The sequence below is a fragment of the Eublepharis macularius genome, chromosome 18 (assembly GCF_028583425.1).
Source record: "Eublepharis macularius isolate TG4126 chromosome 18, MPM_Emac_v1.0, whole genome shotgun sequence".
Classification (NCBI taxonomy): Eukaryota; Metazoa; Chordata; class Lepidosauria; order Squamata; family Eublepharidae; genus Eublepharis; species Eublepharis macularius.
Window position 1 is genome coordinate 13365262 of NC_072807.1, and position 287773 is coordinate 13653034.

At 46.7% G+C, this 287773-nt stretch overlaps 3 protein-coding genes across 7 annotated transcripts; 2 read left to right on the plus strand and 1 right to left on the minus strand.

Moving 5' to 3' along the window:
• Positions 1 to 5889: 5889 nt before the first annotated feature.
• On the minus strand, positions 5890 to 77157 carry ADAMTS7 (ADAM metallopeptidase with thrombospondin type 1 motif 7). 2 transcript variants are annotated; one of them, XM_055002815.1, is made up of 24 exons: positions 77049 to 77157; positions 75490 to 75851; positions 72612 to 72795; positions 68806 to 68993; positions 67681 to 67764; positions 66668 to 66792; positions 64919 to 65068; positions 62186 to 62329; positions 58357 to 58501; positions 57155 to 57247; positions 55026 to 55171; positions 51113 to 51282; positions 50086 to 50219; positions 48904 to 49024; positions 48132 to 48376; positions 37578 to 37719; positions 29716 to 29842; positions 27699 to 27912; positions 25292 to 27022; positions 24725 to 24877; positions 23324 to 23497; positions 21478 to 21624; positions 21185 to 21344; positions 5890 to 10756 (listed from the first exon to the last, which is right to left on the minus strand). In XM_055002815.1, exons 1-24 carry the CDS (start codon positions 77104 to 77106, stop codon positions 10593 to 10595), a joined length of 5361 nt encoding a protein of 1786 aa, XP_054858790.1. In that variant the 5' UTR covers positions 77107 to 77157; the 3' UTR covers positions 5890 to 10592. The 2 variants fall into 2 exon arrangements, with proteins under 2 accessions (XP_054858790.1, XP_054858791.1); XM_055002816.1 differs by lacking the exons at positions 50086 to 50219; positions 51113 to 51282; positions 55026 to 55171; positions 57155 to 57247.
• Positions 77158 to 85835: 8678 nt separating this feature from the next.
• On the plus strand, positions 85836 to 109419 carry MORF4L1 (mortality factor 4 like 1). 4 transcript variants are annotated; one of them, XM_055002585.1, is made up of 13 exons: positions 85836 to 85890; positions 86631 to 86677; positions 86867 to 86934; positions 88063 to 88149; positions 90412 to 90492; positions 91424 to 91486; positions 92540 to 92565; positions 94809 to 94897; positions 96757 to 96858; positions 97972 to 98060; positions 98277 to 98449; positions 100018 to 100102; positions 108658 to 109419. In XM_055002585.1, the coding sequence occupies exons 5-13, from the start codon at positions 90434 to 90436 to the stop codon at positions 108740 to 108742; spliced, it is 771 nt and encodes a 256-aa protein (XP_054858560.1). In that variant the 5' UTR covers positions 85836 to 85890; positions 86631 to 86677; positions 86867 to 86934; positions 88063 to 88149; positions 90412 to 90433; the 3' UTR covers positions 108743 to 109419. The 4 variants fall into 4 exon arrangements, with proteins under 4 accessions (XP_054858560.1, XP_054858559.1, XP_054858558.1 ...); XM_055002584.1 differs by lacking the exon at positions 85836 to 85890 and adding an exon at positions 85912 to 86134; XM_055002583.1 differs by lacking the exon at positions 85836 to 85890 and adding an exon at positions 85918 to 86147.
• Positions 109420 to 133330: 23911 nt separating this feature from the next.
• UACA (uveal autoantigen with coiled-coil domains and ankyrin repeats) lies at positions 133331 to 187516 on the plus strand. The gene is made up of 19 exons (XM_055002395.1): positions 133331 to 133439; positions 165634 to 165767; positions 170043 to 170131; positions 170612 to 170676; positions 171853 to 171910; positions 172474 to 172544; positions 172638 to 172744; positions 172862 to 173043; positions 173526 to 173566; positions 173890 to 173979; positions 174670 to 174777; positions 175615 to 175647; positions 175938 to 176036; positions 176353 to 176389; positions 178960 to 179012; positions 180569 to 183292; positions 185948 to 186100; positions 186782 to 186847; positions 187345 to 187516. The coding sequence occupies exons 1-19, from the start codon at positions 133359 to 133361 to the stop codon at positions 187414 to 187416; spliced, it is 4263 nt and encodes a 1420-aa protein (XP_054858370.1). The 5' UTR covers positions 133331 to 133358; the 3' UTR covers positions 187417 to 187516.
• The last annotated feature ends 100257 nt before the right edge of the window (positions 187517 to 287773 follow it).

Below are 287773 nucleotides of genomic sequence, written 5' to 3' on the forward strand. Positions count from 1 at the left end.
TTTTATCTTAGTCAGAAGGTGAGAGGCGTGATGTGAAGAAGTAAGATGGGATATGGCGGTACAACAGGAAACTTGTGTGCAGAAGGTGAGGAACAAATTTAGGCTAATCTACAGCACTCGGTTGTGAGTCTCTCCTTGTTTGTTAATCTAAAGCACTTTATCAGTCCAGGCAACAGACAAGAGCAAAGTAAAAATTACAAGCATGAAAGGTAGAGAGAAAACACTAGAATTTTCTCTGGGAGTCCTTGGTTCTATCTTGTCCATTTCCTTCCTCTCTTCCTTGTTAACAAATAGTTCTTCAAAGGGTTGTTCTAGATTAGGTGCAATTGCACACTGTCCTAGCATAATCCCTCATCAAGGGGAAGGAGGAGGCCAAGAACACTGCAAGGGCCTGTAAGAGGAACAATGTGTGTGTGTGTGTGTGCCAAGTGTATATTGCCTAGCTTGCAGGGTTCCTGTCAGCGGCCAAGTCTATGGCGGCCCAGTGCTGAGAGGCATCAAGGCTTCATTCTCGGGTCTCTGAGCACATGCCCTGCTGAAGCTGGCCTCACATAGATATTTCCAGCTGGTACTCACCTCTGCAAAGGGCCAGATGTCATCTTGTGCTGTATCCTGTGTGATTGGAGACTAAAAAAAATGGTTATTGCTGCTGTGCAAGTAATTTCCATATAAAAGTATTTGCAAAGAACTACTTTCTTGGGATGCATTTTTTGGGCTTGCTCTTTCAGGACTTTGAAGGAGTTTGGTCAAGGCGGACTGGTTCCCTCTCTCTCAGCCTGGAGTTCTTGCTTGCTGAAACCAGTTTGGGGTCACAGAGTCGGCAGCAAGGTCTAATATCCATTGCAGGGGACACATGGTATGAGATGGAACGTACTGTTATGCTCGGGCTCGGTGTGAATGTGGCTCAGGGTTTATAGGACTGGCTGGAAATGACCAAGGAAGGCTGGGCCTATCAAAACATTAGAGTAATTCAAACTTTCAAGCTTAAGTGACCAAAATGTATCTCTTCCAAAACTTCTGAAGAGCAAGATTCCAAGCTGAGAGCATGAAGAGAGCTTTGATTCAAAAGTTTAGCCGCTGGAAACCTTGTCGGTCCTTAAGGTGCTACCAGGCACAAGCTCTTGCTTTTCTATCGCAGACCAGTACAGGCACCCACCTGAACAAAAATAAACTATCAGAACTGTTTTGTTCATTGAAGGGCTTCGTAGCTATAAATATTTGGATTGTTCAAAAGCTGATCTTTCCCCTTTGACTTCAATGTTCTGTGTTGACTACAGAGAATAATTAAGTAGGTTTTTGGAAAAAAATACATATTTCAACAGAAAATGGAACATTTTACGGTGTATGATATGAAAAATAACATTTGATTTATATACCACCCTTCAGGACAACTTAATGCCCACTCAGAGCAGTTTACAAAGTATGTCATTATTATCCCCACAACAAAACACCCTGTGAGGTGGGTGGGGCTGAGAGAGCTCCGAGAAGCTGTGACTAGCCCAGGATCACCTAGCTAGCTTCAAGTGGAGGAGTGGGGAATCAAACCTGGCTCTCCAGATTAGAGTCCTGTGCTTTTAACCACTACACTAAACTGGCTCTTGTCTTGATCTTGGAAACAATCCTAAATAGATCCGCTCAGGGTAAGTATCATGTTATTCAGTGGGGTTTACTCTCCCAAAACTGCCCGTAGGATTGCAGCCTTAGATAAGCTGTCCAATTATCAAAATAGACTTCCTTCAGAATCCAAAGTACTGTCAGCTTAGAAGGGAAACTTCTACTGGAGGTATAATATAATCAAAATAATATTACAGACTTTGATAATTTTTCAGTTTATAAAAGTGCAATGTGCTTGAAGTGCTCAATATCTATAATAAATACTATACGTCCTATGTCCTTCCTATCAATCAATTTATAACTATCTTATTATAACCTAACATAATTTACACATTAAATAAATACAGGCACCTTGCCCCACCAGTGGGTCTATGGGACATGGTGCCTGTATTTATTTAATGTGTAAATTATGTTCGGTTATAATAAGATTATTATAGATTGATTGACAGGAAGGACTTTGGATGATATTTATATTTGTATCATATTTACTGAAAGTAAAGTATTTAGTATATATATATATATATATTGAGCACTTCAAGCACATTGCACTTTTACAAACTGAAAAAAATTATCAAAGTCTCTGTAATACTACTTTTAATTGTATTATTGGCAGGGCTTTTTTCAGCTGGAACACAGTGGAACAGAGTTCCGGCACCTCTTGAAAGTGGTCACATGGCTGATGGCCCCATTCCCTGATCTCCAGACAGAGGGGAGTATAGATTGCCCTCCGCGGAGGACGATCTAAACTCCCCTCTGTCTGGAGATCAGGGGGCGGGGCCACCAGCCATGTGACCATTTTCTCCGAGGGCAACCCACTGAGTTCCACCACCTCTTTTCCCAGAAAAAAGCCCTGATTATTGGTATACCTCTGGTAGGGATTTCCCTTGTTAGTTGATAGTACTTTAGATAAGATGTCATCAAAACATTTTGTGTTCAGATTAATGCTCCCCCACCCCTAAGACCCTAAGTCAAGGCCTTACCGAGTTCCGTGTGCATCTTCCCAGGGCCAGTCTAAACAGAGTTACCCCCAACTAACTCCATTGACTTCAATGGACATAACGCTGCCTAGGATGAAACTGTAAGAAGCAAGGGAAAAAGTCATTTATAATACATAAAACATGATCGTTCAGAAGTTGCAAAGTAAGCAGTCAATAAGCAGACATCTGTGGGCGGTGTTTTCCATTGTCCCAATGAATTAAAGAAAAACAGAAGAAAATGTAAGTAACCCACACACCCCTTTCCTGTTGCAGCGTTAGTTTTCAGCAGGGTTTGAGTCCAGAATTTGGTCTCATCTGTTTTGATTCTGAGGATGTATCCCGAAGGACCAAGCATCTGCTGAACCAGTTGCGGCAGGTGGAGCCAAATCTGCAGCAGAACTGGGAAACGCCAAATAGATTAATAAACAATTGAGGTACACAGTAAGGTTTAGAAGGCTGAAAATTGCTGTGACACAGTCAGCCTAGGCCACACAAGAGTGTTTGCACCACTTGTATCAGGTTTCATTTAAGTGCAGCAGACTGGGCCCTTTGGCAGTGCCCTGGGAAAGCATCGGGAGGAAGGGTAGAGAATCCAGGTTTTCTTTTTAAATGATTATTTATTGAGTGAATCCAGGCTTTTTGTTTTATTTTTGCTGTACTAGTTGAAATAGCTCTTTGATTTTATTGGAGCCAAGATTGCCATGAGGGTTTATTTAAGTAAAATATCGATGTCCTGCCTTAGACTCAAGACAGCTAAACAAAGCAACAAGTTGCAAGCAAACAAAACACAATTTACCGATCAATACATAGGCCGTTTCCACATGTCTTACCCGCCTGCGGAACATCGTGCGAAAGACCCAGAAGACCGCGTCTTCTCACGCGAAATCGCGCCAGCAAGACACTGTTATCTGGGAGTTTTGCGCAATTTCGTGCGAGAAGACGCTGTCTTCCAGGTCTTTTGCGCGATGTTCTGTAGGCTGGTAAGACGTGGGGAAACGGCCATAACTTGGGGGAGAGCAGCACGAGAACTTTTGCTGTACCAAGATTCAAAGCATGGCAAAAGAATGGCTTTCCAGTTTTCTTTATTTATGGAGCAGGGATTCGGGAGAATCTTCTCTTCCACCCCAAGTCTTGGGCCTATTAAAATGAAAAAGTGAGCTAGGCAAGGCCTGGAGGAGTTCTAGAATTACAGCTGGGCTCCAGGCTACGTAAATCAGTTTCCCTGGAGAAAATAGCTTTGGAAGGCAGACTTAATGATATACCATAGATTTTAGGCAAAAATCTCTTCCTCAAATTCTCCCCTCCACAGGTACAACTCTTGATGCTCCAAGAATTCCCCAGGCTGGAGTTGGCAACCGTAGTCATAGGCCTCTAGTCCTGTTGGTGCCAATATTTCATGGTTATCACAGAGATGACAGCTGAATCCTAGAGGGCGCTGGTGGTCCACAGGTTGGTTGTTTGGTGGCAAGTTTAGTATGCACTTTAGTTCCCTGGGCTGCTGAGTTACTCTCTGCCGCAGGAAGATAACTCTCCGTTACAGATTTGAGTGTTCTGGCAGCCCTTGGAGCTTGCCACGGCTAAAGAATCAGTCGGGGGCAGAATGGATGGGATGGGCTTTGAAGAGCACAGCTATCATTTCAGCGCAAAGCCTCGGCAGTCACTATAGAGACCAGCTATGACTCACTGTTTACAGGAAGGGGATCTTCTGGAGAATAATCTAACGAGAGCGATGGTGCTGCTTTTTCCAGCCACGTGCTGAAAAGTAATAGTCCAGTGGGGAATTCTCTGTCTGCAGTCACTGCTGTGCAGCTCCCTTTCAGGTCAACGGGTCTTGTACCACAAGTTTCCAAATCAGATTGTGCCCAGGGTTAACTGGAAAAGGCCGCCGCTTCTGCCCTTCAAGGTGGAACCTGTACTCTACCAGTTTAGGGGGGAGGGAGGCTTGTGTAATTTCTTTGTTGTTTAATGTGCAAATATTGGTTTGGGTTTGGGGGCAGAAATGTGAACTAAATATCCTCAAAGATGTGAAACTAAATTCCCTCTTAGTCCTGGTGGGTGGAGCCGTCCAGCCTCCAAGGATGCCTCCAGACGCCAAGTAAGAGCTTTTGCAGTAAGTCTCGTGTTCCAGCTCTGCAGCTAGCCAGCTCTTCTCTGCTTTTTCGGCCAGGGTTTCTTCTATGCAGCTGTTGCACTGTGAACCATCCTTTGGTGTAAATTTACTGCCTATCTCCAGTTTGACCCTGGGGCTCGGGAATTCACTTACACAGCAGGTGACTTATCATTTCAGTTGCATCAAGACCTCTAAGCTCATTGGCAAGACCACTGGAAATGGTTACATGTCTAAGGATGGACATGTTGATTCTTTCAGGCATGCTGCTTTTCAGATTAAATTCTACCAAGCTGGATACCGTGCACACAGGTACACCCCAACAGGGAAGGCATTTTCCAGAGTCCTTGGAGAGATGCCATTGGTTAACTTATTGCAAATACAAATCCCGTCTTTTGCTGACTTGCCAGTTCTTGTCTCTGTTCTGCAAAATGTTTTGGGGGCCTGGTGTGTGGGAATATGTTCTGCATATGCTCAAAGACTTTCTGTTTGCCAGATGTTTGAGAGATAAAAACAGTCATGGGGCTGAGTGCTGGCTCGAAGGAAGGGTTGCGTTACGGGTGAGTGCAGTACAAGATCAGACAGCTCTTTACCAATCAAATCATGCTGCATATATGAAAAACCAGAGTGACATTTGAGACAAAAGGGGAGGAGACATAATCTGACATTTCTTGCCTTGTACCAGCTGTCTGGGTGCAATAGGTAGTACCGGCAATCTAGCCCTTGCCTGAAGCAAGAAGAATAAAATGTCCCAGCGACAGCTGTAATTGTGAACTTGGCTAAGGATGCTCTCTTACATCAAGGCATCAGTGGATGTGGTCCTCTTGTCAGATTGTTGCTTCCATGCATGACTAAATTCAAGGACACGTACAACGATCATTTGCTCTTTGACCATTGAAATTAAATGTGTTACTAGAGCTCTATTATTAAATAATTTTTTTACAAAATGATGCATCGTTGGTATATGACCCCTGAAAAATTGGCTAGAATGTATAAGGGTGCCCCAAATGTATCTTGGAAATGTGCTAAACAAGAAGGGACATTTTTTCATATGTGGTGGACATGTAAGAAAGCAAAGAGTTTTTGGTTGCAGATATAATCATCGATTCAGAAGAATTTGAAGATTAAAATTCAGTTGAAACCAGAGACTGTTGGGAATAATGGACAGCCAGTTGGAAAAACGCTTTGGAATTTTGTTTCTTTACTTTATTACGGCAGCAAGAGTACTTTATGCACAAAAGTGGAAAACTCCAACATTGCCTACAGTGGAGGAACGGTGGATAAAATTTTTGGAGTTTGCATCAATGGCAAAACTTACTTCATTAATTAGAGAAAGGACATTAGTTAACTTCTTGACTGAATTGAAACCGTTTATAGGCTTTTTACATGAAATGGATAACAAGGATTTGATGATATCTGGATTTATGGATTAAGAAACATGAACAATAGAAAAAAGAGGGCTTTTATGATTAACCTAGAATAAGTGAGACTCTAGAAATGATACATATTTGTTGCAGAGAAAATTGGAACTCAACCTGTTGTGTAATTTAGGGTTTAAAAAAAAATTATACCGTAACATAATAAACCATAACATAATAACTATAAACAATAAACATAGAGAATAAGAAAAAACACAACATTCTAAACAGAAGACACACCAACAATACATAAACAAGTGTGTGTGTGTGTGTATTGTTGTTTATAGTTATGTTATGGTTTATAGTTTAAATAAAGAAAATTTTACCCCCCCCAAGAAATTAAATGTGTTACTTTAGCAAGAGATTCCCCCTAAGAGTTTAAATTCTACTGTTCAGCTAGCTGCCATTGCATACCCAATCAGCAGTTAAAGCTACCCCTCCAGATTTTATTGGGCTACTTGGGGTTCACACCAAGAGAAACTTTGCTCTGGAAAGCTTACCGACCAGGCTGTGGTCCCGACTGCAAAGGACTGTGAGCCTCTTCCAGGTGTTCCCCTTTTCAGATCATATATGGCTTGACCTTAAAAGCTGCATCACTGGACTTTGGCATGCAGATAGAGTTTGGTTTCTTGGACTATGCTATCAGGATGAGTGACTTCTGGCAAAAGATGGCCTGCACCTCATGAGGGCTGGGAAGAGCGTGTTTGCTAAGAGCCTTGCAAACCTAATCAATGGAGTTTTAAATTAAGTCCTGTGCGGGAGAGAGAAAAAAGACCAGAGCAAAGCAGTTAGCCAAGTACAGGGCTTTTTTCCAGGGGAAACGCAGTGGAACGGAGTTCTGGCACCTCTTGAAAGTAATCACCTGTCTGGTGGCCTCGCCCCCCTGATCCTGTTTCCTCCCCGTGCAGATGCTTTCAAAGCCGGCAGCTTTTTTCAGCTGACAGGAGGGGGATTCTGCTCCCATCAGCTGAAAAAAGGCAGTTTTAAAATGCTGTCAGCTTTTTCAGCTGAGGGAGAGGGAGGAGAGACCCCCCCTCCCCTCAGCTGAAAAAAGCAGTGGGGCATTTGAAAGCAGCAACACTTCTTGCCACAAGCAAAGTGTTGCTGCTTTCAAAGCTGGCAGCTTTTTTCAGCTGACAGGATGGCAAGAAAAGTGCTGCTTTGTGCTTCGATGTGCTCCATAAAGATTCCCAAATCTCTAAGGAGCATACTGAAGCATTTAAGTATCCAAATCCCAAAGCGGCTTGCCACTTGAGAGTTCCACCATCTCTTTTCCCAGAAAAAAAGCCCTGGCTAAGTATAAGGATAAAGAACGTATATGACCAAAGACAGAGCAAGACAGTGAGGGAGATACTAGGTTATTTGCAGGGACATAGGGAAGCAAGTAGCATGCAATGCTTGCAGTTTCTGATCTCTTTATCCTAATGCATTAAATATGGGAAACAAAGAGGATGAACCGGAAACTCAAATACCTGAAGGAAAAGTAGTGGTGAGATTTGCTGGGATGTGATTCGTGATTGAGATATAGGAATTGAAAGGTATGCTTTCTTCAAAAGAAACAGACCCAACAGAAAGGGGCAGGAGAGTAGTAGTATATGTCAAGATTACTGAATGTTGTAAGCACAAAAGGTGGGAGAAACAAAAGTGATAGCATTGGAGCAGTACACTGCAGAATGCACAATCAGCTGGAAGACGTTTTCCCATGACAAGACAGAGACCTCTCAAATGCAAGACTTAGAAGTAATGGGGCTTCAGTAATCTTGGTATCTACTGTATCTATTGTATCTATTGTCAATCTAAACGCCCCTCTGTTTGGAGATCGGGGGCGGGGCCACCGGCCATGTGACCATTTTTGCCGAGGGCGATTTAAACTTTAAAAAACTCCGCCCTTGTTCCAGCTGACCCAAAGTGACGTCATTGTGCAGTCTTGAGTTCCACCACTGAGTTCCACCACCTCTTTTCCCAGAAAAAAAGCCCTTGTTCAAGGGGATCTATTTGGTCTCTTTGGACTTAATCTGGACGAACAGGTCGGAGCTGACTGATGAAGTTAAAATGGCAGAAGCCTTGTGAGGAAGTGACCGTATCGTCTGGGAATTTGTGGCAGCACAGGATATAAAAACTGAACACACGTCAGAAATGTACCCTAGACATTAGAAAATCAGTTTCAAAAAGTGGGAGCTCAAGATGAATGGGAGACTCTGCACAGTGAAATAAAGAAGGCACAAGACAAATGACAGTGAGCATAGCTGAGTTAGAAACATGCAAGTTCAAGTCTCCAGGCCAGATAAGGTATATCCCAGTAGCATTCTGGTGTTATTTTGGATTTGGAACCTCTGGTTCTAATCTGAATTTTTTAAGAGAACATGTGAGGTGGCAGAAAATTGGAGGTGGGCCAATCATCAACTGACCTGGAATCAACAGACCAATCAGATTACTGGCGATCCAGAACACATTAATAAGCTGCTGGTCTAGAAAATAATGCTGTGACTCTTGGGAGCCAACATGGATTTGTCAAGAATTAGTCAGGCCAGAGCAACCTTATCTCCTCCTTTGATAAAGTACTATGTTGGGAATTCTGTGGACAAATAGGGCTGTATTAACAGCCGCAGCAGCATGGGATACAGATCACGGGAAGTAACAGTTCTGTACTGGTCGGACCTCCTTTGGAATGCTGGGCGCAGTTCTGGGCACCGTATTTGAAGAAGGAAATCAGTAATTTATAGTGCATCCAGAGAAGGGTAACTAGGAAGATTAAGGGTTTGGAAACAAAGCACTATGAGGAAAGGTTGAAAGAGCTGGACATATTTAGCTTAGAGAAGAGTAAGGGGAGAGATGAGATGGAGCAGTTTATTCTCTTTTGCCTCAGAGGGCGGGACTAGAATGGAGGAAATGAAAGAGAGGTAGGTTGCAGCTAAATATTAGGAGAAATTTCCTAATGGTAAGGGATGTTGAACAGTAGAACAGACTGCTTTGGGAGGCTGGTGGGATCTCCTTCACTGGAGGTCTTTGAGCAGAGGCTGGGTGGCCATCTGTCAGGTATGCTGTAGTGCCGTCTTCCTGACGTTCAAGCTCCCTTCCGACTCGATGCCAGCCTCTTCTAGGAGGACACACACTAGGGCCATCCCAGAAGAGTCACAGAATGCTTTGTACCTAGACAGGTAAAAGCAACTCCACTGTTATAGGGTAGCCATCGGGAGCAGCCACTAGCACACCCTTGCTGCATGTAGTACTAACAATGAGGTGAGGTTGCCTGCATTAAAATCTGATCAGGATTTTCTAGAGAGTGAACACTTATCTGAACAGTAGATTAAGACTTAATCAAAGTCCTAAACCAAGGTAAGACAGGAACAGCAATGCCAGAGTAGAAGGTGGCAAGCAGGCCACAGGGTCCCTCTCGCCAAGAGCTTTGCATGAAGCACAGCAGGGGAAAAACGGAGAAGCGAGTGATTCAGTAATCCCAGTGGCATCTTCCTTGGACTGGATCTATGCTAAACTGAGTAGAACCCAGGCCTTACAAAAAGTGAGTTTAAAAAAGAAAGGGAAAGGCACCGCTCCTCCTTCTTTCGAGGATAACTTAATGCACTTAAAAGCTGTGGCCTTTACAAAAAAAAAATAGAATTGACAAAGAGATCCTTCCATAGCTTCTTCTTGGAAACAGTTTTATTTTGCATCTGTCATGAACTGCTGTGGAAACTGTATAGGGCAAACTGAAGGCTGAGAAAAACACAGTCCCTGCGACGGGGGAAAAAGCAGAAGTGGGCGTCCATGTCATTTCCCACTGTACTGAAAAGTAACAACGAATGGTAACAGACATGGAATTCCCAAACCGGGGAGAGAAGTCAGACAAGAACCATTATTCCAAACCTCCCACTCCAGGAATTGTGGCTCGAGGTCGCCCCAGTTAGTGATAACAGGGACGTTGTTCACACTCTGGCATCAGGGAGGCCTTTCCTCTTCAGCCTGTAAACGTCCTTGAGTAAATTGCCCGCTTCAGGCCTCTCAACTCAATAATGGGGACAATGAATAACAACACAACTACACAGTTTAGAATGCTAGATGCTGCTGTATAGAAAATATAAAAAATAACTGTTGTTTTTTTTAAAAAGTCTCTCAGTCAAGTGTTTCGTGTTGGCCTGCCAACACCACACGAACCTGAGTATGTCAAAAAGGATAGCACCAGAGACGTTTCCGCTTCTCCTTCCTTTAAATGCTGCTTGGTCGGACGTTTAACAGAGTGGCCTAGCAGGTTCCTCCATCGCAGTTCGGGAGGGAGGCAGCCTCCCCCTGGCACCCTTGCAGGCCACCTGGTGAACTTAATAAGACCACCTGGTAACGAAGAACTTGACTGGAGGGAACTGCGGCAAGCAGACACGCTCGTCAGCCCAGACTGGCTGGGAAAGGCCTGCTGTGCTGAACGTAAACAGCCTCCTCGACACCCTCCCGGTCTTCCCTGCTGAGCTGTTGGGAGGAAAGCCTTCACCTCCGGGAGGCACGTTCGTTCCCACGATCCCGGGGGCCGTGGCCATATTGATGACAGGTCTGGCAGCACTGCGTGCTGACGGTTGGCAGATGACACCTTCCGAGGAAGAGCAGAGTCTGGCAGAAGCTGAACGAGAGACGGTCCCGCTCACAGACGAAGCCTGAGGCAAGAACACAAAGGCAACTTGGCGACACTCTTTGCAATGTTTCCTGTCCTCCATGCCCCCTCCCCTTTCTCTGCCTTGTTTCTTCTCCGCTCTACAGCACCGTTTCTCTCTCTGAAGCTCATAATGGCCTCTCTCCTTGTCTCTCTGTGCACCCTTCTCTTTCTCCACCCCAGCCTTTTCCCTTTGCACCCCTCCTTTTCTCTATACTTTCCTCTCACAGCTAAACTACATGAGACAAATTACATGAGGACGCTCAAGTTAAGGGAGATGCAATGTTAGCGTAGCATAGTAGGGAAGCGTAGTTTGAATTCCACCGCTCTCTCTACAGAGACAGCAAAGATCAATCCTCAGAGGGTTTGTTAGTTTCACCTCTCTACAGAGCCCTCAAAGATCACTTCTCAGACGGTTTGTTAATAATAGATAGATCCTTTGGGGAGGCAAAGAGGAAATTATCAAACCCTCTGAGGAGCAATCTTTGCCAGCTCTGTAGAGAGAAGTGAAATTCAAACTACGCTTCCCGGCTCCCTTCACTTGAGCATCCTCGTGTAATTCATCTTGTGTAGTTTAGTTCTGAGTTTTGTTGTTGAAGGCTCTAGCTCTGCTCTGTTTCTGCCACCCCAGGACCACATCCTTCCCCCCTTTGGTGACAACAGCACACAAGGTGTGTACGTGGAGGCGGGATGGCAGCAGAAGACTGAATGAACAGCCCCAGCTCTACCATGCACTTCCAAGCACACCACATGCAAGACAACAGCAGCATTCTCCCATCGCAACCCTGCTCTTGATGGAGTTGTGAGAGACTCGGTCTCTCTACACAAGACATCTTACACGAGGACACTCAAGTGTAGGGAGATGTTAGCCAGGAAGCATAGTTTTAAAAGACAGAGCCGGCCAAGATCGCTCCTCAGAGGGTTTGTTAATTTCATTTTCACCTCTCCCCAAGGGGAGGAGAAATTGACAGGGCCTTCAGGGAGGCGAAGATGAAATTAACAAACTCTCTGAGGAGCAGATCTCTGCCGGCTCTGTCTTTTAAAACTATACTTCATGGGTAACATTGCATCTCCCTACACTTGAGCATCCTCATGTCTCATGTAGGAAGACTTTCATGTGGGAAAGGGTTGCCAAAAAATACATAGCAGATTTCCCCTGGGGGCTACAAATACAGCAGGGCTTACATTTTGCATACAGGTGGATCAAAGCACATGTTCCCCAAGAGATGAATGCTGTAGGAGATATAGTTCTAATTAACAAACTGGAATTAACAAACTCCTTTCCATATGGCCCCAGAGCTGGGTTCAGGGGGAAGGTTGCCTGCCTACTGCTGCCATGTCTGTGGCTACATGACCACACACAGTTCATCTCACATCTCTCCATGTGAAAAGGTACATTAAGAAGCAATGTTAGGCTGGCTAAAAGTAAGGGGTCATGAGCAGCCACACCACGGAGATGAATTAGAGAATCATAGCAATGTCTCCCATTACGATGCTGACTGAACACCCATGCTGAGGTCATGGTTGGTGCCTCAGTTTCAACCTCACCCCGCCCCCCTACAAAGCACATCACTTTTGCCCCCACCATGCTTGGCCATCTCTGAATCATGTACAAAGGTGACCACGCAAGCCTAGGAATTGGGGAAGGGGTGGGGTTGGGGGGGGAAGAGTAAGGGTCTGTTTACTGGATGAGGGAAGCCAAGACCTCCCCCTCCCTTACAGACTACCTCATCCTCATTCCTTGGCAATGTAGTCACAACTGACCCCAGTTGCTTTAACTACGGCCTGTTTCTAATCTTCCTATTGAAAGACTCCCAGGGAGCCTCCTCCCCCACTTTACTTTGGGTTGTTAAGCTTCTCAGAGAATTGCCCCTGTTGGGTCTCTAACAGGTTGTTCTTTCATTGGGTTATGTGTGTGTGTGTGGGGGGGGGGGTCAGCTCACTGAAGAGATTGGATAAAGGGGCTCCTATCCTGCCGACAGATTATTAGTACTCTTCCCAGCCACCCTCCAGGCATAGCTCCTCGCCTTGTTTTTGAGATTCTCAGATCTGTTGTGCATTCTACATGCCTATAGGCTGATCACGCAAACAAAGGATTTGGAATGTCCCAGAGACCGCAGTACCCAAAGAATATCAGATTTCAGGCTTCTAGTCCTCAGGACAGCAGTAAAGAGTAGGGTTGGGCGGTGATTTTGGTAGAGAGATCCACAGCATACAGTGCTGCTCTACTCTGGATTTCTCAGCAGGATCAAAGGGGGAAACATCTAAAGGCCTGGAACTCTCAGCCTCCCTGCTGGCAATGAGCTCCTCCAGGTCTCATCTTGACAGTCCAAACAGTGTCTTGGAGCAGAACCACAAGTGACAAAAGGCACAGGTCGGACACTTGTCAGCTTCCCTCAAGTTTTGATGGGAAATGTAGGCGTCCTGGTCTCGCAGCTCGGCTCTCCGACTGCTGTCCAATGGACTTTTCAACTGTCACTTGTCCAACATTCCGCCAAGCGGCCTACATTTCCCGCCAAAACTTGAGGGAAGCTGGCAAGTGTCCAACCTGTGCCTTTTGTCACTTGTGGTTCTGCTCTTGGTCAGACAGATGTGGGGGGGCAGGTAGGAAGGATACGCCGTAAAAAGGAAAACCATCTGCAGATGCACAAACCCTCCCTCTGGCTTTCCAGGGAAAATTTTGTAATGGAAAGGCAGCCCCCTCGCTCATATCAAACTCAAGGGCAGGCTCAGGCCGTTAATTTTAGGCTCAGAAGCAGGTAAAGTCATCTCCCGCCCCCTCCTTCGGTAACTGGACGTCTGCTCAGGAGAACGACTGCCTGCTGCTTCTTCCTGAGCTTGTACTGGGTTTCCCAGGCCTCTCTTGGGAAAGAAGCCGCAGCGCAAGAGAAGAACCCAGAAGCAGAGGCTCCTCCTTAAAGGAGGACTGGCAGAAACCGAATTCTTGGCCAGGTGCCCAATTCCTACCTTCTGCTTTCTTTGGGGCTCAGAGTTCGCAGTCTCATCCCAACAGTTCTCAGTATCTCATCATGCATTTGTGCTCAGCCACCCACCAACCCGAATTAGGCAAACCACGGACTGGGCGTTGCGCATCCATATTCAGCCCAGGGGCGCCTTTCTCCCAGCCCTCGGCTTTGGGCTATAAGCCTGCAGCAACTGCTAGTGGGCCAGTGCACCTGAAAAACTTTAACCACCCAAGTACAGAGAGCCACAAAGAGCAGCAGGACGGGACAGCAGAACACAGCAGAGTATCTGCCCGCTTTGGAGGGTTCCAAGTAGGATACTGGAAACGGGCACTGCTGGCAAGCCACTCAGAGGCCTCAGAAATTGGACAGCGACCCATCTACACCCTTCAGGCCACAAATGACCTGTACCCACCCTAACTCTGCTGCTTGGACATCTCTGCAGCCCAAGCGCAACCCCTCTGACAGTAAAGAAAGCAACCAGGTTTTTTCTGACCCAACGTATGGGCTCAGCTAACAAAATGGCGAAACATCTCACCTTTCAGAAAGAGACTGGGAACTCTTTGGAGGCGCTTGAGCAGCCTCTCAGGAGGGAATCCCCCCAGTTTCTCAGGTGTGGCTCTCCGAGATGGAAAAGCATGATTCAGCCCAAATGATTTCAACCAGGTGTTGCAAATTCAAGGCCCTCTTGCTGTCTATGCTGGTTGAGGACTCCCGAGAGCAGCCATTCCCAGAGCACACGGAAAGGCAGGTGGCCAGACCCCGAGGCTGCTGCATTCACTCCTACATACCAGGATCTTGTCCTGCGTTGAAGGATGAGGGGGACTCCTTCCTCTCTGCCTTCCAGATACGGAGGCCACTGAAAACCTGAGCAAGATAACTCTAGGGAGATTGCTACTGTCCACCCAAGATTCTGCTGCCATCATTCTGCGAAACGCACCACAAAATGGACAAATAGGCCCAGCAGCTTGGCAGGCATGTGGGAATGTGAATTTGCTGGCGTGGGCATAGCTGCCGGTGCCAGACAAATAACTTGACAATGGAATAAATGGATTTCCAGTGAGCAGCAGGTGGCTGGGCAGAATCTGTTCTCTTGTTTGCTTGAGCCAAAATCGGTGGCTGACCCAGCAGCACCTAACCAACCACAAAGCATCTCTCAAGAAAGGGAAGTTCATGTTGGCCTTAGGAGAATCAGCCAAACTAGCCAATACTTGGGTTTTATAAGGCAGGAGGCTGAAGTGGGGCACACAAAGGGATGCTTACCCCTCCTCCTGCAAGCTGCGTGTCCTACCCAAATCCTCTCTTGCCAGACTCCAAGAAGGAAAGCGCCTTTGGGGGAAGTGATTTTGAGCAGGAAAAAACAGGAAGGAAAGGAGTTGGAGAGACCCGTCCCCTGCCGTTCCTTCACCAAGATTGGTAGACTCCTGTAGCTACCACTGTAGTAAGTGGAGAATATGGCAATAATATTTGTGCAAAATGCAGCTCTTGGAGAATCTCCAGCTTTAAGACTAACCAACTTTACTGTAGCACAAGCTTTTGAGAACCACAGCTCTCTTGGTCAGATGCATCGTCAGCTTTCGAGAACCACAGCTCTCTCGGTCAGATGCATCTTCAGCTTTCGAGAACCACAGCTCCCTTGGTCAGATGCATCGTCAGCTTTTGAGAACCACAGCTCTCTCAGTCAGATGCATCGTCAGCTTTCGAGAACCACAGCTCTCTTGGTCAGATGCATCGTCAGCTTTCGAGAACCACAGCTCTCTTGGTCAGATGCATCGTCAGCTTTCGAGAACCACAGCTCTCTTGGTCAGATGCATCGTCAGCTTTCGAGAACCACAGCTCTTTCGGTTAGATGCATCTTCAGCTTTCGAGAACCACATCTCTCTTGGTCAGATGCATCGTCAGCTTTTGAGAACCACATCTCTCTTGGTCAGATGCATTGTCAGCTTTCGAGAACCACAGCTCTCTCGGTCAGATGCATCGTCAGCTTTTGAGAACCACAGCTCTCTTGGTCAGATGCATCGTCAGCTTTCGAGAACCACAGCTCTCTTCATCAGATGCATCTGACAAAGAGAGATGTGGTCTCGAAAGCTGACGATGCATCTGACCAAGAGAGCTGTGGTTCTCAAAAGCTTATGCCACAATAAAGTTGGTTAGTCTTAAAGGTGCCACTGGACTCTTTTCTGTTTTGCTACTACAGACTAACACGGCTAACTTCTCTGGATCTATTTTTTTAAAGGTTTCTGATCTCTGTAGCTGTGAAACATATGCTTGATATTGTTCAGGCTACGAATACAGAGGGAGGCTGAAGGAATGGCTCCCCCATCGCTGAATCCCTCCTCCCCGTGTGACCCTTTATCATTGGCAAGCATCTTATATTCTGGGAGGTCTGTGGCTGCAACCATTACAGCTTTATTGGCTAGACTGACAACCCTCAAAACTAATGAAATGTTATGCGTAAATTGTTTGTAGGTTTCCTTTGGGAGTTCTAATAAGCATCTTGGGTAACTCCGGAGGTCTGAAATATTGACTCATTTAAAGAAAAGTTACAGTCTACTAAATTTACTGTGGTTCTGGGACGGGGGTCATTAGTCCAGTTTGTGACATGGAATTTCTCAACTGGACTGCAGGAGGGGGACTCTCGGCATCTGGGAAGGCAGAAGTCAGCTCCCTGTTATACACACACCCCTAACACATGTTATTAGAAATGTGATTTTCTTAAGGGTTATATTGCTCCATGCCAGATAACGATCAGCAGAAATCCCACAAGGCTTGGAGGAATCATTGGGCAATATGCAGAAGGCTTAATCCTCAGTCTGCTGCATTTTCTCAAAAGGTTACAGAAACAAAATCTAATGTGCACCCCTTGATATTCTTTGAGGGGGGTAACGCGCTAGACCAGGAGGAGACCTGTTCATGGATTTCCCAGTTTTTAAAATGGGGAGGGGGGGCAGCTCTTTTCTCCCTTTTGGGGAACTCTCACCTAGAACTGCTGTTCGCCGCATGGAGAAAATATTCAAGCGCCATCGGAGTGTCTGTTTTCTTTTGCAAAGCAGAACTCAGCTCTAAGAAGTAGTAGATTAGATACATTCATAGACACAACATGGCATATCCTCTAATCGGGATGCTCTCTGATGTTTTGGCCCCACCTGCCGGAGCGGCTGGCTCTTTCTCCATGTTTATAATACCTTCCTAAGCCAAGTGAGGAGTGGGAGGCGTGGCCCGTGGATAGGGTATTGCACAGGCTGCCCTTAACCACAGATCTTTTGGGGGAGGGGGCATCCAAACAAGGACAGGAAGTGGGCATAGAGAATGGAGCTGAGAGTCCCCTTGTCAGAAATGACAAGGACTCGCCCACCCATCTATGTACTTCCATCCCTTGGTGACTGCAGCATGTGTGCTGATTTGCATGTGAGAATGGGCTCTTGTGGGTGCAGCAAAACTTTAACCATCAATTGACACCAAAAGACATTTCTGGATGAGTGCTCACAGATTCATCCGCCAGACTCAAGAGTCTTCTGGATGCTGCGTAAGAGACAATTTGCTTGGATTTTTACTTATGGCAATATCTGTCTGCGCCACTGTCAGCTGCCCTGGACCTTCCAAACGGGGTTGGCTGCAAGCACAAATGCTTTTCAGGGTAGCACTTCCAAAGTGGAGGACGGTATCTCTGCACCCCTCCCCAAACAGCATCAGCCTCACTTCTAATGCCTTCAATGAAGCCGGGAGCTCCAGGCTGTGAAGGCCTCCTCCTTCAAAAGCCCACAAAGAAGGAATTCTATCACGGGACATTTTAAGCAAAGATGACAGGTTGGTCATCTAGCTGAGCAGCCGCTGAGCTGTAGCTACTTTCTTCCTTGAGTCGGCAGGAAGGAGGGGAGGAGAGGTCAGCCCCACTTTAGCGCTCAGAACAGATTCCTGGTCCCAAATGCAAACAGCTCTTGTGATCCACAACGGGTAACGTCACCGCGCCCAGGGCTGCAGCGATCTCGCTGCACCATGCGTTAACCACAGTTTGCTGCAACTATGTTCCCCCTTCCTCTGATCTCCCACATTATGCATTTGGACAGAGAGACCAAAAGGATAATAATAAGAGAAGATTCTCTGTGGCTAAGACGATTAGCTGTATCTGGAAAAGCTGCAGATCTAAGAAAACAGATGGGAGAAGGGGGGGGGGGGCAGGTGGTGTGTACCTGGAGGGAAACGGGTTCCCTGAACCTGGAGACTACTGAAGTTTGCTTAAACGCACAAAATGAACTCCCTTCCTCCCCTTCAACTTGCTTATAGACTCCCCCCTGCAAAATGAGCTTGGATTTTGCAGAATGCCCATTGCAAAGACCCATCCCTGAAGGAAGAACAGTGCCTTGGCTCTTGCAGCCAGGAAACACAGCCACGGAGCAAGCCGAGAACACTTCCAGCCTCCTTCCCCTGCTTTGGCCTTTCGTGATCATCTTCGTCGGTCTTGAATGCCTTTGCTGCCCTTGGGAATCTTGCCAGCTTTCTTCACAAAGAGCTCCTCTTTGGCTCCTCAGATTAGGCCCCGCTTCCACTCGTGGCCTTCCAAGGGGTTCTTTGTGCGGGAGGGTCTGTCTCTAAGCACCTGGGAGTCCTCGAGCACGAGACACCCACCACAACATTCCAGAAGATAAAAAACCCGTCAGAGGTTCGTTAATCTTCTGATTAGCCACACCGAGTGAGATTACTTCTTCCTGCCAGATGTTCCTCGCTATTTTTAGGAGAAACGGCCTATGTTTCACACAGTACACAAGAGGAGTTTGATGCCTGAATGGAGCTATATTCTTGCCCCCCCTCTGTTCCTCCAGCTGGCCTTGCGCAGGAGCACGGCCCTGCCGTTTCACCCGTTCTTCCTTCTACATTCCTCCGAGTCCGCTGCACCTTTTCCCCTTCCTAATGCTCTGGGCTGGGGTTTTGCAGCAAGAGACTTGTTTTAAGGCAATGGTAACTGGTGGCCTTGCAGCATCAGAAGGGTTAATGGCTCATTCGCCAACGGCCTGGGATATGATACATCCACTGACTCCTCTGGATGGGTCACCTCCCTCCCGACCTCAAAGACAATGGCCTGGGAGGCATTTCTTTCCATTACTTTTTAACCGTACAGCTGCAGGATATCCCCAACGTGTTACAAATAAGTTCACAAACACGCAAAATTAATATGTTCCACTGAATTCATTACAAAATGAGGCAGGCAGGCAGGCCAGAGTTACAGAAAGAGACCTGCCAGGTGGGGGGCAACCCTACGCAAACAAAGCATATGATTTGGGTCATTTTGATCCTTGAATTGTGGTCTTCGATAAATGTCTCACGGCTCTTTATCCAATTTAGCTATTTATGTACTGACGGACTGCAGCTGCTTCACCTACCCCCACCCCCACTTCCCCACCAACCTATGACTCCTTCCTGGCATTCTCTACGATGATATTTTTACTACCTTTCCGGCCCCTGATGAGAAATGGTTTTATTCATAGGCTGGACAGAAAATTCACCGTGGATTGACGTCTGCACGATTTTGCTTTTTTAAAGGGTGGCACGATGCACACTGAATAATGGGAAGAAGACTGTTAGGAGGTTCAAACGTTGCACGAGGACACACTTAGCAAGCCACTCTGTTCACGAAGAGTGTGTCTGATCCAGATCTGCAGCCAAGCTGGCTTTTTAAGCTCAGGAATGCAGAGTTGGGGCTTTATTCTGGCTTGGTTCCTGCTGCTGCTTCACACCCTCCCCAAGTTACACTTGGCAAGAACAGCATAAAATCAAAATCTCTCTCCTGTCGGACCTCCAGCTCCATCCCACATCAACCAAGCAATTATTTATACTCTGCCCAGCAAGGGCCTCGTCTCTCCACCCTCGTAAAGACCCCAGAATGCTCCCTCCACACACAGAATCATAGAATGGGAACGGACCTCCACTGTCATCTAGTCCAACCCCCTACCCAATGCAGAAATCCACAACTACCTCCCCTGACACACGCGCGCACGCACACAGTGACCCCCTGCTCCATGCCCAGAAGATGGCAAAACACCCTCAGGATCCCTAGCCGAACTGGCCTAGGGAAAATTGCAAGCTCACCGTAAGGTGGTGATTAATATTATCCTGGGCATGTAAAAAGGGGCCACGAGAACTAAGCACTGACGTAACCCTTCCTGGCGAAAGAGGACAAAGCCAATAGATCTGCAGGTTGCTTAATCACCTACGCTCCCCAGCTGGTTTCTTACACAGGCATCTTTTTCACAGGCCCTAGAATTAGTGGAGGGGAGGGACACTGGGGAGAGAGGCATTCCAGGCGGGGAGAGCTCCTCTGCATAACCCCCATTCCCACCCCACAACCCCGTTTAAAGCTCCCTGCTGCTTTGTCCTTGGAGGTAAGATGTCATGCCTCTGCGCGAAAGCTACCTACCGTTTGAGTCAGTCACCTTCCCCACTTCAGAACCCCACCTGCTTGGAAAGCCCCACACCAGGAAATAGCTGTAAATGACCTAGCCAGCATGGGCTACCACATGGAACACGGATTTTCCCCACCAAAACACATGTGTGCTTAGCTCGGTACAAGGAGTACAACCTGTCCAGGCAACCCAAGGCTGACTCGGGCCCTACTGCGCCATGTCTCCAAGTTTGCTTTGCTTCAGAACTCCAAGGGCAAAATATCGGTCAGGAAACGGAGATTGGAGAATTCATTGATTTATGGTAAAGCAGACGGGCTCCGGGACGGGGATGAGGAGATGTTCAAGTGGGTCCACAAGCTAAAAATTGGGGGAGGGGGGCTATAAATGCATCCCCAACACCACAACAGGGTTGTGTGCTAGTGATGAGTACAGGAGTGGAAATGTACCAAACAAAGCTTCCTGCTCTGCCTCCCCAAAGCAGCAGAAACAAAAGAAACACTGCACTAAGATCGAGAATAATGGATAGAGCAATTGTGTATCAAATTATGTATATAAATCTCTGAATAGATCCAGAGGAGTTGGCCGGGTTAGTCTGTAGTTGCAAAATAGTAAAGAGTCCTTTAGCACCTTTAAGACTAACCAAATTTATTGTAGCATAAGCTTTCGAGAACCACAGCTCTCTTTGTCAGATGTAACCATCAGAACCACAGAAAGCTGTGGTTCTCAAAAGCTTATGCGACAATAAAGTTGCATCTGACGAAGAGAGCTGTGGTTCTCGAAAGCTTATGCGACAATAAAGTTGCATCTGACGAAGAGAGCTGTGGTTCTCGAAAGCTTATGCGACAATAAAGTTGCATCTGACGAAGAGAGCTGTGGTTCTCGAAAGCTTATACTACAATAAAGTTGGTTAGTCTTAAAGGTGCTACTGGACTCTTTACTATTTTAAATCTGTGAATGAATCCAAAACTCAGCAACCCGTTTCTCTACAGCCTATGCTCTTAGTATTACAAAAAGATCTCTCAATGACTCACCCAAGGGACTCCGTTACGTGCCACAGGCTGTGCTACTCACCTGACTCACTGTGCTGGCAGCTTTGGAGGCTGCACTTCTGGGTCTTGTCTGGCCACTGCTCATGGTCACACAGGCTGCTGTCCTCTTCTGCCTCGCCCGTCTTCACATTCATGCACTTCACCTGCCTCCGCTGGATGCCCCCACCACAGGTGGCCGTGCACTGCAAAAAGAAAAGCGTGCAGCCCATTAGCAAAGGGTGCGTCATTCCCATTAGCAAAGCTGCCCAAGAACTGGATGCTTCTTTGGGTTTGTTCCCACTAGGAATTCATCCCGTGCCCTTCAAGGCTGCTCACCTGCCCCCAGGATCCCACCGTCCACTTGGTGCATGGGTGGGTGTTGCAAAGTCTTGTATTATTGGGTCGAAGGGCTTCGTCGCACCTCCCGGGCTCTGGGCAGGTCACCAGACGCTCTTGCTCCCCTCCTCCACACAGCTCAGAACACTACCCAGACAGAGACAGGCAGTTGACTAGAAGAAGGAACGTATCCTACCCGTTCTCTAGGGGCTAAAAGCCACCGTGGGATCTCGGGCTTCTCCACTCTGTGAGCTTCCCACAGACCGGGACTGAAGCTGGCCTGGAGGCAGCTGGTGCTGCCTTCTCTTTGGCTCATCTCTCTGCTCCAAGCCAGATGCAGAACATCTGCATGCCAGCTGGCTTTCTCACTCTGGCAGGAGGCAACAACCGGATTGGTCCCGTTTCCTGGCTAAGCCTCTGCTCTAGCCAAGGTTAGCTGTCCTTAAATTTTGTTGGCCATGAAGCTTTCTGCAGGAAAAGCTCTGAAAGACTGCTCAGGGCCACAGGAAATTCTGCAAGCTTATATGCATTACACCTTACCCAATTTAGTTCCTATATAGCTCAGACCTTGAAGGCTCTGGTTGAGCCAAGACTTTTAATTCACTCCTCAGCTTGCAAACTAAGCAGAGGATGCCTGCATTCAAAGAAGACAGCAAAACAAAACTGCAAATCAATACCGCAATACTGCAGGGCTCTGTGTTGCATTATGTTAAATAATTTTGCTTTAGAACACAGTAAGAAACACAACATGGAAACGTCTATGCTTCTTTTCTTGCACTTATTTTCGTTGCTCGTGTTTATTTTTAAGCTATCCTGGTTGACTCCTTGCTTGAAGACCGTTTTATCAGCATCCTTTTAGGCTGCTCTGTTTTATGACCTGGGTTGCTTTTACTAGCTGTTCTTACTGGATATTTTTATTGATATTGGTTTTATTTGTTCTTAGTGGTATAATGTGTTCTTTATTGTTTTTCTTGTTGTTTGCATCATTCAGTTTTACTGTTTTAGCTTTGAGCTGCCTTGAGCAGGTCCAGAGAGGCACCATACACTTTTTAATGAATAAATAAATAGAGGGGACTGGGGTTGGGGGCTCCAAGATCAAGGAATGGGGCCTATATTGCTACCTGTTGGATGCTCAGGGATATAGCTACAATGCCGAAAGAGAATCTGATGCAAAGAAACACCACCTGACAAGCCAGGAGGGAGCCAGACAAAATAATAGAACTTTTGGTTCCATGTAGAAAGTTATGATGAGGAGAGAGGGGAAGCACTAGGTTTATTTATTTATTTATGTCATTTATAGTCCACCTTTCTCATTGAGACTCAAGGCAGATTACGTAGTGTGAGATCAGTACAATCAGTATCAAAGACATTTCCATAAACAATGTCACAGGATTTTACAAAGACGCAGCATTAGCAAGGATCCTATACAGAGTTGAAGAACTGCTGGAACAGAACATAATCAGTTCTAGGACTGACATTAGATAACATGAAGCACAGGTAGTATATAGGAGTACATATTCAAAGCAACAGATAATATGCAAGGCAACATAGTGGTGAAGTCTATGGTCCCTAACCCATCTGAGACCCCCTCCCTACAATACTTCCCTCCTATCTGAGTAAAAAGCCTTTTCGAATCATTCGGTTTTGCATCATGTTGAAAGCAGAGCTCCAGGCCACACCTCTCTATTCCAGATCCCATCCAATTTTGTGCTCTCACTTCCTCTGTAACATTGTAAGGGATTCTGGTATTCCCCACTCTGATCACATGCAAGTTCTTGGGCCCCCTTAAAAATATTCCTGTCCCAAGACATTAGACCAGAACTAGGTTGGGCTCACAGGCTCTCACCTCCCTCCAGGATGACGTGTACCAGTCCAGGCACACCTTGGTTTGGCAGGGCATCCGGGTCGGTGGTTTATAGAGGACAGCCTGACAGTGAAAGGGACGGAGGGGTCGTTGGTCTCGTGTGTCAACGCAGCTGACGTCCCGGACCTTCACTCCATTTCCACAGGTCCTGGAGCACTGGGGAATAAACCGTGCAAAAAGTGCATGTATGGCTGAACGAGCAATGCCATCCATGCGACAGATCTCAGAAGCAGCCTGGCTGCTTTCAGCAGAAGCTGCTTTGGTACCTGAGTTTGTAGCACAAGCCCGTTGCTATCTTGGAACCATGAAAGCATCTGATCTAAAATATTTTCTACAGTAAGGAATTGGTCCAGTACTGCAGACCCTCGCTATTTGCTGGGGATCCATTCCCAGGATCTCCACAAATGGCGAAGTCCACGGAGATCCATGGAAAATGGTAGAAAAACAACCACATTTCTGCAAAATGTAACGATGCAGTGAATGCAGTGATGGTGCGGTAGGACTAAAAACAGGCTGAAACTGCGTCAGATGATTGGATTGCAAATAAGTGAAACCATGTATCTGCAAATTGGGAGGGTCTGCCGTATTGCCTACCCCAAACAAAAATGCGTCTCTTTGAGCCAAAAGAATCTTCCCAAATGATTGCCTGTGCCAGTGAATGACTCCAGTATCTAACTGCACGCCTCGGGTTTTGTTTGAAAATCAGTTATTTATTCTCCTTTTGCTAAAGTTTTGGCAATGTTCAGTGTGCATCTAGAAGAAGAAAGATGGGTGGGTAAAAGGTTACCGTAAGTCAGAAGCAACTTGACAGCACATAACACACCCAGAGGTACATGACTGAAGGGAACCCGGGAGCAAAGCAACTACAAGGCAATATTTTATCTGTAGTGTTTCTCCATGCTTTCAAACTTTACCCTTACACAGGGCTTTTTTTCTGGGAAAAGAGGTGGTGGAACTCAGTGGGTTGCCCTTGGAGAAAATGGTCACATGGCTGGTGGCCCCGCCCCCTGATCTCCAGACAGAAGGAAGTTTAGATTGCCCTCCGCGCCGCTTGGTGGCGCAGTGGGCAATCTAAACTCCCCTCTGTCTGGAGATCAGGGGGCGGGGCCACCAGCCATGTGACCATTTTCAAGAGGTTCTGGAAGTCCATTCCACTGCGTTCCAGCTGAAAAAAAGCCCTGCCCTTACACATGATTAAGAAACTTGTCCTTTAAAATGAAAGGTGACAAGAAAGACAAACAGCCCTGTTCATCAGGGAGCAATAGCATGAGACCGAGATGGATCTTGAACCTAATTTGGTGCAGCAGCTGAAGGCAACAGGGCGGAAGTAATTTTTTTAAAGGGGTGTGTGAAGGTGAGGCCCAAAGGCCTCAGGTGGTCTACCTTACTCCAGTTTCCAACATGCCAGGAAGAACATGGTCTTAGGTAACACCTGCGGGCAGGAATTGGCTTTCGGGTGGGGCTGCAATCTTCTTCCTTGCCTGTGCTGCACCGTACTGTCCTCCAAATGGCACCGAGCCCACAGGTGGTGGAGCACTAGAACCAAGAAGAGCCATGAATATCCATCCCTGTCCCACCAAAGTCAACAGAGACTGGCTCTCTCTGTAAGACCAGATACATCCCACCTTTCCTGTCCTAAATCTCCTTCAGCTTCTCCCACCTTCTCCCCTCTGTTAACCTCTGAGGCACAGGAAGACAGACAGGAGCCCTGGGGCTAGAAGAACATCCGCTCCAGTCCCCAGTGTTGTTAATGCCGGCCCCTCAAAGCTTCCAGACCACAGAGGGACAGGAGCAGAGAAGAGCAAACAAGGGACAGCTCCCCACAAGTACCTACAGAGCAAAGAGTGAATCAAGGCCCAGGCTTCAAGGGAAAGCTCTCCCCTGCGGCAAGAGAACAGGTCTGCTGGACAGGGAAGTGCCGACGGTTGGGGCCACACCGGTTTTACTTGCCTCACTCCAGTTTCCAGCTTCCCAGCTGGCACTGAAAATGGATGTGATGGTACCAGAAGGCGCTAAGGAGGGCTCCTCATCTCCTTCCACTTTCTGCCGCTGTGCAGTATTGAGGCTGGACCCAAGAGTGCCGTTGCTGTTAGCAAACACCCCGTGAACTCTATTGGGTGAGCTTTCGCCTGGCACCACGCTGCTGTTTCCGACGAGTCCTTGGTCCTCGTGGGAAGATACATAGTTGGTGTCCAAGTCCGTCTCGATTTCATTGGATTCCTCCCGTTTTGGCATGGGTAGCACAGAACGGAAAGAGTTAGGAGCATCGGTGCTCTGCTCCAGAACATTTGGCTCAGTTGATAACTGAAGATCTAACGAGCTTGGAGTGTAAGATCCAAGCCCCTTGCTTTCAAGTCCAACAGTAGTCTCCTGGTACACAGAGGTGGTTGCGGCTAGACTTTTATCTCCGGGCTTTAGAACACCCCTGGGATAGTGCCGGTAGATCTTTGTACCCTCTGTGCCGCTCTGGTCATTCTCTGAATTCATTCTATAACCGGGGTCCTTGCCGTTCTTTCCCAGTCCCTGAGTAACGGAAGGGCTTGGGGTGGCTTCAGCAGACCTTGTGGGCTGGTGAGGAAAGAGATGGGATGGCCCGTCCGTTCTTGTAGCTCCTGTTGTGACTGTACTGATTGGGATAGCTTTAGTTCCATAAGCCAGGCTTGTGTTTTCATTACCACTAACGATGGCCCTGCCCGTACTGCTTGGTTCTCCATGGCCTTCCTGTCCAACATCCACCAAGCTGTGGTGGGGACTACCACCTTGATCAAAAACCTTTGAGCTTCTGCCAGGACTGTGTGTACTTTCAGGAGTGCCAGCAGCATTTCCACTAACATTGCTGCTCTTGGCAAAAGGGAATATCGAAGTCAGAAGGTCCAAGTAAGGAAAGCTTGTAGAGGAAACGGTGGCTGCCATGTCATCTTTAAAAACTGCATGTGTAGAAGGATCTTCTTCATCGTAATTCGGAGGCAATGGTCCACTGCTGGGAAAAGGAAAAGGCCTTCTTGTTGCTGAGGTGGAGAGAAGAGATACTTGGACGCCTTCACTTTTGAGTGTGAAGGAGGAGGTTGTAGAGCTGGCGACAGTCGTATCATGGAAACTGATAAAAGAGTTCCTGTCTTGACCCTTGTCAAGTTCTTCTTCATTATGTTGCCCGATAGCAGGAAGTGTTGTACTTCCACTCTCTGGTTTTAGAGTAGGAAGAAAGCTGGGCCGTTTTTCTTTAAAATCCTTCCCATCGTCAACCGTTTTAGTTCCAATGTCTGGCTTCGGGCCCTCTTTCTTGCTGTCCTTTTCACCGACCGTGTCATAAGAGAGATCTTCATGGAAGTTGATAAAATTATAATCATAGTAAAAATCATCTACAAACACATTTCCCTTTTTGTTGCTGTTCAAAGAAAAATCCTCTTCCGTTATGACATTGAGGTCTTCAGCTTTGGGCACCAAAGGGATATATTTAGGAATGTGGCGGTTTGGAATGAAATGGATTTCATTAAACAGTTCTCGGCTTGAAGAGCCACTGCCAGACCAGTCCGGGATGGCACTTTCTGCCTTCTTCTGGCAGGGTGGCAATGAACAGGCAGTTCGAGACATCGGCCTTTGTGCGGTATCACAGCTTGCTCGGGAATCACCGGAGCAGTAAACTAGGCGCCATTGTGTCCCATTCCCACACGTCACGGAGCACTGAGAAAGATAAGAGGAAGTAACAAGGAAAAAAGAAAAGTCCAGAAACCTTCTATATTGAAAAGCTGCATGCTCTTTCCTCTACAAACCCTCCAACCCTCGCCACCACCATTCTGTTTCCAGATTAAGCTTTGCCCATGCATAAAACCTAAAGATATGGGGCTGGAGATAACCCTGAGGACTTAAGATGTCTTCATTCTTCGAAGTTTCCACGGCCTTTGTTTGAGAAGGAGGAGAATGAGTCTGGATTAGCTAACTGAAGCAAGGCACAAGAAGCAGTTTGGGTTGAGAGAAAGCAGATAATAGGTTCCCTGACCTTTACTCAGTGTTGAAACGACCCATGGGACAAAAATAGTTTCCGCAAGACGGTGAAAATCCCCGTCTGCCTGGCTAATGACAGATCGTGTCTGATTTGGAAACCCAGAGATCAAGCGGTGACTTTTGTCCAAGGACAAAGAGACACAGAACGGTCCTTCCTTCTCCCCAGGATTATCCCCCATTTGTCTCTCCTGCAGGGCTCCTTCTCATTTTGATTTGGCAACACCAAGTCTCAACTCATCTATGAGCTCGTTTGAAATCAGCCACCGAGTATCTAGCGGAGAACCTACGTGTTCCTTCTGGGGCTTCCTAAGGCACCAAGATGGATGCAGCTTTTGCCCTCCCCAAACTCCCTCACCTCAGACCAGTTGCCCACGATCCACCAAGCAGGACAGAGGACCTCCCGGTTGCAGGGGGCGGTGGCATCTGGCTTGGAGAGATGCTGGCATTTGCTGGGCTGCAGAGCCCGCTGTTCATCTGGTGCCACACTCTGAAGACAAAGGACGCTCCTCTTCATCAGACCAGCATCACCACACGTGGCAGAACAGGCCTGCCATTCTCCAACCCACCACCTGAAGACAGCAAGGGATTAGGCCAAGGAGTTAAAAGACCTTAACTCTGGGGAAAAAAGAAAGGACTTGGGATCGTTTTTCTATTTTGGTGTCTCAAGGAGCTGCGCTGCATAATCCAAGAGGCGAAAGACATCGCTGCCTAGTTCTCAGACTTAAAGATACAGATCCTCCGTGGATAATAGATTCTTATATACAATTCATAAATTTAATACTGAAAGTGCGCAGTGCTCAAAAGTGATTAAATACGGTCAAAATATCATCAAAGTCTTATAAATATACCACTATATGTAAGAAATACTTATAATAAATACCAATAAATATCACAATTATGTTCACATCCTATTGATGTGAATGTCCCGTTTCTATAGTATCAAAGGATCATAGAAGTTGGGGGAGTTCTTCGACTCCCTGTGCTCAGTGTGCACTTTTGAACAGACGGCTGGAAGCGCATTCAAACAATTGCTCGCGTTAAATGCTACTCTGGATTCAGAGGTAAGTCTGGGCCATTTCCAGATGGCTTACCTGCCTCCGGAACGTCGCGCCATCTTGCAGGGAAAACGCGAAATATCGTGTTTTCTTGCGCGAGTTTTGCGCAACGTCGCATGACGCGACGTTCCGGAGGCAGGTAAGCCATCTGGAAATGGCCCTGGTAATAAGCAGTTTCCTTTTTGTAACTTCCTTTGTCTTTGCTAATTTCAGATTCACCACGTTTGCATGACGTCGTGCAAAACTCGCGTGAGAAAACGCGATATTTCGCGTTTTCCCCGCAAGATGGCGCGACGTTCCGGAGGCAGGTAAGCCATCTGGAAACGGCCCTGGTAATAAGCAGTTTCCTTTTTGTAACTTCCCTTGTCTTTGCTAATTTCAGATTCACCACGTTTGCTTTCGCAAGTTACCAAGCTGACCAGTTGATCCGCAGTCGCGTCTGTATTATAAGTATTTATTATATATAGTGGCATATTTATAAGACTTTGATGATATTTTAACTGTATTTATTCACTTTTGAGCACTGTGCAATTTCAATATTAAATTGAATTGTATACAAGAATCTGTCCTGACCTGGATAGCCCAGGTGAGCCTGATTTTGTCAAATCTCAGAAGCTAAGCAGGGTTGGCCTTGGTTAGTAATTGGATGGGAGACCTCCAATGAAGACCAGGATTGCAGAGGCAGGTAATAGCAAACCAACTCTGATAAGTTTCTTGCCATGAAAACCCTGCCAGAGGTCACCAGAAGTCAACTCTGACTTGAGTGCACCACACACACACATATAAGAAGCTATTATCCATGGATTTATGGGCCAAGCTAGAAGTGACGAATTACACTTGAATGGCAAGTGAACTTGCCAGACTCACGTGTATTCCTCCCTGTTCACTTGCACTCCACTCGAGTGGATGGAGTGCAAGTGGAGTGCAAGAGAACAGGGAGGAATACAAGTGAGTCTGTTCACTTGCCATTCAAGTGTAATTCGTCTCTTCTAGCCTGGCTCTCTGTCTTTAAGTAGGAGTCTAGGTCCTGTGGTGCCCTTTATTTGTGTAGTTCTGAGTCAGACCAGGGGACTGTCTAGTCCTGCTTTCTGGGGTGATTTCAAACGTAGACACTTTGGACTGAACCAGGGACCTTTTGCATGCAAAGCAGATGGTCTACAACTGAACTCTCATCATTCATGCCATAGGGAGGGTGTGTCAACACACTTCTCAAGGTGTTGTGCCGAAGCACCCTCTGCAACATTACAAGGATCTTTCCCCTTTTCAACCGAAATAACAGCACAAAAGTGCCCTTTCTGCTATCTGATCAATGCTGACCTAGCCGGGCACAGCTCCTCGCTGCAGCTCCTCCGCTTGTCATCAGGCCGGCTCAGCACATCGCAGAACTGCTCTTCCACAATGCCAGCCACCTTCTCCACACAGTGCACCATCTGCCTTTGAACACCTGAGAACAGGAGGAAACAGTGAACTGCTATACATCCCTTGGGACAGCAAACATACCCAGTCCTGACCAGGGCTGTGCCAAGAACCAACGATGCCAGTCACACAGCAGCAGAAGGTTGGGCCTCGGCCACAGCTATTCCCAGGACTGCAGCCCCACCTGTCAGGTATGCCTCCTGCATACCTGCTATTAATATGTTCTGCTCTGTTCATGAATTGTATTCTGTATTGTTCTTCTGAGAGAGTGTAAAAGGTATGCAAATGTATTCATAGATGTACTCCGCTGGTGGGGTGGGTGGGTGTCAGGTGACTGTTATCTGTAAGAAGGAATGTTCTTTCACTTCTACAGCAAGTGTCCTTGAAGCCGAGTGTTGGTATCTTGTCCTCAGAGACTGCTATGAATCATTCTGTAACATGTCTAATCTAAACTTATCAGTTCCCATGCAACTCTTGGGGGTTCGCGCCAGATTGCCAACGGACCCTAAAGGGCGGGATGTTTCTCTATAATAACAAGTGACCAAGTTTGAATAATCACTTCTGCCAATACCTGTCTCATAGTGCCTTGTACTGAATAGATCTCTAATAAAGTCTTCTTCAACCAATGCACCTGAGTGCTTGCTGTGAGGGGCTTGGGGGGTCTAACTGCCCAGGACTGACACCACCTGGGAGGAAAACTTGCACAGAGAACTTGTGTGTGCCCCAAAGCCCTCATTGCTTACACTTGAACAAATATAATAATAATAATGACATTCGATTTATATACCACCCTTCAGTACAAGTTAACTCCCACCCTGAGCGGTTTACAATTATTATCCCCTCAACAATCACCCTGTGAGGTGGGTGGGGCTGAGAGAGCTCTGAGAGAGCTGTGACTGACCCAAAGTCACCCAGCTGGCTTCAAGTGGAGGAGTGGGGAATCAGACCCGGTTCTCCAGATTAGAGTCGTGCCGCTCTTAACCGCTACACCATGACACCCGCCAACACCCTTCCTGGTGCCTGCCCAGTTTTTTTAGAAAGTGGGAGGGGCCAGGAGGGGCTTTTTCCCAGCAGAGCCATTGGAGAGTTGCTTTTCAAAGCTCCATCACTGTGCCCGTTAATGGTGATGGGGCCAAGTGCGGCACCCCCAACTTCCCAGCTCTTTCTGGGTACTTAGGAAGAGACGCTTACTGGGTCCTAAAGCTGCAGGCACAAATAGATGGTTGTTGCAATGGTTGAATGCCCACCACAGGAACTTTTGGGGGCAACCTGCCCTTCCCCAAGCATCACGTGCTGGCTGCTTATGTCTGAGAGGCCAAGCAGGGCACCTGCCAACAGTTGTTACGCCCTAGCTTGGGGAGGCGAGACAAGCCTGGAATGCCATAATTAAGTAGCCACAGAATGCCGAGGTTTGGGGGCCGGAGGTCAGCAAATGTCAGGTTTCAGCTGCAGCATGCCAAGACTCACACAACAACATGGATCACTAAATAGCCAACAGAGGCCTCTTTGTCTCCCTTTTCCCTTGGGAAGGGAATTCTACAGCGGCTCTCACCCCCACCCCTGTTTAAATTATCCCAGGAAGGGGCTGCTTAAAAATAATGCTTGCTATGTCGAAGGGAGGAAATTCACTTGAAAACAAAAAGCCCTCTTTTTTAAAAAAGCCAACTGGCCCAGTCACCAAGGAAGATTTTACCCTGTGGTTGCCTTGACCTCCTAAATGCAGATGTTTGCCTTTTACAATCCTGGTTTGAATTGATTTTTTTAAAAAAACCCAAACTGCAATTTCTTAATCTGTATCTACGTTTAATCTGTGATGCCTGCCCCGAATAATTTGCTCACAGTTAATGGGATCCTTGGGCAGGCCGGCCTGAACGACTAGCTCACAACAAGGCCACAGATTGTCTGTGGGAACAAGGAGGCCATTGTGGCTGAAACTGGAGAGCCCATCCAGGGAGTCAGATGTATGAAATGCCACAGGGCAGAAAAAGAAGCCTGGAAACTTATCTTCCCCTATTGGGCTGAAAGTCAAAGCTCTGGAAAAAGAACAGTCATTAAGAGCATCTAAACAGAACACCACAAGATATCCTAGAGGTTGTGCTACCGGAGGGAAGTGGGACAACTTAACTTAGACCAGATCAGAAGTCAAATAAATGGAATGTGGGGAGGAGCCACTGAAGCAAATTATTCACCCTTAAATGTATTTATTTAGTATGATTTCACAGACGTGCAGCTCCCACAATGTAGTGTAGATGGCATGATGTGCATTTTTGTAGGTCCTGTATATACCATTTTCCTTGCCTTAGCCCCCCATGGCCACAATTCCCCATCGCACACCAGAAGGCTTTTAAAAAATTGGGACGTGCAAGAGTGCATGCTGCACATTTCCTCTTATAGCTCTGCAACGAAGGGCTAGATACTTATTTTTACAAAGGGAAACTGGGAATGCTGAGCTTCCAGTAAACAGGTTGTTATAACACTATGGTGCCTGAGAAGTCTCCCCTTTTTAAAATCCTCAGGTGGAGGGGAGGAAATGATGGATGAGGAGAGCTGAAGCAAGGAAAGTGCGAGGAAAACTGCTGTGTGGATGCTCCATCGCAGATGCCTCTGCAGGCACAGCAGCAACAAAAGTCACACATGTGAAAGTAGCTCCAACCAATCTCCAAAAACGATCACAGCAGCTCTCTCCTATGGTCCCAACAGGAACCGCGTTGCGACTTACCACAACTGCTACTTCAATTAATTTTAAAAAAAAACAAAAAACAATTGCCTTGCACTGTTTTCTTTCCCTACAGTTCTCAATTGTACAAGAAGAGCAGTCAGCTAATACTTTGCCCCAGGAGTCTTGGCGAAGGCCTCTCCCTCCCTCTGAGACAGCCAAAGCACACATTTTCCTGGACGGAAAAGGTAAAGATGGCCAGTGGCTGGTACAGACGAAGGGGAAATGCTCGTAATTCAACGCCAGATGCTGGATCATTCCCTCTTAGCTGTCTGCTATCCCACATCTGATAAACTTTCTGGCAGGAAACCGAGTTACTCGTTGGCAAACCGTCTCTCCACACCTGGTTAATGGAGAAAGCATCTGAGAAATTCCCAACCTCCATAATGATGAAACCGTAGCGAGATGGCTTCACCTTCTGCTCTTTGCTATTAGACCAGCCTCTTTTCCTTTCCCTTTGCCAGTGTGTTAAAAAGTTCTTTTTAGAAGGCTGCTCACGTTACCGATAAGCCACTACCGGTCTCTACATTAGGAACCTGGCTTTCTATCCATGTCAACAGAGTTGTACCTTCTGCCTTTCAGACTGATACCATGGCCAAGCTCAGCTATAATAATTAAAAATTAATTGTATGCTGATGGACCTAATACAAGCAGTGATTTCTTATGTGTCTGCTGCTATACGCAGCTCACAATTGCTTAGTAACTTTGAGAAACCGTGTTCAGTTACATTGAGTATTGAAAGCAAGTGTTATGACCTTTACTTCCTTTGGGGTAGATTTTGCCTTTAATCTTTCCCTTACACCCTCTGGGTAGTTTGCTGCCACCAGGAATATATTATTTCAAGATATTTTATTTAAATTTCCCCTTTGGTAATGTTCCTAAGTGTCAGGCTCCTTCGTGGTTCTATGTGGCCCTGAGGATAGGAATGGGATAAAGCAATGACAGCTACTCTGGGATATAACAAAACAAAACAAACTTTTATTTAGTCAAGAAGCGTATCGGTTTCATAAACGTACTTCTCGGTTCTTAAAGTTACGTCCTATAAACTCATTCACACAGATCTCTTCTAAGGCTTCGCACACAGTTAGCCTCTTTCTCTGACTCAATATTTCTCTCACAGAAATGCTTAAAACTCCTCAGGCAGCACACAGCCAGCCTGCTTTCCTCTGACTCCTATTCACAGAAATATTAAACCTGCTCAGGCAGCACACAGCTGGCCTCCCTTTCCCTGACTGAGTGTCCTTTCACAAACATGCTCAGTTCAGGTTCCACACAGGTCATATTTCTCTCATAAATACTTCAACATACTCAGGCAGCGCACAGCTCGCCTGCTTTCCTCTGACTGACACTTTTGCTCTCCACTCCCAGTCTCAAACTGCCTTCACTCCGCTCACCCTCTCAGTCCTCAACCAATCGTATCACTCACTCATGACCCTCTTTCACCCCCGCTCTTCACCTATCTCACACCAAGCATTTATGCACCCATTTACTTGAAATCATTACAGCAAGAATTCAGAGCTTTGTCTCAGAAGATAACAGTTTAATGGCATTGTTTGTTTGCCAGATACATTCAGCCGGAAAGGAAATCTTAAAAGGGGACATACTCAAGACAATGGCTTATTCTGTAGTGTCAGACAGGAGCAAATGTGATATGAGCTGACTTTGCACTAAAAAGGTGATGTGTACTGAAATTTCTAACTGCGACGTATACTATTAACCAATCATATTGTAATTAAATATACTGATATTGTGATGTCATGAACGCTAAAAAAACTCTGCTGTTCAAGGGAGGAGCCAGAGCGAAACAATTTGGGGGGGGGCTTCTAATGCCTGGTTTCCCTCCCGCTGTTGCAGCAACAAAATAAATCTAACCCTCTACTTACTCCTGGCCTCCAGTGTCTTATTGGGTGGGATTACTGGAGGAGATTGCCTTTTTCAGGCATAACAAGACCTAGCAGCTGTGGTAGACCACTGCCTGCTCCAAGATGGTTTGCCAGGAAGTTACAACTTATCTCCCTTCCACCCTAGCATGGATGAAATGGCTTGGAGGAGGGAAGTAGGGGCGTGAGAGAAGCACCTAAGGGTCAAAGAATGCACAGAATCTGAAATGATGAAAAAAACACCTTTCCCACCCCCACCCCAACACAGATCCAGCCACTCATCTTTCCAATCTATGCCACAACAAACTCAAAGCAGGGAGAATGTACGTTGTAAGGGAGGCTTACTCGGAGGAGTCCTGTAAGTGAGCAAAGCTGCGTGCTTCAGCAGATGACGCTTATTCCCCTTCTCTGGACTACCAGCCATGCAAGCCCAAGGGAAAATCTCATTCTCTGAGTTTCAAGCTCCACTATCTGTCTAATCAGAGGAAGCGGAACCCCCTCTGCACATGCACAGACGATCAACACAAGAAACTCCAGTTCAATTCAAGGTTGTGCGATGGGGGCCTTTAATTCTAGAGTGGTGGTTCAGTTTTCAGTTCAGTTAATTCAAATTTAACAGCCCATAGGTCATACACTATAAACAAAATTTAAGAATTAAAAATTACTGTAAAACAAAAGTTTACCACATCCACAATGCAGCTTTTGTAAAGGCTACTCAGAAGTAGTCTTAATCTTAAAAGAGTCAGGAATGGCCGAGTACTTCAGTAGCCATTTTTAAAGAAATCTTTCTCTGGCTATTGCATGCTTTGAACAGCAGTAAAAAAAGTATCCAGAGGAGTTAGCCGTGTTAGTCTGTAGTTGCAAAATAGTAAAGAGTCCAGTAGCACCTTTAAGACTAACCGACTTTATTGTAGCATAAGCTTTCGAGAATCACAGCTCTCTTCGTCAACATGCAACATGCATCTGATGCAGAGAGCTGTCGTTCTCGAAAGCTTATGCTACAATAAAGTTGGTTAGTCTTAAGGGTGCTACTGGACTCTTTACTATAGTAAAAAAGTATGAGACAATGAGTCAACTACAGCCAAAGGGCAGTCACAGAAGCACTGATCCGAAGGTGTCTTGAGGAAATGGCCCTTCACCTGAACTCCAGTTCAATTCAAAGCTGCGTGATGAAAGCCTGGTGGTAACATGGAAGAGGGCTAGAAAACTGCCAAGTGTTGGCAAAACATCCACTCCAGAGAGGAAAAGCCGAAAGATGCCTGGTCTTCAGCTTGGGAGTCAAAAGAAGGGCTTCCAAGTTTCAGGCAAGTTAGCAGCACCCTCTGAAAACCTCTTACTTGCCGCCTCTGTGGCTCAGGTTTCCAGGCTCTGCAAAGCTATAAAACCATCTGTGCAGAGCCTGGTAGAGCTACTAACATACATTGCTCAGATGGGGAGAAGTTTCCCTGAAGAAGAGCTGCTTGCAGAAAGAGGGCATTAAAATCAGTGGAAAGAAGCCGTTTTTAGATGGATCGCTGTCACTTGGGGCTTTGTTAAGACTTGCTGAAATTTCTCCCTTCGAACCGCCAAGCTCCTGTTTATCCAACTTTTAGCATCGAATGAACTTGCACTCCTCTAGGGAGTCAGACTGCATAGGCCAGTCTGCAACTTGGAGCCATTTCCCAACACAAGGCAAGACAGAAGCACGGATGTATACAAAACCCCTAATTTCCCAGTTAATTAGACTGTAATTGTTAGCTCTTCCATAAAGGCTGCTGCTTCCCCATCCCACCTATCAGCATGTGTTGAAAAAGCAGGAAAATCCATTGCTTCCTCCCGAACTGTGACTCCAGAAGGGGAAGGAGGGAGCAGAGAATGTCAAGGATTAATTAATGTTTTTTGCCTCGTCTCTTGCTTTGGTAAACTTGGCTCTGGAGCAGGAATCTTCCCCAGGGAACTGAGAGATTATATTTAACAGTCAGCCCAGAGCTCAATGACCAGTCAAGATAATAACCCTGGTAAGTCAAAGAACGAGAGGCAAAAGTTTCTGCTTTTTAAAAAAGTGTTTCCAAACAGAGGCCTTCAGCGGCTGATACCCAGGGTCGCCAAGATTTAATTTCCTGGAAGACCGTCAGGACAAAAGAGCAACGTCAAGGTCTGGTGGTGTCCAGCAGGGCAGCCTGCCCCAGTTGCACCGCACGCACAAATATGTCCAAGTCCAAATATGATCCTGAGTTCTTCTGCCTTCCTTTTGCTGCCGGCAGAATTAGTTCACTTTCCTACCAACCCTCCCAGGCGGCTTCACAGACACAGTGGGGAACCGTGCTGTACCCACTGAGCCTGCATGCTGGATTCCCATTCCAGGATAGTCACTGGGGCAGCTGCACAACTGACTAACCAGGAGGACTTGGGTGCTTCCAGCCCTACTAGGGTAGCTAGCTTGCTGGTAGTGGCTGGAGATCTCCCGGAATTGCAACTGGTCTCCAGGCCACAGAGATCAGTTCACCTGGAGAAAATGGCTACTTTGGGAGGTAGACTTATGGAATTATGCCATGCCAAGGTCCTTTCCCTCCCCGAACCCTACTTTCTCCAGGTCTCACCCCCCAGATCTCCAGGAATTTCCCACCTTGGAGCTGGCAACCCTAAACTCTACAGTACAGACAGGTCAGAGGCCGCACAACTCACTTCTGCTAGTGGGTTACGTATGTCTTTAAGGGCCAGCAAAATTTTCACTGTCCTTATCATCTTCTCCCTGCAAGGTGGTGTGGGAGGGAGGTCCCACCCAGATTTTCTGCTTTAGGTGCCAAAATGTTTTGGGACACAGGCAGGCAAGACTGGATTTTATTTATTTGCAATACTCAGTAAGACTCGGCATGTGCTGATGCTTATCCTAAACACCCAAAGCGGCTTAACTCTACACCTGTGAATTTGTGGCTGTGCTGCAATTTGAATTTTGGGGCTTTCCTGCCTGTGCTTGTAACTGCCACACAACAACGAGGCATGACTGGTCATGGAGCAGGAAAAACCCCAGACCGACGGTAGCCTCTTCTGCAATCCAGCCTTGGGGGAATGTCTCAAAGCTCACTTCTCTTGCTCCCTGACTTGAATGTTTACAATTCCAGCCACTCCGGGCAGAACACCAGATGCGCAGGCATGAGCTGTACAAATGGGAATGGGCACATCCTTACCTGTCCCGCAGGTGGCTGTGCATTTTGTCCAGGATCCATATTGCCAGAAGAACTCAGCTGGGGTGATCTCATTCTCACTCTCAGATTCCCTTTGGATCGTGTACTGATAGCGGACTCCTGGATTCTTTTCCTGGAACAAAAGCTGCGAGGAAAGAAAAACTTCAGTCACAGGATGCAAAGGAGGAGCAACTGCGGTTTGTTGGGGAAATACAGCCCACTAGAAGCGCTACCTGGAGGAAAGATGCCCTGAAGCAACAGGCTGACAAGCGCACATTCCTTACATGGTTACACATACACTGAGGAGGCCTGAATTTAAAAGATCTGTTCTCTGTTTTCATATGATGAAGAGGATATTAGAAACCTACATCAGATCTACTCAGGGCTTTTTTTCAGCTGGAACGCAGTGGAATGGAGTTCCGGCACCTCTTAAAAATGGACACATGGCCAGTAGCCCCGCCCCCTGATCTCCAGACAGAGGGGAGTTTAGATTGCCTTCTGCGCTGCCGAGTGGTGTGGAGGGCAATCTAAACTCCCCTCTGTCTGCAGATCATGGGCGGGGCCACCAGCCATTTTCGCCGAGGGCAATTTAAACTTTAAAAAACTCCCCCCTTGTTCCAGCTGACCCAAAGTGACATCATTGTGCGGTCCTGGGAGTATGTGTGCACTTTATGCATGTGCATGTGATACCAGGGGCACCACCTCATGCCAAGAGTTGCCCCCTGTGCTGGCAATCCACTGAGTTCTACCACCTCTTTTCCCAGAAAAAAAAACCCTGGATCTACTGAAGGTGAGACAAGAGTGGAGGGTTTTCTATGATAGTCTGATGATCTGAAAGTAATCCTCAGGTTACAGTCGCTGAAGGTATGTAGAATCCTATCTCGAGGGCAAAGCGCCTGAACAGATCTCCAGTTCGAGGATCCCAATCAGGTGGCACCAAAGAACCAGCTGGCTGGACCTCTTTACTTGTAGAGCTGGCTCACAGCAGTAAATAAAACAAGACTCAGTGTTGGCAAAGAGCACATTAGGAGTGCTTCGAACACGTACAGGCTATAAAACATGGAAACAATTCTGCCGCTAAAGGACATGTCTGCACTACAAAAGTAAACCAATTTCAGGGCTGTTTTAACTTGCATAATTCATGACACTAGAGAGATTGCATGTGTGTGTATACACACGCACGTAGTACACAGATAAATCAGCATTAGACTATTTTCCACTAGATTTCAAGTGCAGGGGACAAGTGCTATAATACAGACACGCTCCAGACCACCTCTAATGCCAGCAGGTTGAGGTTTGCCTCTTGAGAAAACTTGCAGACGTCTCACTGCTTGCCTAAATGCTTTCTTTATCACCAAAGTTATTCTTGGCGCACTGCTCGGAAGGGCATTGCTCCAAAGGGCTCTTGAGGAACATCCCAAACTTCTTTTTAAAATAGATTTCCCCCCCCAATTAAGTTACATAGTCCAAGGAGTTTTCCCAAATATTAGGCAGTCCAAGCTGTTAAGATGAACATGAAAAAAACCACATTTTAAAAGTAATTTGAAACTCTAAACTTTCCCCCAAATAAATCTCAACACTCATCCCTCCATTCTTTTGCCACAATCTCCCCTTTTGCATGCTGCGGAGAAGACAATGGGGAGCTCACAGAGGGTAATCCAATCCTAAGGCTTTGCCGCTGGTGAATCGCCACTGCTGGCGTGACACTGCTAGTCAGTATCCTATGCTTGCCCCAAGCAGAGAGCAAGGGCCAGAAAACCCTCTCCTCCAGCAAGCCACAGAGAACTCAGAGATTGCTCTGGACCCTGCTACATCCACCAATCTTGACGTGTCTGTGACAGACAGATACAGACAGCCTGCCAACATGGGCCACTGTGGACACGGCCTCCTGCTGTCAGGCAACCACCCTATGCAGAAGGTGCTGAGGGAAGGGGAAAAGGGAGAAAAGCTGTCAGTCCTAGGGTGGCAGTCCCTGGCAGTTAGTTCCCCAAGCCCCTCACAGCAAGCACGCAGGTGCATTGGTTGAAGAAACTTTATTCAGAGATCTGTTCAGTTCAGGTGTGCACTCATAGGTAGAAGTTGGCAGAAGTGATTAGTCAGACAATAGGACTACTGATTATAGGGGATGTTCTCCTGCCCTCTGGCCCGTTTGCATTCAGGTGCGAAAACCCAAAAAGTTACATGGGAACAGAGTAGTTTAGTCTAGACAAAGTACAGAGTGGAATCATTCCCTCCTGTGAAAAAGATACATTTCAGTACACAGCTGCAGCGCCCGGTCCAAGGACACTCAGAACTGAAAGCGCATATTAGAGATAACAAAGAGGCCACTGGCTCCTCTGGAAATTAGTATTAGCAGTCTAGACACCCTCAGGTGACTTATATAAAATACATAAGATACAGTATTTAACTTTGGCATTATATCAGTATGAGTTTAAGATGCAGTGTAAGATGCAGAACACAACAATGGCATGGATGCTTATATCCAGGGTTTTTTTTCTGGGAAAAGAGGTGGTGAAACTCAGTGGTGGAACTCAGGACCGCACAATGACATCATTTTGGGCCAGCTGGAACAAGGGGAGGGGTTAAGTTTAAATCACCCCCCAGAGAAAATGGTCACATGGCTGGTGGCCCTGCCCCCTGATCTCCAGACAGAGGGGAGTTTAGATTGCCCTCCGCGCTGTGGCACGGAGGGCAATCTAAACTCCCCTCTGTCTGGAGATCAGGGGTGGGGCCACCGGCCATGTGACCATTTTCAAGAGGTGCCGGAACTCTGTTCCACCGCGTTCCTGCTGAAAAAAAGCCCTGCTTACGTCACTCTCAGTATAAAATGCAGAACACAACAATGGCATGGATGCTTGTATACATGACAGAAGCTCTCCTTCCTGGAAGGAGCACCACCAGGAGCTCTGCAGCTGTGGGTTCAAGTGCCCACCTGCAGCTGATTTTCCAGGGACACACAAGACCTCTGACTGCACCACTGTCAGTTCCATCAGCAGGGACAACGGCAATAAAACACCCAGACCTCCTCTCCTGCACAAGGGTTCTGCTCTTGGCTGGGGCAAAGCACAGATGCACCAGCTTTTGCCAGGTGAAGGGAAAGCAGGAACAGGGTATCAACAAGGCAGAGCGCAAGCACCTGCACTGCCACCACAAAGGTATTTGTGTCAACCCCTCAGCAGCCCGCTGCGGTTGTGGCAAGTGGAAGAGCAATACAGGAGGGAGAATGCAGACTAGATCCTCCCATGCCACCCACTCTTTAGGAGCAGACACCCAGCTGTGTCACAGGAACAAGACATTGCAGAGAGCATTAGGCCCCTCCAGCAGTCCTGTGGCTGACACAAGCCCTATAGAAGAAGGCAGAGAAGACCACCAAAAGAGGCAAAGTTCAGGGGGATGCCCCAGAGAAAGCAGCCCTGACACCCCACTCCCCCGGTGCAAATCCCAGATGGGGAGAACTCTCGGTACTGAGTCCTGAGCACAGCTACGATTTTGCCATGCTGAACATCACCAGGTGGGAGAGGCCCCTCATGCTGACCGGCTGCCCCACGATGCCCTCATTTTGGCCAACAATCCCCCTTGCGTGCCCCCATCAGAGGGTTTGTTCCCCCAGCCTTTGCGTACCATCCATCCTCAAGCTGCTTGTACCCTAGTACCGATCTGGGGAACTGTGAAACTCACAGACCTTCCCTTGCACAAGGGCGTAATTGTATTCCCACCAGACCCCGCCCCCACCCCCTACGTGAGCTGCACACTGAAGGCAACAGAAGGGGGTGGGAATCAGACTGAAGCTGTCCCAGCCCAACTCGGACAGCGTGTCTGGACATCTACAGAACAGCACTGGGAACCCCAAAAGCAACTCAGATGAACTGGCAGTTGCCAGTTCTCCCCTTCCAGTAACCTCTCCTTTGCAACTGTTGAGTCACTGATGCAGCTGTCCCAATCACTGCAAACCCTCCAAACGGGACAAGCACAGTGGTCCAAAGTCCGTCAGCTGAGCAGCTGTAAAGTTTCTCAGCCGAAGAGCATTAGCTCATTGCTGTGGCAATGTATGTTCTCTCCCTTGGCAGTCTGTGCTCAGGACCCCCTTTGTGGTGCAAAGTGCCCTTCTTATCGCCCAAATCCCCCCATTTGTGCCTGGCCTAGGCCAGAGTGATACAGCTCCACACTGGGGGCTCGGGCATGTGAACTCTTGGTGTCCCAGCTGAGGTTTATGTAAGGCACTAAACCTCACTCCATCCACTGCATTCCCCAACACCACCCAATTCTGCACTGGCACAGGGGCTACAGTGGCACAGCTCTAGCAGGGATCTCCGAGAGATGCCAGTGAAGAACTCAGTTGCCCTCCTAAGTCCTTTCCAGGCAGGTCTTAGGCATGCACTGTAAGCCTCCATTTCAGGAAACTTTTGCTCAAGTGCAACTTGAGTGCAACTGCTGCCGTTTTCCTCTGCAAGGATGGGTCAGAGGCCGAGAAAAGGCCCAAGCGTTAGCATCGTTCTCACCTACCGTTCTGGGGGCACGTTACTAGCGCCGTTTCTTACTTCAGTATATGAATACAAGGAGGCAGAGTGGACAGCCTTGTTGGGGCTTCTCTTTTTTTCTGCCTTCTCCTATGATTGGGGGGGGGGCTTTTGCAGTAGCTATGTTGGAGAGCAGGCAACACAGGTGAAGGTGGTGGTCAGGGAACAGAGATACGTGCAATTGGATCTGCTTCAGAGATACCAACATCTAGTTAAATCCTACATTGCAAGGATGTGAAAATTGGGAACTTGGGTTTTCTGGCAGAAGTGCCAATTAACAAAGTGCTAATATGATGGTAAGATAAACAAGGTCCTTCTAGCACAGAGAGAGCCCTGGAGATATTAGGTGTAAGAGACAAGGCCGCCTGCCTGGGCTCTGAACTCTTAAGCAGCTCAGCAGCGGGAAGACCACGCAGGCATTCCCACCAACTAAGAAAAGGAGGGGGGGGTCAAAAAAGACAGCATCCCTGGCCTTGTCAAGCTGGAAGGAATGCTAAAGTAAACATTCTTCTGCAAAAACAAACCAACCCTGGAATTCATTAACTCCTACATGCTTCCCCCTAAAGTCAAACTACTCTGGAGGGGAGGAATTAACAGCCAGGACTGGTTTTCTCGTGCTCTTTCCGTAGGAGGAGGGCAACCCCCACTTGTGAGACGGAGACCCAAAAATTACTAGGAGGTGGGTCTGCTGAGAACTTCGTCGTGTTAAAAAACTACTGAGAAGCAAGGTTTGCTGGAATCAAGTTACATCGCTTTGAGGAGCTTTGTGTATAACTGCTACAAAAATAGGTGGACACGGATGTAAATTTCCAGAAAAGGAGGCAAGACAGAGCTGATGTTACGAGCGGTACAGACGCTCACTGTTTCTATCCTGCTATAGCACCAACTTTTTAGCAGAGCAGAGCTAGAAAAACCTGGGCCGTTTCCAGACGGCTTACCTGCCTCCGGAACGTCGCGCCATCTTGCGGGGAAAATGCGAAATATCGCGTTTTCTCATGTGAGTTTTGTGCAATGTCGCGCAAAACTCGCGCGAGAAAACGCAATATTTCGCATTTTCCCCGCAAGATGGCGCGACGTTCCGGAGGCAGGTAAGCCATCTGGAAATGGCCCTGTTTGCTCAGGCAACAGAGGCAAGTCTTAAAAAGCTATCTGCACACGTTAGGAATCCATACCCTAATCAGCCATGGGGGTGCTGGGCAGTGGCCGAACTGTTCTCTTCATCCTTCACATGCTTCTTCTCCAGGCACAGGGTTGCCAGCCTCCAGGTAGTGGCTGGAGATCTCCCGGAATTACAACTGGTCTCCAGGCCACAGAGATCAGTTCACCTGGAGAAAATGGCTACTTTGGGGGGTGGTCTCTATGGAATTATGCCATGTCAAGGTCTTTTCCCTCCCCAAACCCCGCTTTCTCCAGGTTTCTCCAGGTTTCACCCCCCAGATCTCCAGGAATTTCCCAACTTGGAGCTGGCAACCCTATCCAAGCATGACCCTCCACCCCCAATGCTTTAATGGAAAAAGCAGGCAGAATGATGGTAGCTCAAAGACTAGGCAACTGCATGGGCCACCCAAGAGGTCTGGGGCAATCTGAGCAGAATGTACCCCAGGGTCCCTTGCCCTGAAGATGCTGAAGCAGACCTCTCAGGCTGCCTGAAGACAGCTAACCACCTCGGGCCATAACTGGGCTGGCAGAGGTTGAGAGCCAAGCTACAAGTGACGCCTGACACAGGATGGACACTTGTCAGCTTCCCTCAAGTTTTGATGGGAAATGTAGGCGTCCTGGTCTTACAGCTTGGCTCTCCATTACAGCTGCAAGACCAGGATGCCTACATTTCCCATCAAAACTTGAGGGAAGCTGACAAGTGTCCAACCTGTGTCAGGCGTCACTTGTAGCTTGGCTCTGAGACTAAAGCGACCTGTGAGTTAAGCGTCTCCCTAAGCCTGCACAATGAATGGCTCCGTGAAAGCCCGCTGGCAACGCTGAGCACTCCTTCCCCCTTCCCAGATCCTCCCTCTCCACATCAGATCTGGGCCTCTGCCCCACGAGAGCAGTTTCTCCTGAGTCAGCACTTCAAGGAATGCTGCCAAGTAGATCCCTTTCAGCAGGGTAAGATAAAAGCCAGGCTCAAGCGGCAGAAAGGCATTTCAGATCAGCAGGAACCTTCCTACTGCCAAACACGGCAGCTTTCAAAGAAGAACTGTGCACATATATACACAAGCGCACACACGTGTGACTCAGAAGTTTGGCTGCGTTTTACTGTATCCTTTGGGGGGGGGTGAAGATGGGGAATGTGTGCTGCTTTTCCAAACGGAAGCCCCATCAGCAGCTGCAGTGTATGTTACTATTTCATCGCTGGGCCAGAGACTAATAGTCTCTTATCGTCATCTCATGGACTTCTTGGTTACCATTTCTCAGCCAAAACAGGAGAAAGGGGAACAGAGTCTGATTCCCAACCAATCCAGCCCTCAAATTAGGGGTTGGTTGACTGCGGCAGTTTAAAATGCCAGCCAGTGTAGCTTGCTGGGAGGGACTTGGGCCTGTGAGTTCTTGGCTCAGGATGGTTCCGCTTCAGCTATGGACCCATTCTCTCTCCGTTCCCTGCATGTGACATTTTCCAAGATGGGAGCAGGGCTTTTTTTCAGCAGGAACGCGGTGGAACGGAGTTCCGGAACCTCTTGAAAATGGTCACATGGCTGGTGGCCCCATCCCTTGATCTCCAGGCAGAGGGGAGTTGAGATTGCCCTCCATGCCGCTCGGCGGCGCGGAGGGCAATCTGAACTCCCCTCGGTGTGGAGATCAGGGGGCGGGGCCACCAGCCATGTGACCATTTTCTCCGAGGGCAACCCACTGAGTTCCACCACCTCTTTTCCCAGAAAAAAAGCCCTGGATGGGAGACAGATGTTTCCATTGAATTGCTGCCTGCCATGCAGCCCTTAAAGACACAACATTCCCGACAGGAAAAAAGGTGGCAACAATTGGGAATTGCTGAGGGCAAATTTCATGAAATAATATTACCGAAAGGCACTTGTTTTGTCCCTGCTGAAAGGACTGGCAGGTAGGGCTGCAAAAAACTCAGCATTAGTTTAAGGTTTAAACTCAGGTGTCTTCCATGTATTTTATTTAGTCTTTTTTGTGAATAATGCTCAGTTCTTGATGTCAGTAGCTTCAGTCTCACTTAGAAATAGTCTCTTATGTACAGTCTTCACATGAATTCTATGAAACCTTTGATAATATCCTACTATCCTGTATCCTACTGATATCCCAGCAAATTACAGCTATGTTAGTTAACAAACAATTAGATGCTGATGGACTTTAAGTGATTTACAACTGGCTCTGGTCTGTCCAGCTACACTAAAACTGCTGACAGTAGAAATTATGGTGTTAGTTCTGTCTCCCAGATAACAGCAGAATTCGTTTGCTTGTTTCTCAAAGCAAGCTAGATAAAGAGGAGCATCGCATTCCTTAAGAAGTTACAAGTTTAGAACAATAGACTATTCTGCGGGCCTGATATGCGCAGCTGACTTTGCACTAAAATAGGTGACATGCATATTAAAATTTCTAATTGCAACATAAGTATTTAACCAATCATACAGTAATGATGTTATGATCTCAGATTTCCTATAAAAGTTGTTCTGCTTAGGGGAGAGGTAGAGGTAGGGTTGACAGCTCCAAGTTGGGAAATTCCTGGAGATCTGGGGGGTAAAACCGGGAGAAACCTGGAAAAAGTGGGGTTTGGGGAGGGAAAGGATCTTGGCATGGCATAATTCCATAGGGTCCACCCCCCCCCCACCAAAGTAGCCATTTTCTCCAGGTGAACTGATCTCTGTGGCCTGGAGACCAGTGGTAATTCTGGGAGATCTCCAGCCACTACCTGGAGGCCGGCAACCCTAGGTAAAGGGAAACAATTTGGGGGGCTTCTAAGGCCTGGTTCCCTCCTGCTGTTGCAACAATGAAATAAACCGAAACCTTTTCTTATTCCTGGCCTCCAGTGTCCTATTGGGTGGGGTATTAGAGGAGAGAGCCTTTTTCAGGCATAACACTACCTATTGTTTACATCAGGGGTTCTCAAAGTTTAGCTACCAAAGGACATGCATTTTCATTAAATCTTTTCAGACCCCTTGGGCCTCCTACCCTTCCTCACTGGCAAATGCTATGTTTAGGGTTGCCAGCTTTGGGTTGAGAAATTCCTGGAGATTTGGGGGGGGGGGGGTGGAATCTGGAGAGGGCAGGGTTTGGGGAGGAGATGGACCTCAGCTGGGTATAATTCCATAAAGTCCACCCTCCAAAGCAGCCATTTTCTCCAAGGGAACTGATCTCTGTGGTATAGGGATCAGTTGTAATTCCAGGAGATCTCCAGCCACCACCTGGAGGCTGGCAACCCTAGCCATGTGCCAGACAGCCCCCTTTCCAAAGCATACACAGCAAACCCCAACTAGCCAGGCTGGACTTCTATCCTCTCATGTCCTCAAAACAATACAGTGAGAACCACATCAGCTGGACTTTAAAGCAAGTTAAAGTAAAATATCTGTATAATTGGTACAGGGCCAACATGATCAGATCTCAGAGGCTAGCTGGTTTTACAGGCCCCCAACTCAACAGGCCCAACCCAAGTCCTCACCAATCAAGCCCCTTGATTGGAAGGGAACCGAGTTGGAAAGAAACTTGCTTATTTGTTGAGAACGTCTAGCCAGAGGTCGGCTGGAAAAATGTTCAGAGTTGCTCAGAGAAATAAAGAAGCCCAGGACCACGCACAACCTGAACTTGCAGCATTTGACTGAAAATTGCCATTGGCTACTGTTGTTTATGGACATAGAGCAGGGTCTCTCGTCTCTCTCTGTATCCTGAAATCCTTCGCCTTAGAAAACATACTGAAAAGCAATTTAATTTTACACTGGAATGAACTGTGATGACTGCACTTGGAAAGCAAAGGAAGCTGGTTGTCTCCTCCCGCAGAGGTAGACTTCCTGTCTCCTTTGCTGAAAGAAAAAAAACAATTGCAGAGGGGTCTATTTCTAAGTTGCCTGGATGGGCGTGAGACCAGCTCCCATTACAGAGGCCTCTTCAGTACCCTCGTAGAAGTCCCCAGAGGCCAGTTTGAGATAAGTTTTGCTTGCAAGGTGCTTTAGTGAGCTTCTCATTGAACCATCCTATGAGGCAGAATAGTAAAGGGTCCAGTAACACCTTTAAGACTAACTAACTTTATTGTAGTATAAGCTTTCAAGAACCACAGCTCTCTTCGTCAGATGCATCTGATGAAGAGAACTGTGGTTCTCGAAAGCTTATGCTACAATAAAGTTGGTTAGTCTTAAAGGTGCTACTGGATTCTTTATTATTTTGCAACTAGAGACTAAGAGCCAAGCTACAAGTGACATTTTTCACGTGAAGGACACTTGATGGTTTTCGCAAGTTTTTCTGGGAACTGAAGTCCCTCTCCCCAGCCCTTCTCCTTCTGTTCCTTCCCCTCTCTGTTAGAATCGCTGTCTGAAGAGCCAGAGAAAGCCTGCGGCAGCAGCAGCTTTTGCAAATCGTCTTGCTCCCGGGGAGCTGCTCTGGAGAAAGCTGACATGTCGGTGAAGCTGAGCAGGATGCCCAGGGAAGGGAGAAAGTTGCAGCTGCCCGCCCCCAAAGATCGTGGAGAGCAGGCTTGTGACTGGAGGAACAATTTGCCAAAGCTGCTGTTGCCGCAGGCTTTCTCTGGCTCTTCAGGCAGCGATTCTAACAGAGAGGGGAAGGAACAGAAGGAAAAGGGGTGGGGGAGAGGGACTTCAGTTCCCCGAAAAACTTGCGAAAACGATCAAGTGTCCTTCACGTGAAAAATGTCACTTGTAGTTTGGCTCTCACACAGCTAACTCCTCTGGACCTATGAGGCAGGTCACTGCTATTCCCATTTTACAGATGGCATCGGAGCCAGAAAGAAATTTGCACCAATAATAAACTGCAGACTGCATGGCCAATGTAGAACCAAAACTCACTGTTCCCAGTCTGGTCCCTTAACCATTGGCCCATACTGTCCCCGAAAGAACACTGACCCTCATCCAAGTACCTGAATCCACACAGGCTCCCCTGTGGGGCCTGGAGATGTGAGGTTCTCCCAGTTTCCCGTGCGCTCGTAGGTGAAGGTTGTCCCAGCCACCTTGTAATCGCCATTCCACTGGATAGTCCAGTCCCCGTTCAGGAAATATTTCTCTGGGTCTTCACTTCTCAAAGCCAAAAAGTTCTCCGCTTCGGCTACTTCCTCGATCTGAATCTCACGTGCGCCAGCTGGGATCAGCCCAACATCCACATAACCTGTCCAGGGGAATGAACTGTCAGTCAGCCGCAGGGACTGGGATGAAATAATCTAATAGCTCAGGCTAGCCCAGTCTCATCAGATCTGAGAAGCTAAACAAGGTCAGCCCTGTTTAGTCCTTGGATGGAAAACCACCAAGGAAATCCAGGGTCACTACAGAGAAGCAGGCAATGTCTCTTGCCTTGAAAATCAACAGGGTCACCATAGTTCAGCTGTGACTTGGCAGCAATTTACACACACAACCCTTCCTAGAAAGAGGAGGCCTGGCCCTTACAGTTGAACCCTTTTGAGTGTTTGCCCTTTCCCAAGCAATCAGTTGAGAATTAGGAAGGTAGGGGATAAAAGGCTTCTATGAGATCTATTTTCTTGCCAAAAAAAAAACGGTTTGAAATATTACCTTCCAGAGGTCTCTCTTGATCCATAATCGAATCTAGCTGCTATAAATATGTACTATTATCATCAGAGCACACCAAATATTAAGATGTTCAAGCCCCACCCAAGAGACAAATCTGGCACACAACCTCACCCAGACCCTCGCTCTTCTCAAACGTCTTCTTGACCGTTTGACAAGTGGACCCGTCCCCTTGGCACACGCCACACCGGTCCTCTACCGCATAGGAGTCAATTTCAAAGTCGCAGCCGATATTCTGAAAGGTAGGAAAGGGCAGTTAAAGGTGGGCAGCCCCCAACCCAGTTTGTCACAGGCATTAGCAGTACAATGCTAAACACAGTTACACCTTTCTAAACCCATTGACTTCACAAGATATAGAAGGGCAGGGCTCATTTTAAGGGGGAACGCACAGGAACGCAGTTCCGGTAGTTCTCCAAAGAGGTCACATGTCAGGTGGCCCCGCCCACCTGATTTTCAGCCATTTTGGGCCCATTGTGGCCTGGATTGGAGCTGAAATGGGCAGGATCGAAGCCAAAACAGCCAGGATTGGTCCAGAAATGGCCCGGATTGGGCCTCTGATGGGTGGTGGATCACTCTCCCACTCAGCAGCGGCCCAATCCTGACCATTTTGGGCCCCTTTTGGGCCATTTTCAGCCCCCTTTTGCCATTTTGGGCCCAATTTCGGCCCTGAATGGCCAGGATTGGGTCCAAAACAGCCAGGATAGTTGATGTCAGGGGGTGTGGCATATGCTAAGGAGTTATGCTAAGGAGTTCCTGCAGCTCTTTTTCTACGAAATGGCCCCTGTAGAATGGTGTAACTCTGCTTAGGATCACACTAAAAAGGAGAGGGAGCTATTACCAGCAGCAACTAGAAGGTCCAGTTACCAAGGACAACTACAAGGTCTGGTCAAAAGACGGATGCACTCAGCGTGAGAATGGGCCACACTCCAATAGGGATGAATGGGCAAAGTTGGATGAATTTGAACCATATGCATTCACCTATTTGGAGGAACAGGTATTTTTTCTAACACGCTAACTATCCCAAGTTTTCCTCCACCAGCTTCTATTTCCATTTGTAATGTCTTGATGCTGTGTTGACAAAGACCCTTGAAGAGTCCTTGATTGACAGGCGGACTCTTCTCCTTACCTGGACTATTCTTCTGCAGCCACCACATCAAACACTTCCTTATAATGATGAGAATCAGGCCTGTGATTTTTCTGCACAAGCCCACGTTGCCATTCTGACCTCGCTAAACAGCCTTTCAGAGTCTACTAGCAGAGTTGCAATCCCTGGTAAGAGTCTAAAACTATGCTTACCTTACAGATCCCGTTAATACACATGTCTCGGCTGGAATTCCCTTCATAACAAGGAGTCCCATCAATAACTGCGTCACGGAGCTTTTCTGCAAAGTACTCATTCTCTGGGCGGCAGTGCAGCTCACATGGATTAACTGCAGGCGCCAAAGAGAAGAACCGAGTCACTGGCTAGGTCAACAACATCTGGCTGCCTCCTTACTTCCTTTTGCCAAAGTCCCTTGGTTTGCAGTGCTTGGAAGTCAGAACTCAGCCACTGTATTGCCAACAGTGCTTATGGAACAAGATGCCTTCAGTCAAGCCCTGTGCTTCATGGAAAGGCACCTTCCCCACCTGAAGTCCAGTATATAATGTAACTGGGGTGCAAATTCCTTTTTGACCCAATTGTGTTGACCAATCAGTCCTTGAGTAGCATGCAAGGCTAATCAAAGGGAGGGGCAGGAAGTAGCCAAGCACTTCTCCGCTGTGCTTAGATTCAGCATAGCTGGAAATCCCCTCCCAAAGAATTTCACTAGTTACCATGGCCAAACACTCTCTCTTTAATGGTGGAAGTCACTGAAGCATTAATAGTTAACAGCATCCTTCATTCACCAACTGCACAAGATGCATCTAAGTGTTATCCGAGCAGACAGAAGTAGGGTTGCCAGCCTCCAGGTAGCGGCTGGAGATCTCCCGGAATTACAACTGGTCTCCAGGCCACAGAGATCAGTTCGCCAGGAGAAAATGGCTACTTTGGGGGGTGGACTCTATGGAATTATGCCATGCCACGGTCCTTTCCCTCCCCAAACCCCAATTTCTCCAGGTTTCACCCCCCAGATCTCCAGGAATTTCCCAGCTTGGAGCTGGCAACCCTAGACAGAAGGCATGTCCAGATCAAAGAGCTCTCGGTGACTTGCGCAAGCCAGCCAAGTTGCGTATGCATATGGCACTTATCCACATTAGGCTTCTAACACAAATGCTAACATAATGCAAGAAAAAGACTGCAAACCCAATCAAGCTTTTTTGCTAACACAACACAGAGAGGACTTACTGTTATGAGGCAGAGGGGTCCACTTATAGAGCTTCCCTTTGTAGGGCCTGGCATCAAATTGGCTGCACTGGATGTGACGGAAAGATGGCTGGTCCACAGGGCAGGCCTTCAGGCTGCAAACCCTGAAGCGCTTTCGTTCCCCAACGCAATATTTACCACCATATTTTGGCCTGACATTGGAAAAGAGAAGCCGGCTAAGAGATACAATACAGACGGAATTTCTCAGCCTCCGCCCTCAGCATCTCGTGTGAAAGAAAGATGGTTGCGGATAATGGTTTGAAAGCAGAGCAAGATATGCAAGATAACCAACCCAAACTATACAGCAGGAATTGGAGCTGGCCTGCTCAGTAGGAGGGGGGAGGGAGGCACAGCAGGCCCCCCCTGGCCACCAGCTGTCATCCTCTCATCTAGCAGAATATGACCCCTCTTTACTCTTTTGCATTTTCCAAGGTCGGAATATCCATGCCACTCCAAACAGCAACAAGATCTAGCAATTATCTCAACGGAAACGCAACAAGCTTTCGTAGTTAAATCAACACAGTACGAGGAAGTTGATTTAAATCAAGGCAATTTGTAATCGTTGATTTGAACTACTGGTTTAAAAGAAGTTTCCCACTTCGGAGCTCGTCTCTTTCCTGAACAAGGATGTAAATAAACTGGTTGCTGTAACAGAGAAAATATATTGGTTTGCGCCTTTGTATAGCCTAGGCGCTTAATCCGAAACCCTTCTCCAGGCAGCCCGCGTGGCTTTTGGGCTGCAGAATTTTGTCTGCTTGGAGATTAAACAGAAGATTTTGTTTACAAATTCCAACAGAGGAGCTATGCTAGTCTGTCACAGAAGAAACAAAAAAGTGTCTCACAGCACCTTCTACGCTAGGCCTGCTAGGCGCTTTGAAGCAGAAGTTCTAGCCCGTGAAAACGTAGCCTTCAATAAATTGGTCAGCCTTTAATGTACCACCCAACTCCTTTTTAAATTTTGGTTTTCCTTCCTCTGTATACATGCAAGGGTCCTAAACAGAATCACTTACTTGAAGGCTAACACAGCAATCCTATGTATAGGATTGACAATCTGTATGGTCTAGGGGTTAGCACGTCAGACTAGGATCTGGGAGACCCGGGTTCGGATCCCCACTCTACTATGGAAGTTTACTGGGCGACGTTGGCCCAGTCACTCTCTCTCAGCCTACCTCACAGAGCTGTTGTGAGGATAAATGGAGAGAATGAGGTACGTCACTTTGGGTTTCCATTGGGGAGAAAGACGGGGTATAAATGAATAAAATAAAGATAATAAATAATATACTTGTGGCCTCCTCTGAGGTGATGGTGGGACAGCTTTAAATAGATCCGCCATAAATTTTACAGTGTTAATTGCAGCTACATTGGGAGAACCTTTGGGATTGGGAGCGTGGATGGAGGAGTAAACTCTCTCCCTTACACTGCTTTCCCGATGCAAATGACTCCCACCTCCCTTCCACTGGCCTCACGGGAGGAAAATATATTCATATCCCATGTTGTGGCCCTGAATTCCTCCACGTATATACCCCATATCAGCTGCCGCTTATTAAAAATGTTAATGTTAACATTCATTCTGGCCCTTATTTGGACACAAGTTCCTCTCAGCAAAATGGGACGTTTCTGCCAAACCAAAACGCCTGGAGGGTTGGTTTCAAGTGTATAGAACCTTCCAGAAGCAAGGGAGAGCAATTACTGGGCCCGAGAAGGAAAGTAAACATCCTTGCTGTACCCTTTCTGATCTGAGAATAAACCCAGGCAGGAGAAGGGCTACGGTTGCCAGCCTCCAGGCGGGGCCTGGAGATCTCCTGGAATTACAACTAATCTCCAGGCCACAGAGATCAGTTCCCCTGGAGAAAAATGGCTGCTTCGGAGGGTGGACTCTATGGCATTGTACCCCACTGAGGTCCCTCCTCAGCCCAAACCCCGCCCACCCCCAGATCTCCAGGAATCTCCCAACCCAGAGTTGGCAACTCTAAGGAAGACATAAAAGAGAACCACAAAGTCTGTGTCCCATAGATGACTCTGGCAAGAAACAGGATGGGATCTGCCAGGGCTTGAATCCACCACAATACAGGACTTCTTGTGCCATTGATGCCCGGGGTCACCGCCCCACAATTCTTTCCTTTTACACAGGAAAGCAGCCTCTGGTTCGATGACTGACAGATCGTTAAGATTCCATTTAGGAAACCGAAACTGTAGGCTAACACGTTTCTGTCACATTCAGATCATTTAAAAAGAGATTCTATAACTGAGTGCATTGTTAATTTAAATTCTAAAACTCTGATTTAAAATTAAAACACCTGATTTTTATTTTTAAAATGTTTTGTTTAAACTGATCTTCCACTTGCACACCTGTGAAGCAATGAAGTAAGATGATGAAGCTATGACTAAATATTTCCCTTCTGAACAGAAGTTTGCTCTTCGGTTTGGAGCACATACTTTGCACGTTGGGGTGGGGTGGGAGAATGCAGTCACACAATTTTTTGTGCTGTTGGAGAGGAGGGAGATTGCTGATGACAGTAAAGGAGGGAGGAGTGCTTTGTTGAGGATGGTGCTTTTACATTTCCAAAGTACTTCTCTCAACAGATTTTGCTAACAATTCCATGCAATTCTGGCCTGAGTGACTCATATTCATTTAAAAAACAAGAACAGTATGGTGTGAGGCTGGAGCCCTTTCCTCCCACCCCTCTGTCCTCTGCGGGAAAACAATGGTTGCTTTCAGGAACAGCCACTGCACAGCTGAATATCTACTGCCAACCACATTTTAAAGAAAAATATATCAAAGCAAGGAGGAGTCAAGAAAAGACCTTCAGCTTGCATGCTATACTGCATCCCATGGTGGCCATGTTAAATTCAGCTGTTTGAAGCTCAGCTCTGGACATTTGGCCAAAACGTTCACATTCACTCTGTGTGTGTGTGTGACTGTGAACATTTATCCACATTCAAGCCAGGTCCTCTGTGGGGTGAAAAGATGCAAAAATATGCACAAATTAGGTGTCCAAGAGTTGTGTGCGTGTGAGACAAGTGGAGACAGCACAATCTTGTACCCAGATTGAACCGGGCCAAGGTGTTGCTGAGCAAGTCTTCACCCTGCCTGAGCACTGCCCTGGGGTTCTGCTACTCCCACTTAGAGTTGGAATAGCCATTCATCTCAGATCAGCTGCCATAGTTTAGCACTTCAGAAAACTCTTATCAAGTTCAACACCAGAACAACGGTGTGGATTTATTGCAAGGGAGAGTCTGGGAACAGATTGGGAAATGCACATCTCGCAATTCATATCCCCCCAGCCCTAATTTCATCCTCCCCCAACCAGGATTTCATAAACTCTTAGGTACACCTCTGTCCCAACTCCTGATAGATGGGAGAATTTGGATGGGAGAAAGAGCATTTGTCTTCAGTCTGAATTATCCCCCCCCCACACACACACCTCCAAGTCCTTTAAGATGAGATATGGGGCAGCTGCCTGAAAGGATAGAAACTGGGACAGAAAAATACCCCCCTTTCTTCCCCTCATCAGGCCCCAGACTCCAGCCTCTTGCTCCCCTTCAGTCTAACAACTGCCTGGCAAATGGAGGGCTCTACTCAGCCAGGTACTCTGTGTGGCAACAAGGCGGTACACCCGCGCTGCCCTCCCCATGGCTGGACTGTCTGCTTTGTTTTGCATTGCTTTAGAAACCAACATTTTCCTCCATCTCTGCATTCCCCTCACCCCTTGTCCATGGGAGGCTCTGCTTCGCTGCTGATTTGGTTGGTGAGGGGCCGTCCACTTGACTATTAGAAGGAACAAGATGGAGGATGGCAAGGAAATGGCGAGTGGGGAGAGAACTGCATGACTGGGAAGTGCCTCCAGCCCCTGATTTCTCCCCAAAGGTGGTGCTTGTGAGCAGAGTGACTTACGTGGGCCTGTTGCACTGCCGCTCGGCATTCTGCACTCCAGCACCGCAGGTTCGAGAGCAGGCTGCCCAGGAACTCCAGGCACTCCAGCCTCCATCGATGGACTCTGGGCGGTAGCCCATGTGCACACACTCCCCATTGAAACACCACTGCGGAGTAAAGGGGTGGGGGGGGTGCAAGATCAAGTCAAGCTGGCCAGCACAGGACACTTACAACACACTAAAACGGCCACTCCTCCTAAAACTATGGGTGGCTCAAGAACAAGCAAAGGAAAGAGAATCTTTCAGTTCTTCATCAACATTCTTTATAAGCCCACCCTTCTCCCCACTGGGGGGCAGGCCCCAAGGACAGATGAAACAATAAAAGGCAAGAGACTTCAAGAAAGCATACCGTCAGCTGTTCAGTTACTGTGCCCCATGTAAAGAATCCCCAAAGCCCTTTGAGTGACCGCAGCCTTACAAAGCTTTCCACAAGCACGGAGCCGGGAGGCTTTCCTCCCACTCTCAGGAATGCCGTTTCACAGAAAAGGGGCTGCCACAGAGGAAGAGCAAGCGCCACACACTGTTGCGCACACCTGGCTGCACAAAAGGACAGAGGGCAGAGAAGAATCATAGGAACAGAGCTGCTGGATGGCTTTGCATGGCAGGAGATACAGCCCTTTGAGTATATGGGGTCCCACACCATGAAGGCCTCTCAAAGGAATAGCCATGATGTTCAACTGGTCCCATGCACCAAGGGGTAGCCAGTGCGAAGGTGTATTGGGTGGGTTGGACACCTGCCTCCTGCCAGCTACCACATCCTAGTTTCTTCAAGGGCAGCCCCAAGTACAGTATGTTACAACAGTCAAGCTTCAAAGTTACTGAAGTCTGGATCAGCCAAGGTCACTTGAGTCAAGAAGCACTAGAGTAAAAACATTGTTATCCAGCACTTGGTTATCCAGAACACTCAATTAATCAGCCATGCTCCTCCTCCCCAGCCCCCAAATCCCTGTGTCTTTGGGTGCACATGTGACCGACTGCTGCCTTTCCAGCTGGCTGGCTTGATGCCTCTGGCCATTGCTGGGCTTCTGACTGCCAGTGCTGTCAGCAGCCATCATCCTCAACTGCCACTGGCTCAGCCCAAATGCTCCTGGGCAGCCAGCCTGCTTGTCTGCATGCTGCACAGAATGCCTCGAGGGGAAAGGTCCCATTCTAGCATGGGGTGGAGTTGGGTTTCTGCAGATTCCTCTGGGTAGGGGGCCGAGCAATAAGTGCAATTATTTGGCAAGCCACATCTCCTACGAGTACTGGATAGCAGAGCTTGCACTGCTAGGATGGTCTCTGTTCCAAAATCAGGTCTGAAGGCACAGCCAAATGGTCACAGGTAGGAACTTCAGGAGCTGTTCTGTTATCTCCTGCTCAATGTTTCTCTACAAGGGACTATTTCAAGAGTAGACTGCCTCTTCCTGGGCCCTTGGAAACACTTCCTCAGAAAGGGATACCTTAATAATGTCCTTCAGCAGCTCTTTTAATACAATATTTTAGAACCTCAGAGGGGCAAGGACACAAGCCACAGCACAGCACCTGCCTTGGGAGCTGTCTTACATGGATAGATTTCACAAGCGGAAATTAATGCTGAATTTAGGAACTTATGTATCTGACACTTATAGCAGAATCTTGAGAAACTCATTTTTTTAATGGGTGTAATTTGTCTTTTTACGGAATTTGAGTTGCCAAATGCCTGCATGGCAGAGCTGGAAAGAACATATATAGTATATAATCAAAGGTATTAGAGAGAAACGGCAGCACACAAGCCAGCCTGCCTGTTCTGTGCGGTTTCGACCCGTGCAGGGTAAGAGAGACGCTGTATATTCCTTGTGCTGCTGTCCCGCTGAAAACAGTTCCCCCTCCCAAAGTGTTTCTGGCCCCATGAGAAAAGCTTGTGGGTAAACACAGCTTGGAAGTGGGGATTTTCAGCAGGAAGACGGTGCGAGAGAAAAGGACGAAAGAGTCCCTCGGCGCCTCTTTCCTTTTAAAATCACAGCCTGAGTAGCCTCTTCCCTGTCCATCACAAAACAAGGCTGATAAAAGGATGCCGTAAAGAGCGCCTCCCCTCCAAAGGCTGCCCCAGATCAGCAGCGGCCGTCACTCTACCTTCTTCTCCTCGCACTTGGTTCCATCGACGGCCGCATCCAGCTTGGAGTGACACGTATTCCCCACTGAGCACCACAGCGTGCTGCAAACACTCTAAAGAGAGGGGAGAAAGGCAAAGTATTCTCCAGTTGCAAACTGGCCCAGCCCTACAGCTGGGCTCCTGCAAAGGGGAGGTGAAGTCCCCCAAACTCTTCTCACTCCTACCAGCTGTCTCACCCTGCCTATGCCCGGGCAGTTTTACTCCGTAGCATTTCTGCTGTTTACAATGATTGGCCTTGGTGACTGCTGGAAGACCAGAATGTTTTTGCTGGATGACTGGCAGTCTGAGCATTTTGGGGTGATCATTTTGAATGGCATTTCCCCCCTCCCCCCGAATCGCTGTGTGATACAGCTGTTTTATGTTGCTTTAAGACTATGTATTTCATTAAAAGCAGGGGTCATTTCGTAGAAAAAGAGCTGGAGGAATGTATTAGCATAACTCATTAGCATATGCCACGCCCCTTGTCAGCGCTGGAAGTGTGTTGTTAGCATAACTGATTTGCATATGCCACACCCCCGGACATCACCTATCATGGCTGTTTTGGACCCAATCCTGGCCATTCAGGGCCGAAATTGGGCCCAAAATGGCAAAAAGGGGCTGAAAATGGCAAAAAAGGGCCCAAAATGGTTTAGATTGGGCCACTGCTGAGCGGGAGAGTGATCCACCACCCATCAGAGGCCCAATCTGGGCCATTTCAGCCCCAATCCAGGCCGAAACAGGCCCAAAATGGCTGAGAGTCAGGTGGGCAGGGCCACCTGTCATGTGACCTCCTTGGGGAACTGCTGGAACTGCGTTCCTGCACATTCCCCCTTAAAATGAGCTCTGATTAAAAGACTATTGTGTGTTATTGTGTTTAGTGGAGTGTTTTTTGTACAATCTGCTGTATCTTATTGGTTAGGAATTAAGAGAGTGGATGAATGAATGTGAGCAAATGCAATTACAGTTCAGAGGCCGCATCATTAGCTCTTTGTATGGCAACAATCAAATGCAAAAATCAGTGCAAACGGATCTTGCTCACTTTGCTCGCTTGAATTGGCTTCGTCTACATAGTTGTTTCATTCTGAACATAGCTTCCTTGTAGACGCACACACAAAATACCTATTTCATAATTCTATGTTGCATCAAAAATAAATGAGGAGCCAGTTATCCAACCCTTCCTTACATCCATGTCATCACAGAAGGTGGAATAGGGTCCATATTGAAGACGGCACTGGTGGCTGACATCATAGAGGACCCCTGGTGGGACGGAGGGGTAGTCTATCACATCTTTGGCTGGTGGGTCATCCAGGCAGAGCCCCCAACCGCGACTGCAAAGAGAAACATTAGAATTAAAGAGCTGGGCTTGAAATGAAACCTGTAACTGGTGGGCAGAGCAGCAGAGAGAACTATACACTTTATGGCCCTCAATCCCAACAAGAAGCTTGGCTTCTCCAGTGGCAAAAAAAGGCAGGAAGCAGGATTTCAGGGGCCAGAGCAAAATAGCAAGGGCATTTTTAAAGGTCTCTGTTTTGGTCTCCAACTGAGGGCAGGAAAAACTAGGCTCCTCCATGTGTGCAGGAAGAACAGCTGTGTGTTGTGCTGGGCAGCCATGTTCAACCCACAGGTGTGAGCATGACTCAGGCAGGACTTGGCTGTCTTTGTGCTGGGAGCAAGTAAGCAAAACAGGCATGCCGACGCTGGCCGTGCCCCATTCCCGAGGAAAGGCCAGCTGGTGAAGGGAAGAGGAAACAGAGGTCAGGAGGTCTAGCTGGCTGGAGAGAACAGAAGAGGCCTATGCCTCTTCCCATTGATCCCTCTAGCAATTTAGTCTAAGGCACAAATGCAAGTGCTGGGCCAGGCACGCAGCAGGACCTTCCCAGCAGTATTAAAAAGCTTGTTGCATCTGCACTGGTGGTGCGTGTGCTGCTTTTGATAAATGAAAGGATCCAGACCCCTTTCTTCTGCCTGCCTCTGCTCCTGCCTGAATCAGGGGTGGAAGGTGCTGTAACGGGCCGTTTCCCCACATCTTAAAAAGATCGCCCCACTCACGGAACACTGACAGCTCCTTTCACGTGATTTCTGATGTCAGTGTTTCCAAAATGGAGGCGGGCAGTTATGATTCCGTTTTCGTGACGAAAACGGAATCATAACTGCCCGCCTCCGTTTTGGAAACGCTGACGTAGGAAATCACGCTAAAAGAGCCGCCAGCATTCTGTGAGTGGGGCTCTCTTTTTTAGATGTGGGAAACAGTCTTAAATGGCTGCAAAGATCTAGTCAAAGATCTCCCAGCATCTCTTCCAGCTGGAACCTCAGCAGAGATCCTTCCCAGCCCTCGAGAGTGAGCCTGGAACCTTTGGCCTGCAAAACCACATGTTCTCCCCCTCCTGAGCAACAGCTCTTCCCTTTGAAATCTAGTCAGGAAAACTGGATTTCAAAGATTCCCAGCAGGAGGGGCATGAGGAAAATCTTCTATTTATATACAGACGTTGAAGGAAACCTTTACCGATGTTTATGTCAGGGTGGACCGTGAACTCTGCAAAGAAGACACCAGTGAGAGACAAGGGTCACTTTTGCTTGTTTGCCGGATCTCCTAAAGTTGTCTGGTGCAGTTCCACTTGTAGGTTCACAGATAGGTTGGGCAGGGAAGGCATATTTAATTCAGAACTGGAAGAATGAAGAATTCATAACTAGCCTGTTTCTTCTTTTACACCAGCTTCAGAACTTTGGGCTTGCCAATGGACCATGACACAGGCAAGGAAGCACTCCTGCACAAATTGCTCTCTGTCAGGAAGCCAGAATTGTCTCCGGATAGGTCTTGCCTTCCTTGAGACATTGGAGGGCATTGCCCTGAGGACAAAATCTCACTTGCTAGTTCCTCACTAGCTCCCAGGTCCCTTCCCATCTCCCCTGCCTAGCTAACACACTCCGGAACTGGACTCAAAACAGGCAGGGCTGCATATAATCTTTCAAACTGTGCAGAGAGGGACAAAAATATTTGTGTCAGGCTTCGTTCTTGGAACACTTTCAGGCTTAATTCAATCAAGAAAAATGCCTCTGAATATGTACAGAAGACCTTTTCATTCCTACTGAACCACCAACCTCCAGCATCTAGGCTTAAGGTGCATGAATTTTTTGCCAGCTGCCCTTTACGGCTTTATCCAGCCTTTTAACTGGAATGACAGTAGACGCCTCTTTGTATCTGTAATTTACTGATATTGATGTGGTTTTACTATTTTCATGTTAAATTATTGTTGTATGTTTTCATTTGGTTGTGACCCACCCTGAGGCTGCTTGTGGGGAGGGTGGGCTACAAATGAAATAAAATGAACGAATGAACGAATGAACGAACAAATGAATGAACGAATGAACAAACGAATGAACGAATCTTTTCCAGGCTGGCTTGAACTCAAGCACTACTGGCCTAAGGAAGTACAACAGCTGGTGCAAGCAGCCTTTGAACCATGAGCAGAGCTGTAGCTCTTCAACTCAACAGACCCCTAGCTGGGCCTTGGAGTGACAGACGTGGAGAGTCTCCCTTTTCCCACTGTGCAAGTGTGAAGCTAAATGTGCAGATTGCACAGAACACACTGTGCCTGCCACATCTAACTAGGGTCCAATGTGAGAATATCACAGAGCAGAGCATTGGACTGCTCCCCTCTCCCTTCCCTGCCACCCACCTTCAGCCCCTGCCAAGGTGCTAGGCTGGCTCTGTTGCCAGAAGACTCAACAGGCAGTTGTCGCTCTTGAGCTTTTTTCTTGCCTCTTCTCCACAGCCAGGCAAAAGGGCCCAACCAGGCCAAGCAAGAGCAGAGACGGAGACAAGCCTCCAGCCTCTGCTCTTCGTTGCCCAACAAGGGGAAGAAGAGCCAGCAGCTACAGAAGGCTAAAAATAAACAAATGCCAGAAAGAATTTGGCCCAGCCTTCCTCTGTTGGGAGTCCTCTTTTGCCTTGGCCAGGCTCCCATTGGGGCTGGTCTGGAGCAGCGGGTCCTTGCTGGCAGACATGGCCAGATAGCACACAGCAAACAGTCTTGTCTGTGCCGCCCCAAGTTCTGTAGAACTGAAACTGGCTCGTGCAAAGAAAAAAAACCCTTTCCCCCTTAAGTGCCGCTGCACTGTGACTGATCCTATGTCCAGGAAGGATCCTCTGGACCGGTGCTCAGAGAAGCTTGCTGGTGTAGCTTCCCCACAGCCCCAAGGCCAAGAGAGTGGGGATTCAAATCAGCTCCGTCGGGGCAAGGAACAGCCTCATGGCACTCTTGCCTGCAAGACAACTTTGGCCATGGGCAGGGCTGCACCCAGGCTTCTTCAGAGGCTCCCTCTCTCATCACTTGGAAGCAGGGCTTTTTTTCTGGGGAAAGCGGTGGTGGAACTCAGTGGGTTGCCCTCAGAGAAAATGGTCACCCAGCTGGTGGCCCCGCCCCCTGATCTCCAGACAGAGGGGAGTTTAGATTGCCCTCCATGCCGCTCAGCAGCGCGGAGGGCAATCTCAACTCCTCTCTGTCTGGAGATCAGGGGGCGGGGCCACCAGCCATTTGACCATTTTCAAGAGGTGCCGGAACTCCGTTCCACCACGTTCCCGCTGAAAAAAAGCCCTGCTTGCAAGGCATTGGACTCCTCATTGCCTCCTTATTTTTCACACCTCCTTGATCAAAGCTAAGCAAGGAGACAACTCCACGACCTCCCTGTCCATGCCAAACAGGAGTTGGCCACCCTGTGACAAATGCCTGTGTTCCCCTTTCATGACTACTGTGAATGAATCCCAGCAGGAAAAATAGCAAGCGAGATGGATATGCCATGGTCACATCACCACCCCACGACCTCTCCCTTTCTGTTCTAAGTGGCTATGGGCTTTGCCTGCACTTCGATGTCTCAAGTGCTTCTCTCCCATAAATGAACACAGCCCAGCCCCCAACACACACTGTCTCTCCATTGTCACAGCGTCCCATTCCCACCACCGCATGCTGGGAGCATTAAGCAATGGAAATGCCTCCCCCCTACCCTGCACTTACTCCAGGAAACGGGTGACATATTCCCTGCTGCAACGGGACCAGGTGAGCGGTGAAGTGTCGTACAGGAGCTGTGGAGACATGATGAAAGGTCTTTTCCCAACTGGCTCACAGTCATTGCCGCTTCCGTCATGCTGAATCCCCAAACTGCAAGAGCACAGCCCCCCAAAGGGGGAGGTGAGCCACGCACCCAGACACAAGAAGAAAACCTGTTTATCCAAGGGCCTCAAACACTCAAGAGGACTCCTCTCTCCAAGTTTTTAGGAACTGGCCACAAGTTGCATTCACACAGGTTGGCCTGCAGACACCTTGCTTGCCCATCCTGCAGGATCCGCACAGCACCCCTAGATGGCCAGTCAGTGGATTCTCTATTATTATACCCAGAGTGGTGGTAGAGAGTGCCCTCAAATCATAGTTGACTTATGGTGACCCCTGGTAGAGTTTTCAAGGCAAGAGACTAGCACAGGTGGTTTGCCATTGCCTGCCTCTGCAACCCTGGTCTTCATTGGAGGTCTCCCATCCAATTAGTAGCCAAGGCTGATCCTGCTTAGCTTCTGAGATCTGACAAGATTGGGCGCACCTGGGCTATCCAGGTCAGGGCAAAAATCTTATGGCGACCCCTGGTGGGGTTTTCATGGCAAGAGACCAACAGAGGTGGTTTGCCATTGCTAGCCTCTGCAACTCTGGTCTTCATTGGAGGTCTCCCATCCAATTACTAACCAAAGCGGACTCTGCTTAGTTTCCAAAATGTGACAAGATCACTTTCCTGGGCTATCCAGGTCAGGGCACAGGGCAGGAAATGGAGACTGGAAAAGAGCAGCTTACATGAGGTTAAACGGACACTGTATTATTTTGTTGGGGGGGAGGCGGAATTCACTGGACTGATAAAGCAAGCGTGAAAGCAACCACTGATAAGCGATTAGGGGTAACTGCAGTTCTTTCCCAACCGGAAGCTCTCTCACACACACAATATTTGAAGGCTGAAACACTTCTGATTTTTGCATACAGAGTTTGTATTTTTACTTTAAAATTACCAAAAGCAAAACACAAAATTTTGGCAATCTGACCACACTGAAGTGTTTCTGACAACTAAAATTTTTGCTTGCAATATGTAATAAAATTAGAAGTAAAATAAATAGCCAATTTTCAAATTTCTACAGAAGATTGCCTTAGAAATGCATGAATTATTTTGAGAGGTATATTTGGATACTCACTTTGTGGTGCAAAGGGCTTTGGCAGAGAACCCGAGTTTGTGGCTTTTAGTATAAAGGGTGCATCCTACACACAAGCATATATTTCTGGCAATATGCTTACATCTCTTCCTTTCCTTATTTAAGCCATTTATAACTCTACTTTCCACTTGGCCACAAAATGGCTTATGGCACAGAGATGACCATAAAACTGTGTCACAAATAACAGACTAACAAAAACAAACAGGCAGGCAACCACGACTGGAATCTGTTAACTAAATGGTTCCAGATGCCCTTTGAAAGTAAACTGTCTTGTGATGGGCGGGAACTTCACAGCCTTGGTGCCACCCCCAAAGGCTTCGTCTTGGGTGAAAAACAGTTTGGAACAGGCACGTGGGTTCAGGCAAAATCCAGAAAAAGAAACAAAACCATGTAATACTTTTGAATGAGGCCAACCCAAATTACACAAAAATCGAGCAAACTTTTGAGTTCTTCAGAATGAAAAACGGGGGAGGACAAAAGTAAAATTTCCGGGTCGGGATTGTAAGACCCGGTCATGCCATCCTTTGAGGTGGAATGCTGGCAGGTCCGGTCTCTCCTTTACTGACTAAGAGACAACACAAAGCAGAGCTGCACAGAAGACCTAAGCAACTAGCAGGCTTTGACAGGTGAGACCTGCTCTCGAAGTAGCCAGTCCTGAACCTGTTAGGGCTTCAAGGAGCCGGTTCTGACCTTTAAATTTGGACCAGGAAGAAACTGAGTGCCAATGCAGTTGTTTTCAAATCAGAGAACTCTCTCCCAGGTGTTGCCTGTCTACCTACCCCCATTAGCAGCCTGGCAGCTGCTTTCCAAAGAAGCTAGAACAAAAGGTGAACCATGACAAACTAACTATGCAAACTAATTAACATGTAAATAAATACCTTGTAGCAAACGTTCTTATATCAAAATGTTTTGTAAAGTCTTTATAAAGTGCAAAATTATACAATTACTTATGATTACCTTGCTGGAAGCTGGCTTGTAACAATGATGTTATGGTTTAGTTGTGCACAAATGTGTGATTTCTGATGCATGTGTTGTATATATGATATTGTGTTCTATGTATTTAATAAGAAACGAACTTTATACACTACATTTAAAAACTTTTTTATTTTTGAATTCACAGCCTATTTCAGGTATCTCTTTATTGGAAATCCTTAGTTAGTGTTCACAGTTTTGGTCTCTTTTGCTAGTTCTTTGTCGTGCATATCATATCGTCAATCTCATTTTCCTGGCAGGCTACCGGGAACAAGCACTTTAGTAATTGTATACTTTTGCACTTTATAAAGACTTTACAAAATATTATGATATAAGAATGTTTGCTACATGGTATTTATTTACATGTTAACGAGTCTGTGTAGTTAGTTTGTCATGGTTCTTCTTTCGTTCTAGTCTTTCCCATGATTCTCTCTCTGCATTGTATTGCTTTCCAAACAGCAGCCATTTGACACTGTGGCTCGAATGTCTCCAGACACAAGGTCAAGAAGGAAGCATCCAATCTTTTCCATACCTGTGTCCGAGTTCGTGGGCCACAGTGAATGCCAGGGGAAGCCCCGAGTCTTCATTGATGTTACAGCTCCGGTGCGGCTGGCACATGCCCGAGACATAAGACAAGCCCAGTGTCTCGCATGGATGGTTCATGGCAGCACAAATGTCTTTCCTTTCCCAGTGGGGTAGAAACACACAGATAACAAAGAAATGGTTACAATTAGGGCTGTGCACGGGTGGGGAGATTCGGAATACCCCCAAATCTGAAGCAGCAAGCCACTTCAGATTTGGGGTTCGGGAATCGCTTTGGTATGCTCCGTTAAGATTCGGAGCATACTAAAGCAAGGGGGGAAACTCCCCCCCCACCCCCACCCTCCCTGGGGCAACCCCTCTAACCCCCATCCCCTGGGAAGACCCTTCCAGCCCCCAACCACTTACCTGGCGGCGGGAGGGTCATCAGCTGCTGCCGCCGCCATAGCAGCAGCAGTGACAGCACAAGGCAGTGCGGCCTGGAGTCAGCCGGCTCCTCTGCCACCACTGCGCCACCGCCTGAGCCTGTGGGGTGGTGGGGAAGGCCGGAGCCTCCTCCTCCAGCCCTTCCTGCCCCTCAAATGGCCGCGGCACGCCAGTGGCATGGCAGCCATTTGAAGGGCAGGAAGAGCTTTCTCCACCTCCTCCGGCCCTTCCTGCCCCTCAAATGGCCGCTGCGCCACCGGTGCACCGCAGCCATTTGAGGGGCAGGAAGAGCCAGAGGAGGCGGCTCCGGCCTTTCCCACCACCCTGCAGGCTTGGGCAGTGACACAGCGGCGGCAGAGGAGCCGGCCTGGAGCCACCACACGGTAGGTGGGGGGGAGGTGGGAGGGTTGATGTTTAAAGGGCCCTGCCGCTGTTTGCAAGCAACAGTGGGGCCCTTTAAACAAGCCACAAAGCTTTCCAAATGCTTCGGAAAGCTTTGCTTTGGTATTCCAAAGCTGGCCCCGCTTCGGGAATACTGAAGCTTGCCGAATCAGGTCCCGAAGCGAAACCCGAATAGCACAGTCCTAGTTACAATCATTAGCAGGCTGCCTAAAGCTGAGCCAGGCTGACAGTGCAGCTGCAAACTGTCTGCAAACTGAAGTGAGGAGAAAGGGTTGGAGATCTCTATCAGAACCATACCAATTGTTTCTCAAATGATGTAATGGTTCAAGTCCAGTAGCACTTTAAAGACCAACCAGATTTCTAGATGATAAGCTTTTGAGAGTCAAGCTCCCTTTGTCAGATATAAGTCCTTCTGTCCCAGTCAGAAGGTGGGAAGGGTGCTACAAAGAAGGGAGTCAAGATGCAAAGGTACAATTCAGCTTGATTACAGCAGGTGAGAAGTGCTTAGGAAACTATCTTCAAAGAAAGTCCTGGCTTTAAAATGAGCTTGATGGGCCATGATCTGCCAGAACATTCTCCTATGGAAGCCCCACTTCGAAACAGATGCTGCTGAGATTCTCAACCTATTCTTTGTTAGAAAATATATATGCCACCTCTCTGAATACCTGCCTGAAGCACTTTGCAAAGTCAAAACAATAAAATCATGAGAAGTGAGCTGTGGCTTACGAAAGCTCATACCCTGCCACAAATTTTGTTAGTCTTATGGGTGCTACTGGACTCTTTTTTCTACTGCTACAGACAGACTAACATGGCTACCCTTCTTGATCAATAAAATCATAAAAGCAGTCATGAAATGATTAATATTAGGAAAGTTTTGGAGGGTAAGGGTAAGTGTAAGGCTAAGTGGCGATACCTTGTTAGGAGGACAGCTATGTCATGGTGCAGCGGGTGAGTGTCCCCTTTCACATTGATGGCTTTCTGCCACTTGCAAAAACTTCGCAGAGTGTTGTCTGCATGGTGGGTGATTTTCAGGTCCTCCTGTAGAAGTAGAAGTTCCAATACTCTCATTTAGTAAATGCTTGGGTAATATTGCTGCATTCTTGTTCAATGTCAGAGATCAAGATGCGTATTTTTTTTTGCACTCTCATCACCTAACTCCACGCTGAGCTGGATAGTCCAGGTGAGCCTGATCTCGTTGGATCCCGTTGGATCTCCAAAGCTAAGTAGGATCAGCCTCGGTTAGTAATTGAATGGGACATGTCCAACGAAGACTGGGGTTGCAGAGACAAGCAATGGCAAACCACCTCTGTTAGTCACTTGCCATGAAAGCCCCACCAGGGGTCACCATAAGTCAGCTATGACTTGAGGACACTCTCCACCACCTCACCTAACCCCAACTACCCAGATTTTGGAATTATCTGTAATACTGGCCGTTTTCACACTGCTTACTGGCCACAGAACATTGCACCAAGCTCCCGGAACGGCAGCGTCTTCCTGGCGCGAAATCGCACCAGGAAGACACTGCTGTTCCGAGAGCTTGGCATGATGTTCCATGGCTGGTAAGCAGTGTGAAAACTGCCACTGTGAAATGCTTCAGATCCCACCAAGAACTAGAAGCTTCCCAAAACTCTTTGCTAGGTCAGGGATCGTGAATATAGGCCTTATGGCTGTGGCCTGGAGACCAGTTGTAATTCCGGGAGATCTCCAGCCACTACCTGGAGGCTGGCAACCCTATGGCGAAGGCTACCACGGAAACTGTGGATTACTGTCACAAAATCAGGCCATTTCACAGACTGAAAAGCCGGAATGCCTGAAAGCACCCCAGTAGAACTGGGGACTTTCTCATGCAGGCACTGGGTCACTTCTGTTTCTTGCACAGTGCTGGCATAAAGAGCAAACACACCAGCCATTTTTTCTTCTGCTTACCTCCTCCTCTTCTAGAAAGATAAGACGCACGATGGAAATGTGGATTGGGTTCCCAATGCTGGCGTCATGGAATAAACCAGCTACCTGCACAAAAACAAAATTATGAAAAAGACAGTTCTGCAAACAGCTGTATCCCCCTAAGACACTTCACAGGACATGGAGATGAGGCACGCTGGATCCTGGTGGCTCAGCAGAAATGAATAATGGGGGGGGGGGCAGGAATCCAGCCCATGGTTTGTGTTAGGGTTTTTTTTTATCTGCTACCACTAACCCATATATATATGGGTTTTTTTATAGCAGAAGAAAAATGGGTTTATTTCTTACACGGAATAACCCAACACATTCTCCATTTCTAGGGGCCAAGCTACAAGTGACGAATGACACTTGAACAGCAACTAAACAGACTCACATGTATTCCTCCCTGTTCACTTGCACGCCGCTTGATCATGTAGTGATCGAGTGGAGTGCAAGTGAACAGGGAGGAATACATGTGAGTCTGTTCACTTGCCGTTCAAGTGTAACTCGTCACTTCTAGCTTGGCCCTAGGAGACATGTGTAAACACCAGTAGCATTGGAGGGCCTTATATACCCTTCAGTATTGTTTACAGAATAATTGCTATTTGTTGACAGAATAAATGATCAAAGGTTAGGATGAAAACCTTGTAAAAATGATGCATACACCTTGTCAGACTGACGCAGAATGATGTATTTTCCCAGAGAATATGACACCTAACAAGCTTGAGTGACAAATGAATTCTACAGACACTTGAGAAGCTGGAGCCATGTATCTGATATATTCCTTGGGAAGGAATTCATTCAAGGTTGAAATCTTATTTAATTAGAATAACCAAAACAACAAAATGTTTACACATTGCTCAGTGACTCGTCTCATTCACTGGTGACATATATAACAAGCAGGATATTTCAGAAGAAGGAATGTGACACTCAGAGCAAGGCTTTACTATTTGTTTACAGATTTATGTGTGCTGGTAGCTTGAATGTATGCTCAGAATAAGATTTTATGAAATGGGGCCTAAAAATTCCCTAACAGCTTGGTGTTTTAGTTTGGGACTGCTTTCATCTGCCCTGCCAAATTCCTACAGCCAAGCTCCCACCGGTACTCACCATATTCATGACAGTCAGGACGTATTTCTCAACATTCTCGCTGCCGTGATACTCCACCATCTTGGTGTCAGCAACCACTAAGGTCTCCACCCACTTCTCCTTGCTGACAGAGCGCTGCTTAATCTGGTGCTTCCTCTGCTGCTTCTGCTCCCACCTCTCTCTCCGTTTCTCAGACTTCTTGAGGCTTTCTTGAAATTTAAGAAGAGAGGCTGTGAGATGTCTGGAACCAGAATGGCTTCAACAGGGACCTGAGATCATCCATATCCTCCTCCTACTCCAGAACTGAGATCTGTACTCTTTCTCCTTCTCTCCTTCCTTCTCCATCTCATCCCCTTTTGCCTCTCCTGGCAGGGACCTGCTCAAGCCCCATCCAAGGCTGGTGTCATGGCCCAGTCTGGACTCAGTGAGGATGAGGTCTCCTCTGAAGGAGAGGAGCCTTGTGTAGCCAGCCAAGACTCCTCAGGAGGAGTTCTGTGTAGCCAGCCCTAGCCCTGACTCAGCAGAAGCCGGTGATCAGGAGCAACAGCTGGTGGCCGATCAGAGCTTACAGACAGCAGCTGAGGCACCAGCGCCCTCTGGCCCCAATACCACAGGGGAAGCTCAGCCAGGGACATCCAAGGCTACAGGTGCAGTGCAGCCAAGGGCCTCCACCCCCCCAGGTTCACTCACACCCAAAGAACACTACAGACAAGGCCAGTGATTGGAACTGCAGGAGAGACGGCGCAGTGCTCATCTCCTGAGCCAATGCCAGCTGCTAGAGAGCGATGATGAGTAGCGTCAGGATGGAGTCCCAGCAGCGGTTGAAAACCACGCCTGGCTATAAAAGCCAATCTGGACACACCCCTGGTGTTTACCTTGTGCTCTGACTATGGACTAGACCTGGCATTTGAATCTTGAACTCTCCTTTGGCTTCGCGTTAGTGCTTGGACTATCAGCTTGGGCGGACCCAGCCCATGACAGCTGGGACCGAAGGGAAGGACTGCTTTGCCTCTTGCAGTGACCCTCTGCATGAGGCAACATAAAGCATCACTAATGCCCTTGAAGATGCTTTGGAAGCGCCAGTGGTGAAGAACGCAGCAGCCAGATTGCAGGCAAGGGCTTATTTATTTATTGAATTAAATTTATATTCCGCTCTTCCCACAAGCGGGCTCAGAGTGGATCACGACAATATAATAAATACAGTAATAAAACATAGCAGCATAAAATATAAAATCATCAAGCAATAATACAGTATGTTAAAACAGCCATGCACATATTGCACCACCCGTTCAGACTAAACAAACCCATGGGGCAGGGTGGCCAGCTACCAGATGGAAATAGAGACCGGGGGCAGGGGCGGGGGGACACATAGTATTCCAGTATCAAGAAAACTGCCCTGACTGCCGATTTGTTTCCATTCCCAGTCCAAGGTGCTGACTTAGCTCTTGAAAGCTGTACTTGCCTGGGACTTGAGTATTTGAAGGACTGCTTCTGTACATTCTTGTGCATCGCTGTCACAAGTCTTTGCTTCACCTTCCCTTGATATTAATTGCTCTTTGCTTACTTATGCTGCTTTAAGAGCACAGTCCTGGATCCAGGAGCCAAAAGTGCATTCTGCAGATGTATCTTAGGATTAACTCCACCAACTGCAGGAGCAGCTGAATGCTGAAGCTGCCCTCAGAATTGTACAGCCTGACTGATTTATTATTATTATGGGGTGTATAGATTTTGTATTTTTTTATGTGCTACCCCAAGAACCTTTGGGTTTGGGGGAATGGAAAGAAATTTTAAAAATAAAATTAACAGCAGTAACAGCAGCCTCACGGATCACCAGTGGTGCAAAACAGTCAAGCGGGCAGATTAAAAGTTCTGAATTTTACTTGAGAAAAATAATAAATAAAGGAATTCTTTGAAAAAACACTGGCTTCTCATGGAAAAGGGCTTCTTGTAAAAGAATGTCATCCATTCCTAATCAGGGTGTTGGCCACATTTACAGGGCAATCCTAAGAAGAGTAACGGAAATATAAACCAAAATTAAGCACGAACCAGGCTGGTTCGTGGTTCGCGAACCGGCGGTTCATCAGATCCCATTTCTGACGAACCACCACAAACTTTAGGCTGGTTTGCTTGGTTTGTTTTTTGGTTCGTCACTGCAGACAGCCTGGTGCCAATCAATCAGTTTCCTAGGCAATAGTGGATGGACTTCCTGCAGACCTTCTGCTGACCCGGAAGTGATGATTTTCTGACCTGGATGTGACGTTTCCATGAACCAAACGAACCGGTTCGCAAACCAGGGGCAGGTTCGTGAAAGTTCGTGGTTCATGAAATTTGATGAACCATGAACCACATGGTTTGGTTTTTTTCCGGTTCGTGCCCATCTCTACTGTTAGATCTACTGGGCAGGGCAATCGAAATCCACCAAGGACATCACACAGTTTGCTCTGAAGTCTCCACAATGGCAATGCAGATGAAGGACAGTGGCACCAGGAAGGAGCAATGTGGGACAGCTTGCCCTCGGGGGAAGAGACTGGTGTGACTGTACCATTTTGCACAAAAATCTCCATTCTTACAGCTCTCAAATCACATCTACAAGCATTGCAAGCTAAAAAAACCCCAACACACCTACTCAGCAATTCTGAAAATGCTTCTCAAAACCATGCCAAAAGGTTTAGTCTTTAGTCTTTGCAGTCTTTCAGACCACTTGATGTGTAAATAAATGGGTGACCTTTAAAACAGTGTCACAACTATCTCATTCAGGAGAAAGCTTCTGGCACAGCCCTAAGTTCCCGTTTTGTCTTGCATAGTTATCCACCTGAACCCAGCCCTGCTTTGCTGCTGTCTAGATCGGATCTCGCCAAACTCTGTTAGGATCTCAGTCTGTGAGATCCTCTGTGATGGCTCCAGCCTTATAGAATGGCCTGCCTGATGAGAATAGGAAGGCTCCCAACTCTCCTGGCCTTCCATAGACTATGCAAAACTGAATTATGCAGGGGAGCTTTTTTACCCAGGATGCTTTGGACTATGGACTATACTACTGGCCCTGTCTATTGGTGTAAGTATGCTCTTATTATGTAATTTCTGCATTGATGAACATGTCCTTTTTGAAATGCTTATGCTTTGTTTCAGGTTGGTTGCAGCTCTGTTTCAGATTTCTGCAATCCAAACCCTATCGTGCTGTTCTATCGGATATCCCGTGCTATTGATTGTATTTGACTTACCCTCTGTAATTCATCATGAGTATCAGTGAGAAAGGCAGACTATGAATAACTTAAATCAGGGCTCATTTTGAGGGAGAACGCACAGGAACGCAGTTCCGGCAGTTCCCCAAAGAGGTCACATGTCAGGTGGCCCCGCCCACCTGACTCTCGGCCATTTTGGGCTCATTTCAACCTGGATTGGGGCTGAAACGGCCTGGATAGGGCTTCTGACAGGTGGTGGATCACTCTCCCACTCAGCAGCGGCCTGATTCTGACCATTTTGGGCCCCTTTTCGGCCATTTTCAGCCCCTTTTTGCCATTTTGGGCCCAATTTCGGCCCTGAATGGTCAGGATTGGGTCCAAAACAGCAAGGATAGGTGATGTCAGGGGTGTGGCATATGCTAATGAGTTATGCTAATGAATTATGCTAATGAGTTCCTCCAGCTCTTTTTCTACGAAATGACCCCTGACTTAAATAAATAAAAGCCTATGCTCAGCAAGAACCACCTCACCATGGGGGTTGGGACAAGAGTCATGCTTTTAAAACACAGGGAAGAAGACTGCAGGTAAATCTTCGGAAGCTCTCTTCTTTGGCAACTGTTCAGCTCGCAAATTAGGAGACAAAATTACCTTGCACTCCACACATCCTGACAATTCCAGGCTTGGCGTTTGCCACAGCGATCAGCTCTTCTGACTCATACTCTGGAACGTTGCGTCTATATATCTTGTGCGGCTGGGCTGTATTCTCCCTGGGTTTGCTTGCAGATAGCGGTTCAATAAAGAAGTCTTTGTTAGCCAGCCGGAAGATGCCTTTCTGGAGAGGGCGAGAAGACCGCATGAGACCTCCCGTCTTGAATTTGTACCCTAAATGACGGCTTGCTTTGCTTCAGCCCCGTTGGATCAAATCAGGAAAAAGTAAAGAACAAATCCAAGCACAGAGACGCAAGGCCAAACTGTATCCATCATGCCCAGTCCGGCCACATTGCCTTCTCCAGTCCGGGATGTGCTTTAGCAGGGCTCATTTTGAGGGGGAATGCACAGGAACGCAGTTCTGGCAGTTCCCCAAAGAGGTCACATGTCAGGTGGCCCTACCCACCTGACTCTCAGCCATTTTGGGGGCTGGATTGGGGCCAAAACAGCCCGGATTGAGCCTCTGATGGGTGGTGGGTCACTCTCTCGCTCAGCAGCAGCCCAATCCTGACCATTTTGGGCCTCTTTTCAGCCCCATTTTGCCATTTGGGGCCCAATTTTGGCCCTAAATGGCCAGGATTGGGTCCAAAACAGCCAGAACAGGTGATGTCAGGAGGTGTGGCCAGGATTGGGTCCAAAACAGCCAGAACAGGTGATGTCAGGAGGTGTGGCATATGCAAATCAGTTATGCTAATGACACACTTCTGGTGATGTCAAGGGGCATGGCATATGCTAATGAGTTATGCTAATAGTTCCTCCAGCTCTTTTTCTATGAAATGACCCCTGTGCTTTAGTTAACAAGCCATCCAGGTTGACTGACTACGCAGTAAGGAGTCTTTAAAAGAAGTTCTTAAAAACCGAGGAGGAACCTTTCAACATACTTTCTCTCTCCAGTTAGGGTTGCCAGCATTTTCACAGGCCCTGCTCCAGTGCCTTTAACAGCCTCACATGCAGGTGAAGCTTTTCCTTTACTTGAATAGATTGAATAGGTTGCCAAGAACAGGTTCACCTACTGCATTTCTACTTCGTAGACTGATATTAAAGGCACAGCAGGAAGGCCAATAAAGAATTTGGCAACCCAATTCCAAACATTAGGAATGTTTTTTTTCTGGGAGTCATACACCTAAACAAGCAGGAACTTGGGGGGGGGGGACAGCCAAAATCAGTCCTTTGGATCTACTAAGAGCCAAGCTACAAGTGACGCCTGACACAGGTGGGACACTTATCAGCTTCCCTCAAGTTTTGATGGGAAATGTAGGCGTCCTGGTTTTACAGCTTGGCTCTCCATTACAGCTGCAAGACCAGGATGCCTCCATTTCCCATCAAAACTTGAGGGGAGCTGACAAGTGTCCAACCTGTGTCAGGTGTCACTTGTAGCTTGGCTCTAAGAGGTGATAGATGACAGACATGAGACAATGGCCGTTTCCACACACGTTGAATAATGCACTTTTAATGTGCTTTAGTTATCCTTTAGAAGTGGATTTTGTGTTTCACACACGAAAACCCAGTTCCAAATGATCACTAAAGAGCATTGAAAGTGCATTATCCAACGTGGAAGCAGCCAATAACTCTTATTGGCTCTAAATTATTTTTGTATTTGTAATACAGCAATCAACTTTGTTCTTTCCTTTTGTAAGTGGATAACTTGAATTGCTGCTATATGCCAATAAAGGCTAACTTGACTTGACTTGAACTCTTATTGGCCCTCTTCTATGTTTTCTGTCTTGTATGTGTTTATTGAATTGTTTCTATACTCTTTTAAATGTTTTTTTAAAATTTAAATAGTTTAAAACGTTTAATTTTTTTAGTGTTTTAATATTTGCAACCTTGGGGACTCTATTTTGGGAAGAAAGGTAGCATACAAATGTTTTAAATAAATAAATAAAATGATAAACAGGATTCTGGAACAGAATAAATATTTCCAGGATCAGCCCCAGTCATAGTTATGGGTATTTTTCTCAGTGGGAGGTATAAAAGCAGGAGGAATCCTCTAAAGTCTGTGGGAAAGGAACTATATTTTGTATGAACTGTTCTGCAACAATATATTTTTAAGCATTTTCTAAAAATGAAATGCATTTCTAAAAAATTAACCTGAAAAGGATATGCCTCACACAACAGAAAAAATAACAAGTGCTGCATCAGATGCTGGACAAAAATAAGCTACCAAAATAATGTCAGAACAATTAATAAGTCTTGATTGATTGATTAGATTTGAACAGGCCTAGAGCAGATAACATCAATATTAAAATTTATGATAAAATTTGCTTTAAAAACCATAAACAAACATACCTTTACAATAAAATTTGCTTTAAAAACCATAAATAAACATGCAACTCAGTAAAGAAACAGCTCTAGATGGTGACCCAAATTTCCAACCCAACCCAAACATTCTATGAGGTTGGAGATGGAGGAGCAGCAGGGGTCCAGCTGGTGGAAAAAAATCTGGGTGGGGATTGCACTACACTACCCCCCCCCCCCCGCCCAACAGGAGACTGGTTGGAAGGCTCGCTCATAGCCCAGCCCCAACCATATGCCTGGCAGAACATCTCTGTCTTACAAGATAATAAATCTTGTTGAGCCTGGGTTTCAGCAGGCAGAGAGTTCCACCAGGCTGCTGCCAGGATTGAGAAGGATCTGGCTGTGGTTGAGGCCAGGTGAGCCTCCCTGGGACCAGGGACCACCACAGATTTTTATCGGCTGATCAGAGCACTCTGGGGCATATATGGTGAGAGGCGGTCCCAGGATTTTATCATGAATCTGAGAGACGTGTGCCCTGGCAGTTCCAAACTATAAACCCTGCGGAACCCAAGGCACTTACCAGCCCATCACATGTGCTGAGAGCAGCCAGTCCACTCTCCTGTCCCTCATTCTGAACAGACCCAACCATGTGACAGGAGTTCTGGTTGTAACCCTGGATCTTGGCATGAGCTATACTTCCATATCGCCTCTCAGTCACAAATCCAGGAGCCAGAAGGTGGCTGTTAAGACTCAGGTTGAATCTTAGCTCTTGTCCCCTGTGGTACAGTTTGTAGAATGACTGTAGGAGGTTCTGAGAAGAAATGGCCCTTTTGGAGAGCAAACGGTGAGATAAGTTGTAGGAGAGAAAGGAGCCCCTCTCGTTCACCTTGAGGGGGTGAACAATGTCGTAGTCCGGTTCTTTTGTGTGAATGGACTCTGCACCTGCAGCAAAAAATATGAGAATGATTAGCCTGAAAGAGAAAGCTCTGGTGTCCAAGGGAATAACGGGAAAGGACATAACTGCTAGAATTTAGATCTGGACAAAGCACCTCACTGGGCCACCAAATGCAATCAGAAGTTCAAGAACTGCTGGAGGGAGGGGGATGACTTTGCTATGTGCCACTTTCAAGTTTTGAAGATTAACAGTGCAATCCTAAGAAGAGTTACTCCAGTCTAAACCCACTGAAGTCAATGGGCTTAAACTGGAGTAAACCTTTTTAGGATTACACTGTTAGTGTTGAAGACCACTGGTCTCTCTAGGTGGGGACCTCTTACACCAGGACGCTCAAATGTAGGGAGAGGCAATGTTAGTTGGGAAGCGCAGTTGAAAAGGGCAGAGTTGAAGGTTCTGTCAAGTTCACCTTTCTACACCAGGTTAGTTTAAAAAGAGGGGCTGAGATTGCTCCTCAGAGGGTTTGTTAATTTCATCTTTGCTGGAAGGGGAGGTGAAGATGAAATTAACAAACCCTTTGATGAGCAGATCTCTGCCTGCTCTGCCTTTTGCAGAGTGGTGAAATTGACACACTTGCCTTTCTAGCGTGTCCTGAACTTGTGCCTCCCCCGCCCCCGCACCTTGAGCAGGGGGATTTGCACCTCCAGCTCCCCCAGTTCTGATCCTTATCAGCCTAGAGGAGGCTTGGCAGCATCCTGGCGCCTCCTGATTGCAATGGCAGATGCCCCCTCCCCCAGTTCCTTCTGGGTCAGGTATTTGTGCAGCCAGCTGATCACAAAGGGAGCCTCATTATCCAGTCTAGAGGGTCTCCTCGGGCGCCAGAGAGGACCCGGACTGGCTACAAACATGCTGGACGCCAGGAAGAAGAGAAGGGAGGAGAGAAGAGGCATGCCGAAGCTGCAGAGACCGGGGCATGTCCCAAAGCCAACTGCAGCCGAGCGAGGCGAGCAGGCAGGCACCGGGCGCGGGGGGAGGAGGATTCTGCTTGCTTTATGGCGGCGGCGGCGGGAGGGATGCATCTACATTGTTCCAAGGACGGGGCTCCTCCGTGCATTGCACAAGGCACCCGCTCGGAGTCCCGCTGCCAGGGCTGCCGCCGCCCGTGCCGAGTCCAGGGGGAGCGCTCGGAAACCGGGCTCCCGCCACGGCCGTCCCCTCGCCTCCCTGCCCGCCCGCCTTCCGCTCACCTCGGCAGCCGCCCAGCCCGGCCACGAGGGCGGCCAAGCCCAGCAGGCGGAGGGCCATGCCGGCCGGCCGGTCCCGGGGGCGCTCCCGCCGCCTCAGGCTCCGCGCGAGGGCCAGCCCATCCTCGCCCGGGGAAGCGCCGCCGCGCGCCTCGCTCGCCGGAGCCGCCGGGAGGAGCCTCGCCTCGCCTCGAGGGCCGCCCAAGCAAGCCCCTGCCCCCGGGAGGGGGCGCCCGGCGGCGCTCCGGTGCCAATGGCAAGCGAGCCCGGAGGGAGGGAGGGAGGGAGGGGAGAGCGGCTCCCGAAAGGGGACTCGGGCCAAGTGGGTCTTTTTGCAGTTTGAAAGCCCAGCCGCGGAGCAAGCGTTGCAATCAGCGCTTGGGCTGCACAAAGGAGGAAATCGGATGGGGGGGGGGGAGAAAGAGGAGGGGGCTCCAGACCGCAGAGATGCTCTTGCTGGTATCTGGGGAGAGCCACAGGGTTGCCAACTCTAGCTTGAGAAATTCCTGGAGATTTTGAGGGTCGCGCCTGCAGGGGGCAAAATTGAGGAGAGGAGGGACCTCAGCAAGATATAATGGCATAAAGTCCAACTTCCAAAGGAGCCATTTTCTCCAGGGGAGCGGATCTCCATTATCTGGAGATTATCTGCAATTCCGGGAGATCTCCAGTCACCATCTGGAGATTGGCAACCCCTGGTGGCCAGGAATGACACCTCTCTACCCTCGAGGGCAGGAGACCATGTGTGGAGGCAGCTGGTCAGCAGGATAGTGGCTGGGCTCTGGTTCAGCCTCTCCACATCTGAAAGCAAAGTCGCTTTCCTCATTCCCTCGTTGGGATTCTGCTTTAATTAATTCAATTTATTAGATTTCTTGCCCGCCCTCCCCACGAGTGGGCTCAGGGCCAGTTACAACATTATATAGTGATACAATGAACTAAAACAACAATACACAATAAAGGATAAAATACACCATTTCATAATTCCAATACAAAAGTTAAAACCACAATCTAAGATGCAGCAGGGAATGGTTCATCATAATACATCCCACACACCAATATCGTCTCTGACCGGACAGTTTGCCCACGCCTCAACCACCACCGTAGGCTTGGCAGGACATCTCCGTCTTACAGGCTCGGCAGAACTGTAGCAAGTCCCCAGGGCCCTAGTCTCTATGGAGAGAGAGTTCCACCAGGCTGGAGCCAGGGCTGAAAAGGCCCTGCCCCTGGTTGAGGCTCGGCAAATGTCCTTGGGGCCAGGGATCACCAGAAGGTGTTCATTGGCAGAATGAAGTGCCCTCTGGAGAATGTATGGCAAAGAGGCGGACCTGCAGGTATGTTGTTCTCAGTCCATTAGCACACACACACCACATTGTTTCTCTACTGCTTGGCCTGTTGCTGGTCAAAAGATGAACTTTGCCTTCTTGCCAGCGCCCTCTGAAGTGGTATGTGCTATGCCCTAATGGGTGGGGGGGACATCTGCATCAACATGCCTCTGGTGGCACCCTCAAGGGGGGAGGCATGTTAGCATACTGCTCCTCAACTGGTGGCATCCCATTTGCCTAGATTCTGGCAATGAAGGGCATTCTAGTGCTACTACGGATTTTCATGTTTGCCCTCTCTGGACTACACCCCCTCCCATATTTATTTATTCATTTATTTATTTATAGTCCACCTTTCTGAGACTCAAGGCAGATTACACCGTGTGAGATTAGTACAGTCAATATCAAGGTCATTTCCAGAAACAATACCATAGGGTAAATAGATACAAGTTCACAAAGACATCGCATTAGCAGGAATCCAATATAGAGGTGAAGAAATGCTGGAACAGGACATAAGCAATTCCAGGGCTGACATTAGACAACAAGAAACACAGGTAGCTCATAGGACCACATATTTTAAAAAAACAGATAGCACATAAGGCAACATAGTGGTGAATTCTATGGTCCTTAATTCATTAGCAAAGTATCTGAAACCTGTCCCTACAATACAAAAGCCTTTTTTAATAATTCGGTTTTGCATCATTTGCAGAAAGCGAGGAGAGTGGGGGCTCTCCTGACCTCCTCAGGCACTTCTGGGACACAGGGCTGGATCAAGGGGGGCAGGGGGGGTAGTCTGCCCCCGGTGCTGCCAGGTAGGGGGTGCCAGGAGCAGCTGCCAGCTGCCAGGAGCACGCAGGCGGCAGTGCGGGCAACCTCCCAGCCCCCCGTGCTGCCCTTCGCCTGCCCCACAGGACAGGGGGAGGCCGGCTTGCTGCGTGCCCCCTGTCCTGCAGGGCTGGCAAAAGGCAGTGTGTGGGGCTGCAAGGCCGCCCACACCATTCGCCTGCCCCGCAGGACAGGGGGTGGCCAGCCGCCCCCTGTCCTGCAGGGAGGCGAATGGCACGGGCAGCTTCCCAGCTCCGCACGCTGCCTCCACCGGTGCACCGCGTGGGCAGCATGCTCCGCCCTGCGTGATGATGTCACAGAAGTGACGTCATCATGCTGCACTGGGAGCACGTGCGCGAGGGGTCGGGCTAGAGTTGCCTGGGTACCAGCAACCCTAGATCCAGCCCTAGTGGGACAGTGCCCTCAGACAAAAAGGTGGCACAAAATGCCTCATGATTGTGGAGATTTTCCAGTGTGTTCCTTCCCTTTGCCAGCTCCCCTTTTTTGGCCTGCATATCCTGCTCAGTATTCTTCTAACAATCAGTAATCCAGAAAGCATTTTTGATCTCTTGATTATATGCTATGAACTTCCTTCCATGGTATTGTTTTTTGAGTGGCATCCTTTTCTGACTTCAGTTGTGCGCATAAAAGCTGCATAGAAATGCCAGTGTGGAAGACTTCTTGTCCTTGAAGCTCCTCCTCAGCTTGGGCTGGATCTGCAGGGCCTGGCTTGGGAAGGGGCCAAGAGGCAGGCAGGGAACAAGGGAGGAGGGAGGGCAACCATGGTGCCAGCAACAGCCAAATGCAGCAGGTTTGCTTGGCTTTTCGGTAACTCTGAATCTCTGTTCCTAGGCATCCATTAGGAGCAGTACTAAGGAAGAAACGGGAACAAGACACAGTACGAACCACAGCTCACAAGCTGAGTGCCAGCTTTGGTTTATAGCTTGACAAACTACCCATAGTTTGTTGGGGGCCAGCATTCACATGTTGTGGCAAGCTGGGTTTTAATCAGTGATGTCTCAACGAAGCCAATGCTCTTAGCTTACTGAGCCCATTGTTAAATCCCATCTTGGCATAAGTGTGACATCTGGTGGAGAAAGAGATGGCTGCTTTTTTTTCAAGGTCGTTTCAAAACTGCTATCATGCTAGTAATATGAGTACCGAGTGGTTCTGCATGATGCGCTTTTGGTTCTGCTTGCCGAGCTGGAAGAGGGTTGTCTGTTTCTTTTGGCTGACTCACCGTCTATCTGTGTAAGACCTCTTTGAAGACGTGGGACAGATAAGATAATAAACTGGCCTACTGTACAATGTTTGTGTAACGCTTTTGCAGAACATTAAAGTCTAACTTATCATTGGATGTGAGCTTTTGTGAGTCACAGCTCACTTCGTTAGATACAAATAGGCTGTGGCTTATGAAAGGTTATGCCACGATTTATTTGTTAGCCTGAGCTGCATGCAGGACTTTTTATTATTTTGGCTGCAGCATGCATGTGCGCACATAGAATTATTTGGCTTAATGGGAGATTACTGATATACATTAAAACAGTGTTTTTGAAACTGTAATGTGCAGTGTTAAGAGCTGTAGGGAGATTAAATTTTGCTTTTAATTGTGGAATTTCCTTGACTTCTGAAAAGGAACGTCACTTATTCCTGCAAGATGGCTTGAGCAATTAAGCATTTTTAACAGGGTCTTATATTTGCTGTGTACCTACAGCTTCTCTTGGCCTTTCAGTCCTCTTCCTTTGCATGCTGGAATAGGTCATTAATGTTTAGGTCTGTATGCGGCAGTGATCAGCTGGTTGCACACCAGTCCCCTTCAAACTGCATTCAGACACCACAGCAAACCTTGGTTTGTCCACAAGAGGTCCAGCCGTATCTTGTTTTTGTGCCTTCTCCTCCCCTTATGCCTCGAAGGTAATTTGTTGAAGGCAATTTGTTTGCAATACATTCTACAGAATTAAAAATACAAGTTTAAAAGTACATACATGCAGTCTGGGAAGTTCAGCAGATTTACCTGGGGTTATTCTTACCTTCTGGGAATGTAAGGAAGGCAGTAGGAAAAGAGGAAGACCTAAAATAAGATGCCTTGACTCAGTAAAAGAAGTTGTGTCCTCTGGTTTGCAGGATCTGAGCAAGTCTGTTAATGAAAAGACATTTTATTTATTTATTTATATCATGTATAGTCCACCTTTCTCACAGAGACTCAAGGCGGATTACATAGCGTGAGATTAGTACAATCAGTATTAAGGACATTTCCAAACAGTGTCAAGGACATTTCCATAAACAATGTCTTAGGATAAATAAATACAAGTTTACAGAGACAGAGCATTAGCAAGGATCCAATACAGAGTTGAAGAATTGCTGAAACAGAACATAATAAACTCTAGGACTGACCGTAGACTTTTCCTCCCCTTGTTGTATTTGAGGGCAGGAATGTGAAATAGGCCATCTGAGTTATGATTTTATGATATGATTTTAATTGTATTTATATACAGTAATTATGTATTTTATGAATGCTGTACCCCGCCCTGAGCCCACTTGTGGGGAGGGCGGGCTAAATGCCAAATAAAGTAAAGTAAGTAAAAGACAACATGAAGTACAGGTAGTATATGGGAGTACAAATTTAAAGCAACAGATAATACATACGGAGGTAATACGTGATACGTAAGGATAATATTTTGGAGATCGTTCATTCATAGGGTTGCCATAGGTTGGAGATGACTTGATGGCACATAACACACACATTCTTACCTTGACAAGGTGTCTGCCAAAACATTTTCATGGCCCTTGATGTGCAGACCAAAATCAAAATCTTGTAATATTAGACTCCACCTCAGGAGCTTCTCATTGTTTCCTTTGGTGTTGTGGAGCCAACGTAATGGTGAGTAGCGAGGTGGGGGGGGCACGATTGGGTGCTGGGGAGGGGAGGCTGGAAGGAGTGGGAGGGGATTGACTGTGTCCTGTAATCCTCTCGACCTAGGGTTCCAGGTCCCCCAAAGCCCAAACTAGGGGACAGGGCAGCATGTGCACTGGTGGTGCCCATGCAGGGGCCTTCACTTCATGACATTATTCCCAACATGTCAAGGAAGTCCTCTGGAATGTGTGGGAGCATGCTGTGGGGCTCCTGGGCCAATTCCCTGTGCCTTCCCCCCCTGTCAGCCAGGTGAGAGGTAGCGGGGGGGTAGAGGCTGGGAGTGGGCGATCCTCCTCCCCTGCCGCGGAACTGGTAACCCTATTGTCTCAACCATTTCTAGGGTTGCCAGCCTCCAGGAGGTAGCTGGAGATCTCCCAGAATTACAACTGATCCCAGGCAACAAAGACCAGTTCTACTGGAGAAAATGGCTGCTTTGAAGGGTGATCTTTATGGTATTATACCCCAGTGAGGCCCCACCCCTCCACAAACCCTGGCCCCTCCATACCTAGACCTGGCAGCACTAACCATTTGGGAGGGACTGTGTGAGTGTGTGGGGGTTAACTTTTCCCTTTCCACGGGCACCTATGGGCTACGCTGGCTTTTTTCAAGGCATAACTTTCAGCCACTGTTGGAGGGGGTTGTTCCTGAGCTGGAGCAGCTTACGGAGCCACCTAACTTGCAACCTACTCCCTGGCCTGGCCACTCTTATGCAGGTGCAGGGGTTTACATCCACGGCCCACGGGCAGGCCAGTGCCCAGAACATCTTTGGGGAGCTGTGCTGGAGTAACTCTGGCTTATGCATCAGTATTAGGGCTAGTTGGCTCCCTGAGCTAGGGTTGCCAGCTCCAAGTTGGGAAATTCCTGGAGATCTGGGGAGTGAAATCTGGAGAAACCTGGAGTAAGTGGGGTTTGGGGAGGGAAAGGACCTTGGCATGGCATAATTCCATAGAGTCCACTCCCCAAAGTAGCCATTTTCTCCAGGTGAACTGCTCTCTGTGGCCTGGAGACCAGTTGTAATTCCGGGAGATCTCCAGCCACTACCTGGAGGCTGGCAGCCCTACTCTGAGCCTCCCCCCCACTCAGGATTGTGCTCTGTCTCAAAATTTCCAACTCTTTATTTACACTTTTTGAAAATCCTTGATTTCCTGAACCTGAGGGCAAAACTGCCTGTTCCTCAGATTTTACAGCTTTTATTTTCCCTGGTAGCCATTTTGTCCACACTTCTACCCCAGAATTTTCACCTTTTTCACTTCTGAGAGAAAAATTTCTTTAAAGAGTTTCCTAATCCCAAGGAATGAGTGTTGTCAGGGTCCCCCAGGGCCAAAGTGGGGTTGCAGTCTGGAGCGGTTGCGGGGTACTTGAAGATGGCTATCATATTACTTCTCTTCGCCAGGCTAAACGTACCCAATTCCTTCAGTGTAGCGAGTAGGGTTGCCAGCCTCCAGGTAGTGGCTGGAGATCTGGAATTACAACTGGTCTCCAGGCCACAGAGATCAGTTCACCTGAAGAAAATGGCTACTTTGGGGGGTGGACTCTATGGAATTATGCCATGCCAAGGTCCTTTCCCTCCCCAAACCCCCCTTTCTCCAGGTTTCTCCAGGTCTCATCCCCCAGATCTTCCGGAATTTCCCAACTTGGAGCTGGTAACCCTAGTAGCAAGTGTTTGCAGGCTCTGGCCTAGCTTGAAACATGCTGGCTCAGCTAATCAACAACACCTGCAAGTGGTCTCTGAGCCAAGCTACATGTGACGCCTGACACAGGTTGGACACTTGTCAGCTTCCCTCAAGTTTTGATGGGAAATGTAGGCATCCTGGTCTTGCAGTTGTAATGGAGAGCCAAGCTGTAAAACCAGGACGCCTACATTTCCCATCAAAACTTGAGGTAAGCTGACAAGTGTCCAACCTCTGTAAGGCGTCACTTGTAGCTTGGCTCTCTGACTCTCTAGTGAAGCAGCCTTGAAGACCAGTCTCAGTGAGTCCTGTCTACTGTCTCTGAATCTTTTCACAGAACTAATGCTAATTAGCAGCTTTGCCCTGATGGGTTCCTGAGTTGCCTGGCGATACACTGAGGGCTAGATGTCTTCTCAGTACGCATCCCCACCTGCCAACTGAATGTAGCATTTTGTGCCTTTTGATTAATTGGGTTCTGGCTCATGAAAGCTCACACTGCAATGAATTCTTTAGTCTTTAAGATGCCTCAAGACTTCGTGTCATTCCGTCTTCATCATTTGTTGCTACCATACTGCTTCTCACAATGTCAAGTGCAATGCCCTTCATTTAGAAATAACGAGGGGGGGGGGCAAAGTCACTTAGAGATCACTCTAGAACTCTTGCTGACTAGTTGGAAGCGTGCTATGTGATAAGGTGCATTTTAAATACCAGTAAATTTAGGATTGGGTGGGGGGAGACACTCCTTGAAGGTGTTGAGCCAGATTGGTGTAGTGGTTAAGAGCATGGGACTCTAACTGGGTTTGACTTCCCACTCCTCCACTTGAAGCCAGCTAGGTGCCCATGGGTCAGTCACAGCTTCTAGGAGCTCCCTCAGCGCCACCCACCTCACAGGGTGTTTGTTGTGCGGATAATAATGGCATACTTCGTAAACTGCTCTGAGTGGGTGTTAAGTTGTCCTGAAGGGCAATATATAAATTGAATGTTATTATTATTATTAATCAAATGCTGCATAAGCATGTGTGAAAAAGCACCTGGAATTCTTTGACAAGGGAGGGGTTCGAAGGGAGGTGCTAACTCCAATTTAATCTCCTGGGTAAGGTTACCAACCCCAGTTTGGGAATTTCTTGGAGACTTGGGTGTGGAACTTGGGGAGAGCAGTGGAGTGTAGGTTCTGGCTTGTCTAGAGAACAGTTGTCACAAGAGGACTTTTATTGCTTTGATATGAACATCTGGTTGTAATCTGCTCTGAGCCTGCTTGCGCGGCGAGCGGAATAGAAATCTTAATTAAATAAATAAATAATTTGAGGCATCCCTGGCCACCAAAAACCCATTCTTAATTAGTAAGGATTTTCCTTCTTCAACTGCTGAGACTTCTAGGCTATTGAGCAATCCAGACAGATGGGTTACATACAGGGCCGCTAGATTTTTGGCTGCTGTTGTAGAAATATGGAAACCTCCTAAAGTTACGGCATAAACATGAATATTATGTGTGCAGTTTTTATTAATTGCTTAAACATAAACTCTCAGTGGCTGTTTGAGACCACTGGGTCGAAAGAACCATAACAGAAAAGAAAGCGAGTAATAAGTTTGGGAATTTCTTGGATTTGAGCGTGGAAATCGGGGAGGCCAGGGGATCTTAGGTTCTGCTTGTCTAGAAAACAGTTGATACGAGATGACTTTTACTGCTTTGATATGAAGTTCTGAGTAATCATTTGAGGCATCCCTGCCTTCCAAAAACCCATTCCCTTCCTTCCCCCCCCCCAAAGCAGTGGCTTTTGGTAGGGAGATTCTGCCGCCGAGACCCTCCAGGGCATTGCAGTCCTTGAAGGCGTGTTTGTATTTGGGGCCATTTATATCCCGCCCTCCCCGCCAGCAGGCTCAGGGCGGCTCACAACAACGACGAATCCTCGCTAGGCCAAAGGCGAAGGCGCGGCGGGACGGCAGGGCTGCTGCGGCGCGCCTGGTGGCAACCGATGATGCGGCGGGGCCGCGGCCGCCCTCTGGAGGGGTCAAGGCGGCGCCGCCTCAGCAGGCAGCAGTTCCGCGGCGGCGGCGGCAGGGGGCGTCCTCGGCGTGCCCCGCGTCCTCCGGCCGACTCGCGCGTCGGGTTGGGGACGCAGGTGGGGGGCGGGGCGGTAGGCGAGGGAGACCGACGCGCGGGCTTGCCAACGCGCCGGGAGCAGCCCGCCCGGGAGGCTCTCAGTTCCCGGGCTGTGGGTTGGCTCCACGCCGGCCTTCTTCCCCCGTCCCCGCGGCAGGAGAGAGGGCCCCGCGGCCCCGACGCGGGGGAAGCGGCCAGAGGCCCGCCTGGAGTTGGGAGCCGCGGCGCTCTCCCGCTTCCCTCAGGAGCGGGGAAGAGCAAAGGCGGGCAACAGCGGTGGGGAAGGGGGGGAGAACAGCGGGAAGAGCGCGGAAGACTACATTGCCCAGCATGCCTCGGGCGGAGGGGGGCGCCGCGGCGCATGCGTGGAGCGGCGCCTTTTTGCCATAATGCGGCGACGGCGGCGGCGCAGCTGAGAGGCTCCCGCCGGGAGGGGGAGGGGAGGCCGTGGCTTATAAATGGCGCCCAAGCAGGACCCGAAGCCCAAATTCCAAGAGGGTGAGGCGGGAGGGGCGGTGCGGGAGGGTCCCCGTGGCGCCCTCCGCGCCTGCGCACGGCCTCCCCCTCCCCGACGAGCGCGGGGCTCCCCTCAGCCCGGGCCCCGGGAGGGCCCTTAGGCGACCTGGGGCGGGGCGGGCCGAGCCGCGGGACGCCGCCTGGGCCGCGCTTCCTGGGCGCCCCTTCAGCCGCGGGAGGCGAGGCAGGGCGGGGCCGGGTGGAGGCGCAGCCGCCCGCTGAAGGGTTTCTCTCTCCCTGCAGGCGAGCGGGTGCTGTGCTTTCATGGGCCGCTCCTGTACGAAGCCAAGGTAGGTGGCTGACACGCGTTCGCTCGGTTGGGGCTTCACGTGTCAGTGTGCGCGGCCCCTGGTCGGAGCCCGGCTGGAGCCCCCACCCCACCCCCGGTGCCACCGCCCCTTCGCTGCGGCCGCCAGGGAGAGCCACCTGACCAGCGGTTCTCTCCTTCCTTCCTTCCTTCCTTCCTTCCTTCCTTCTAGTGTGTGAAGGTGGCCATCAAGGACAAGCAGGTGAAATACTTCATCCACTACAGCGGCTGGAATAAGAAGTGAGTGCCCTTTCCTTCCTGCCAGGGCGTGGGGGGGGACCACCCTGGCCCCCTGTTGAGAAAGAGGATGTCTGTTTGTACCTGTGCAAGTCTAGTCACAAGGCTGATGGATTTCCATTCTGTAGGGCTAAATGTGGTGCTTTCCCTGGAGATCGATCAAGATGGGTAGCCATGTTCGTCTGTCTGGAGCAGTAGAAAAGAGCAGTAGCACCTATAAGATTAACAAAATTGGTGGTAGGGTATGAGCTTTTGTGAGTCACAGCTCACTTGATCTGCCTACCTGGGCTCATTTAGATGGTCACCTAGGAAGCCAGAGGTGGAGTGATGCCAACTCCAGCCTTGTCACTGCCCAGCCGGCTTTATGCATTGGTGTCTGGAGGCACTCCAGCAGGCTGTCTTCCTACAACCCTCTCCCACAGTGGGCCAGGGTGGTGGAGGAAAATGAAATCCTGCTGTCAAGTTACAATTGACTTATGGCAACCCCTCATGGGGTTTTCATGGTAAGAGTCTAGCCGAGGCGGTTTGCCATTGCCTGCCTTTGCAACCCTGGTCTTTGTTGGAGGTCTCCTATCCAATTACTGACTAAGGCCAACTCTGCTTAGCTTCTGAGATCTAACAAGATCTGACTCTCCAAGTCACAGTAAGGGGGCGGGGGGCCGCCTAGGATACCTCAAATACTTCACCTGGCCTGGCTTACCCTTAGTGGGGTTCTTAAGCCCATATGCAAGGGATGGAGGAAGGAAGGAGCATTGCTCTGTATGTGCACCATATCCAAGCACAGTTCTTCCTCCACTCTGCCCCACCCAGTGGGATAAAAAAGCCACAGAGTTGGGAAAGAGGCCGTGGAGAACAGTGGATGCTGACTAGCTAAGCCAGCCCTAGAAATTTACTATTATGACAGATTCATCATCCCAAACTCTGGGCAGAATGCCTGGGCCGTACAAACTTGCAAATGATACAGACTCTGCATTCTTCACTTTTGCTGGAGAAAAGAATGCTGCTTCTGTAATAGGCGGATTGCTTATGGGTCTGTGGCAAAGCATGTTGCCAAAGCAGAGTTTACTCTGTGGAGTCCTCTGTGGAGCCAACTGGGCATAAACTCCAAAAATTCTTTCCTTCGCTTTTCAGCTGGGATGAATGGGTTCCAGAGAGCAGAGTGCTCAAATACGTCGACACCAATCTGCAGAAGCAGAAAGAACTTCAAAAGGCCAATCAGTAAGTGTTATCTGTTAGTAGCAAGCTTGTCAGAAGCATATACCTTGTATGCTGCAGTTCTGGCTCTTGCTGCACTTTTGTGCAAAGGAATGAACTAGGAGGCAGCAGGGGAAATTCTGCTGCTCTGTCTTGAAGACATGGAGAAAATGAACCCCATTGCCATCACCTGACTTCTCTGAATTCTCCCAGGCTTCTCGGGAACAAGGTATCCATCTTTACAATGGGAAAAGTACGACTTAGTCTCTGGGAGTTGTTGGTACATCCTGTTCTGCACACCTTGCATATTCTCAAAACTGTCCAGGGGCAAGGAGAGCTGGGAATGACCCTGTGGTCCCTGTGCCCACCCGGTTCTCTGTATGCCAGTTTAGATCCTGTTGAATTCAAAGACATCGAAGGAGACTGGTGCTTCAGGGGCGTGGAGGAAGTCTGTTGTATTACTAAACCTGTAAAGTTTCAAAGGTTCCATTTTTAGATGGTTGTTGTGGGTTTTCCGGGCTGTATTGCCGTGGTCTTGGCATTGTAGTTCCTGACGTTTCGCCAGCAGCTGTGGCTGGCATCTTCAGAGGTGTAGCACCAAAAGACAGAGATCTCTCAGAAGACAGAGATCTCACCAAAAGACTGAGAGATCTCTGTCTTTTGGTGCTACACCTCTGAAGATGCCAGCCACAGCTGCTGGTGAAACGTCAGGAACTACAATGCCAAGACCACGGCAATACAGCCCGGAAAACCCACAACAACCATCGTTCTCTGGCCGTGAAAGCCTTCGACAATACATCGTTCCATTTTTAATTAAGGATAAGTTACGATCACATGCCTGGTGAGCAAAATACAAAATTCCACAAATCATGTCCTTTGTGTCTCCTTCCTCAGTACAGTACATGTTTTCTACATTCATTCACATTAAAGAGTCCATACTTGACTTCAGTTTAACACATTTTGCTCACTGCTGTTCTGTGTTTTGAGATCTTTGCTAAGACTTCATTTGGTAATGGAGTGTTATATCTTGTATAATACTATGTCACATGCTGTATTTCCCTCAACCAAGTGCAGTGATAACAGCAACTGCCTTCTCAAGTGTCTTGTATGTTTCCTCAACCATTAGGTAATAATCATGAAGATAATGATAAAAATGGGTCAGATGGAATAACGAAGTGGCTTATTATATGGCATTTGTATAACAGTCTTGCAGAATTTTAAAGACTAATTTATACTAGGAGCTTTTGTGAGCCGCTATTATAGATACAAATCCGTTCTGGCTTCTGAAAAGCATATGCCACAGTTGATTAGATTGGGGTGCCACAGGACTGTTTTCATTTTGGCTGCAGTATACTTAGGTGAATAATTTGGCTTTATGGAAGATGCACTTTAAAGCAATGTTTTCCAAACCTTAATGTGCAGTATGGAGAGTTGTAAGAAGATTGCATGTTGCTTCTAATTGTAGAATTTCCATGGAAAAGAATGTCACTTATTGCTGCAGGATAGTTTGTGCAATTAAGCATTTTCCGCAGGATCTCTTATTTGTGTACTTGCAGCTTCTCGTTCTTTCAGTCCCCTTCCTTTGTATGTTGAGATAGGACACTAATGTTTAGCTCTTTATGGGGTAGTGGCCAGCTTGGTTGCACACCAATGCCTTTCTTTTCCTATAAGCTTTCATTTTGGTTAGGAATAGGCATACATTAAAATTCACTTAAGATGCTTCAAATAAAGGTGTTTAGGACAGACAGATTTGTGTGTTCCCTACCCCTTGTCTCTTGTGACCCACAGGAAGGAAACAAATGTAGATTAGTCGAGGGGCCCACCCCCCCGACACCATGACTGATTAGAATTACTTGATGTTTTGGATCTCTGCATGTAGTGCAGGGGGGGAGAGGGAGGAATGCATTAGCAAGTGAATAATTAGCTTCATGCCCATCACAAATGGATTGATTTGTGATATCTGAGTTGAGCTTACGAGTGACAGGCTGTACATGGAAAGAAAGGTATAATGCTGATGGGTGGAGGATGACGAGTAGGGGCAAAAAGGCAGTGGTATTGGGGCAAATAATCTGTCACCATGAGGTGACACCCAAATTGGTAACAAGAGGTAGACAAGGTGTGTCTGATAGTAATGCACAGGTAGAATGTTGCTCTTTTATTCATCCAGTGGCTAGTCATGGAACTGTAGCATCATGAGAGTACACTATAATGCTTCTTAGCTCCTTCCCAGGGATCTAGAAAGGTGTGGTTATGCTTCTAATCTTTTTGCTGAACTTGTTTTTCAAGGGAACAGTATGCAGAAGGAAAGATGAGAGGTGCTGCTCCAGGCAAGAAAACGTCTGGTCTTCAGCAGAAAAATGTTGAAGTGTAAGAAACTGTCTGTCTCTCTCTTTCTCTTTTTCTTCAAGGACAAAGATCTGAGAATCCTGGCAAGCCTATTTGCAAAGCTCAAAATTATGCATGTGGGAATGTTGTTAGCTTTGGAAAATGTAGCTGATCTTTTTTTAGTCACTTCAGTAATCAGTGCATCAGGTTTAGTCTGTGAAGGTCTGGGTTAAGGTGAAGTCCACAAATGCTTTGCAAGTGAGCTTTGTGAGCCACAGTGGTCTCACCATTATGTTCCAATTCCTTATATAGATAAACTTCTTACATCCCTTCAACTTCAGTAGGACTTCAGCAGTTAACTGTTGTACAGCATTGTGAGCTCTCAAGGTACAAGCTTCCTCCACCAGTTCATCTAAGGAGTAGCCACCTCAAATTCAGAGCCTCTGGCTCATTTTTGAAGAAGCTGATTTCCAAACGCATCTCTACAGCTCTGAATTGAAGGGTGTAGTGGCTAAGCAGATTTCCTCAAGTTGGATGTTGAGGGTCATAAATCCCCCAATTAGACTGTTACAATTCCAGAGGGCTGCAAAGTTCTTGAGTGTTCTCTTGCTCGCTAAGAAGCCCCACTGAGCAAACAAGTGGCAAGAGGTTATAATTTCAAAGAGCTAGCTGATCCTTAATGATTTGAGTACGTTGCTTGGTGTGGGTGGGGGTAGGGCTGCTGGACTTAACTTGCCTTATTTTAACTCTCTGCTCCTGTGGAGGAATAGATGGAATATGCTAATTCTGAGTCCAGCTGGTCTTTTCATGCATAACGGGAGGGGGAAATCGAAATAATATGGGCCAAGCCAAATTATGCAGCCTCCCAGGATATATTGAATAGGGCTGTAACTTTGAAGCTTAACTGCATTCTCTTCAAGGCTCCGCACGTCAGGTCTGACACTCTCCTTAACTCAACCCCCATTGTACCTAGATTTTTCAGACGAGATGGAGCGCATACAGTTTGCAGTTTGGAGACCCCTGCAATATCGACGCGGTGAGTTAAGGATGGATTGTCACACCAGGATCTTCATCCTGAAACCCAGATTTCATTGCGTAGTTGCTTACCGTGTCTCTTGCAATATGATGTGGTTGTACCGGGGCAACATGATACCCTCCCTGGTGCTATCTGGAGGAAAAGTATGCATTTCCTAACTTATCAAAACCTGTTCTTCTGGGCTTCTCATTAACGGGAAAAGGTTTTTTTTAGGAGGACTATTCCCTGTCCTTTGTTGCACATCTGCCAGTAGTTCTTAGTCTGGCTGAATTCGGTGCTCTTGGGGTTGTAATACTTAGAAGCCTTGAAGTCACAGGAGGCAACAGGATTTTCTTTTTCAGCAGGTGTAATTGGGAGGCTCAGTTTTTGCTGTTCAAGGTACTGGAGGAGGAGGGCTTGACCACATTTGGATGACCCACAGTTGTGTGATGACAGTAATCACAGTATTGCTCAGGGGTTTTAAGACTTGGCTGAAAGCGTATGTCTTTTCTCCTTTTTCTCAGATGTTGAACTGGTGTTGGGAATGACAAGGGAATTTTTCTGTAAATCATATCTATTTTTTAGGAGTGCCGGTTGTACTATTGACAGTACAGTCTTACACAGCGGCAGTCCAGTTTAAGCACATTGATTTAAGTGAGCTTAGTCTGGACTGATTAATGGCATAGGATTGCACACCTAATGTACTTGTATGCCATACTCTCCATTTAAAAAAATTCTGAAGGTGGCTGAAATTTATGATCTCTGTAGTGGCAGCTGGGCAGGAAATATGCAGTTTATTAACTTTTCAGAAGAAGTTGTCATTTTCAAATCTTTTCTTGCAAACAACAAAGTAGCTTCTTTAATGTCCACCTATCAACCTCTTGACTAGCATGCCTTGAAGTAATGGACCTGATCAGCCCTGGAAATGAGTGTGGAGTAGTTTGGTTAAATGGCTGTTGGCTAACTTTCTAATCGTGTTTGTACTTGAGCTTGAAAGGATGAAATGGGGATATAAGAGAGTAGGATGGCTGAATTTCCTTACATTTGCAATAATGTCATCTTCTCTTTTGACAGGAAAACAAAAAAGAACAAACAGAAAAGTAAGACTTTTAATTTTTTAATGTGTCCATCTACTGAGTGCCATTAGATTTTCAATATTTAACCAACCTTGCACGGAGCTTCTATAGCAGAAGTAACTAGGAAAGCACGCAAGTGGCTTGTTAATTGAAACTGTACACCTGGTTTGAAAAGCTGTTTGCAGTCAATTTCAAGTAGAGAAAGTGTTCATAGTGTTGCTTTAGAAATATTGGCCGAGGACCAGTGGGTGTCCCCCTCTCTTCCACCTAAGACCACCACTTTCTCTGGGACTGCCCTCGGCCACGTGCTATGCCCATATGTGTGCCGATATACGGACTCCCGACTGTTTATTCAAGTAGCTTATGGATACAGTGTCTGGACCATTTTAATGACTGTTTAAAGATTATTACTGATTTTAATAGTTTTATGACTAATTTATTGTATTTTATGAATATTGTGAGCTGCCCTCAGCCCATTTGTGGGGAAGGTGGGGTATAAATAAAATAAAAATAAATAAATAAACAAATATACTTGTGATAAAAAAATCTAGTTCATATGTGGTATTTTGGCACTGGGGTCTGGGGCATCTTTGCTTAAAACATAAAACTCTGAATTGTTTGTTGGTTGTTGTGGGTTTTCCGGGCTGTATTGCCGTGGTCTTGGCATTGTAGTTCCTGACGTTTCGCCAGCAGCTGTGGCTGGCATCTTCAGAGGTGTAGCACCAAAAGACAGATCTCTGTAGCACCAAAAGACAGATCTCTGTCTTTTGGTGCTACACCTCTGAAGATGCCAGCCACAGCTGCTGGCGAAACGTCAGGAACTACAATGCCAAGACCACGGCAATACAGCCTGGAAAACCCACAACAACCATCGTTCTCCGGCCGTGAAAGCCTTCGACAATACATCTGAATTGTTTCTTCCCTACAAACCTGGGTTCCAAACTCCCACTTGTCCAGGTGTCAATATTTGGCTGTCACAGCAAAGCGGAGCTTTCAGTTGTATTACACATGTGTGGGCGGGGGGGGGGAGGTGAATCATGGAAGTACAGTAGACATGTCCATGCCTGCCATGAACAAACAGACGTGTGTGATGACATCTGAATGTAGCCTGTATATGTGAAGATTCCTTACCTCTCCAGACTCTGGAGGAATCTCATAAATACGTCCTACAGAGATGAAACTTTACCCACTGTGCTAATGTCCGTTTGTCCTTCCATCCCTGAACAAAAAGCATTCCAATGCAATACCCCTTCTAGGCAGTGGCAAGACTCTGGGACCAAATTGGTACCTGTAAGGTGGCTGCATCATATGCCTTACGGTTCACAGTCTACTAAGCTTTCTTAAGCTATTAAGGCTGCCGATATTTTATTTATTTACATTATTGATAGTCTGCTACGACTCACTGAGACTCATGGTGGATTATACAGTGCAAGTCTAAGCAATCAACAGGAAGGGTCATCCAGTAAGCAGCGTAATAGAATTTGGATTATGGAAAAATTAAAACCAATTAAATCTGGAACAAAGTTGAAACAAAGCATAAACGTTAACATGTCCTCCTAAACGGTGCAGAAATTACATAACAGGATTATACTTGGAGCAACAGATTGTCCATACTATATGCAGTAGTATAGTCCCCAGTCTTAAAGCTTTTTTGAAGGAAAAAAAAACATATTCAGATGTATTGTAGCAACTAGAAGAGTGCCCACCTATGTGCAAGAGGTGGCACGCCTTTTCTAAGATGGTGCTGCCATTCAGTTTCTGAAAATATTTGTATTAATAACCTATAAATGTAGTGTCTATCAACATACTTTTTAGTTGACTAAAAATGTTCTAAATGAACCTGATTGAGCAATGGGCACTCAAAACTGCCCTTAAAGTGGCTCTAAGCAATAGCAGCCTAGTTCCCATCCACGGCATTATACTGGCTATTCTGAATGGCTTGTTGGACATTCGGGACCATCTGAGGTTTGACCTTGGCTTCTGGTTCTGAACAGTCTTTCCTTTCTCACTTTACTCTTCTGAGTAAAGTAAGAGAGGGTTAATACATAAACTGCAGACAGGTTGATTTCTTACAAGTTGCCCGAATTCTCATGGCCTGAACAAAAAATTTGGCTAAAATGAGTAAATTTTCTACTCTTGCTAGCAGTTTAGATTCAGTCTAGTGTAATGTGTTCTGATCTGTATAGTTCCTTAGGCTGGCTAATCTGTGAAACCTGTTGGCTAAAAAGAAATGATGATGATGTGATAGTTTGCGTATGTGTGTTTAGATCCTGGAATTGGGGAAGGCAGCAGTACCAGTGAAAACCCTCAGCCTCCCAGGAAGAAGCGGGCTCGAGTAGATCCCACAGTTGAAAGTGTAAGAATTTGCAACATCTGGGGATTTAGATCTAGCCTGTCTTGTCATACTGTAATTGCTACTTTTGTAAGATTGCCATGGGAAAAAAGTGTGCGCAGTGACTTTTGGTCCACCCCAGCCTCTGGATAAAATCACAAGGGAAGTGGCTACGTGTGTAGCAAACTGATGAAATAACTTCTCAGGGCCTGGGCTAACCTGTGGTCTCCTTGGCTGTCTGGGAAAAATTTATAGCTTTATACCTGCCAGTGGTTCCCAGCCGTTCTGAGTGTGAGGACTGCTTTATAACATCAAAAAAATTGCAGCGTTTAAAAAGCGGTAATACATATATTTGCAAGGCGTATTATTTATTTGGTCGACAGAAGGCGTGTTTGCTTATTTATTGTACTTAGTCATTTTATGAGATGGCTAGTGCTGTTTTGCAGCGCTCAGAGATTGGAAGTCTGGTAGAAGGGTAGACCGTACAGCCCAAAGGCAGTATAAAAAAGCTTCATATGTCTGTATAATAATAGAAAGTCCAGTAGCACCTTTTAAGACTAACCAACTTTATTGAGGCATAAGCTTTCGAGAACCACAGCTCTCTTTGTCAGATGCATCTCAATAAAGTTGGTCAGTCTTATAGGTGCTACTGGACTTTTTACTATTTTGCAACTTCTAACACAGCTAACTCTGGCTATATGTTTGTGTAGTTCAAAGTTACTGGTATAGCTGTCTGCAATGACCTCTTTGCTAACAGTTAGCAGTTAGTCGGTACTCAGGGGAATTCTCTTGGGACTGGTTTTCAGTCCTTGACAGAACAATTGGTGGATGCTTATTTGTTTTGATTTTAATCCTGTGTTTCAGTGGTAAATTGGCTCCCAAAGGAACTCACAGTTACCAGAATCTATAATGATTATAGTGCGGTGTCCCTCATGGAGAGAATGATCAATTATGCTGGGTCCAGGCATGATCAAGGGCTGCCTTTCTGCTCCCCCAGGATCTTAGGGGTGGCACTTCCTCTCGTGAGGAGCAGTTCTCCTCATGAGTAAGCAGGGAGTCCTAACTTGGCTGGTGGATGCTTGGGGGACCTCTGGCTGTGACTGGCAGCTGATCCAGTTGTGGAGACGTGGCTTCATTGTGGCAAGCAGGCTGGCAGTTGAAGCCCAGCTGCCCCACACAGAGATGCGAGGGTACGGCTGCCATGGAAGCGAGTTGGGTGGGTGGGGGGCACAGGCCTGCCTGAGCTAGCTGGATTCAGAGTGATTCCACATACGTTGGATAGTGCACTTCCAATCCTCTTTATAGATCATTTGGAACGGATTTTTTTTGTGTGCGGAACAAAGAATCCACCTCAAACAATTGATAAAGTGCATTGAAAGTGCATTATCCAATGTGTGCGGAATCAGCCATAGACTCCTTGCGATAACTCTGTGATGCCACCCCCGAGCCCTGAACCACAGCCTGGGAGCCACTCTTCTAAGCTGTAATTGTCTGGCTTAATTGGCACAGAGTGCGCAGATGACAATGGAGCTTCAAGCCACAGGAAATGCGTCACTTTGCCTTCATCCTTCCGAAAGGCCCAAATTAGCTGTGGGTGCTGCTTTGCTTTAGATTCTGGCTGTTTACTTGGTTGTGTGCAAGGTCTGTTGGTGTCACTCTCTGCTGTGTTCCTTGGGGTCTCCCTAGCCTGTAGTGGTTCTCAGTACTGTGGGCAAGGGTTCTGCATTCTCTGATGCCTCCGTGTGTCTGGTCATGGGGCAAGAGAAGACGCGGCCTCTCTTGGCTTGCGTGCTTCCTTTTCTTAGTCCAGGAAATGTATGCTTGCGCTGAAACTTGCACCTTCTGAATGTGAGATTTATAACTTTGCGTCCTTGACTACTCAGGAAGAAACTTTTATGAACAGAGTTGAAGTAAAGGTGAAAATACCAGAGGAGCTGAAACCGTGGCTTGTAGATGATTGGGATCTGATCACGCGACAAAAGCAGGTAACAGCGTGCCCCTAAAGTATTTAAATAACCTTTAGTGGGCTTACTTATTTCTTTTTAGTTGCACGTAAGCCACTTCGAGCATCTTTGGAGAACGCAGGATAGAATTAAACAATTGCACCATGAAGGAATCCGTCTGGGCAAGCAAGTAGGTTGTGGAGCAGAAGTTGACAGTGCTTCAGTTTTCTCCCTCTTATCCAGGCCATTCCTCTTTACAGGCACATCCACTGCCTCACCTGGTGCTGAAGAGGAAAGAGTGTTGTGTTATCAGGATTCAGACGCTTCATTTTAACTCTTCAGACTTCTCCCCGCAGTTTACAGGGCTTAATAGTTTTCTCACCTGGGAAGGGGATGGTCTAATTACTGGGCGGGCTCCTACCCAAATCATGACAGCAGTGCAGGTTTCACGGTGCTGTTGATGTATATTCCCCAGAGCAAAATCCCAGTGGAGTGCTTGAAAAATAGAGGCAATGCGTTGTGTAGGTGTTGAATAATAGGAAGGGTAGAATAGAGCCTTGGGGAACCCCACAGCATAGATACCATAGGTTTGAGTATCTATGCCCCCACACCACTGCCTTGATTGCATGATAGGGATGGAGTTAAGGAAGTGCAGAGCCTCTGATTCCCATCTCTGCCATTGTTTCCATATGGATACTGCAGTCAGTGGTATTAAAAGCTGCCAAGAAGTCAGAGACGGTCCTTCCCTGCCAAGGCCGTTTCTCGGACCAACAAGACCACTTTCATTTCAAAGTTGGACCTGTTTCAGGTTAAGATAGGTCCAAACAAATCTGCTTATCCACAAAAGCCTGGACTTGTCTACCTACCACTCACTTGAGCCTCTTGCCCAGAAAGGGGATTACTTCTTACTAGATAATAGTATCTGGAATCAAGTATGGCCTCTTTAGGCATCACAGCCTTTTAATGTCTAATAATGGGGCTTAAAACTCTGATGTCTTGTCTTTATTTTCTTTTTTGGCTAGAGGCCTGGCATTAAAAAGCACAAATGACTTGATCCTTAGGTCAAGATATAAAACAAATTCATCACCATCTTGGCAGATAGTTGCTTTCCCCAATCTCTTTGTGTTGACTCAGAGTGTCTGTGGTCTTCTTCAGCTCTTCTATCTTCCTGCCAAGAAGAACGTTGACTCCATTTTAGAGGACTATGCAAACTACAAGAAGTCCCGAGGAAACACCGATAACAAGTGAGGAGGAGGGGTAATTCATGTAAACAGTGTTAGGTTTAGAGCCTCCGAGCTACGGCTCACGATTGCCACCAGGAAGCACCTGGGGGTGGTGATGGTAATCCCTGAACGAGAATAATTTTAATGACATTCTTTCTTCCTTCATGTTGTTGGCTGCGATGTGACTTCTGCAAAGTTGCTGGCTAACTTTCTGTGTCTTTTTTCATGTGCACCTAGAGAATACGCTGTTAACGAAGTTGTCGCGGGCATCAAAGAATACTTCAATGTAATGCTTGGCACTCAACTGCTGTATAAATTTGAGAGACCACAGTACGCAGAGATCTTAGCAGATCACCCGGATGCACCCATGTCACAGGTTTATGGAGCCCCACACCTCCTCCGGTTGTTTGGTATGTGTGGGGCAAAAGGTTAAAAGGTGCTGCTCGCAAAAGTCTGTAACATATTGTTGTTTGTTTATAGCCCGCCTTGCTCACTGAGATCCAAGGCAAATTACATATTACAAGTGAATACAACATAATCAATAGCTAGGACATTCACAGAGCAAAAATACAATATCATCAACAGGCCATTCAGTGAAATCAGATACAGTAGTGTATGGCAGCTGCAACTTTGAAAACTAGCATAAAGCCAAACACGTAGATGAAACCATTCTGAATTAAAGCATACGCAATTAACACGACATCTTTCGCAATGTCAGACTACCCAGTAGGAGCATATTTACATCAGCAGACAGTGCCCAATAGCCTAATCCGCAGTCCCTGTCCTGTACTAAGGTATCTCTTTGAGATAATCCCTGTGACACTGCCCTATAATCTGAGTAGAAAGCCCTTCTGAATAATTCAGTTTTACATAGCCAGGAGAGTGGGAGATTTTGTGACTTCCTCGGGCCGGTCATTCCACAAGGTGTGAGCTGCCACAGAGAACGCGTGCATAAGGGCAGTTGCTGATTTAGCCCCAACTGCAGGTTGGTATCAGCAGAAGGCCCTGCAGAGGATGTGATCTTCTGCATTTGGAGTTTGCAATGAGATCTGGAGAATATGAAGTCACTGCCGGGTGACATTCTAGGAATCTCTACAATCTTTATGGTCTTTGCACCTGTGCGAATTTGTGAATGCTTTTGTGTGAAGAACAGCCCTTTCAAATGCCGGTGGAAGCTTCTGCCTCTCTGGCTAATTTGAATGATGCATGGAGGTGTTCTCCTTGTGAATAGGCCCTGTTTTATCACGTGTATGCTACTTACGTTCTTTAGGTCCCGCTTTTTCAAGATAGCAAACAAAAGTTGCACAAAGCGTCTGAAGTCAATAAAAACCAAGCGAGCACAGTAAGCATAATCTGATTAAAAAGACAAGCACTGTGCAGACTCACCAGTGTAATGTGTGCGTAGTGGCAGAATTAGGAGCTCATGTGATTGAAGTGAGGTCTTGTGAATTTGCCACAGAGGTGGGATTCCTTCACAAGTGGTTTGTGGTAGTGCTTGGATATTGGAAACCTCTGGAACCAAGAAATGAACTTGGTGGTGGGAATATATTTTGTTGTTCGCAAGAGTGTGTTACGTATAGTTATTTATGTATTTAATACATGAGTTACGATATTCATGGTATTTACTACTCAGCAGTAAGTCCTTCGTGGAAGATCATCCCATCGCCTCTTGGGGATCAGTATCACTTGCCCAATGAAGGTTTATAACCCTCAATTTTCCTCTTCATGCTACTTTTGTGTGTGCATCTTCCAAAATCTCCTGTTTCCTTGGCTTGAAGCCAGGAAGCGTTCCGGGGCTTTCCTTGAGGACTCAGAAAGGCGTTAGACTGGATAAGACGAGTCTTCTTTAAAAAATGTCTTGTGCAACCCGCATGACACGATGCTTTCACACCTTAATTAGATTAATAGAGGGAGTATTTTCAGTCCTATAAATGCTTCATTTAACATCTTTAAAAAGTTGTTGTTGTTGCTGTTACAGTCCGAATCGGAGCGATGCTTGCTTACACGCCTCTTGATGAGAAGAGCTTGGCCTTGCTTTTGAACTACTTGCATGACTTCTTAAAGTATGTATACCAGATGTTCTTGACTTCTTTTGAGTGAAGTGGTGTGTTTTATATCAGTCTCTTGTTCTGTGTGAGCAGTTGTGCATTCACGTTGAGCCATGCCCACGTCCAACGCCCTCATGTCTGTCTAATTCTATCACCCGTTTATGTGTTTGATGCCCTTAATATGGAGAAGTAAAAGCCACATCTGTGTGCAAGAACTGAGGTATGGAGGTGTGCTGGATTAAGACCTTTGGCCCTAAGCTCCATGGGCTTTTCAGTGAACTCCTATTTCCTAGAATCAGCCTTCCTGTTTTTAATCTTTTACATGAAGTATGCTGGCAGTGCTAATGAGCACTGTGCCATAGAACAGCCCCTCTTTCCCCCCCCCCCCCAGTTGCTTCACTGCTGAGCTCTCGATCCACTTGGAGTCCTTTCCTTTTGGATTTTTCTGTAGGTGTCCAAAGTGAAGATCACACTATTTCATGTTAGTGTTTTTTGAGTGGTGATGGTTTAGTTTCTACCCAAGAATCTGTGCGTACAGAAATGTGAACTTTTTGGATAAAGATGGGGTAGACCTCTTCTATTTACTTAGGGCATTTCTTATCTATCTTTTCTCCCCAGTGAGGCTTACAAAACTACCAACACAATTTAAGTGAACTGAAGATGATGTAAGCAACCACCACCCATCCGGGGGCCATTTCAGCAATATCCAGGGCTGGCCTTGGCTCCACTAAGTTAATTTCACAAGGCCGTTGGCTGTGAGCCCAGGGCTTTAGGGCTCCTGCCTCTGGTTGCACTCAGGCTTATAAGTGGCCCCTGCAGGAGGAAACAAAAACTCAGCCTAGGTCTTAAATGGTTGACAGGCACCTTCCTAAGGATTGCTTTTTCCTTGCTGTGCTTTTTTCTCTATGAAGTTGAACCTGAAGGGATACACCAGCTACACCACAGGGCAAGTAGAAACAGTCCTGGGGGAGCTGCTGTTTTCCCCAGCTGCAAGAAGCACCTGACATTGCCTTGACTTTATCTCACTTCTTCAGAATGCCAGAACAATGGTGTGCGTAGTTAAGGGGCTAAGGTGAGACGGAGGTGGGTAAGGAGAGCTGCCCCTTCCTCATGAGTAGAAGGTATCCTTGCGTGGGTTACTCCACCCACTTTAACAGCAGCGCTAGACTGTTCTGAGAGTGCCTTTCCTTAGTCAGAGGGAGGAGGCCCCCTTGTTCCAGTTCTGCTTGCCTTAGAGTCAGGTGGCTTCCTTCCACCATCCCTTCCCCAGAATTATCTAGACTGCAGAGAATCTGGGAGCTGGGCCACACCCACAGCATCTGGAGCTGCTACCGGCACGTTTGGCAAGGGAAGGTCCTCTGCTGCCTACAGCTTGCTGCTGCTCAACACAAACAGGTGGAGCATGGGAGGAGACTTGTTCTGTAGACCACACTGGTACTGGGGCAAAGCAGGAATGGAAAGAAGAGCCTTGTTCGATCTGTCAGCTGAAGCACAGCAGGCAGTGGTGGAGGCCCTTTTCCTAGACCAATGGCAGAGTTGTTGGGCAGAGCTTCCAGATTTAGCATCAAAACATAGGCAATGGCAACTTTGTATGTGCCCTGATGGCCGTTTTAGGCCAGTGCCACTCACAGGACTGTTGCTAGGCAGGCATATGCTCTCATAACCAACTCTCATTGAGTGGTTGGTGAGTCCTTGCGCACTCCTTAAGGACCTTAGGGTTGAATTAGTGGGAGAAGTCCAAAGTCCTAAGCATGTCAGAATTGTTCCTTGCCTGTCTTCCACCCATGTGAGTATTAAATAACCCAACCTAGGGGCTATGGCAAGGGAAGACTGAAGCATTTGATGGGAAGGAGGACCCCATTGGGGGTGTGCACCAAAAAATTTCCAGATAATCTGAGTCCAGGTTTCAAGGATTTAAAAAAAAATCCAGGATCCTTGATACCACGGTCAGATTCTCTGATCAGGTGTGGGGTTGGGGCGTTTTTAAACAAGTCTCCACCAAATTTGCAGGAAATGTACTCCTGACGGTCCTCTAAAGACTGCCCAAACTTCTGGAGGATTCGACCCCAGGGTCCATTTCTATGAGCCCCCTGAACCAAGCCGCCTTCAGCTATTCTCCGTTGTTTCTTATAGGTGAAACTTTTCCAAGATGCTTAAACTCTGCGGCTTCCCCTCCCCTTGCTTGAGATTCTCTGGTTACTCCCTTGCAAGCTTATTGTTGAACCAAAGAATCCCAATGAGAATCTCTTTACTGATGCTGGGGGGTTGAGGCTTGCGCTGCTGCAGAGTTTGAAGGGCCACTGGCATTAGCTTGAAGAAGCTCTTTTGGGATGGGGACAAAATGGGATGAGAATCCGCTCTTTTCTGCTGCCTCCTTCCCCGCCCCACCATCCTTGCCCTGCTCTCCTGCAGTGGCGCAGAGCTTGGTTCCATTCACGCAGCTGCCCTCTTCCTGTTACTGCGGCTGCCTACGGTTGGATAATCCAGGCCAGTGAGGCTGAGTGCCTGGATCTGATCTGGAGTTCAGGCGCGGATCCGTCTTAACTGGATTAAGCTGGATCTGCATAGATCTGGCTTTTAAGCCAGTTGCTGAACCCGGATTGCACACACCTAAACCCTGTCGCTTGGGCCGAATCTCAGGGCTCTGCTACTTAGAGGACTTTCTCCCTAAAACTGTACCTGCCCTGCAGTAGGGGCTAAAGAGCCGCATCAGAGTCACAGGACAAGAGTTCTCTAAACCAAGAAGCCTTTCCTGATGTTCAACTGACTTAACATCAGTTATCCAGAACCACTTTGAGATGCTCCGAGAAGTATTACCATCACTGGAAAAGGTTTTATACCATACCTAACTAAGCCGTGGCCACGTTTACAATTCCCTGGTAGATGCTCAGATCTCTGGGACTTTAGTCTGGAAAGAATTATTCATTTAGAAATCCCTAGGGCAAGAAAAGCTATCCTTCCCAAACACATTGTACATTTCTCTTTTTGCTGGCTGTCCTATCCTCTGGCTGAATGCCATGCAACCGGGGCCTGAAAGATCCACCTCAACTCTGTAAACCCTATTTAAAAAACAAAAATAACCCCCCTGCCTTCATGGCAAGTTCTAGCTTCTGTTTCCCCTCAGTTTTCTGTCTGGGCTGTGGCAGTATATGGTTGGTAAAATGTGGTTTGGATGCTGCTGCTGTTAGGTGGATTTGTAATTGGTTGATAAATGGTACCCACAGAGTGCTTGTTCCTTATCCTCTTGGAAAGGAGTGACAAGTGGAGTGCCTCAGGGATCTGTCCTGGACCCTGTGTTGTTCAACATCTTTATAAATGACTTGGATGAACGAGTAAAGGGAATTTGCAGGCTTGTTAGATTTGCAGGCAATACTAAATTGGGTGGGGTAGCGAATACAGAAGAAGATAAAATCAAGATTCAGGATAAGCTTGATAGGCTGGAAAATTGGGCTAAACTAAAAATGAATTTCAACAGATCCAAACGTAAAATTCTGCATTTAAATAGGAAAAAAAATCAAATGCATAATTACAGGGATGGGCGAGACTTGTCTTGGAAGTAGTACATGTGAGAAGGATCTAGGAATCTTACAGTGTGATCCTAAGTGGAGTTAACTCCAGTCTAAGTTCATTGAAATCAGTGAGCTTCGACTGAAGTAACTCTGCTTAGGATTGTGCTGTTAGTAGACAGCATGCTGGCCATGAGTCAGCAGTGTGATGTGATAGCTAAAAAGGTAAATGCAGTTTTGGGCTACATCAACAGAAGTATAGTAACTGGATCACATGAAGTCATAGTATCAATTTACTCTGGTTAGACCTCGCTTGGAGTACAGTACTCAGTTTTGGGCACTACAGCTTCAGAAGTATGTTGACAAGCTGGAAGAGATTCAGAGGAAGGCAGCAAAGATGGTGAGGGGCTTGGAGACCAAGTCCTTTGAGGAACGAAGTTGGGTATGTAAATCCTGAAGAGGAGATGACTGAGGGGTGATAGGACAGCCATTTAAAGGACTGTCACATAGAGGATGAGTGGAGTTGTTTTCTGTTGCCTCAGAGGGTCCGCCCGGAACCAATGAATTAATAAATTAAAAGAGTTTTCAGCTAAATGTTAGGAAGAACTTCGTGATGGTTAGAGAAGTTCCTTCAAGTAGGCTTGCCTTTAGAGGTTTTTAACCAGTGGTTGGATGGCAGTTTGTCAGCATTGCTGATTCTGTGACTTTAGGTAGATTGTGAGAAGGAGGGCAGGAAGAGAGGAGCCAGGGCTCAGCTCTCCCAAGGGTTGCAAGAGGTGACCATGTGATACCTCTGGAGACAGCCTGTATCTTGGTGATGTCAGAGCTAGGGGTATGCACTAAAAGTTTGTTGGTATTTTTTTGGATTCAGATGCCTGGAATACAGTATATGTTTGACATCTCCCATGTTCAGGTCCAAAAATACTGGCATAGTATGATTCAAGTTTTATTCGGAATTCGAAATATATTCAGCTCCATTATTCTTTATGGGGGAATATTTCTAGGGGGCTTACAGGGCCATTTTTCAAGCAAACAACACCAAAATCACAGGGAACCTAGACCAACCTGTCCACTAAAGACCTCTACTCAAGTTTTAGTCTGTTGGGTCAAGGGGTCCAATTCTGTGGGCCTCGGAATAGGTGCCCCAGCCACTTGCCATTATTTCCCGTGGAGGGAAAAACCATTATCCAATGCTTTCTCCAGGGCAAAGACAGAAGTCTCAAAAGAACCTTAGCCAAACAAACAGGAGCAACCACACTGGCCAACCTTCACAATGAAAACAGAACTAACAAAGCCCACCAGAACTGATGCCGAACCAGAGAATCCCCTTAGAAGCAAACCGAAGCAAGGGAAACTTTTACAAGCCCAAGAGAACCAGTATCACTCAAAAGATGCCAGGGCCAATGCAACTTCCAACAGAAACAACATCAAACCAGAGAATCCCAGCATCCAAACTGGCAAGCCAGATCTGGGAGTGGCACATGGCAAGTAAACAAGAGTGACACAGACACACACAGTAACACTGCCTGCCTCCCTTCCCCCTTCCCCTGTAGCCTGGGAAACCTGCAAAAAAAAGGGGGAGGGGAGCTGCTGCAACCTTTATTGCAGTCTCAGGTATTCCTGAATATATTTGGATATATCTGAATAATATCAAACAGGATTTTTGGGGTATAATTTTAAATCGGTCTGAATCACACAGCCCTAGTCAGAGCCTTGGAGGGGTGTGTGTGGACTCAGTGCCAGGTTTAGGGCAAATGCAGAACTCAGAACATGAAAGCACACATCAGTGTGCTAGTGGAATAAGGTCTCATTTCCTCCAGGAACCAACCTGACTGCTACTTTGGGCAGCCCCATTTCCTTTTTGCAAAGGCCCACCAAGTACAAGGAGCACTATCCAGCTAGGTGGAGGTGTTCAGTGAAGTCCAGAAGAGAGTTGGTGGATCAGTAACTATTTCATATTGCTGGTGAACAAAGGTGCCCAGAGTCCTGAAAATATTTCCACCCGAATAGCAGGCACTCGAATGAACAACCAGTGAGATCCAAGGGTGGTTGTACAAATGTCCTCTGTCCCTTTCTTCTGAACAGAACCTTAGGAGTGCTGTCAAAACTGATCTGTTCTAATGGTTCCTTGTGGGCCAAGAAGTCCCTGGTTCTCAAGCCAGTCTCCCCAAATATATTCTCCCAATTAGCTGCAGTCTCCTTTAGACAGCCGTTCAGTTACTTGAACCCTGCCTGCCTCTGTTTCTCTGCCTGAAAACTGAATAGTGTTATCTAAGAGACTTGAACACACCTGATCCCATAAATCTTGTCTGATTATATTACGTGTCCACCAAAGTCAGTACTGTCTCCTCTGCCCAAGTCCCTGGAGAGCCACTGCCAGACTGAGATCTTTCTCCTCACCTGCTATCTGATCCTTAACTGGAGATGATAGGGACTGAACCTGGGCCTCACCTTATGCATGCAAAGCAGGTGCTTTACCATTGAGGCACAGCCCCTCCTCAATTGGGCTGTTCCAGTAGTGGATATGTTCTTGGTATCAAGAGAAGAATCCATTACTGTATTTTCAAACTTCACTCATACTTCGTTTTTCTCTCCAGTGAGTATCCAAGGTAGCTTACAACGTTCTCCCTTTCTCCATTTTATCCTTACAACAGCAACCTTGTGAGGTAGGTTAGGCTGAGTGTGTGTGTGACTGGTGCAAGTTTACTTGGTAAGCTTCCATGGCAGAGAGGGGATTCAAACCGGGCTCCCAGATCCTGGTCTGACATTAACCACTGCAACACACTTACCACCCTAGGACTTAGGGTGTCACCTACTTTATATGGGGATGCACTCCCCTTGAAGAAACGAACCTGTAGGTTGAGGGTGCTCTTGGATCCAGGCCTATTGCTGGATAAGCAGGTGGCAGCTGCGGCCAGGGTACCTTTTACCAGCCACCTGCAGCCTTTCCTGGGCAGGAAAGATCTGGCCGCTGTGGTCCATGCCTTAGTTACATCTAGCTTAGATTACTATAACATGTTTTGTGTGGGATTGCTCTTGAAACATTTTCGGAAGCTTCTGCAGCCAGGATGCTGAGTGATGTGGGTTGTAGGGAACTTATCGCTCCAGTCCTGGCTCATCTACACTGGCTTCCAGTTTTTTTTCCGGGCACAATTCAAGGTGTCAATACTGATATTTAAAGCCCTTTTGGGGCCAACACACCTGAAGGACCACTTACTTCCTTATGAACCTGTCAGACCACTGTAGTCATCTTTGGAGGCCCTGCTTCTGGTGCCTCTGCCCTCTGAGACTAGGCAGGTAGCAACCTGGGAGAAGGCCTTTTCAGCCATGCCACCAAGACTATGGAACTCTCTCCAGAAAGATTTGCCTGCCCCTTCTGTGGCTGTCTTCTGCCAGTGAGTGAAGACTTTTTTGCCTTAGCATTCCCTTGATTATCCCTCTTCCGTCCCCAGTGCTTTAACTGTTATTTTTTAATCCTTTGTTTTCATTTTAAATTCTTGTATTAAATTGTTTTAATGATGTATTTTTGTGTTGGGTTTAATGTTTTTTTTAAGATGAAATTTTAATTTGTATGTTTTAATTGGCTAGCCGCCTTGGTGGCCAAATGAGGGCAGAAAGGTGGAGTAAAAATCTTGTAATAAATAAACCCTATATGAAATATTTGGAATGCCTTTAGTGCAATAAAAAAGGACCAGGTACTCCTCTGCAGGCATTAAAGAGTTGTTAGACTTACTGGTTTTGGGAATGGAGCAAGAGACTAATTCTGAAATAATAAGTGTCTGCCATATCTGCAGTTGCCAGAGCTTTTCTTCTCTTCGTTTTCTGCAACAAGCCTCGTTGAATCTCTGTCTCAATCAGGATCCTTCTAAATGGGCTTTCTGATTGCTCTTGTCTCTGGCAGATGGATTTTAGACTTAAGGGTATCTTAAGAAGGAAGGGTGTTTGAACGTTGTAGAACAGTAGAGTTACTCTTAGGCCAGACCAGAGATGTGAAAGCATAGAAAAAACTAGGGGAGAGGAGATGGGAAGGTGTTTTTTTTTTCTTTTGCTGGGACTCTTGTTTTTTTGATAGGAAAATTAGGAGATTTGAATTAAATTCTCATTAAATACTTTCTTCTAAATTGGCAAGATCATTTTAAAAATGAGATCTTTCCATTTATAGCATGAACACGTAAAGTTTTTTCCACTTTTTCTGATGAAAATTTTGAGGACTACTAAAAGAAAAAGAATTCACTCTAGAATGAGTGAAATGTGCTAAAACGGCATAGGGTGCAGCAGTATGCTGCTCTCACTTCAGTACTGGGTATATTTGCAGTTTTTCTTGTAGAAAACATAATACATTTATGCCTAAGCTCCATAAATGTGCCAATTAATATAATTTTATGTGCTATGTTAAAAATTATGCATTTTATATTAAAGCAGCGCAATAGGTTTAGGCGATAGTAAAGTAAGTATTGTATATATTCCATCCCCACCCCCATCCCAATTTGTTTCATGGCTTTAAAACTTCTAGAAATGTTAATTTCTGTGTCTCGCTATGCATATTGTTTGCCAGTGGCACGTCCATTATGAATTAAATCACCTTGTGCCCAAGGGTTGCACTTCTCCAAACGAGCTGGTCTATTGGATGGTTTATTAGAGACATGCTTAACAATGGAAATCAGGCCTCTGACATGTAGTGCCTTTGCCTGGCTTGGAGAATCCAGCTGAGGCTGTGGTGGAGTAGGCCGGATCTGGCCACAGTCACCCTACTCATGTTCAGATCGCACCTAGATTGGGTTACTGTAGAGCACTATATGTACAGTCCACTAGAAGACTGGTGCGCACATTCCAACGAGACTGAAAATGAGTTCTGGCCAATGGGGGTGTCCCTCGCCAGTCATCGTCTGCACTGGCCCTGTGCTTCTGGGCTCATTTATTTTGAACTGCTTTTCTTAGTTCCCTCAGAAGCCACTGAGATGAAAGTAGGGGGGAAGTTTTGAAGTTCCGCCACGTGGCTGACTAGGCCAGCCTCTAGTTTTGCTGTTTAGACCTCTCCAGTCTGACTTTCTCTTCTCTGTTCAGGTACCTCGCAAAGAATTCTTCCATGTTGTTCAGTGCAAGTGACTATGAGGTTGCACCTCCCGAATATCACCGGAAAGCAGTGTAAGCTTCTTGCTGTAGCGTGCGTGTCACTGGAAGGGATCCTTGGATTTCTGCAGCTGTTGTGCCCAGTTCTCAGTTTGTCCACTGTCCCTGTCTTGCATACGTCTCTGCAGAGTAGACGTGAATGTGTCAAGTGAATAGTGAGTGTTTCTTCAGATGGAACTGACCACCCAACTTGGAAGGACATTATCTTCAGTTCTGAGATATCTCCAAAAGGAAAGCCTTATGGAATACTTCAAGGAATTGTTTGGTGTTGAAACAGAAATGCAACAGACACTTCATAGTTTGAGCTCCTGCATGCTTCTTGGTCCCTTGTTCCGGAAACCAAATATTACTTGAACAGTGATGGTGATTGCTAACACACACACACACCCCTTTGGGGAAAAAAAAAACTTTGCCAACAGAGAGGGAGGACCAAACAAAGTAGAGTACTTGCTACTGGGGTGGGGCATGTTCTGTCTACATTCTTGGTGTTGGATCGATAAAGTGTGTGCTGGTTTAAGTGTATGTGTTTTGCCTTCATAGCAGAAGAATTGTTGGGGAGGGGGGGTTGTTTGGACTTGAATGCACCTTCTAACATAGGACAAATTCACATCTCATATACCTTTCCTGAAACATTGTTTTGTTGCGAGGGGATGTTTGCTGATCTCCAAATAAACTTTTGTATTTCAACTGTTAAAACATGTTGACCCATGTATTGGCTGCTTGAAGAGTTTTTGTCATATAAAGTGAAGATTTCTTTGGTGGTGGAGGCTCCATCAAGTCATAGCTGACTTATGGTGACCCCTGGAGGGCTTTTCATGGCAAGAGACCAACAGAGGAGGTTTGCCATTGCCTGTCTTTGCCACCCTGGTCTTTGTTGGAGGTCTCCCATCCAATGACTAACCAAGGCGGACCCTGCTTAGCTTCTGAGATCTGACATGATTGGGCTTGCCTGGGCTATCCAGGTTAGGGAAAGTTTTTTAAATTCTTTCTAAATATCAAACCTCAGGGTGGAGTTCCCATCAGCAAGGCCGTTGAAACCACCTGAGGCACACGGGAGAATATTTGCTTTTAAAAAAAATCGAATTGTCCTTGGAATACTGAGAGGAATTAAGTCCAGGGCTTTTTTTCAGCTGGAACACAGTAAAATGGAGTTCCAGAACCTCTTGAAAATGGTCACATGGCTGGTGGCCCCGCCCCCTGATCTCCAGACAGAGAGGAGTTTAGATCGCCCTCAACTCCCCTCTGTCTGGAGATCAGGGAGCGGGGCCACCAGCCATGTGACCATTTTCGCTGAGGGCAACCCACTGAGTTCCACCACCTCTTTCCCCAGAAAAAAAGCCCTGATTAAGTCTATTATGGGGAAGGGAGGTGGTGAGTCTGTGGAAGCTGCTTTAATACCCTGGTGAGGGAGTTTTAGGTTGGCAGGTGGGATTTCCCAGTCTCATCTCCCTGCAATTCTCACAGCCCCCCTCCCATTTGTGCATTGTTTACATAACAGTTACAATGTACATGGTGTTTTATCATTATAGCCTGAGCTTGTTCTGTAAATTTCAGGGGCGGATGTAGGGCATGGGAGGGGTGGGCAATGGAGAGGAAAGAATTTAGGCAAAATAAACTGGGTTGGGTTTAATCAAGGAGTAAGAGCGTAAGTAGAGATTCTCCAGTGCACAGAATGTTGTCTTTTCATCCTGGTAGTCCAAAACACGGCAGCCCTTGTGTTCCGTAGCAATCTTCTGAGCTTCAGTATAGAAAATGCCTGCTCTAGAAACGGGCAGAGGCCAGCATTTCTTCTCTTTCCCCATGCTATAAGCTCACAGTTTCTCAGTCTGTCTTCTTCAACTGGCTGCTTGCTTGAGGCCCCAAATAGATGTGCATTTTTTTAAATAAAAAAGGGAGGGAAGATTGGGGCCCTGATGCTTTAACCTTTCCCTGCCATGATTTCCCAGATTTTAAATGCACTCGTAGACTGCCTGGAGGGAGAAGGAGGGGTTTTAAAATCTGGAAAAATAAGAATCAGAGAGGGTTAAAGACCTTTCGATCTGACCCGTCTTTCCCACCTCTATGGTTGTCATTGGCATTTGTGCGACTGAGGCATGTCCCACCTTTCTAGTGGCATTCTGAGTTACGGGAGCAGTTCCAGTGACTTCTCAGCCAGACGCAAAGCATGAATGTACCTCTCATCTCTGTTGAAGCACACAATGGGTTTTAGTATCTTGATTCCAGTTGTGTTCCACACTGTACAACCTTGGCAGGGCCCACTCATGCAGCAGAGCCTGTAGATGGCAGATGCCATTTTTGAAACGGTCCGGGCTATTGCATGCTGTCTTGTTCTGTGGATAAGAAAACCCTCTCCAACTAACTTGCTGAGGGCTTAACGTCAAATGAGGATTTGTGCAACTTCAAGATTGTAAATAGGATCAAGCTTGTTTGGCATTAGATATCGTAGTGGAGCCATCTTCAATAGCTTCCAATTGATTTCTTGTTAAAGTTGCTCGTTTTGACCTTTAGGTTCTGGGGCCAGGTCTTTCAAGGACCAGTTTTGGTTTCCCAGTTGGTCAGTGGTACAAAAGATGATCACAAAGGACACCTTGGTGATGACACAGAAGGTTTGCCAAGACTGCCTTAGAAGTCCATTTCTCCTGGCCTTTTGACACTAGCTCAAGATGGTTTTAACGGATTTGACTGGGAGCTTTTGAGCAGAGAACTTGGAAGGTTTTCAGATCCAAGTTAGAATGTAACTAAGAACTGGGCTCCAAGGTTTCCAGCTAAGATCTTCCATCTCTAAACGGCAGAGGGGTTAGAGCCTGAGAGGAGGCAGCTTGTTAACAGTTCAAAGTTCATTCTTGGGGGTCCCTTTGAATTGTCTGGAAACAAGGGTCTGAGGGTCTCTTTCCATGAGAATTACTTAGAGTAGAGCTTATGCAAATTCATGATTAACTAGGTGGAGCACATGTTACTCCCATTCTGCAGTTACTCCACTGGCTACGCGTCAATTATTAGACTCAGTTCAAGATTTTGGCTGTCTCACACACAGCTCTTCATGGCCTTGATCCCATGTACTTACGGGACAGCCTCTCCCTATGCTCTGCCATGGCAGCTTTGCTCATCTGAACAGGATCTTCTACGGTCCCAACATGCAAAATCAACAGCTGCCTATATTTATACATTCTCTGTTGTGGACCCCACCTTATGGAATAGCCTTCCTGAAGAAGTCAGGAAAGCTCCCGCTCTCGGCTTTGCCCAAACTACGCAAAACAAAATTATTCAGGAAGGCTTTTCATACGCAAGTAATAATGTTGTACTCTAAGGAAATGGTTCGATGAGATACTTTGGTAAAGGGATAGGGACTGTAGACTATACTACTGTGTAACATCTGTTGCTGCAAGTATGCTTCCATTGAGTAGTTTGTGTCTTAAATTGCTTACAGTTTGTTTCAGCTTTATTTCAGCTCTATCGGAGTTCTGCGTGTTTTCAAATTTTCAATTTACTGTTATTGAATGTTCATCCACGGTCTTCCTGTGCAGTCCCACATGGGACTGCGCACGCGCAGGCCTGCCGATACCGGAGATTTTTATAGCTCAAAGCCACCAGGGGGCGCTCTCGCCTTCCACCGCGCATGCGCGGCCATTTTCCCGCCTAAATGGACTATAGAAGGCGGAGCGCCCCACACATACCCTCAGTTTCCTTTTCGCTGCCGATAGATGAGGTTTTTGGCTCTTCTACTCGTTCGCGATGTCGGATACTGCTCTGTTCAAACGATGCGTCTCCTGTAATCGAAAGATGACCAGGTCAGACGGCCATTCTAATTGCCTTTATTGCCTCGGGGAAACCCATAATACCCAGGCCTGTAAACATTGCCGTGCCTTTACTTCGAAGGCCAGGGCGGAGAGGGCGGACCGTTTGCACGCCTCGCTTTGGCAACGTGCTATGTCTGTTGTGGACCCTCCGGCGAAGGCACCTCCATCTGCTGCGCCTGGATCCACTCCTCGGCCGGCCGAAACCGTGAGCTCGAGGACCCCTCGCGCCTTACCTTCCCCGAGTCATTCGGAGTCGAGACCGAGAGATCGCTCGTCCTCCTCGGTTCGGAGCGCGTCGGAACCAGCACCATCGGTTCCGAAGCTCCCTCGGAGCCGACCACCCTCGACTTCATCTGCCGCACCAGCCTTGGATCGAGCTGCGTCTCGGAGTCGGACACCTTCGGTGTCGAGACCGACGCCTCCACCGTCTCAGGGTGCAGTCGCTTCGGAAACAGCGGGAGAACCATCCGCTCCGTCCGACTCTGACAAAAAGAAGAAGAAGAGAAAACATTCTTCTAAGAGGGACAAGGCGGTTCTGGAGCAGTTACTCTCCTCTCCGTTGCCGACCGCTTCGGGTGCGCTTGGTTCCGACCCACCGGAGAAGAGGCGTAAGGATCCCGACCCGGTTCCTGCCCTGGCGACCTCCTCTCAGGAAGACCCGGTTCCGATGGAGAAGCCCCCGACCCCTACGGGACGTCCGCAATCGACCTCCCATGAATCTGGATCCATCAGATCGGGTCGGAGTTATCGGAGTGGATCGGACCGTCGATACAGCCCGTACCCGACTCGGAGCCGATCGAGGGAGCGATACAGCAGTGGGGGCCGGGCGGCCTCGTACTATCTGGGGGATAGCCCACTCCGATCAGACCGCTCTTTTCGGAGGGACTCGATTTCTCCTTCCTTTCGGATCCGATCCTATGGCGACTCTCGTGGAACCCCACACCTTTCTGAGGTCAGCTACCATCAGGACCGACTGAGGATTTATGAGTCCCCTCTTTCGGATTCACCTGATGCTGAACTTGGCCCGGCGGAAGAACCTTCGCCGACGGACGACTTCAGGGCCTACAATGAATTGCTTCAGCGAATGGCTAAGGCGCTGGATTTGGAAACGACCTCTACGGAGTCGAAGTTTACTGATAAGATCTACCAGCATATCTACTCGGGCTCCACGCCTTCCGTAGCCTTTCCGCTGATCGACGGTTTTGTGGAGTTATGGAAGAAGCTCAATGTCAAGCCTGCTTCTATCCCCGCCACTAACCGGAAAGTGGAAGGCCTTTATCGCACGAAGGACGAGAACCATCCCTTCTTGACGATCCATCCGCCTCCTTCCTCCTTGGTCACTGAGGAGATGCAGGCAAGAGGCAAACAGGGTTCCATGTCGGCTCCTACTGACAAGGACAGTAGAAAAATCGATACCCTGGGGAGAAAATTGTATACCTCTGCCGCATTCGCCATCAAAGTGGCTAACTATGCGGCTATGATGTCGGCTTACCAGCTCTTCCTGTGGAAGAAAGTGGCAGCTTTCCTCCCCAAACTCCCTGAGGATCAGCGGACCCTCCTGCGTGTCATTCAAGAGGAGGCCACCCGCCTCTCAAGACACCAGATTAATACGAGCAGGAGTTTGTCTGATACATCCGCACGTTCCTTGCTCTCTTCAGTGGTTCTGCGATGATTTGCGTGGCTCCGCACGACTGCTCTCCCGCCCGAGACGAGGAACAAAGTGGAGGACTTACCTTTTGAAGGGACGCTCCTTTTTTCTGAGAAGACGGATGAGTATCTGTCAAAAAAGAGAACGGATCGTCTCACGGCACGGTCCTATGGCGTTTTGCACCAGGCTCCTCAGCATCCTGCGAGGCCTTACTTCAGGTCTTCTCATCGGGGCAGATCATATCGGTACCAGCCTTATCAGGGGTATTCGTATCAGTCTCAGAGGAATTACCAGAGCCCTCAACAGTCCTTTTCCAGGCGCAGACAAGGTCACCGTCCCAAGCCTGGTTCTCAGCAACAACAGGCTAAGGACGCCCCCCACGCCCAGAAGCAATTCTGACAATTACAGGGACCTGAGCCTATGTTTGGGTTCAGGCTACATGCTTACTGGAGGGAGTGGCTGTCCATCGGTTCTGATGTTTGGGTTTCTGATATTGTTCAGTATGGTTATAAAGTTGAGTTCGTGAGTTTACCTTACCTGCGTCTCCCTGTCTTTTCTTCAGGACCTCCTCATACGGAGATCTTAACTGAATTGGCCACCCTGATTCAGAAGGGTGCAATTGAAGAGGTGCCCCGTGATCCTGCCCCCTTCGGGTTTTACTCTAACCTGTTTCTGGTGGAAAAGAAAGATGGTGGTCTTCGACCCATTTTGGACCTACGGGCCCTTAATAAACTGATAAAAATTCGAAAATTTAAAATGGTCACTTTGCAAATGGTTCTGACCCTTTTACCTAGACACTTCTGGTTTGCTGTCCTTGATTTGAAGGACGCTTATTTCCATATCTCCATTTTTCCCGAACACAAGAAGTATTTACGTTTTACTTATGATGGTAAAATTTACCAGTATCGGGTTTTACCCTTTGGTTTAGCTACTGCTCCTAGGGTCTTTACGAAATGTATAGCTGTGGTGGTGGCCCATCTGAGGTTACAGGGCTGTCGAATTTTCCCGTACCTGGATGACTGGCTCCTGGTCGGAAGTTCTGCTGATGACGTGTTTACCCAAGTATCCCTGACTTTAGATTTATGTCTTAGGTTAGGTCTTTTCGTTAATCAGAAGAAGTCAAAATTGACCCCAGTACGGTCTGTACAATTTATAGGGGTAGTCTTGGATGGGATCAAGAATGCTGGCTTCCTGCCCTCTGACAGGGCGGCCAGGATTAAGGGCATGGTCCTTCGGCTGCAGCGCTGCCGTTTTCAATCAGCTCATTTTATCCAGACTCTCTTGGGATGTTTGGCCTCTACTACGGCTGTGGTTCCGTTCGCCAGGCTGTTCATGCGGCCATTGCAAATGTGGTTTAATGCCAGTTTTTCTCCCAACTCTGATTCCCAGAACAAACGTTTATCAGTCCCTAGACGGGTGGTGGCCTCGTTAGAATGGTGGCTTGCAGATGCGAATCTATTTAAGGGTGTGGAATTTGGCTATCGTCAAACTCACTTGTCCGTAACCACTGATGCTTCCCTGTTGGGTTGGGGAGCTCACTGTGAGGGTGCTTATGCTCACGGCACATGGTCTCAGGCCGAACGCTCGGAACATATTAATCTCCTTGAGCTTAGGGCTATTTCAAATGCACTGATCTCCTTTTCAGATACCGTGCGCAACAAATCAGTGCAAGTGTTGACGGACAACACGACTGCAATGTTTTATGTCAACAAACAGGGTGGCACGGCATCGGCGACCCTTTGTACCGAGGCGATGAAGCTGTGGACTTGGGCCATACAGAACTCGGTATGGCTGAGAGCGGTACACATCCCGGGGGTCGAGAATCTCCAAGCAGATCAGCTGAGCAGACTACACCGGGATGTTCACGAGTGGTCTCTTCGGGACAAGTACCTCGTTCCGATCTTCTCGATGTGGGGTTTCCCGGAACTGGACCTCTTTGCCACACTGGACAATCGCAAGGCCCATCGCTATTGCTCCAGGGGGGGTCTAGGCCCCGGGTCCGATGGGGATGCATTTCAAGTCGAGTGGTCGGGTCCTCTGTGTTATGCATTTCCCCCATTCCCCCTGTTGGCCAGGGTTCTGAGCAAAATCCAAGGGGAGGGGGCGACGGTCATACTGATAGCCCCTTTTTGGCCGAGACAACCTTGGTTTCACACTCTCCTTCGATTGCAGTCGCAGTCGATCAGATTGCCACTCGTTCCGGACCTTCTGTCCTGGGACGGGGTTTTGCATCACGACATTCAACGACTCAAACTGACGGCGTGGCTGATAATTCACAATCGGGGTTTTCTGAAGCTGTAGCTCATGTTTTATTGAATGCTAGACGCCTTTCCACGAGACAGTCCTACGCATTCAAATGGGAACGCTTTTCTGGGTGGTGCCGCAGCCGGAATCTGGACCCTTTCTCTTCCTCCTTGCCTGAGGTTTTGGAATTCCTTTGGGAGATTAAATTAGGGGGTTTGGCCAATAGTTCTGTTAAGGTATATTTGGCAGCAATTTCGGCATTCCATCCTCCTATAGACGAGAAATCAGTCTTCTCCCACTACACTTCGAAATTGTTTCTCCGGGGACTGAATAATTTGTACCCCCCTGTTCGGGCTATTGTCCCTCAGTGGTCTTTACCGCTAGTCTTGACTAGATTGATGTCTAAACCTTTTGAACCTCTAGCTACCTGTCCTTTACGCTACCTTACTTTGAAGGTGGCTTTCTTGGTGGCGATCACTTCAGCCAGAAGGGTGGGGGAATTGGCTGCGCTTTCGTCAGAACCCCCCTATTTGAAGTTTCATGCAGACAAGGTGGTCTTACGGACTAAAGTTGACTTTTTACCTAAGGTGGTGTCTCAGTTTCATTTGTCTCAGGACATTACCTTACCTGTTTTTTTCCCGATGCAGTCTTCTGATGCGGAGAGGGCCCTCCATTCGTTGGACGTGCGCAGGGCTCTTCTCTTTTACTTGGATCGTACCAAGCCTTTTCGTTTGGATTCTAATTTGTTTGTCTGTTTTGCAGGAAAAAGAGGGGAAAGAAAGCGACATCTCAGTCTATTGCGAGATGGGTTGTTCAAACAGTTTTAACATGTTATGATTCTGCCCATTTACCTTGTCCTTTAGAGGTGCATGCCCATTCCACTAGGTCCTTGGCGTCATCTGCGGCTCTGCTGAGAGGTGTTCCTCTGCATGACATCTGTAGAGCGGCGACGTGGGCTTCAGCGGATACCTTTATCAAGCATTATGCGCTGGACGTCCTGGACCGGAAGGAGACTGCAGTGGGCACCGCAGTGTTGCATTCTATTTTTGAGTGACTGTACTGTGGCACCTCCACCCAGGTATTAAGCTTTATAATCTCCCATGTGGGACTGCACAGGAAGACCGTGGATGAAAAACAGGTTTCGCTTACCGTAACTGTTGTTCATCTAGGTCTTCCGTGCAGGCACACATGCCCTCCCTCCTTCCTCGCTGTATGGTGAAAATTGAGAGTAGTACGGCGGCGAAAGGGGAACTGAGGGTATGTGTGGGGCGCTCCGCCTTCTATAGTCCATTTAGGCGGGAAAATGGCCGCGCATGCGCGGTGGAAGGCGAGAGCGCCCCCTGGTGGCTTTGAGCTATAAAAATCTCCGGTATCGGCAGGCCTGCGCGTGCGCAGTCCCATGTGTGCCTGCACGGAAGACCTAGATGAACAACAGTTACGGTAAGCGAAACCTGTTTTTCCAGCTGTTGATCATATTGACTTACACTGTAATCCACCTTGAGTCTCAGTAAGAAAGGCGGACTATAAATCATGTTAATAAACTATTGGACAAGAGCGCACAAGAGGCATTGAAGCAACATGCAAAGACAGCCAAGAGGAAGATAAAACAAGATCCGTTAGAGAATTGCTAAGCTTTCATCCTTTCCCTCTTTCATGTGAAAGACTCAAGCATTCAACATGGTTTCCAAATATGCAGATAATACCATAAACATTAAAACAACAGATTCAAACAAAACAGCGCAACAGAAGGTCAGTTTCCATCAAATTCCGCTTTAATCTCTTTTTTTCCTAACGATTGCTAGACTTGGCACTTCTCTAGGCAGCCTCTTCCAAAGGACTGAATTGATGCCGGGAAAGCCTGAGTAAAAGCTGAAACTGTCCCAATTTCCTTGGCATTCGCACTGTAAGCAGCCCCTGTTGTGCTGAGTGAAGTTGTGCTCAAAGGCTCACACTAGGACGGATTATCCAGCAAGCAAGCAGGTCCCAAGCCGTTAAGAACTTCAAAGGTTAAAACCAGCACTTTGAACTGAATTCAGAAAGAATCCAGCAGCTACTGCAGATGTTTAAAAGATCTGACCAATCTGGCCGAATTCGCTAGCTCCCCTCAGCAACATCTGTGTTCAGTACGCTTTGAAGTTTGAGCTGTCTTCAAAGGCAGCCCCGCATAGAGTGTACATTATAGTAATCTAGTCTCAGGTTTACATAACGGAAGCGTTAGACCTCAGACCTCAGAGATGGGAACAGGTCCGAGAGAAACATCGGCCGTTTTCACACTGCTTACCGGCCATGGAACATAATGCTGAGCTCCTGAAATGACAGCGGCTTCCAGGTGCGATTTTGCCGGGAAGATGCTGTCGTTCCCGGAACTCGGTGCAATGTTCCGTGGCCGGTAAGCAGTGTGAAAATGGCCATCTTCAGAAACTGGGTGCATTCGGAGGGTGCTTTTTTTCTTATTTCCAATGCAGCAGGAATAAAGCAAGACAAGACAGTGTGTATGTGTGGCTTTCTTCTCGCTGTTCCTGAGACAATCTGGTTTTGCTCTGTGCCTGTAATCAGCTGGCCGCTAACAGCATAATTCTAAGCAGCTCCAACCTTTTGAAGTCCACGGGCTTAGAAGGATGAAACTCCACTTGGATGGCATTGTAAGGCTTCGGGGAACCATCATAGCTGAGGAAAGACAGCACGTTTATTTGCTTTTACAACCGGTCTCTACTGCGCACTGCTGCCTGGCTGTGTCTGTTATGTTGTAACACTTATCTTGTGTGTTTACCTTCTACAAATAGCTGCTCTCGAAAAACAAGCTTATAAACTGTTCATTCTTTCCTATCTCCCACCAAAATGATGGTGGAGTTACAGCACCTTTCCATCGAGGAAACGCTGAAGCGTCTCACGCTTTTTAGATTACCAAAAAGGCAACTGAAGGGTATAATGATAGAAGACTCTTCGAGTCTGCATGATGTAAGGAAAATGCGTGGAACAACTTTTGTTCCTCTTCTGCAATGGATCGTCCTATGAAACTGATTGGCAGTAGATTAAAGGACAGACGAAAGGAAGTACGTGACTTGACAATGGCTGTTGGGTCCCAGACCAAAACTACCATGTGCCATGGTTTAACTTGGCTGAGTTGTCTTCTCTTGATCTCAGATAGAGAAGAGTGGGGGTTAAGGACCAATGGATTCCACTTCCTCTGCCCTAGCTCTACTCCCTTTCGTGTTGGGACTCAGAGCTGGTATATTTTCCTTTAAAGGCTCTAGCAATGCCTGGGGCATGCCCAGTGTCCTCCTATCCAGAACTCGGATATTGCCAAGCCTGTGAGGGACCAATACCAGCCTTGACGGGGCCCCCCACCTGCTGCTCCCCTTCCCTGCCCCAAAGGAGGCGCCATCATCTGCTTGTCAGACAACTCATGGTTAAAGGGCCAGCTGTCACAGACATGTTCATCTTTATAGGTTGCACCTGTGTCCCCATGGGGTCTGGTCGATGCTGACTTTAGTGCTGTGGGGTGCCAAGAAGCTCTGGTTTTACCCCTCCCAACAAGGGGGCTAGACAGATTTAAGGATAAGTCTGTTATTGGATATTAGCCACAGCAGATGAAGAGTGTCCCCCCATGGTACTCAATAAATCTCAATCTCAAAGAGGAATATAGATTATTTCAATCAATGCAAAAAGTGAAAACGTGCTAAAGTGCTAATAATACAATCCGTCTACTTCATAAATATCTAATGCTACATACAATGAATAAATAACATTGAGTTATAATGGCTGAGATACAGAATGTCAATACATATGATCACGTGCCAGCCACAGTCACAGCTGGTTAAAGGAAGTATGCAAAAATAACTTTAATTGTTTTGGCATTAACAGCTGGTATTTCTTGTGTTTTTCAATTGTTAATGCCAAAACATTAAAAAACGACTTACCTCAGATCCAGGAAGACGCAGTAAATCGGAGAATCTTCCTATCCTGAAGTAGGAGAGAAGAAACAACAGTTATTTTGTCGATATATAACAGATATTTTGCATACTTTATGTTCCTTTAACCAGCTGTGATTGTGGCTGGCGTGTTATCATATGTATCATTCTGTATCTCAGCCATCATAACTCATGTTACTTATTCACTATTTACTCATTGTATGTAGAATTAGATATTTATGAAGTAGACTGATAGTATTAGTAGCACTTTAGCAAGTTTGCACTTTTTGCATTGATCGAAATAATCTATATTCCTATTTGAGACTAAGATTTATTGAGTACCATGGGGGGATACCCTTTTAATCTGATTTGTTTCCACAGTAGCTTCTGGTTGGTGGTTTTTTATTAGCCACAGCGGCCGAATGGAAGCTCCGGGTTCAGAGGCAGAATGGCTGCAAATGTCAGGTGCTAGGCAGAAGTCTGTGGGGAAGAGCTGTTGGCTGTGGTCCCTGCCTTTGGGCTTCCCTGTCGCAGCAGACTGGCCACTGCTGGAAACCACTGAACCACTGGGCAGATCCATCAGGGTTCCTCTTCGGTCCATGCCCTTCTGAAAGTGACATAACTGGAACGGAGCCACCTGTGCTGCAGATTGGGATCATAGCTCAGGGCCAAACTACACGTGACGAATGACACAGGTTGGACACTTGTCAGCTTCCCTCAAGTTTTGATGGGAAATGTAGGCAGCTTGGCGGAATGTTGGACAAGTGACAGTCGAAAAGCCCATTGGACAGCAGTCGGAGAACCAAGCTGCAAGATCAGGACGCCTACATTTCCCATCAAAACTTGAGGGAAGCTGACAAGTGTCCAACCTGTGTCAGGCGTCACTTGTAGCTTGACCCTCAGTCTAGCTGCTAAGGCAGAATTGGGCATAAATGTCCACCCAAAGTTTCCATGGGAAACATGTCTACATGAAGGCATGAAACTGTTTTCTGGAGAAAAACATTGAGAAAAACCAAGCAACTCTGTGAGAACAGTAGAGTCTCAGACCAAGGCAGTCATCTGATTTCACACTGGGATTCAGACCCTCTGCACGGCTGTTATGAGGTGACAGGCTTGTCGGGTCCTAACCTGGAGTTGCCCAATGAGGATTTAAAACTCTACAATGAACGGAGACGAAGTTGTTCAGCAAAGTGACCTGCTTGCTATTCAAACTGCTGGTTCCAGCGTTTTGAGTTCTTCCCTCAGAGTCCGTTGGAACTGCTGGAGACTTCCCTGAAAAGCTCACTGGGTACCTCAGTGGGCCCCTGCCCAAAACTAACTTAAGCAGTTGCGAAAATGCTCATTCTCTCTGGATTTGCTTGTAGTAGCCCAAACTGTGGACAGTGTTGGACTTAACAGTTGGGGAATGTCTGTGAAGCTCAATATTGAATCAAAATGGCATTGTGTTTACACACCACTTCTTTTGGTATTATCAATAATACAGAAAGTACGAGGTTATTTTTTCTAAGCGAGTCAAGCATAATCTGAACATTCAAAACGACTACAATTCTTTGCCAAAAATGTAAGTTATCTGCCACATTTTAAATGTACTGAGTTTTGTTCTAGCTCTAAATCAGGAATATGAGCCTAACTCCTGTGCCAACTAGAAAAGAGCAAGAGTCCAGTAGCACCTATAAGAATAACTACATTTGTGGTAGGGTATGAGCTTTCGTGAGCCACAGCTCACTTCTTTTATATCTGAAGAAGTGAACTGTGACTCATGAAAGCTCATACCCTACCACAAATGTTGTTAGTCTTATAGATGCTACTGGACTCTTGCAACAGAAGATACAGAAGAAGTGAGCTGTGGCTCACAAAAGCTCATACCCTACCACAAATGTTGTTAGTCTTACAGGTGCTACTGGACTCTGGCAACAGAAGAGACAGAAGAAGTGAGCTGTGGCTCACGAAAGCTCATACCCTACCACAAATGTTGTTAGTCTTATAGGGGCTACTGGACTCTTACTCTTTTCTACTGGTACAGACAGAATAACTTGGCTATGTATCTTGATCTGTCTCTTGTACCAAGAACGTTTAGGTGGCATTGCCAAGTGCAGTCCAGTGCCTGAATGCAGGACATGGGGTGGCAGGCTGAAGTGCCCTCAAACCTTTGCCTAACTACCAGCACAACTGGCTTTGCCTGCCTGCTGCATTCCTGGGAGCTCCATAGCCAATCAAACATCACAATTATGTGCCTCAACAACACCTCTGTGTTAACCAGGCAGGGGCAACACCCTCACGGTGGCATTCCTGCTGTTTATGAAAGAGGTTCATGTCCTACCTTGGCAGCATGCCATGACTATAAAGAATATGTCACCTTCACTTTGGTGCCCATCTGCTTCCCAGCAGAGACTTTCCATGGGGCCCAGTGAGCAGGAACGTGTGTATGGAAACCAGCTGCTTCTCGGGAGAAGGGTAACAATCCTGCGTTGGTGTCAATGATTTGGAGAGCCACACTGGAATGTACGTGCATGTAAATGCATCTGAGTGGGACTGGGAAGTGAGTTCAAATCTCCACTCAACCACGGAGCTTACGTGGGTTACTTTGGGTTCAGTTGTTGAGGCTGTTTTGAGGATGATATAGGGGAGGGGAGAACTGTGCCTGCCGCCCTGCGTAGCCTGCGAAAAGGCAGAATAAAATGCGATAGACATAACAAGCTTCCACTAGGAAAAGTTTTGGAAGTTGGGGCTGTGACTCTACGAGCCACGCCTGCAACACCCCAACTACGTAGCGATTGGAGCAGGCACTACAAAGACAGCCATGTGCGGGCCCAAGCCCATGACACGGTGCTTGCCTGGAACCCAGAGCGCCCAGCCAGTTTGCTAAGCATCAACAAGCTCTTTGTGGACCCAGGGCTTCATTTCTCAGTGTGAAATCCTTGCCCTTGGGCTTCCAGAAGAATAGATTGCCAAGAGACATATGCGCAATCCAGCAGTGTGATGAGTGGTGCACAGCTCAGTCTGTGTAGCTGTCTGACCCTTTGCATCCCGGGATACCTTTTGTTACGCAGAGCCCCTTCGATATCCCATCCAGCCCAATGTTTCCTAGGCCGGCTGTCATTGGTTTTCTTCACCAGGACATCTGATTGTCCTCCCCCTCCTGCTTCACCTAGATTACTATTTACAAAGTAGGTATAGCAGCAATGACCACGTACTAGCCTTGCTAACAGTCACAATGTATGTACTAATACAATACATAAACTCAACACACAGTAAAATGCATGTACAATGAACAATTATCAATGCAATAAACAATACAATTAATTCTACACTTCACTTGTGGAAAACCATTCATACAATTGCTAAAATGCAGGTACCTCAAGATAATAAAGTGCTGGTGCTACCAATTGCTACATGAATTCATTGCACACATAACTATTAAAGTGCAAGCGCATAGTAACAACCCAGCATATTTCTATTCCACAGGTCCTGGATAGCAAAAGTCCAATTAGACTTTTTACTGTGTATTGAGTGTATGTATTGTATTAGTAAATACATTGTGATTGTTAGCAAGGCTAGTACGTGGTCATTGCTGCTATACCTACTTTGTAAATACCTCTCTTTATTCTCTTTTTTTGCTGCTCACGTAGATTAATGGCACAGATTCATGGTAACTGGTTTGGGGATGAGGAGAGAGGTTTTTAAGCATTGGGAACCTCATGCTGTAGTGCTAACATCATGAGCTGGATGTAAACCCTGATGCAGGATGGTTTTGGAGAACCCTCTGCCTCCTTCCCATTGTGACATCCAAGATGAGAACAGGTGAGAACAGGTGTAAGTGAACCAGCCTCAACATTTATGGATCGGTGCACGTTGTGGAACGAGTTCAAATGAAGCTTCCCATCTCTTGTTTCTGGAAGCTTTATGGCAAATGGCAGAGCCACGGCGGCAGCTTTCTCCATTGTCAGCTTTCATGCTGGGCATAGCTACCTATACCTGTAATGTTTCCACCTGTCAAACAGGTTCAAAGGCACAGGAGACTTGCAAGAAGAAAAAGGTGGAATTCCTGTTGAATAATTGCCGCTGTTGTAAGTCTGCATGGCTTGGGGGAGTGGGAGGAGAAGAGCCCTCCCGCAGTGTAGGCTGGGTGGCTGCCTGCATGGAATGGAGGTGAACGAGGAGGAGCAGATTCACCTGTGGGTTATACCATGTGATCACCGATTCTCACCTGTCCTAAGTAGTAATTAAAACGATTTGGCTTCAAGATGGTGGCATTAAAAAGTCAGTAGTAGGGCATGCATAGGACCTCAGGCATGTTCCTCAGTAAGTTTCTGTATGCTTAGAGGGAGGGGCCCTCTGCATGCTGAAGGTCCCAGGTTCTATCCCCGGCATCTCCAGGTAAAAGGATCAGGCAGCAGGTGATGTGAAAGACTTCTATTGAAGACCTGGGAGAGTTGTTGCTATTCTGAATAGACAAAACTGACTTTATGGGCTGGGGCTCAACGGGAGAGCCTCTGCTTTGCACTCCGAAGGTCCCAGGTTCAATTCCCAACATTTCCAGCTAAAAGAGTCAGGCCGTAAATGACGTGAAAGATGGCTGCCTGAAGCCCTGGGCAGGTGCCGTAAGCCTGAGTAGGTCCTTCATGGACCGAGGGTCTGATTCAATGTAAGGTGGCAGCCGGTGTTCATATTCCTTTGCTGAATGTCAATTTGTACCTATCAGTTTTTGTCAGACTGGGCTCTTCTCTTTTCAAAGCATTAACTCCTGAGACCCAGTGCGGTGTAGTGTTTAGAGCAGTATTTCCCAATCTTTCTTTCCATGGAGGAACCCCTCGAATAATTTTTCAAGTCCTGAGGAACCCCTCCCAATGAAAACTTTTAACAGGATAGAAAAAAGTTGATGGTGGGGAGTGCAATTCAATTACTGCTAAATTATGGTTATTCTTAGTTGTTCGTTTATAGTTTGCCTTTCTCACTGAGACAATTGTTAGAAAAGTGCAAGTGTCCAGTAGCACATATAAGACTCACAAAATTTGTGGTAGGATATGAGCTTTCATGACTCACCGCTCACTTTTTTTTCTGTATTAAAATTTTCTTTATTTAAACTCAAAACTACACACACCACAACACAATAAACAACAAACATAGAGAACAAGAAAAAACACACCGTTCTAAACATAACGCACTAACAATACATATATCTATAAAATTAAGAGGAAAAGAAAAAAGAAAACACCCCCCCCAAAATTACACTACAAGTTGAGTTCCAATTTTCTCTGCAACAAGTATATATCATTTCTAGAGTCCCACTTATTCTAAGTTAGTCACAAAACCCGTCTTTTTTCTATTGTTCCTGTTTCTTAATCCATAAATCCAGATATCACCAAATCCTTGTTATCCATTTCATGCAAAAAGTCCATTAACAGTTTCCATTAAGTCAAGAAGTTAACTAATGTCCTTTCTCTAATTAATGCAGTAAGTTTTGCCATTAACGCAAACTCCAAAACTTTTGTCAACCATTCCTCCACAGTAGGCAATGTTGTCGTTTTCCACTTTTGTGCATAAAGTACTCTTGCTGCTGTAATAAAGTATAAAAACAGTGTTCTAAAACTTTTTTCCAACGGACTGTCCATTATTCCCAACAGAAAAGTGAGTTGTGACTCCTGAAAGCTCATACCCTACCACCAATTTTGTTTAGTTTCATTTGCTCTTTTCTACTGCTTCAGACAGACTAACACAGCTACCCATCTTGATCTAGGACAATTATTGTCATTTATATTATCCATGCTCCGTAACAGTACGAAACAAACACAGACACAATACCACTAAATATAACATTAAACACTGCAATATATGAGGGATATTTGGATTTTTTGTGGAATTTCATATTTTTTTTACTTATTCCATGATTTCTTGCAGAACTCTAACCCTGTGTTTCCCAACAAGGGTTCTGAAGGACATCATGTCCTGCAGAACCCTGGTTGGGAAACACTGTGTCAGAGTATCAGACTAGAATTTGGGAGATCAAATTGAATTCTCACTCTGTCACTGAAGTTTGTTGGGTGACACACTCTTAGCCTAGCCAACCTCACAGGCTTGTGAGGTTAAAAAGTAGAGGAGAACTATGTCAGCCGCTTGGGGTCCCTACAGGGAATTAAGGAAGGGTATAAATGAAGTAAGTAAATATAAACACATGCAGCAGAGGTTGAAGTCCACAAGGGACTCCTCTAGGAGGTACGAAGCTGCAGCTTGAGAGGTTCCAGCCTGTCCCTAGCAGAGCTCTACCTAGGGGAGCACTTCATCGAGATGAGATCTTTCCTTCCCGGCGCCACGGCTTTTCTAACTTCAGCGAAGAAGATTCCCATGGGCTTTCCATCCAGCTCCTAGGAAGACTTCAGGCAATGTGTAGATTTTGACCCCAAAGGAGCATGCCACGGATATTTGGCAGTGTGTGTCAGATGGCAGGTTGGGATGCAGGGCGTCAGGCACTGCCTTATTTGTATTTGCTCCGTTAATGGAGTTGCATGTCGGACGAGGAAAAACAACTGAGGAAAGAGACGGGAGAACAGTCTGGTATGTTCTTGATTATCCCCCCGCCCTTCGCTCAAAAACTACAAATAGGCTGGGGGGAAACAAGCGGCCCCACCAGTGCGATGCTACTTTTAAAATGATAAATATCACGTCTGCAACCTGCTATAATTTTAGGTCACCCACAAGCATGACCTGAATTCTGAGCATGGGGGCATCAGGGCAGGTATAAAATTAGAGGCATTATTTTCAGAATGTGGCAGGTCCGTAGAGTATAGAATGAGGCGTGTAATTTGGAGGGTTGCTTGATTTTTTTTAATGTTCTGTCAACTGCATAAGGATTCAAATTTTGCTGGAACTCTTGCAGATGCCAAATGCAGGGCTACCCAACCCTGCCGATGCTGGTATAACTTCACACACACACCCCTCAGTATGTATCCTGTTTTTGCTCAGCAGAGAAGAATAAATTGAAGATCCCATGCCAGAGCACAGAACTACAGCAATGACATTGGGGTCCACAGCAGCCCTAACCCCAAGCCAGCCACGAATTATGGTGTCATGCCAAGACTGGAAATCCACAGTTCGGGGGAAAGATTATAAGCAAAGAGTACTGAACAAATATTTATAAATAGAGAATAAAGTGCAAAATGTTCAGGTGGTATGCTAGATTGGCAATACAATCTTATCCAATAAATACATTCATTATATTCCAGAAAATACCCACATGTAACAATAAATAGTCTACAGCAGAATAAATGTCCATGTACAAAAATATATGTTACAAAATGGAAGCAATGGGCAGAAAGTTCATGAAAGTCAAAAGGACATAAGTCCAACTGCACATATCAGAGTCATGCTTCTCTCTGTTCTCTTCTAGATGCGTGGAAAGGAGGTGCTCCCGAAAGGAATGTGCAAATCCAACAGGTAAGTATGTGGCGATATAATTCTGTCTTGCTGTTTTCTCTTTACAGGTGGACCCAAATCATGCAGGAAAAAATACCTTCATGGACCCAAGGGGCCGGCTATTTTAAACTTGTTTCGTTTACATAACTTCATCAGGGGTCATCTGACCCACCATGTGTCACCAGACACGCTTGAAAGCTCCTGTGGCATGAAAGCTGAGGCAGCCGTGGCTCCTGACATTGGCCAAATGTAGATACCTCAGAGAGAGGAGGGAACACAGCGTCTGTCACCTGTCACTGTAGGGTTGCCAGGTCCAGGTTGGGAAATTCCTGGAGATTTGGGGGGTGGAGCCTGGAGAGGGCGAGGTTTGGGGAGGGAAGGGGCCTCAGAATGCCATAGAGTCCACCCTTCACAGCAGCCATTTTCTCCAGGGGAACTGATCTCTGTCACCTGGAGATCAGTTGTAATTCCTGGAGATCTCCAGCCACCACCTGGAGGCTGGCAGCCCTATGTCACTGTGAGCAAGGCTCAGTTAGGAACAAGTGAAACCCTGATTATTTTGTAATTTATGTAGAAAGTTTGAAGCGACTCACAACTCAAGCAATACAACAAAACCGAAACTGCCATTCATAACACAGGAACCAGGTCAGAAGCAGACTGTAAGAACCACTGGAAAAGATGGAAACTGGCAGCCTGGCTAAAAATAAATGTTTTGGCTTGGTTCCTACAGGAGAGTAGGGAGGGCATTCTAAAGGCAAGGGGCCACCACTGAAAATGCCCTGTCACTACCTTCCTCACCTCTGCAGGTGGGAGCAGAGCAAGCATTTGTGCACAGCTTGGGAGCAAGATCTTGCCTGGTGGGCTGGACAAAGGTAGGATGTCCAAAAGCACTTCCACGCTGGAGTTTGGGTCTTGATGTGGGTTCACCAGGAGTAGCTCTTTTCCAGGGAAAGGGGAGGCAGACACCGATCGTGCCACCAGAAAACACACAGCAGCACAGCCCCAAAACTTTCCCTTTCAGCTCCACAACAGCTTGCTGGGGGTGAACACCTTGAGCCAAACGTTCGGGGAATGCAAAGCAGGAAGGCAAAGCACCCTCTTCCGCCCAGCAAGAGCTGCAAAAGAGAATACAGCCCACACCTTGGCCACTAAGGGGCAGTCTCCCAACCATGCACCCAACAGTACACAGGAACGAGAGGCAGCTGGGATGGTCCCACGAGCCATATGGACTGGGGCAGGGAAGTCGTTCAAGAAAGGCATTGCACGGTGGGAAGATGTGGTTGGGACATGCCCAGGATTCTCAGTTCCAGCACTGGGGGAGTGAGCTAGCAGTCAGCCCAGGAAGGCGCTCCAGACACAGCCACTGGCGTGGGCCTCCCTTGCTGAGTGGCTGCCTCCTATACCCAGGGCTTTTTTTCAGCAGGAACGCAGTGGGACGGAGTTCCGGCACCTCTTGAAAATGGTCACATGGCTGGTGGCCCCGCCCCCTGATCTCCAAACAGAGGTGAGTTGAGATTGCCCACCGCTGAGCGGTGCAGAGGGTGATCTCAATTCCCCTCTGCCTGGAGATCAGGGGGCGGGGCCACTAGCCATGTGACCTTTTTTGCTGAGGGCGATTTAAACTTTAACGCCCCTTTTGTTACAGCTGACACAAAGTGACATCATTGTGCGTTCCTGGGAGCGTGCGTGCACTTTACGCGTGCGCATGTGGTACCAGGGGTACCACCTCCCACCAGGAGTTGCTTCCTGTGCTGGCAGCCCACTGAGTTCCACCACCTCTTTTCCCAGAAAAAAAGCCCTGGATATACCAATCTTTTGGGCCAACACTCCTTTGCTGTGTTCCTGACACTCACAATCGCCATAACTCTTGCACTTTGTCTGCCTACTCCCCCCTGCCAAAAGCTGGCTTATTTGATACTATGCGTGATAGTACCCCTTGCAAGAGCTTGTACGCACAAGCACTAGATGCCCCTCTCTGTGCAGAGTGAGTGAGTGAGTGAGTGTGTGTGTGTGTGTGTGTGAGAACCCTGTCTATCAAATCCAATCAGACAGACACCCACATTTACTGAACAGCTTCAAACATGCGAGCAGCAAATTGGAGGAAAGGGATTGCCAACACTTTTGTTCTGGCAAGGTTCCTGTGCTTTTGCAGTGGGCACTAACAGGCGCAGGAAGAGTACTCTGTGTTAGCGCATGTATGTGAGATGGATGTTAAGCAGCATGCAGTGGTGCAGGGTCCGGGCCGCAAAGTAAGAGCAGCCAGATGCATGCTGGCCACTGCTGCTTGTATTGCAGACGCTGGGCGCTGTGCTGTGAATGGGGTTCAATCCCCTCTGATCAGGGGTCATTTTGTAGAAAAAGAGCTGGAGGAACTCATTAGCATATGCCACACCCCTTGATATCACCGGAAGTGTATCATTAGCATGACTGATTTGCATTTGCCACTCCCCCTGACATCACCTATCCTGGCTGTTTTGGACCCAATCCTGGCCATTCAGGGCCGAAAAGGGGCCCAAAATGGTCAGGACTGGGCTACTGCTGAGCGAGAGAGTGATCCACCACCCGTCAGAGGCCCGATACGGGCCGTTTCGGCCCCAATCCAGGCTGAAACGGGCCCAAAATGGCCAAGAGTAAGGTGGGCGGGGCCACCTGACATGTGACTTCTATGGGGAACTACCGGAACTGCGTTCCTGTGCGTTCCCCCTCGAAATGAGCCCTGCCTCTGATACTGCCTAACTCTTCTGAGTTTATATGGAGGATGGCTCATTTTAATCCATCTGATCTGGCACTGTAGATCTATGCCACGGTAACCTCAAGGCTATATTGGTTGTGGTGGAAAATGCCCTCAAGTCATAGTTGGCTTGTGGCAACTCCTGGTGGGGTTTTCCTGGCAAGAGAGTAACAGCAGTGGTTTGTCATTGCCTGCCTCTGCATACCGGTTTCCCATCCAACTACTAACCAGGCCTAACACTGCCCTACTTAGGTGGTGGAGTGGAGAGTGCTCTCAAGTCATAGTTGACTTATGGCAACTCCTAGTGGAGTCTTCATGGCAAGAGACGAACAAAGGTGGTTTACCACTGCCTGCTTCTGCAACCCTGGTCTTCCTTGGAGGGCTGCCATCCGATTACTAACCAAAGATGATCCTTAGCTTTGGAGATCTGATGAGACCAGGCTCTCTCCAGGTCTAAAATGAAATCCTGTCCTCAAGTCATAGTTGACTTATGGCGACCCCTGGTGGGGTTTTCATGACAAGAGACAACAGAGGTGGTTTGCCATTGCCTGCCTCTGCAAACCCTGGTCTTTGCTGGAGGTCTCCCATCCAACTGCTAACCAAGGCCAACCCTGCTTAGCTTCTGAGATCTGATGAGATCAGGCACATCACCTGAGCTGTTCAGTTCACAGTCAAGGCTATTCTGTACTGTATATTACTTGCAAGTGTCCTAGAAGGTAACCTGGAAACTTCAGCTGGTTCAGAATGCTGCAGCTCCTTAACTATCCGAAGCTGGGGCAGTGAGCAAAGTACACCCATTCTGCAGTTACTCCATTGGTTACAGATTAACTCATGGGGTCCAATTCAAGACGCTGGTTATTACCTTCAAAGCCCTTCATGGCCTGGGACATATTCCAGCAGGAATGCTGCTCCTAGTATCCTCCACTTCCTTCACGGGAGCAAAGCTGCCTGATGGTGCCTTCGGGCAAAGGGGTAAGATTATCAGCTGCCTATTGATTTTCCTTTTTTTATTGTGGCTCCCACCCAGTTGAATGGCCTGCCTGAGGAGACCAGGAAGGTCCCCATAATTCTGTTCTTCCAGGGGATGTGCAAAATGGAACAGCATTTTTGCAAAGGGGACAGGGCTGTAGTTTTACAGCGCCACCCTAAGCAGTTACACCCTTCTGAGCACATTGACTTCTTACGTCTGTAATTTTTCACACCATTTCCAGTGCATTGATTTACACATGACATTGTTTTATTGAGTAGTTCTCCAACGGCGTGTTCCTGTTTTATCGCATCATATATTGTACTGCTGTTGTTTTTACATCGCTCTTAATTTTGCAATCCAGTTGTCATGTACTGTGTGTATTATGCTGTTTTTCTGTAAGCCCCTAATCGTGTGATTCCTCTGGAGTCCCAGTGAGAAAGGTGGACTACAAGGGAATAAATAACTTAATTCTATATTTGCATTAGTTACAGAGGCTGCTGGCAGGGCTGGGTCCATTTGCCAATAGTCTGCCAATCTGCACAATAAAAAGAACGAGATTGAATGCAGCCTTGAATGCCCAGAACCCAAAGGCCGGAGAAGCTCTGCAACATCGTGGTCTTTTTTGTTTTTATGTATTTGATGCCAAGCAGATCTTCTCATTCCACAACACCTCCTCCTCCCCGCTGCATCAGACCAGAGCGTTCCAGCCCAGTATTCACTTCGAGGAGATAGAACTGCCTTTTGCAAAGTCCTTGGCCTACCTCAATTCAGTCAGAGATCCTTTTGGGGGCATCTTTCAAGTGGAGCGGGCAGAGTTTGAGCCTGGGCCCCTCCACAGGCTGAATCCTGCCCCTTGGGCAAGGCCCTGCCCCAAGCTAATTCTTCCAAGGAGGGCAGCCACCCTCCTTAGCTTCCACACCTGCTCTTCAAAGGCCCCAGCTTTCAAGGCGCTGCGCCCCCTCCCACGAAGCCATTCTGGGTTTTTTGTTTGTGAGGAGCCCAAGCTGCTTGTGCAAAGTTGCCAATCTCCCGGTGGGGTCTAGAGAGCTCCTGGAATCACAACAGACCTCCAGACTACACAGATCCGTTCCCCAGAGGAAACTGCTGCTTTGGAGGGTGGGCTCTATGGAACTGTGATGAGCTCTCTTACCAAGCCAGTCTCTCTTGTCCCCTGACAACACGTGTCTACACAGGCTCTCACGCACCTAGAGTTGTCAACCTCCAGGTGGGGCCAGATCTCCCGTAATTAGGACTTTTTTTCAGATGACACATATCAGTTCCCCTGGAGGAAAAGGCTATATTGGGGGATCTATTTATTTGTAACCCGAATGCTTCACTCTATATATTTTAATGCCAATAATGGACTAATAATTTTTTTAAAATTAAATTATATGGGAGGGTGGACTCTATGGCATTTTACCCCTCTGAGATCTCTCCCTTACGCAGGCTTCACCCTCCAAAACTCCAGGAATTTCCCAACCGGGAGCTGGCAACCCTTTGCGCACCACGTGAGAATCTACCAGACCTTTAGAGGCCGGCAGTGGGCTCGGCTCGGGCAAAGGCCCGGCGCTTCGGGGTCGCCTAGCCGACGCTGCCCCGAACGAGGATGGCGGGCCGGAGGCGGCGCTGCCCCCCGAAAGCCACGTGGCGCGAGAGGAGGGCACTTTAGTTCCGCGCAGCGCCGAGCACCCGGGGGGGGCGTGGCGCCTTCCCACGTGCCGGCGAGGGGGGCGCGGCCGCCCGTCCCAAACAAGCAGGCGGAGGAAGTCCCGCCTCGAGGATCAGAACTCGGTTGTGATTGGCTGCGGCGGCAGCCCCGCCGTACCCCGATTGGGCCCCCGCGCTGAGGGGCGAGGCGGCCGGGGCAGGCGGCTGGGCGGCGGAGCGGGCGGCCGGAGTCGAGTCGCGCCGCGGCTGCGGCGGCATGAAGAGCCTCAAGTCCCGCCTAAGGAGGCCGGAAGCGGCGCTGGGCGGAGGCGGGAGCGTCGGAAGCGGCCTCGGCGGGGTGAGCGGGGCAGGGGGCGCGGGGTCCGGCAGTGCCTGAGGCGATGGAGGGGGGCGCGGCCGGCCGGCGGCTTCGGGAGCGACGGGGCCTGAGGCGGCCTCTCACCGGCCCCGCTCCCTTCGGCTTGTGTCGGTCTCGTGGCCGGCGGCGCTTGGAAGGCGGGCAGCGTCCCTCGCCTCGCAGCCCTGTGGCTTTGAAGCGAAGCGCCCGCCCGGCCGTTCTTTCCATGGGGAGAGACTCACAGAGGAGGTTTGCCGTTGCCTGCCTCGGCATCCCTGGCCTTGCTTGGAGGTCTCCCGCCCAGTTACTAATCAAGGTTGACCCTGCTTAACTTCGGAGATCTGATGGCTCACCTGGACTATCCAGGTCGGGGTATGGATTCCCCGTATTTTAATTAAATTACCTTCACTGTACTAAACAATAATATATTCCCCTTCTCTGTTGGTGGATAGACACTCAAGGAGTACAGTGGGTCTCTCTATGCAAGATATCCTACACGTGATGCTGAAGTGAGTTACTTTCTGTGTGTGGTCTTATATTCAAGTACTCTGTGTCTCCCTAGTGGGGCAAGTGCATCCACAAGTGTAAGATCGTTCACTTGATCCTACATGTAAGACGTCTTGTGAAGAGAGACTCCCAAGCATATACTCAGGCACCCCATATGCACCCGTTTTCACATGTGTTTATCACTTCTTCCCCACCTCTTGCCACCACACACACTGTGGGATACGCCCAGCTCTTGCCTTTCTGTCTCATCCATACGCCCACCCTTTGCTTGCAACCAGGGCTGCTGTCTGAGTCTCTCTACACAAGATATCTTACAGGCATCTGATGAAGAGAACTTGATTCTCGAAAGCTTATGCTATAATAAAATTGGTTAGTCTTAAAGGTGCTACTGGACTCTTTTTGATTTTGCTACTACAGACTAACACGGCTAACTCCTCAGGATTTATATTCAGGTGGACTCCCTAGCAGTGCATGTGTATCCACAATGGGAGAACAAGTGTGAGACCTTTCACTTGAGTGTCCCCATGTGAGATATCTTGTGTAGAGATGCAGAGGAGTTAGCCGTGTTAGTCTGTGGTAGCAAAATCAAAAAGAGTCCAGTAGCACCTTTAAGACTAACCAATTTTATTGTAGCATAAGCTTTCGAGAATCAAGTTCTCTTCGTCAGTCTCTGTATCAGGCATCTGACGAAGAGAACTTGATTCTCGAAAGCTTATGCTACAATAAAATTGGTTAGTCTTAAAGGTGCTACTGGACGATTTTTGATCTTGTGTAGAGAAACTCCAATGTGTGTGGCCAAGTGTCTCTCCACCATATTTTCCCTTAAAGAAATAAAGACTCCTTATTCGCTGCTTGAGATCACTGGATCAAAGGAGTTTGAAAGAAAGGAAAGAATTTGCTCTTGTTTATTTCTGAGGTGCAGGTTTTGTGTCATATGGGTTGGCCTGGATGGAGACGTGGGGGGGGGGGCTTAAAGTTAAGTCCCACTTGCTTGAAACAGAAGTGGGGCAGACTCTGGGTTGCTCCAAGCGAGTCTTTGAGGGATGGATCTTGAAATGCAGGAAGCACTGGGGGAGAAAAGTAATTATGTGGAATGGAGAATTTCTGGTTGTGGAAAGATGAGGGGGGGCACTGACTAGTTAGGCTCGACCAGCATCACCTGTGCTAAATGAGAACAACCCCCCCCCCCCGGCCTACCAGTGCGGCGAGTGGGAGGTAGTAGCACCACTGGTGCTTGTCTTTCAGGCACCTGCTGTCCTTGCAGCTGGCCTGATGCTCTTCAGATAAGTAACAGAGGAACTGCAGGAGGCTTTGCTGATTCTTCAAAAGAATCCAAATCAAGGAGTACTTTTTTGTTAGTGCCAAGCTACGCATCGCAAAGGGGTCGCAAGCTCTTTCCCCTCATTCTCAGACTTTTCTTTAGGCTAGATGTAAGGCCACAGGGGAAGAGAAGCAGAAAAGGTAAAATGCCCCCGTCTGTGGAATGGAGAGATGCTGACTGTATGAGAACAACTCACTCTGGTTGTATAGCTTACAGGTTACTTCATGTCTGGAGGTGTTGGGAGCTCTGGCACTGGACTGGCCTTTTGGCATGTGAAAGACAAAAAAAATTGGAGATGCCTCTTGTGGCTGCAGCCTTAGATGTGCTTTTGCTCCTTGTCACATTCATTCATCTTTTCCCTTTGTCACCCAGCATGGTAGTAGCAAAATGGAGCAGCACAAAACTCTCATAAAAATGAGAATGGGATACTGTGCAAAACCTATCAAGGTGTGCATTAAACCAAAAATGTAACTTGAGATAAAGTTTATGTTGTGTCTTAGTAAGTGCAGAGAAACAAAAGCAACATGTGGTGTGATTTTAGTGCTTCCTTAACTAATTAAGTGCATCAGGAGGGGCGATGCAAGATTTTGATGTGTCCATGATATATATTATTCCTTGGCTCTGTAATTATATTTGAAGCGCAATCAGTTCTTTCTCAAATATTGTGCATTCTTTTGATTCCAAAATGTGTTATGGATCAGCAGATATACCCTGGAAGTTGCTTTATTTGTGCTGTCTGACCTTGATTTAAAAAAATCAAGGAATACAAGCATTGAGACAAATTGAGCCATGATAGGTAGGTCTTAATATTGTCATTCCTTATGAAGAGGTAAATATAAATGGAAAGAAAATGTGACTGTTCAGCAGTTTATAGCCAAAAGGCTTTTTGACCTTATACGTGCACAGGGAGAAAGTTTGTGGAGGTTTGGATGTTTTAAATAAATAATAAGTGAGCCGTTTCCCTTAAAAATATTAATTGATGTGAGATCTGGGCCATGTATGTACTAGATACAAAAATGGCAGAAAGACTTCGGGCATGAACTTAGAAGTGTTGGAATTATGTAAGTGAGCATGTGGGTGTGTTTATATTAAAGGATTTTTCTCAATAAATCTACAACTTGGACAACTTTTTTAAGTTGATCAGTCAGTGGCATCTCCCCGCCTCCTTTGAGTCTGTTGAAAATAAATCTGATGTGATTGGTGATGAGGGTTATGATGGTTTTATTTAATGAAAAAGGCAGGTTTTTAACATATGAGGTGGAGTCATTGACCTCATGTTTTCTAGAAAATGGTTCAAAAAACAATAATGGCCGTATGGAAGACCAAAAACTTGTTACTACCTTTTATGGCATCAGTTCAAGCATTTGGGGGTGAGTTAGTGCTTAGTCTTCTAACAACACCCAGTATTGTATTTGCCAGCGATTGGAAATACCTGCCTAGAAAGAAAGGATGCTTGATAAAGTTATGTGAGGCAATGAATATAATAAGATTAATAGCTTTGCAGCATGCCAAGCATTGTTTATGAATGCATTGGCAGCTATTGTGTTTATATGAAACAAGAGTTGTCTGGGAATTGAATCTGAAATTAAGATGGTGTGTTGCATGTGTTTTGTGTTTATATTTAGTATTTATTACTTTATTGGTTTATGTATTCATATAATTTATGAATTTGCTATGTTTATTGTTTCATGTAAAATAATAATAATAACAACAAGTTCTATAGCAGGTTAATGTGTTTGTGGTTTATGCCTGCATTTTTGACTCTGAACATGTTAATTTGTCCTTGAGTGGTTTATTTGTGTTTGTGTTTTAAAAGATATATTTGTGTTAAAATTTTTATAGCTTGCCTTTCTGTCTTTGTTCGATAGTTTACAAAATAACATCAAAGTATAAAAATACAATATCAGTGACTAAGAACAAGGTCTGTAATCTAACATGTTGTATTTCTAGGCAGACACTTAATTAAACCACTCCTGAGATGATTTCCACAAGTTTAAATCTACAAAAAACGAGCTGGTATGGATTTCTAAGTGTGAGGCAGAATTTCAGGGAATTTCCCCTCAGCCATTAAGAAAATGCTCACGGAGTGGATAAGCATTATGGCTAAAAATAAAAGGTAAAGTATTGGTTGGCTTGTCACTTGGACTTTTAGGAGTTTGGTTATAAAGCAGCTACAATTAGAATGCAGCTCCATCTCGTAGCATTTATTTGCTGAGGGGGTGGCAAAAATCAACAAGTAGTTTGTCCCCCACTCCCTCCCTAAGTTCTGTTACCCTATATACCTATGAGGGTCATTTATAGTGCATTTTTACCCCCCCCCCATTATATTTTCTTATTTGCAGGAGCTCCTTTGTGTGATAGCTGCCTGAATTTATATAGCCTGCCCTATATAAATAACTTGCAAAGAAATAAACAACTGCCTTCACAATCTTTTCTTCAAATGAAACCTCCTGTTTTGATTGAAATGGCAAAGCAAACAAGGAGGGATAAGGGAAGGACATGTTTGGAAGGGTTTGTGCAACAAATTGAGGGTGTACGTTTTGAAGAGGAGATTGTGGTAGGATAAACAAATCATTTGGTGTGGGCAGGAAGGCAGGAAGATTGGAAATATTCGTCTGTCAACCGAGGAGCAAAGCAATTTCTCTTGTTGCGTAACAAGAGTAGCTTGAGCGATGACTTCAACTTAGCGTTTGCTTTAGAATAAGGATATAAATCAAGGAGTCAGCACTCTGGATGGATCCCTCAGATGAAGGGTGGATGCGGAAAAATGTGCATAGGAACTGCAAAATAGAAATGGGCGAGAGTTCTGTTTCGTGAGAGCTGAGGATGAGTTTGAGATCTGTGCGGGCAGAATTAAGACGTGAGTAGAGCCTGCTACACGAGACCAGTGGTCATGTCCAGTATCCTGTTTCGCAGCCAGTCAGTTGACCTGGAGGGCCAAACACAGAGGGCTTAGAGGCCGAAGCATTCCCCCAGTACTGCCTCCTAGCACTGGATTTCAGGCTTGCTTCCTCTGTCTACGAAGGTTATTTTTATTCATTCTCTGATGGACCTCTCCTCCACGAATCTTTCTCACCTTCTTGTGGCTGTCTGTGCTGTTGTGGCCATCACTACATCCAGTGGCGATGGATTCTGCAGTTTAATTATTTGTTAAATAAAGAACTAGAACCTTCCACCTCGATCCTATTTTCCAACAACTTTATTGTTTGCCCCTGAATTGTAGTATTGCCGGAAAGAGGGGAAAGGCTCTATCTACTTTCTCTACTGCATTGTTTTATAAACCTCTCTCATGTCTCCCCTTAGCTATCTTTTATTCTAGACTGAAAAGTCCCAGACTTTCCAGCCTGTTCTCATAGGAAAGGTGCTCTGACCCCCGAATCATCTTGGTTGCCTTCTGTACTTTTCCCAGCTCTGCAATGTCCTTTTTGAGCAATGGTGACCAAACTGCGTGCAGTATTCCAAATGAGGCTGGCTCTGGAAGGCAGCTCCAGCCCATTTCTATTCCTTGCTGCTCTCTGGTTGCGATCCCACACAGTTTTAGACTGGAAAGTTGAAATTAACAACCTTCGCAAAGATGAAATGATCAAACTCTCCGAGGAGTGATCTCAGCCTGCTCTGTCTTTTAAAACTATGCTTCCCGGCTAACATTGTGTCTCTCTACACTTGCCGAACACATGCTTAGGTGTCTTGTGTAGAGAGAGACTCAGTTTCTTCCTGTTCAGAGCCTGTCAGCAAATGTGAGAGTCAGAGAGATCTCTTTATCGTCTTTTTGTTCCACCTTTCTTTCAAGGAGCTCAGAAGAGTGTACACGGGTCTCCTGTCCTCGTTTTATCCTCTAAACAGCTATGTAAGGTGTTGTTTTAGAAACTTTATGTGCCATCTCTCCTGACACCTGCTTGAGATGGCTTGAAGTAAAAACAATATAATAAAATCAGGCCTTACGCTATTAAATAGGCACAACAGTATGTGATTCATTTGCAAAAGCTGTAAGAATCACAAGCAGCAATCTAAAATGATACTCAAAAAGCATGAGCAGCCGTTAATAAAAATAGCTTAAAAAGCAGGTAGGGCAAGCTGTGAGAGGGTGATTGGCCTACTCAGCTTTGTGGCAGAATGGGGACCCAGGTCCAGTGCTGCTGATCCTTTGAGATGAAGACTGGGAAGCTGAAGGCACATGGCAGTGCCGACGGTGGAAGGTGGGGCTGTGCAATTGGAAGCATTCTGGGGCAAGCCCTCCTAGTTGCTGCAACAGCAACGGCACTCAGCTTTAACCACGAGTGTAGCCTGAAATAGTTGTCTGCTCCTTAAAGCTGGATTTTTTGGGCCGTTGAGGACGTTTTAGCCAAAGGCAGGCACTTTCCTTTCTGAGCAGTTTTCCACTGGCAACTGCAGCGTTTTATTCAGAAAACTAGTTCAGTGGATGTCTCTGTGCAGGATCTGCTGCTGCCTTGACACAGTGGAAGGGAGGGGTCCTTGGAGTGAATTTTTCCTCCTTAGCCTGTTGTCACCTGTTAGCCTGTTGTCACCTGTGCCCTACTCTTGTAGGGGATGGAGCGTGCTGCTGTAGCCACTTTGCATTGGAAGTTGGCAGTACTGTGAGCAAACCAGGCCTCGTTGTGTGTAAATGAATTTATGGCCACAACAGATCAAACCATTCTTTGATGGAGAAATGTAAAAATAGAATCGAGAGCTGTTGCTATTCTTGCCCCTTGCAACCAGTTTAGTCCTTTGTTTCCTGTGTTTCTGGTTCCTTCGGTGTTGAAGAAGCCGAGCGCTTGCTGTCTCAGATGAATGCAGGCTTTGCTTCTGGTGTGTTTGCACTTTGCATTGCCATGGCTTCTCAGGGACATTACCTTGACTGGAAACACGGCTATCTCCCCAACAGTGCTGATCACAGCAGCCATCTTCAAATGTGGTTGCTTCTGCCATCTAGTCAGGGCATATGAGTTTGAATCAGGGCATGTCAGCACAATGAAACAGGCTTCCTTGCTTTGCATTTATCGCAGGGCAGTATAGAGGCAGTTGACCCCATATGGTGCTCAACCGAAAGGTGGCCCTTCTTTTAAACAGATAAATAAAGTGAGAACGTGGTACAGGGAGTTACTGCTCCAGCTGCTGGAGTTAATTGCACATTAAAACCAGCAATGTCTGAAACTTTCAAATTGATCATTACTATTATTTTTTTAAATTTTATACTTCATTTTTTGCAAACTACCTCTGTTAGTCTCTTGCCATGAGAACCCCACCAGGGGTCCCCATAAGTCAACTATGACTTGAGGGCACTCTCCACCACACTTCATTTCTATCCCACCATCTTCCTGAGTGGCAGCCCAAAGCAGCTGGCATCATTCTCCCGTCCTCCATCTTTTCCTCACAACAACCCGTTGAGGTAGGTTAGGCTGAGAGTATGTGACTGGCCCAAGGTCACCCAGCCAGCTTCCATGGCAGAGCGGGGAATCAACCCTGGGTCTCCCAGATCCTAGTCTGACACAACAGTCACAACACTGATAACTAGGGCTTCTTTTCAGGGGGAACGCGGGGGAACAGAGTTCCGGAACCTCCTGAAAATGGTCACATGGCTTGTGGCCCTGCCCCCTGATCTCCAGACAGAGGGGAGTTTAGATTGCCCTCTGTACCGCCAAAGCGGCGCGGAGGGCAATCTCAGCTCCCCTCTGTCTGGAGATCAGGAGGCGGGGCCACAAGCCATGTGACCATTTTCTCTGAGGACAACCCACTGAGTTCCACCACCTCTTTCCCCAGAAAAAAAGCCCTGCTGATAACTGATGACAACTGGACATTTCTTGTAATCCCCGTTCGCAATGAAATGTTTCATTTAGTCACTAACACCCATGGGAATCGGGGGCTGCGTGAAAGGCAGTAGTATATGGGCAATTAAACTACCCCCCTCCCACTTTTCAAAGCAGTGATGATGACCATAGCTGGCCTAGCTTGTTCCAAATTCTAGAGTATTCGGATGGCTCAGGGGTAACTTCCCTGCTGCATAAAGGAGCCACTTGCTAAATCATTACCTCTGCTTGGAAGAACTGAGGCAGGCCTCCAGACAGACAACAGAATTAAAGCCTGCTTGGCAAATTCAGAGTGGGCATCAATTGATCCTCAGCATTATAAGGCTAGCTACTTGTGCGTTAGCATCCTGCCACCCTCTAGTCTACATCAGGTGGTGTGATATATTTGTGTGATACATTGAATCAGATTTTTGCAATTTTTGTGGGTTTTTTTGTATTGGACACCTACCTGCTGTGCTTGTAGGGCACATACCAGACTTTTTTTTTGGATGTGGGGGGTGTTCTTTTGATTCATTGAAGAGATCAGGGTTTAAATGCCCCCCCTTTTTTCTCACCCTTTTGGGTTGTTTGATGTGGTTACTATATTGTTTACAGGGCTTCAGTTTATAGAAGCCACTTCTAAATAGCTGAGAAGTCTGTGCTCTTCTTTTTTTGAGAAGCATGCCTTACTAGATTGTTTACTGTTTTCCTTTTAGTAGGGATGTTACGCAACTTTATCTGAGGAGGGGAAAATGTGCATTTTAAATGGAATGCTATTAATGGGTAAATAAGTTAAGACTTGTCTGTACAGGGCGGAAGAATAAATCTAAAACTGTTGTGTAACAAATCCATCACTCTCCCCTTGGTTATCGAACCAGGAGTCTGCATTGAGACCGTGACTCTCCAAATCAAATACAGATTTACTTGACCCTGATGTGAAGCTTCAAATTCAGATAGTTTGTGCTAGTAATGTGTCAGTTGAGTAGGAAAGTGTTACAGCTTGGTTAAAACACAAGTGCGTCCAAGTCTCCTCGCTAAGCTCTGTTGGCTTCAAGATGAAATGGATGTTTCTATCTTGTTTGTTAATTTTATAACCAGAAAGGGTGTTCACATGCTAACGCAAATTCTGGATGCAATTACAAAATTAATTTTAAAAAGATAGATGGAATTTTGTTTGTGTAGGCATATGGTATGTGTAGAGGTTGCATGTGGGGTCTTGTGCATGGATTGTAGCTTGCCAGAGCACACAGTTGCATAAACATGCAACTCCCTTTTCCTGTAGCAGAGTAGGAGTGTGTGAAACTTCCCCTGTTATTGCTCTTGGGTGTTCCCTTGGAATCATTTTTCCTTGCTAGAGTTTTTTTTAAAGCACTAGGAATAATAAACTGTTCTTATTAATAACTCCTTTCTGTGTAAGGCCAAGGCTCTAAAGCTTAAGTGCTCTTTAAGAGGGGGCAATAAATTGAGAGCACTTCCAGCTAAATGAGAAGCAATAGGCTAGCTAGTGCTCTCTAGCTGCTGTTAGTTCCTTTCCTCCCACACATAAGAGGGCAAGGTCACTTTTCCTCCTGTGATGCTTTAATCTGTCTGGAATGTTCTCTTGCTAAATCGTGGTTTAAGGCTAATGAATTCTAAGCTGTGCTCAAAAAGCATTTCCCAAATATCAAATGAAAAGCAGCCCTCAAATAGTCTCTTTCGGGGACTTACTTTTTTTTTCATGTTCAAAGAAAATTCTCTTGACTCTCTCAGGAAACTAGCTAAAAAGGGTTTTACTTCATTCTCAGGGCCAGACAGCTTTCCCCCCCTGTATATGTAAGTAAATTTTCCTCTTGTCTGATTGGCTAGTAACCTTTTTCTTTGAATTCCGTTATGGAAATAAAACATGAAAAATGAAATAACATCAGAGAAAAAGTATCTACAAAAATCAATGTCTGTTTATGTGTTCTTACATCTTTCTTGTATCTGTTCAGTAAGATTAGTGGTTTCAACACAACACACTTCTTTAATAGTTCTGAAAGGACTGATGCCATGACTAAGCCATTGAAGTTTTGGTTAGTATCAGGACATTCCAAATTGAATTAAAACAAAACAATTGGCTCACTCTAGCTTTCTAACATATGATGGGTCTAGCTGAAGCTTATAATTTACCATCATTTCAATTATACAGATGATTTCCCCCCCAGAATTCCAGTTTTGGAAAACAGTCAACCATATATTGAGGAAGCGCTCTCCAACAAATCCTTATGGTTGGATAGATAATTTTTTTAATGTGAACTATAGAAAGCTTATAAAACAATTATTTCTAATTAATACAAGTGAATGAACTAGACCACACAGAATCTGAAGTCTAAATTTTCAACATTTCTCCACTTCGATTTAAAAACGTTTCTTTAACGATTTATTGTAGAAAAGAATGTGCTAAATTATATGCGCCCCCCTCACCCAGTTGGTGCGATGTTTCGGGCTTGGGTGTCACCAATACGCAGATGACACCCAGATATACCTGTTGATGGACGGCCGGCCTGGATCGGCCTCAGATGTTCTCCCTCTGAGGCAGGAGGACATCTGTGGGTGTTTCCCACCGTCCTATCAGGGAGGCAGGAAGTTGAAACTTCTTCCTCTTGTAGGTGGGACCACCCCCTGGTCTTCAGTTCTTTTCCTGCCTCAGGGGAGAGCAGTTCTAGTTTAGGTTAGCTCTGCTACCTATACTTTCACTTTCTTTTTCTATCCTTTACCTTACTTCTGTCCGTATCTTGGAGAGAGAAAGTCTTCTCTGGTGGACCAAGGACTCAAACCTCGGCCAGGGCAAGAGTTTTCTATTGCATCATCCGACGCAGATTTTCACGGACGCCAGCCTGTTGGGATGGGGCGCGATCCTAGACGGGATCCCAGTCCAAGGACGCTGGTCAGAGAAGGAGAGGAAACTCCCTATAAATGTCCTAGAGATGAAGGCTGTCCTGAGGGCATTGCATCACTTCGGCGGACAGATCTTTCGCTGCCACGTCTTGATCCGCACGGACAATATAGCTACCAAAGCATACATCAACAAACAGGGAGGGACCAGGTCATCAGGTCTCCAAAGAGAAGCCAACCAGATCCTGATATGGGCGGAGAGAAACCTCTCTTCCATTCGAGCAGAGCACATCTGGGGAACTCTCAACACCCGGGCAGACTGGCTGAGCAGGGAGACCCTGCACCCGGGAGAGTGGACCCTCAAGAGGGACGTCTTTCTCCTACTGACGGACTACTTCGGAACTCCGAAGGTAGACTTGTTCGCCTCTCATCAGAACGCTCAGTTACCGAGATTTTACTCAAGGTTCTTCCATCCCAGAGCAGAGGGAGTAGACGCTCTCACATGCCCATGGCCAAGGACCCTTCTATACGCCTTCCCGCCGTTATCGACGATACCCAAGCTACTTCAACGGATCCGGGAGCAAGGGGCAACTGTGATTCTAGTGGCACCGTGGTGGCCCAGGCGTCCCTGGTTTTCCGATCTACGATTGATGTCAGTGGCATCCCCGGTACGTCTGCCAATATCCGCGGATCTGTTGCACCAGGGCCCTATCTGTCATCCCCACCCAGAATGGTGGTCACTGACAGGGTGGAAATTGAGAGGCGACGTCTCCAGCGACAGGGCTACGCGCCAAAGATCATAGATACCATCCTGGCTTCCAGAAAAGGCTCCACAATCAGGGTCTACAATTGTGCATGGAAAGCTTTCCACAGATGGTGCCGACATAAGGGGGTGGATTCCCTAGGTCCCTCTCTAAATTCCGTCCTGGGTTTTCTGCAGGAGGGGCTAGACAGGGGACTACGACCAGCGACACTGAGAAAACAAATAGCGGCAATTGGTACTGTCGTTCAGGAGATTGACGGCATTCCCCTCGCGTCTCATCAACACATCAAGAGATTTCTCAGAGGGGCCACCCTGCTCAACCCTCCAGTGGTGCATCGTTTCCCGACCTGGCGTCTGAACGTCGTGTTATCAGCACTCACCAAGCCGCCATTTGAGCCTATCAAGGACATTGCTCTGAAATGGCTGAGACTTAAAACCATTTTCCTGGTGGCAATAACTTCGGCGCGCAGGATATCGGAGCTTGGCGCTCTGTCTATTAGGCCAGATCTGTGCATCTTCCACAAGGAGAAGGTGGTGTTACGGACTGATCCGTCCTTCTTACCAAAGGCTTACTCCACCTTCCATCGGGCACAGGAGATCAACCTGCCGTCCTTTTGCCCCAACCCTAGTCATCCCAGGGAAAGAGAGTGGCACAATTTGGATGTCCGTCGGGCCATTAAGTCTTACATAATACAGACTGAAAAGATTCGCCAGACGGATTCCTTGTTCATAAATGTGTCACCGCCAAAACTAGGTCAGCGCATGTCGTCCTCGGCCATCGCCTATAACATCAAGTTGTGCATTCGGGAAGCCTACAAAGCCCTCAAGCTGGACATCCCTCCGGGAATTACAGCACATTCAGCGAGGAGTGCAGCCACCAACGCAGCGCTCAGACGTAACGCATTGATTGACGACATCTGCAAAGCTGCCACCTGGACAACTATATCCACGTTCATTAAACACTATCAACTGCACACGTACGCGTCGGCAGACGCGGCCTTCGGTCGGAGAGTTCTACAACATGTGGTCGAAGACGAAGATACGATCCCGCCCGGTCGATGAAGGACTGCTTTGGGAGCACCCACAGATGTCCTCCTGCCTCAGAGGGAGAATGGGCCTTTGGACACTTACCGTGAAGGGTCCTTCTCCTCTGAGGACAGGAGGACATCTGGCCCTCCCAGGATCTTCGTCTACTATCAAGACCACCGACCTCATACCAGTATTTTCTGATCCCACTGTGATTCTCTGTATGTGTGATTTTTCATCTGTTCCTAGTTGCCACTCTTTGGCACGTTGTGTTTTATCTTCTCTGTTTTCAGTTATTAACAAGTTGATATAGTTATAGATTACAGTTTATATGAAGGAGTCAACACTGCTGAGGGGAGTCACCCGAACTGAAGACCAGGGGGTGGTCCCACCTACAAGAGGAAGAAGTTTCAACTTCCTGCTTCCCTGATAGGACGGTGGGAAACACCCACAGATGTCCTCCTGTCCTCAGAGGAGAAGGACCCTTCACGGTAAGTGTCCAAAGGCCCATTCTGGAGCATGATTTTGAAACAGTGGCTGGATGGTTGAGGCAAAGTCGGCTGAAACTAAACCCTGCGAAGATGGAGATCCTATACTTGAGTCGCAGAAACATAGATTCGGGACCTCGGCTTCCTATACTCGATGGGGCAGTGCTTATACTGGCCTCGAGAGTTAGGAGCCTGGGGGTGATCCTGGATGCCTCCCTGATCATGGGGGCCCAGGTCACCGCAGTTGCCAAGTCTTCTTTTTTCTACCTTCGACAGACCAGGCAGCTTGCCCCTTTTGTCCCGCGACTTGACTACAGTGGCCCAGGCAATGGTCACCTCTAGGTTAGACTACTGTAACACGCTCTATGCTGGGCTTCCCTTGAACCTGATCTGATGGTTACAGCTGGTGCAGAATGCAGTGGCGCGGGTCATCACAGGAACGCCAAGATGTGCGCATATAACTCTGGAATTGCGTCAGCTGCACTGGTTACCGGTGGAGTACCGAATCAGGTTCAAGGTTTTGGTGTTAACCTATAAAGCCCTATGTGGCCTGGGACCAGCGTATCTGCCAGACCGCCTCTCCCCATATGAACCCCGGAGGCCTCTTCGCTCTAATGGTAAACATCTGTTGAAGGTCCCTGGCCCCAGGGAGGCCCGCCTGGCATTGACCAGGGCTAGGGCTTTTTCGGCCCTGGCCCCAGCCTGGTGGAATGCTCTGTCTAATGAGACCAGGGCCTGGCAGGACTTATCATCTCTCCACCGGGCCTGTAAGACAGAGCTGCTCCGCCAGGCCTGTGGTTGATGCTAGGTGAAGCTCCTCCTGTCTGGTTAAGTACGGGTTGTGCCCTCCCCACTGGTAACATCCTCTATCTGTTGAATATTCCCTAATGCTCTAGTGCTGACTAAAGGGTATGTATATATATAGTTATTTTATCGTGCCGCTGTGTATATGTGTATACATATATATGTGTGTGCATTTTAACCTTTGGATGTTTTATAATTTGTAGTTTTAAATTGTATGAATTATACGAATTATCTATGTAATTTTAAATTTGTGTGTATATTGTGATCTGCCCTGAGCCTGCTGGTGTAGGGAGGGAGGAATATGAATCTAATAAATTAAATTCTAGCTGGATTTTGCACCTTTTTCTTCAATAGTGTAATTGGATGCTGTGCCAAAGTACTCTTGTGGCTCATCTGCATTACCAAGATAATTGTGATCTCTGCCTAGTCCAGGCACACATTTTTGGAATGCAGTTACTGTTTTGGTATAATCAAAAGGTAGGTGTTGGCAAATTGGAGTTATTTGCCATAGGCAAAAACCATTACAATATATCACAAGCCTGAAATCTTGCCGTGAAGTATATTGTGCTAAGGCTGTTCCTTGAGCTTTCAGTGTAATGATTTCTTGCATAGCTGGTTTTTTGTCATCTGTTGGAGTACACACAAACTCAACAACTTGTTCTTCATGAGTGTGTCATACTTTGGTTCCACTGAGTGATTTCTGCTTCAGTGTAGCATATAATGCTTCTGTTTTGATTTCCATCTTTGCGTGTTTGCTTCTGTTGCATCCATTTTTTTTCCTGGCCTCACAATTATTAGCTTCTCCAGCATGCAGTACCACCATGAGTAAAATGCACGTATTAACTTCTTATTCCTTTTGCATTGATTACCTCTCATCTCCATGTCGTCTGCCATTTCATATTCCAGGAGACCATAGAACTTCTGGAAATCACAATGGAATTTTCTGAAGGATGGTACCTCGCCTTGGGATGAGCAAAGGCACAGCCTATTTCCACATCCCTTAGTGAGATTTAGAAGGGCCCCGTGGCGCAGAGTGGTAAGCTGCAGTACTTTAGCCCAAGCTCTGCTCTCGACCTGAGTTCGATCCTGGCGGAAGCTGGGTTCAAATAGCCGGCTCAAGGTTGACTCAGCCTTCCGTCCTTCCGAGGTTGGTAAAATGAGTACCCAGTTTCCTGGGGGTAAAGTGTAGATTACTGGGGAAGGCAATGGCAAACCACCCCGTTAAAAGTCTGCCAAGAAAACATCATGGTGCGACGTCCCCCCATGGGTCAGTAATGACTCGGTGCTTGCACAGGGGACTACCTTTACCTTTTTTCTAGTGAGATTTAAAGAGAAAGTGAGAAAGAATGAAAAAAAGATTTAACAAGGTTGAAACAGAGCGGGCATATTCCATGAGCAGACAAATTACCTGTATATTGAAATGTTCTGATACTGATTGTAGAGAGACACTATGTAATCTGCCTTGAGTCTCAGTGAAAAAGGCAGACTATAAATGATGTAAAATAAATAAAACTTAACAGGCCCTTCACACACTCTTAAAGTTCTTGCTAAGGGCATTCTAGGCTGTTGCGGGTTTTCCTGGCACGGCACTCACAGAGCCAACAGCCGTTTGGCAAGCCCAGAATTCAAGGGTGTGTGGGCAAATGCTGGCTCAGATGTACCCAGTGCCTTCCCAGTTCACACTTCTGGCAAGCTCAGGTTTCAAATATCTGCACAGTACAGAAAGAGACAACTGAAATAGCTAGAAGTTTGGAGCTTTTCCCCTATGAGAATGCTCGGGAGTTTGAGCTTTTTATTGTACAGAAAAGACGCTGCATGTGTGGTGGGAAGAGACTATCCTCTTTTTCTCCCCCTCCCCCATTCAGCACCCAGTTAAATTAGACAGTAGATAAAAGACACGGAAAAGGAAGTTGTTAGGTTGTGGAATTTACTGCCACAGATGTAGTGAAAACCTCCAACTTAAGTGGCTTTAAAAAAGAATTAAACCACTTCATGGAATTGGAGCAGTTAGCCATGACGTCTAAAAAGGACTTCCATGTTGAGTGACAGCAAGCCTTTGAATGCGCAGGGGGGGAGGTTTACAACAATAAAAGGAAACTCGGCCTCTGTGACCTGCTTGTAAATGTGCGGGGTGGTGGTGGTGGATTTGGTCAGGTGTTGTGGGAACCAAGATGCTGGAATGATAAATCATGACTTCTCTCTTACAGTTTGGTTCTAACTCTGGGATTTATCTTTTTGTGGGGCTACTTAATTTTAGGGCTCAGTATCTTTGGTTATGTGCTATGCCAGCCACGTATGCACCCGCAGCTCGACTCTGCAGTGCTGAAACATGGTGTAGAGTTAATGAATCTGCTGTGGTTGTTAAGTGAAAACCAGTGCTTGTTTAATGCTGTTGTGGAGATGCTGCCCAGAAAATGGTTTTTATTTTAGTAGTTTTTCTGGGTGCCTGATGTGAGCCGCATGATTAATGTTTAGGAACACAGGATGGCTTGAGAGCTTTCTCTCCCCCTTTCTACCCCTCATTTTTATGTGGCTGTCTTGTGCCATCGGGGAAGATCTCTAGATGTGTTCTGCTGGAGAAACCCATACTTGAAACCCATAGTTGAGTTAGCAGCAGTAGCTGCTGCTTGTTGTGGAAACTCAAGACTACTAATATGTCCATGTGCAGAAAGAGGTGTGTCTGGATTGAGGGCCGGACTGACTGCTCACATGGTTGTCCACACGTGGTATAGGCAGGGTTGGGCAGGTGACACCTTTTGAAATACATTCCGTATGCTTGTGAGGTTTGAAAACTTGTGCCAGTGCAAATAGTACACATATTTATTGTTGTAGCCATGGGCCATAACATCTGAACCCCACAGCACAGTACATTTCATTACAGGTTAGACAGGCCATCGTAACAAAATACAAATAGCACAATTAATTTCGGTTGCAGTTAGACAGTCCATCATAACAAAATTTAAGTTAATAAAAATTTGAAATAATCGGTACAAATAAATACAATAAAACCTGGAATAAAATATATTTATAATTTAGCGTGTGGAAGCTAAAAGTCTTGTAGGGGCAGCTGGGATTAGTCTCTTCCTTATGTTTGTTGATAGAAAGATAAAAGCAGCCCCCTTAAAAGTAACATCTGGAATGGCATCAGCCAGTAAAAGCTCTGTGGATTCCTCCTCTGAACCAGAGGAATTTGTGAGGAGTGGGTTCAGAAATTTGTTTCTCATGAGTTCATAAAAGAGGCAGTGTAAAATATAGCAAACATTGTCTTCCCTCTCATTGGAACCGCAAGGGCAAAGGCGCTGAGCTTCTGGTGTTTTTTGATATCTACCCTGGGTATATGCTGATAGCATGGACTGGAAATGCACTTGGGTAAATGCCTTCCTTAAATGAACGTTAGAAAGATCAGCTAGGCAACATGAAATAAATTTATTTTTCTTAAACCTAGGAGTGGCATACCTGGCTAACATCACGTAAAGCATCCTTACCAAAAATCCACTCCAATATTTTGCCTGAATCCCAGTACTTTTCTGTCTCTAGAGAGGGCAGGGAATACAGATGTAAAATAGGTGATAGTAGTTTAGACCACCGGTTCACGTCACTATAATACTGCCAGAGGAGTTAGCCGTGTTAGTCTGTAGTAGCAAAGCCAAAGAGTCCAGTAGCACTGATCCAATTATCAGAAGCTACTGATTGCATCTACTCCCCCATCCCATCCCTCACCACCTATATATCTGACCAGTTTCTTCTTACCCTCCATGCATCTGACGAAGAGAACTGTGATTCTTGAAAGCTTATACTATGGTAAAGTTGGCTAGTCTTAAGGTGCTGCTGGACTATAATACTGGAAACTGTATTTTACCAAATCGTCACCCAGGGTGCTGTCAAACTTTTTATAATATTTTAATAACTTCCAATGCACATCATATTCCAATGCACATAATATTTTAATAACTTCCAATGCACAATGTAATTGATGTTCCAGTCTTAAGTGAGATGTGGGGGTTCCCTGAGGGAGGCCCAAGATTTTCCTCAGAAGGGTGTTCTGGATAATTTCTAATTGCTTTAAAAAAATTTCATTCCACCCCCAAATTTCTGCCTCATATAAAAGTTACACTATCACTGTGCCAGTGGGATTAATTGGGCACCCTTTGAGTAAAAGAATTTTAAAATAATACCCATAGTGTGTCGCACAGTTGACAGAGTAGTATTAAGGTGAGCCTCCCATGACTGGAACCCCTGGAAAACTATGCCTAGGTATTTAAAGGAGGAACATTACTCTATTTCGTGGGTGTTAACTGACCATTTGTGCCTAAGACGGTTGTTGCCAAAGACAACAATTTTTTGTTTTGTTGTAGTTGATTCATCATTCCTTCCTATCACAGTAGTCCGTCAGGCTGGATGACAACCTTCTAAGACCAATTTGGTAAATGTCATTGGCATACAGTAAAGCGGAGATTTTCTGACCAGCCAATGAGGGGGAAAAGAAGTTCTGAGAATTCATGACCTGAACAAAATCATTGATATAAAAACTGAACAAAAACGGGGCCAGCAAGCAACCTTGTTTGACGCCTTTTCTTAATGGAATGGAATCCATAAGGGAACCATATGGATCCATTCTTACCTAACTGAAATTTAGAATGTAGTTCTCTCAAAAGCCTGAGGAGTCTTCTATCAATATTTGTTTTGGCCAGTTTGCTCCAAAGTCTTGAGCGGTTGATGGAGTCAAAAGCTGAAGAGAGATCAACAAAAGCAACATAGAGGTGCCTTCTGCTATTACTAGGGTATTTGTGAATCAAAGCTTTCAAGGTTAGGCAATGATTCAAGGTTAGGCAATATGGCCCTTACGGAAATCAGCTCTTTCAGAGTAAAAAAGATTTATTGAGTCAGCCCAATCTTACAATTTAAACAAGAGACAAACTGATGTGCAGAAAGAGGTGTGTCTGGATTGAGGGCTGGACTGACTCTGCTCACATGGTTATCCACATGTGGTATAGGTAGGGTTGGGCAGCTGACACCTTTTGAAATACAGTCTGTATGCTTGTGAGGTTTGAAAACTTATGCCGATGTTTGTTGGCAGAAGAATTGCTAGTACTGCCCAAGACTTGTCCAGGCCAGCAGGCAAGAAGAAGTGAGACTGAAACAAATAACATGTTGGGGGTGGGGATTGGGCCGTAGTTTTTAGCCAGAAAAACAAATAAGTTTGCGGGGAGGGGGAGAATCAGGCAATTTTTTTAGCCAGAAAATGCAGCTTGAAACTCTCTGGAATACCAAGTAAGCTGGAGAGACGAGGGATGTAACATTTCTGGAATTTTTGATGCTGTGGAATAAAAACAGCAACCTCCCCACACTGGAAAGTAGCTATTTTGGGGGACATGAAAATAAGAAAGCATTGTATTTTATCAGACCTATTTTTACTACTTCAATAACATAAATATATAATTTATAATTTATCATATAAAATTGTATTACTTGGCATATCTGTGGAATTTTATATCAGCAGTATTGTGAAAATGCCCAGTTCTTGAGAAAGAGCTGCAAGCTACGTGACCTTAGTTTTTGCTGTGGAAGAAAGAGGAAAAATTAAAGTTGAAAATAGAAAACAACTTTTCTAGTCAGCAAGACTGTTATTGGGACAAAACTGTCATACAGTAGGATTAGCATCATAACTGGATATTGAGTCAAACTTAATACTGAAAACTCCAAACTCTTCAATAGTTATCCTATTCATTGTAGGATATTTACTATGAACAAAATTAGTCACATTAAAACAATGAGCATATATTCCGTGTACTTCTGGTGGTGTAGATTGCTTTACATAAATCTTTATACTACACATTTTAAGTCAATAACTCCCTGTTCCAGAAGAGAAAACATTTTGTAAGAGTTTTTTTTTTCTTCAAGAGATTCCCCTGTATTTACAGTTCTTCCATTGGAAAAATTGGGTGAAACAAAGGAATCAAAACCTGTATCAAGATTTAACAGCCACTGCTCATGGAGCACTAGCACTTTAATTCTCCATTCTCTGTACTATCAAATCGTTCTTGTTAGATTTGGCCAATTTGTTATCTTGAAAGGAAGTTGGTATTAAACCAACATTGTTAAATGGTTCTGTGTGATGTGTGTCAGGGGTCTGCCAGAGGTAGCTCTCTCGCTGTGCAGAGTACCTTGTGTATTCCATAGAAGATGCAGAAAAGATCATAGAAAAGACCTACTTTGAGCTTTTTTTAAAAAGCTTTTATTTCATAGGATTTTTCTCTGGGCTGCATAGTTGATAGTTTCTGGTGATCACTTGGGAGTAGCTTGGGATATTTTTCATTACTCAGACATATTCCTTGCCAACTTAAGTTTGGTGTAGTGGTTAGGAGCGGTGGGACTCTAATCTGGAGAACCAGGTTTGATTCCCCACTCCTTTGCTTGTAGCCAGCTGGGTAACTTTGGGTCAGTCCCAGCTCTCCGGAGTTCTCTCAGCCCCACCCACCTCACAGGGTGATTGTTGTGGGGACAATAATGACATACTTTGTAAACCGCTCTGAGTGGGCATTAAGTTGTCCTGAAGGGCAGTATATAAATCGAATGTTATTTTATTGTTATTATTAAATCCCATGGTAGTTTGGGGGGTTCTGTAAAAACAAATGTTGTTGAAGTCCATAAAGCATTCATGTAATATGTTGAAGATTATGGCAGGATTTGTTCACATGTTCATCTATCTTTCCTCACGTCCGGTCAGATTCCCATAAACTATGCAAACGTCATCATCTTGGGTTTTTATTAAACTTATAAACATGATGTATAAACATATTAACGCATGTGTCAGTTATACAAAGTATATGTAGGTGGGCAGCACAATCCTGAGACCTTCCATGTGCCCCCCCCCCCGGTGCTTGGCAAGGCATGCGAGGTTGCAGCAGGAGGTGCACGCCCCTCTGTTTCCTTTACAACTCTGCCAGCAGCCCCCAGTGGCTGCGCTGCCTCCATGACAAGCATGCGAGTGGCAAGCAAAGGCACAGCCAATGTGCGGGCCATGATCCCTGCCTCCCGTTGACATCACCATCCCCCACCCCTGGAGAGCAGGGGGACCACATGCCCTCATGGTCACGGCATCTGCATCGAGGCACATGGCCAAGGGGAAGCCATCCAGGTGAAGGGGAGCCCTGGTGCCATTGGGGCAGGCCCTGATGCTCCCAGCTGGGCCATCAGCTCCCCCACCCCCATAGGTGGTCCCCCCGGTGACAACAGCAGATGCTGCTCCCCAGTGGAGAGCAGGTGCTCGGTGGCAGAAAGATCCTCCTGAGAGCATGCGTGCCATGGCCCAAAGAAGCACCCATCCCAGGAGGTGCTCTGTGCATGGGTGGGAGGAGCTGCCTGGCTGAGTGGTAGGCAGGGCACACACACCCCCTCCGAAGTGCAGCAAAGGTGAGGGGTGTGTGGGGCAGCTGCCCCTTTGCAGGGAAGGGACTTGCTGGAAGGACCCACCAGGATGGCCCCAGAGCACTCCGCGGGACTGGCCAGTGGGTGCACCCCCTGGTGGATAGGGTGGGGACCACAACCTGCCTGAGCATGAGCTGCACTCACCAGCAGGGTGGCCGCCTGGCTGGGGGACCTCGCGGTGTGCCCCAGACCACCCCTGCAGGTGGGGGGGGGGACACGGGAAGGGGTGCTGGTGGGGGGCCATGAGCTGCAGCTGTGAGCTACCCAAGCAGCCCCTCAATGCATGCCTGGCCCTCGCATGTCTCAGCCAGCAGATCCCCTGGGCAGTCTGGTGCTGCCGTCACAAATGTGGCATGGCCAGCCATGCACTCAGCCTCCCTCCACTCCCAGCAAGTCTCCAGCCACTCCCTCTCGATCGCAAAACCTTTTTTTTTTCATGTCACCTTTTTCTTTTTCCAGTGGAAAAATTGGCACTTCGGGGCAACACTGGGGGACGGAAAGAAAACTCCAGTGCAATATTTTCTTTTGGTTTTAGTGGAATGCTTTCTAATAGAAAGTTTTAAGAACTCAAAATATAGTACATTATCTTACATAAACATCTTCATATAACATTACAGAGTAATTGCTGTGTTGTATAGACAGGGATATATTGTTTAAATGTGATTTTGCCCACTTAATTTATGCTGTGTCAAATAAGTTATTAAAAGCATTGAATGTTTTCAATGCTAAAAGGTTTATTTCTGTCTGAAACAGTCACCGTAGGACTAGCAGCATATTTGGGTACAGTTTCTGTACAAACAGTACTTTTGTTTACTACAAAATGTGTGTGCATGTGACCTATATTAGAGGGCAAATAATAAGGTATATGTGCTAAGGTAACATAGGGTGTAGCAGTTTGCACAAACTTTTATGGAATTTGTAAGTAAAAATATGTGAAGTGGTATAATTTTATATGCAAATATATAAGCAATGCATTTTTTGTTAAAGAACTAAAATATGTTACGCTTGAAATATGTTAGGCTTGATATATCCCATCTAGGTCTTAGAGCCAATAGGCTATTCGACCAGCAAAAGACAGCAATATAACTAAAAAGTTATTGCTGTTCAATATGCATTAAAAACAAATTGTGTTTTAATTGCAGCAGGCATATATTTACACACATCTAATGTTATATTAAAATCCAGGTCCTCTAACAGAGTTATTAAATGATAGTTAGAAGAACGAAAAGGCTTCTTATTCAAATGAGGATCCAAAATTTTTCTTCTCAGATCTGAATAAATGACACAAAAAAAGGAAGAAATGCTCAATAGTTTCTACTGGAGGCTTATCACAGATATAAACTCTAGATCCCCTTTCTTGGCCTATAAATTGTCTGTGTAAGACAGCAAGCTAAAGTTAATTCATTCTTGCAGATATATTCTTGGCTTTCATAGATATCTCTTTAGTGTGCAAAGCCCAAGAAAGTGAATGTTGGATTAGGCTTGATAAGAAAGTAGTTTCGTTTGTTTCACTTTTCCTGGAAATGTCTGTGATCTCCCCCAAAACCACTTTTTCTGGGAACATCTGTGGTTCTCCCCCACCCCAAAACCCATCTACTGTTTTTCCCTATAGCTTCAACATTTTCTGAAATTCTCCAAGTGGTGAAGCCCCCTCACCATCTCAAAATGACATAGCTGGACAGCTTTGTGCAGTCTAAATCTGAGCAGGTAGTGGTTGGTATATGATCATGGCTTTGCAGAAATGTCTACTGCTATCACATTATTCATCTGCCATTGTACAGAAAATCAAATCAAGGGTGTGACCAACCAAATGAGTTGGCCCTATCATGTTTTTGTACCGTCATGGTTGTTGTAGCTGCCAAGAAGTCTGACTGTTGTGGGGATAATAACAACATACTTTGTAAACTGCTCCGAGTGGGTGTTAAGTTATCCTGAAGGGTGGTATATAAATCAAATAGTGTTGTCATTATTATTATTATAGCCAGGGCTTTTTTTCAACTGGAACGCGGTGGAACAGAGTTCCGGCACCTCTTGAAAATGGTCACATGGCTGGTGGCCCCGCCCCCTGATCTCCAGGCAGAGGGGAGTTTAGATTGCCCTCCACGCCGCTCTGCAGCATGGAGGGCAATCTAAACTCCCCTCTGCAGATCAGGGGGTGGGGCCACCAGCCACCGAGGGCGATTTAAACTTTAAAAAACTCCCCCCTTGTTCCAGCTGACCCAAAGTGATGTCATTGTGTGGTCTTGAGTTCCACCACCTCTTTTCCCAGAAAAAAAAGCCCTGATTATAGCATTGTGTAAATGTTGCCTTAACTGGTAGCAGTTGCAGGCCAAAGTTGGTGCTTTATGAGCTATTCAGAAGTCTTGAAAATGCAAGATGGTGCTTCTGTAGTCATCCTTTTTTTATTGGAGGGTTAGTATTCTGAGGTAGCCTGTTCTCTTTTCACATTTGGCAAGGGGAGTCACTTTCCATTGATCAACAAGTGAGAATGAAAGCCTTTTAAGGTGGATACAGTTGTCTTTTTCATAGGCTGAGTAGAGATGCTAAGAATAGCCAGTCTTTGGTCCTAACTGTTTTCTCCCCACAATGTAACATGACAAGAATGGAGCCTTGTGGAATGAAATAAAAAGAAATTTGTCCCGATCTTCAAACCCTGTGTTTGGGCTTGCTGCTCGTGCAATTCCAAACCTCTTAAAAGTAGAATCTATAAATAATCTTTATTACGGAGAGCTCCCAAGCTTCTCATTCTCTGCGTTCACGGTGGCTGTATGCCCTTTCCGCTGTCTCTGCTAATTTAAGAGCATCCTGTTTCATTTCATCCTTCATCCCGAGCTGCAAGAACAATCTATGTTCTTGGTACGAGACATACCCTGAAAGCCGCCTTTACCACTGGTTGCTGTAGTGCATTGCTCTTTGATATGAAATACTCTCCCTTCTAATCCTTAAATTGGCGTGGCTTAGCCTTTAAAGTATTAAGGGGCTTGTTAGATGCATTATAAGCTTATACAAAACACTTATCTGCACTGAATGTGGCAATTGAGTATTCTGTAGATACATTCCGGTTCTTGAACTTTAACAATCCTAGAATTTTCACGGACGTTCAAGCCTTCCCTTTCTCATTGACATGTGCCAACTTCTACTGCAAACTGTGTATGTCCCATGGTGATTTCCGTCCTCTAAAACAGTACAGTGAGAACCGTATCAACTAAACTTTAAAATCAAGTTGAAGTAACATATTTGTAAAATTGGTACATGGTGTATTTGATCAGATCTTAGAGGATAGTTTTAGGTGGGGATCTGTGTTGGTGTGCACTAGAACAGCAGGATTTGAGTCCAGTGGCACCTTAGGGGCCAACAAGATTTTCAGAGCATAAGCTTTCAAGAGTCAGAGCTCTCCCTTCTTTAGACATGAGATCTCAGAGGGTAGCTAGCTGATTTTACAGGCCCCAACTTAAAAGGCCCAACCCAAGTGTTCACCAATCTCACTTCTTGATTGGAAGGGACTCTTAAGCTGGAAATAAACTTTCTTATTTGTTAAGAACTTTCAATCTGTAGCTCTGATTCTTTTAACAATTCGCTTATTGTCTTCGTGTCAGCATTTATACTGAGCCAGGGTTTGTACACGTGATTCACATGTTGCATTTTAAGTCTTAATTTAAAAAAAAAACAATGAATTTACAGTATTTCACTCGGTATTGGTCCATTTTGTTTTTTTAAAAAGCACCTAGAAATTTCAGGTTATTTTAAGGAACTGTCTTAAGGATCTGCATGTGAAAGATATGTACACCCAGCTATATTCTGACCAGAATGAAACCACCTTCCCCATTATTGCTATAATCTAGCAATAATTGAGCTGCTGTGTAGCACGGTTAAGTGGTTTGGCTACGAATCAGCACTCTAGTGGTTTGAATCCCTCTACTATCATGAGCTCAGTAGGTGGCCTTGGGTAAGCCACCCCCCTCAGCCTCGGCTCCCCAGCTGCATTGTGGGGATAACAATAACACTAACTTGTTCACTGCTCCAGGTGAGGCACTAATCTGTCTAGAAGAGTGGTATATAAGCACAGTTATTATTATACTATGTATGTATGTATGTATGTATGTATTAGTCTTATAGTCCACTCTCCCCGCAATGCAGGCTCAGAGTGGATCACAACCTGATTAAAACGCAATACAATATACAATAAATAACATAGCTAAAAGTAATTTAAAACGGGCTGCAAAACTGAAACAGACAGCGGGTTTCACAGTCCTGCAAGATCACTATAGTAGTCACATCAGTCTTAATCCCATTGTCACCTGCAGTGTTGTTTGGAAGATGCTTTGCTAGTGTTGTGTTGGTTCTTATAAAGCTGAAAGGGAGACTTGGGAGACGGGGTGGTGGTCTGATTTGCTGACAGAGTTGCAGTTTCCTTTGCCTGATAATTCCTCATAGGCCCATACGACGGAAGAATAGGGTCTAGAATGATTTAGTGATATGTCGCAAGGTCTGAGCAGGATGTAAAACTTCTAATGACCAATATAACATTGAAAATGGTTAGTAGTTCTGTCCAGGCAGCCAGGGCTTGCTTTTTTCACAGCTCAGTGAAGGCACCTTGCCCTGACTGGCTGTAGTGGGAGGGATCCTACTAGCTTCTCTGCTCAGTTGCCCCTCCTCTCTGTGGGAACCCACCGTCTCACATCACTTTTGTGCACATGGGTCGGTGATGGTGGTCAACTGTGGAAAAGCTGTTAAGAGAGAGCCCACTGTGTATGTGCTCCTAATTGCTAGCTCCCCCATATAAGCCCGCTGCAAAGGGCATACATCAAGTGGGTGGTAATTAGGATAAAGTTGGATGGTTTCATTGTTAATTGACACTTTACAAAAAAAAAAAACCCTTCCAAGTCTCCAGTGGTGCATAGAAGAACTTCTTTCCAGAAAAAACTAGATTTTCTCTGAAAACAATGAAGGTAAATGTAAAATGCAGCTGGTGCCTGAGGGTGGAGGAATTGATGCTTCAAAGTAGGTCAGAAGAACACATTTTTATTTATCACCGTGGAGCAAATTAATTTTTTCCTGAACTTTTAGCAATAGAAACCCTGAGTTGTCTTGCAGCCAGAATTCCACGTAATCTAACTTGCTATATGAAATTTCTTTACACATCCTGGTTTCATTTTTACTAGAATGTTGCTTTCATGTGGGAAGTTTCTTGGATTGCTGCTGCTTTCCTGGAATGTGTACTTCTTAAGAGGGTTCGCTCTAATGTTAGAGCAGAGATGTGGCTTTGAAGTACAGGAAGAAGTGGAAATGCCTTTAATTGTGCAAAATGACCCCCACTCATAAGCCACTGCGCCTGCTATTTTACAGAAGCCAAAAGAGAGAATCGGAGGATGATTAGCCATGTGCGCCGGCAGATCCAAGGTCAACAGTTCATTTTTGCCTCCAGTACTTCATTTTGCGAATACGCAGGAATCTTAATGCCAGTGTTTGGACATTAGTATATACCTAGGTTTTAGAAAACTGTTCTGTGCAAGTTTAGTAGTCCAGACTTGAATGTCTGCCTCTATCTGAGATCTGTCTTCACACCTGAACCATGTGGAATGGTTTCCCAGGGTTGTGTTCTATGCCAGGTGGGGAGACTAACCATTGAGGAACTGTCAGTAGTTGTTCCCAGCTTTGCATATTCAAACAATGCCCAAATGTCCTGGAAGCAACACAAAACCTTATTTGGGCAAGCATTTTGGGGGCTGAAGATGAGCATTTAAAAACAAACAAACATTAATGTTGCTGAGCCTCAGAGGAGGGGGGCTGGAATTGAAGAACTGTCCTGCCATAGGCCTTCACTCTGTCTCCCCCAGAGGGCCCTGAACGACTGTTTGGGAATTCTTTGCAGCTTTCCAAGGAAGGGCCTTCTCAGCAAACTGTATTTTCAGCCCTGAGCCCGTTGCCAGCAATCCTGAGGGGTCCAGCATATTTTTTGGATCACATTTGTCTCTTTCCTACCAAATGACCCCAAGCTTGTGTCATTGGAGTCACTGAAGAGCGCATCTTCCTTGTTTAAATTTGAAAACGGGAAAGAGGACCCCGCACCTCCAGCCCCATTAATCATTACGTTGTCTGTTTAACATTTTGACAAGCCTGCGTGGGGCTTCTCAGCTAGCCCGCGGGAGACAGCCTGGCAACAGAAGTAAGCTGAAACCTGCTTGCTTTCAGAATGGGGCTCACGCTTGTAAAAAGAGATTTCTTTTTATTTTAAAAAAGTAAAGGCACGCGGATCTTCTAAATTAACTTCTGAGATGCTTTTTTCAAAATAGACTCTTGCATTCCTCTTGCTGTGTAGTCGGAACTTTGGTAGGCACAGTCGGGTGATCACAGAGCCCCGGCCAGCTGTACGCTGTTGGTAGCAGACCGGTTACAGCAGTTCTGTTGGTATTTATAATGCCCTTTTCTGCAGTGGCTGAGAGGTGCACCCAGGAAAGTGTTGGTTCAAAGCTAATTAGGCACAGCCTATTTGCTGCCTTGGTTGGTTGGCAGAGCGTGTCGCCCGCTGGTGGTCGGATCAGTTTGTGCATTCTTGCATTGCTGGCTGCCGGCAACCGTAATCTATTACTCAACAGATGAGCATGCATGAATGTATTATTAGCTATTTCTTTCAGTCACTTGGCTATCAAGTACCGGGCAACCAAAAAATAGCTCTGGAGTGGTGTGCGACTGTCTGCATATTGTTTACAGGATATTTTGGAGCTGGGCATTATTTACTGTGTCTGAGCCTATGCGGCAGTAGTCAGTCCTCGGTACAGAAACAAAAACCATGTTGCTGTAGGGTGCCAGGCAGGGGCAGCCAGAGCAGCTGGCAGGCACACCGGGAGCGACGGTCGTGCTTGGCAGAGGCTGTCTTGCAAAGCCGTCCAGCCTTTCCGACAGTGATGAAGTCTGAAGAAGACCCTGAAGATGGAGGAAACATGGCTGGGGATCCAAGTTAAGAGAAGGATGGCCCAAGTGGAACATAGAAGGGTGGGGAAGTTCTAGTTTACAACCAAGGGCCTGCTTGGACTCCGGCTGCTTCCTGGGCTCCCGAATGTCAAATGCATTGTTTGTTCTTAGTAGCACCGACTTTGGAGCTCTAGGATGAGTTGCTGGTTTTCCTGTGCTCTGAAAAACACAGTAGGTATTGCATACGTAGCGGCAAACTTCGGTAACCTGTGGGCAGAGCCACCTTTGCTCCAGAATGTATTGTTCCTTCCTGGTGGTCTTAATGGCAATGGCTTATGTGCGATAGGATTACTTCCGCAAATAATTTGGAAAGTGTTCGTTATTAACAGCTGCTTTATCCAATAGACGACTGTATTTCTAGATCGCAGAGCTTTACATGGAAAGGCTTTTGAAAACTAAAATCTGGGAGCCTTAACTCTGACCGATCCACTGCGTGCAGCCTGTTGGGATTGCATTTTGGAAGGAGATCATTGTTATGATTACGATGTATGTATGATGTGGGTCAGTAAATAGTGAACGATGGGTTCTTGACGGCGCATGGGGGACATGAGGCTTTTCACTAAAGAAAATATTCCTCCCTCTGGAGTTAAAAATGTGAAGAACGTTTAAGAGGGCTGGAAAACATCTTTCAGTCTATACAGCGCAAGTACTAGGGTGGTGTCTGTGATCTGTACAGGTATTAAATAGAAACACTTGTTAATGGAAACGGGCCACTCCGACCGAGAATCCTGGGCTGGTTGTTAGCAACGTGAACTCGCAGAGGCTTGGAGACGGCAGAGGAGGAAATAATGTGTTCATTTTTTTGGTGAATGTGTACTTGTGTTATGATTTCATCGTCCTGAAAAAAAACTCTTAAAGTAAGCCTTGGGAGAAATTGAACCTTTTGGGCAGATGTGTGGTCCCAATTCTGTTTGCTGAGGTAGTGGGAGAGGGGGAGAAAAGAGGGCACTTGCGAGAAGGGTTGACCTTTCCTGCACTTGCTTATTCTTCCTGCAAATGAATTCGGAGGTAATCCCCCCCTTCAAAATCTGGTCGCTGTTCTGTCTTTTGAGCACAGAAGGGGAAGAAAATGTCTTACATGACCCAGAAGACCTTTTTGCAGCAGGTGGGGAGAGGTTCAAGCGTGGCCTGCTGACCCTTTGCAAATGCCTACATCCCCTGTGTTAGAGTTATGACGAAACAGGGGGCTCCTAAGCCCTTATTTCTCTAGTGCATCAACAAGTTTGTCCCTTAACGATGGAATGTTTTAATGCCTATGGCTATAAAAAGGACTTTGTCACATTTGCGGTTCTTTCTAGTTGACAAATTGTGTGCTTTGCAGGAATTTAGAAAAGAAAGGGCAAAGACTAGGACCTAGGAGGGCTGTGAGATGAAAGAAGGCTCCCCCCCACCCATGCCACCATAATCCTGCAGAGGCCAGAATTAGCCTGTGCGTAATCATATACAGTTCCATTGGCTTCTTTTTTTTTTGCTGTTTTTACAAAAACTTTCCACGTGTGCAGCAGAGTCCTGCTGGGGCACTTGGATATTATAGAGAGTGCAGCATAATGGGTGGGCTGAAGATACCGTTGAAGATACAGCACAATTCCTTAATCAGGAGGCAGAGGGAAGAGTCGTCAGCTCCCTATTATTACACTGCACCTAGAACGTTTGCTATTTAATATTTTTAGATAATTATTCAACTTCCCATGAGTCTCCCCCATAGTGCAGTCACATAATCCTGCTGAGCTCCCTGGGGCTTCCAGCTCCCCTTTCCTGCAACCTCTGCTGTCCGGTATTACCCGTGCTGTTGTCCTGACTACATAGATTCAAAGTTAGGTGAGCAGGGAGCTGCTCCTCCTAACGCTTAGTCAGATCTGTACAGTATAGCAAGGGATATTTTACCTTATCTGCTGTGTGCCGTAGGCAAGAGTGTGGGAGGGAGTTTAGGGTTGGAAATCATGTGCGTTCTGTCCCCTCAGAGATTTATTCATTTACTTATCTCTCTGTCTCTCACACACACACACACACACACACACCCCACCCACACACCCCAGGATAATGTGAGCTGGAGAGCTCTGCTAAGAGGAGGGGAGTGCAGTTAATTAGAATCATCGGAAACATCTTTTCTTCTCCAAATGAAACCCTTCCCTGTATTTTGGCTTTGGAGAGGCAGAATTAGGGTTAGGACAATTGGCCCATAAGGACTGTATCTTCTGATTCTGATTTCTCCCTACAGTCTACAGGAAACAATTAAACTGTTAAGCAGGGCTGTTTCCAGACGGCTTACCTTCTGCCGCTCCATGCTGCAATGTTGCGGCTCGTGCCGGAGAAAACGCGAAATAGTGTGTTTTCTCGCGCAAGTTTTGCACAACATCGTGCAAAACTCGCGCGAGAAAACGCGATATTTTGTGTTCACCCCAGCACAAGCCACGGCGTTACAGCATGGAGTGGCAGAAGGTAAGCCGTCTGGAAACGGCCCAGGTCAAATGGGCTGTCCCCCCCCCCACCATACTTAATTGTTGTTCAATTGCACATTGGGATTAAATTATCTTTCCTGCAAATTTGTGAGCAGTCCTGTGAGCATGCAGCGACCTGGATAGTTCGGTTTCTCTGCCCTGCGGAGGAGGCATCAAGTTGGAGTGATGGGACCATCCTTGAGTAAAACTAAGGCCTGGTCTGTCTGTGCAGCAAACTGAGATAGTAGAATGGATGGTAATGCTCGAAAAGTTGCAGTTCATAGGTGTTTTTTTTTTTTTAATAAAATACTCCTTGATATCAAAGTATACAGTAAATTAGCACAGTAGGGATAAGATGTATTAAAACTTACCCTGATTGGCTGGTTTAACTCTATGGTCCGGGTACAATATCCCTCAGTGTTTCTTCTGTTTATCAGTCCTGACCAACTGCAGAAGGTGCAGATCCAATCTCTGCTTTTGCATAATACTAATGCAAAAGCAGGACATTATACATCGAAGGTGCTGATTTGCTTTGTGGTGGGACACAGGAAAGGAAGGAAGAAGTTCCCCCATATCTCAGGGGCGCTTTCTGTTCTCTTTCCAAACATTGTTCCGGGTACATCTGCCGGGCAGCGATCATGTATATTGATTTTGTGTGCGTGTCCAGAGAAAAGCATGCTTATTTGGTTATTTTATTTCCTGCTTTTCCTCATTGTGGGTGCTTAAAGCAGCTTGCTGCTTCATTCTCCCCTCCTCTGCCTTATCCCCACAACTACCTAATGAGATAGGTTAGGTTATGAGATTGTGACAGGCCCAAGGTCACCCATCAAGCTTCTGTGCCAGAACGAGGATTTGAACCTGATTGTCCAGGTCTGAGTCAGACACTAACCAGTGCACCAGCTCTAAACACATACTTGGTGAAACGAAAAGCCTACTTACTGCTTAATGTCCACATTGAACAAAAGTAGGGTGTGATATGGTCTAAATGCCTCTGTGCCCGGAAGCTCCTTACTCATCTTCATATTGAAGTATAAATAAGCCCGGAGGGCTTGAGGTGGGAGTCTCAAAACCAACACATTAATCAAAGGTGAGCCCCATCCTTTGAAAAACCTCTGATTTAAATAAACATCTGCAAAGTTCTTAACAGAAAGGAGGATGGGGTGAGGAGGAAACTTCTGCCTGAAATCCTGGTCTGGCTTGGAACCAGTTTTTGTTGTCAAAAAGGAAGAAATGCAGACAGCTGTAGAAGGCCTTCTAGAGTTCCCTTCTAGGAAGGCACCAAGGAGACTGACTGACCTCCAAGCAATCCACATGAGGACACTCGGAAAAGATCTTTTGATTGTACTGGTTTATATTCCAGCATATCTCTCTGGTTTAATAGGACTTGCCTTGTATAGGGATATAGAATTCTAGAAGTTGTCTTTTATCCTTAAGAACATTCAGAGAGAGATGCAAAAACGTGTACTTTTGCTTTTCAGAGTGCAGTGCTTTGATAGTTAATTTGCCTTTTGTTTTTTCTTAAGTACTTTCCCTCTTAATCAAGTTATAAAATTGAACAATGAGCAATGCTGGTTTTCGATTTGTTGGTAGAACCTTCCATATTTATTACCCATCACCTTCTATTATGAATCTTTCAGCAGAGTTTTTGTCTTTTAAGGGGCATTCCCTTCTAAACTGCATGGCAGATGTAGGTGGGACGCTTTTCCTTCCCTTTATCAATAACGTCTTGTGGGATGTCACTTCCCAGTGTTTCTTTTAGATTTCGTTCACTGAGCACTAAATACACTTGCTCTGTATTCCTCAAACAGCTGACTGCAGACTGGAACAAATACGATGATCGGTTAATGAAGGCAGCTGAGCGGGGTGATGTGGAGAAAATCGCATCTGTTCTTTCAAAAAAGGGGGTGAATCCCACTAAATTGGATGTGGAAGGGAGATCGGCGTAAGTACAAAGCTGTTGATACTTCTGTCCTGGGGAAGCACTCTTTTCTGGGTGTGCATGGGTGGGGGGGTGGGGGTCTATTCCACCTCTTTTTGAAAGCCCCCTCTAAATGGAGGCAGTTGAAAACAGCCTGTTTGGCACAAGCTATAACTCTGCATATGCTGGCAAGATAATTGATGATGCATTCTGTAACTCTCACTGTTTATTTCTGCCTAGATAGGAAAAAGAGTAACTGTTTTTATAACGCACGCATGAAGACTTCTCTCAGTATTTCTTAATACAATAAACCTTTAAAGTAGCTTGATAGGTTTCTGGTTTAAAAAGTGTTTTGCAGATATCCGTGTTTCTTCTGCTGAGCTTCAGATTGAAAGATTGAGAGAAAGTTGCGTGAGCATTCCAGACCTTCACAAGTCAACCCTTCTGTTTAAGACAGAGCACGTGGTACCAAAAAGTTGTATCTTAAGATACCAGCCTTAAATTCTGCTTTCACATAATGGTAAAAGTGTTCTGCAGTCCCTCGTATTGTGAGTTCTTGTAACTTAGAGTCTGTGCATCTAACACTTCCTTGGCTCTTTCAGCCCCAGTTATCTTCCTCTGTAGGCTACAGGGGTGGGGGTGGGAGGCACACCATAGGGTATGTGACCACCTAGCTGCATGCTGACCTCTGCTGCTCTTATATGAGATTAGAGAGAATGGTGTGATGGCCTGTATATGGGGGCGGGGGTGGGGAAAATGGCTCAAGGCTGACAAAATTCCAGTGGCACCTTAAACACTAACAACAGCATTTATTTCAGTATAAACTTTCATGTGTCACTGCTCACTACTTTGGATATGTATGGAAATCAAGCTGAAAATCCTTATGGGGCAAGCTACATATGTGAAGAAGTAAGCAGTGACTCAGGAAATCTCGGTTAGACGTAAAGGCTGTTCGTGTTTCAGGTACACTGGACTTTTACTTCATTTTTTTATGGCAGACTAACATGGCTACTCCTTTGCAGTCATTAACGTTAACAGGCAGAGGATGGAGAGAGAGAGAGAGAGAGAGAGAGACACGCAGGTTTAGGGAGTGCCCTGTGGTGGTAGAGAGTGCCCTCAAGTCGTAGCTGACTTATGGCAACCCCTGGCAGGGTTTTCACGGCATGAGACCATCAGAGATGGTTTGCCATTGCCTGCCTCTGCAACCCTGGTCTTCGTCAGAAGTCTCCCATCCGATTACTAACCAAGGCCGACCCTGCTTAGCTTCTGAGATCAGTCTCACCTGGGCTATTCAGGCTGGGGCATGGCGCGCCCTAAGGTCCACAAAAGAAAGCATGCAAGATGCACGTCAGTTCCACATTTTTGAATAAGCCTGCATGTGATTTAGCCGGGTATAAAATGAATGAAATGAATCTACAACGTTTATGAGCAGAACAAGTCTGGGGCTTTGAGAACACTTGAATAGTTTGCTGGCTTTTCTTTTGGCAAAGTATGCATTAGATCATACTTTGCAACTTAATACCAGCTTTTCAAGACACCGGTTGCTAGAATTAAAACGTTACAGTCTAAATTTATACATCTTACTGAAGGTGGGCCCATCTAGTGGTCTTTACGTTGTTATTTTAACTCTGTAATCTGCTTTGAGTCTCAGCAAGAAAGTAGGATGATAAACACACAGTAAACACCTAAATCTACAGAAGAGGAGGGTTAGGACTGGAAGACTAAGGAAAAGGCTTTGATGCACAGAGGCGAAACTGTCCGTGAGCCCAATATAACTGTTTACACTTTTCACATGATGTGAAACTTAATGGGGGCACCTTAACATACATATGATTTTTGTTCAGATGCATACAATGTTGTTTTTCATTGTAGAGCTTCCTTGTTTTTTGTTTTATTTTATAAAGGAAATTCACTTGAACCCTCCCTTGAGAGGTGGACAGCAAAAATCCACCTTCCCAGTATTTCTAGTATCGAGCGCTGATACGGTGCTTTAAGATTCTGAAAACATTTTGCCTATCTTGCCAGTGATCTTTACCTCTGAGTATGCAGGGATGTGTCTCACCACTAGCCTTGAGACTTTACTCAGCCCTTGTATATCTGGAGCGAGAGGAAGGGCTTCTGCATCTGCCTTTCCCCTCCCTCCTTGGCATGAGGCACATCAGCTCAAGGGCGTGTGATTGGTGAAGTGCCTGCAGGAGAGCAGGCTGGTTGTGGAGAAAGGGAGAAAAATAGCCCCACCCTGTGTGACTTTTTTCTGTGGGGTTGCTATTGTGGTGGTGGATTTACTCTCTTCAGTGTTCATAGATCCGGAGGAGTTAGCCATGTTAGTCTGTAGTAGCAAGATAGTAAAGAGTCCAGTAGCACCTTTAAGGATAACTAACTTTACTGTAGCATAAGCTTTCGAGAACCACACTTCTGGCCAGTTTCTTTTTACCCTCCATGCATCTGACAAAGAGAACTATGGTCTCTTCTGTGTGGCCAGCTTTCTGTCTTCACAACAGCCTCCTGGATGCTGAGGTGAGAGCACAGAGGCTGGGGAACAGGGCAAGGGAAGTTGTAGGAGAGGATGGGCTCTTCATCCCTGGCTCGCAGCTTACTCTCCAGTCCCTCTTGTGGCAGCTGCTTCAAGGTGGGAACCCCCTGCCCACCAAAAACCCTACTGGACAGTGGCCTTGCCTAGTTTCATGAAGCATAGGGCAGAGAACAGTGCTCAGATGGGCCACAGGTGGCTCCTAAGCCACTGAATGAGTATCACTTCCCAAGCATGTTTTATACTGATGGACAAATTTTCTTGATTTTATTAGGCATCTTCAGAATCTTGAGTGTTGTTTGCTTAAACTATGTAGCTACTCCTGCAGTTTTTCAATGCAAAGAAATTCTTCCCTGGAATTTGAGAAGTGTGGATTTATTCTCATTCATAGCCCAAGATTGTTTCCAGATTTGTTTTTATTTTAGAAAAATTGATATTTTTAAAAAAGGATTAAAAAAATTAAAAGAATACAATTTATTTTCAATTCATGTCCTTCCAGCCTTCTTCCACACCCGTTCATCCATTTGAAGGTATAACTGTAGCTTTAGTACCCCATGTTTTCATTCCTTTTCTATCTTCCCAGTAAGTGCAAGACAGGAGGAACACATCTGGACACATTCATCTAAGCATAGTTTATTTTTAAAAATCCATTGGTATTTAAAAGGAAGCCCACAGTGAATGGGAGGGCCTGCTCTTGCTAGATGGTGTGATACACAATATTATCTAAAAACGATCCTTTACTGGAAAACTGAGTGTTTTGTGAGGTTTTTTTTTTTGCTTATATTCAGCTTGTGTTGACATGAATAGATCACGTTTTTTGCTTTCCGTGTGTGTGTGTGTGTGTGTGTGTGTGTGAGAGAGAGAGAGAGAGAGAGAGAGAGCGAGAGAGAGAGAGAGAGAGAGAAAGAAAGAGAAAGAAAGAAAGAAAGAAAGGAAAGAAAGAAAGAAAGAAAGAAAGAAAGAAAGAAAGAAAGAGAAAGTTTGCTTGGAAGGGTTGTTGGGAGACCGGAAGAAAAGGGCTTGGCCTTTCCCATATGGTTCATATTACTTGTGTGATGTCTGCTTCTCTTTCAGGTCCCTTTTTTTGTTCCCATACCTGCCATCCCACATGATAGAGGAGGGGAGAAGAGAAATTTTGTAGTAATTTCAGAACTTTCTGAATATCCAAGGCTAAGAAGCTTTGAATAGTAGTCTCAGGTTACCACACAGTACTTGGCTTGGCCTTAAATCATAAGTGATGAGAGCTTCTACTATTAAGAGTTCTTCCTCAGGATGTGTATTGAATGGTGTGTAGTGAACAATTCTGTTTAGGTAGTTCTCACTCGCGTAGTGTGATCCTCCCAGGCTGCAATCAGGAAAACAGTCCAGAGCGTTTCTTGTTGATTTGTACTGGATCATAGAAATTGGTAGCTACTGTATTGCTAAGCAGGCTTAGATGGAAATGAGCTGAGACGACACCAAGGAACCAAAATGGGGTAATGGGCCGTCTCAGCTTGGCCACGAATAGGCCACCAAGATCTTTCTGCCCTGGATTTGTTCTGTAGAAATAATAGTGGCCTACTCTATCAATCTGCTGTAAAGATTAGTGAGAGTTACATAACTCATGACTGAAAATTTCAGCAGTAGACTGAGGCTGTAGCTGCAGTTAAACCTGTATTGCTAGTTCTTCCCTTTTGAGGTGAGTCTGAGTTCATGTCTCTTCACATCCCCTCCATTCATTGTGATCAGTGTACCCAGTAATCTTACTTCCCTCCTCCCTTCTTGTTTAGATTCCATGTTGTAGCTTCAAAGGGGAATCTTGAATGTCTGAATACCATTCTTGTACATGGAGTTGACATTGTAGCTACTGATGCAGCAGGTACGGCTCTTCATTCAAAATGTACTGATAATTTTGCTGGTGCTCCTAAATGAGCTTACAGAATATTTGGCAGGTTGAACTGTTTTATCAAAGGTACCGAGTAAATGTAAAAAGTCCTGGCCCTAAGCAAACTTCTGAAAACTTGCGAAGATGCTTTTTAGTGTTTTGTGGCTTTGTGAACCTGTTGTGTACCCTGATGCAGTGGTTGTTGGAGTCTGGGGGTGGGGTTTGGGTTGATTGAGGGGGGGGTTTTGCAGCAAATGGAAACAAGGGAGTGGTAAAAGGATGTAAATAAGCATCTGGTTGACGGTTTGAGCCAGTCTTTTTCTATAAAACAGTATGTCCTAAGAGGTATAGGTATCACTTACAGAGCCACCTGTGTACATTTGTGTGCGTTTAGGTCTCCGGTATTTATTTCTTGAACATTGTGGCATGCTGTTTTATGACTCCCCATTTTCCTTGTCACTTTATTCCTGCTAGGGAGGAATGCTCTGCACCTGGCTGCCAAATACGGGCATGCGCTCTGCCTGCAAAAACTATTACAGGTACTGAATGCGTGACAATTTGTTCAGCGTTAAATGTATAAGAATTAATGATCAGAAACATTCTTGCTTCCGACACACCGATGAGGAAAAGTATAAAGCATCCGTCAAAATAAAGCAGAATGTGAAACAGTTTTAAAATGGTCCCGGGGCAGAAATGCAGTTAGTAGATTCAACCACAGATATTAAGCCGTTGCTATTTATCATCTACTTCATTTTATCACCCCCAAACCCTGTGAGGTAGGTTCCATTGCAGCATGAGGATTTGAACCTGCTTCCATCATATTCTAGCCCAGTGGATGCTCTAACCACTAGAGATGGGCACGAACTGAAATACGAACCAAAATTAAACACGAACCAGACCGGTTTGTGGTTCGCGAACTGCGGTTCATCAGATCCCATTTCTGACGAACCGCCACGAACTTTAGGTTGGTTCATTTGGTTTGTTTTTTTGGTTCGTGACTGCAGACAGCCTGGTGCCAATCAATCAGTTTCCTAGGCAACAGGGGATGGACTTCCTGCGGACCTTCTTCTGGCCTGGAAGTGACCTTCTGCTGACCCGGAAGTGATTACTTTCTGACCTGGATGTGCTGGTTTCACGAACCAAACAAACCGGTTCGTGAACCAGGGGCAGGTTTGTGAAAGTTCGTGGTTTGTGGTTCGTGAAATTTGACGAACCACGAACTGCATGGTTTGTTTTTTTCCGATTCGTGCCCATCTCTGCTAACCACTACACTAACATTAAATAACAATTCTCTCCAGACTGTGATCTAGTAGAGCCAAACAATAAACCAAAAGCAGAACAGCACGAGCAAGACTTTGCCTGGTTTCTGAACACGTGCTCAGAAGGGGGCAGGCAGACATCAGAGGGCATTAGAGGGGCAAGCCTAGGGCTCTTTGTTAGCCAGGGCAGACGTCATCAGGGATGCCTCTGCTCACGTGAAGCGTTTCTCTATTAAGACCCATCGAGTGCTTGAGCTCCAAATTTGTAAGTTAGCTGCTGTTACCATATGAAGGTCTGGCTTGGCTTGTATAAAAAAAAAATTAATGTGACCGAATTGCGATTAAACACTTTGTGAAATACTTGTGTAATAAGACAGCTGCTCTTGTGAGTCTAAATGATGTCCTCTTTAAATATGCCCCCTGAGATACTAAAACGCGCCTGGCTTTTTCTGACAGTACAACTGCCCAACAGAAAATGTGGACCTGCAGGGTCGAACTGCTCTCCATGATGCAGGTAAAGATGTTTTTCCATTGTGCCCCTTGCCCGCAACACCATGAGCAAGCCCCTGGTTTGTAGCCAGCTTTGAAAATAGCCACTTGCCTAGTTGCCCGTGGCAAGCCAGAATCTCTGTCCAGTGTTGGGACAGAAAGAAGATGGCTTCTCTTATTTCAGGTCATGAGTGTGCTAGATAAGTTGCTAACCACTTTGGTGGACCACGTTCCTGTGAACTTCTTTGCAGGGCTGGTATTAAAGTGGTGGGTGTTATCTGCTGAGTAGAATCTCGACAAAACTGCTGTATTTTCTATTTTTAAAAAAGCTGTGTATTCAGCATTAGTTAGAAATAATGGGCTTAGATCTGCTCTTTTAGTGGTGTCACTTTTCTATGATGAAAGGACAACAGCAGGGAAAGTATTAGTGGAACAGATCTGCAGGATACCATGCAAGGATGTTGTAACAAAGCAGAGCGGATTGTCTTTTTACTAAAGCAATATAGTGGCTGAGATTTGGCGTCCAGCAAATAGCCTGCCAGTAGTGAACTGTCCCCTTTGCTGACCATGGTCCTCTGTTTCTCTAAGCCATGTCCGACTGCCCCTCTAGCATCCAGCTGCTGTGTGATCATGGAGCCTCAGTGAATGCCAAAGATGGAGTAAGTCTTGCCTGTACCCCTTCAGAGTCTTCCTGCTTTGGCCAAACCCCTTGCACTCTTTCCTTCATGTTTTCCTCCCCTTCTTCTCTCTAGGATGGAAGGACGCCACTGGTGCTGGCCACTCAGATGTGTCGTCCAATAATATGTCAACTTCTGCTAGACAGAGGTGGTGATGTCAATGCGAGAGACAAGCAGAACCGGTAATGCATCTGTCACGTAGAACTTTCTTGCTGCACTTCTGGCTGAGTGGGTTTTTTTCTTCAGAACCCCCATGAAGCTAATCGCAGCTGTCTTGCCTTTGGTCTTTTCATCTGCAGGACTGCTCTGATGTTAGGTTGTGAATATGGCTGCAAGGATGCTGTGGAAGTTTTGCTCAGGAACGGTGCGGATATCACGTTGGTTGACGCCCTTGGCCATGACTGTTCTTACTACGCACGGATTGGTGACAGCGTTGACATTTTGCAGCTCATAAAAGTTGTGTTTGAGGAGTCCAGCAAAAGTACGTCACCTTTCCTTTTACTTGGGGAGGGAGCAGTAAAGCGAGGAACTTACTTCGCTCCTTACTGCTCACAGGAGTCTAGATGGGTATGGGAGTCCAGGGATAGGGAGCTTTGGAGGGTGTGGTCAGCTTGAAGCCTTACCCCTGGTCCCTTGCCTGCTGTAGTCTGGGCTCTGTCCCTTCTATTGTTGGAGGAGATGGGTGAAGGGATCCTTGATGGCTGGAATCTATACTGCATAAACCAAAAAAGAGAAGTATCTTTTAATTTGTCGGGTGCTCTTAAGGGATTCCGTAGCTTTCCTTCTGTGTGCATGTGTGTGTTCCCTTCTCCCTTTTAAAAACCTGAACATGTGTGTGGTATTATACATAAAGTGCTAATCGTGCAAATTGTCAGTCATGTTTTTTCAGCTTGTTCAGAGTAAGTTAACAGTCCAGTTCTCAGAATGAACTTGGGTGATGAATGAATGTGATTTTCTTTTTAGTGAGCTATGAAGTTATGAAGAAAGGGCAGCCTGTATTAAAGGTAAGGATTCTGTATTTTCTGTCTCTTTGCTTTGTTGTGGTTTAAGCAGTGATTCTGCCATCCCTGGAAGGCCTTATTTCCTGCCATCCGTTCCGTAGAGGTGGTTGTGCCCTTCCTAAAAAGCAGACCGTGTCCTGTGTCCGTATCCCCACTTCCTGAGTGTAGCTCCGCCTACTTGCCTGCATGGGTCTTGTGTTATTCTGCAGCTGCCTAATATGAACGTGACAACTGAAAGTCTGTCGCTATTCCTGACGGAAAGTTAATGCTGGTATTTTTGCTTGTGGACAAAGAGCTTGCTTCAGTTCTGTTCATTAACACTGTAGGTGACCAACATGTTGCCAAAATGGAGTCTGCCCAGTGCCCCGGAGGAAGCAGGCTTCAAGCCCTATCAGAGGGAACACCGGAACGTACAGGTGAAGAAAGGAATTTAACTTTCCTGAACGTCTCTCTCAAATGAGAGGGTCCTAAAAAACTTCACTTCCTGAGATGAGGGGTCTCAGCTGGCACCCTAGGCCAAACTCTAGACCTACTAGCAGGGCTTCCCTGACCAGAGTCCTGTTGGTGGTATGCCCAAGAAGATACAAGGGAATTCTGGCATGGTTCCCACTTCTAATTCTGTGGGGGAGAGGCTGGGTAAGGGGGTATAGGGTGTCTTTGTTACTTCCCATGCTTGTCTTGAGAAGTGTGGCCTGGTCCCTAGCAAAGCAGAATGAGCTGGTTGGGTTGAGCAGTTCAGCTCTTAGCATATCCAAGCCACTCTGCACATCCTAACACAGTCTATTGATGCCTTGTCTTGGTGAAAAGGCTCTTGATTTCACAGCACTGCTTAAAAGGCCTGGCTGTAGAGAGGCTGAAGAGTTGGTTTTCCAGCTGTCAACAGGCTTGAGTTAAGCTGCAGCCCTGAAGTGCTGATAGCCCCTAAGTGTTACGGACAAGGGAAGCTGGATATGCCTGGCTATGTGCAGCGAGTATGGAAGGGTGCCTGCTAGTGGCAGGAACCAGGCGAAAATTTGCTTAGATAAGGTTTGCTTGTGTCTAGAGATTGCTTTAATGCTGTGCTTGGTAAGTGGTCCAGATTCTGACACATCCGTTCTTGTTTGAAGGAATTGGAAAGGGAGAATGAAGACTTGAAAGGCAGACTGAGAGAGATCCAGCAGGAACACCGAATCCTACTTGAGAGAATCAATGGGCTACAGCTGCAGCTGAACGAGGTAAAGCCCAGGTTGCGACGAAGCAACTGGCAGTGGCTCATGTCGCTCTGCTCCCTGGGCATAACCTAGGAGGCTCTGCTCGGCTGCCATCATGGAAGTGTTGTGTAGTCTGGGTTTGTGGGTGGTGGCCATTATTGCCCTTCTGGGGTTGAGGCTCGCCACTGGCATCCTGGGAGAAGCAGGACTGGGCCCAGAAAACCCTCCAAGGAGCAATTCTGTTCCACTCTGATGCTGAGGAGGATGTGGAAATGGGGCAGGACGTGCTGCAGCTCTACTGTTGGAGAGATTCTGAGCGTGAAGGCTACTTGGCGGTGCAGAACATAAAAATCTGACTCTGCGCGTCTAACCAGCACCTCTTTGTGGCGTTAGTGCTATCACGGAGAGCAGAGGGCCTGTACATTTACTTGGATTTTCAGCCAGCTCCATCATTGAGATCTGGACTATGTTAACAGTGTGTAAAAACTGCTGAAGAATGATTGCTTCTGCTTTTTGCACTCCAAAAGACCGCTCACAAAGCCAAGAAATCAGTTGGTGCATTGGGCAGGAAGAGCTCCATTTTCTGGGCATGGAGCAGGGGTCACGGGGGCAGTTGGAGGGGTAGTTGTGAAGTCCCTGCATTGTGCAGGGGGTTGGACTAGATGACCCTAGAGGTCCCTTCCAACCCTATGATTCTATGAAGACCGCGTGCCACTTCTTGGGGGGTGGCTTGCAGTTTAGTGGGTTTTCTTTTCCTGCCCACGTCTAGGAGAAGGTAGAAAATATGAACATCCTTTTTCAGACACGAGTGCCTTGGAAACGCATAATTTAATTTGGGGCGCTGTGTGTTTTGTATTGCAGGAACAAATGGTTGCTGATGATCTTGAAAGTGAGGTGAGGAGAGAATTCAATTTTACATTTTCCATCCTGAATTATTTGTTGTGAAATCTGAACTTGGGGGGGGGGGGGGATTTCTGTCTCCTTCTCCTCAAGTGGTTTGATCTGAGGAAGTGATTCCCCCCCCCCCCTGATTTTGGAGCCCTTTCCTTTGGGGCCAGTTCTGGTATATAATCCTAGGCACGCACAGTACTTCCATTAAAATTGATTTGCACAAGGTAGGGTGGGGCTTGGTACTTAAATGCTGCCAGGTGTATCTCACACGGCATTCTCATGCCTGTTTTCAGAAGGATGAACTTGGGAGGCTCCTGACAGCAAAGGAGAAGCAGCAGGAAGAAAGCTTGCGAGCTCTTGAGGCTCTGAAGTCAAAGCTGAGATTCTATGAGGTGTGTTCCTTTCGTGGGGAAGGAAGCAGCTACTCCTGGCAGCTCTTTCCAGAGTCAGCGGGTGAAAGATGGTGGCAGGAAGGGCTCAGTGAAAATCTTCCTCGCTCTGAGTCCTGTGGGAACAGGTCCCACTTCCGTTTCTTTCCACGTGGCTTTGTGCCGGTGGATATTCCCAGTGGATTGCTCTGTCTACAGGGATTGTAAATGCAACTTGCTATTTTGGGATCTGTTCTGAAACCCCATCTGTTTTGCAACCAGCTAATCATCTCCGCTGCCTGATCAACTCTTGTCTTACGCCTTCGTGTTTTTATTTCAGAGTGACCATGCAGTGCCTGGAAGTGTTCTTGGAAACAGTGAGTAACCTTCTGGATACCTAGAATAGCGTTCAGACACTGAGGTTTGTCATTGTGGTGGGCCGTTCTACTCTGCTTCATTGTTTCCACTTGTGGCCGCTTAGTGTTAAAACTCATAATTGTAGGCCTGGGTAACGCGCCAGCACTCCCAGTCCATTATCACCTGCAAAAGGGAGGAGGCCCTGTCAGTTGGAATACCAATTGGTGCTCCTTTGATGGGCCAGTGCACACTGAACACATAAATACAAACATGTGGAACAATTGGCCCATTTCGCTCATTATTCTCTCCTCTGAATGGTGCTGGCTGGCTGTGGTCTTCTGCAGAGAGATGCATTTGCTACCTAATAGTGCTTAGTGGGAGGTCCTGTCGATGAAACTTGGCACCTTCTGCCTCTGAGCCACAGCTGGTCCTGTTACTTGGCTTCCTTCGTTTCTGATCATTTATGTTCTTATAACCCTCTGAAACACAGTGCCAGGAGTCAGCATCACGGGAAGGCCCTGGCCGCTTTGCTTGATCTGTTTGGCCCTTCGGCTGCTGAATGAAACAGCCTGCTGAAGTAGATGGACCACTGGTCTGACCCAGCAGGGCTGCTTTTATATTTGCTCTCCTGAAATTATTAATCTGCGTTCTCCTTCACATTTTGGAATCCTGGCAGTTGGCTGAATTCATTTGAAAGGCGTGAAACGGGTTGTGGCTGTGGGAAGACTGGTTTTGTACGGTTAAAGAAGAGATAAAGTTGCATTGCATCTAGACAGAAGTGCAGTTAGGTGGTGCAAAGTGGCCTGGATGTAGTTTTGCCGCACACAAAGAAAAGCTTGGCTAGCCGGCTGCTTTGGCTTTACTCAAGCAGTTTGCAGTCCCCTTCCGTAGCCAGTTTAGTCCAGCAGAGAGTTTAGTTCGACACAGGAAGTCGCTGAACTGTGGGATAATGTGACAGAAGAGGGTGTATGTATATATGTATGTACACACTCTGAATTATTTGTTCCTGTAAATGAATAATTCCCGACTTTCCAAGTCAGTAGACTAGCTATCGAAAGATCTGGCCAGCTGGGCAGCACATGAAATTCCTCCAAGACCTGTTCACTTCCTTCCTGCTAATATTCCGTTTCCTGGGCTGTCCTGAGGCCCAGGGCCTTTCATCCTCAGCACTGAGGATGCTCGTGGATTCAGTCTGTCTAGCACCCTTTTGCCCCATACTTCTTTCAAGGAGATCAGGGGGATTTATCTGGCTCTCCTCCATTTAACCTTCACAACCACCCTGTGAGGTAGAGAGAACCAGAGGAGTTAGCTGTGTTAGTTTGTAGTCGCAAAATAGAGAAGAGTCCAGTAGCACCTTTAAGACTAATCAACTTTATTGTAGCGTGGGCTTTCGAGAACCACAGCTCTCTTTGTCAGATGCATGGGGGATATGAAGAAACCGGCCAGAAATATATAGGTGGTGAGAGGAGTGGGGAGAGGATGCAGGGAGTGAGAAATATTTCAATAACAAAATCCAATGGGAAGTTGCTGAATTGGAATTCATACATAAATTTGACTCAGTCAGTCTTGGATTGAATAGAGACTCTGGATGGTTATCGCATTACCAGAAGTAACTGCCTTCAGGCGTTCCATTCAGATTCAGCAATGGAGGGAAGGGGTCACACCCATCCTGGATTCTACCTCTTTCATGACATTTGCAACTGATTTACATTTACATGGCCCTCACTGCCTGCACCCTTTCCCTCCCTCCCCTCACAACCTATATATTTCTGGCCAGTTTCTTCATACCCTTCATGCATCTGACGAAGAGAGCTGTGGTTCTCATAAGCTTATGCTACAATAAAGTTGGCTACTCTTGAAGGTGCTACTGGACTCTTTACTACTTGTGAGGTAGGTTATGTTAAGTGTATGTGACTGGCCTGAGGTTACCAAGCATGCCTCATGATGATGTGGGGATTACAGCATGGGTCACTGATTGCCACACCACACTGGCTTTCTGAATTCTGTGATGCCACAGTTGCTTTGGTGAATGACCAGTGTCTCATAAACTTTAAGCGTCTGTTAGTGTGAGTTGAGCCCTGATCTGGATAGCCCAGGTGATCCTCATCTGGTCAGATCTCAGAAGCTCAGCCTTGGTTAGCAATTGGATGGGAAACCTCCAGGAAAGACCAGGGCTGCAGAGGCAGGCAATGGCAAACCACCTCTGTTAATCTCTTGCCATGAAAACCCCACCAGGGGTTGCCAGAAGTCAGCTATGACTTGAGGGCAAGATTTCATTTGCCTTGACCTGGATAGGCCAGGTAAGCCTAATCTTGTTAGATCTCAGAAGCTAAGTAGGGTCGGCCTTAGTTAGCAGTTGGATGGGAGACCTCCAGCAAAGACCAGGGTTGCAGAGGCAGGCAATGGCAAACCACCTCTGTTGGTCTCTTGCCATGAAAACCCCACCAGGGGTCACCATAAGACAGCTGTGACTTCAGGGCACTCTCCACTCCCGTGTGAGTTGAGCTGCTGCATTTTAAAAGAATGGAGCACTTAAACTTCGTATTTATTCACTGTCTGATTTGAAAATGTTCATTTTGTCTTTCTGAAGGGAAAGAAGAAGTTCTGCTTAAGCAGGGTTCAGGATATTCTGTGGAACAACAGGTAATGCATTCTGGTGGCGCAGTCCTACACTTTGACAATATCATCTGCAGCATTGCTACTGGTGCAAGACGGCTGGCTTTGCAGCTCTGCTCGTATTGGTGTGTCACTCACTTGGTGCTCACTTGGTGCCCTCGTGAGGCTTCAGGAGGCATGTCTCAGTTCCCTTGTTGCCTCTGATTCCTTGAACAGTGAGGAATTGGCCGATTGACACAGTTACCATGCACAGCTGGCTCCTTTGCAGTAGTATAGATGTATTCCAAACAGAAATTGGCTTGTGAAAATGTGGGCCAGTGGGGCAAGAGGAATGAATGTTAAGATACTGATCTTTCCTGGCTAGAGATTTTATTTATTTTACAGCCCGCCTTTTTCATTGAGAATCAAGGTGGATCACACAGTGTAAGTCAGTGCAGTCAAATAGCATGATAGCATAAGTCATCTAATAAGCAATGCAATTAGGACTAGGATCACAAAAATTATAAATAATGCAAAAAAGTATCAGACATAAGGTGTCAAACAACGCAGAGAATGGAGTTACTGCATTAGAACGCAGTGCAGTAAGATCAGCATAATATAGACACCAAAAGCATTGCTATAGATTCCTTTTATAAAAGCACTTTTCTGACCTGTTCTGTTACCCTACAGCCCCGATCCCGTTCCTTTACAGTTCTGTTTTACACAGTTTGCAAAACGTTGCAAGTGCCTTCCTGCATTTTAGGCAGGCTGTTTCACAAGGTGGGGGCCACAACAAAAAATGAACCAGCAGATAAATTGGGCTCGGGCTGAAATTTGCTATGGCTGTGCTGAAGCAATAAAGGATTGATCGAAATAATATAGCTTAAAATTTTAAAAAAACAACCTTGGCGTGGAGGAAAGGCATTTGGTGTGGAGAAAAGGTTCATCTAACCCTTTCTTGACACTTTAAAATGTCTGAGGTGGCTACTGTCTGCTCCAGCTTGTAGTGGTTCTTCCAGGGTCTCATGTAAGGTTTCTTGCAAGCTCTGTTACGCAAGATTCGTTGTTTTAAACTGGAAACGCCGGGGGTTGAATTGTAAGCGTCTGTGTGTCGTCTACAAGCTCTTCTACCTAGCTGTGGAAGCTTCTTATAACAGCAGCAGCAGCAACCTTTATTGGCATTACATCCATGTTAACCAAAACACTCGACGCAACCAGAACTCAGTCTACAAATACACAACTCGCCTCATAGATGCAAGATACAAAAATTTAGCTACAGTTTCGATAACTTTTTGGTTCTGAGTAGCCAGTAGGAAGATAACCTTACATTTATCAGATTTTCCAATTTGCTCTCTCAACAACGGGTCAATGGGTGTGGGACGTATATCACAGTAATAAGTACAATACAAAAAAACATGTCCCAGGGTTTCTATGTCTCGCTGAGCACAAGTGCATAACCTGTTAGCATATGGCGTTTTATGGAATCTCCCATAAAGTATCAAGGAAGCTTCTTATATTTTACATAAACCATTTTAAAAGGCATAGCTTTGGCAGAAGCTACTGAATGGAAAACTAACTCAAACTGTATTTATTTTTGCCTAAAGCACGGATCTGCTGCCTCGGTATCCACTAACTTGCAGAGCAGGTCGATGGTGAGACCTTTGGAACTCTCAAGCCCCAGCCATTCTTCTTCCTCGGAGGTCGAGCCCCTTAAACGAGAGCTGAGCAATCTACGCAGCCATTACGAGGCGGCCAAAGGCGAAACGAGCAGGCTGCAGCTGGAGCTGGCCCACAAAACAGCAGAGTGCCGAGCCTTGGCCTCTGAGTGCGAGAGGACCAAGCAGGAGTCTGACCGGCAGATCAAGCAACTCGAAGACGCTCTAAAGGATGTTCAGAAGAGGATGTTTGACTCGGAAGGGAAGGTGAAGCAGATGCAGACGCACTTCCTGGCTTTGAAGGATCACCTGACCAGCGAAGCGGCTGCAGGCAGCAGCAGGATGGCAGAGGAGCTGAAGGCCCAGCTGAAAGACATGAAGGCCAAATACGAGGGGGCCTCTGCTGAAGTGGGCAAGCTGAGGAACCAGCTGAAGCAGAACGAGCTCTTGGTCGAAGAGTTCAGGAGAGATGAAGGGAGGCTGGTGGAGGAGAACAAGAGGTTGCAGAAGGAATTAGGCATGTCGAGGGTGGAACTTGAGAGAAAGGAGAAGAGGCTTCTGGAGGCCGAAGGCCAGCTGAAAGAGTCAGCAGCAAAGTTTCAGAAAATAAAGAGTTCACTTTCCAGTGAAATCGATGAGAGGGCCTGGAAGTTAGCAGAGATGGAGGGAGAGCGCGAGAAACTGCGTGAAGAGACGGGGATGCTAAGGGCAGAGCTCGAGAGGCAGAAAGCACAGCTTGCCCAGTCCGTGAAGCCGGAGGAGCACAAGCACCTGAGGAGCAGGTATGAGCAGAGAACCCAGGAATTAGAGAGGGCACACTCGGACCTGATGCTGCAGAGCCAGGCCTTGCAGAAGGAGCTGGAGAGAAAGAACGCTGAGACTGGCCTGCTGAAAGAGCAAATAGACACACTTCATAGCGAGATGAAGAGCCAGTACGTGCCTTTGAAGGCGGCAGAAGAACTGAAGAAAGCAAACAACAGGGCGCTTGGGGAGCTGAAAGGAAAGCTTGTGGAAGCCACTGAAAAGTGTCACGGGTACCAAGCAGAGGTGGAGAAGCTGCTGGCGGAAAAGGTCTGCTTAAAGGAGAACCTGAATCAACTCCAGGCCGCTTACATCCCACCAGAAAAGCACGAGGAGCAGATGGAAACCTTGAAATCCACTATCGCTGACCTGAAAAAGCAGCTTGCTGAGCTTGGCCAGAAATGGGAAGAGGAGAGAGCCAAGGCACGCCAGCTTACAGCTGAAAATGCTTCTCTTCAAAAGAAGATGAAGGAGCAGTATGTGCCAGTTTCGACTCATGAGGAAAGCAAGCTGGCATTGAACGGCATGCTGGAAAAAACAGGACAGGAATTATTGGATCTGAAAGAGAAGATGGAAGGTATCAAGCAAGAATTTGTGAAAGGGAACGAAGAGAATGGCGTGTTGAAAAGGAAGCTCAGAGTCCTGCAGAACCAGATTCAAGAGGAATATGTAAGCAAGAGAGATCATGACGACAGGGTTTATGCTCTGAAGAGAAACGCTCAAGAGCTCCAGGAAGGCAACTCCGAAATTCTGGGGAAATACCAAGCGAAGCAAGAAGAGGTGTCACAGCTGCATGCTGAGATTGAAGCCCAGAAAAAAGAGCTGGACATGATCCAGGAGTGCATCAAGTCCAAATACGCCCCCCTTGCCAGTTTGGAAGACAAGGAACGGACCTTTGAGGCCACGATCCAAGAGCTGCAGAGTCAATTGCTGGAACAAGGAAAGCAATGCAGAGAACAAGAGGAGGAGGCAAAGAAATGCCATGGTGAGAATGAAAAGTTGCGCGCCGGGATTTTGTCGATCCAAAACGACCTGCAGCGGAATTACATCCTGGCTGAGAAGGCACATGAAATGGAAAGGGCCTTTACAAGCAAGATGGACGACCTGAACAAGGAGCTTCAGGAGCTCCAGCAGAAGTTTGCAGAAATCCAATGTGAAAAAGAGCGGCTCCAGGAAGAAAGTGCCAGGCAGCGATTGGAGGCCCTTGAGGTCCAGAGCCGTCTCCAGGGCCAGTACGTTCCAGTGGAGGAGGTGGAAGCCTTAAAGCAGATCCTCGGGGGCACCATTGAGGAGCTCAAAGGAGAGCTGGGCAGCAAGACGGCAAGTTGGCAGCAAGAGCTTCAGAAAACCCAGGAGCTGCAGCAGGAGTTGGCCTGCCTAAGTGCCGCGTCAGTGCCTTTGGCGGAGCACACACGAATCAAAGAAGCCGGAGAGAGAGAGGCAGCCGTTGCAAAAGCCGCCTTGAGAGAGAAGGAAGAGGAGAGCCAGAGGAGAAGGGAGGAAGTCTCCAAGCTGCAGGCTGAAGTCCTAAGCACAAAAGAAGCACTGAAGGCTTTAAAAAGTCGAGAGCTGGTTGCGCTCTCTGAGCACGAGGCTGCGAAAAGCAACCTGGAAGCTCAAGTCAGCAGCATGGCGGAGGAGCTGGCAGGCTTAAATGTGAAGTTTGAGGCGATGCAGGAAGAGGCTCTGCGGTCCAAAACGGAGGACCTGCCCACCAGGGAGGAGAAGGAAGAGCTGCAAACTAGGAGCTTCAGCATTGAGCAGGAGATAAAGGACCAGAAGGAGAGATGCGACAAGTCCCTGACCACCATCACGGAGCTGCAGAGAAGGATCCAGGAATCTGCAAAGCAGGTGGAAGCCAAGGATAATAAGGTCAGTGGAGCTGGACTCGGGTGGGTGAGTAGGAAACTGAGTGTGAGCAAGTAAAATCTTTGTGGGCTGTAAATGAGAATGGAGGGGGTTGTGTGTGAGCAAAGGGATCCCTCCTCCCCTGGAGCTGACCTCTGAGAGAGCAATGAACTCATGAACCCAAGCTGACTTGTGCAGAAGCAAGTTTGGTTGTCTTGGGGGTGGGAGGATTGTGGCCAAAAATACCCACATCTCTGGCTTGTCTCCCACCCTTTGGCTGTAGTTTCCAGCGCACGTTAAACCCCTTCAAAACATACTTTTTGGCTACCACTGAAGCTAATACCCGTGGTATCGGGAGGGGGAAGCGCTTGCCTAAGACCGTGCAGGCGCAGCCACCTCCCGACTTGGCTAATAAAATGCATTTGCTGTATATCACGAATGGCGGTATAAGGTATGCTCCTGGTTTTTGCAAAATACATTCTTTTGGTATTCCAGTGTCGTTGGTTCTGGGCAATCCTGGCTCCTTTCCAGGCTTGGAAGGTGGATTGGAGATTCGAGACCTTCTCTCATGGCATATGGTTGCCTTCAGAGAAAAAGAAAAGAGCCCTTCTGTGGGTATTCCATGATCAAGTACAAGAGTTTGGGCTGAATTCTCAGCACTGTCGGCCTGGCTGGATAGAGAGCAGGAAGCAAAACAGTCACCCCTTTCTACTGTGATGGCAAGAGTATCCAGAAAAGGAAACTCAATAGATAGTGTTCGAAATGAAACATCAGTAGCACACGAACGCAAGATCCTTTCACTTTCTGATAGACCATAGTACACAGCATATCAGTTTTGAGGACAGAGGCACTGGCAAATTCTTTACAACTTTGTGAAACTATTTTGAGCTTAGTAACAAATCTGGTGAGCTACTAGCAAAGCTGCTGTTATAGGAATAGCGGAGAAAACAACTAATTCATCTGGAAAAAGGTAGAATGAATATTTTGCAAGATTATTTGAGGGCATAGAAACGTTATTGTTCAAGTTACCCTTCTGCAGAGCCAATTAGGAGCGAACGCTCTAAATTGATTATACTGAAGTCCTCCTAAGAGTATGTCCAGATGCTTGGAGCTCCAAACCCAGTGGAGAGAATTCAAACATTGCTGATCAATTAAATCTCCAGGCTTTAATGTTCCTGCAAAACATTATAAAAAGTTGCCATGGTATCAGAGTATTTATTTAATCACATTTCTAGACCGCCCTCCCCATCAGATGGGCTCAGGGCAGTTTAACAACAGCTTAAAACAGTAAAAACATTATAAAAACATTAAAACATCATATCAAAACAATTAAAATTGGCGGGTATAAAATATTAAAATACAGCATTGTCCTGCCTGGGTGGTGGAAGGTCTGGAAAAATAGATTGAGTTGGTATACTTTCAGTTGTATACTTTCAGTAACAAGAGTTTATTTTAAAATATACTGAATTAAGAGAATGCCTTTCTTATCTCCTTTAACTTTTTTTAAAACAGCAGTTGTCTTATTCAGTAGTGGGTGACATTTCTCTTTGATACAAAGGTAATTGATTTAGGATCTTAGATCTGGTCATCAGTGATAATGTGATATTGCATTAAGCCATGAAATTGAGTAGCATTAGACCTCAAGTTTTTTCTAAGAATAGATATTATCCTGGATCTTGTAGAACATTTTTACTGACAGAAGGGATTCTTCTTTTCCTCCACTTTAGCCCCAGATGCTCCTCTTTCAAAAAACTGATAAAAAGATCATGTCCAAAACACATAGAAAAGGTTAGCATTTAATTAGCAGTCCTGGAAAGTGTACACATCCTAATATCCTAATGTCAGCCAAACATCTAGATGTCCCAGACTTGAAACCTTTCTGTACTGAGAGTTGTGTTAATGGTGGCTTCCCCTATGTGTCTTTTGAGAGGGGAGCACACAGTGTAGATCCAGCTTTCTAGGATGCTGACTGTTGGATCCAATAATTAAATGTTGACCTTTTTGTGTGTTTTGGACATGTCCTTTTTTCATAATATTTGGAAATCACTTTGACTATTGAAAGACTGCGCTGGCTTACGGAGCTTCACATAGGATCCTAAACTGCCCTTCTAGTGTGTTTAAAGAATGCTACTGTAGATAATAATCTTGCGTTGAATAAATAGACGTTTTTTCCTGCAAATGGGGAATCCAAGCCGTGATTTAATTCCAATTTGTAGGGAAGAAGAAACAAACGTAACTTTCTCTGAGCTGTGTCTGAACAGAATAACAAGCCAGGATGTCTCCTGTGTGGGCAGAGGAGGGGGGCAGGAGCAGGCGAGCGTGGCTGTGAGCCAGAGTTGTGCCTGTCATGAATCATGTCTGAATGTGGCCACAGTTACGGGAACAGGATCTCCCAGGCAAACACATGGGAAAGTGGATTTTATTTATATGAACAATGTCCTAAACGTTCCTCCTCTGAAGCATGGAGTCTCTTCCCAGAGAGAGACAGATTTGTGCAGTAGAAGGAAGCCATTAGAACAAACACACCCAATACTATCTACAACCGTATTGCTTGTTTTCTTTATTGTAATTGGTACTTTGAACAGTATTTTTCCCATCGGAGGGGGAAAAGCTAAAATAGGTAATGCTGAAGGATCAATTGGGGCGAACGTTTGACCTCTTGCAGTGTTTCTCTTCCAGATAACGGAGCTCCTCAGCGATGTGGAACGGCTGAAACAGGCCCTTAACGGCCTTTCTCAGCTGACATACAGCAGTCCCATTCCAACAAAGAGGCAGAACCAGCAGGCAGAAGTGCTCCAGAGCCAGGTGAAGAGCCTGCAGCAGCAGCTGGCTGTGAGTAGTGAAGTGCTTGGATGTAGCTAACACAAGATCGCCAGGGCCCCTGTGCCTAGAAGCGGTGGAGGGGGGGGGGCAGGGGGAGAGTTTTGCCTCTGTGAACGTTACATTTCTGTTTTAGTACTAAAAAAGCAGAGGGAGTGATGTGAGCATGAACGTGTACTCTGCTTGAGTGTGAGTGGTGGGGAAAGCCCCACCGAGGAACCTGCTAGAACAAATAAAGAGTGTACAGTGAGGAGTATATATAGAAGTGCCGATAAAAATAAAGTGCTGGAACTATTTCTAACAACACATCATAAACACTTCATCATAACCCAAACCTTACTAGTACAAATACAATAAATATAATAAATACGATTGCCCGATGATGGCCAATTGTATACTCTTTGAGTGTTTTGGATTTATTCCAGCAGGTTCCTTGATGGGGCTTTCCCCCCCCTTTGGTTGTAGCTTGGATTTGTACCAAGGTTGCCTCTTTTTGTTGGTCAGCTGAGTGTGAGTGGTAGGCAAGGCCTGCTGAAATCTTAGGAGTGTGTAAGTCTTGGGGGGGTGGCTGCGGTGGGGGAGCAGAAGCGGGGGGGGGGGGGAACAGGTGTCCCAGTACCTTCCGTGACATCTCGTTCATCCCCAAAGCAAAGTGCACTCTGTTGATGATTGAACCATGGTCCTGTCTCATAGGATGCCGAGAGGCAGCATCAGGAAGTCATCTCAATATATCGGACTCACCTTCTTAGTGCTGTTCAGGTGGGTGTTCTTGTTTTTCCGCATCCCAAGGAATGTGGTGGCTTGCTGAGGCTGGTCTTCCACCTTGGTGCGTCTCTGGGTGCTTCCTGGAAGTCTCCAAGGAAGGATATTCTGTAGGCATCGTGTGGTGCCCTGGGAAGCAGCGCAGTAGGCTGGGGTGGGCAATCGTTTTGGCCTGAGACTCAGATGTGGCCACTTTCCAGCTCTGCTGCTCTTAGCGGCCCTGGAATTATTTGAGAGTTTCCAGCTTGCAATCTGCTGCTGCTGCTGGGAGCTGATTGCAACAAAAGCCGCTCGAGGGCCGGATGAAAAGCACCTGTAGTGTAGGATGGATGGTTGTGGGGCACAGGCTGTAATTTGCTACCTGGGGTCTAAGTGAAAGCCACATTGAATAGATGCTCTTTAGCAGAATCATCTCTGGACAAAAGCATGCGGGGAACTGAGAGTGTAGAAGTGCCAGGGGAACAGCGTGCGCTGAAGCTCTCTTAATTTTGCAGGGTCACATGGATGAAGATGTTCAAGCTGCCTTGCTCCAGATCATCCGCATGCGGCAGGGCCTTGTTTGCTAGCGGGGTCGTTGCTGCTGCTGAGTCCGGAGGCAGTCGTACAAATGTACTAACCTTTCAGGGCTTCTTTCTTACTTAAGCTCTTCCGGCCACCATTGTGGAAGCACTCCTTCCCACTTTTGTCAAGAGTGTGGGGGGTTAAAAACTATATATTTTTTTAACAAGCAAAAAAGGGCTATTGTTCACTTACAGAGCTTTTTTGATTTTCCTGTTCGGAATGCAATAGTCGATCGCTTTTATTTTCGGGTAGTCAAAATGATGACACGAGCCAAGTTCTGACATGTCAGATTGACCACATAAAACTAAAATAAGACTCTGCCCTCTTCCCCTTTCTTTGCCTCAACAAATTCAGTTCCTTCTTGTTGAGAAATGCAAAATATGAGCAAGCACAGGAGTCCCGAACCAAAGTCACTGTAGCCAAATTCTGTACTTTTGGTTTTCAGGGTGGATTTTTTTTTTTTTAAGACTGCATTTCGGTGGCTGTGTCAAGTTGATTGTATCTGTAGCAGTGGCAAGCAGAAAACTACCAAAGGCAGCTGCTTGTGGCACATCGTGTCTTGTGGCTTGGCTGGCCGAGTTACACCTTTCTAAGGAGCGGTGCCTTTTTATTGCTCTCTCCGTGAAAGAACTCCATGAAACACTAACTGTTGTATTTTTTTTTTTAACGAGAGATGCGTTTTTCACAAATTCTTTGTTTTTCTGATTATGTGTTTCAGAAATAGCAGGACTGGAATAATTGCAAATGAAAAGCTGTTACCTTATCTCTAACTGCAGCAGCCCAACACTGTGCTAAAGAATTCTCTTTAAATGGGGGGTGGGGGGGGGACTTTTACTGAAGTATAAAAGCAGCAGTTGGAACAGTCTCAAAAGAACTTTCCCAAGAAACAACTGGCACACAGGCACAGCTCTGGGGCTTTGCAGGGAGGAAAGTGAAAAAATTGCTACCTGCTGAGATGTGTGTGGCTTAGCAGAAATCAGTGCCAAGGAGGAGGCTGTGTTTTGGGGGTGGGGGGAAAGACCCACCGGTAGGTGAAAGCACATGCAGGTAAATCTACCCTCAGCAGAGGTTTCCCTGTGAAACGGAGGCCGCTCCTCGTGATGTTTCTTGCTACCTCTTGTGTGTGATCGAGGCTCTGGCGAGTGGTTGCCTGAAACACTTAGGGCACGATCCCAGCTGGGCCTCTCGCCTGTGCTGGTCTCTTGAAGTTGCGTTCTCGTGCGATGCTTGTGCAGGACGGTGCTTCTGAGCAGGATTGTGCCCTTAGATGTTTTTGCATGCCAAAAATGCGCCTAGTTATTCTGAATGTCCCTTAATAGGCCTTTCCATGAGCCCCACGCAGCTGCCATTTGGTCAATAGCAGCAGCCGACAAGGCTCTCTTTGGGTTTCGAACACTATATTTTGTATATTATGTATTATAATACATGATGCTGGCTTTTATTTATGCGAGGAAATGCGTAGCTAGGAAGGAGAGAGCTGGCTCACTGTGTTGTAGGAGAAACATCACAGAGCTGGTATACATATAATAATTCCAAAGACTAACACTAAATCCTGGATTTCTGGAAAAGCCAAAGCTTTTAAAGGGGGCCCTGCTTTAGAAATGCTGACTTCCTCATTTTAGTGCCCTGAGTAGGGTGTTATGCTGCAAATAACCACCAGGCCAAAAAAAGTGTTCCTGCCCAAAGGCTGTTCTGGCCAAACGGGCTCATGCATTCTCACGGATTGGCGCTGGAAAAGGAATCCTGGATCTGCGCATAGGGATCCATCTTACTTACCATGCCTGCACCTGAATCCAGAGAGGCTTGCTCGATAAGTACCTGCAAGCAGGCTGAGAACCTCGCTGTGAAGCGAGTTAATCCCACAAGTGCCACTCTCCCTTCGTTGCCAGCTTCTGGACTTGCAAGTAATGGAGGGAACTACCAAGACCAACATGGACTAGATGTCAAATGCAAACCAAACCTGACCTCAGAACTCAATGGGGGATGCTTCCCTCCTTGCAGTATCTCAGAGGGAGGCCTTGTCTACCACCCCTAGAGGGTCATCCTTGCGATGAATGGCCAATCCCCCACTTCCTCAGCACCTGTCTTGAAATTGGGCAGGGCGGGTGGGGGGAAGAGCCTTAAAAGTTCTGCAGTTTTCTAGGGAACGCTTCCAGCTCTGACAGCCGGTCACTGCCTCTTCCCGAAGGTAGTCTGGCATGCAACTGACTTGCCAAGCATACATCTTTCTCTGACCAGCACTTTGCTATCTGGTGGTTTTGATATACTAACACTAACACCGTGGTCACTGTAACTTTTCTCCCATGGGAAGACATTTTGCGTATTTTTATTCTCTTCCCTGTATTACATATCAATAAAAGATTTTATCCTCTCTGCTATTGCTGAGTTTGTGTCACTTTATGCTGGTTTTTTTGAGGGGTATGTGTGTGAAGAAGTGAAGGCTTCCTTGGGTGGCATTTAAGGCTCATCACAGAGGAAGCCTTGTGGGACCTTTGGGACTCCTAGGGGGAACCTTTCAGAAAGGACAAAAGCTGCCTGGAAATAGTGTGCAGTGGGAGCAGACCGGCAAACCTTCTGATATGGTTGGCTCTAGTTCCAGGACGGCAGGCTGGAGAAGGCGCTCTCACACTTAATTGCTGTTTATGTGGGTATTTTTGTTTAAGCAATTAAGGGAAGCTGTTGCTTGTCCCTCCTGCAGCCAATCCATGGTCACAGTTTCATAAGGTCAGCCCAAGAAACCCGTGTGTGCAGTTTTCACTTAATTCTGGGGGTCTTGCTCCAAAAGGACCAAAGGATACATGTGCTTTTGGAATAACACTGGGTTATCTGTGGGATGGGGCGTTCCTGTTACATTCCAGATGGGGAGGGAAGCTGAACCCCAGTCTTAAATTTCCACCGTCTGGTTAAATTGTCACAGTGCCTTGATGGATTACTTAATGGTTTTCTGTTTAACCTCCTTTAATCCAGGTCTTGATCAACAGTCTGCTTGGAGGGAAACTTTGATCCTATACCTCTGGATTCTGATTGGCTTAATAAAGGAACTCCCTGACGACAGGAAAATCCATAAATATGTTAGCTTGGATTGGAGTTTCATGTCAAGACTCTGGTTATCGATAGGCCCTCTCAGGCTGTACTAAGATGCTCCATCTTGGACCTATTTATTCCCTGGTGTCAGGTCCAGTGTATATCTAAACTGTACTGACTCCATTTTCTAATGCTTCTAGTGTTTGAGTATTCTCTTCCCAGGTGCACCAGTTCCCAGGCAGCATTCCCACCGGAGGAGACTGTTTTGTCTAACACCGTTCCACCAAGCATTGGCCTTGGAGGAGAGCAGCTTCCCAGGACTGAGAGATGTTGTTTTGAGAACTGTGGGGGGAGGCTGATCCAGATGGGTATTGTTACTCTGTATCTTATGCTTGCTCTTCATTGGTAACAATGATCATGTACCATCCTGATTCTCCTATTCAGGACAGTGGACTATAATGGACCTTTTCTGCAGTAAAGTTTCCTTTTCCAAACAATGGACTTGTGTTTGCTTCTAAAGGGAACCCTGTAGTGAGTGCCTTATTTAGCCACAGTCTGACATTTTGTTACAATCAACCTGAGCAACCCGTGCAAGCCCAAGACTCCCAGGAGCTGGGAGCAACCGGGAACGGAACCGGAGCCGCCACTTCCACCCCGCCTCTCATCGACCTCAGTACTCGGGCCGAGACCGAAGCCAACCTCGGGGCAAGGCCGAAAGCGACTGCTCTCCCTTTGATTTCGGTACCCACCCCGTCGGAGTGGGGAGCCAGACCCCGAGAAACCAGAGAGCGTCGGGCAGGTGGACTTCATCCACTAGTTTCGATGGAAGGGCGCCGAAGCCTAGGAACCGTCCCGGAGCTAGACAGCAGCCAACCATGGCGATATTGGAACAGGACGTCCGAACAGGCGGAGGGGGACACGTCTCGCCGCGGCGCCCTGAGTTGGGATTACTCCGAACTTGTTTCGTGGAAAGAGCCAACGGAGGTCCCTGAACAAAGTTGGGAGCAGATACAAGGTCGCACCTATGCGGTGGATACCAGCATCTCGGCCGTGACGGGTATGGCCAAGGGAATCCTAGCTGCGAGATCGAGAGTCGTCCAAGGGGACCCTCCTCCTTGGGGCCCCTTGTCCCCGGTGAGTGCAACGAATGAAGCTTCCATAAGCGAGCAACCGGGGGCAAGTCGAATGCAACAGCTAGAAGCTAAACTGATGGATATGGAAGAAAGTTTGGCCCATGCCATCCATTTAATTTCGGCAATGGGAGCAGGGGAAAGACTGTCCGCTGAAGAGATGGCGGTACAGATAGCTACCCTTCAAAGTGTTATCTCCTATCCGATGGAGAATGTCCAGCAGCGGCCGTTACCTACCGGCGAAGGGGACACCCATCCGGGCGAGACGGGAGAGCAACCCAAGGAACTTCCAGCACAGCAGGAAATTCCACCGAGCAAGGGAGACCCGGTTGAGCCACCCGGAGAGACCCCCACCGAACTTCCTAACCAGACAGGAGATGTGCCGCCAGACGGGACTCCCGCTGAGAGGCCTACGGAAGGGGAAGAAAAGCCCAGGGATACACCGGTGAGACCCCCTCTTACTTCTTCTATAACGGTCCGGCCGGACCAAGAGGGAGCACACGCGGCTCCCTCTGAGGAGGGAGCCCCTCGTCAACCGCGAGACATTGTCCCCGCCGGGCAACCTACGGGGGACGGTCTAACAGCGCCAAGAGGCCAGCCGCTTCCCAGATTAACAACACCCGGAGGGGCAAGCCCGCGCGGCCTTCCACCGGTTCAACCCTCGCCGCTGCGGCCTCTCTCACCTCGACCGCAGCTCATATTATTGCAGCAGCCCCAGGACCAGCCCGTTTTACCACCCCCGAACCAACCGGGACGGCCTGCACCACTACGACACCTTCAACCCCCTCCTCAGCGGCCGATTTCCACTCTCTCACACCAACCTCCTCCACCTCGACAGCTGCCACTAACGCCTCCCGTGTTACCGGCCAGACCGAGACTGCCGCCTCCTGCTCGCCTGCCACTACAGCCTCCGGCCCAACCAAGACCAACCCCGACACAGCAACCACGGCAACCTCCGCCCGCACAACCAGCCCAACCCCAGCCGGCACTGCCGGTTCAACCGCCACCCGTACAGCCGGCACCGTTGCCCCGACCGAGACTCCAGTTACCTCCTCCTGTGCCTCAGGCGCAACTAAGACTGCCAATGGACTTTTACCCAGCGCCTGCTCCGAGACAAGAACTCCCGATGGGCTGGGTGAAGCTGGAAGCTACCTTCGATGGGGATCCATCCAAATTGGGATTTTTCTTAGTCCAAGTGGTACAGTTTTTCAACCGTTGGGGGCACCTCTTCGGCAGTGAGGCCAGTCAAATCGAACATCTTGGATCTCGTTTACAGGGCAAAGCAGCAGATTGGTATGTAGGACTATACAATGTCGGGGCCCCAGAACTTGATACTCTCCAGGGGTTAGTGGATGCTATCCGAGCGCAATATGAAGACCCCTTAGAAGAAACCAGGGCCCGAACAGAATTGCAAGCCATCAAACAAGGCAGCATGTCAGCAAGAGACTATGTCACAAAATTCCGGCAATTAGCAGCCAAGTGCCCTAGGTGTGAGGAGTCCACCAAAATTATTCTGTTCAAACAAGGCCTTAACCCGAGACTTTTGGACAGAGCCCTCATGCAAGACAATCCCCCCACGTTGTTAGGGTGGATCCAACTTGTTTGCGAAGTAGAAAATCGCATGCTGGAAGTCCGTTTGGTTGAACAACAACAACAAACGGGACAAAGAAGGACATTGACATTACAAAGGGGAACACGGGGAGCTAGCTACGCCACCCGTGGAGCGAGAGATGCTAGATGGCAACAAGGGCTGTGTTTGCAATGCGGACAAGCTGGTCACTTTGCAGCACAATGCCCTTACCGGCCTGTGCAAAGACCTCCGCTCCAATTACGGCGTCCAACCCTTGCTCCGTTTCCTACGCTCCAACGCCCGACTCCAGCACCCCGAGCAAATAGAGGCCGCGGCGCTTCCCAAAGGCCAGCCTCGGAGAGAGGGCTGGAAGCGGAAGAAGTCATGGAATACGATCCCGCTTCCCCAACCGCAGAAGCTAATCCAGAAAGTCCCCAGTCGGGAAACGAAATGGATCTGTCGTGAAAGGACCCAAACGACAGATCCGTCCTAAGCCCGTCCCTGCACGGAACCGGCCGCCTGGGTCCATCTTATTCATGCCAGTGACTCTAATCAACCCAGAGAGGAAGATGCATATTCGGGTGCAAGCTCTCATTGACTCGGGCTGCTCAAGAGACATCATTGCCCCTGCTCTAGTCAATGGACTAGTCCTACCAACTCGGGATCTACAAAACCCAGTAATCTTTGAGCAAATGGATGGTACCAACATGAATCCTGTAACAACTGAAACCATCCCAGTGATCACAGGCATGGGACAACATTGGGAGAAGAGGTCTTTTGTCATCAGCTCGACTGCCAAGTACCCGTTAATTTTAGGCAGCAAATGGCTGTGTGATCACAATCCCTACATAGACTGGGCACAAGGATGTATTACCTTCAGTCATACCAACTGCAAAAATCACCGTTGGAATCAAAACTGGGGCGAAGATCCGACTCATAAAGAAAAGGCCCTTCTCACCCAAGAAGAAGTCAACCAAATACCCGAACCGTACTGGCCTTTTCTAAATGCTTTCTCTGAAGAGGAAGCAGATACTCTACCCCCGCACCGACGAACGGACTGTGCGGTAGAAATTTTACCCGGAGCCTCACTGCCCAAAGGACGACTTTATCCCATGAGTCTCCATGAACGCGAAGAGCTCCGGAAATTCATCGACACCAACCTCCAACGAGGGTTCATCCGCCCAGCCGCTAGCCCCCACGCCGCGCCAGTCCTCTTCGTAAAAAAGAAGGATGGGGGACTTCGACTGTGCACAGACTTCCGAGGCTTGAATGCAGTGTCCACCAACAACGCCTATCCTATACCGCTCATCCGAGACCTTCTCAACGTCGTGGCCCAAGGTAAGATCTTTACGAAATTAGATCTAAAAGATGCTTACTTCCACGTTCGTATCAAGGCAGGGGATGAGTGGAAAACCGCTTTCAATACGCCCCTCGGACAATATGAATACTTAGTTATGCCTTTTGGTTTGACGGGAGCCCCGTCCGTATTCATGTCCATGATAAACGAAGTTCTACACGAATTTCTGTACAAAGGGGTGGTAGTGTACCTTGATGATGTGTTAATTTACTCAGACACCGAGGAAGAACATGTTCAAACGGTTCAAAAAGTTTTAGCCACCCTGATGAAGAATAAGCTGCCCATCAAACTGTCCAAATGTGAATTCCATAAAACCGAACTCACTTACCTCGGGTATTGTATCTCCCAAGAAGGCCTGAAAATGGATCCAGCCAAAATACAGGCGATCCAGGACTGGCAGAAACCCACCACCCGTAAAGAACTGCAATCCTTCCTGGGTTTTGCCAACTTCTATAGAGACTTCATAGCAAATTTCGCCCAAATCACGCTCCCTTTAACAGACTTGCTGAAAACCAAAGATAAAGGGGACCAAGCTAAAAAACCCTCTGCCAAACTGCAATGGACCCCTGATTGCCAAACGGCCTTCGATTGTCTGGAAAAGCAATTTGTAACGGAACCCATCCTCTCCCACCCAAACGCACAATCCCCTTTCGTAGTACAGGTTGACGCCAGCGATACGGCGATAGGGGGGGTTTTACTGCAGAAGGGGGAGGATGGCAGGCTGCGGCCGTGTGCTTTCTTGTCTAGAAAATTTTCGGAGGCGGAAAGGAATTGGAATGTGTGGGAGAAGGAGGCCTTTGCCGTAAAAGCGGCCCTTACTAACTGGAGACATTGGCTGGAGGGGGCGCGATACCCTTTCGAGGTCTGGACGGATCATAAAAATCTGGAGGCCCTCCGAAGCCCACGCAGACTGAATGCCAAGCAATTGCGATGGGCGGAATTCTTTTCCAAATTCAACTTCACTCTAAATTATCTCCCAGGCAAAACTAACTTTTTGGCAGACGCCCTATCGCGCATGCCCCAACATAAGAGCAAACGGGAGGAGACTGTCGACACTGTCTTCTCGCCTACGCAACTTGGAGGCGTGGTGACTACTCGCAGCCGTGCCAAGCAGCCCCTCCCGGCCAACCAAGAGTGGAAATCGAAACTTAAAACTGAGGTGGAGAAGGAGGGGGATAAGGCTCCGCGAAGCAAACTAACCCAAACCCCACAAGGGGATTGGCTAGCCGGGAGCAAATTTTATGTCCCAGACAGCCTCAGACTGGAAGTTTTGCAGCGCTGTCATGACGCTCCCACTGCTGGACATTATGGGTATCTGAAAACTTTACACCTAATCCAAAGACAATTCTGGTGGCCGGGCATGCGCAAAGACATTTCCCAATACGTTAGTTCCTGTCCTATTTGCCTCAGCGCCAAAACCAGAAAAGGGAAGCCTCCGGGTCTCCTGCAACCATTGGAAACGCCAAACAAACCCTGGGAAATAATATCTATGGACTTTATCACTGATCTACCTATCTCAAAAGGACATAATTGCATTTTAGTGGTGGTAGATCTGTTCTCCAAACAAGCTCATTTTATCCCCTGTACTGCTATACCCTCCGCTCGAAAACTAGCAGATTTGTTTCTAAAACACATCGTAAAATTACATTCTTTTCCGTCCAAGGTGATTTCGGATCGCGGCGGACAGTTCGTTGCCAACTTCTGGCGGGAGCTTTTGAAAATGTTGAATATTGAACAAGGCATCAGTTCAAGCCACCACCCACAAACCGACGGGCAATCCGAAAAAACAAACCAAATTTTAGAACAGTTTCTTCGTTGCTACATTAATTTTCAACAAGATAATTGGGTGGACCTTCTCCCTCTGGCCGAGTTCTCTTATAACAACAGTGTACACGCTTCAACGGGGGAGGCCCCCTTCAAAATTGTCTACGGGACTCACTTCAATCCCTTCCCGTTGGATGCCCCCCCTCTCCATTCCTCTAAATCGCCAGATGTATCTTCGTGGTGGGGGGAGGCGGCGCAGCAATGGGATCTTATTAAGAAGCACCTTGACAAAGCCAAACTGGATTACAAAAAATACGCAGACCGCCATCGTGCGGCCGAATGGGAATTACAACCTGGAGATCATGTGTATATTTCCACTAAAAATCTAAGACTTGCTCAGACCAGCCGCAAACTCGCTCTGAAATTCCTAGGACCTTTTCCTGTGCGCAAGATAATAAATAAAGTGACTGTTGCTGTAACTCTGCCCAAGAACCTGCGCCATGTGCATGATACGTTCCATGTCAGTCTTCTAAAAAGAGCTCCCACCGACAACAAATGGCACGTCAGAGCTCCACCCATTCCAACGTTGATTGACGACCAAACACACTATGAGGTACAACAAATCTTGGACTCTAAACTCAAACGAAATCAGCTTTTTTACCTCATTAGGTGGAAGGACTTTGATTCTGGTTACGATGAATGGGTGAACTCTGCACATGTTCATGCTCCTAGATTAACCAAAGCTTTTCATACTCGCTATCCATATAAGCCAGGGGGGGATTTGTTTTAAGGGGGGCAGAATGTCAGGTCCAGTGTATATCTAAACTGTACTGACTCCATTTTCTAATGCTTCTAGTGTTTGAGTATTCTCTTCCCAGGTGCACCAGTTCCCAGGCAGCATTCCCACCGGAGGAGACTGTTTTGTCTAACACCGTTCCACCAAGCATTGGCCTTGGAGGAGAGCAGCTTCCCAGGACTGAGAGATGTTGTTTTGAGAACTGTGGGGGGAGGCTGATCCAGATGGGTATTGTTACTCTGTATCTTATGCTTGCTCTTCATTGGTAACAATGATCATGTACCATCCTGATTCTCCTATTCAGGACAGTGGACTATAATGGACCTTTTCTGCAGTAAAGTTTCCTTTTCCAAACAATGGACTTGTGTTTGCTTCTAAAGGGAACCCTGTAGTGAGTGCCTTATTTAGCCACAGTCTGACACCTGGAAGGCAAACCTAGATCTCATCATTAGGCTTAACTAGCAGTTAATCTTTTGTTTCTTACTGATAAACGTTCCACCTAGTTTCTACTTGTAGCTAGACTGTTCTTAAGTGTCTTATATTTTCTAAGATTTATGTTTAGCTATTAAAGTGTTAGTTCACCCAGGATCTTTGGAGGTACGGTTTACTAAGACTTCTTGGGAAGGATCTTGCCCACGTTTTGCCACAGACTGCTTTGCTACTAATGAGGGAGCCAGCGTTGACGGACTGCTCAGAACAACGCCGGGTGGCATGTCCTACCAAGGAAGACTCCCAAATCGGCAGACCTCACCCTTGGTCCTCTGGTAACTCAAGAGTGCAAGGCTGAACTGGCAGCCAGAGGATGCTGAGAGCCAAGGGGAGTTTGTGACAGTTGCCTTCAGATGCCAACAAACACTTTCTGAGTTGCATAATAAGGCCTGGTGCATCTTCGGTCTCGTTTGTGTCTTGACAAAGGAGCTTTGATTCATGAAAGCCTATACTCTGGGAAATGTTGGTGCTGCTGGATTTGAATATTGTTGTTCTGCTGCAGGCTAACACGGCTGCTCCCTTGAAACATTTCAGATACCAAGCAATTGCATTTCCCTTGGAACTGCAGTTTGCCACTTTTAAGCTCAATCTTTCAGGGAAAGGCTGTGTTTTTGTGAAGATGGTGGGGTGAGTGTAATGTTGCATCCAACAGGCTCTTGAGTGGATTAGATACTTGAGAGCCTCTTGCAATGGTCAGATAGGGCCAAATCTCTGTAAATACCATAGACCTGCAACTCCATAATACAAGTATTTCTCCTCTCCAAGTCAGGTAGATGTCTGGGTGCAGGCTTATAAACTGAAAATCCAGACAATGTTGAGAAGCTGTTAGTCAACCATGTTGCTGGTCCAGGCTTAAGGAGTCAAATTATTCTGAACAGGGCAGTACTGACACTTTGTGGGTTTTTTAGACCTTCAGATAGGAGCCCAGGTGTCCTTCCTTGCATATAGCTAGATAGCCCCTTCTTTCAGCTTTAGCTGAAGCACTGAACTCTGTTCCTTGATCAGCAGGGTCCATGCATGGACTGTGACAATTCCTTAGATTGAACTATTGCAGTGATCTCTATGCGAGGCTGCTGTTGGTTCAGATAGCAGCAGCTAGACTGCTAGTTGTGGATTCACAGGAATCTTTCTCTAGAATTAAAACAGGAGTCGCTAACATAGCATCTGTGGCTACCATGGCAGCCTTGGACACCTTTCCTGGTGTTTTAAAAAAGTGAGCAGAGCAAGTGGGCCTTTTGGCCATCAGGGCTTCTGATTGGCCATTGAAGATCTGATGGACTCTAGATTTTTTTTTTTAAAGTTGCTTTGGTGGCAGCAACATAAGGATCTACCCTGTGTGACTGAAGGTAAGCTGTCTATATGCAAGAAAAATAGAAGAGTTCAGTAGCACCTTTTAAGACTACCCACATTACTGTAGCATAAGCTTTCGAGAACCACAGCTCTCTTTGTCAGATGCAAGAAAATGCTTTTAAACGATGCTATAACAACAACAACATTCGATTTATATACCACCCTACAGAATAACTTAACACCCACTCAGAGCGGTTTACAAAGTATGTCATTATTATTATCCTCACAACAAAACATCCTGTGAAGTGGGTGGGGCTGAGAGAGCTAGAAGCTGTGACCGAAGGTCACCCAGCTGGCTTCAAGTGGAGGAGTGGGGAATCAAACCCAGTTATCCAGATTAGAGTCCTGCACTCTAACCACTACACAAAACTGCTTGTTTTAAAAGGCATCCTGTTAAACTAGAGCTTTTGCCTGAAATTCTGAAGAGTTACTATTAGTTCTGCCTAACCTCACTCCATGACCTTTTGCGGTTAGCTCAGCCTCCCATGGCAGCCATTTTGTTATTGCACCCTCTACCCTTCGTTAGAATTCCAAGAGTGTCTGTGGGCTTAGGTGGGGAGGTCCTGTACTTAACAGAACAAAGCTGGTTGCCCTGGTTCTGCACCCATTTCAAAGCGCTAAACACTGCAACTAGGACTGTTCACTGTTGTTAGAACCTGCCTGACACCTTTGGTCATCAACTGAAGGCCTTCTCTCTGGTTCTCCTTTCTCCCCTTCAGACGTGAGCTCTGCAGTGACTAGAAACAGGGCCTGTGGGGTAGTATCTCCTTTCCCTTTGGCATCCTGTCAGTTGCCTGCCCCTTTTCAAGCACTGATTAATTGTTCTTATTTACCCAGGAAACGGCCTTAACCGGGATAGCCCAGGTGAGCCTGATCTGGTCAGATCTCAGAAGCTAAGCAGGGTCGGCCTTGGTTAGTAATTAGATGGGAGACCTCCAACAAGACAGGTATTGACAAACCATCTCTGTCAGTCTCTTGCCATGAAAACGCCACGGGGTTGCCATAAGTCAGCTCTGACTTGAGGGCACTCTCCAACGCACACCCACGGGAGGAAAGGGTTGGGTCTGCTCCCTGCAGCTAAACTGCCCAAACTATATTGTGAGAGGAGCAGGGACTGCTACAGGTCAAAGAGCACCAGATGAAATGCAAGCAAACCAAACTCTTGAGGCAAAAAGAAATCCAAGCTGGCATGGCTCTAGAGCAGGGGTGGCCAAACTGCGGTTCGGGAGCCACATGTGACTCTTCTAAACATACTGTGCGGCCCCTAGAGGTCTCTCTAGTATCGCTGTGGCCATATAGTTTCGTTTAGTTTATTTCCCTCCCCTTCTTTCTTTCCCTGTCTTTCCCGCCCTCCCTTCTTTCTGTGTCCTTTTCCTTTTCTTCCTTCTTTCTTTCCATGACTTTCATATTTTTAATAAAAATGTTGGGGGGACTTTTGTGATGTCACTTCCAAGTCAAAGGACAGGTGATGGCTCTTTCCAAGCTCCACCCCTTCCGATGATACCACGTCCAGCATACTTCACCAAAACCCCACCCCTTCCTGTAATGTCACTTTCAGGATACTCCCCCAAACCTGCCTCTTCATCTGAAGTCACTTCAATAAATCATGTCTTGCGGCTCTCAAACATCTGATGTTTATTTTATGCGGCTCTTAACGTTAAGCAAGTTTGGCCACCGAGTGGAAGAAAGAGGAAGAAAGTGGGCTTGATGTGAGAAATAACACTACCATGAACAGCACTGCAAACTAAAGTGATTTTCAGTGTAGAGGGGAAGGGGTTTTGCTCAGCTGCCTTAGTATTTAATAGATCTACTAATCAAAGTCTTTGCCCCTCTGCTCTGCTATAGGCAAGCTTAATGTTGAGGGGAAGGCTCTACTTCTGTTCCCACCTTTGCACATGTAAGGAAGGGCAGGATGTGTTGTGGCCCCCTCCCTTGGGATCCTATCATTCAGATGACCTGGAGGAGCTAGAGACCAATCTGCAGGGGGGCGGGGAACTCTGAGGTTCAGGGGACACCCAAAGTGCTGGTAGTTATTGTTATTATTGTTAAAAATGAATCACTTCTTAAGATATATTCTTGACATCCCTTTTATTTCTCTTTGCTTTCTTTTTCCGTGGTAGCCTTTTTGAGTATGGCACCAAAGAATGTAAACGTGGGCAATTTCCAGGTGAGCTCACCCAGGTAAAGAAGTAGAAGAACTTGTTTTTTAAATCCCAAATGTGGGTCTGTTTGCAAAATTTTAAATTTTGTATTTAAGGTTTTCTCCAACTATCCTTGAAATCCTAAAGCACAAAAACAGTCATAAATGGACCGATGGACTTCAGTAAGTTAACGGTCAATATCAATTACCTGTTGTTGGTTTTTTGCTCTCTTCCATTTTGCATCTTAAACTGAGTGCTGAAAGTTGCAAAATAGTTCAGATTGTAAAAATGAACCATTTTCAACATGTGCAAAATGGTATCCTATCAAACACTCTTGGCTGAGTACTTAACCAAGCATAGTGGATGTACCATGCACCTGAAGAAGTGAGCTCTGCCGCATGAAAATTCACGCTGAAATTTGTCTATGTGCTACAGGACTCCTGTGTAATTCCTTTTAGCCGATTGATAGTTTGTTGCTGCAGGACAATTCTAGGGATGGAAAAAATGGTCCTGGAAAAGAGCTCTACCCCCTCTCCCTGAAGGAAAAGCCTGCCCAGCCAGCCCTGTGCCTTGCCTAGCTTGGCCAGGTGGGTCGTTCTGTGCGCCCTTCCTATGCTGCACAGGGTGAGACCGAGCATGTCCATCCTGTCACCATGCAGGTTGAGAGCTATTGGCTCGCGATGGTGGTGGATTACATTCACCCTGCATGGGGTGAGGGGTGTCCCTGGCAGCGGGCCGTCTCCCAGGCCATTGGCCCACTGGGACTTCTCCGTGTGGCCAACTCATCCTAGGCAATTTATTGTGTGAGTTTGCTGCTTATCAGGCAAAACTCTTTAGACCTGCTGATTTAAAATACTCATCTTGCGGAAAGTGGCCGTGTGGTCTGCGTTAGCTGCTTTGATGTGATGAGCTGAGCATATGTTGAAAATGTGGTTCTCTCTGTCCTGGAAAACCATTGTGCAAAATCTTTAGGGAGCCTGTTTTCCAGGTAGGCAGGTGAGACATGCAGCAGGCATGTGGCTGCCCTTAGCTGTAGATAGCAAAGCAGAGGAGCAGGTGAGATGAGATACTGTTCAGAAGGCAGTCGCTAGTTCCAAACTGCATAAAGGAACAGCTGGAGGGATAAGTAAAGCAAAGATGGATGAAGGAGTAAAGCGAAAAACATGCAATGGCCAACAGAGGGCATTCTTTGTACACCAAAAGGGAGGGAAGAAATACGGGAAAGGAGATGCCTAGAGGAATTAACGTGCCTCCGTAAAAGCTGTGGCACGAGGCCCGGCTTGAAGCACGTGGGCAGCTTTTTCTCTCCGCTTTCATTTCCAAACTTCCTTGAAGGGTTGTGCAAAATTCTGGGCTGACCTGACGGCTATAAACAGTTGGCTAGGGCAACAAAACGTCTGGCCTGCCAATCAAATGTGAGATCCCTCCAAGCACTGCACTCCAAAGTTCCTTGCTATGTTGCAGAAGAGAATACCGGTAGGAGGTCCAACTACCTTTGTGAAACAGCCATCAGTCCAACAGCTTTGTGAAACATCTATCAAATCTAATGTTAAAAACTTAGATTCCAAATCAGAACTCCACTGTGGCCAAAAGCTCATTTTGAACACTGATTTCCATGTTCAGCTCTTTCTCTTCAAACACACTATTGTCTGTGCGCACTCTGAAAATGTGAATAATTTTACTCTCTGACCATGGAAGCATCGTCTGTGATTCCTTTTTCTGATCTTCACTTCAGCCTTCTCTCTTTGGTACCTTTGTTGTTTCTTTTCCACAGGATTTTAACCACTGAGAGAGAGAGAGAGAGAGAGAGAGAGAGAGAGAGAGAGAGAGAGAGAGAGAGAGACACTCTCTCTCTCTCTCTCTCTCTTTGGGGAACAGTGTTGCCATATAATGTAAAGTAGTCATTCCCTTGGCTGGTGCCCAAAAGGATTGCGCTAGCCTTTGTTTCCTGTCTTGCTGCGTGGAATTCAGAGGCTGGCGATAGCAAAAAAACATGTGCAATACTGTACTTCTTACTATTTATTAAATTTATAGCCCACCCTCCCCACGAATGGGATCAGGAAGGATTACAACATACAAATAAAAATACATTGATAAAACAGTAACATCGAATACTCATAAAAATCAGATTCAGCGGCATAAAAACACGCTCTACACCAAGTTCCTAGTATCCCAGGACTGGATTCCGTTCCCCCTTCCCTGCAGTCCGTACTTACCCAGATAAGGATAAAACAGGTTGGTGACATGGCTTTAATGTCAACCTTCAGAGACCTATATGTGATCAGTTTCCATTTAATCCAAGGATTGAGTGGAACCCCAACACAGCAAAAACAGATTTTAAAGATTTTAATATCCTTAAAAGTTCACTGTATTCAGCAAGCAAACTCTTGAGACCGGAAACTGCCCAAAGTTTTCCATTTCTTCTTCAAACACTTACGGCCATGGGCTAAGCTGAAACAGGACCACTGCACTTAATCATAACGTATAATAACATTCAATTTATATACTGCCCTTCAAGATGACTTAACACCCACTCAGAGCAGTTTACAGAGTTTGCTCTCCGGGGGCAACATTTAGCCACTGAAGAAAAGGTGAAAAACTTTTTTAGTTTTTTGATGGGTTAAGCTGTTAGCTGTGACTGCAAAAACCTGATGATCAGAGGTACTTTGAAATTCCTGGCTTTGTTACTTTCTCCTTAAGACTTTAAAATATAGTTTATTGGACAGATTCTAGTGATAAACTGATTTTTCACTCTTGTACAAAATTCTTACCATGGTGCTGTTTGCAGTCCTATAGCTGAAACTCAGCTTTGAGATACAACCGACATAAAGCTATGCTGAAAGAGTGGGACACCAGTGTAAATGCTGAATCTCTTCCTATTCTCCACAGGTAGGGACGCCTCTCTAGGAATAGTTGACCCTGCATTTAAGCAAGATGCCTACGTTTGGGCATATATTGAAGCAACAATATTTCTCACTTACCTTTTCATCGACTGGGTAATAATCATGTCTTTACAAGTGCAAGTAATGGAAAGCTGCATACAGAGGTGATCCATTTTGAAGTTTTAATGGAAATAATTAGAATAGCAAGGGGCTGTTGTCCAAAAATTTACAATTGGCTTTTAATTTTGGAAGAACACTTAGGAAAAACTTTCAAAAGCAGATGATATGGTTACAGTGGCCTATTGTGAAGTCCAGTTGGGGAACGACTTGCCCAGAGGGTGAAAACTGGCTAGAGTCAATAAGAGAGCCAATGGCGACGAGGATGAGTCAGATGGGTCTTGGAGCCAAGCTACAAGTGACACCTTACACAGGTTGGACACTTGTCAGCTTACCTCAAGTTTTGATGGGAAATGTAGGCGTCCTGGTTTTACAGCTTGGCTCTCCATTACAACTGCAAGACCAGGATGCTGACATTTCCCATCAAAACTTGAGGGAAGCTGACAACTGTCCAACCTGTGTCAGGTGTCACTTGTAGCTTAGTTCTCGATAATGCAGATTACGGCTAGTTTGGTTAAGGCTGATTGAACACGTGAGTGCACTGTTTGCAGAGGGCCTGTTTTTCTCCCAAAGGTACATGTGTTCAAGGGAAGGATATCTTTTGATTTCCAACTTGACTCTTTAAATATTTTTCCTGGGGACTTTGGTAGCTTTGTGCAGAAATAACATTGGAAAGTGGTTAGGCATTTATTGGCAACAGCAAAAGTGTCATACGAAACTGGTGTCATATAAAACCGCCATCCTTTGGGAGTTGGTTGGCTGAGGGCCAAACTGAATGTGGACATGTGAGTGCTGCTGCTGCCATCTTGGTCAGAGTTGACTTATGGCAACCCCTGGTGGGGTTTTCATGGCAAGAGACTATCAGAGATGGTTTGCCATTGCCTGCCTCTGCGACCCTGGTCTTCGTTGGAGGTCTCCCATCCAATCACTATCCAAGGCCAACCCTGCTTAGCTTCTGAGATCGGACCAGATCAGGGTCACCTGGGCTATCCAGGTCTGGGCTCCACCATCTTAAAGAGGGTTAAAAATGCTGCAATGGCCAGCAGTTCACAGGGCTGAGGTGCTCTTCTCTCCCCCACCCCCCATGCACCTTTTCAAGTACCAAAGGCATCGGCAAGACTGACTCAGCCTGCTGTGTTGCAGGATATTCATTGGGCCCTTGTAGCATTTTTAAAATCTCTTTAAAATAGTGGTGTTGTCCATTGGTTGGACCCACGGTTGCACTCATGTCTCATTTGGCCCTCGGAGATAGTCAAAAGAACAGAACATTGTTGGTTATGGTACTCTTTAATCAATGTGAACTAGGTTTGAAGGGCGTGTGTTTTTTGGGCAAAATGACCATTGTAATTGATTTGATTGCTCATCTATGCAGTAAGACGGGTAAAATAGGTGGGTTACACAAAAAGCAGGAAGTTACTGTCTACCAGTGGCAGAAGCCAACATTCTGCCTTAAACTCTGCTTGTTCTTCTGCTACCCACGCATTGGTTGCTGGCAGTATTTTATGGGGGGTATGGGGAGGAGTGATGCTCTGTGTTTTGAGTGGCTGGCATGCTATATCATCAACCCGGTGACTGACTGGGACTAGATTTCCTTTTGAAGCTTCTTTTTCACACAAATTGGGGGACAGGGAGTAAGAGAAGCACTCACCAAGAAAAGTGTGTGCTATTAGGACAGGGCCTGAAGTTATTTTCTTCCATAGCACCCTGCCTTTCTCTTCCACCAGCAACCTGAATAGCCCTGACCCTAGCCGAGTTCCTCTGGGCTTGGGAGCTAAGCAGGGTTAGCCATGGTCAGTATTGGATAGGAGAGCACCAAGGAAGACCAGGGTTCCTAAGCAGAGGCAGGCAGTGGCTGACCACCTCTGCTTGCCTCTTGCTCAGATTCCCCAGTGGGTGCGGTTGTCATGAATCAGTTGCGACTTCGTGGCACGTTCGTCTTCGTTTCCCCCAAAGCGGCTTTCAATGCTCTTCTCTCCTGCATTTTAAGCGCACAACAACCCTGTGAAGGAGATGAGGCTGAACGTGTGCGACTGGCCCAAGGTCACCCAGCGAGCTTCCATGGCAGAGTGGGGATATGAACCTGGGTCTCCAGATCCTAGTCTGACACTCTAACCATAATGCCACATTATATTGTCGAAGGCTTTCACGGCCGGAGAACAATGGTTGTTGTGGATTTTCCGGGCTGTATAGCCGTGGTCTTGGCATTGTACTTCCTGACGTTTCACCATCTTCAGAGGTGTAGCACCAAAAGACAGAGATCTCTGTCTTTTGGTGCTACACCTCTGAAGATGCCAGTCTCAGCTGCTGGCGAAACGTCAGGAACTACAGTGCCAAGACCACGGCTATACAGCCCGGAAAATCCACAACAACCATAATGCTACACTGGCTCTCTGTAGCAGGCTGCTATGCCACCATAATGACTGGTCGCACCAAAGCCGGCAGTGGCTCTGCAGTGGCCTCTCTCATTCTCTACTCTGCCCAGGGGAGCTGCTACCGTGTTTCTAACCCGACTGCTCTTTTGTTCCAGAAGGTCTGATTAGAAGATGCTGTGAGTTAACCTCGAGCATCAACTCCTAGTAGGAATGGTGGATAAAAGTGTTAGAGTTTGCGTCATTGGCAAAACTTACTTCACTGATGAGGGAAAAGACATTAGTTACATTTTTGACTGAATGGAAACGGTTTATAGACTTTTTACAGGAAATGGATAATAAGGACTTTATGACATCTGGATTTATGGATTAAGAATCATGAACAATAGAAAAAAGAGAGCTCTTATGTTTAACTTAGAATAAGTGGGACTCTGAATATGATCCATATTTATGGCGGAGAAAATTGGAACTCAATCTGTAGTTTAGTTTAAGGGTTTTTTTTCTTTTTTTCGTTTTTCACTTGTTTATGTATTGTTAGTGTGGCTTCTTTTTAGAATTGTTTTTTATCTTCTGTTTGTTGTCTGTAGCTTTTATGTTATGGTTTATAGTCTAAATAAAGAAAAATCCCAGAGCATCAACCCCTAGTTACGCTGTGCTCCAAGCCAAGTTTCCTCCCAGGGGGACAGACAGTATTCCTGAGATCAGGTTTGGACTCTGCATGACTTTTTATGGCCCTGAATGTGTACTGGGGAGAAGGGGGAAGTAAATCCCTGAAATGGTCAAAAATTGTGCAACTCTGTGCACGCGCATGCAGTATAAATGAGTTCTGCTGGTGCTGGAGATGAGTCAGGAACGATGAGAAATATTGATGATGCCCCCTCCATCAACCTCCCCCCTCCCTGGCCTGCTTAGCCCCTTTCATCCCATGGCTTGGCAGGGGCCCTAGGGAGCAGATGTGTGATAAGACTTCTCTGGCTGAAAGAGGAGAGGTCGAGCGGTGGTTATTGGCCAATAACTAATTGGTCCCCCCGCCCCAGGTCCAAAGGGATAGTATACCTCTGCTGAGAAGGGATATGCGCAAGAATTTGACTTGAGATGAAACTTGGTTCCTTTAAACCTTTTGACCGTTTCAATATTATGTTCTGAGTTGCACTCAGAGGATGCTTCCCTTGGCTTAAATGGGAAGTACCATTCTCTGGGCGTCTTCTGTTTCCCATCTGATTGGGATGACATTCTCCAGCGTCCTATCCTTTCCCTATGTGGTCTGCATCCCAGCTTCATGTCGGTAAGTCAGAGCTTCTCCAGTTGACAGGCAACTAAAATGCCCAGCTTCCAAAGGGTCTGGGAGGAGGAAGAGAATGTTTCAAGCAGCCGAATGCACAGGCATCCAGATAATCCTGTTCATTGTGAAGATGGGCTACATATTCTGGCGGGACAAAGGTCCTATCAGGTCAGAGCCAATTTGATGTAGTGGTTAAGAGCAGCAGGACTCTAATCTGGAGAGTTGGGTGTGATTCCCCACTCTGCTTGAAGCCAGCTGGGTGACCCTGGGTCAGTCACAGCTCTTTCTGAGCTCTCGCAGCCCCACCCACCTCACGGAGTGTTGTGGGGATAATAATAACACCCTTTGTAAACCACTCTGAGTGGGTGTTAAGTTGTCCTAAAGGGCGGTATATAAATCTATTATGTTGTTGTTATGTATCTACTGAGATGCTCTCTTCCCTCACTCTGCCTTCCTTACCTTCACCCACCTGGTGAAATGGAGCATTAAAGATGGCGTAGGGAAATGGGGCTGCTGTTTAAAAAGCCCAAGGCAAAGGGAGGAGCAGCCACGCACACCCCCCATGACAAAATTCATGTTCAGATGTGGCCTATTGGCTTACCTACTGAAAGTCAGAGATAATGCCTTTCAGTTTACTTACCCATTCAAGGTTTAACAATCAGGACTTGTTTGATTTTGATTAGTTACTTTCTGAATACACATCTTGACTGAATAGTAAACACGGGAGGCAAACAGGGAAGGGCAGTTACCTTCCTACCCTACCCGGGAACTGGCTGTTGCTGAGCGTGGCCTTCGGGGCTCCCTGAGCCTTGGGCCGTTCTCAAGACCTGTGCAAAGGCAGGGGGGAGGGTTTCCTGCACCTATCGAACCACGCTACAAATTACTTCTGCCTTCCTTGGCATGAGAAGCCTCCTCTGGAGCAGTCTGTTTTGAAGCTGTGATCCTAGCCAACTTTGCTCAGCTAACTCAAGCTGAGCCAGGGAGGTCTGATGGGATTTGCACCACAGAGTGTAGCAGCCTCGGGCGAACTGCTTGCTTTGGATTATTCAGGCCTTGTCTGGTGCAGGGGGGGAAACCTGCTCTCCTCCACTTACTTTTTTCAGTTAACATCTCTTGCCCCCCCCCCCGCCCCACAGCTGGCACTTGGCAGCTTAGCTCATAGAGCAGCCGCCACCCACAGGGAAGATTTCCTGATGTTCCAGGGTGGGGGAAAAGCGCACCTTCAAAGAGATGGTTCTAGATAACCATGATTGCAATGCTCTTCTCCAGGTCTGCCTTGTCTTGTTCATGCAGGAATGAAATGGTGTTACCTGTGGAAGGGCTATGTGCCCAGGGCGCCTTTCGCTGTTCCAGGCAGCTGATCCATGTGCTGTTTGTGCATCTCACCGGGCTGGGGCTGGACTAGGTTGATTGCTTCCAGCAGAGGCGTGGGCGGGGTTTTCTGTACCCAAATAAGGTGTTTGCATTGAGCCAGTTCTAAATTGGCTTCGGATACCATCGCCCCATCTGTGAGTCTCTCTACACAAGACATCTGACACGTGAAGAACACGTGTTGGGAGATGCAATGATAGCCAGGAAGGGTAGTTTAAAAAGACAGAGCCGGCAGCAGGGCAAAGGCTTTGCTATACACTGGAGATGTGTGAAGGGGCTGTGAAAGGCCAGAAAGGAAACTTCAGCCCATTATAACATCTCTGGGTCCAAGCCCGGCTCTGGAAGGCAGCTCCAGTCCATTTCCATTCCTTGCTGCCCTCTGGTTGCGACCCCCCACAGTTTTAGACTGGAGAGGTGAAATTGACAGAGCTTTCCAGGAGGCGAAGATGAAATGAACAAACCCTCTGAAGAGCGATCTCCACCGGCTCTGACTTTTTAAACTACGTTTCCCAGCTAACATTGTGTCTCCCTACACTCGACAAACACGTGCGTCTCATGTAGAGAGACTTTATGTGTCTGCAACTAGCTGGCAGGATCCAATCCTTGAACCTATGTGCTGATGCCTAGCATGAAAGATCTTAAAAATGTGGATGAAAGGCCTCTCAGCTAATGCAAAAATTGCAGACACAGCAGGAACCAGAGGATGCAGGCGAAGCAACAGGACTGTGCCTTGCAAGAGGTGGGGTTTGCTGCTGGAGTTTAGCATCCTGAAAAATCCCAGCTTGTTGTGGGGGGGGGGCAAGCCTTTGTAGCTGCAGCAAGCCCGGACAGATCAAGCAAGTTCCTGGTGAAATCTTGGTGCGGGGAGGGGAAATGGCTGTGATGAAGGCTTCTGGGCTTGGAAAGTCTTTGCGCTTTCTCAATAGCTGGCATCAGCAGTGTGCAATCTGCAAGCGGAGGAGGGACTCTGTGTGGTTATGCTTAAATTGGGGCACACACATTCAGGTTGCCTGATTGGACTCCTGGCAGTTCTCCATTGCTGGCCCAGCCAACATTTTGGCATGCAGGGCCTTGAGCCTTTGAAAGCAAGGATCATTTGGGAGCTGCTTTCTCACCCTGATGGGGAGGGCTGGAATTATTGCTGGGCTGGCTGAGTTCAGGACAAAGCCCAGACAGAAGCTCTGCTTTGTGAGAACAGCTGGTCCCATTTCTCCTTTCTGGTGGAAAATGACAAGTAGTCCCTGCCTGCTGCTCGCCCTGGACTGCTAGAGAAATAGCAGCAGTGCTTTTTTTTTTAGCTGGAACATGGTGGAACGGAGTTCCGGCACCTCTTGAAAATGGCCACATGGCTGGTGGTCCTGCCCTCTGATCTCCAGACAGAGGGGAGTTTAGATTGCCCTCCGCGCTGCAGTGTGGAGGGCAATCTAAACTCCCCTCTGGAGATCAGGGGGCGGGGCCACCAGCCATGTGGCCATTTTCTCCAAGGATGACCCACTGAGTTCCACCACCTCTTTTCCCAGAAAAAAAGCCCTGCATAGCAGAAGTACTAAAAACAGCTTCCACCATAGAAGAAAGGATTGAAAAGTTGCATAAAGAGAGTATCAAGGCACATATGGAGACGCAGGGGGTTGCTGAGACAGGTCACACATGTCCCAAAGAGCGGCTGCGGATATCTTGCAACATTGCAGAGTTTCTTCCAACACGCACTTGTTTCATGGGTGCAGTCCTGAATATATTGCCAGCCCAAGCAGTCCCTTGTGAGGTTTGTGCACTTTGGCTGGCCCTGAAGGTAAGAGGCTGAGCTCTCCCTTGCAGACCTGTCCCAGTGCGAAGAGGAACCGAACTGCCCGGAATAGTTATGGGCTTCCCATCCTTCCCCAACCCACTCTGGCCATGTGAACTCCCGCATAGTATGTGCCTGCCTGGCCCTTTGAACTGGGGCTCTCGACTTCCCTACCAGTAATTTGGAAGTAAGCAATTTGTAGGGACTGGTGCCAACCTTGTTCTGAAACTGCTCCTCTAGCCTGGGGGAGGAGGGGGCTCAGCTTTGGAAAGTGGACTGATAGGATATCACCCTGCTGCCTCCACAATAGCAGTGTTGATGGCCCTTTGGGGCACCAGGGCACCCCTTCATGGCCCCCAAGGGACAGAGCTGGTGCCTTCCAATCTGCCTCTTGAGGAAGTGGTCTTTGCTAGGAGCAGTGTGGGTTGCCCCCAGCATAATGCCACACGTTGGCACATTGAGTTGCACCTGATGCCCTCAGCTGGCATTCCCATCAGGCTTTGAAGTCACCGAATGAGTTGGTACAGGGCGGTGACGGAGGGGCTGAACTGCAACCCCACAAGCTCAGGCTGAATTCACAAGGTGCTTTTGATCGTTTGCCCCCTCCCCAGCCCATAAATTTACAAGGAAAACACTAAAAGAAACAAAACACTCAAAGAAACAAAACACTAGAACACTGAAAGGAGCAACACTAAAAAAACCAAAAAGCACACTGTATAAATGCCAAGGGGCAGGGCTTTTTTCAGCCGAAACGTGGTGGAACAGCATTTCGGCACCTCTCCAATATGATCACGTGCTTCAGGAAACCCAAAGCAGGAAAAAAAGCTGGGGGGTATAAATGCCCCTTTCCGTGCCACTTTGAAGCAGCATGGAACCCCGCTGGCTCGCCTCAGCTGCCTGGCAGGGAAGTCCCCCCCCCCAAGCAGCTGAAGCTGGGGTTTAAATGCCCCTTTTTGTGCCACTGTGCAGCAGCACACAAAGGGGCATTTAAACCCCACTGGCGCGCCTCAGCAGCCTGGCAGGGAAGTCCCCCCAAGCAGCTGAAGCTGGGGTTTAAATGCCCCTTTTTGTGCCACTGTGCAGCAGCACAGAAAGGGACATTTAAACCCCACTGGCTCACCTCAGCTGCGTGGCAGGGAAGTCCCTGCCAAGCAGCTGAAGTGCAGGGGTTTAAAATTTAAAGAGCCCCTTGCCATGGAGCTCTGTGCGTTGATGTCACTTCCTGGAAGTGACATCTTCGCGCTGTCCCAGGAGCGCACATGTGTGTAGTGGCAGGGTAGCCACCTCCTGTGGGCCCCAGGTGCTGGCAACCGCTACCCTGAGTTCCACCACCCGTTTCCCCAGAAAAAAAGCCCTGCCAAGGGGTAAGGTTAAGTTTGTCCCCATTTGGACTAGGAGGCAACTCACCTTAATTATTATTAGTTTTATTTACATTATTATAGTCTGCTTTCTCAGTGAGACTCGTGGCAGATTACACAGGGTAAGTCAATATGGTCAATTGCTGAGACATTCAGTAAACGATACAACAGGGTATGGACTGGAAAAATTTGAAAACAAGCAGAACTCTAAAACATAGCTGAAACAATGCTGAGGCAAAACATATGCAATTTAAAATCACATATTAAACAATCTGGAATTGACCCAGTAGGAGCATAGTTACAGCAACAGACAGTATACAGTAGTATAGTCTACGGTCCCTATCCTTTTACTAAAGCATCTCTCTGAGCCATTTCCTTACAGCCCAGCCCTATGACCTGTGTGAAAAAAGCCCCCCTGAATAATTCAGTCTTGGATAGCAAGATGTGAGTCTAGAGACCAACAAGATTTTCAGGGTATAAGCTTTCAGGAGTCAAAGCTCCCTTCTTCAGCTAGCTGGTATTTTTCAGCAAGTCAAGAGAATGACTCTCCAAGCAGCTTTTCAGGCAGGCCATTTCATAAAGGGGGGGGGGGGCACCACAGAGAATGTATCTGTACAGGCAGCTGTTGACTTGGCACATCTGCAGGTCGGCACCTACAGAAGGTTCAGTTCAGATAAGAAAAGCTGCTGTGGTGACACGTAGGGAGAAAGGTGGTCCCATAGATATGAGGGGCCAAGAGCATGAAAAGCTTTATGTGTGTGAGCCAAAACCTTGAACTGAGCTTGGTAACCAATGGAGTAAATGTCAAATGGGAGTAATACACACACACTGTGTTGCTGGTAGCCATATTTGAGAGTGGTTTTTCTCCCACTAAGACTGTGACCTGAGGGTTTTTAACTTTCCCATTTTGGGTTGCAGACTCTTGTTTATTTTAACAGAGCCAGCTGTGAATAACTCATCAAAGTAGCACATCGCTATGCAGTTGTTAACAGTACAAAACTAAATATACCGGGCCAGGATTTCACAGAGATTCAGCAAGGCATGTTGGGTGGCTGGGAGTGACACAAATGCTCCTCCTCCTTCTATGATGGCATAGGAAGCCGGACTCTGTCCTTTGTAGGCATTGCTGTGTCCCTAGGGCAGATTTGTACATGTTACAGGTACAGTCCAGGTTAGCAGCTGGCGTCCCTCTTCCCCCTTGGTAGGGGGCCTGTATTGCTGGCTTGGTTTGTCCGAAGCACTTGGTTGTTTGGACACACTGGGGTTGTGAGCTTCTTGCTCTCTCTTTCTGGTTGTGACAAGGCCGGTGTGATGACTAGGACAAGGACCCCACTCAGATGTGTGGGGAGCCCTTTCCCCACGTGGTTTCCCTTCCCAGCCACGGGAAGCTCCTTTAGGCTCTGGTGGTCTTTTTGCTGAACTCTAATCTCTGTTTTTGGTGGCAAGCTCCAGTCCTCTCCCAGGCTCAACACGCCTTAAATAGCAGAGTAACTTTCATCACCACTCTCTTTCCCTGCCCCCCCCACCCGCCCAAAGGAACACAAAATGAAAGGATGCATTCCAGCGCCCCCCCCCTTTCCATTTTCGCAACAAATTGGGTGGGTGCTCTCAGGTTTCTGTATTCTGGGCAGCCAGCCAAGACCTGTGTGAAAGTTGGATAGTATGTAATTGTCAATGTAAATTGCAGCTTTAGAGAAGCTACTCTGATTGTAAAACGATCTGCCACTCCTGTTAATTGGTGCCAAGAACAAGGAGGAGGGGAACTCCTCTTCTGCCAGCTTCACAACTTCGGATAAGTGTGTGTGTGTGTGGGGTGGGGGGGCAGTGTGGTGTGGTGGTTAGCATGTTGGAATAGGATCTGGGAGACCCAAGTTTGAATCACCATTCTGACCTAGAAGGTCACTGGTTGACCTTGGGCCTGTCATACACGCTCAGCCAGACCTACCTCACAGGGTTGCTGTGAGGATAAAAGGACAACTATGTGTGCCATTATGGGTCCCCGATGGGGAGAAAGGCAGGGTGTAACAAATCTCAGAGCCCTTCCCCTCTTAATCCCAGAGAGATGGTGGTCGTTGTTGGTGTGGGGATATAGAGGTCATCCAGTCAAGCCCCCAATCTTTCTCTGTGTTGCAAAAGCATTGTTGGGTGTGGCAAGGTTGTAGAAGACAGCAACATGTCCACTTGGCAGGAAACCACTGAAAGCACCATCTAACCAAATGATTGCATCAAGGTAGAAGTTTTATAATAGCTTCCTTCCTCTTACAATTGAGAGGTTTGGAGGCGAGGGGGTTACCTAATGAGAAGCCAAGTAGTTAAAAAAAAATTAACAAAGTAGTTTTAAGATTTGAAAAAATTACAAATCCCAAGGCCGTCTTTTGTTTTAGCATTCTTCTTCATGCTTGGAGGGCAGCAGCTTCGCTCAGTTTAATCCAAGGACCCTAGGACCCTGGAGACACACTCTGGGGAAATCAGGTGTTTAACAATTTAGGGAAGTACAAGTCAGAATTCTTTTAAGGGGCTTTGGGGGGATTATTGCCTTTTGGTGGAATTTGCTTATAAATTCCTTGATTCTTTACATCCTCATTTAGAATTCCAAATCAAGAACAAGATCCATTTAATGTTTTATTAAAACCAACCCAAATGACAGAAAACATGATGCAAACTTTTGCACTTGCCAGAATTCTTCATCAGGCTGGATACGTCAAAAGACAGAGGAGCGGAGAACAGATTGTTCTTGCCATAATGTTAACAGCCTGACCTTAGGCATCCTTTGTAAAAGAAAGGAGGTCTATAAAGAGCATCTTTCCCACGAGCTCCAGGAAGTCCACAGACAGGGCCAAAAGGCAGCAACCCTTGTGTGTGTTCTGTCTCCTCCATCTCTGCCACACAACTAGCACCCAGCGGCAGTCACTGCCTGCCTCTGAATATGGAGGCTCCATTTAGCCATACACGTTGCTCCATGACTTTTTACGATCTCTTTTTAAAGCCTTCTCAGCCAATGGCGGTCACCCGATCTTGTGGCGGAGAATTCCATGCATTAGTTACCTGTTGTGTGAAGAAATCCTGGATCTACCACCGATGGATTTGATTATGTGACCTCCCCCCCCCCCCGAAACAGTATTCACTCACTTCTTTTTCTGCATTGTGCATAAATTTTTAAACCCCTGTTGTGCCCCCGAGCTCATCCTTTTTCTTAACTAAAATACTACATGGGCTTTAGTCTTTCTTTGCAGGGTAAGTGCTCAATCCCCTTATATTTTGGTATTTACTTACTTTATTTATACCCTGCTTTTCTCCCCTATTGGTACCCAAAGCAGCTTTCTCCATTCTTTTCTCCTTCATTTTCTCCTTACAACAACCCTGTGAGGTAGGTTAGGCAGAGAGTTGTGACTGGCCCAAGGTCACCCAGCAAGCTTCCGTGGCTGAGCAGGGATTCGAACCTGGTCTCCCAGATCCTGCTCTGACATTCTACACCATTACACCACAGCGGGTAGCCCTGTTCTTCACCTTTCCCAACACTGCACTATCCTCTTCAAGATGTAGGTGTAGGCCCGGATCTGAAGCATGCCTGAGATTATATTCCCAGCACAGAACTTGCATTGCAAATACGGAGATGGGCCCAGAATTGATGATCGTCTGGGAGGAATGAAGAGTTTCCTAGTAAACCCAGTAAGATGAAACAGGCCTTCTAGGTTGCAGATCAGTGTGGATACAAAGAAAGAAACACACACAAAAAATTTCTCCTCATACTAGAGAACCCAGCCCCCACCCCCCAGTGGGGGCGGGAGATTTCCTGCCCCCACTCTCCACCCCCTGCCATCACACACCTGGCTGGCAGAGGGGAAAGGTGGGGAATAGGCCTTCCAGGCATGCTCCTGGGGCGGTGTGACAGTGTTGCTGATGTTGTTGAGCTGCCCTGGGAGAGCTCCTGTGCTTTGCAGTGGGCCGATTTGCCCCTGTTTGGGGCCCAAATCGGCCTGCTGTGAAGCATGGGAGCACTCCCGGCCCTGCATGATGATGTCACTTCCTGGAAGTGGCATCATTGCTCTGCCTGGGAGCGCTCCCGTGCTTCGTGCATGCAAAGATGTAAAAAAGGTGAATGCAGGGTCCCCCCCTCCTGGTAGGAGGATAAAGGGACCTGGCCATAGGGTTGCCAACTCTTGGTTGGAAAATACCTGGAGATTTTGGAATTAAGCCTGGAGAGTGCTGGTTTTGGGGAGGGAGCTCAGCATGGTACAATGCCATAGAGTCCACTCTCCAAAGCAGACCTTTTCTCCAGGTGAACTGACCTCTGTAGCCTGGAGATCAGTTGTAATTCCAGATCTCCAGCCACCACCTGGAGGCTGGCAACCCTACCTTATCTCAGATTGGCTCAGGCTCTTCAAATTCTCAAGCAGAGGCTTTCCACACTACCTTCTACTTGATCCTTTTAATTGGAGGTGCTGCTAGAGCTTGAAGCTGGAACTTCTGCATGCCGATGCCAATTTACTACTGAGCCAAGGCCCCTCCTGGCAAATTGACTGGCAAGAGAGAGGCAAGGAGCCGTCAGCCAAGATGGAGCTCAGTTAGATGACTGTGGGTGCTGAGCTTCCTTCCTCTCTTGACTCTCCGGGTGCCCACCTCTTGGAGCAGGGACACGACGACCCTGTGTCTCGGGCCTCATCCTTCTCCCTTTATCAAACTGCTGATGGCCAATTTGGCATCTGCCTCTGGTAGGCCCACCAGAGGTAGGGTTGCCAGTCCCTCTTAACCTCCTGAGGGAGGGGGGAACTGGCTCCTTGTACTTAACTTTTGTGGTGGGGGGTGCGTGCTGCACTCCCACAAGTGTGATGACATCATTTCTAGGAAATGACGTCATCACGTGGCCCCTAGGAGCATGCCCATGCTCTGCAGGGGCTTGGATTGGGGCCGCTGGGGAGTGCAGGAGTGCTTTTGCGCTCTGCAGCAGCCCAAAATGAGTCCATTTTGGGCCCGTTTTGGTGTAGATCGGGCCTGTTTGGACCCAGATTGGGGCTGCTGTGGAGCGCAGTAGCATTCCTGTGTTCCACAGTGGCCCCAAACAGGCCTGATCCACACCAAAACAGGCCCCAAACAAGCCCGATTTGGGCTGAAAGAGGCCTGTTTTGGGCCACTGCGGAGCGTGGGAGTGCTCCCACGCTCTGCAGCAGCCCCAATCCGGCCCAAAACAGGCCCGATTCAGGCGGCTGCTGCACATAGGAGCGTGCAGCATAGAAGGGGTGGCCGTTAAGTAGGGGCGGGGGATCCCCCACTGGGGGTCTGGCATCCCTAATCAAAGGGCTAATTGCTGACGTCAAGTCGGTACTAATATAAGACCATGAGAGTTTGCTGACCGCCCAAATGACATGGGAATGGGAGATGGCACTGAGGAAGTGAGAATGTCGTCTCAGCAGCTGGTTTGGGGCCAGCTGATCAGAAGGGGAGGGAAGTGTGTTGGTTGGGTTGGCAGCGCTGCTGTGAGAATGCTTCTTGATGCGGTGTCTGTAGTTCTGGCCGCATCTAACCACTAGGAGCTGCACGTGGTTTTACTTCAGCTGCATGGAGTTGAACAATAGAGAAACGGAGGAGGAACAAGAGAGCAGGCAAGGTGAGAAAGGCTTTGTTGCTTCAGGAGGTGCTGTCAAGATCAAGAGCAACCCTACGGGGGCATAAATACCCATCCAAACAGGTTGCAAGAAATAATAAAATCTAGAGCACCATTCAGTTGAAAGGGCGTAGCAAGAAGTCGGGGCTCTCTGGTGGGTTCAAAGGTGCCTCGGCACAGATAAATATTGCCTTCTTTATAAGTCCCCTCGAGGCACTAAGTTGCTTGCCATAATGTTAACACTCTTGATTCTTCCCATCTGAGCTGGGGAGAAAAACAATCAAAATTCTGCCCCAAGAAAAGGTGATTTCTGCAGTGTACATTATTCAAATGATCCAAACTTGCATATATTTTATTATGTTGCATAATTCTGGTTTTGCTAGTTGTAGGGAGGGGGAATGCAGAGGCAAGGAAGCCCAAGATCCTGTGGTCAGATGGAATCCATACTTACACTGCCGGCGCTAGGGTCTCTGGCGCCTGCGGCAACCCCCTGTGTGCACGCACCACGGACTGCGCGACATCATCGTGCGATGATATCATCGCGCAGCGCAAGCCGGGGCATTCACCGGCGGATGGCTGGGGTGGCGGGCGGAGGCTGCTCCGCGCTCCGCACGCCATCCTGGCAGCGGCTCGTGGCTGCTGCGCCTGGCTGGAGGTGTGTGGCGGCGGCGGCGGCACAGGGCTGGCTGGCTGCAGCAGCTGCGGGCCAGCCACACTAGCTCCGCGGGGCGTGCCTCTGCCCCTGACACCCCCTCTGGCGCCTCTCCAGGGCCCTTGCGCCTGAGGCCACCGCCTACCTGGCCTCTATGGGCACGCCGGCCCTGCATACTTAGTCCCTCCCACAAAGAAATCTCGCCAGAACTAGCCCATGAACTTGAAATATGTTCTCAGACAGGACTGGAACCCTTTCTTTCTTTCTTTCTTTCTTTCTTTCTTTCTTTCTTTCTTTCTTTCTTTCTTTCTTTCTTTCTTTCTTTCTTTCTTTCTTTCTTTCTTTCTTTCTTTCTTTCTTTCTTTCTTTCTTTCTTTCATGAGGTATCAGATTCTGTGGCTTTACTGGGCTTGCATAGAATCAAGGAATATATACACGGCTGGGATTCTTATGGGGAACCATGACAGACAACAAGCTGTCCCTCAATGAAAACAAAACGAGAAAAAAACAAGTCTGTATCGGATGTACTGATAGTTAAATTTATTCTATATGTATATGTACATGAAGTATAGATTGTATGTGGATATAACGCATACATCAGTACAATAAAAACAAAGCAAAACGACAAGCTGTCCTGCCCCTGAAACAACTCCTGCCTCACTGCTGTCCATGTCCTCCTTGCTCACCACAGAACTTACCTTACAGCAGCAAACCCAAAACCTATATACCAACTCCCCCAACAATACCTTATAACTGAGGGGGAGGTTTAAATGATAAAAGAGCCTGGTTCCCCAAAATCTTAAGAGGCTGCGTGGATTCCCTCAGATTACATATAGGTGCCTGTCGGGAGGCTTCTCTTGGGACCATCTGGGACTTCAGCTGGGGAAAGGCAACAGAAACATAATAATAAATAGATGGTGGAATATTCAGCTGAGAGGAATGGAGGCTTTGGTCTCTGCCACTGAGAGGTTCCTGGGAGCCCATGGGCTTTTAATTCTGTCCCCCAGGCTGTTCAACCCGTACATGAAGCCACCGGGAGAGGTGGCCTAGGGATTTGAGGTGAGGGGTCCTTTATATACTACTACTACTACTACTACTACTACTACTACTACTACTACTACTACAACAACAGCAACAACAACAGCAACAACAACAACAGTTTATTAGCCAGAGGCCATCACATTCTTGAAATCAATTCAAAATTACATGATTGCACATCTGTGAGACACGCCATTTTAAAATAAATATTTAAAAGGTACATATTTCAACAAATTACCACCTTTAAAAATTTACTTATAAAATTGATCAGTCCTAAAAGCATCATTATTTGGCAACAATATAAACTTAAAATATCCAGGCAATCATTAAAATTGTAGCTTACTATAATTTACATAATATAAATACCTAAAATTCAAATGGTCTTTTATATACTCATGATATGGAGGCTCCGCATTAGTCTGCCATGGCTTTGTCAATTTTAATGGACAATCCACGTGCTCTCACGGTGAGTTTCTGTCTCTCCTCTCACTCCTATCTCAGTCCTGTGTTTTTTTGCCTTCCTCCCAACTCGTGAAAAAAATGAATTGCTCCAACCCAGTCTCATCCACTCCAACCAAGAGCCTTGTCTGTCTCTGTGGGTATAAGGAATCATAGGATCATATAGTTGGAAGGGACCTCCAGGGTCATCTAGTCCAACCCCCTGCACAATGCAGGAAATTCACATCTCCCCCCCCCCCCACACACACATACACCCAGTGACCCCTGCTCCATGACCAGAAGATGGCAAAAAACCTCCAGAATCCCTGGCCTAACTAGCCAGGAGAAGATTGCTTCCTGACCCCAAAGTGGTGCTCTGCATTACTCTGGGTGTGTAAGAAAGACCCGTCCTGCTCTGCTTCTCATGATTTGCCTAGTTTCACAGAACAAAGGGCATTTCTACTAGGAACACCAATTTTGAAGATAATGAACTAATTTTGCCCTGGGCTTTTTCCGGTATATGCTTTGTTATTGTTGCAACCTCTCTCTGGTGGTTTCCACACAAGGGCACGTTCAAATAAACTGGAAGGAAGAAACACAACTCGAAGCAACAGCAGCCCTGAGGATTCTTCACAGCACTGGACAGGGCAGGCCGGAGCCACAATTGTCTTTTAAGTTTCAAAATTGCTCCAAGTCAGGTCGGGAAATTAAAGAAGACAGGAGCACAACAGGGAAAACACTGCAACAGGTGGTCAACCATGTTGTTGCAGTGTGAATGAATGCTGGAAATCTCAGGTTAAATGACTAGGGTGGAAGCAAGTTTTCTTTTGCTGACATCTGTGTTTATAGCAAAAATAGGGCGTGGCTGACATGCATACATGTTGTCTGCTTCTTATTAAGTATATGTATTGTAGTAGAGAGCTCATCGTCAATGTGAAGTCTGATAGTTGAGGGATGCGCTGTAAATTGACACCCTTGACTTCAATGGATTTAAAAGGGTGTAACTCAGCTAAAGACTGCGCTGGTAGTGGTCCTTTAGCTACTTCTAGTAGGAATATGAGACAAATTATCCAGGCTCTAGATTGTTGAAAATAATGTTAATGATAACTTTTGGCTAAACTGTTAGACAAAACGTTAAATGCATCTCTTCCCAACTACCCTGTGATTTACTTTAAAATTGATATCTGCCCTTTCTATATTTTTCCCTCAAATCAAATCAACTGAGTTTATTGTCTATAGCCCTAGGCTGTCACAATTCACCAAACATTGACTAATAAACAATTAAATCCCTTATCACAGTTTGTATAGGTTACTAAAATTAATTAAAACAATACAGTATGCCAAACTATCCCAGGAGTCACGAAACAGCCTCATTCAGTACCACCTTAGATCTTATCTTTTTGGCTGCGAGTGCGAACTGAGAGACTCTATAGGACACATGATTATCAGTGTCAGATAACAAAAACACAATCTTCTCGATTTCAGAGTATGTGCATGTCACTGAAAGGATTCTAGCCAAAAATTTAGCTCTGGGTACACTATATAATGGACAATGAAGTAGGTAGCGGGAAAGGTTCTCCACTGTAGGTAATCCACAAATGCAGGTGCGATGTTCCATAGGGGTGTGAGAATAACGCCCTGCCAAAAGAGCTGTCTTGCATCATCTGAAAGCGCAGAGCAGTGAAAGATACTCTGAGGTTGTAATGAGAAATACTGGCTAGGTAGGGAGATCTTAAATGGTCAAACTTGATTAGTTTATACCAAGGAGCTGCCTTAGCTTTTGATATTGATAGCCAATCCATCACTGCATCTGACTTGTAGATCCACTCCTTAAGTGGGAGGTTGTTGGCTGAGACCCCTAACAGGTCATCCGGGATGGTATGCCTTTGGCAAATGGTGGATAGAGAGTCAGGCTGTGTGGGGTCTTTGGATAGGAAGTAATTTACTGATTGGCAACTTAAGGAGTCAGAACTGGAAAATTTGATCCTTTACCAGTATTTTAAAACTGCAAGGTGTACCCGCTTTCTAAGGGAGGGGAGTCCTGTTTTGGCCCTCATCAGGGCGGCAGGAGTGCCTTTGGGTAAAGCCAAAATCCGTCTCAAGAATTGGTTTTGGATTATCTCAAGGCTGGTTAGAATGTCTTCCTTCCAACCCCACACTTCAGCTCCTTATAGGAGGCGAGGGACTACCTTGCTCTTAATTTCAGTGCTGGATCTATCAGTCGACCCCCCACCCCCTTTGTATAAAAGAAATGTATGATTGACCCTACAATCCTTGATGCTGAGGATTTAACCGATGCAAGATGTATCTTCCAATTCAGAGTCTCTTTAAAGGTTACGCCTAGCTATTTAAAGGAGCTGCACTGTTGGATTGGGTTGCCAAGGACTCATAAGATTATTTATTTATTTACTTCTCTTCAGTGGGGACCCAAAGTGGCTAACATGGTTTATACAAAATAATAAAAGTAATAACAACATTAAACCAGCAACACAAGTTGTATTGTTATGCACCAAAAGCATGAGAAAGGTAGACAATGTTGATTTGAGGCCTCTAAGATGATAGCGGGAGCCCGATGGATATTTCTGGGGTTTCCAACATAACAACAACAACATTCTGTTTCTATACTGCCCTTTAGGACAACTTAACACCCACTCAGAGTGGTTTACAAAGTATGTTATAATTATCCCCACAACAATCACCCTGTGAGGTGGGTGGGGCTGAGAGAGCTCTGAGAGAGCTGCGACTGACCCAAGGTCACCCAGCTGGCTTCAAGCGGAGGAGTGGGGAATCAAACCTGGCTCTCCAGATTAGAGTCCTGCCACTCTTAATCACTATGCCAAACTGACACTAAACAGCATCAGTATCAATGAAAATGGGGTTTATAATGTGAAATTATTGGCTGACATTGCAGCTGGCAATCTTCAATTCCAGATTCCCCAAATTATTCCAATAAAGAGCCGGCCCTGCACGATTCTCTTTATAATAGTTCCTGGGTGGTTCCAATTCACAAACTATTAAGAAGAGTTGGTGTTTTAGTGCGTCCTTTGAGAAAAGAAAACCCTGCTTATCACAGGAGTTCCAAAGGGGAAACATCAAGAGAATTTAAGCACGAATCACGTTTCCTGGGTGGCCCCATCATTTTTCTCTTTGAATTATCCCCCAAGTGAGGATACTTGTTAGAACAAACATCAACTGTTTTATTTTTTAAAATTATAATTTAAAATAAAACAGGTTACAGAGATATAAGAAAGAAAACACACAAAGCAAATTTTTTATAAAATACATTACCAATCAAATCCCCTTCCGTCCTGCCTCCCTGGACATATGAAACTCTTCACCGTCAACTGATAATATCGATACTATTTCCAATAATACAATTGCTGGTTCCATTCTTTGTATCGCTTTTGCCCATTAAAGATCTACTACTGTTTTAAAAGCCTTTCGTATTCTGTATTTATTATTTGTATTTATTTATTTATATCCTGCCTTTCTTCCAAAGGGGCCCCCAAAAGTGTCTTACATCATTCTCCTCTCCTATGTTTTATTCTCACAACAGCCCTGTGAGGTAGGTTAGGCCGAGAGAGTGACCTTCTTTCACATCACCCCCTACTTAATCTGTTCCACTGGAGATGCTGGGGGATTGAACCTGGGACCTTTTGCATGCCAAACTGAGGTTCTGCTGTACCACTGCCCCTCCCCTCTAACGTAGTTTGCTAATGGTAGGCAAGAGACACTCAATTTCCTCTGGTTGAACTAGAAGGGCAGTCAATTAATTTGGTTTTGACGTAGTCTTTAATTGTGGTGGAACCATGTCCCTGATGGCTGCTTTTGATGGATTGTGTTTGTAGCATTGTGACAGTCTTGGCCCTGCAACGAAGCACGCCCGCCTGTCTGAATCGACTGGCTCCTGGGTGAAAACGGTGCTTGAGCTCCGGCGAATGAACCCTCCTGCACATTGTGGTGCTAATTTGCTGCCAGGAAGCCACTCACAATTGTTGACAAAATCTCTTTCCAGGGCCAACTGGAACAGCCGGCCCACTCCAGTCCTCCTTGAAGGTGCCAACTCCTCCACCCCTCCGCGTCCGTTGTGGTGCCGAGGCATCGCTTCACAGAGACTGCTGATAAATATTTGGTGTAATGACACCATATAAATAGACAGGGCACAAAAGATTGTTGATTTTGGAGCTGTTTCTGGAGTGAAGAAGCAGGGGCTGGGCCGGCCGGTCTTTCTTCCGGGTGCGAGAAGCCTCTCCGTGTGGATGGGAGCAGCTGCAGCACCCCTTGAAAGGAGGAGAAAGAGGCCGTCTGGCGGAGCAAAGTGCCAACTGCCTCATGTCTCTTTTCTTTGGTGAATAATTGAATCCTAACCAACAAAGTACTAGCTTGTGTGCCATAAAAACCACCTGTCCTCGCAGGGAAAACAAGGCCTTAGCTTTGGATTAATCTCTCTTTCCCAGTTCCTTCTTTCCTTGCACAAATAATTCCAGGCAGGCTTCTGAAAAGTCTTTGTGAAGGCTTGGTTCAAGAGGTAACCAATTAACGGTTTAATTAAACAAACAAAAGGAGTGGTGCTGTTTAGTTTCAGTGAGAAAGGTGGGTGATAGATAGATAGATAGATAGATAGATAGATAGATAGATAGATAGATAGATAGATAGATAGATAGATAGATAGATAGATAGATGTGACTTTTTTCACATGGAGAACACTTGATCGTTTTCACAGTTTTTCCTGGGAACTGAAGTCCGAGTGTCCTTCCCCTCTCTGTTAGAATTGCTGCCTGAAGAGCCAGAGAAAGCCAGCAGCAGCAGCAGCTTTTGCAAATCATTCCTCCAGTCACAAGCCTGCTCTCAACGATCTTTGGGGGCGGGCAGCTGCAACTTTCTCCCTGGGCGTCCTGTTCGGCTTCACCGACATGTCAGCTTTCTCCAGAGCAGCTCCCCGGGAGCAAGACACCCAGGGAGAAAGTTGCAGCTGCCCGCCCCCAAAGATCGTTGAGAGCAGGCTTGTGACTGGAGGAACGATTTGCAAAAGCTGCTGCTGCTGCCGGCTTTCTCTGGTTCTTCAGGCAGTGATTCTAACAGAGAGGGGAAGGACACTCGGACTTCCCAGGAAAACTTGCAAAAATGATCAAGTGTTCTCCACGTGAAAAAAGTCACTTGTAGCTTGGCAGATAGACAGACAGACAGACAGACAGTTATCTCCTCAATGAGCCTTAAGTATTAGCAGGGCTTTTTTCTGGGAAAAGAGGTAGCAGAACTCAGTGGGTTGCCCTCGAAGAAAATGGTCACATGGCTGATGGCCCCACCCCCTGATCTCTAGACAGAGGGCAATCTCAACTCCCCTCTGTCTGGAGATCAGGGGGCGGGGCCACCAGCCATGTGACCATTTTCAGGAGGTTCCGGAATGCCGTTCCACCACGTTCCAGCTGAAAAAAAGCCATGATTAGGAAATGGTTCTTTTGAAGCATCTCTCAGGACATGGTGAGTGTGACAACTGCTCCTCACCCTACAGCTGAAGGGAGGGCAAAGGTTAGGGTTGCCAGCTCTGGACTGGGAAATTCCTGGAAGGTTAGGCTGTGTGGTTGGCCCAAGATCACCTAAAGATCTTCCATGACGGAGTGGGGATTCCAGCCTGGGTTTCTCATATCCTACTCTAGCCATTGACTTATACGACAATACACCAGCTCTCAGTGTTCTTTCTAAGGAAAGAATATCTGCAGCTCTTCTAAAAAGTCTGTGCGGTCCCAAAATTTCCCACAGTGATTGGTGCTTAATCCCAGATACTCTTGAATCTCCTCTACTCAGACGTATTATTTTGCAGGTTTTATTCATGAATTAACAGAATCGACAGTGTTTGCTGCGTTCTCAGCTTCCCTGGTGGCACATTGGCAGCTTTTCAGAAAAAAATCTGGCCCATCGGCTGAACAGCCATTTTTTAATTAGCTGTTTTACAGAACGAAGCAGTGACAGAGAGAGACAGGATGCGAAATGGAAGATTTATTAAAGTTTTAACGATGCCTTTTCACTCTTTAAATTGAGGATCTGAAATGCAGCCATTTTGAAGTGAAATAGATGGCTTCTTGCAAATGGTTCGATACAGAGAAAAGAATCAAGGGAAGGAGATTTGAACCCAGAATGGCCTACCTGAAGAGGTCAGGAAAGCCCCTGCTCTCCTAGCTTTCTGCAAACTGCATAACTGACTTATTCAAGAGGGCTTTTTACTCAGATTGGAGGGCCGTACTGTAAGGAGGTGGTCTCAAAGACATGCTTCACTAAAGATGTATAGGGACCATAGTCTTCACCACTGTGTACTATTATGTATTATCTGTTGCTTTAAGTATGATCCTACTCAGGGCTTTTTTTTCTGGGAAAAGAGATGGTGGAACTCAGTGGGTTGCCCTTGGAGAAAATGGTCACATGGCTGGTGGCCCCGCTACCTGATCTCCAGACAGAGGGGAGTTGAGATTGCCCTCTGTGCCGCTCGGTGGCACGGAAGGCAATCTCAACTCCCCTCTGTCTGGAGATCAGGGGGCGGGGCCACCAGCCATGTGACTATTTTCAAGAGGTTCCAGAACTCCGTTTCACTGCGTTCCCGCTGAAAAAAAGCCCTGATCCTACTGTTTAATATGTCAGTCTTGAATTTCTTCAACTCTTCTTTAATATGTCAGTCTTAGAATTTCTTCAACTCTGTATTGGATTTCTGCTGATTTTATGTCTTTGCTCATTTCTGTTTCTATACCCTATTGCCAGGGCTGTATTATTCATAAGGCTTAAGCCTAGGGACCCCACAGGGACTAGGGGCTTGTCAATTTTTTTTTTGCTGAGGCACTGTTACCTGTGCCCTAGCGCTCCAGTGGTTAAAGGTACTTTACAATACATGTTCATATATATTTATCCACATATATATTCTCATAAGTATATCTGAATAGAATTCTTCAGGAGACCCTCAAAATGTATATGGGGCTATGTATTACTGTCTAGTACCCACCGTACCAGGGTCAGGCTGTCAGCTGTAGTGGGGTGAAAGACTGAAGTGCCAGAGGGGGCCCGAAATACCTGAAAGCCGAGGGGCCAGGCCATGGGTTAATATGGCCCTGCGTATTGCATTGTTTATTGAACTATCCTTGAAACTGACACTACTAATCTCACACTATGTAATCTGCCTTGAGCCTCAGCAAGAAAGACAGAGTATAAATGACATAAATAAAATAAAAGCTTCCAGACCAGGCAAAGAGGGACATCTCACAATTACAAAGTCTGGTTCTAGTAAAAGGGAAAAAATACATTCCCCCCCGCCCAGTGTCCAGGCATGCTGAGAGCCAAACTACAAGTGATGCCTGACACAGGTTGGACACTTGTCAGCTTCCCTCAAGTTTTGATGGGAAATATAGGCGTCCTGGTCTTGCAGCTCGGCTCTCTGACTGCTGTCCAATGGACTTTTCAACTGTCACTTGTCAAACATTCTGCCAAGCTGCCTACATTTCCCATCAAAACTTGAGGGAAGCTGACAAGTGTCCAACCTGTGTCATTCATCAGTTGTAGTTTGGCTCTGAGTCACCTCTGTTCCAACAAGGAAGCGCCCTGAGCTATACGCTTTCCCTCAGCTCTTGGCTGCTTCTACAACAGATGCCTACCAGCATGTTCTAAGATGTCCATCACTCATGTAATAACAACAACAACAATAATAATAAACATTTGATTTATATACCGCCCTTCAAAATGACTTAACACCCACTCAGAGTGGTTTACAAAGTATTTTATTATTATCCTCGCAACAATCACCCTGTGAGGTGGGTGGGGCTGAGAGGGCTCTGAGAGAGCTGCGACTGACCCAAGGTCACCCAGCTGGCTTCAAGTGGAGAAGTAGGGAATCAAACCCGGTTTTCCAGATTAGAGTCCCGCGCTCTTAACCACTACACCAAACTGTTGCTGTATTGCTTTATTCATGGGTGACTTCTTGAAAGTTTGAGGGGAATATTTTATATGCAGTTAAAATCATTGGGACGTTGAGGAAATGGATACAGGACAAACATATCCTTCTTCTTTTCCCAGAACTCTAGCTATGAAGATTCCTAGGGTGCCAAGATTAAAACAATGGGCAAAATTCATTCAACGGAAAGCTTATGGTATCCGATGCCAACATTATATCAGATGCTACAGTTTAGAGGCCCTCGTTGGACTGTGTTTTATTGTTTTAATGTTTTATATGGTTTTAATTGTATTTTGTAGTATTTTATGGTATTTATATATTGTTGGGATTGTTGTAGTATGATGTTGTGACCCGTCCTGAGCCCACTTGCAGGGAATGTGGTATATAAACCCAATATATAAATAAATATAAATAAATAAATGGTGATGTGAAGTTTCAGCAGGCCTACTTACAGAGGAAGGGTTACTTTACTTTGAAATGGTAGGAGTGTTAGCACACTCAGGCCGATTCTGCATGGCTTACCTGAAGCCGGGATGTTGCAGAACATGCTGGAAAAAATGCAGAAGATCGCATTTTCTTGCGCGAGTTTTGCGCAACATTGCACAAAACTTGCGTGAGAAAACACGATCTTCCATGTTTTTTTCTGGCATGTTCCGCAATGTCCCAGCTTCAGGTAAGCTGTGTGGAATCAGCCTCATTCAAGCCAGAATGAGTGTACTAACACTTGAGCTGTGCCCTTAATATCCCTCCAGAAAACTGGGCATATTCTGGAAACCAAAACACCAGTTGGTTCCTCAATATTTGCTCTTTGGCATCTTTAACAGAAAATGCAGGCTTGGGAGACCAGCGGATTTAGTCAAATGGAATCTGGTGATTTTGGAGGGTTCTAGCAGGGATTGGTTAGTGTGGTGCCGATGGAGAACTTTCCCATTTACACTTCGCTTCACAGCAGTTAACCTTTCTGTACGTTTCCTTCTCCCATCTTTTCACTTTTAATGGCCAAGAATAGCGCTCTTTCCTGTCCCCCTTTGCCAGTGCCAGCAGACCACCTTGCCATCAAAACTGTTTTCTTTATGGCAGGCTGGGCAAAGAAGAGCCTACAGGACCCAAAAGGTCTCTGTGCTATCCAGCAGCTACTCAGAAGTAAGCGTTTCTTACTTGCTGCTAGAGATATAGTTCCTTAAGGGAGCAACTAGCTCTTTCTGAAGTGGGCAGCATCCTGTCTTTTCTGGATGCAGTTCTGTGCGGATTCCAATGTTCAGAGCTGAGTTATGCAACTGACCTTGCTTTGCTTTGCAGTCTGTTAATTAGGCCTGGCCTGTAATTAGCACAATGGTATATGAGATCTTCCCAGAAGTGCCATCTCTGCCTCCTGCAGTCTCTAGTATTTAATAGATAATTGCTACTTTTTTTCTTTTTCCTTTCTATCTCTTCTTTTCTTTAGAAAAAAATTACACTCATTCCTTTTCGTTTTAATTCCAGTGGGGCATCAGAGCAACAGATTGGCCTGTCTGAAAACACTTCTACATACATGCTGCGTTAAGTGACAGTTCAGGGCAACTGGAGAAGAATATGAAGAGAGATGCAGATAGCATTTGATGAAAGAGATTGTTTTTACCATATCAGGAGACAGAAACTGCTTGAAAGAAGGAAAAGCCACAGAACTCAGTGAGGTTCCTTTCTCTTGCACGCTTAAACCGTTTTGAGCGCAAATCAGCTTTGAATATTGGAATCCTCGTAGAACTGCAGAAGACAAGCTGGTGGGGAAAGCTGATATTTTGGAGGGGATTGATTTGCTGTCAACAGATGCAATTCAGCTACATCTAGCAATTAATGAAAACGGTTGGGAGTCTTATCCCTGGACGTTGCTGACCTCACCACACAGATTCAAATTGGCTGTAACTCCTTGTAACGCAATCTAGATAAGGGTTGCTCTTGAAAAGCACTTGGAAGGAACAGGTAGTGCAAAATGTGGCTTCCAACTTGGAAAGGCTGATATCATCCTGTTATGCTGGCCACTGATACGTTTCGATTTCAGTTGATTCTTACCATTCAAGCCCTGGATAGCCTGGGATCTACAGGCCTTAGGGACTGTCTCTCTCTGCCCCTGAATTTGCTGGTGGTTCTTTGAACTACAGTTCCCCAACCATGACCCACTTGCAAGCCTTCTAGATTGTGGCTGCCACGCTCTGAAACAACCTTCCAAATCAGGTGTGGCGGAATGGGCGCTGGCTCTCAGTCCGGGCAACTGAGCCGCCGTCAATGGCCTGCTAGCCCCGCTATCCGCCTCCCACCGTCCCTGGTGGGCGTGGCTCACACTCTCCATGGCTGCCACCACTCACTGATTTGTACACCGCCTGACTGAGGGGCAGTGAGACCCCTCCGGCTGAATTTCCATACTGGGAAGTGAATTACCTGATCTCTGGTTGGGCCCTGGAGAATTGGCAACCCACCAAGGTCTGGCCTGATCAGTTTCTCCCAGGCTCCCTCCCTTCCTGTAGCGTGCCAAGTGGGGGGGTTTACGTAGTCAGAGCACCACAAGTTTCTTTATATTCAAAAAAGTATAATTTAATAACTATATACAGAGCACTATATACAAGCAGGTAAAGGCAGAACACATAGGGGTAGGACCCCCCCCCCACTGTTCAGAACTCATAGGGCAGAAAATCAAACTGAAGAGAACCGCCGTCTGCTTTCCCTACCACACTGTTCCCTACTCTGCCTTAAGGGGGGGGGTCTAAGGGAAGGTTCTCCCTTTTATTTCCTTTCTGCTGCCTCCCAGGCCCTCCACGTTGGGGCCTAGGCACCTGGTCTCACCCAGCAGCAGGAGCCTCTCCTTCTTCAACCAAGAAAGCAACTCATCCCTCCAAGATGGGCTGGGTATCTTTTTATAGAGGCTGCCCCACCCCTTATTTTCCCGCACTTTCTTGGCCTGGGGCAGCTGGGAGCTGTAGTCCAGGAAGAAGGGCGTCCCCCACCAAGACTCCTGCAGGCCCCTCCCTGGCCCTACAGCCCATTAAACCTCATGGGGAACTTTTTTTTCTCTTTAAAACAGATTAACTGCAACCAGCACTCATTTCACCCTTGGTAACCATTTCGTTACACCAGGTATAAAAATGCTCCTTCGGACAGGCTTTTGGAGATAGACTCAAAATTGTGCTCTTTCTTCCTAGATTGAGCAATTATTCATTTTTCGCCGATACGGTTTTTCTTTTTGGGGTTATTTTGTCACTGCCGTTAATGTCTGAGAGTGAATTGCTGTTGATGGTATAATGAAAGGTTAAAAAATGCTCTTAGGAAAAACACATCTGCAGGTGAGCGATAAAAGCCATAGTGGTGCATCCCAGGAAGAAGGAAAGACGAGTTTATGGCGATCTATGAGCTAACCAAAGGGAGACTGAATCCCAGCTTCAGTTTGCCATTTGGTCAGGCTGTTGGATGGATGGATGCAAAGAAGCGGAGATCAAAATATTTCCAGTAAATAACGTCATGCTGTCTCTGTTAAAACTAACCGCCTCCCCAAATTTTACAGAAATAAATGGAGGACCAGGCAGAAGTTAAGGCCTCCATTTGCGTTCAGCAGAATCAAAGACTGCCAGGACTTATTATTGTTATTATTAATTATTATTATTTATGTCATTTATAGTCCACCTTTCTCATTGAGACTCAAGGTGGATTACACAGTGTGAGATTGGTACAGTCAGTATAAGGAACTTTTCCATAAACATTGCCATAGGGTAAATAGAAACAAGTTCACAAAGACATAGCACTAGCAGGAATCCAATACAACATACTGGTGAAGTCTCTGGGTCCTGACTCATTGGCGGATCCTCTGAGATCCCCTCCCGACAACACAGCCCTCCAATCTGAGTAAAGCCTTTTGAAAAATTCGGGTTTGCATCATTTGCAGAAAGCCAGGAAGGGGGGGGGCTCTCCTGACCTCCTCAGGCAGGCCGTTCCACAGGGCAGGGGCCTCCCCAGAGAAAGCCCATGTAGGGGCTGCTCTTGATTTTACCGATGTGCAGGGTGGCACCTGCAAGAGACCCTGTTCAGAAGAGCAAAGCTGTCGTAGAGGAGCATAGGGAGGGAAGCGGTCCCGTAGGTATGCAATGCTTTGTAGCCGCAATAATATAATCAAAAGATAGTTCTAATTTTGTAAACTATATGGGGGGGGGGGTAGTGTGCAAAGACAGTGAACCCTTTTGTCCACTGGGGGGGCAGCCACAGGGGAGGGCCGCTTCCTTCCTGCCCTACTTGTGGGCTTCCTGGCAGCACACACAAACTCACATGATGCTGCCACAATGAATCAGACTGTCGAGATCAATTTTATCTACTCAAACTGGCAGCGGTTTCCCAGTGTCTCAGGCTCGGGTCTCTTACGTCATTTACCATCTGATCCTTTTAGCTGGAGATGCCGAGGATTGAACCGGCGCTCTTCTTTGTGCCAAGCAGACGCTCTACCACTGAGCCTTAGCCCCTCTACACCTGGCTAACATTCCCGAGAAACTCAACCCTGGTCGTTTCCACACACGTTGAATAATGCACTTTCAATGCACTTTAGTTATCCTTTAGAAGTGGATTTTGTGTTTCACACATGAAAACCCAGTTCCAAATGATCACTAAAGAGCATTGAAAGTGCATTATCCAACGTGTGTGGAAGCAGCCCCTCTATTAGATAGACCCCCAGCAGGGCTCTCCTTGTGCCCCTAGGCCAGGCATTGTTAGAACTGCATTCTCTTCAATATCACAAAGTCTCTGAATGTATCTTTCTTTTTTATATATACATAAGTTTTTATTTCAGTTAATAAACTCACAAACATAAAACATAGGCTATAATTGTACAATCATCTAAATAATATCTACGATCATCTGTTACTTCCATAGTCTACAATCATCTAGATCACACGTATTACATAAACAAAACCATCTAAATCATACAAAAAACCCATACAAGATAAACTACTATCATTTAAATCATATAGTCACCAGTTAAATAATTATATCGAACTTGCTGCTGAAGAAGTGAGCTGTGACTCACAAAAGCTCATATTCTACCACCAATTTTGTTATTCTTATAGGTGCTGCTGGACTCTTGGTATCTGAAGAAGTGAGTTGTGATTCACGAAAGCTCATATCCTACCACAAATTTTGTTAGTTTTATATGTGCTAATGGACTCTTGGTATCTGAAGAAGTGTGCTGTGAGTCACGAAAGCGCCTACTCTACCACAAATTATGTTAGTCTTATAGGAGCTACAGGATTCTTGCTCTCTTCTACTGTAACATTCTAGCAGTATCTGAAGAAGCGTGGGTGTATCTTTCACATTGCACAGTGGTCCCATTTGGGTGGGGAAATAACTTGGGTTGACCCCAAAGAGAGATCCTTGCTGAATAAGCAACGCCTTTTCCAACTGGTTGGTGATAATTTTGCTGCTGGGGAGATTATCCAACGTCTCACCCTTCACAGGTACCAGCATGGGCAGGGCAGGTATTTTATTGGACTGACTCGGTGTAGTGTGTGCCTGTTTTTGAGCCACACAGAGTTCTTCATGGAATGGCTGCAAACTCTCAGCTGTATCCATATTTTGCGACTGCATTTCATTCTCAAATGTTTTTCAAGGGCTTCTTCAAACCAGAGGGGTCTGTGATTGGCTACCATTGTTTAGATATGGCTTTAATTCCAGTGGGGATGAATCTCCAGGCTGAATTTTGCTTTGAAAAGGAAAAAAGTACCTTTCCTTTCCATGTCTTTTCTCCTCTTTTGATCCTTGAATCCACACTGGCCAACTCAGCCTGGGAAATGAAATTAATTCTCTTGGCCTTGTTCTTCCAAGTGGAAGTTCCGCCATGAATTATTGAAACAGTGTTATTTATGCAGTTTGATATATTAATTCTAGGAAAGCAATTAAAGTTATGCTTAACTTGCTGATCAGCAAGGGCTGCCCTGAAACTCCGCCTCTTGTGAGTTTCTCTCCCCCCCCCAATCAGGCAAATAAAATAGTTTGTTTATTTAATTAAAATATTTATAGTCTGCTTCCCCACAACATCCATCAAGGCACCTTTATTAAAGAACAGGACACAGCAAACCTAGGCAATGTGGCACTGATGGGCAGCTTCTATGAAGAATCAGCACCTCAGCTGTACAGCCACTACAATCAACCAAGCAGGCTCTTCGGGGCTTTCTCCCCGCCAAATGACTGTCCTACCACTTTTTTGCCAGGTTCTAGCTGCTGACGATCAGGGACTGGTTGATCAAATAAAATAAAATAAAATCCTGCCCTCAGGTCATAGCCGATTTATGGTGACCCGCCTAGTGGGGTTTTCATGGCAAGAGACTAACAGAGGTGGTTTGCCATTGCCTGCCTCTGCAATCCTGGTCTTTGCTGGAGGTCTCCTATCCAATTACTAACCAAGGCGGACCCTGCTTAGCTTCTGAGATCTGATGAGATCAGGCTCACCTGGGCTATCCAGGTCAGAGCTTCATAGCCCCTATCTGATCTTTTTAAAATGGGAGATGCCGAGGACCTTCTGCGTGCAAAGAAGATACTCTGCTCCCTTGCAGTGCCTTTAGGTTTGTTGGAGGACTGGGGAAACACTTCTGTGGATCGGGCCTTTGGGCTACTGAATGGTGAATGTGTCTGACCTCTTTCTGTCTGCTGAATTTTCTCCTGTTGTATTGCTATAAGAACAACAACAACATTCGATTTATATACCGCCCTTTAGGACAATTTAATGCCCACTCAGAGTGGTTTACAATGTAATTATTATCCCCACAACAAAACACCCTGTGAGGTGGGTGGGGCTGAGAGAGCTCCGAGAGAGCTGTGACTAGCCCAAGGTCACCCAGCTGGCTTCAAGAGGAGGAGTGGGAAATCAAACCCGGCTCTCCAGATTAGAGTCCCGTCCTCTTAACCACTACACCAAACTGGAGTATAGTATTTTTATACTCCATATTTTAAGATTTTATGATGGTGTAAACTGCGTAAACAGTTACTTCACGTACTAAAAAAGTAGAAAATAACTTACTTTAATAAATAAAAGCAAACAGACCTATAGAAAGAGACAGAGGTGCTGAAGTCCTTTAAGGGTCTAAGAATAATAAGAATTCAATTTATACAGCTATTGTATTCCAAGAAACACTCTTTATTAGAAAGATAAAATGGATGGTTATGATTATGAAAATACAGTATCATGGGCACAAGATATGCAGCGGGGTAAGGTGCTAGCCTACTGTTCATATCTGGTACTGTGGTGCCAGGCTGGACTGATATACCATTGAGATAGATCAAGATGGGTAGCTGTGTTTGTCTGCAGCAGTAGAAAAGAGCAAGAGTCCAGTAGCACCTATAAGATGAACAAAATTCGTGGTAGGATATGAGCTTTCATGAGTCACAGCTCGCTTCTTCAGATACCAAGAGTCCAGTAGCACCTAGAAGACGAACAAAATTTGCTGTAGGGTATGAGCTTTCATGAGAGAGAGAGAGAGAGAGAGAGAGAGAGAGAGAGAGAGAGAGAGAAACTAAGGCACAAAGAGGGACACTCTTCTGTCCCTCTTGGTGTCCGTCAGAGCAGTACTTTTCAGCACTATGTGGTGGTCTTCTCACCATGAGCAATCTTCAGAAAACATCCAACGATCATGAATAAGATAAAACATTAATAACTAAACACAAATCCTTGAAAGCAAAGGTGCTTGGGATCAGTAGTTTTAGGTTAGTATAAAACGTGAAAAGGTATTTTGCTAGCTTAGGGAGAATTTCCTTTCCTTTCCTTTCCTTTCCTTTCCTTTCCTTTCCTTTCCTTTCCTTTCCTTTCCTTTCCTGGGAAAGATCTGAGATGGAGCAACCGTGTCTGGTCTTGACTCTATTTTACCCTCAGTCATGATTGGGAACTCCACTCAGGCAAACATATTTTCCCATACTCAAGGAATTCCCTTTTTAAGCAAGTCAGAATTGAAGGGTGCAGGCTCAAAGCTTCCCTCCAAGCCTGCTTTTGACCAATCGCTGCAGAAATCTGGATAAAGGAAGTTTTAAAGTGTCTAGGAGGAACCAGTAATGATTCATCATGCCCCCCTCACTGCAACTTGGCCGATGGTGGAAATTGAGGCTGGAATTCAGTTTCCTTTCCCAGCTCAATCAATCACTCTCCACCTGTCTATCCCTTCCTGGGACAGAACTTCAAGATATAATTGCCCCATCCCCAGGAAAAAGCCATGTTATTCCAAGGCTGTATTTATCCTTCCATAACAGCCACCGCTATCCTTCAGCAGTTGGACCTTCAGACCTGGTATGCTTGGCAACCATCAATCTTCTTCAGCAGTGGAGCTGAGCTGGTTGGCCACATGGTTGTTGATTTCCCTCTGGAGAAACAAACTCGGAGATAAGCTATACTTTAAAAAGATGCTTTTCCATCTCCACCACGCAAGATGTTTCTCAGAAGCGAGAATCCCTGTGATGATGCAGCCGAGCAGCTACAGTACACAAATCCTTCTCCGTTATTCTCTTTGTTCCTTCCCCGCCTGCAAATACTGCTCAGGTTCTGTGGCTTTTTTCTTTCATCTCTTCCTTCCCCCGCTCCGGTCTTTTCCCCACGGCTGCTCTACCTTGGTAAGCACAGATAACTTCTCCCCTTTCCAGAAAACGTGTAAATATCTCACTGTTGCGTTGTGCAGAGAGACTACGTAACTGAAAGGAACCTGTTTGCTAAAATTTCAGCTGCTTTGTGGCTGTGGAATTTGTACACGTTGCCAGCATGGAATCCTTGAGGGGTATGACTGGACCTGGTGGCAGTCCTTTTGCTAGATGACAACCTTGTCACCTGAATTGAGGAGAAGGGGAAGGGAAGCCCTCCGGCAACCCTACACTGTTTTTTATTTCTTTAGAATAGATTGTTTCCCACAGAGAATGGCTGGAGAGATTTGCCAGTAGAATCCTCAAGGAAGTGTACACTTTTGTATCCAGATATACCAAGAGGTTGCCATCTGTGCTTGTACGAGAACAGCATCTATGCATTTCATTCTTCCCTCTTTTTAGCCCTTTCGTTGCTTTACTGATTCACCATTTTTTGGATACAGGGTGGTTTAGACCATTTACATCCCAGCAGGTTCATTTTAACAAGTCTTTTTTAGCTCCTGTAACAGTGATGTTGAACAGTGATGGTGTTTTCCTTTTTTTGTGTGTGGGGAAAAATGGATACGTGGTCCTTTTTATAGTGCCCATGCGAGAGTTACCACCAGAATAGGTAACTCCTGAGGTTTTCATTACAGAGAACAGCTATTTCTTGTCTACAGGAGAGGTGTGAAAGTTTATAATAATAACCAGGGGTCATTTCGTAGAAAAAGAGCTGGAGGAACTTATTAGCACAACTCATTAGCATAACTAATTAGCATATGCCACGCCCCTTGCCATCACTGGAAGTGTGTCGTTAGCATAACTGATTTGCATATTCCACACCCCTGACATCACCTATCCTGGCTGTTTTGGACCCAATTCTGGCCATTCAGGGCCAAAATTGAGCCCAAAATGGCAAAAAGGGGCTGGAAATGGCCAAAACGTGGCCCAAAATGGTCAGGATCGGGCCACTGTTGAGTGGGAGAGTGATCCACCACCCATCAGAGGCCTGTTCCGGGCCATTTTGGCCCCAATCCAGGCTGAAACGGGCCCAAAATTGCCAAGAGTCAGGTGGGCGGGGCCACCTGACATGTGACCTCTTTGGGGAAGTGCCAGAACTGCGTTCCTGCGCATTCCCCCTTGAAATGAGCCCTGATAATAACACACTTTGTAAACTGCTCTGATTGGGTGTCCTGAAAGGTGGTATATAAATCAAATGTTGTTGTTGTTGTTGTTGTTGTTGTTGTTATTTACAGATGGAAATGTGTATCCTCATGTTAATGTGGGGAAAAATGGATACGTGGTCCTTTTTATAGTGCCCATGCATTAGTTACCAGAATAGGTAACTCCTGAGGTTTTCTTTACAGAGAACAGCTATTTCTTGTCTACAGGAGAGATGTGAAAGTTTACAGGGTGGAGTTGCCCACATTTGAATAGGAAGCCTGAGGCTTTCTGTGGAGCTCTCCATATCACAGAATGAACTGCGCAGAGCATTATTTTCCAGAGATGTGCATTTAGGAAGCAACAAGTCACGATTTGATCCAACCGCAGTCTGTTCATTCTCTTTGGAAGGATGACAAATCAGAATGAAATTTCCTAAGACCTTTGGATCTGAACAAAGTAGCTGGTTTTCTGGTGACATTGCAAGGCCTGTGGCTGTACTCTGCTTTCCATTTCCCCATAACATCTTTGAGTTTTCAGGGACAGTGAGAGGTAAGATAGGGGAAGTGAAGGGACAGAATGACTCAACAGATCTGTTCCTGATAGGCACATTACCCAACCGTAATACTTAGCCCATGTTCATACCGCATGGCATTTCTCTACAAGGTCTCTCTCCCAAACATATTGCAGGCTTGGAGAGGGCTAGATGTTCTATAGGCTAGATATTCCTTGACTTAGTTACTCCAAATGCTTTGTTCTATCTGATACGAAAAGGCTGGAAAGTTTCTGTTTCAGTAGAGGCAGAGGTTTCAGTCTTGTCTAATTCCTACCCACTCAAGCCCACCTTGAACAGGCTTTTCTGATGTCTTCTAGAGGAGCTTGGAAAGGCCTTCTTGGTCATGACACCAAAATGATCGAATTCTCTCTTTAGGAGGTTTCTTTCTCCCCTTGATCATTGTTTTCCACCAGTGGGTGTTTTGTTTGGCGTTCCCTCATTGACGATTCATCCCATTTATGTGTTTGTTTTTGATTAATTTTTGTTTTTAATTGTTTTGTGTGTGTGTGTGTGTAATGTAGATGTATCCATATATGTATACATGGATGTATACATGGATGTATACATATATGTATGGATGTATTTTTACAGCTTGTTTTAATGTTTTGATTATTTGCTGCCTTGGGGAACCCTGTGTTAGCTGGAAAGGCAGCATAAAAAGCTTTAAATAAATAAAAAGGGTGGAAGGATGTGCCACTTGGTTGGAAGGCAGACAAAGAGCTAGAGGCGGGTACTCTTCTGCTCCATATAGGCAGTCACTCAACTTTGCTGAGCAGAGGCTAAAGCAGGGCTCATTTTGAGGGGGGATGCGTAGGAACGCAGTTCCGGAAGTTCTCCAAAGAGGTCACATGTCAGGTGGCCCCGCCCACCTGATTTTTGGTCATTTGGGGCCCATTTTGGCCTGGATTGGGCCCAAAATGGCCAGGATTGGGCCTAAAACAGCCAAGATTGATCCCAAAACGGCCAGGATCGGGCATCTTATGGGGGGTGGATCACTCTCCCCCTCAGTAGCAGCCCAATTCTGACCATTTTGGTCCCCCTTTCTGCTGTTTTCAGCCCTTTTTTGCCATTTTGGGCCCAATTTCGGCCCTGAATACCCAGGATTGGGTACAAAACAGCCAGGATAGGTGATGTCAGAGGGTGTGGCATATGCAAATCAGTTATGCCAATGACACACTTCCGGTGATGGCAGGGGCGTGGCATATGCTGATGAGTTATACAAATGTGTTATGCTAATGAGTTCCTGCAGCTCTTTTTCTACAAAATGAACCCTGGGCTAAAGCTTCCACCCTCTTAACCAAATAAATGCATGCAGGATGAGGGAAGAGAAGAATTGGATCTCTCTCCATGAGTCTCTTTCCCTTCCTCTGGCAGCAGCCCTGGAAGGCTAAGTATGTCCTAGTCTACCCATTCACATGGAAAGAGGTATATGGGGGGGGGGCGGAGGGGTGGTCCGCTTTTTTAAGGCACCAGTGGACCTTACTTGGCTATGCCAGTTGTTCTTTGAAGCATTTCCCTATTCATCCAGCTTTTTAAGTAAGAAGTTCAGTGGTCTCTTGAATGGGGGTTCTTTGTCCAAGCTACCTGAAATTGGAGTGGCAAAATCCGTCCAGAGATTTCTTGGAATTTTATCCCTTTTCACTGGGAGACAAAAACCAGTTTGGTGTAGTGGTTAAGAGTGGCAGGACTCTAATCTGGAGAGCCAGGTTTGATTCCCTGCTCCTCCTCTTGAAGCCAGCTGGGCAACCTTGGGTCAGACACAGCTTCTTGGAGCTCTCTCAGCTCCACCTACCACACAGGGTGACTGTTGTGAAGATAATAATAACACGCGTCGTAAAGTGCTCTGATTGGATGTTAAGTTGTCCTGAAGGGCGGTATAGAAATCGAATGTTATTGTTATTATTGTTGCTGTTGTTATTTACAGATGGAAATGTGTTTCCTCTGGAAACCCATGTTGATGTCTCTTTAACACAATTGCTTGAAATTAAAGAATCCAAACCACATTTTTAACAGACAAAACAAGCTGAATGTGACTGATATTCTCAGGCACATCCCTTAGGATTTTCCTCCACTGCCTCCGATAGACTGATGGTCTGTGTTCATCTTGCTTGCCTGTGCTTGGCTGAGCCCTGGATCCTTCTTGTCTTTCTCCTTCCTCCTCCCCTCTCATCTGACCCAGCCTTCGGTCAGCTTTGCCCTTGAACTAGGTAGGGGTGGACAAGCCCTCCAGCCGCCTTCCCAAGGGAACTGTCTGGGCTCCCAAGCTGATGCTTGGAGTCAACAAGGTGACACTTACCTGGTGGCTAAACCAGACCAAGCCACCACTTTGCCTCCCCACAGTATGCAAGACTCCCTACCTGTAGCTGGACAAACAACAGCTTGTGCTATATATGCTTTTTATGTTTGAACATATGGAACTGTCTTATACTGGACGAGACTATACGTTCATCAAGGTCAGATAAAACATATTATAAACCAGTTGCTTGGTGTTGGTCCCCAAAAATACGTTATCAAATATTTTACCAAGTAATATCACAAAAATACATCAAAACCTTAAAAAATATATGGTGACAGCAGCAAGAGTAGTATATGCAACAAAGCAGCAGGGAAAAATCCTGTCCAGATATGACAGAATGGACGAATAAACCGATGCATATGTGTCAATGGCAAAATTAACATATGCACAATAGACACATTTTAGAATTTCAGAAAAAATGGAAAGTTTTTTTCATTGTGCTAAAAATTAAGAAGAACTAAGAAAACAATGATCAGCAAAATGGATTAATGATCAAATTTGTAATTTAATATAATGTAAGCCCTGACCCGGATAACCCAGGTGAGCCTGATCTCGTCAGACCTTGGAAGCTAAGCAGGGTCGGCCTTGGTTAGTAATTGGATGGGAGACCTCCAAGGAAGACCAGGGTTGCAGAGACAGGCAATGGCAAGCCACCTTTGATAGTCTCTTGCCATGAAAACCCCACTGGGGGTCGCCATAAGTCAGCTATGACATGAGGGCACTCTCTACCTCCATTCTAATATAAGTATGTAAGGAGCTAGAGGGGAGAAATATTTTGTAGTTTATATATTCTGTTATTTATAGTTATCTTTGATTTATATAACCATGTTAAAGATTTCTTTTTCAATATTGTTTTTTATCACTATGATTTTCTTATTATTGGTTTTGCAAATAAAACATATTATAAATCATTCTAAAAGGTCAGTACTGCCTCCTTTGGCTCTCTGGGGTCTCACATAGGGGTCTTTCACATCTTCTACTGCCCAGTTCCATTTAACTGGAGATATTGAGGATTAAACCTGAGCAGGGCTTTTTTTCTGGGAAAAGAGGTCGTGGAACTCAGTAGTGGAACTCAAGACCGCACAATGACATCACTTTGTGTCAGCTGGAACAAGGGGGGAGTTTTTTAAAAGTTTAAATTGCCCTTGGCGAAAATGGTCACATGGCCAGTGGCCCCGCCCCCTTACATCTAAACTCCCCTCTGTCTGGAGATCAGGGGGCGGGGCCACTGGTCATGTGACCATTTTTAAGAGGAGCCGAAACTCCGTTCCATTGCGTTCCAGCTGAAAAAAAGCCCTGAACCTGAGACTTTCTGCATGCAGAGCAGATGCTGTGCCCCTGAGCTATGACCTCACCCTATGTGCTTCAGTTATGTATTTATCAATATTTATTTAAATCCATTTAATTTTTCTTTCACCTCCTGTGTGAACATTTGAGGGCAGCCTGCCTGAAAAGTGTTAATTTCTAGAGGCCAGTATATTGATTTATGATCAAATGAAAGCGGAGGGTGGGGAGAAGTTCCATAGCAGAAGAAAAAGAATATTTCATTTCCCCCTCCCTTTTTAAAGAAGCTAAGGAAGATGGTTTCTCTCTGGGTAGGTGTTGCAGAATCTTTCATGTAAAAAATGGAATCCAAAATGAGCGGAAACTCTCGCCGGGGCTAGGGAGATCCTTGTAACCCTCAATTAATATTGATACGGGCATTGATCTGTACAGTTTATTAATGGGCCCGCCCTGCCAGGGGAGATGTTCTGAGATACAGCTGCATCCCATAACAAGCCACTCTGTCCGTTCTGGGCTGCGTAGGCCCCCTCCTCTGCTCCCAGCCAATTTATAATTGGTCTGACTTGTTACTGTTCAAACGCCCGCAGGGCCAATTAGCTTGCCATCTTTTTGACCCCTGGTTTCTATGGTGTGAGGAGCCCAAAGGCTTGCTGAGAAAAGGGGGAATTAAAAAAAAGCAGCCGCAGCGAAAGGCCTGCGTATCACTCGGGCTCCCTGATTAACAATCCTGTCAGGGTTAGCGCAAGCCTGAAACATTAATGCAGGTGGCAGCTTGGGGGGCTTTTTTATGCTTCCTATTAATCTTTAATGATAGCGTCGGTCACCGAGGCTCTTTTATCTTGTCAGATAAATGTATGGTTAACAAGCTAATGAGACTTCCAAAGCTTGCTTGCAGCCATCGAGGGCATGCGGTGACCTCTGGCCCTTATTGCGAGAAGAGGCGTTTGGGTTGGGGGCGATCACCATCAGTTGTGAATGGCTGGAGAACTGATGGATGGGTTAAGCTGTGAGCTGGGGTCAGCCGGGTCCCTTGGCTCAGGAAGGCAACGGCAGTTTTATTACAGGCAGGATCCGGTGGGCATGTAATTAGATGTAGCGGGCTGCTGCTTTATTAATAAGTAATTGTCGCTGTGGGTTCGCAAGTCTCTTCCACTGGTAATTGAGGGCGCGTTGATGTGGCTTTATTTATTAATTAATGCAGGATGTATATTCCCGCTTATGGCAGGGAACAGCTTCCGAGGCTGCTTTTGCTGATGCGAAGGGGACCGTAAACCATCGCACAGGAAATCCTCGCAGCTTCACGGAGTGTGCACGTGTGGCTCATTAACGTCACAACGTTCAGGGCTCCTAAATAGTGCACAGAGACATTTTGTGGGATTTCTGTTATTGCAGTGCAATCTACTGAGACTGGAGGGGTTGGTGCGGCAAAGACAAAGGCCGAATCCATTGGGGTCCGGTAAAAAAAAAGGTAAAGGTAGTCCCCTGTGCAAGCACCGAATCATTACTGACCCACGGGGGGACGTTGCATCACGGCATTTTCTTGGCAGACCTTTTTTTATGAGGTGGTTTGCCATTGCCTTCCCCAGTCATCTACACTTTACCCCTAGGAAACTGGGTACTCATTTTACCGACCTCAGAAGGATGGAAGGCTGAGTTGACCTTGAGCCGGTTACCTGAACCCGGCTTCCGCCAGGATCGAACTCAGGTCGTGAGCAGAGTTTGGGCTGCAGTACTGCTGCTTACCACTCTGCGCCACGGGGCTCTTAGTTTTGGGGTCCAAGAAATGTTTATATTTTATCCTTTTGATTACCTTTGGTATATATTTTTTAGACGTTTTCTCCTTTCGTTCTACTATGTAATTGCCAGGTAAATTCTGATTAAATCATTTCTAATGTTTCTGGTTATGTCTGTGTGTGGATTTATCTTCATGATGGTATTTTGCCTTTCTATTTTGGGACCCCATCAGCTATGATATCAATGCTGCTTCCTCATTAATCTCTTTGTTTCTTCTGCTCCTTATAGAAAGTTGTTTTGACCTCCTAAAGAACCTGGTACAGATGCTTGGAGTATCTGAAATCTTAGACTGTGGCAGCATATAGTTTGTACAGCTTTTTAAAACCCTTGGCACGAAAGCCAGAAGGAATTCGGACTGGCGAGCATTCTGCACGTAGAGGCTTGGAGTTCCCTATCAGAGAAGATCTCAACCAGGGTGTCAGGTCTGTTGCCCACAGTCCCTCCATACTGTTACACAATTTTGGATAGAATGTTGCAATAGCCTCGTGCACCTGTTCCCTTGTTGCTTTCCAGATTCCAGTACGGCGGGGACCTTATCTCGGATGGCTTGCCACAGCGGCCTTGGGACAGCTCCCTCCTGATACTCCCGTCCTGCTACTGATTACGTTTCTGCTGTATGGGCTAAGAGGGTGGGGGACATGTAGAAGGGTAGTTATAGGGCATCGTGTACTCAATGCGTCATTCTTAACAAAGAACCTGTGTTCAGCCAGACTCCTTTACTTGCTTCTGTGTATCCCATGGACATATGTATGGCGAAGCCTAGATACCGCAATAAAACCCATTTACTCAAGAGCCTGGATTTCTTGCTGCAAGTGTTGGGAGTCAGCTTCAACATATCCTGTCTTCCATAGACTGACACAGGGGCTTGACAATTGCAGCCCTCACTCTAGTCCCCCCGCCCCCCAGCACCCATTATTCACTCTGGTTCCTGCACATGAAGGTTCCATACTGCTCCACAGGGAGAACCAGAATTCCTGGAGCTATGAACATACAATCAGGCTCTCACAGAATTTTTAAATTACTTTAAAATCGTGGCAGTGTCGCTGTGATGGGCCGGCCACAAGGATGCCGTCACAGCTGGCTTGGCCCTAAGACAGACAGTTGGCCATCCCAGGACCTTTCCTAGTCTGGTTATTTGAAGCCCTCTTCACGGGAGATGCCAGGAGGACCTGCATGCCATGCAGATGCTCCGCCACTAGCTACAGGTCCGAGAGGAGCCATATGTTCCTTTTGCTTTTGTCCACGAGGTCCAGGCTGGGGTAGGCTGGAGTTGTGGGCATCGTGCACCAACCTGTCCAGCAGATAAGCATTTCCCCCCCCCCCTCCTCTCTGCTCTCTTTTTGGAGAAGTGTTACTTAAGCAACAGTGCCAATTAAGGGCATTCAGAAATGAAAACGCCCACGCAAGGTGGGCGAGAGTTCTCCCCGAAGGGCTGCTGCATTGTGTTCATGTTAATTGGCCTCCACACATCTCAGCCCCATTGCGGAGGTGCCCTTTAGGGGAGAATATTCACAATATTGTAATGAGATCCAGGGGAAGAAAATGCCTAAAATAAAAAAAGGCAGGAAGAAAAGCAGCCAACAGCACACAGCTCCTCTTATCTGAGAGATTTGGAATTCATATCATGGACCGGCTGCATTGTCCCTTCACAACTGGTGAATACAAATCTCCATTTTTTTTTTAAGGAAGAGGAATTGCATCCATTGAGTAGGAAAGGTCACTGTGAGCCGGCAGAGAATGTGCTCTGCTTTGGATCCCAGGGCAGTTAGGCACATTGAGGGCATTGTTTATTGTGCATATTTGTACTGTGTTTATTGCTTTAAAAAGCCTTTTTGTAATCTTCCTTGAACCTCAGAGAGAAAGGGAGAACATGATGAAGTAAATAAGCTGTCGTCTATCCAGATGAACATATGAACCTGCCGTTGGTCTGTCTAACTCAATATTGGGTCTATTTGGATTGGCAACAATTATTTCTCTAGAATCTCAGGCAGAGAAAAGTCTGTCCCAACAATCCCAGGAGTGATGTCATTTGTGCCACCCTGGGAGCGTGCCCAGGAGGCCTGTTCCTGTGCCTTCCTCCCCCACCAGCCAGGTAAGTGGAGGAGGGAGGTAGAGGGTGAAAGCGGGGCATCCCCTGCTCCCCCAGGGAATGGGCTCCCTAATGCAACCCATTCCTACAGTTCCCTCTCTGAGTTGTATTTTTACATACATTTCAGAGAGATCTTTAGGCCCCACGTGGACTGGCAACCCACTCCAACATGAAGACATTTTCACAGTGAGGAATTTGTGTTACATGCAGTCAGGGCCGTAGCGTGGGTTGCCAGCACCCGGGGCGACTCCAGTCAAGTGGTGCCCAATCAGGGGGCGCATGTGCCCCCAGGACCACACAGGGCTCCCATCTGCTAGCCTGGCTAGGGAGAGAAGGCTGCTAATCCCAGCTCGGGCAGGAGGCTGGGGGGTGCTGCCCAGTGAGGAGCTCTCTCCTCCTTCGCTGGCGAGGTGAGCTGAGGGGAGGAGGGCAAGCTTGCCTGCTGCTCGGTGAAGTTCTCAGGTGGCGGAGGTGAGAGGAGCGTGGCGGGGACAGGGCTGCGGGTGGAAGGCGGACCGCCCCTGCCTCATGCTTGCGCATAAGGCACTCTCTGCCTGGCTCTGCCGGCATCTGTGCTGGGGACGCAGCAGGCAAATCAAGGAAGGGGCATGAGCCGAGGGGTGGGGAGGGCTGGGAAGCACCGCGGGCTGCGCTGCCTCCTGCCTGGCCCAGCCTCCACGCTGAGCATCGCTGTACCAGGTGCCCACGCCACTGCCACCGCCAGCTCCACGTACTCCTAGCCAGCAACCTCCCCCACCCTCTCTTTGGCAGTGCCAGGGGCAAGCGACCCCCCTGCCCCCCCGAATCTGGCCCTGCATGCCGTGGGGACAGAATATTGCCTGGATGCAATTCAGTTGTTGTTGGTCTTTTGGGCCCATCTTGGTTTGAGCAAACATTTTGATTCTACCAAATAAGAACACAAATCAATAATGTTTAGCTGAAAGCAGCAAACGGCCTAAATGCCTTTCACAGCTTGTTCCCATTTTGCTTGGAATCGTCTGTTTGTTTCTGCCATTAAGATCTGATTATTTTCCTTGTTCCATTAGTCTTCATTTTACTAATTATTTGTTTAATCTTGTGAATCCCTTGTTAGGGGAGAGAGAACATGGAGGTGGTTAACAAGAGTTTCTCATTCTTCTGAAGTTGCTTCAAGAGCGGCTTTTCTTCCTTTTATTTGTGGTGGATTGTTAGCGGGTTATGCCAAACAACTTCTGAAAGCCTGGATGTTATTGAGCACTCAGTAATTTGGAAGGATGTGACCAGGGCTTTTTTCCAGCTGGAACGCGGTGGAATGGAGTTCCAGCACCTCTTGAAAATGGTCAAGTGGCGCGGAAGGCAATCGAAATTCCCCTCTGTCTGGAGTTCAGGGGGTGGAGCCACCGGCCATGTGACCATTTTCGCCAAGGGCAATTTAAACTTTTAAAAAACTCTCCCCTTGTTCCAGCTGACCCAAAGTGACGTCATTGTGCGGTCCTGAGTTCCACCACTGAGTTCCTCCACCTCTTTTCCCAGAAAAAAAGCCCTGGATGTGACAATGTTTCATTTACGTTCCTTAAGGAAGATGGTGTGTGCAGGAGGTTAATACAAAACAAGATTTGGGTTTTCTAGCGCTTTAGAGTGTAGGGAAATTCTGACCACACTCTTTTTGTTGCTGTTCTGACTTCCTACATTGCCTTGAAGCAGTATTTCCTGGCACAGGAGCAAAAGTCATATGGGGAACAGAAGAACTGAGTCCTTGAGTAACATTCCGGTACCAATTAGAGGGCAATCGACCAAGGCTGAGACGCCATGCCCTCCAAACATGACATGCTCCAAACATGACGTGCCTGTCCTGTCTCTCCCACCATACATTCATCCAGGGATCCAATTTGTGTCTACCCATCTGTCTAGATGACAAAGTAATCAATACGATGCTGCCTTTCTCTCACCAGAGAAACACTTCTCTTACTTATATCTCATCTGAAATATCAAGATGCTGAAAGGATGGTGTTCAGCTCAAAATATGAAAAAATTAGGAGGATTGTCTTTGGGACGTACCTTTGGTATGTGCATAGATATCAAATACTGGTTCTAGAAACAGGTTGAAAACCAGTTTTCTTGTTTTAAATTAGAAGTCCACAGATGTGGGCTGAGTCCGCACACGTTGGATAATGCACTTTCAATGCACTTTATCAATCGTTTGAGGTGGATTTTTTGTTCTGCACATGAAAAAATCCGTTCCAAATGATTTATAAAGAGGATTGGAAGTGCATTATCCAACGTGTGCGGAATCAGCCGTGGTGGAGTATGCCAAAGTGAAATGGAAAGGTGTGTGAGAGAAGTGCTTCGTTCAGTGGCTTCAACCAGCCACTGCAGTGGCTTCGACAAGCCATCAGTCACCAAGGGTAACCCAAGGACCTGCCTATGCATTTTGCCACCCTCCACAGCTGTACACATCATGCACTGAGAAGTGTGTCCCAGGATTCTCAGCAGAGGAAACTAATTACAGTTTGGTGTAGTGATTAAGAGCGGCAGGACTCTAATCTGGAGAACCGGGTTTGATTCCCCACTCCTCCACTTGAAGCCAGCTGGGTCAGTCACAGCTCTCTCAGAGCTCTCTCAGCCCCACCCACCTCACAGGGGGATTGTTGTGGGGATAATAATGATACACTTTGTAAACTGCTCTGAGTGGGTGTTAAGTTGTCCCGAAGGGCAGTATATAAGCACAATGTTCTTGTTATTATTATTATTATTAGCGTATTCAGTCTTCTATGTGCATGGGGCAGGGAGGGCAAAAGCTTCCACATTGGGCAGGCCTGGAAAAAGATTGGGAGTCAAGAAGAACTCTGAGCAGGAGTCTTAAGCTATGTCATTTTAAGAGGCTCAGTACAATAAAAATAATACTTGATTATTCAGACATAAAGACATATAAATTAGGGCTTCCATTTACCCATGCTAGTGGATAAACTTTTGCTATTAGCCCCAACCTCCCAATTTGGAAAGATCAGGCAGTGGGAGAAAAATGGCTGCCATTAAAACGATGCTCTAGGATTTCCCCTCCTAGTCTCTATGGCTTAACTAACTATACACTCTAGGCTTTCCCTCTTTCTCTCCAGGAGTACCTCCTGACCTAGCTTCCCTTTGTTTGCTGAACCAGGAACTATTCTCAGATCTCCCCTCAAAAGCATTTTTTTAAAATGTACTGATAACAAAAATCTAAGAATAGTTTTATTCTAGTCCTACAAATCCATTCTCTGTGGTGACCGCACCTCCCAACCACTCTTTGTTCTCTCGTATGAAGGGGAAGATCACTTTCTCTGGATGGACGAAGTTCTCCCTCTTGGTTCTGGACTGAATCAGGGTTTTCATCCTCCTTCGACGGGATAATAATAACATATTTTGTAAACCACTCTGAGTGGGCGTTAAGTTGTCCTGAAGGGCGGTATATAAATAGAATGTTATTATTATTAATGTTATTATTATTGTACCTGCCACTGGTTCCGTCTTCTCATAGTTGTTGTCTTGAGATGTTGCTTTCTGGTAAGCTCAAGTCAGAACCTCTTTGGAGTGACTATCCAGTAAGAGCATGGCATGTGTGCCTTTTCACAGATGGTTCTTTTATCACGAACCCAAACAACTTCACTGGGTTCTAAGTCGAGATGGGCATGACCTGAAATACGAACCAAAATTAAGCACGAACCAGGCTGGTTTGTGGTTCGTGAACCAGTTCGTCAGATCCCATTTCTGACAAACCGCCATGAACTTTTAGGCTGGTTCATTTGTTTCGTTTTTTGGTTCGTCACTGCAGACAGCCTGGCGCCAATCAATCAGTTTCCTAGGCAACAGGGGATGGACTTCCTGCAGACCTTCTGTTGACCCGGAAGTGAACTTCTGCTGTCCCGGAAGTGACCTTCTGCTGACCCAGAAGTGATGATTTTCTGACCTGGATGTGACGTTTTCACGAACCAAATGAACCGGTTCGCGAACCAGGGCCAGGTTCGTGAAAGTTCGTGGTCCATGAAATTTGACGAACCACGAACCGCATGGTTCGGTTTTTCCCAGTTCATGCCCATCTCTAGTTCTAAGTCTTCTCACAATCAAGCCCCATGATATGTGTCATCATTCCTCTTTTATCGTTATCTTCAATGGCTTTCCCACTTACTCAGTTCTTCAGTGTTTGGTTTCTGATGAGAAGGGGCTGATGTGAGGCCTTTGGTAGAGTTGTCCAGATAGGACAGTCCATTAGCAGTTCTGCAAGTCTGTATCCAGTTGAGAGAGGGATAGCTCTGTATTCCATTTTATTTACTTATTTATGGTACTTATAGTCCGCTTTTCTCACTGCAATCCAAAGTGTCAGCTCTTTAACTGCATCTTTACCTTTTTGACAGCTGTCCCAATGAAGATGTTGATAATTGCAGAAAAGTACCGGCTGGATATTAGGAAAAACTTTTTCACGGGCAGAGTAGTTCAAAGGTGGAATCAGCTGCCTAGGGAGGTGCTGAGCTCCCCTTCACTAGCAGTTTTCAAGAAGAGGCTGGATGAATACTTGTCAGAGATGCTTTAGGCTCATCCTGCATTGGGCCGGGGGTTGGACTAGAAGGTCTGTATGGCCCCTTCCAACTCTATGATTCTGTGATTCTATGAAATAAATTGTTATGTAGGCCCCAGAAATCTAATTAAAGGATTCCATGTTTGGGCCGTTAGCAGGGTCTATCGTTTGGCATAGGAAGCGTGATTATAGGTGGTTGTGAGCTGGTTCTACTGGCTGGTGTGTGTACGGGAGAGAAAATAGCAAATCATACACTTGCTTTATATTAAGAAAATAAGTAAAGGATTTTTATTGTAGGAACTCCATACTCTGATAGGAAAGGAGGAGAGACAGATCGTAACTGCCTATCTAGTCTAAGGATGGACATGGATGCTAGGACAAGTCCTGCACCCATGTTGCCAGGATGGAGGGAGGAGAAGGGAGAGAGATGTTGCCTGGAACAATGCCAGGAAGAGAAGGGGTAAGAGGGAGGAAGTCAGGAGAAGGAAATCCTGAGAATAGCAATCTGCATATTAAAGGACAATCAGAGCAGTAAACAGAGTGCTCTGACCTCTCTAACTTTCTAACTCTTTGGTTTGTCCCCCTCTGAAACCTGAGGAAAGGGAAAATGCTGAATTCTCCTCTTCCAACAGACGTTACTCTGGGCGCCGTGATCTATGGCAAAGACCAAGACTAGAGGGTTGCCCAGAGCATCACCCTTAGCCCTAAAAGGGGGTTTGTGCCACTGGGCCCCACTGATAGCAGGAAGAGAGGAGACAATTTCCTCCTCTCACCGTGATTATAAATAGGAGAACCATTAGTGGTTCTGTCTGTCTGGGCCTGGCTGAGCAGCAGCTTCAAGACCGGGCTGGGAGTGATTTAATTCCTTCTATTTTTTATCCTCCTCCTGTCAGGCCCCAAGCTGTTGCTTCCTTAGCTTCTTTAAACCAGCCCTGGTTCTCAGCAGGCCCTTCTGCCTTCCGCTCTCCATCAGCCTGCTCTCTGGGACTGGGCTCGGGTGCAGCCAGGAGTACCTTTCTTTTTCACCCACTTCTGCGCTCATGTGACCAAAGGCTTCTCTTCGCCTCCTTCCTCCTCCCTGTCTCGAAAGCTGGCAAGCGCGTCCCTTTGATTCTGCCAGCCTCCACTCTGCAACTTGCGCTCAAGGCTAGGAAGGATGAATATTTCATGCCCTGCGCCTGCATTTTTGATGATAGCTGGCAGCCCTGCAATTTTTCATCAGCCTGGGGTGTTTGTCTGCTCCTGTGATCACCCGCCTCAGCCACGGGTCTATCATTTTATGAATTAATAAAGACGATCGTGGATAATCCAGTAGAGTTCTATGGAAAAGATTGCTTAGCAGGATTTTAATGGGCACGGTGGGGAATTTAAGCTTCGGTTTGCTGTTCTGCTCCTTGTCTTCCTTGTCTCCTTTTAGTTGAGGGGTTTTGTTGGGGTGTGTGTGTGTGTAGCGATGAGATATAAGTTTGCAGAGTAGCAGAGTCTGATATTAGCCCAATGGAAATAAGTAGACAGACTTCTGTGGTTCTAGCTCTATAAAAATACTTTACTACATAATAGGGTAAAAAGGGTACATTGGGTAGGAAAAACAACAAACAGTTCCTGACTACATCTTGATGTCTCAGCTAGGTCCTAGAGAGAGAAAAGCTTAGATTGCAAAGAGACGTGGACTGAGCTTAGACTGCATGGTCTAGTGAAGTAGTAGTGGTAGCAGACGACTGAACAAAGAGCAATAAAACCTTTGTACACGTTGCTAGCTAATTGCTCCCCAATAAACTGGCTCATCCAATAGACGTTCCTGGATTCCCTCATTAAGACTAAAGACACCTACTTTCTCCGGCGGGAACTTCTCTCAAAGCCTAAGTGGTCCTATGCCAGGGCCGGATTGAGGGGAGGCAGGGGGGGTAGTCTGCCCCTGGTGCTGCCAGGGAGGGGGTGCCGAGAGCAGCTGCCAGCTGCCGGGAGCACGTGGGCGGCAGCTTGGGCAGCCTCCCAGCCCCCCATGCTGCCTTTCGCCTGCCCCACAGGACAGGGGGCAGCCGGCTTGCTGGCCACCCCCTGTCTTGCGGAGAGGTGAATAGCGTGGGTGGCTTCCCAGCCCCGCATGCTTCCTCCGCCGGTGCACCGCACAGGTGGCACGCTCCACCCTGTGTGATGACATCACAGAAGCTACTGCCCTGCGCCTACAATACTGCAAGGGAACCTGCTTTCTTCTCCCAATTGAACATACAAGCTGCCAATTTGTCGTGTTTGTCTGGAGAACACACTCAAGCAAATAGGGTGTGTGCGTATGCATACATACCTTCTCCAGAACCTTGAAAGTTCTCCTTGTTTTAACAGGACAGCTCGCATGCTCATTATTGAATAATTCAGTGCCTTGCTAATGTCTGCAGATAGCATCCACACACCCCCGCCCCCCCCAATAATCTTGTTCTGCCCACTTGGGAAAACTTCAGCATGCCTTTGCTCCGAGGACAGAATATACGGATAAAAGATAATTGCTTGACTTGACTCTGCCGTTGAGATGAAAATAAGATTTAAATTATTCACTCCAGCTTAAAGGTTAGTTGAAGGTTATTTCAGAGGATAAAGAACGATTGCTTTTTGTGACGTTGCTGGTCAAGAAAAGGTTGGGTTGAAAAAACTTAATTTGTGCCTGGGGCAGAGGCATGTGGTGGTGAATCAACGGAAAGGCCACTCCAAATATTTTAAGCTGGGAAAAGTCAATTATTTATAAGAAAATGATAGCCCGCTCACGTCCAGACAAGTACATGCACACACACACAAAGTGCCTTGGTGTATATGTTTTTCTTCACTGCATTTGTGAACCACTCTGACTGGGTGTTAAGTTGTCCTGAAGGGCGGTATATAAATCAAATGTTGTTGTTGTTATTATTATTTTCTAAGAATGGCTCTTGGATTGCACACTTTTGGGTGGGGGCATAAAAAAATGAAACTATTGCTTGTTTTGAAGTGAAATGGGTTCCTTAGTCATTCTCTTTTTCAACACACTTCAAGCAAAATATCTTCAAAGAAAGGCATGTACGTCGTGGACACTTTCAGCTAAGCGCTACACAAATGATGGTGATGATCAGGGCTTTTTTTCAGGGGGAACGCAGGGGAATGGAGTTATGGAATGTCTTGAAAATGGTCACATGGCTGGTGGCCCCGCCCCCTGATCTCCAGACAGAGGGGAGTTGAGATTGCCCTCCGCGCCGCTCAGTGGCGCGGAGGGCGATCTTAACTCCCCTCTGTCTGGAGATCAGGGGGCGGGGCCACCAGCCATGTGACCATTTTCTCTGAGGGCAACCCACTGAGTTCCGCCACCTCTTTTCCCAGAAAAAAAGCCCTGGTGATGATGATAGATCCAGAGGAATTAGCTATGTTAGTCTGTAGTTGCAAAGTAGTAAAAAGTCCAGTAGCACCTTTAAGACTAACCAACTTTATTGAGGCATAAGCTTTCGAGAACCACAGTTCTCTTCATCAGATGCATTGTCAGCTTTCGAGAACCATAGCTCTCTTTGTTCTCGATGAAGCTGATGATGCATCTGACGAAGAGAGCTGTGGTTCTCGAAAGCTGACGATGCATCTGATGAAGAGAACTGTGGTTCTCGAAAGCTTATGCCTCAATAAAGTTGGTTAGTCTTAAAGGTGCTACTGGACTTTTGATGATGATGATGATGATTTAGTTGCAGGCAAATGTGAGCAAAAGGTTTGATTTCCAGTACAAAATATGTTAAGTAAAGTTTACAAGGCTTTCTGCACTTAATTGTTGGCCGAATAGATGATGGAGGAAACCAAGTTACCATTAAGGCCCAAACAGATGTGAAACTAAGAAATCCATGCACAGGTAATTCCAGGGGTTTTTAAAGGCAGAAACTGTGTGGGACCCCCCATGTGAATCGGAGCCTGAGCCAAGCTACAAGTGACGCCTGACACAGGTTGGACACTTGTCAGCTTCCCTCAAGTTTTGATGGGAAATGTAGGCATCCTGGTCTTGCAGCTTACAGAAGTTTACAGAGCGGCAGTCTATGGGAGGGAGAACATGTAGTCGGGAGGGGAGTGCAAGTGTTGGGCTCTTGCCGGGCACCCCCCTTCCTCTCCGCTGTGTGTGAGTGTGTGTGTGTGTATGGGGGGGGGGGGGTTCTGTAAAATTCAATTAAATGGAGAGCCAAGCTGTAAGACCAGGACGTCTACATTTCCCATCAAAACTTGAGGGAAGCTGACAAGTGTCCAACCTGTGTCAGGCGTCACTTGTAGCTTGGCTCGTAGTGTGATGGGGGAGAGAGAGGGAGAGGAACGCTCTTCCCTTTGCAAGCCATTCCAGTGATGTATGTGCGTGTGTGTGTGTGTCCATATGCCCCCCCCTGCTTTCCCAATTCAACATGCAACCCCAGAGGGGCAGAAGGAAGAGGGATTGTGTTTGCAGTGGCAAAAAGATGGCTAGAGGAGCTAGAGTCTTGAGTGAAAGAAGGCCAAAGGAGGTGGGGGGATTACTAATAAAGAAGAACGCATAAAAGGCTCAGAAGCAGCAGAAGGGCCAAGAGGCCAGCCCGTCCTTTGCCGTCATGGCGCTGATCCGCTACCTGTTGGGCAGGGTGACAGGAAAGCAAACACCTTCACATTCTTTGGCACATTTAGTAGGAACACCCACTTCCACTCTTGTATTTCCCTGCTAGGCTGCAGCTAAATCAGCAGAGATCAAGGCAGCCCCCCTCCACGAGTCTCTTGTCGTTTTCTGTCCTTTGCTCTGTTTTGAGATGTGTCTGTAAGACAGGGCGGGTGCCTTTGATAGCTCTTTGATAGTCGGGGAGCCTGCACTGAACCTTATAGCCGCAGGGCAGCTTTCCAACCTGACCGTTTCTCCTGTTAACCTGCCTGTCTTGGAGCAAACCCTTTCTTTCAGTCAGTTGCAGAATGTTGCTGCGTCTTGTGTTATTTTTCCCTGGTGGTGATGGGTGGAGAACAGAGAAGTTCAGAAGAGCAGGTCCTCAAAATGAACTGGAGCCAAAGAGTTTGCTGCTACCAGACAGACCATTCTTTTTGCAAGAAGGAACCGGGGAGACATCAGCCATTTTAGCTGAGGATCCATTCATTACCTGTGCCGCAAGAGCTGGAAGGTGCTGGAAGAATAGAGCCTCCCAGGCATAGGTGGGGATCCTGAAGGGTCAGGATGGAGCCAAGCAGGCACAACCTGGTTGAGCGGGGGGCAGGTCAGGGTTAAGTGGTCTGTAGTGGCCCTGTCAAGAGTTCCTGGGACATTCGCATGACAGAGATCGTAGTTCATTGTTATCTGCCTCCAGCACTTGCTGATACGTTGGTGCTGAACATGCAGGTTCCATTCACAAACCATGATTTGGTCTAAACTTTTAAAGAAGTTATCTTCCTCAATGGCCATTTTGTTATAATGAATCCCACAGGTTAACTGGAAAATGAATGGAGCTAATTCTTTCAAAGCCATCTGACAGCAATGCTGATTCCGTGGACCTAGGCAGATCATGAGATGGAGGGCAGGAAGGGTTACATCCCCAGTGCTTCGTTCACATGGCCCCTTCTTACATGCCCAGGGTAAGGGCCGAGCACCACCTTAGGGTCAGGTAGCAATCTTCCCCAGACCAGTTCAGCTAGAGGTGTTTTGCTATCTGCTGAGCAAGGAGCAGGGGTCACTGGGTGAGGCAGGGGGGAGGTCATTGTGAATTTCTTGCATTGTGCAGGGGGTTAGACTAGATGACTCTGGAGGCCCCTTCCAACCCTACGATTCTATGCTTGGAGCCTTCAGTGCAAACTGAAGAGTCCTACTGCTTAGCCATCTCATACTTGCCCATTTGGCCTTCCTTCCCACAATAACATTTTATATTCAGTCATGTCAGAAATAATTAGAAGGGAATTAGTTTGATCTGTAGCCCACCGTCTCCAATTCTTGCGCCACCGGTACTTTCTGCCATCTTCCCTCTGAAGCCTTGTACTGATTCTTGAACTTCTCAGCCTTAAGGTGGGGCAAGGGTCCTTTTCCCAGATGTGGTGGTGGTGGTGGTGGTGGTGGGGTGTGTGAAACTGGCAGTGGGATGAAGAGGAGGGTGTGGTTTGATGCCCAGGATTTTTCTCCCATAAAGAGAAGTTGACAACTTCTGTGGTGCCAACAGATTTCCTGCCCCTATAAACACCTATAAGCTCACTGTCCGAAACTAACTGCAGGTCTTGCTTGCTGACTTCAGCCTGAATTTCCTCCATCTTCCTCCCTCCTCTGCTTTTGTCTGACTCTACCATGGCCTCCTTATTTTCAGCAGAAGGGGTTGTTTGTCTTTCCTTCGAAAAGGGAGAGGGTTTCCCAGCACACATCTTGTGTAAATTGGCATTTTATTTATATTGACAGCTTTGCATCTGTGTCCCAGCTCGGCAGCAAGGCTCTCCCATAATCAAGGAGAGCCTTTTGCTTTTGTCTCTGTGGACATGGCTGCGGACAAGGTCAGTTTTAATAGTCTCAACCAGCCAGTGGTAATCAATAGAAGTACTTTCCACATCTCAGCCTATATTTTTGGTCATTTCACAGGACAGTTTCATTTGGAATTTCTGTGATGAGCTTTTCTGGGCTGTAACCCCTGGGGGCTGGTGGGGGTCTTTTTATGGGTACCCGCAAAACCATTCTACTCCTGATCAATACGTCCTTAACAAATTCTGCCTCGAAAACAAGGCATCCAATTTTGCTGGTTAGCCTCCCTTGGGGCTCATTGATGAAGCCTTAATAGGTGGATCCGTCTGCTTCGCTGGCCACAGCATCCATTTTGCAAATGAACGATGGGTATGGTGTGGCCCTGTGGTTTTTTTTTAAAGGCTTCCAAAGAAGGTGAAATCTTCCCAAAGCATTCCAACCCTCTTCATGTAGCAAAAGGAAGGAAATGGGGCATTTTGGAGCCTGAACTAAACTAATAGGAAACTGTTGTTCAAGGATTTATTGGGGTGCTCTGCTGTAAGGTGCTGAGGATCTCAGATGAGGGATTTTGGTAGTGGTGTTTTTGCACTTACTCTGCCTTCCAGGCTTGCTGCCTGGCTCCAGCACCATTGACCTTATAAAGCTTGATCAGGCCATTTAGTGTGGGGGTCTCTGGCTGGAATTCAGGGTGACCGGCTCTCAGACTGCCTATCTGCTTAGCTGACACTGCTTAGCTGCATAGCTGACACTGTAATATACAAAATGAGTATAATACATAATTCAAAATTCTAGGCAAAAATTCACTTGTGAAACACAGCCACCAACGCTGGCAAAAATTACAACATCATATTACTACGGAACTTTTTTTAAAAAAGAAATTTTTATTTTATTAGTAAGATTAAAAGCCCAGTAGAAAGGGCGAAGAAATAAAAGAAAAAAGTAAAGAAAAAATACAAAAAAGGACAAAAAATAGAAATACACCTATCATATTTTAACAAACATCATACTTATAGTTTTGAGATCTCCAAAATTTACCTTTTCCAATACTGCCCCCCTTCTATTTATTTTTCCCAAATTTATCTTCTTGAAAATCAAATTGACAAATCATCAGTTCATTTTTCCTTGTCTCACGCAGAAAGTCAATAAGGGGTTTCCAGTTAACTATAAAAACAGACAATGTTTTATCTCTGATCCAAGCTGTAAGTTTAGCCATCTCCAATAACTCCATCATTTTCATAATCTAGTCCTCAATTGAAGGCAATACTGTACTTTTCCATTTTTGTGCATATAAAAGCCTAGCCACCATGGTCATATATAGAAATAATATACCATGTTGATTTTCCCACTCTTTAGCCACTAATCCCAGCAAAAGGGCTTCTGGTTTAAATTGTATATTGATCTTCAACATTTTTATATTATCATCAGGGCTTTTTTTCAGCTGGAACGTGGGAACCTCTTGAAAATGGCCACGTGGCTGGTGGCCCTGCCCCCTGATCTCCAGACAGAGGGGAGTTTAGATCGCCCTCCCCGCCACTGGAGTGGCATGGAGGGTGATCTAAACTCCCCTCTGTCTGGAAATCAGGGGGCGGGGCCACCAGCCATGTGACCATTTCCGCCAAGGGTGATTTAAACTTTTAAAAACTTCCCTCTTGTTCCAGCTGACCCAAAGTGATGTCATTGGTCATGGGAGCGTACGCGCACTTTGCGTGTGCGCATGTGGTACCAGGGGCACCACCTCCCGCCAAGAGTTGCCCCCTGTGCTGGCAACCTACTGAGTTCCACCATCTCTTCCTAGAAAAAAAGCCCTGATTATCATATGAATTTGTGACCAAAATTTTTTAGCTTTAGGGCAAGTCCAATCACAACAGAAATCTTCAAGTGACTTAGTGCAAATACAAAGTCACTTTAAGAGGTTCGTTTTACTATGATGTAATTTTTGCCAGTGTTGGTTATCTTGTTTCAAAAGTAAATTTTTGTCTAGAATTTTGAATTATATATTATACTTATTTGATATATTACAGTGTCTGTAATTTGAATCCTTAGTTATGGCAGGATTTCTACTTTTTTGGTTAACTTGTTACCGTAACTCCCTTTTTGGTTTTGTGGCTGCTGGTCACTGCAGGGATAAGTTGGCCACAAGTCTGCCTGGCTCACGAGGCTGCATGTTCAGTTGCCTACATGTTTTTGATGGCAAAAATGTGAGTATCTCCTTGCCTTTACCACCATTCCTGTTATGGATGTATGACTAGACTGAGAGCCAAGCTACAAGTGATGAATGGCACAGGTTGGAAACTTGTCAGCAAAACTTGAGGGAAGCTGACAAGTGTCCAACCTGTCCCATGGGAAATGTAGGCGTCCTGGTCTTGCAGCTTGGCCCTCCGACTGCTGTCCAATGGACTCTTCAACTGTCACTTGTCCAACATTCCGCCAAGTTGCCTACATTTCCCATCAAAACTTAAGGGAAGTTGACAAGTGTCCAACCTGTGTCATTTGTCACTTGTAGTTTGGCCCTGAAGGGGTTTGTTTGCTTGTTTGTTTATTGTGAAATATCGATGAATTGCCTTTCCCCAAACGTGGGGTCAAGACAGTTCACAAGCTATGCAACAGCATGTACATTAAAAGCCAGAAAAGCAGGACTTCATCATGAGAGAGCATGGCCCCAACCCAACTCAAGAACAAGAAAAGGCCCTTTGCAATAGTCCCTTTATGTGCCTGCCTTAATATGGGCAAGGACGGCCAGACTTCACCCTCATTGGAAGGCCATTCCAGAGTACTGGAGCCCCTGAAGAAAAAGCTCTAACCCTGGAATGGACCACCACACATGGAACTTGTGAGCAGTTGGGTGACCTTGGGTGGTTTTCTGGAGAGACAGCATGCATATCAACAAACAAACAAACAAACAAACAAACAAACAAACAAACAAACAAACAAACAAACAAACAAACAAACAAACAAACAAACAAACAAACAAACAAACAAACAAACAAACAAACAAACAAACAAACAAACAAACAAACAAACAAACAAACAAAAATATTGTGCATTGCCATAGGCAGGCCACTGAAAATCCGCTGTGCTGGTGTATATGGACTGCATTTGTGCCTGTGCAGTTGATGGTACGCCTCATTCTGGTACATGCGCAACACTCAACCAACCAACCAATCAATCAGTCTTTATTAAAACAGTCCTAGACCAGCATAAAACGTAACAGCATTCTTATTCTCAAGAGAGCAAAGGTAAAAGATCATTAGGTCCCAGATTATTAAAAATTTTACACAAAATTAAATGTAATATCAGCATTTCATCACATATTTTTGTACTTAAGTGATGGATTTTGTAAGCTGCTGCGAAAAACTTCACACTACACGCTGTAACCTTTGAGTTTTCATCTATTAACAGCATTCTGGTATACTCAAATTCTGAGTGGCCAGGGTGCCTATTGATTACAGGAGAAACAAACTTAATGCGAATTTCTGGATAATAGGGGCAATATAATAAAACATGTTCTATAGTTTCAATTTCCCCTATACCACAAGGACACAACCTATCTTCCATCCAAACCTTTTTGGAAGAATTGCAGAGAGGAGGGCTTGACGTTAGAGATGGGCATGAACAGAAAAAAACCTGAACATGATGTTCGTTGTTCATTGCCATCCATGAACAGGGACTCATGAACAACCACGAACATGGCCCTGTTCATGAACATGTTCATGGTTGGCTGTTCGTGGGGGCCAGCAGGCTCTCCTCAGCCATCATCCAAGTCAAGATCCCTACCGCACCACTCCCAGAAACCTTACCTGAGCAGGCAGCAGGAAAGGTACCAGTAATAAATAATAGCTTGGCCCAGAGCCTGGCAGCAGCCCTGGGACTTGAAGGGGTTGATCCCTATCTCACCACACACAAAGAAAATTCAAGCTCCCTTGCACTCTCTCTATGAAAATGCCAACAGCAACACTCTCCCTCTCCACTGTCTGCAAAGTCAGAGCTGGGAGCCCCCCTCCCCCCTGGTCTTTGCTCCCTCGTAACAAATTTGGAGCTCCACACTTGAAAGGAAGACCTGCCTATCAAGCTAAATTGGGCTTAGATTGGGATTTCCAGGGCAACAGCAGGAGTTCAGACAGAGTTCAGACAATCCCTGCCTAAATTGCCAAGGGAATTGATTGCAGGTGCCAGACTGTCTGGCTTGACGAACAGCAACGAACGAGGCTTGCAACGACCACCTGTTCGTTTAGAATGGGGCCTCACAGAACAGCTTGTTCACAAACAGCAGGTTGGGCCGTTCGTGGCTTTTTTTTGTTCGTATTGCTATTCGTGCCCATCTCTACTTGACATCTTGCAAGTGAGAATGCCCTCCTATGACTGGGTACCTCCAATTGAGATAGATAAGTGGTTGAAACACTGTGACTACAGGATCCCACTACAGTGCCCAGGTAAGCAGCAAATCAAGGACGCTTGATTCCACAGCTCTTCTGCAAGGGAGGGCAGGCTGCTCACATTCAAGTTACGCCCTGTCCACCATGGGGAAGGCTCATGTGCACAAATGCTGGGCAAGGGCCGGCAGTGAATGCCCGCAGGTGGTGCTGCCCAACGCACAGCAAGCTCGCAGCCCTTTCAGGAGAGCGCATGAAAAGGTGCATGCACAATTGTCCATTTCTGTCCTCCATAACGGGGATAGTCATTTCATGGGAGATTGTTCTACAATCCTCAGGATTTCCCATGGGAAGACATGACAGAGTGTGTAGTGCAAAAAAGCCCTTGGAACCAAACGCACAGTCAGAATTCATCTCCATTCATTCCTCCAGATGAAGGTGCTCAGGACCATCAGTCTGTCAGAGGAAACCCCGTTCATCCAAGCCCGAGTCTTGCTTCCCCTGCATTACTTCCTTGACTTTGGTATGCTGCAGGTAAACACCTGCAGCCTCCTTGTGCAAAGACTCCCCACCACTGCTCGTGTCAACAATTTTATGTTTAAAACAGCACACTGGGAGAGGGCTACATCCCCCTTTCTGGCGTGTGGCTGCTGTGCATGTAACAGCATCATATAATTAACAGTCAAGATCATTTACATAGCCGCTTAGCTAATTTTCATAATGTTTTCTTTATTATCAGAGGAAGAAATTAACCCAAGAATTTATTTACATACCAGTCTCAAACAGTAACAGCTTGCTAATTGCCTGTTAGGTGATTAATAAGCTTACAGCAGATGCTAATGAATCAAGGACTCTGTGTTTCAAAGGTGCTTCATGCGGCAGGATTGTGTTTTGGCAGCTTAATTAGCGCAATAATTATGTACTTGTTGCTCCTTCTTTCAAGCAAATACTGTCAAATGCTTAAAAGATTAAAGTGAATTATATCGCCCAGCACTAGCAATAGCGAGGGATTCTGCTGCTACGAACTTTTCTGGGTCGTCCAAATATAGGAAGGGACTGAAAGCTTCGGAGGGCCGTTAGTGAATTCTGCCATCTGCACATGCCATATTACGTTGGCCCTTTATGACTGCAAAGTTTCCACCTCCAAGTTCGTGAAAATCAAAACCAAAATATGATGGGATTAGATTTTTAATGACGAGATCCTGAATGTATAGTAGGGATACCAGGTCTCCCGACCCTCCCAGTGGGAGGGCAGGGGACCCAACGCTTACCTCTTTGGCATCCCCGGGTGCTTCCAGGAAGTGATGTCATTGCACGGGCATGGAAGCATGTGCGCCCTTCTCAGCGAGCTGATTTGGGCCCCAAACAGACCTGATTTGGCCCGTTCAGAGCCAAAATCAGCCCGCTGAGAAGTGCAAGAGCATTCTTAGGGGTGGCGCGATGATGTCACTCCTGGAGGTTGCACCACCCCAGGAGAGTACGGGGGCAGCGTTCCCCCACCTTTCCTCCCCTGCTGGCTGGGTGAGTAGAGGCGGGGGTGGGTGAGTGGGAGCGGGGAATGGCATTCCGAATGCATATTGATTTTCTTTTATTGACCTCCTGCTTTCTGAGCTTTTAAGAGTGATCATAAATCCAGAGGAGTCAGCTGTGTTAGTCTATAGTCGCAAAATAGTAAGGAGTCTAGTAGCACCTTTAAGACTAACCAACTTTACTGTAGCATCAGCTTTCGAGAACTACAGCTCTCTTAGTCAGACATCTGATGAAGAGAGCGGTGGTTCTCGAAAGCTTATGCGTTCTTTGGTTTTTTCTGACCACCAGCCATTAAAAATCTGTCCCCCAAAGGTAAACCAAACAGAGCTGAAGTTTTTCTCTGTGCAGGGGGATATTTTAAACAAACTAGCAAAGTGTAGCTCCTGCGCGAGGGCCTTCCCAGAACCAAGGCATGAAGCTGCCTTTCTGTCGGACCATTGAGCCCCACCGAAAAGTGGATTTCTGTTCCTCAGAGCTAGCAGTACTTCAACAGGCATAAAGGACAGCCCCGTCTGTTCTGACTCCTGCAGCCATCCCAGGCCAGGAGGCATCCAGTTGTCTGCTTTAGGAAACAGAATGTGGGTGCACATGGATCCTTGATCCTGTCTGTAAAGAAAAAAGGATATGTTTAAGAGTATGGGAAGCCCTTTAGAGAGCTGGTTTGGAGGCTTCCTTGGCTGGAGAAATTCCCTCCCTTTTTGGAGAGGCTTTTCGCTTTTGCTAGCAGTAAGTTACGTATGCTCTGTCCTTGAGTCGAGATAAGCTGTTCTTGCTGGCTAATTGGTAATTAACTTCGCACCTGTAGATTGGGGTCGTGTGCTGCACACTTGTCACACGTCCCTCTTTGCATTTGTCAGGTGGTGGGGTCAGGCCTGCCTCACTATGGTTCCAGCATGAACCAATATAAACTGGCTGTTAACCAACATGGAGAAGCTTGTGGTGGGCGTCTATCTCAGACCTCTGCCCGCGCTCTTTTCCTTTGCTTCTGGCTCTATCTGATGAGAAGGACTGAAGCTCCATCTTTTGCTCTGACTATTTTGGGGACCCTTCACCAGGGATTTTTGCTTGCTATGCTTGAGAAACCAACTTGCTTTGCCTCCTAAGAATTCAGTGTGGTATGTAGAGCGTACTGCTGTAGATCTTTTTTTGTTTGGGCTCACTTTGGGTCTTATGTGTGATAACTTTGCACCTTGAATTAATAAACCTTTCTATTTTTACTTTGTGTGGGTTATTAAGACTCTGAAGCCTCACTGCTATAAAACCTTTGTTGAACTCACCCTATGTGTGCTTGAGATCCACCTACCAAACAACTGTTCTTTGGCTGTGAACTCTGCCTGCAAGCTTACCCTTGCAAGGTAGACTTTGCTCTGGCTAAATTCCCTAATAGGCTCTGGAGCTTTACTCCCTAACTCCTTAGCCTAGGGATAGACTGGGGAGCTGGTGGCAGCTTATCTGGTTTGTTATTTGCAACAGGACCTTCCAGGCAGCCTGTGTCCCTTCCCCTTAGCTGGGCTGGGCCCCAGGGGTCTGGAACTCCTTGACACTGTCTATCAGAGCTTTCCTGCATGTGTGCCTGTGTCTGTGCTGGAGACAGTTCTGCACTGGTGCCAGGGACCTCCATCGGGTGCTTCTTGGATTTTCTGCGGCCAGGCTTCCTGCCTAGACAATGTAGCCAAAATGAGGTCACAGAGCAGGGCAGCCTTGTTAAAAACGATCCTTTCAGTAGCAACAACCTGCTGTAATCCTCTGGGCCTCTGTTCCCTCTGTATCAGGCACCTGGCCAGTGAGTTACTGGAGCTTTCGTTGCACTCTCTCTGCCCTGCTGAAAGCAGACCTTTCCAGAGGGAATCTTCAAAACACGCCTTCCGCTCCCGTCTCCATTGTGACCCAGCCGTTCCAAGAACTTGGCATCCAGTCCGCTGGAGACGCATCGCAGCTTTGTCGCTGCCAACACGTTTAGCACGTGCTTGAAGGCAGGCGCTCCATTAGGAGTCTGTGGCATTTAAAAAACTATTCCATGGGCTCGCTTGAGTTTATTAGGAATGTATGAGTCGCTTTTGACATGCTTCCCAAAAGTTCAGGTCAACCAAATAAATCTCTGACTCAAGATCAAAGAATTAAATGTTATTGTGGGAAATGCCAACCCCGCTGTGTAATGAAAACAGGAACTCCTTTTCATGAATATTAGGAATAATCAGGCATTTGAGCACCATTCTTCCTGCCGGGCTCTCTTTTTCAGCAAAACTCCTTTCCCCCAAATGTTCTGCTGATAGCATTTTTTTTTTTAAAGCCTGGCACCGTCGGTTCCCTGCTGTGGCAGAGGGAGACCAGGCAGTCAATCTCTCATCTCGAGTCATTAATTTTAAAGTGTTGGCCAGTGTCTGCAAAATTTTAAGGGTACAAAAATGAATGTTGACAAATCTTTTGAGGAATAGACTAAAACAATGGGAATCAATTAAGGGAAATAGCTGGCAGTTATATTTTAGAATCCAAATTATGCAATTTATATATAGGAGGAATATATAGGAGGCATTTTTAGAAAGTGGGTGTGCATAGAATGTCCCAAGAAATCTCAGCCAGCAACTTCATACACTAATGTTCAGGATGTGCCTGAATATGCAGCTCTAACTGGTGTCTTGCGTGTGCGAATGAGCAATGTGGCCACGTCACATGTTCAGGTGTGAGGCATAGAATGAGAGCCAAGCTACAAGTGACACCTGACACGAGGCGGACACGAGTCAGGTTCCCAAAAGTCTTGATAGGAAGTGTAGGCCTTTTCTGACTAGTCACAGAGGCCAGAAGGGGTGCACTGCTGCTGGCGGGCGACGCAGGCACGGGGCTTGCAAGGTGCAGGAAGCTTCCTGCACTGCTGCTGGTGGGAGCGCTCCCAACTGTCCTGGCTGCCGGCAGCTTTGCCAGCCTCCGGTAAAACGGCATAAGGGGGCTTGGAGTGGCGGCAACTGCCAGGGGCTCCCTCGGGTGGGCAGAAGGTGAGCTCCCTGTACCCCGCCGCTGGCGGGCTTTGCTTGTAATAAACGTTTGTTGTAAATACTAGCCATCTCTAAGCAGGCACTCTCCCTCCAACTCTGCAGTTTGGACGGGTTTTATGTTGTTAACTATGTGAATTCCTTTGGTAAACTCCAGCCCCCAGTGGCTGGGAAGGAACTGAGCTGTGCTTATTAGAAAAGACGCCTACACTTCCCATCAAAACTTTCGGGAACCTGACTTGTGTGCACCTTGTGTCAGGTGTCACTTGTAGCTTGGCTTTCAGACAGACGTAGAGGATGGATCTAACATGTTTCATGTCAAAGAATAGGCTATGGCTGTTGTTTAGCCCCTGCTAGTCTGTTGGGCTGTTTCATTTGCCGGATGTTACATGGTAGGGTCATGGCATCTCAGTTATATACATATTTTACTTTTGGCTTTAAATTGGCTTTATGATTGTTTTATAATGTTCTGCTTTTTAACTGTTAGCTGTCTTTGTGGTCGTGATTAGGTAGAAAGTTGGAACATAAATTCTGTAAAGAATAAATAAATATAATAACATAATATAATAACATTCGCTTTATATACCGCCCTTCAGGACAACTTAATGCCCACTCAGAGCAGTTTACAAAGTATTATTATTACCCCACAACAATCACCCTGTGTGGTGGGTGGGGCTGAGAGAGCTCCAGAGAACTGTGACTCGCCCAAGGTCACCCAGCTGGCTTCAAGTGGAGGAGTGGGGAATCAAACCCGGCTCTCCAGATTAGAGTCCCGTGCTCTTAGCCACTACACCAAACTGGCTAGATCTAGCTTGGAGAGCCAGTGTGGTGCATTGGCTAGCATGTGGACTAGTATCTGGGACTAGTATCAGGTTCGAATTCTTGTTCCGCCATGGAAGCTTGCTGGGTGAGCTTGAGAATCTCAGTCTAACTTACCTCTCAGGGTTGTTGTGGGGATAAAATGAATGAGATGAGAATAATGTAAGCTGCTTTGGGTCCCCATCAGGGAGAAAGGTGGGGTATAAATGAAGTAAATTACAATAACAATTACAATAACAACAACATTCAATTTATATAGCACCCTTCAGGGCAACTTAACACCCACTCAGAGCGGTTTACAGAGTATGTTATTATTATTCCCCACAACAAAACACCCTGTGGGGTGGGTGGGGCTGAGAGAGCTCTGAGAAGCTGTGACTGACCCAAGGTCACCCAGCTGGCTTCAAGTAGAGGAGTGGGGGATCAAACCTGGCTCTCCAGATTAGAGTCCTGCCGCTCCTAACCATTACACCAAGCTAGTTAATGAAAAACTACCACAGGATTGAAATATGTTCTCAAAATGGCTACACGCAAATGAATGTACCCAGTCCAGAGAGCCTCCAGGCAGCAGCTGGACTGACCATTGCTGTACAGAGAGCTCTTGACTTCTTCCCACAGTAAATTGAATATTGGCTCTGCTTTTTGATGGCAAGTGCCAATTTTTGGACTCTGTTGCTTTGCCTACAAATCCTCCTTGTGTTTCATTTGTAAGGAATGACTTCTCTCCAAGCTGATGTGTGCGAATGAAGAGAACACTAGTTTCTAATGCTGAGGACAGATTGCACAGAATGACAGATGTGATTTCACAACATCATAGTAGATGGTTGGTGCTGGTATGGATGGATCATGAATCTGGGAGTGCACTCCGGAAGGGGGGGTGAGTGGGGGCTAAGGGGACTGTAACAACAGACAAGCATATACTCCTGGCTGGAGCTGGGGCAGGAGGATGGATGAAATCTCTCTCCTCAGCCCAACCTGTGGGATTATGCGGAACTACATTTGCCAAGCCCGTTCACTCAAGCCCTCTTTGGAACAGGAGAATATTCATAGAGAGTTGCCGTTTGGAATAAAGAAACCAAGAGGCACCTCTTGCCATCTCCCCAGAGGCCAAGTCTCCTCCGTGTAGAACAAAGGGTTGCATTTTCCCACAGCCACAGTCCTGTTTCTACTTAGAAGAGGCATTAGAAAAGGAATCTGAAGTGTGCATAATTGTGTTACTTTTTGCTTCCTAGCCTTCCGAGTGAATAATTATTCAGCTTTGAATCCCTACCACTGGAAGGCTCAGAGCCTTTGTACGCAAGACTTCTTACAAGAGGACGCTCAAGTGTAGGGAGGTGCAATGTTAGCTGGGAAGAGCAGTTCAAAAAGACAGAGCCAAAGGCTCTGTCAGTTTCACTGTATGGAGCTGGCAGAGCTCTCTCCTGTTTGTTAATTTCATCTTAGCTGCCCCAAGGCTCTGTCAATTTCACCTTCCCTTTGGGGAGGCGGAGATGAAATTAACAAACCCTCTGAGGAGCAATCTCTGCCAGCTCTGGAGAGGTGAAACTGACAGAACCTTTGGCTCTGTCTTTTTGAACTAAGCTTCCCGGCTAACATTGCATCTCTCTACACTTGAGCGTCCTCATGTAAGAGGTCTCGTGAACAGAGACTCTCATTCCGCTGGCAAAGGAACAGGAAGATCCCCCTCTGGGGTTCTTCCTGCCACTGAAACAGGGCTAACGTGATAGAGCAGAACGTGACCGGTGTAAACAACGGGCCATGGCCTTGTTAAGGCAAGCAGGCCGTGCCTTCCTGACCTGCCATCTTGAATCGTTTTCGGGTCAGTGGAATGGATGTAAACCTGTCGCCACTTCTGCCTAGACAAAGCTGGCCTTGATCCTTACCTGGCCGCTTAAACAGAGACATCTGGAGGGCTGCTTTGAGCTGATTGTGATGTGGTGCGGCTCCTGATGAACTGTGTGAACACGGAAGCCGGGCAGTCTGTTAATGAGCGTGTGAACACAAGCGAAATGAATGTGATACATAAGCCTGTCGCTGGCTATAGGAGAGGGAACCCCATGCACTCCCCCTCCTGCTTCCTTCCCCTTCATGCTTCCCCTGCAAGCACCACCTCTTTCCATCGCTGAGATCTTCATTCTGCCATGGACTCTCTGATCCTGCTCTCTGCTTTATGAGCCACCATCCCCTTTTAAAAGAGCTGTTCATTTTTATGGTAATGTTAAATTTATTCAGCTGCTCCCAACAGCTAGGAGATAATTGGGCAAGCCTTGCCTTTTATTTGTGTGGAGGGCAGAGGAACCCTTTGGGACAGCATGGGGTACAATTTGCATAGCCAAATGAGTCTCAGCCCCTTCCTTACGGAGAGGTGTCCATCTCTCCAAAACGCCTACCCTAATTGGGATCTTTTGCTCATGGGTGGGGCACGGAGGGCACCAATTAGCCAGGCGGCTGGAGGGAAAACGAGGAAAATTCATAATTGGCACGAACAGAAATGTTTTTCTAAAATGCCGCAGCATGATTTCTGCTCCATGGTGGAAATGTCACTTAATTTAGTTTGACATGAAGATTTCTTTATGCTACTTCACCCTGCAGGGGAGAATATAAATCTCCCCCTCCAGGCAAATTCTAGTTTGCTATAAAATCTCTCCTCCCAATTTGATTTACAGGGAGGCCAAATTTTCCAAGTGTTTCTCATTGTGGCTGGGCTAATGACGGCCAAGAAGGTTCTGAAATGAGGCTGCATCAGAATCTGGAGACATGGGGAAAAAACAGCCTGGTGTGTTAAGAGTGCGCGCGCATGCATGCATGTTTGGGTCAGTTTCCGGAAAAAGAAAGGGACAAAGCTGTGCTTCCACCTCACACTAGATTTGTGTGAGTGTGTGTATTCATGCTATACAGCTTATGCTCTGTGTACTTTGCTAAGGGCTGAAGCCAGCTGGGATTGCACAGCTGCTCCACTTGGGCTGCTAAGCAGGGACGCCTGTGTTCAGAGACCTGGGGAGTGCATTATGTACGTCAAGAACAGGATCTTCCGTGCAGGGCTGAACAGAGGGGGCCCGGCGGGTCTCCAAGTGTCAGTCTCTTTATTGCATTCTGTCTGGGCTGGGAGATAATTCGCCTGCTCAGGCTAACGTATCTTGTGCTTGACCTTGGGGTTTGTTCCATGAGTCACGTCTCCTCCGGGAATTCATCATAACTGGTTTAGCAAAAGTGTAAATTTGTTAAATTCCACAACTGTTACGGTGGCCCATAAAAACTAAGGAGGTGTCCTTGCCTGTATATCCCGGCCTGCCCTTGCTGTTTGCACAATGTAATGGTAACATGTCATTTTGCTCTCCAGCACAAAACATCTGGACCTTGAAGGTGCCAGAAAGGGGAGCGAGGGAATGAGAGAGACCGCCCATAGATGGGGGGAGGGAGAGAATGAGCCACTGAAGATGATGAGATCTGACCCTTGTTCCGTATTTAGTGGACAAAGCCAAAGACTCTCGGAGGAAAGCAATCTCCTGTAGATCAATTGTGGGCCTCTTGGCAAACCTCTCTTTGTATGCCTGAAAGATTAGTAAATTTTATCCTAATTAAAATTTAAGAAAAGCCAAGACAGGAGCAGAGACTATTTAACTGGCGTACAGCTTGCAATTCAATTTCCTGCTGAGAGCAGTGCCCAATATTGACATCCACTTGATTGGATTTTTTTTCTCTCTCTCTCTCCAGCAATCTTATTATTTTGTAATCATGAATAACAACAAGGGAAATTAGACTTTTAGAAAGGATTTTCGTTGCTGAACTGAAGTACAAAGCCCCAGAACATTAATTCACCACCTTAAACTTGATTACATCCGATTCTGCTATTAAATTCCTTGGGGGTGGTTATGTAGAACTCTACTGACATCCTAAACCAGGAGGAATCTCCCCTCCACAAATCCAGAAAAAAATCCTTAACATTGTGAAGGAATGGACTTACGAGACATTCCAATTCCTTTGGGTTGTTCTTCCGGAGATCAGAAAATCCCACAGCTGTCCCAAGTGCTGCCGCTTTTCCTTGTGAGTTACAAAAACAAACTGGGTAAGAGCCATGGATTCTATCGATGAAGGAAAGCATACCCCTGAGCATGTGCAAAGAGCCAGTTGATGCCCTGCAGTGCTGAGGTGCAGGTTAAGGTAGCAGAGTGGCAGGGGGGAGGCTGGGGCAGCTCCGGGATGCTCCATGTACCAGCCTTGAACATGCTGCTCCAACCGTCTCTTGTCGATTATCTCGTTTTTTCTGGTGCAGTGCATAGCCACTCCCACTTCGGCCCATAATGCTTGCAGATGCACTCCTTCCCCACCATGATCTTGCAAACCCTGCTCAGCCTCCAAGACAGTCCAACAAAGCACGCAAAGCCTTTTTGTTGGGACTAATGGAAAAACAGTTGGACAATAATGATGGTGCCTTGTTTTTATATATGACAATGGTGGCAAGGCTTTTATATGCGCAAAAATGGAAAAGTACAGAATTCAATGGATGACTGGCTTGTAAAAATGATGGCGTTCACTGAGATGGCTTTGATGAGAGAGAAAACATTGTCTACATTTATAATGAATTGGAAACCCCTTATTGACTTTCTGTGTGCAAAAGAAAAAAATGATTTGTGGATTTAACTTATAAGAGGATAAATTTGGGAAAAGTAAACAAAAGGGGAGGATTTATAGAAAAGGTGATGTATTAATAAGTCTACAAACATATTTTTGTAATGATGTTATATATGTCATAGAGAAAATTGGGTGGTTTATTATATATGTATTATTTCTTTTCCCCCTACTTATTTCCTGTTTCTTTGTTTTCTCTCTCTTTTCCCTTTCTCTCTTCTTATATATATTTTCTTTTTTTCTTTCTCCCCCCCATATTATTGGGATTTTAAACTTTTAATTAAAACAATTTATTTTTTTTTAAAATGCCTGCTTCTCTCCCTTCCTTCCCTCTTGCCAATGGCTCCCTTCCTACTCTTTTTCTTTCACTACGTTCCTCACGTTTCTTTCTTCACTTTCCCACCCCTCCAGCTTTCCATCCTTCCCAGTGCAGAAGTTACCCACCTACCCCACCTCAATTGCGTCCCTCGAGAAAACGTGATCTGATCTACTTCTGGATGTTAACTTTTGACTGGCAGCTGCCCATGCTGCTCTACCTCCCCACCCATCTAGCAGAGAGAAACACCCTGAATCTTGTTGGTCTCTAAGGTGCCACTGGACCCAAATCTTCCTATTCCTATTATATCTTCATAGAATGAAGGAGTTTTACAGAGTCACAGGGCTTAATTCTTTGTGGTGACCAGGGGTAATTTCATAGAAAAAGAGCTGGAGGAACTCATTAGCATATCTCATTAGCATATGTCACACCCCTTACCATCATCGGAAGAGTGTCATCATTAGCATAACTGATTTGCATATGCCACACACCCCTGACATCACCTATCCTGGCTGTTTTGGACCCAATCCTGGCCATTCAGGGCCGAAATTGGGCCCAAAATGGCAAAAAGGGGCCCAAAATGGTCAGGATCAGGATGCTGCTGAGTGGGAGAGTGATCCACTATCCATCAGAGGCCCAATCCGAATTGGGCCCAAAATGGCTGAAAGAGGCCCAAAATGGCCAGGATCAGACCCAAAATGGCTGGGATTCAGCTGCTGCCAGATGGGGAAGTGTTCCCCCGCCTGGCACCGACCCAATCCAGGTGGTTTTGGCCCTGATCCCAGCAGAAACAGGCCCAAAATGGCCGAAAGTCAGGTGGGCGGGGCCACCTGACATGTGACCTCTTTTGAGAACTGCTGGAACTGCGTTCCTGTGCGTTCCCCCTCAAAATGAGCCCTGGTGGTGACAGAATCATCATCCCATCTGAGATGAGACAAGAAATACTGGGAAAACTTCAAGATGGTCATCTGCGTTTTGCCTCTGTGCTTATTTCGGAGTCATGCTCCCATTTAAACGCATGTGAGGTCTCCCAATAGTCGCACTGTGAGCACATCATGTCTCTGATGCGCAGGTGCTTTCTGTACGCAGCTTTGGACAGGAAGGAGCAAACTGGCCTTTGGACCTCTCCGTTGCTGAACTTGTTCTCAAAAAGCCAAGCAGGTTCTCTCATGTTTCTTTCTAGATGTTTTTAAGAACCCATCAATTGGCCATCAGTCAAGATTGTCAGACTGTTGCCGCAAGTCAAGCTCGTAGACACAAGAACATTTTTAGTGTGAGGCTTGTTGACCGTCATGAAGTGGTTAAGTGTACTGGGGAGACAGCAGAAGCGCTGCACAGGACCCCTCGTGGGGTGATTAGACCCCCCCCCCCAAAATCACAGCAATTTCTCACTGCCATAAAACCAGGAATCTACTGCAGCAAGTTCTAGCATCGGTTACTTTCAAAGAGAAGCCCACGATCCTTTGGGAAGCCCCAAGAGGCAGCCGTGTTCCAGATGATCCCAAAGATTCCCCGTATTGTCCGCTATGTTTGTGTGTAAATAAATGTGAGGCTGTTTTTCCTTTTTTTTAAGCCACTTGGATTGTCTTTAAAAGCCTTAAGAGACCTGGCAGCGGTTTGCCTTATGTCAAATTCTTGGCATTTCCTAATGTGGCTTCATGGAGTTGCACATTTTCTGTAACTGGACTCGAGTAATTGTATGTTTCTCTCTAAATGATTAATGGGCTGAATTGAAAAGTGCTGGGGAGAATTTTTTTTTCTTAAATAAAAAGCCTGCCTGCTGCATACTTGGGAAATGGAATGTTAGCGGGGTGTCCAGCGGTTTGAAACCGCCGCACAAATATTTATGACTTGGCAGTCCTGCAAGGGAGAACTGTGCGGTCTCTAAATGGAAACGGAGCAGACTTTGGCAGTCAAGGACGATTGCGGTTCGGATCGCGTGGTGCTTGTAATCAGGATTATTTGCGCAAAAGAGTCAAGACATCATCTGCGTCACAACGGACTTCAGTCAGGGTGAGAACAGATGTAACTTTAGGAAGAGAATTAGGGACAATTCGGAAGCGACTCTGTGGTGGTCACGGGAAAGAGATCTAGACCTACGGCCAGCGTCAGCGCACTCTGCGCTGCTGGAACCCAGAACCTCTGGTAGGGCCCACTGTTGCTGACTCGCCATGTGACTCCCCTCTCACCTGTCTGTGCTCTTCCCTACACATTTGCTGGCAAGAGGCCAACCATAGAATCATAGCATCATTGAATCATAGGGTTGGAAGGGATCTCCAGGGTCATCTAGTCCAACCCCCTGCACAATGCAGGAAATTCACAACTACCTCCCCTCCTGACCCCAAAGTGGTGATCGGTCTTACCCTGGGCATGTAAGAAGGGGCCACGAGAACTAAGCACTGATGGAACCCTTCCTGCCCTCCCTCCCATGATCTGCCTGGGTTCACAGAATCAGCATTGCTGACATATGGCCATCTAGCATCTGCTTAAAATCCTCCAAAGAAGGAAAGCCCACCACCACCCAGCTTCCCACCATGGAGGGGGAAGTGCATGCAGGTGGTGTACAACAATGGCACCCCTGAAGGGCGTAGCAACTAAATAGGCAGTGTACTGTTGTGGAAAGGGCATGAATGTAGCTTGGGCAGCTCTGAGTGCAAACGATGGGAGGATATGTAGGGAGGTGGAAGGATGCGCAGTCTGGTGGAGGCTTGCGGGTGGGTGGAACGAAAGGGAGGCATGAGGGGGACCTGGGGGGTGGGTGAAAGGGGGCCTCTGCCTGCCCACGGCATCCCAAAACCTGGAGCCAGCACTGGCTTTACCTCAGGGGAAAGATTTTCTGCAGCTCTTACAGAGAGCCAGTTTGGTGTAGTGATTAAGAGCATCAGGACTCTAATCTGGAGAGCCAGGTTTGATTCCCCACTCCTCTGCTTGAAGCCAGCTGGGTGATCTTGGGTCAGTCACAGCTTCTCAGAGCTCTCTCAGCCCCACCCACCTCACAGGGTGATTATTGTTGGGGGGAAATAATAACATACTTTGTAAACCATTCTGAGTGGGTGTTAAGTTGTCCTGAAGGGTGGTATATAAATCAAATATTGTTATTATTATTATTACAGGGTGATTGTTGTGAGGATAATAGTAACACACTTTGTAAACTGCTCTGAGTGGGTATTAAGTTGTCCTGAAGGGTGGTATATAACTGGAATACTCTTACTCTTACTCTTACTCTTACTCTTACTCTTACTCTTACTCTTACTCTTACTCTTACTCTTACTCTTACTATTTCCATTTGAGTGGGGAGACTTGAGGACATTTCCAGTTGGCCTGTGGCTGTGATGACCCTAGATTTTAAGAGGTGAGCCAGAAGCAGGGTCAGATCTTGAGGGCAGCAGTGGAGCATTTTCTAGCACCTCCAGCTTAGCAAATGACGCCTTGCCTCAGCAATATCACAAACAGCACTGTCATTCCCCCCTGTGCAGTTCACGCAGCTGTGGAATAGAAGACTTCATGTGCATGTCCCACTTCTTCTAGAGTAGGGCCCCCACTGAGAGTCTCTCTACACAAGACATCTTACACGAGGACACTCAAGTGACTTACTTTCTGTGTGGTCTTACATTCAAGTGTATTCTGTGAGTTGCTCTACATGAGACATCTGACACGAGAATGCTCAAGTGTAGGGAGATGTGATGTTAGCTGGGAAGCATAGTTTCAAGAAAACGGACCCAAAGGCTCTGTCAATTTTACTTCTCTACAAAAAGCAGTAGCGATTGCTCCTCAGAGGTGCCATTTCCACACTACTCACCTTCAATCAGAACGCCGTGGAACATTGCGAAAAAAACACAGAAGATAGAATTTTCTCGTGCGAGTTTTGTGCGACATTGCACAAAACTTGCGTGAGAAAACGCTATCTTCCGGGTTTTGTTCACAACGTTCTGCGGCATTCTGATTGAAGGTGAGTAGTATGGAAACGACCAGGGTTTGTTAATTTCATCTTCACCTCCCCTAAGGCTCTGTCAGTTTCGCCTCCCCTTTTAAAACTATACTTCTGGCTAACATTGCATCTCCTGATGCAATTGAGTGTTCTTGCATAAGATGTCTCGTGTAGAGAGAGACTCAAGTCTCTGCAGCATGTGTATCCATAATGGGAGCATAAGTGTAAGATCTTTCACTTGATCCCACTTGTGTAAGGTGTCTTGTGCAGAGAGACTCTCAGGGTAGCTCGTCTAAGGGCCAAGCTTCACGTGACGAATGACACAGGTTGGACACTAGTCAGCTTCCCTCAAGTTTTCATGGGAAATGTAGGCATCCTGGTCTTGCAACTCGGCTCTCCGACTGCTGTCCAATGGACTTTTCAACTGTCACTTGTCCAACATTCCGCCAAGCTGCCTACATTTCCCATCAAAACTTGAGGGAAGCTGGCAAGTGTCCAACCTGTGTCATTCGTCACTTGTAGCTTGGCTCTTAGTTCTGTCCCCCAAAACCCTGGTCAGAGAATGTTCGGGAGGTCAGCAAACAGGGGAGTCCTTGTAGCTGGTTCCCTGCTCAAGCCATTGTGTTTAATAATTGACCAGTTTATGCTTCCTGTGCCAGAATTCATTGTGGGATCCTAACAAGAGACCTTCAGTACTGAACTCCAAAACATCCCCTTTCGCTGCTCATTAATGTTCGCCCCCCTCCACCTCCCCAGTACAGGGCAACCTGACCCTTCCCTCTCTGCCAGACTCTCTGGGCCTCTATTTGTGTTGTAAATAATTACAGGCTGCCGGCTTTTCCTTCCACACCCACACAAAGGAATCCCACCTATTAATCATTCCACTATTATTACTATTATTATGAAGGAGGAACCTGCTTTTGGAACACAACGTGTGACACATTTATGCTATCTCGATTTCAAGCAGGGTAATTTCCCAGCTCTAGCACACAGCAGACAAAGGGGCTGTTACAAATCCATCAGGGCAAACAGATCCAGTAAACCAATTGCTCAAACTGGGGTCTGTCTTGAGAACAGGCTGGTTCCATGCAGGCATGGGAAAAGCACCCACCACTACAAAGGCAGGAGCAGGGCATGGAAATGCCAGGGAGTGGCCACTGAACTTTGGCATAGTGGGTAAGAGTGGCAGGACTTTAATCTGGAGAGCCAGGTTTGATTCCCCACTCCTCTGCTTGAAGCCAGCTGGGTGACCTTGGGTCAGTCACAGCTTCTCAGAGCTCTCTCAGCTCCACCTACCTCACAGGGTGATTGTTGTAAGGATAATAATAACACACTTTGTAAACTGCTCTGAGTGGGTGTTAAGTTGTCCTGAAGGGCGGTATATAAATCGAATGTTGTTGTTGTTGTTGTTATAGTTGTTGTTATTGTCCACATGTTGCTTGCTGCCGGTGCCTCCCCCACACCACCGTCTCCCAGGGCTCATTTCGAGGGGGAACGCACAGGAACGTAGTTCTGGCAGTTCCCCAAAGAGGTCACATGTCAGGTGGCCCCATCCACCTGCCTCTCAGCCATTTTGGGCCCGTTTCGGCCTGGATTGGGGTCGAAACAGCCTGGATCAGGCCTCTGATGGGTGGTGGACCATTCTCCCGCTCATCAGCAGCCCGATCCTGACCATTTTGGGACCCTTTTCAGCCATTTTCAGCCCCTTTAGCCATTTTGGGCCCAATTTCGGCCCTGAATGGCCAGGATTGGGTCCAAAACAGCCAGAATAGGTGATGTCAGGGGGTGTGGCATATGCAAATCAGTTATACTAATGACACACTTCTGGTGATGGCAAGAGGCGTGGCATATGCTAATGAGTTATGCTAATGAGTTATGCTAATGAGTTCCTCCAGCTCTTTTTCTACGAAATGACCCCTGCTGTCTCCCTTTCCCTCTGACAAATATGCCACCCCCCCATGGCCCAGCAATCACTCCCCTGGTTCCATCTGAGCATTGTTCACACTGGGGAAAATCTCCACTTGGAATGATTCTCAGGCCAGCGATTTCTCTCAGCTCCCCAGTCGGAATGACCTCATCCTTTGGTATACTGATATATTGTTATAGATTGGATAGGTTTTGATAAGATGAAATTGGTTAAATATCAGTAGAATGCATGATATGGAACTTGGGCAAAATAGTCAAGCTAGACAGAAACGGTCTGTATAGAAGTCCTTTCACGTGACAAACTTGTGTAATTCGTATTGTTTAGTTCGGCTCTGAGATAGAGCAGTTAGAATGTACAGGGAGACCACTTGTTTTGACCTTTAGTTGATCTAAAATTGAATATTGTGTAGGGAAAAGATTGTCTTTAGTTTGAGAAGACACACAGGGAATAGGAGATATAATATTGATGAACTCTGATTAAGGCATGTTCTGTGTACTCTGTATTTTATTATTACAACTCTTGTAGTGCAAAATCTTAATGTTCCTCTGACCCTGTTATTCCCTTTGTTCTGAAAATAAAAAAAAATTAAAAAGAAGAAGAAGGAATGACTGCATCCTCCTTCCATCCCTTTTTACTGAAGCCTGCACTTTGGAGGCTGAAGGTAGGTGAGGCAGAGAAAACTGAAGCAAGCACAGAATGCCACCCAAAGGTGATGGTTTTGATCCCAGCCCTGGCCACAAGCTGACTGCTTTCCCGAGGACATCCATTTGCTTCACATTGCAAGATAATTTCTTACCATAAAAAGATTATGACATGGAAGAACGAAGGAAGGTGAGGAAATAAAGAAGGCTTCCAAGTCACGGCTGGCACAAGCGGGCATGGCTGCCTCCAGACCAGAATGCTATGTGCCAACTCTGCGGGCAAAGAAATGGATCTGGGACTGGATCTTGCTAGCCATTCTGGAAAAGCAAGTTCAGCCATGCGAGGCTGATCCATTTGGATCAGATCCATGCAGGGAAAGAAGAAGGGGGTAAACCCTTCCACTCCACCACAGTGTAGCTAATGAAAAGACACACACCTTCCCGCCATTAGCTCTTTGAAGATAGGTACCATCTTTTTTCCTTTAAAGGGTTAAGGGGGGGGGTTCAGTTAGCAAAACAGTGAGAGCCAAGCTACAAGTGACGCCTGACACAGGTTGGACACTTGTCAGCTTCCCTCAAGTTTTGATGGGAAATGTAGGCATCCTGGTCTTGCAGCTGTAATGGAGAGCCAAGCTGTAAAACCAGGACGCCTTCATTTCCCATCAAAGCTTGAGGGAAGCTGACAAGTGTCCAACCTGTGTAAGGCATCACTTGTAGCTTGGCTCTGAGAGGCATAAGGGTTGAAACACTCGTTCCCTTCTCTGTGCAGCTTTCCCCCCAATTACCTCCTCCCATGTCTGTGAAATTTCTCTTTAATGTTTTTTCTCCTTTGACCCAAGGTCGCTTCAGCCTCAGTCTTTCTTTCTTGACTTAAGTACTTACTAGAATTATATGGAAGAGATATGCTCATGGTCCCCACCTAGAATAAACATTCGTGAAATGCTGCAAGTCATAAATAGGGAAGCAGCAAAATAATCCTGTTGCAGAGAGAGGCATAATTTCAGCCTCTGAGGATGCCCCAGAGACTGTCCGGGGTGGCCCACCTGGCTTTGCTATTTATATAAAAACAAACAAGGCTATCACACAAGCATCGATTTCCTCAACTGCAGGAATGATTCACCCTTCTAAGGGACATTTTGTGGCGGAAATGAAAACCTCCTGTTTGATAGCAAGTGGAAAGAGCCAAGTCCAAACATGGCAGGAATTTTTGGCTGTCTGGGTGCCTTATAGGTGCTGCTGTTGAAACCACACGGGGATCTCGCTGCAAGCAACGTCAAGTGCTTTCAAGCCTGCTGTGTTTTGCCCTTAAGGCCACCCTAGGAGGTAGGACAGTGGGGCAATTTATTCCCTTTGAGAACTGACGCTTGGGGAGAGCCGCTTGCCCAAGCCCCCAGCAGGGAGGTCTGTAGCAAAAAAAGGGGGTCCTACATCTATTTGTAAAGTGTAGCTTGGGTCCACCCACCCTCTAACCAGTTGCGTCCCCGATTTTTATTTATTTTATTACATTTGTGATCTGCTCTCCCTGAAAACCCGGCTCAGAGCGGATCACAGAAGAAATATAAAACAGGCGGCATAATAATTAAAACACTTCAGTAAAAACATCGTGGCATGCTTACTGCACAGTCCCTCTATATACAAGAAACCCATGGGGTGGGTGGCAAGCTGCTTGATGTTGCACAGACCAGAGGGGATCATATCCCCCCTGGGAGGAGGCCAATTGAGGGAGGAGGATGCTCGCCTCAACCACCGTATGCCTGGCGGAACAACTCTGTCTTGCAGGCCTGGTGGAAAGATAGTAAATCCTGCCAGGTCTGAATCTCTACAGACAGAGAGTTCCACCAGGTTGGTGCCAGGGCCGAAAAGGCCTTGGTCGAGGCGAGACGAACCTCCCTGGGTTCGAGGACCACCAGCAGATGTTGGTCTGCCGAACAAAGGGCTTTCTGGGGAACATCTGGCAAGAGGCAATCCTACAGGTATACTTAACCCAGTCCACTAAGAGCTTTAAAGTTCAGTACCAAGACCTTGAACCTAATCTGGAATTCCACTGGGAGCCAGTGCAGATGGCACAAAACTAATGTTATATATGACCGAAAGGCCTTCTGTACATCTGGTCTTAGACCTCAAATGCACTTCTAGCAGCCCAGGCAGGTGGGGAAGGGAAGGGACTGGCGTGCAAAGGCAAGCTGGCTGTCTCGCAATTGTGCACTGAGGAGCAAGGCTGTTCACGCACATAGGTGCGTGATGGGTGTTGGGTACTTCTCCTGCCTCTATAAGAAACCAAGCATTATAAAGAATAGAAATCTGGACTTCCCCGTGGGCCTCTTTCCACCGGTGGGGCATTTCTCTTCAGCTTCCCCCTCCTTCTGCAGCCCCCAAAACCCCACTCAAATGCTGCTCCTTGGGGAAAGAAGGCCCTAGGAAAAGCAGGGGGTAGAGGTCTGCAGTGGGAGGGGGCGTTGATGACAATTGCTCTCCCTTCTACCTTTGGAAATTGTTTGTGGGCTGCACACCTATAAATATTCAAAGACTGTTCCCCTCTTGTGTGTTTTTAACCTAGGAACTCTAAAAAATGTAGCGAAGGTCTAGAAATCACTGAAAAAGGATAATAAGAACTCAAATAAAACTTCAGTTCCCCAGTTTTTTGTGGGTAGAGGAGAGGCATGACACTTAAATCAGTTTGAAATGGCTCCAAACCAGCTTAAATATCAGTGGAATGTCCTTCTGGAATTATCCTTGGACAGGGCAGTCGGGGAGGATTCCTTGGGCAACCCCGAAGTCCCCGTTTCCTCCAACTGTTTCTCTCTGTTGTTTGAGAAGACATTTGGAGACCACTTTTCATCTTCTTGCCACAAAGAATGACATGGATGATAGAGTGGAAGACTTGATTTCTCCCTTCGTGGCCCAGGAGGGAGAAACGAAGGCTCTTGGCTTGAATGAAAGGACAGCTCGCCAGCTGCCAGTAGAGACATCCATGGGCTTTGACCACGAGGCCTGACTTGTGCCCAAATGGCAGCTGTCATGAAATCAGGAGTCATTTTGTAGAAAAAGAGCTGGAGGAACTCATTAGCATATGCCACACCCCTTGACATCACCAGAAGTGTTCCATTAGCATAACTGATTTGCATATGCCACACCCCCTGACATCGCCTATCCTGGCTGTTTTGGACCCAATCAAGGCCATTCAGGGCCGAATTTGGGCTCAGACTGGCAAAAAGGGGCTGAAAAGGGGCCCAAAAGGGGGTTGAAAAGGGGCCGAAAAGGGGCACCAAATGGTCAGGATCGGGCCGCTGCTGAGCAGGAGAGTGATCTACCACCTGTCAGAGGCCTGATCCAGGCCGTTTCGGCCCCAATCCAGGACGAAACGGGCCCAAAATGGCTGAGTCAGGTGGGCGGGGCCACCTGTCATGTGACCTCTTTGGGGAACTGCCGGAACTGCATTCCTGCACGTTCCCCCTCGAAATGAGCCCTGCATGAAATAATAATAAAAACTGTACTTATATACTGCTCTTCTAGACAGATTAGTGCCTCACTCAGAGTGGTGAACAAGTTAGTGTTATTATTATCCCCTCAATACTGCTGGGGAGCTGGGGCTGAGAGGAGTGGCTTCCCCAAGGCCACATACTGAGCTCATGGCAGCAGTGGGATTCGAACAAGCAGAGTGCTGATTCGCAGCTGAACCACTTAACCACTGTACTACAGCAGCTCTCCCCTTGCTTATTGAGAGTTGACTCTGTGATTGAATTAGATGATTTTTTCAAAGGAACGACATGCTGATCAGTTTCATTCCAGTAAATCTGTAATTTACATTTAATTCTGAGTAACCTTTCCAGGGTTGCTGAGGTGTGAAAGAATTTAATGACACAATGCTACATTTTTGAAGACGCCATTCATATTCATTAGATTGGCACATTAGCAAGCCGGCCTGTAGCCGCTGCTCTGCTATCTCTGGGCTTTTATGGCCCTAGTTGATGGGAGAGTAACAGCGCAATGCGGAGGCCCAGCCAGCAAGCACCAAGTTGCACATGGTGGTCGAGAAGAAAAGAAGGGCACATTTGAATTGAAGTTGCATGGGAGCCTGCTGTTGTGACTACCAGTCGAGGTGCATTGGGAGAGGGTTGTACCGGTCTTGGAAAGAATTGCAAGGACCAAGACTGTCTATTTCTAAGGACCATTAGGTGGGGTGAGGCAGCTGGCAGATTTTGGCAAATGCTGACGGACAGAAAATTGTGGTGTAACTTTTTGACTGTGGTGGGAACGGTATTACACAGGGCTTTTTTTCAGCGGGAATGCGGTGGAATGGAGTTCTGGCACCTCTTAAAAATGGTCACATGGCCGGTGGCCCCGCCCCCTGATATCTAGACAGAGGGGAGTTTAGATTGCCCTCCATGCCGCCGAGCGGAGAGCCATCTAAACTCCCCTCTGTCTGGAGATCAGGGGGCGGGGCCACCGGCCATGTGACCATTTTCGCAGAGGGCAATTTAAACTTTAAAAAACTCCCCCCTTGTTCCAGCTGACCCAAAGTGACATCATTGTGTGGTCTTGAGTTCCACCACTGAGTTCCACCACCTCTTTTCCCAGAAAAAAAGTCCTGGTATTACACCATGTCTGCTGAGTCTCTTTTGCTCCAGTTGCTGAAAGGGGGCCCTAATTTAATGTTCTCTGTATGTGTGAACAAATTGGGTGGGGCTTTGTGGCTCTCACTTTGTGGAATGGCCCACCTGAGGAGGACAGGAAGGCTCCCAACTTTTATCATTTTGCAGAATGTGCCAAACAGAAATGATCAGAAGGGCATTCTTATCAAGGGATTAGAATTATAATATATTGTAACAGCTCAGGAGGATGCTTTTATTAGGAAACAAGTGGAGACTTGCGACTGGCACCTCATTTACCCCTATATCCCCCCCAATACTAATAATGTAATAATGATAACATTTGATTTATATACCACCTTTCAGGACAACTTAATGCCCACTCAGAGTGGTTTACAAACTATCGCTTTATTATCCCCACAACAACAATCACCCTGTGAGGTGGGTGGGGCTGAGAGAGCTCTGAGAGAGCTGAGACTGACCCAAGGTCGCCCAGCTGGCTTCAAGTGGAGGAGTGCGGAATCAAACCCAGTTTTCCAGATTAGAGTCCTGCACTCTTAACCACTACACCAAACTGTCTCTCTTTCCAGTCCCTGAAAGCCGCATAGCCTCTCCCCTTTCCCTGCTTCTTTCTCTCCTTCCCATCCACCAGCCAACCCTTCTTTATTAGCCACCCATCTGCAGCTTTCCTTCCTTCCCCTCCACCTGGCAGCCTCTCCCTGGTAAAAGGCTTGCCGAGCTGCGTGGTGGTCTCCAGCACCGAGCTGGGTCCAGTTGTGTGGTGTCTGCCAGCACCAGGCCAGGTCAGGCCCAGTTGCCTGGGGGCTTCTGCTAGTGCCAGGCTGGCCCCAGGGACATATTGGCTGCCTCTGCCACACTGAGCCAAGGGGCACGGCGGCTACAGCTGGGCCAAACTCAGAGGTGTGATGGTGGCTGCCACCAGCTAGGCTGACTGTTGTGCGTATTGAGTTTCTAGTAGTTCCTACTGAACCTGCCCTTGACAATTTCTCCTCCGTCAGGACACGAGACAGTTGAGGGTGGGGGCAGGACATTTTTCAAGGCTCCCATTCCATATCTGCTCTCCCCCAGGCTTTGATTTAGAGAAACCAAGGCTCTGGTTTGGCAATATTGTTGTGGTTGCCTAGCAACCCCAAACAGCCACGGAGTGTTCTGGGCATTCTTAAACTACTATTTTTCTTAAACCTACTATACTATTCTTCTATTTTGGGGAGTTTGAATCCCCCAATGTGTTTTTTTTTCATTTCAGATTTTTCTGCAACCGTAGTACTTTCTTCAGGTTTGTTGAGAAATCCCCCTGGTCTGTCCCGAGCTCGTTTGCAGTTTTATTAAACTCATCCTCCATGGCAGAGTTTAGAAATAGATATTTTGATGATAGGATTGTAGTTTATTGCGATGTCTACTGTACTGCTCCATCCTCTACCCTGTAATCTACTTTCTGCATCGTTGTATCTAAAGCTTTATAGCAGATTTGTTTGCTTTATTTTCCAAGTTTGTCTTCCTAGTTCTGTCTACCTGATGGCTCATACTGGCTGATTCCGCACAAGTTGGATAATGCACTTTCAATGCACTTTATCAATCGTTTGAGGTGGATTTTTTGTTCCGCCCACAAAAAAATCCATTCCAAATGATCTATAAAGAGGATTGGAAGTGCATTATCCAACGTGTGTGGAATCACTCACTGTTTGATTGATCCCCTCCCCTACACTTTTGTAATCTGCCTTGAGTATGAGTGTGAAAGAGGGGCTATAAATGAAGTACATAATGAAATAGATAAGGGGACTTAGGGGAAATGCAGTATAAATTGTGTGCAGCAATATGGGGGCATTGCCCCCTCCAGCACCACCTAGACCAGGGGCACAGACCTGGAACCATCCCTAAAATAACAATGGAAAGGGAGTCGGGCAAATAGTTTCCCAGAGAGTGGGCGAAAAGCTAGGCATCTGTTTGCTTAGTGACAGATCTGGTGGAAGGGCCCGTTTACAGTTTTGCCATGACCCTGTAGGGCCTGCAGCTGAACATGTTAAAGTGCTGCATATGGCCTGGCTGGCAGGAGAGAAGAAAACCAGAGGCACCTGGTGCTTCCACGCAGCCAGGATGCCTGGGGAACTCTTGTTGCCGCAGTGAATGCAGAGAAATTTGGAGTGGCAGCACTCGCTCAGCACTTCCCCCTGCATTTCCCTTCCTTTCATCCACATTCCTCTATTACAGAAGGGTTTTTAAAAAAACGGACAGAGCAGCACTAAGCTGCAAGGATAAGTCAAGATTTGAGCCCAGTAGCTCCTTAAAGATCAACTGGATTTCCTGGATAAGTCAATTACCCACTGTAAGGCACAACCATAGGTCACTTACATTTGGTCATTGACATATCAATATAGTTTAAAATCAGTTATGAACATATTGCTGTAGCTTAATCCTATACCAAAATTAGTGATTTTTTTTTTTTAAAAAAAAAAGCCTTTTGGTGGTGTGGGGTGATGGTGTCTGCAAGCAGCCGGGGCGAGGAAAATGTCACCAGGACGTGCAAGACCTGAAAATGCTGTTATCTGTTCTGAGCCTATTCACGGGGAGGGCGGGATACAAATACGATAAAATAAAATAAAATAAATAAAAAATGCACAGGTGTCTGCAGGTGTTTTACACAGATCTTTCCAAAAACTAGGAAAGATTGGGACTAAGCAGGAGAAAACTTGGATGAGGAACAATTAGGGGATGAGAATGGCAGTACTAGTAAAAAAAGCAAAAAAACCCCCCCTGCAAAGCCCAACTCCAGTATGGATGCCAAACAGGAGAAAAATCGCAGTATAGAAGCAACTGGTGGGGGTGGTGGAGAGTGCGCTCAAGTCAACCCTGACGGGGTTTTCATGGCGAGAGACTATGAACCAAGCTACAAGAGATGAAATACACGAGGAGGAGCACGTGAAGGGAGTCGCAATGTTAGCCGGGAAGCTGAGTTTTAAAAGAGATCGGAAGGCTTTGTCAATTTCCCCTCTCTACACAGCCAGGGAGATGGCTGCTCAGAGGGTTTTGTTAATTTCCTCTTTATCTCCACAAAGCTCTGTCAGTTTCACCTCCTCTTCTAAGAGATGAAGAGGAAATAAACAAATCCACTGAGCAGATAACCCTGGCTCTGTAGAGAGGGGAAATTGACAAAACCTTATCACAACAACAACAACAACAACAACAACAACAACAACAACAACAACAACAACAACAACAACAACAACTGCACTTATATACCGCTCTCTAGACAGATTAGTGCCTCACCCGGAGCGGTGAACAAGTTAGTGTTATTATTATCCCCACAATGCAGCTGGGGAGCTGGGGCTGAGAAGAGTGGCTTCCCCAAGTCCACCCACCAAGCTCATGGCAGGAGTGGGATTCCAATCAGTAGAGAGCTGATTCGCAGCCGAACCACTTAACCACTCTTAAAACTCAGCTTCCCCGCTAACATTGCGGCTCCCTTCATATGCTCCTCCTTGTGTAGTTCGTCTGTTGTAGCTAAGCATTAACAGAGGTGGTTTACCATTGCCTGCCTCTGCAACCCTGGTCTTTGTTGGAAGTCTCCCATCTGACCCTGTTTAGCTTCTGAGATCGGATGAAATCTGGCTCAGGGCTCTAGTAAGGTCAGGGCTCTCCTTTAGATATCGCGTTCTATATTGAATGCGTTGCCCTGTCCTTATTTCATTATTTCTCTGCCTGCGCAATCCAGAATTATCGCATTGCTCGTTGTATTGTGTTGCTTTGTCTTTATTGCGTTGTTTTATTACTGTAATCTGCCTTGTATCTCAGCGAGAGAGGCAGATGATAAAAAAGTTGAGAGGTTGCTCTGAGTTGTCTTAACATTTTTGTCCTGCAGGAGATTTCAGCACTGGCGTTTTTTTCACATGGAGCTGCTTGCTTCCTTCTAGCCACCTGACGGAGAGATGTTACGTTAACAGGTTTTCATCCTCGAGTCCCCCACCCCACCGAAAGTGTTCTAACAGATGAAATGAGCGTGTTTAGGTCTGCCAAACAGAATCGCTTCCTTCCATCTCTGTGCTGAATATAGCATTCCTTCATGTTCTTGTTGCTAAAATATGATTTTCAAGCAGCACGGAACCCATTGTACATCAGCAGTTGATATACGATCAACACTTTGGGGCAATTGTGTTTAAAGCTGTTTGTGGCTTGTGACAGAAGAGCCCTGCTGTTTGGTACGCTGCAGATTTTGAACAGGAAGCAACTGGCTGGTGACAATTTTTGCAAATGGTGCTAAATATTTCAGGGGGTGACGACGCGTTTGGGAACATCACATTCTTGAGCTGCGAAAATTTACTTGGGAAGCCAGGGACAAATGTTCTCAAATCAGGTGTCAAAAAAGAATGAAACTGGCTTTGAAATCGCGTCGAGAACTTTTCGGAGTTGTTTTACATGCGCTGAACTCGTACTGGGAAGCAAGTTATTTTTTTCTCTTGCTAAAATAAATCTAGATGGTGTTTCTAAAATGAAAGCAGCTATGCAATGGGGAAGAGGCTGGAAAAGTGAAGTTTCCATAAGCCTGGAGCTTACTAAGGGCCAAGCTACAAGTGACAAATGACATTTGAACGGCAAGTGGATCGAGTGGAGAGCAAGTGGAGGGCAAGTGAACAGGGAGGAATACACTTGCCATTCAAGTGTCATTCGTCACTTGTAGTTTGGCCCTAAGCCATGGCTGTTTCCACACGTCCTTAAAGGGACAGCCCACTCACCAAATGCTGGCGGCTTTTCCCCTTGAATCCAGATGTCTCCATTTTCAAAATGGTTTGCAGGCTCTTGGGCTTCCATTTTTTTGGTGCTGAAAAAACAGAAGCCAAAGAGCCTGCAGCCATTTTGAAAATGGAGACATCTGGAGTCAAGGGGAAAAGCCGCCAGCATTTGGTGAGTGGGCCGTCCCTTTAAGGATGGGTGGAAACAGCCCATGCCTAGATAGCAATCTGCATGGTCCCAAGGCGTGCACTGAAGGCACCTGATATAGCAGCCTGTTGAAGCTAAGCAGGGCTGGGTCTGGCCAGTTTCAGGATGAGAGTGACCTGGTGCCACCCTGACTTCCCCAGCAAAAGGCAGCAAATGGGTGCCTGCAGTGCCAGTGGGTTTCCATGTTTTTATAACACTGAAACTTGGACGGGGTGGGCACCCAATGAAGGGGATGAGTAATAAATTCAAGGCCAACGCAAAGCGGTACGGCTCTTCTTCCCTCAGCAAGGAATTTAATTGTGGCATTCACTCCCAATGGATGTAGTAATGGCTCCGAGCATAGATGGCTTTAAGAAGAAATTAGATTCCCAGAAGACAGGTTCATCTGTGGTTGCTAGCTATGGTGACTAAAGGGAAACTCCATATTCAGAGGCAGCTGGTTGGCTCTCATGTGGAACAGGATGCCAGACTATACAAACCTCTGGTCT

Bases quoted from the DNA above. Each gene is read 5' to 3' on its own strand.
- ADAMTS7 (XM_055002815.1), bottom strand. From the start codon at position 77,106: ATGGCCCTCCGCCTGCTGGGCTTGGCCGCCCTCGTGGCCGGGCTGGGC. The intron at 27,913-29,715 runs GTCAGCATTGAT...TGCTGTCTTCAG, and splicing joins GAGGAGCTGTGCCCGGCTAG to GTGGTGGGTTGGAGAATGGC. The intron at 21,345-21,477 runs GTGAGCAGCCTT...TTCTTTTTGCAG, and splicing joins CGGTGGGATCCTGGGGGCAG to TGCACGGCCACCTGTGGTGG.
- MORF4L1 (XM_055002582.1), top strand. From the start codon at position 86,330: ATGGCGCCCAAGCAGGACCCGAAGCCCAAATTCCAAGAGG. The intron at 86,370-86,630 runs GTGAGGCGGGAG...CTCTCCCTGCAG, and splicing joins GAAGCCCAAATTCCAAGAGG to GCGAGCGGGTGCTGTGCTTT. The intron at 86,935-88,062 runs GTGAGTGCCCTT...TTCGCTTTTCAG, and splicing joins TACAGCGGCTGGAATAAGAA to CTGGGATGAATGGGTTCCAG.
- UACA (XM_055002395.1), top strand. From the start codon at position 133,359: ATGAAGAGCCTCAAGTCCCGCCTAAGGAGGCCGGAAGCGGCGCTGGGC. The intron at 165,768-170,042 runs GTAAGTACAAAG...CTTCTTGTTTAG, and splicing joins GATGTGGAAGGGAGATCGGC to ATTCCATGTTGTAGCTTCAA. The intron at 173,980-174,669 runs GTGAAGAAAGGA...TCTTGTTTGAAG, and splicing joins GGGAACACCGGAACGTACAG to GAATTGGAAAGGGAGAATGA.